Consider the following 288,358-nt stretch of genomic DNA (forward strand, 5'->3'; position numbering starts at 1 on the left):
AGGTAGAACCTTTTCCACAGAGGGTTCTACATGGAACACAAAAGAGTTCTACCTGAACCAAAAAGGTTTCTCCTATGTGGACAGCCACAGAACCCTTTTGGAAACCCCTTTCTAAGAGTGGAGACTATTTTAAGTATTCCAATTTTTAAGTCGAGAGAGTTTATTTTTTTTAAATGCTATAACTTACAACACTTGATTTCAACTTCATGGGATGTGGTATAAATAGTTTCATTGTTGTGAGTAATATCTCCAAGACATATGTACCTTTTGAAGAGTTCCAAATTAGTCAAGTTGAGAGACCCATTGTTTCCAGAGTCTATTAGTGATATTAGTGATTGAATATTAGTGAATATTAGTGATTGAATATTAGTGAATATTAGTGATTTCTTCCTTTGAATGGATATCCATTTATTAAATGTATGGTTTCATACTCAATTGAATAAACATGAACTCAGTTGTCATATGTAAATTCATATGACATGTGGATTTACAATATAACTCTTTACAGATATAAATCATGTCCAGATCGTCATTGTTACACTTTGGCCGCTCAAAATGGAACACAGGAGTGGTTGTGCTGTGATCAGACAACCGCTCATCTAAATGTTGTCTTACTGCAGTCGGTAGATGTACAGTACATTCAGAACTTTCACATGTACTGCAGTGTAGAATCATGCTAAATTCACACATACAAATGCTGCAGTTTTGCACACAAGAGGTTTTAGCCTCAGATTATTGTAGTCTTTCACGGAAAACTATTTCAGAGAACCAAACAAAGACAGTGGTGAATAAATACTTTAAATCACTAAATCAGCTCTGTCCATTCTTTGAACATGAGCGGGCCAAGTCTGTCACAAGTCTCACTAGTCCTCTAAGTAACGCTCACCCACAGGCAGACAGTTTAGATGGACTTGACAATCTCAGAGCTACTCTACTCACACTCCGTTTTAAAGGAAAGGACACATTAGTTAACCCAGAGAAAGTTACTGCATTTCGAATGATCTCAAATAAGTTTGATTCATCAACATTAGGTTATATGCAATCCTGCACCCTTTAAGTGTTTTCTTAAGCCTTGATGGTGACTGCATCAGGAAACATTTTCCAAAACAATTCCATATACGTTAAAGGTGAATTTAGGCCCCACAGCCCATCCCCATTAAAATAAATATCAACCCTCCCATCCCATCACTCCATATTGCCAACTCTATGAGCCCAGTCCACAGCAGCAGGATCTTCAGTCCAAAGAGACCGGCCATATCCAGGAGCGATGATCACTCTACCCATACACCATATGTCCTAAAGGGGATACCATATGTCCTAAAGGGGACACCATATGTCCTAAAGGGGACACCATATGTCCTAAAGGGGACACCATATGTCCTAAAGGGGACACCATATGTCCTAAAGGGGACACCATATGTCCTAAAGGGGACACCATATGTCCTAAAGGGGACACCGAAGGAAACAATGTCTTATTATGAACAAAAAGGAGAAGTACTTAAAAAAAAAGCTATTTTTCTTTTTGTTTGTTTTCTTCTCCGGTCTTATCCGTGGACATAGCTTCTTGAATGTGTTCCCCTTAACCCTCAGCGTGACACAACAAGTGATTTCACAGCTAGCCGAGGCTCTGTACCTTACCGTACTTTACAGGAAGTCCCATTTCTTCTATGCCACACATCCCCTTCCCTCCACTTATGCTCGTTCCTAGATACACATCAAATAGACACAAAATACGTGTTATATGTTTGTTAGTGCAGGCCAGCTTGAACTGTGTTTGAGTAATATTCAGAGGAGGAGAGGCCAGAGTAGTCTGGTCTCACAGTCAGACATTGCTGATCTGTCAATAAAATCTTTAACAAATACAAGAGGCTTTCTGAATTCACAAACAAGGATGACTTCCATATAACAGAGTTATGTGATGACTATTGTAGTCGGTCCTGTGTGGCTCAGTTGGTAGAGTATAGTGCCTGCAATGCCATTGTTTGTTGGTTTGTTTCCCGCTGGGGCCACACATTAGAAAATGTATGGCTGTAAGTCGCTTTGGATAAAGGCATCTGTTAATTGGCATATATATTCATTTTAGCCTGTTTCTTTTAACACCCCCCAAAAAATATTACGGATACATAATGTTTTCACATTTCAACTCTGTGGACCTGTTGCGCTTCTTTTGACAGGTTAGTTAGGTGATAGACGTGAACATGCTCTACTCCTTTATAGTGACAAGACAGCCATCTGTGCTGAACGTGTTGGTAGTTATACACTGGGGACTTTGGGGTCTGTGACACATTATGAAACCTGTTGTGGTTTCAGCATTTCCCCTCTGCTTCTGACTCCTCCCATTAGTTTAAAGTCTATATTTGAAAAGAAGAAAAGTGATACAACTCACATACCAGGCCTTACGTCCTACATAGGTCTCCCGACACATACATTGCACATTCAATAAATATATCTATCAATTTCTTTTTCCATCACACACATCATTTATTTGGTATCTCTCTCTGGCATGACCATTTTTATTTATTTATCTTGAAGTAAAGTTAATATCTTCCTTTTTCTTCTTCTCTGAAATAATAAATAATATGCCATTTAGCAGACGCTTTTATCCAAAGCGACTTACAGTCATGTGTGCATACATTCTACGTATGTACTCATCTAAGTGTTATATCTGTCCTTAGTCTTCTGTGGTGTATGGTGTCTGTTAAGTCACATCCCTCAGCCTTGTTCATACACACCAGGAAAGGGATGAAAGAGGAGAAAAGGAGGAGAAAACCTTTGCGGGAATGAGATAGTTCCCTCTGGACTATCAGAGTACAGTAATTATACAGTAAGTGTCAAGCTGAAGTGAAGTGGTGTGACAAACAAATAGACATGCATGGTAAGATATGTAACAATGACTCAAACATATTCATCTGTAACGTCTTTGAGTGCGAAGTCTTTGTGTTGTGTTATATTTGTATAGAGGGGCTTTTATTTGGTATCTGCTCAAGAGCAAACAATCACACCCACCCGAAACCCAGGAGATGCCACATTTCAACTAATTAAAATACAAAAATGTAGCGAGACTCTTACCGTGTACATGGATGAACGCTTCTCCCTGTCTATCGTGGATGCCGTGGTTTCCCTTTGTTTGACGATATAATCTGGATACAGGTGTTTTATACCACAGCCTACTATGTTCTCTTTTTTGACTCCATACACATTTGCAATCAAACTCTGCTTTCACACCAGCATTCCACTGATTTCAAAACTCTGTCAACTTCTTCCTTGACGACAACACTGTTGATTGCCATTTCTTCCCCATACTGTCATCAGAAGATACTACAATGTTTGGTTTAATGAATTTTTAAAAACCTAAATCAGGGATTTCCTCATCATCTGATTCATTTTCAGAGTCAAAGTCAGCATGGCCCGATCGACCTCCAGAAAGTCCATCACAACCTTTCCCCCCGCTGATCTTTGCCGGTAGCAGCTGTTAAATTCAGGGCAGCAATGTTGAGAGCAGTAGCAACACTTTAGCAGTTCTCCATGATATCTTTCAAAATAGCAGCGGTAACCAGGATTATCTACATACTGGGCAGCTTATGTTTTAGACAGAAGCAAGCTACATGGCAGACCAATCCAAACTCATCTCTCAGCATGTCTAGCCCATCCATTATCTCACCCAATCATGGGAAGGTTCCTGACTTTTTCCATGGCTAAACCAACTAGGCTTGTAGTTTAACAACTGTATTTATATTTACAGATTGCATACATGTTTGTTATTAAGGCACATGAAAGTGTCTCTGAACTCCACGGACAATTCCTTCGACCTCATGGCTTGGTTTTTGCTCTGACATACACTGTCAACTGTGGGGCTTTTCCAAATCATGTCCAATCAATTGAATTGACCACATGTGGACTCCAATCAAGTTGTAGAAGCTTCTCAAGGATGTTCAATGGAAACCGGATGCACCGAAGCTAAATGTTGAGTCTCATAGCAAAGGGTCTGAATACTTATGTAAATGTGATATTTATGTTTAAAAATGTTTTATACATTTGCAAACATTTCTAAAAACCTGTTTTTGATTTGCCATTGTGGGGTGTTGTGTGTGGCTTGATGAGGGGGATTTTCTTTATTTGATCCATTTTAGAATAAGGCTTTAATGTAACAAAATGTGGAAATAGGAGGGGGGGGGGGGTCTGAATACTTTCCGAATGCACTGCATACTCCATCTATGAGCTGAGGGAGTAGCTAGCAAGCAGAGAGAAGTTCCAGAGGAAAAAAAGCTTGAGAAAATGTGGCACCTAAAACTCTAAATTCCCACACTTCCCTTATCTCTTAACATCTGCTCTATCTTGTTCTGTCTTCATTTGTCCATACTGGGGGTACACCGTGATGGAAAAAGTATCCAAGTCCCCAAGACAATTACTCAAGTAAAACTGAAAGTCACAAAGTAAAATACTACTTGAGGAAAAGTCTAAAAGTACTTGGTTTTAAATGTACTTCAGTATCAAAAATAAAAGTATATATATAAAAAGAAATGTCTTATATTAAGCAAACCAGACAACACAATTTGTATTTTTTATTTACGGATATAGCCAGGGGCACAGTTCCACACACAGACACAATTCACAAACAAACTGTTTGTGCTTAGTGAGTGTCACCAGATCAGAGGCAGTAGGGATGACCAGGGATGTTCTCTTGATAAGTGCGTGAATTAGACAATTTTCCTGTCCTGCTAAGCCTTCAAAATGTAACAAGTACTTTTGGTTGTCAGGGAAAATGTAAGAAGTAAAAAGTACATGATTTTCTTTAGGAATGTAGTGGAGTAAATTTAAAAATATTGAATTTTTTTACGAGTAATATAAATTCCAATACCCCAGAAAACGACTTAAGTAGTACTTAAAAGTATTTTTACTTAAAGTACTTTACACCACTGGGGGTACATCTCAATAGTCCATGTAGCTTCCTTCCACAACTCCTAATCTCCATTCATGTGCACTCTTGAAATCTCAGGATAGATGAGCGTAAAATGAATATTAATCTGTCTAATTCTTTCACATCAGTGCAGATGAAGGAAATGAGAGGAGGAAGACATTTTGAACTATTGAGACACAGTCTTATTCCTCTGGAAAGCTGTGACGACAAGGAGGTGAGAGAAAAATGGAATGCTGGTGAATGCGCCTCTAAGCACGCAAGGCTCTGGCTGCTATTTGCATCCTCCCGCATGCACCCAGTATATACATATAAGATGAGTAATGCCAGATATGTAAACATTATTAAAGTGACTAGTGTTCCATTCCTTAAAATGGCCAGTGACTCCTAGTCTATGCCTATAGACAGCAGCCTCTTATGTGCTAGTGATGGCTGTTTAACAGGGTGATGGCCCTGAGATAGAAGCTGTTTTTCAGTCTCTCTGTCCCAGCTTTGATGCACCTGTACTGACCTCGCCTTCTGGATGGTAAGTGGGGTGAACAGGCAGTGGCTCGGAACAGTATTTGATCCATAGGCTATGGTTCAGGCATTAACTCTCAATGGTTAAGGTATTGAGACCACACTAGGCACACTTGATATTGTGAGCACAACAGAAAATCAAGGATGAGGGGCATCATGAGGCACACATGAGATAATATAACAAGCAGCTAATTATCAAACCTTGAGCAATATGACAAAAATACTAAACCCTCTCCTGACTGAAATGTAAAAAGCATGACCCTCCATTTTCCTCCGGGTAACTATTGTGTACATTTCGACCTCTCCCTTACTGAATATCCTTTCGGCCTACTTATCATTAATGATAAACTTGGTGGTTTGATCCCTGAATGCTGATTGGCTGACAGCTGTGGTATATCAGACCGTATACCACGGGTATGACAAAACTTTTATTTTTACTGCTTTAATTACGTTGGTAACCAATTTATAATAGCAATAAGGCACCTCGGGGGTTTGTGGTATATGGCCAATATTCCACGGCTATCCAGGCACTCCGCGATGTGTCGTGCATAATAACTATAAGGGCACAGGGCGAGACCCAAATGTAGACACGGGAGGCAGATGGTTCGAGTCTCTGATATTTATTGTAATTCAAGGTGCAGGCAAGAGAATGGTCGTGGACAGGCAAAATATCATAAACAAGGTCAGAGTCCAGGAGGTACAGAGTGGCAGGCAGGCTTGAAGTCAGGCCAGGCAGTATGGTCAGGCAGGCGGGTTCAGAGTCAAGGCAGGCCCTTGCCAAGATTTGTTTTTTAAAGAAAGACAAAAGTTAAGACTGTAGATTCTCTCACTGGCTTCTTCAGTGTTTAAGCCACATGTGTCACCAGTCACTGATGCCATGGAGTTTGGGTGTGCCTTTTGCGCCACCAAGGAGTTGGTTTCTCGGGGTGGGAATCGGCTAGCGTTCTCCAAACCCAGGTCAAAACCGGGAGGACGAGCAAGAGATAGATAAGAAAAAGCAGGAGCATGGAAAAACACACTGGTTGACTTGACAAGACAAGACGAACTGGCAACAGACAAACAGGGAACACAGGAATAAATACCCAGGGACTAACGGGGAAAACGGGTGACACCTGGAGGTTTCTTTTTTTTCTTTGATTTATTTCACCAGGTTGGCCAGTTGAGAACAAGTTCTCATTTGCAACTGCGGCCTGGCCAAGATAAAAGCAAAGCAGTCCAACAAAAACAACAACACAGAGTAAACAATGGAATAAACAAATGTACAGTCAATAACACAATATAAAAAAAGTCTATGTACAGTGTGTGCAAATGTAGTAGGATTAGGGAGGTAAGCCAAATAAATAGGCCATAGAGGAGGTGGGTGGAGACAATCACAGAGACAGGTGAAACAGATCAGAGCGTGACAAGAACAGCCCTTAGCCGTGGTATATTGGCCATAAACCGCACCTCCTCATGTCTTATTGCAGCATAGATCTCCAACAATAGTCCAAATAAAGCAACACCTCACGGCACAACGCCTCTCCCCCATGTGACCTTCTTGTTGTATGTACTGACATTTACAGTGTGAGTAACTGATATGTGCACATACATTTAAAAACATTAGAAAGTAGTGTGTGTGTGAATCGTAAAGTCTTTTGTCTGTAATGTATTTTTCGTTATATGTCGGACGCCAGTAAGACCAGCTGTCGCCATTGGCGTCGGCCAATGGGGATCCTAATAAATCAAATCAAAATCCTTACAAGGCTGGTTACATTAGGAAAATGCCATATCAGCAAATAAAGGCCTACCTGTAATGTAGCCCAAAGCAGCAGGCCTGCAGCCTATATCCTTATAACTGGCGGGGAAAGCGGAGGAGGGAGGGAGGCTACGCCTATAATGTCACATTTTGATGACAAAGGGACATTCTAGCGGCTATGACACCCTGTGCAACAAGCCCGATTTGCCCGCTGACAGTGTTAGCTTTAATTTAAACTTGGTTCCTGATTGTGTTTTTAACGGCAGGTATTATTTTGTATCATTCAAAAACAATGTAGAAATATTAGATATTGTCTAAAAATATATGCTTTTGAGTTCATTCTGTTTCAGATTATGCACAGGCCATAATAACTCCAGCCTGTTACACACCGCTAGAGGATCTCTCACTTGAGGATGGTAAAAGTGTTTAGAGTTTTTTAACTTTCCTAATATGCAACTGAATTGCCTTCTCTTGTCAGATTATGGACCTTGATATTAGAGTTGCTATCAACGGAGTTCAACCTGTCCAGATTATCCAAAGGCCTGGTACTCGCTGGTGGATGATCTATCCCTTGGTGAAGGTAAAGTGTTTAGGACATTTCAGACTTTTCGAATATGCAACTCAGTGCTTTCTCAACTGAGGCCACAAATAGAATAGGATAAGTGTGTGTAAATGTCCTTACAAATGTAAAAAAACAACAACAAAAAACAGGCTACTCTGTCTTCCTATCCTGCTCCTATCCTGTCCCCATGCTGGTTATATTCAGAGAGCAGAAGAGAACCAGGCCAGGGAAGTGACAACACCCACAAGACTATTCAGTCATCCCACACTAAACTGGGGAGGTTTTATCTTCTGAATTTACAGTAATGGGTAAAGGTGGCCTAGAGCCCCCATGCTAACATTACATACCTCTGTTTCATGTGATGCTGTTGCCCCCAGGACTTTTGTGAGGGAGAGGTGTTTGAGTCCATTGCTGAGGAGATAAAGGACCAGTGCGACTCCTCGATTGCCGGGAACATCGAGGGCAAGTCCGATGCCCCTATTGCCGAGGAGATCCAGTCCGACTCCTCCGTTTCCGAGGAGATCCAGTCCGACTCCTCCGTTTCCGAGGAGATCCAGTGCCGACTCCTCCGTTTCCGAGGAGATCCAGTCCGACTCCTCCGTTTCCGAGGAGATCCAGTGCCGACTCCTCCGTTGCCGAGGAGATCCAGTCCGACTCCTCCGTTTCCGAGGAGATCCAGTCCGACTCCTCCGTCTCCGGTATCTAATCTTGATGTACAGTAGTGGGTAAAGTTGCTGCTCATATAGTGGACCATACTAAATCTGGATACCTCTGTTTCATGTAATGTTGCTGCCCCAGGATTCCTATAGAGAAGACTTCGGTCTTACTCCTTGATCTCAGAGAAGATTCAGAGTCAGGCTGCATCTGTTGCCTCGTCTTCCCACAGCCAGGTAGGTGGAACAGGCTGAGGTAGGTGACGAGTCTTTTATTTTGATTGTACATTTGTTCTGTACATGGAGAAGGACAGAGTCCAATAGCGACCCGAGTTCCCTCCTGGCAGCTCAATAAAGCCACTCTAACCGGATGGCCAAGGAGACCAAAGTGATGGTCAGGAAGCTTTTGCACATGAATGCTTCCTCCACACAGACATCAACGTGTCTCACCCTGAGCTATCAAACCAAGGCCTTTATGGAGACACTCAAAGTGCAGCACCAGAGTATAGTGCCGAAGCACACTGGAGAGGGAGCACAGAAAGCTCTGGTCTTATTACCGCTCGCTCATAGACAAACACCAGAAATTGTTATCGGACCACCACACCTTGAAGTCAAAGCTTTAGGAGCTCCATTGTGTCCTGCAGCTGGAGCCCAAGGAGCACTGCCCTGTGGCCACCGCAGCCACTGAAGACTCCGTAGTGACTGCGATATAGTGGTTGATGCCAATGGTGATGCGCACCCTGATGAGGAACCTCAAGGAGTAGAGGAGGGCATTAGAGAGAAGTCAGCAGATTGACACCTCCAGATCTGATAATCCCTCCTATACTCCCAGCATACATATACGTAGTCTAGATGCATGTCTACAGCTTCTAAATGTCAGAATTGTCTTTTTTCTTTTAATGAATAAAGTATATTCTTCATTAAAAGAAAAGAGTATAAATGCACTGCCCTTTTGTATGTGTTTGATCTTTTTATTTTATTTTAGAGATAAAAAGGACAATGAAAAAAAAGGACAATGTTGCATTAACATGAATATAATTTATTTTTAAGTTCACAGTGCATACAGTTGTACCGTTCCATCGATAGCACATTAGATTGACCTATACGTTATTTAAGACAACAGTTTTTCTCGGCATTGAGAACATGCGATTAAGTGTGCACGCACTAGACTTCAGTAGGTTGCATACGGCATATTCAAATAACTACAGTACCGTGTCGAGGGACCAGTGGGAAAGGAGAACGAATGAACATGAACACTGTGTCAAAAGTCTCAGTGTTGTCACTGCGGTGAAAGAAAGGTTAAAGAGACAGGTGATATGCCTTCTGTTAGTTCCTGACAACCAGTGGGGTTTTGATCTTTCAAATCACATGAGTATTAGGAAAAAGAGAAATGCAATCGCAGCATTTAGAAAAGAGAATTAGAAGAGGTTCGCTTTCGTCCTATTTTCATTCTGCGTCAGACAGTAAGCTTTGAGACGGTAAAACAGACATTCAGTCATAAAAATAAAAAGCTTTTCAGTACACAGATAGTCAGCTAGGAATCTTTGAGGCTGAGTATTGCAAGTGTTAGTAAGACATCCCAATCCATCGCAGTTAATACAGTAGTCATGTAGTAGATGAAATAACTAATAATAAAGTATATCAAGTTGGCTAAACAAATTGTGGATACTGGACAACACTACCTGACACTACCTTTTTTTGTGTTAAATCTTGAGCTGATTAACTTTAAAACACATTTAACAACCAAATAAGATCAGCAGAACATGGCCAATACACACAGATATTTTGAACCAGGGGAATGGAATAATAGGATATTCTACTGTACATGCACAACACAAATTGAAAAAAAAAGAAAGTTAAATTCATAGGTATGCCGTTTCGGTCATCTATCTCAGGAATCAGAAATGCTGTGACATGATACGTGAGTGGCTGGATGGCAAATGGTTTGAGATAACACATTTTATAATTATACAAAATATTTCCCCCACCCCCAAAAAGTTATATAACAACATTCAAATCTTGTTTGTTCTACGAATCATTTACAATATATTATTATACCAGTTATATATTCTCCTTGTAAAATATACTTAAAACACAAAAAATACAATCTTTCATCTATAATAAATCTTAAAATATAACTACCTACAACAAAGCAAAACAAGATCCTTCTCCATAGTGAGTTCAGTATGAAAGACCATTGAAATATCAGCACAGATGGGAAAAAAAAGAACACATAGAGTAAAGCCTCATTACAACATTTTAAAACAGAAATAGAAAGAATTAAACAGAAATGAAGCATTTTCTAGTGGATCTCATAGGTGAAAGAACTGACCAACATGCATTTAAAGCTGGAATCCTTAATGGTGAAAACAACCATGTCCGTTTGCAATATTTCAACAACAAATAACTTACTGTAAACAGCAAATAACTTACTGTAAACAGCAAACACAGTTTTTTTCCTCCTCGGACATCATTGCACATAGACGAGCACAATATGTACCGCAATTTGTTTTACAGTGCTGCGCGACGCTCCTCAGTTCAGAAACCAGTGGCGCTGTTCCCCCCCCAATTCGGATTCCATCTTTAAGGACGTGGCTTATTCTCAGGGCCTCCCTACTGACTGGACCAGTGGTCCTTGGTCTCTTTTGCATATACAGACGATATCAATTGAAATGTTAAGGGGACGACACTTTAAAGCCACTCGATTTCTCCCTAATGACTTGTGTTGAGCATACTAAGTGGTACTCAGAAAAGGCCGGAGGATCTATGGATTCACAAATATGATTATCAATTACCTGATCTTTATAGTGGTAACCTCAAATTCTATTCTGAACTTGGAAACTTTAAATAAGTTTTGTTTGCATAGTACATAGACACTGCTCCAACTTCAAAGCTGCACCAAATAAATAGCAAAATTGAAACATAGAATAGGCGAACATAAATTGTACACGGGGGCCCTTTCAAATCCAAATGAATAGCTGAAGTGAGGTCTTCCCAGAACCACGGAGAACTCGCTTTACGATCTCATCGTCACCACAGCCCCGACGCTCAGGACAGGGGGGCAAGAGTTACCGTTCAACCGCCACACTCAACGGCATGCCACACAAATCGCTAGCGTAAACAGGCTCATCATCAACATAACCACAAACAAGCACTGGAAAATACTTCCTTTTGTCTGTATGTACCATAGTGGTACGATAGTGAGTGGCCACCATCTCTGGACATTACCCAGAAGGGCTTGCATTCTCTCCATGGGAGATTCTTATGAAAATCTCTTCGGCCGTCCGTCCATATTGCCGTATTGCTTTATTACTATTCTACAATCATCTCAAGCCTTCCAGTCAAACACAGTGCGGTGGCATCAGAGTACGGGACAGCGCATTTCGTTCGGTGTGTGCACATAGCAGAGATTTCAAGTGGTGAAGTCACACTCCTCCTAAAGCACTCATGGGTGTTTTACCAATGACATACCCCCATACCAGTGGGCTGTCAGTGTAAGCTCTAGTGATATTATTTCCATCAGGAGTGTGACACTAATGACTTGGGGGGGGGGCAGAATCAACAACGACTGCATCATCAAGACTGTTGCTTTGTGACGGTGTTTCAAGTTCCCAGTTAGCCTAGATGGAAACAGAAAAGTCTGAGCCTTTTGGGTAAAACACTGGGGTAAATCCAGAAAGGAGGAGAGTGTGTGAGGATAGGAGGATAGACAGAGATTGTGGGAGATGGTGAGGATGGAAGGGTGAATGGAGGAGAGCGAGCACGAGTGGGAAGGAGTGGCGAGATGGAGACAGGAAGCGAGAGATGGAGAGAGATGTGGAGAGAGAGAGAGACCGACCAAAAGACGGTGCGATAAGGTGCCATGGATGGGCTTGTCTATTCATTCATATCCGCTGTTTTTACACAAGTCCTTTTCGCCTTTCTTTCCTAACAGACAGGAGTATCCTGAGAAACAAACACTTGAGAGAAATACATCTCTAAATAGATAAGCCTCTGAAATCAAACTAAATAGAGCTTCTCTCTGAGTGCAACATATATTAAACTATCTTAATATATCTAAGCACAGTGAGAAAGCAGGCTGCGTTCCACATAGTAGATCTAAGCAGGTCAACTGCTTCCAAAGTAACAGTTACAGTATTCATTTTAAGACTGAGCAGTACCAAATGCAAAGCACACCTCCGTTTTAGGCAGGGATGAGCAACTTTGATAGGGGCGGGGGCCACAAACAAAACTCATCATGAGGGGCTGGATTTGATTTGGACACCCCACCAATTTTAAGTTTTAAAATTAATTAACAGCAAATCTGCAGATTTTGCCATAGGGCGTGGAGAAAATGTTGCCGTTTTAAAGCAAGTTTGCTGAAATTCTACACATTTTGCAGGGGTAGAGAGAAGATTTAGCAATTTTGTAACAAATTTCATGCAATTCTATTCATTCTAATATATAATATAATAATATATGCCATTTAGCAGACGCTTTTATCCAAAGCGACTTACAGTCATGTGTGCATACATTCTACGTATGGGTGGTCCCGGGAATCGAACCCACTACCCTGGCGTTACAAGCGCCATGCTCTACCAACTGAGCTATGGGGCAGAGAGAATAATTAGACATTTTACAGCTAATTTCCTGTAATTACACACATTGTGCCATAGAGGGTGGAGGCAAATGTTAACAGTTTTTAATATATAATTCGACCATGCTTACTACAAGTTTAGGTAGCTGGCCACTAGACTAACTGACCAATTTTTTTTAAATGTAGCCGACATGGGCTAATTGAGTGACTACTGATGCACATTTACATTTAGAAATTGCACCTTGTGTACTCTATTATTCTAACTCTTAACAGCAAGCTGAAACCCCGACTGAGTTCCTAAAAAAAAGGTTGTATATTTTTGGTGAAATTGGTCCTCAGACCTACAAAAGGCGTCCCATCCCTGGTTTAAGGCATTGTGTTAGGAGACTGTACAGTGGAAGAGTGACCAAGGTCAAGGGGGTTTACTTTGTGTTTTTACAATACTTTCAGATCGAAGGAAAAATTTATTTATTCTCTGTTTAAACACACGGATCTTTTCGTAAACATTTTTCACTCAGTGGTTAAGGGTAGGATTTGGGGAGGGCAGTCTGATTCTTAAGGGCAACTTCTACCTCAAGTACCCCTTTCCCTGTCCGTCTCAGGACTTGTCGGTGGCTTTGCTGTGGCTGTTGGCGTGGGTATTATTATGTGTGTTGTTGGTGTGGCACTGGACCTGGGACATCTGTATGCTGGTCTGGAAGGCTGAGCTGAGATGACACATAGACTCTATTTCCTCTAGCAGGCCTTTCTCCTGGACCTCTGCCCCAAAGACCCTGCCCTGTTCCTTCCCCAACCCCAGCCCTAGGCCCTGGTCCTCTCCCTGCCCCCCCTCCTCTGGCCTCCCTCTCTCCCAGGGGACCGGCACAGAGGGCTGCCCGGCCTTCACACCCTGCCTCTCTTTGTCCTGACTGCCCTGCCTCCGGAGGGCCTGGTCCTGCCTCGCCGTCTCCTTGGACAGCACATTCCCCCGCAGGATGCTGGATGTGGTCTGGGGTTTGGTCTCAGACTCAGGCTGTGGGTCTGTGGAGGCTCTAACAAGGGTCAGCGTTGAGGTGTGTGGAGGGGTGTGTGTTGCCGGTGGAGGATTGTGTGTGGATGCACGGGTTGGTGCAGGAGAGCGGATGGAAGAGGGGTTTTGGTCTCCCAGGTGTGGTGATGGAGGTGTTGGGAGCGAAGGCTCCTCTGGACGGGGCTTAGAGAGACAGATTGGGGGCTTGGCATGAAGGGGCTGGGTCTTGGTCTGAAGGGCCTGGATCTTGGGCAGGAGATTGGGGACCTTGTTGTCCTTGGCTGGGACTGCAGCTGTGGCCGGTGGAGAGGCTGTCAAGGGGTTTTGCTTTGGCTTCTTGAGGCTGCTCTTGCTAGGCTGTCTACGAGGGGAGGGGGGCAGGTGCTTCCCGTGGAGGGCACTGTCATCCTGCCAGCTTCCTCCCTGTTCCCCTCCCCCACATACTCCCCCCACCCTGCTGCCACTGGTACACATCTGGGGCAGATTACTCTCACTGTGGGGGTTGGACTTGTTCTAGAATACAGACACAGAGTGGTTTACACATTTTGATGTTTTCTTTAACCGGTGCCTCAGTCAATATTGTCCATATGCAAAGACATTGTCCATGACGTTCAGACTCTATTTACTGTATGTATCTGGGGTTATATGAGTGTGGTTTAGATGTTACAGATGTTTCTCTTACCGGAGACTTATAGTCGATGTCGTCCATAGATCTGAAGAAGTCCAGGCTCTTGGCAGCGCTGAGTTTTCCATGCTCTGTGCTGGTGGTGCTCAGAGAGTCAAGGATCTCCTCTAATAGGTTCATCTGGCCTGTGTGGGAGGAGTCTGTGTCTAGCTCCAACGAATAGGAGTCGTCGCTGTCCTCAGTGTAGGACGGCATCTCCCCACTGTCCTCAGACGAGATCCTCAAGGCGAGCAAATTAAATTAGCAAAATAAATTAGCAAAAATAAATTTAGCAAATCAACAAATACATGAAATACAGAATATAAAATAATAAAAAATAATTCAGTAAATAAATGTATTAATAAGCCAGCAAATAAACTCAGCAAATCAATGATCATTTCACGAATAATGATCTGTCCAAGAGGCTATAATCACAATGCAATAAATCTACCGTGGGGTCCTTACTGTAGGACTAAACCACTGGAGGGCAGCATTGATGTGAGTATGAAGAGGATGAGGGGGAACCTGTCTATACCATAGTAACTAGTGAAGGACAGGACAGGGAGATGATTTTTTCCAAGTGACAGAACAAACAACTTTCATGAAAGAGGAGACTACCATGGAACCAACTTGAATACTTTTATTGTATTGCGATAGTAAAATTGATAGCAGTCTCAATGAGACTCACCTGAAAGGATAGATAAATAAATGTCACAGATCATACATATATTCAAACAATACTGGGAGATTATTGGTATTATCATATTCATATAACAGACTCTTACTTGCTGGCAGTGTCCAGTTCATCGTCATCGATGGCAAAGTCAGGACATCCCATGGAAGACTTTGCATAATAATGCTAACACACAAACAGAGACAATGAGATCGACAGGTTACTCAAGGCAAATGACCATCACATCTGACCATGACAACAACAACAACGACAAAAATAACTCTTTATGATGGCGGTGTGCTGTGTTTGTGTTGGCAACGGGGTGTCATTCACACCCCAGTCCAGTCCAGTCCAGTGCCTGGTAGCTCAAGTCCAGTGTGTATAATAAGCCACCTGTGTAGCACGTTTAACGGTCTGGGGACTTAAAGGAGAAAGAACCTTAAAGGCACACGCCTCGCCCTCCTCCCTCTCTCCTCCCCTATAAGAGCTCAGCCCAAGGCCTGCTATTAAAAAGACCTTTATCCACCACAGACGTGTAGTCTTTTACTCACTCTACCTCTCTCTCTGCCCATCTAATTCACATCTTTGTATATCTTGTGCACCCTGTATAATGTTCTCTCTCTCCCTCCCTTGTCCTCTCTAACCATCTCAGTCTCTCTCTTTACCTTCCCACCCCTTTATCTTTCCTGTACCAACGCAGCCTCTAAAGCAGCCTATAAAACCAGGTTTGCCACATTATAAAAGCCTGTCACTTTCACATCCCCTAGAGGGCAACCATGACTCGTCACAAAAACACAGAGAGAGAGAGAGAGAGAGAGAGAGAGAGAGAGAGAGAGAGAGAGAGAGAGAGAGAGAGAAGAGAAGAGGAGAGAAAGAGAGAGAGAGAGAAAGAGAGAGAGAGAGGACAGGTCGGATGTAAATGATTGAGGGAGAGAAAGAGCAAAAGGGGGACCCATAACCCCTGGAGGCAGAGGAGAGGGGGGAAACATTAGGACTTTGCACCAACCCGGTCTTGATTAGCTGACACAGTGCCAGCAAGACGGGCGGAATGTAACGTGCCGCTGGCCGCTGCTCATTTAGGGTACACACACACCTTACACAAACGCGCGCATGCATACAGAAAGGGTTAACCGCCGCCTTCTCCATAAAAGCTAAGGGAGGAGAAATGTGTAGAGCGGCCACTTAGTCCTCTTTGCCATTGGGCTAAACAGGAACACATGTAGTGCGGCGCTGATTGCCCGGCTCAGGCTGCTCTCTGTCTCTGGTAGCTAGGAGCTATAATAATAAAGACCATTATAGAGCGGCTCAGGCCTCCCATCTCCTAAAAAAAACAAACTTTAATGGATTCCTGTGTCAGGGCCGTAAATCAGCACTGTGATACCATGTACACACAAGCGCACGGGTGTTCATACACACACACACACACACACATATCAAATCATTCACGCAGAGGATGGCTTGACAGTTAGGGAGATTGGGGATGCACCTGCAAGAGGGTGGGTGCTGGGGTACGCACACACACACACACACACACACACACACACACACACACACACACACACACACACACACACACACACACACACACACACACACACACACACACACACACACACACACACACACACACACACACACACACACACACACACACACACACACACACACACACACACACACACACACACACACAGGTCATGGTCCTTGCTGCTATTTAGCCTGTTCATTTGTGCACTTAGGCATGTTTAGGGAAGTGGGGCCTCTCGGTGTGTCTAGGTGTTTATTAAAACAAGGTGAACCCTCAAACACAACAAACCATACCCAGGCCATAGAGCTCAGCCCACATCATAACCACACCCGGCTCGGCCTGCCCTTTCCTATGGTCATAATTATATCCATGCTAGACAACCTACACCTACACACTGTTGGAAGGGCAAAACATACAGGAAACAAAAAGACATGCATGCACACTTTCCATTTATGAAACACACATACTGAATGAACATGGAAGTCATCCAGAGTTGTGATTATTACAGTGGCAGTAGCATGTTATTAGATGAAACCGTAAAGACAAGACAACCGTGCTAGAGGAAGTCTGGGTGAAACAACTTCCGCCTTCACTTCTCACGACAGACTAATATAAAACTGAGAGGTGAAAATGGAAAAGTGATTCTCTCCTGTCTCTCCCTCTCTTTCTCGTTTCCCCCCCCCCCCCCTCTCATTCCCTCAGCCTCCATCTCTGCCTCTCATTCTCTCTGTCTTCACCTCTCTCACATGACAGATGACTGTTGTTTTTCTCTCGCAGTGAGTCTGCTGCAGTGAAAGAGAAGGGGAGAAAGAAGGAGAGGACGAGGGAGAGTGCCACACCAGGAAAAGAGGCAGCAAATGAAGTATAATAATGAACATGGAAAAAGGCCATTTTCACGGAATCTGGCTAAAACCATCAGTTTGGAGGACAGAAGGTGGGGAAAAAAGGCTCTAATTTGTTTAAAAGCACACTAAAATCACTAAGCACACGGTTAATGTGGTTCAATAGGTACTCTGCACAGTAACCGCTGCTGGCATAACAATAGACGGTCTTACTGTCTGTGAACATTTTTTAGAATACTTTTTTTTGGATCACTAATGTGATATACACAATGGCGAGTCATTTTGTTACAGTGGCTGCATGTTTAGTCATTGTCAATACCGCTGCAGTTGCACATTTTGTGGCAACAAATCATTATTTGCAGTAAACATTTTTTTTTATTTTTTTTACAGAAGAATAATTTATTGAGGCACTTCTGGTGAAATAAAAAGCTGTATATTCCAGCCAGTCGTGCTGTAAGTGAGGAGAGTTTCAATATGGCCAAGTCATCCTCTAACCTATTGTATAGTGTCAAGCTTTCGCTTTCCAAACGGAATGAGCCAAGATATGAAATCTATTTCAAGGAGAGCTCATGGCAATGGCTCTATTAATCCTTCATATGCCATACAATAACTCTATATTTCACTTCCCCTTCTTACGAGGGGAAAATAATAATCACTGTCCATTTCAGTAGAAATACTTGAAGAAAAACCTTTTTTCTCTCTCTTTCAGTCTCTCGTCTGCATGACCGGTTATGTTAAGCGAGCATGCCAACGACAGAGCGCTAGAGACTTTAAGTACCAGCTTTACATTCTACATTTCATATGGTGTTTCTGAGTGGCCACTGATCTCACCGCTTGGCAGGGTACGCGAGATATGCCAAACAAACCACACGGAGAGAGAGAGAGGGAGGGGGAAAATGAAATGAGAGAGAGAAAGAGGAGGGATAGAGAGAGAGGGCGGTAGAGAGGGGGGGTGGGGGAGTGAAAGAGGGAGCCAGAACCATGGCCAAGTCTGTCTTTCTGTTAGACATAAAACTACAGACAGTGTTTGAGGCAGGATACACTGCCTGCCTGTCTGTCCAACTGGCTGCCTCTGAAAGCACACGCTTTTAACAAACGGGCTAAATTAAAAGTATTCTGACCATTTTGCAAAAATAAATAAATAAATAAGCAATCCTATAAAATCAACCAGCGTGTCTGTTGATGTATGCAGTAATTTAAAGCTACCATGAGGTGGCAGCTTAGCTTCAGACAAGAATCTCAGGCCAGACTACAAATAACCACCTAAACACACACCCACCCACACACAACCTGACAGGCTCCAATCTCCACATCATCACCATGCAGATGTGTGCAGTTTTTCCCCATTAGAACAGAAGCACAAAAACAAACCATCCACACTAGCCCCCCCTTCCCCCTCCCAAACACTCTCTCGCTCTCCCTCTCCCCACCCCCCCATGCTAGCATTTATTCAGTCTATGGTGGAGTAGTGTCAGAGTCACACTGCTGAGCCCTGCCACAAGCCTGCTGTCACTATGCATACCACCGTCTCGCTCTCACACAGCTAACGTACTGTTGCATCCGCTAAAACACACACACAAACACACACAAGGTGAGCAATCACTCCCAAATATAGAGAAGCAAGACAATAGGTTTGTGTTTGTTAGTATTTCACACTAAGAGAACATTCCGGGTGTGCAAATCAAGGAATACCTCCCAACATACTTTTAACGGACATGCTCTTTTAGTGACACTTTGAATGAACTGGCCCAAAAAAATAAACCGTTTAAAAGTTTATTTCATAATTGCACTGATCTAATATAAAATATCTAATATTAGAATAAACTCCAAAGATGAACCAGATCATTAATTCATTTAATTTCAAGGACAGAAACCGAGATTGCTGTTAATGCTACATGGTGATAGAAGGTATGTCCATATCACTCAGAGAGCTGAGTGTGTGTCTGTGAGTGAGGTGTGTGTGTGAGGTTTGTGTTTGTGTGTGAGGTGTGTGTGCAGGGCAAAGTGTGTATGAATTATACACTAGATAAGTGGTTTGTAATATCTCTTTAATATACAGAGATGGAGAGGAGCAGAGAGGTAGCCCTGGCCTACATTGGGCCTGGTACAGTAGAGATAAAATCAAGTCAAATGATATTTGTCACATGCGCCGAATACAACAGGTGTAGGCCTTACCGTGAAAATCTTACTTACAAGCCCTTAACAAATAATGAAGTTTTAAGAAAAGAGAGTTAAGAAAATATTTACTAAATAAACGAATGTAAAAAAAAAAGTGACCATAATGAGGCTATATACAGGGGGTGCCGGTACTGAGTCAATGTGCAGGGGTACAAGTTAGTCGAGGTAATTTGTACATGTAGGAAGGGGTAAAGTGACTATACATAGATAATAAACAGCGAGTAGCAGCAGTGTAAAAGTAGCAGAGAAACAGTCTATGACTTCGTTGACTGGAGTGTTTGCCAATTTTTTGGGCCTTCCTCTGACACCGCCTACTATATAGGTCCTGGATGCCAGGAAGCTTGGCCCCAGTGATGTACTGGGCTGTACGCACTACCCTCTGTAGGGCCTTATGGTCGGATGCCGAGCAGTTGCCATACCAGGCGGTGATGCAAAGGGTCAGGATGCTCTCGATGCTATAGCTGTAGAATTTTTTGAGGATCTGGGGAACCATGTCAAATCTTTTCAGTTTCCTGAGGGGGAAAAGGCATTGTCGTGCCCTCTTCACAACTTTCTTGGTGTGTTCAAAACTATGACAGTTTGTTGGTGAAACTCTCGACCTGCTCCACTACAGCACCGTCGATGTGAATGGGGGCGTGTTCGGGCACTTCTTATCCTGTAGTCCACGATCATCCCTTTTGTCTTGCTCGCGTTGAGGGAGAGGTTGTTGTCCTCGAATACTTCGAGACAACCTTAATATTAGACAGCGCGCAGCAGCTGTAATTGACAAATAGAGACACACTACCAGCCCTCGTCTTACCGGACGTAGCTGTTCTGTCCTGCCAGGGCAAGGAAAACCCAGCCAACTGTATATTATCCGTGTTGTCGTTCAGCCACGACTCCGTAAAACACAAGATATTACAGTTTTTAATGTCCCATTGGAAGGATAGTCTCGAACAGAGCTCCTCCAGTTTATTCTCCAGTGATTGCACGTTGGCTAATAGAACAGATGGTAGAGGTGGGTTACACACTCGCTGACGAATTCTCACAAGGCACCCTGATCTCTGCTCCCTGAATTTCCTTCTTTTCTTCACGTGAATGACGGGGGATTTGGGCCTTGTCTGGGAGCAACATTATATAACTCACGTCCAACTCATTAAAGAAAGTGAGTCATAAGAGATGGTAGCAACAAGATATGTACAAAATAAGTTACAAACAATGCAAAAAAAAAACACAAAATAGCACAGTTGGTTAGGAGCCCGTAAAGCCGCAGCTTTCCCCTCCGGCGCCATTCTTAAATCAGTTGCTCATTCTTAAATAGCAGTGCTCAGGGACACTTGATGTAAAGCGCGCATAAATGCTTTGGGGATTTAAAATTGCAAGCTTTTTGGCAGAAGTGCATTAATGTTTCAGCAGTGCTACCAGGTACATCTTTATCTTTATTACCAGGAACAGATAGAGTTTGGGGTTGAGGCAAAGGTACTGTATATTGTTAGAATGGGGTATATGGGTTGATTACAGGGCTCGGGCATGGGGCTGGGTCATATGCAGGTCGCAGGAACGGAGAGGTAGTCTTGGCCAATGGGGCTCCATTGAGGGGTACAGGGTATGAGGATTTGGGTGCAGGACTTGGTCTGGGTACAAGTCTGATTGAGAAATGTATCTTAAACTGGAAGCGATGCCTAACACACACACGCGCGCACACACACACACACAAGTGCTCTGGGACATGCCATCCAGTGTGTCTCTGCACCAGGAGTCCCTGGGGTCCCGTTACTGTGGCCATGAACAGAGCTCAGTGGCGTGGTGTGTTGCAGAGACCTCGGTAAAAAATCTCTAATTGGTAGTGGTTGAGCCGTCACATTTTCTTTTGTGTGTTCATCAGCCTCATCAAGCACACAGGATATAACACAGTTCATTACAGGACAGAAACCCGTGGCCGTGGCGACCGTCTTGGCCTCACAATCTCAGTGTTTCCCCTTGGTTTGTGTCTGTAGTTGTGATCCCAAAATTCTAAAAATCTAACTGCAATAGAGCATGCATGGGAAACATGATAATGTGCAGACCAGCTAGTCTTGCAGGACCACCACACACACACACACACACACACACACACACACACACACACACACACACACACACACACACACACACACACACACACACACACACACACACACACACACACACACACACACACACACACACACACACACACACACACACACACACACACACACACACACACACGACAACAAGTTACAGAATTTTTACAACTGAATTCAGGTGTTATTGCTGTAAAAGGACAGTATGATGCTGAACGCTGGTTACTTGAGACTATGCCTCACTTTGGATTTGAACTCACAACCTCTTGGTTGCTAATGACCTGAATTTCCTGCTGCGCCACCAGGTCTGTGGACATGAGAGAGATTGGCCACAGATTTAATGCAAGAAAACATTCCTGCACTTTGCTAAAAGTTGCCCAAGTCGATAATTGTCAGATTATCTGACAACACCAATGTAAAAAATAGCAGTGCTAAGGGACACTGGATGTAAAGTGTGCAAAAATTGCTTTGGGGATTTAAACTTGCAAGCTTTCTGGCTGAACTGCATTAATGTCTCAGCAGTGCCACCAGATACATCTTTACTACCAAAAACATATATCCTCACTCTCAAAATTAGGGTATGGTTAGGATACAGTGCTGTTCCCTGAGGTACAAAGAGGTCAAAGGTAAACATAAGGTACCTTCAGAGGTACACATAGGAACTCACATGGTACTGGTTGGTTCCTTTTAGGGTACATAATCTAGTATAATGGTAAAAAAAATTCATCACAGAGATTTGAAATGTAGGTGGGGGCAATGTACCAGTGGGACTCATTAGCATATTTGGGGGGGGGTGAACTAATATATGTGTATTTGTGCCAAACCTCAGTGGAAGTGTTGTACTAGTTTAAGTGGTTGATGGGCATGTTGCCAAATATCGAGCAAATGTTCCTTTATTATTTTCCCCTAACCCTACCACCCCTCCCATAATTCGAGTAAACTAACAAACAACACTTAGGCTTCTACTTCCAGATTATACATACTGTATACATTTTACGGACACAGTGTATTTTACTATAGTTTATCCTTGGTTTGTTTTTAGTCCCAGCCTTCAGCTCCACTCAACCCCTCCCATCTCTCTCTGAACACCATCCAGTCCCAGCCTTCAGCTCCACTCAACCCCTCCCATCTATCTCTGAACACCATCCAGTCCCAGCCTTCAGCTCCACTCAACCCCTCCCATCTATCTCTGAACACCATCCAGTCCCAGCCTTCAGCTCCACTCAACCCCTCCCATCTATCTCTGAACAACATCCAGTCCCAGCCTTCAGCTCCACTCAACCCCTCCCATCTATCTCTGAACACCATCCAGTCCCAGCCTTCAGCTCCACTCAACCCCTCCCATCTATCTCTGAACACCATCCAGTCCCAGCCTTCAGCTCCACTCAACCCCTCCCATCTATCTCTGAACACCATCCAGTCCCAGCCTTCAGCTCCACTCAACCCCTCCCATCTATCTCTGAACACCATCCAGTCCCAGCCTTCAGCTCCACTCAACCCCTCCCATCTATCTCTGAACACCATCCAGTCCCAGCCTTCAGCTCCACTCAACCCCTCCCATCTATCTCTGAACACCATCCAGTCCCAGCCTTCAGCTCCACTCAACCCCTCCCATCTATCTCTGAACACCATCCAGTCCCAGCCTTCAGCTCCACTCAACCCCTCCCATCTATCTCTGAACACCATCCAGTCCCATCCTTCAGCTCCACTCAACCCCTCCCATCTCTCTCTGAACACCATCCAGTTTTGATTTCTATTGGCCATATATTTTTCAACTGTGCTGTGAAAAACACTTTACTTTTACACCCAGTGTCATAACACGATCATAACCATGTCATAATGTGTCATAACAGCTGACATAACTAGTCATAACATGGTCATAATATTGTCTTGACCCATATATTTACACCTGTTGTAACATAGCTTTATTGCGTTATTTTATGGCTGGTTACATAAGAGTGTCAAAACATTTCATCAAAGTAGTTTTTTTGTAGCCGAGAAGTTTCCTTTAATTTGAACGTTTGTTTCTTGGGCTCCTGAGTGGTGCAGCGGTCTAAGGCACTGCATCTCAGTGCGAGAGGCGTCACTACAGACCCTGGTTCGATTCCAGGCTGTATCACATACGGCCGCGATGGGGAGTTCCATAGGGTGGTGGACAGTTGGCTTCGGCCGTCATTTATGACATTGTAATGAAGCATAACTATCCTGTGTCAATTTACGTGGACTATGAAAATACACTTTGAATCTGTCAAGAAGCATTATGACCATCATAATCACATAAGCCACATAGGCCTATCACATACATGGCCTCAGTCAAAAAGAGGGTGTCTTGTCCTGCTCCATAAATCTGCTCCTGTATTCAACCCAGTCATCAGCAATTGGTGTAAGTAAATGTCTGCCATCAATGGGTGCACAATTACAATGATCATTTAATATGGCCAATTTCCAAAAACATTATATAACAAACATACCGTTGACACATAGGCTATTGTGTAACGGAATATTTTGCCTTGTGTGGTAGGTTTTGTGGGATTTTACACTCTTATGTAGGTGTCATAAACAGCCATAAAAGAACGCATATGTCATGACAGTGTTATGACCATATTATAACAGGTTATGACAAGTTATGTCAGCTCTTATGACATAACATGTTATGACACTGGGTGTCAATTAAAGTGTTATCTAAAATAATACTCGATTTATTAGTGTTGCACCATTATTTTTTACATAATATAACCGTATACAATTTCAGTATCACATCTTAGAGTGATGAACTGATCCATCCACCCCTGTGGCCTCCGCAATGGTTTAGTCCACTGAGACAGGCGCGAATCAGCCCGGTGTCTTGTGCACCATGAATGGAAAACAATATATTTGTGACTGCTCGATTAAGGACATTTCGGGTTGAACAACAGCCTATCGACCAAACAATCGCCTAAATGGGGTCAGCTCTAAAATGCGTACTGTAACGGCGTTCTTCGTTTGTTGAAAGAAAGTCGGACCGAAATGCAGCGTGGTGGTTACTCATGTCTTTAATAAAGAAACGACGATACATGAAATAACTTATAGATACAAAAACAACAAACGGACCGTGAAACCTAATTACAGCCTATCTGGTGAAACTACACAGAGACAGGAACAATCACCCACGAAATACACAGTGAAACCCAGGCTACCTAAATACGGTTCCCCATCAGAGACAACAAGAATCACCTGACTCTGATTGAGAACCGCCTCAGGCAGCCAAGCCTAAACTAGACACACCCCTAATCAACACCAATCCCAATGCCTACAAAAACCCCAATAAGACAACACAATAAACCCATGTCTCACCCTGGCCTAAACAAATAATTAAGGAAAACACAAAATACTATGACCAAGGCATGACACGTACACACATTTCAGTTGTGTATATTACTTAGGTTTTTATTTGATGACCTTGTTATTTTTCATTCCTTAAAGTCATCCTCTCATCTCTGCTCGGGCAGATCCGCCCTGCCACAACACTTTATCGCTGTGCTCCCCATACTGTACTGTCTTTAGTCATACTATTTAGACTGACGAAATCATTTGACTAGGTCTTTTACTCGTACTTTCACAAACTGTCTATCCCTCTCTATCTATCTGTCTTGTAATATATAATAATATAATATAATAATATAATAATAATATAATAATAATAATAATGTGTCCTGTACATTCCTCTCATGCCATCTATGCAGTCTGTGTGTATCTAACCAACTGTAGCAGGCATAAGTGTATCCATCTCTGTCCGAGCCGGAAAGAACAGGACTAATGGATTATGGTCATTTTATGTAATTACAGCATTTCTGCGCTGAACTCAGTTGAATATTTGCTTAATAAATGCCACACATGTCTCAAGTTTTGAAGGAGAGTGCAATTGGCATGCTGACTGCAGGAATGTCCACCAGAGCTGTTGCCAGAGAATTTAGTGTTAATTTCTCTACCATAAGCCGCCTCCAACGTTGTTTTAGAGAATATGGCAGTACATCCAACCTCACAACCGCAGACCACGTATATGGCGTCATGTGGGCTAGGGGTTTGCTGATGTCAACGTTGTGAACAGAGTGCCCCATGGTGGCGGTGGGCTTATGGTATGGGCAGGCATAAGCTACAGAAAACGAACACAATTGCATTTTATCGATGGCAATTTGAATGCACACAGATACCGTGGCGAGATCCTGAGGCTAATTGTCATGCCATTCATCCGCCTCCATCACCTCATGTTTCAGCATGATTAATGCACGGCCCCATGTCACAAGGATCTGTACACAATTCCTGGAAGCGGAAAATGTCCCAGTTCTTCCATGGCCTGCATACTCACCAGAAATGTCACTCATTGAGCATATTTGGGTTGCTCTGGATTGACATGTGCGACAGTGTTTTCCAGTTCTCGCCAATATTCAGAAACTTTGCACAGCCATTGAAGAGGAGTGGGACAACATTCCACGGGCCACAATCAACAGCCAGATCAACTCTATGCGAAGGAGATGAGGCAAATGGTGGTCACACCAGATACTGACTGGTTCTCACCCATGCCCCTACCTTTTTTTAAGGTACAGTATCTATAGCCAACAAATGCATATCTGTATTCCCAGCCATGTGAAATCCATAATTAAGGGCCTAATATTTTTTATTTAAATTGACTGATTTCCTAATTTGAACTGTGACTCAGTAAAATATTTTAAATTGTTGCATGTTGTGTTTATATTTTTATTCAGTATGTAAAAACACTGTATTCTTACTGCAACTCGGTAGGTAACCTACTGTCAAATTACAGTCATTTTGAACATAAGCACATTTAAAGTATCCTATAAGTATAACTGCAGAACATGTCATTGGTTCTACCTGGAACCAGAGGGTTCTTCATGAAATGGCCCTAAATGGAACTCCAAAAAGTTGTATCTTGCAGGGACGAATCAAAAGGGTTATACGTGGCTCCCAAAAGGGTTCCCCCATAGTAACAAATGACAGGGTTCTACGTGGAACCCAAAAGAGTTCCCCCCTACAGCAGCATTTCCCAAACTCGGTCCAGGAGACCCCAAGGGGTGCACGTTTTGGCTTTTGCCCTAGACATACACAGCTGATTCAAATAATTAAACCCTGATGATGAGTTCATTATTTGAATCAGCTGGTTAGTGCTAGGTCAAAAAACAAAACGTGCACCCCTTGTGGTCCCCAGGACCGAGTTTGGGAAGCGTTGCCCTGCCGGGACAAATGACAGAATGTAGATCCAGTGGCATAGCAGGAAATTCAGATCGCTGGCAAATGTGAGTTGAGATAAAACGCCAATTGAGGTTGACTCCTAAGTAATCCGAATTTTGCTGGTCTGCAAAACCACACCCACCATTATCATATTTCCCAGCATGCTCTATCGCATTGAGATGTTTTTAATTGTTTGTTTCAATACCTGTGTTTGTGCACATTTATTTGATATTTTGCTGCACAGAGACAAATAACATACATTTTTATAAACCAATCCAATCTGTTAGTCTGATTTATTGCACCTGTTGGTTGTTCAAGTTTAGGTACACAACATTGCCAAGAGTATGTGGACACCTGCTGTGGACAGCCAGATGGCGAAGCGCCTTCCAGAGAAGGCGTTACCACTGCTTGAGTCCAATGGCGGTGAGCTTTACACTACTCCAGCCGACGCTTGGCATTGCGCAAGGTGATCCTTAAGCTTTTGTGCGGCTGCTCGTCCATGGAAGCCCATTTCGTGAAGCTTCCGACGAACAGTTCTTGTGCTGACGTTGCTTCTGGAGGCAGTTTGGAACTCAGTCGTGGAGTGTTGCAACAGAGGACGGGAGATTTTTAGGCACTTCGGCACTTGGCGGTCTCATTCTGTGAGCTTGTGTGGCTTACCACTTTGTGGATGAGCCGTTGTTGCTCCTAGACTTTTCCACTTCACATTGACCGGGGCAGCTCTAGTAGGGCAGACATTTTACAAACTAACTTGTTGGAACGGTGGCGTCCTATGACGGTGCCAAGTTGAAAGTCACTGAGCTCTTTCTTCAGTAAGGCCATTCTACTGCCAATGTTAGGCTATGGAGATAGCATGGCTGTGTGCTCAATTTTATACACCTGCCAGCAATGGGTGTGACTGAAATAGCAGAATCCACAAATTTGAAGGGGTGTCCACATACTTCCGTATATAGTGTAGTTTAGGTAGTCTCATATATTAATCTGTCTATCCCTTCCAGTCATTCTGAATGCAGATTGGGGGAATCCACTCTGGCTGGATTCCAATTGGAATTAAATATCACTTTGCAAGCCAGAATAACGTGACTTGATGTTGGTTTTGCTTTAGGTTATGCTAAAACACAGTGAAGACTAGCCACCAGTAAAAACACAGCCGAAGGCAGTTTACCAGCAAAAACACAACGAAGGCTATCACCAGAGAAAACACAACGAAGGCTATCACCAGAGAAAACACAACGAAGGCTATCACCAGAGAAAACACAACGAAGGCTATCACCAGAGAAAACACAACGAAGGCTATCACCAGAAAAAACACAACGAAGGCTATCACCAGAGAAAACACAACGAAGGCTATCACCAGAGAAAACACAACGAAGGCTATCACCAGAGAAAACACAACGAAGGCTATCACCAGAGAAAACACAACGAAGGCTATCACCAGAGAAAACACAACGAAGGCTATCACCAGAGAAAACACAACGAAGGCTATCACCAGAGAAAACACAACGAAGGCTATCACCAGAGAAAACACAACGAAGGCTATCACCAGAGAGCTGACAACCTCGCAAACACCATGCAAACTAAATCTAACAGGAGTATTGTTTGTGTGAGTGCATCAGAGAGCGAGAGAGAGAGAGAGAGAGAGAGAGAGCGAGAGAGCGAGAGAGAGAGAGAGTGAGGGGGGAGAACAAGAGAGAGAAACAAAGAGGAGGGAACAAGAGAGAGAAACAGAGAGGTATGGGGGGGGTGCATGGAGAGTGCATGTGCCAGCTTGCACATACTAGGAAGACATGCCGTGTTTTTAATGATGCCACAAGCAGATTCTCCTTAAGAAGTGGTGAAAAGCAGAGGAGCTGTGTTGTTGTGTTGACTGTCCATACAGACAGAGCAAACTAACAAACTTACATAAACATTGTAGAGTGTACAGTGCATTTTACTATTGCTGATGTGACACACTAGAAAATCTGCATCTGGCACATTGACAAACTACTACAAAGTAACGAATAGGACGAAGGATGGAGAAACTAGACCAAAGGAAGAGGTAGATGAGGAAGAGAGATTAGATGTGGAGATAGATGAGAAGAGAGATGGGAAGAGAGGGATGGGAACGGAGATGTAGGAATAGTTTGTGCGTGTGTGTCACTCACATGTCTCCTCTTCTGCAGTCTCCGTGGTGACAGACTCTTGGTGCTGGTGGGAGACCCTGAGCAGAACGGCCCATCATCCTCCTCTTCCTGAGAGGGAGCGATAGAGGGAGGAGATGGAGAGATGGTGTGAGAAAACGAGAGGGTGGGGAGAGCGAGAGAAAGAGAGAGGAGTGCGTGTGTCAAGTGAGTGTGCCATAATGTGTGTATAACATAATAAAACAGACAGTTATGCATGTATTTGGAGTGTGGCCAGGTCAAATCAGATTAAATCATTCTGAACTCATGTGTATGCACACATAGCGACGTGTGTGTGTGTATGTGCCGAGTACAGCCTAGTGAGAGCCAGTTAGTCAGTGTCCCTGTCCTCAGCCTCTCTCTGACGGTGAGTCCACACTGAAATTGCCTTATCAAAAGGACCAGACTTATGGAAACATACATCTGGTGGCATTTCCTTTGAAGGAATCAGTGGCTCATTTATAAAATATGCAAACAATAAAGGGTTAGGGCTGTAGCTGGATGATGACAAATGTACACTCCTGACCAAAGCACAATGCACATGTTTCACAAGTCATTACAACCCTGCTCATCTCTGAGTGAGCCGAGTCACATGCTCCATATAAAACAGAGTGTGTGTGTGTGTGTGAGCCCTGGAGAGGTGTGAATTCACATAGGTCACCCTTTGCTTGAGCCTGCGAATGCCCCTCTTGGCATGACTCTTGGCCTGAAGGAGAGAAACACAGGCATTAGAAATAACCACAGGCTCCATTAATATTCGACAGTGGTCTGGTGTAACATCAAGGCCTGCTTTGATCCTGCTGGCCAAAAGGACAAAGACTAAACTTGGAAAGGGCATCACACACATGCATATACATACACAGTCCTAGTAGAACAATGACATTTACCAGCTAACTACAACCTTTCGGATATTCAGAGTGAGAACCTGTATGACTAAATACACATTTTAAGGTTAGGTTTTCATGTTGTGTGTGTCCAATATGAAAGTATTTGAGGTGTGCTTGACTTAGCTCGGAGTTTGCACTTGTGGGACTATTCCACTGGTTCCAAACTAAATCAAGAGAAGCTCTAATATTTGAACATATTGGACGTATTTGACCCGGTCTGATTGGGAACGTTATTAATCCATATCTGTAGGCCGTTTTCACAGCTGGACTTGCCTTAGTCATTGCAGTGTTGATCAGCACGCCGCCTCTCTGCAACACACAACACTGTAATTTAGCAGTGCGCACACACACACACACGCACACACATGCACGGTTGGCAGCACACACACGCACGGTTGGCAGCACACACAGGATTTCCATCGAACCCACAACCCAACCAGTGGCAGTTGGTGCCATTTAAGATTAGGGAGGAAGACTTTTATTTATTCATGACCATGGCTTTCATATTCCATTCACCCAACTCAATGTAAGGTTGTTTAAGCTACTACATGTTACTAAAAATGGCCCTATGCCATCATGAGGTTGCTACAACCTAGTCTATAAATGAAAGTTTATAACGTAGGTGCACAGGTCGAGAGATATATTGGAGTAATCAGACAGTGACACATTCAGCACCACCTTGCACACTCTTGCCTGAATCTAGCCTGCATCTAGCTGATCTGGTGTGTAATCATTAGTCCAAACGAGAGTTTCTATTGGACAAATTCAGGTAGGTCCCTCCCAGTTTCGTTCAGTTTGCTTCCGTGTAAGAAACGTTTTGCACCAGAATCAGCGGAATGAATATACCCCTGATCACCCGCACACTCTCCTCCTCTCACCTTTTCCCTTACTTATGGACTTTACATTACATTTTACATTTAAGTCATTTAGCAGACGCTCTTATCCAGAGCGACTTACAAATTGGTGCATTCACCTTATGACATCCAGTGGAACAGTCACTTTACAATAGTGCATCTAAATCTTAAGGGGGGGGTGAGAGGGATTACTTATCCTATCCTAGGTATTCCTTAAAGAGGTGGGGTTTCAGGTGTCTCCGGAAGGTGGTGATTGACTCCGCTGTCCTGGCGTCGTGAGGGAGTTTGTTCCACCATTGGGGGGCCAGGGCAGCGAACAGTTTTGACTGGGCTGAGCGGGAGCTGTACTTCCTCAGTGGTAGGGAGGCGAGCAGGCCAGAGGTGGATGAACGCAGTGCCCTTGTTTGGGTGTAGGGCCTGATCAGAGCCTGGAGGTACTGAGGTGCCGTTCCCCTCACAGCTCGATAGGCAAGCACCATGGTCTTGTAGCGGATGCGAGCTTCAACTGGAAGCCAGTGGAGAGAACGGAGGAGCGGGGTGACGTGAGAGAACTTGGGAAGGTTGAACACCAGACGGGCTGCGGCGTTCTGGATGAGTTGAAGGGGTTTAATGGCACAGGCAGGGAGCCCAGCCAACAGCGAGTTGCAGTAATCCAGAGGGGAGATGACAAGTGCCTGGATTAGGACCTGCGCTGCTTCCTGTGTGAGGCAGGGTCGTACTCTGCGGATGTTGTAGAGCATGAACCTACAGGAACGGGCCACCGCCTTGATGTTGGTTGAGAACGACAGGGTGTTGTCCAGGATCACGCCAAGGTTCTTGGCGCTCTGGGAGGAGGACACAATGGAGTTGTCAACCGTGATGGCGAGATCATGGAACGGGCAGTCCTTCCCCGGGAGGAAGAGCAGCTCCGTCTTGCCGAGGTTCAGCTTGAGGTGGTGATCCGTCATCCACACTGATATGTCTGCCAGACATGCAGAGATGCGATTCGCCACCTGGTCATCAGAAGGGGGAAAGGAGAAGATTAATTGTGTGTCGTCTGCATAGCAATGATAAGAGAGACCATGTGAGGTTATGACAGAGCCAAGTGACTTGGTGTATAGCGAGAATAGGAGAGGGCCAAGAACAGAGCCCTGGGGGACACCAGTGGTGAGAGCGCGTGGTGAGGAGACAGATTCTCGCCACGCCACCTGGTAGGAGCGACCTGTCAGGTAGGACGCAATCCAAGCGTGGGCCGCGCCGGAGATGCCCAACTCGGAGAGGGTGGAGAGGAGGATCTGATGGTTCACAGTATCGAAGGCAGCCGATAGATCTAGAAGGATGAGAGCAGAGGAGAGAGAGTTAGCTTTAGCAGTGCGGAGCGCCTCCGTGATACAGAGGGGAGCAGTCTCAGTTGAATGACTAGTCTTGAAACCTGACTGATTTGGATCAAGAAGGTCATTCAGAGAGAGATAGCGGGAGAGCTGGCCAAGGACGGCACGTTCAAGAGTTTTGGAGAGAAAAGAAAGAAGGGATACTGGTCTGTAATTGTTGACATCGGAGGGATCGAGTGTAGGTTTTTTCAGAAGGGGTGCAACTCTCGCTCTCTTGAAGACGGAAGGGACGTAGCCAGCGGTCAGGGATGAGTTGATGAGCGAGGTGAGGTAAGGGAGAAGGTCTCCGGAAATGGTCTGGAGAAGAGAGGAGGGGATAGGGTCAAGCGGGCAGGTTGTTGGGCGGCCGGCCGTCACAAGACGCGAGATTTCATCTGGAGACGAGGATCGGATGTCGTCGACCTTCTTTTCAAAATGGTTGACGAAGTCATCTGCAGAGAGGGAGGAGGGGGGGGGGGGAGGATTCAGGAGGGAGGAGAAGGGGGCAAAGAACTTCCTAGGGTTAGTGGCAGATGCTTGGAATTTAGCGTGGTAGAAAGTGGCTTTAGCAGCAGAGACAGAGGAGGAAAATGTAGAGAGGAGGGAGTGAAAGGATGCCAGGTCCGCAGGGAGGCGAGTTTTCCTCCATTTCCGCTCGGCTGCCCGGAGCCCTGTTCTGTGAGCTCGCAATGAGTCATCGAGCCACGGAGCGGGAGGGGAGGACCGAGCCGGCCTGGAGGATAGGGGACATAGAGAGTCAAGGGATGCAGAGAGGGAGGAGAGGAGGGTTGAGGAGGCAGAATCAGGAGATAGGTGGGAGAAGGTTTGAGCGGAGGGAAGAGATGATAGGATGGAAGAGGAGAGAGTAGCGGGGGAGAGAGAGCGAAGGTTGGGACGGCGCGATACCATCCGAGTAGGGGCAGTGTGGGAGGTGTTGGATGAGAGCGAGAGGGAAAAGGATACAAGGTAGTGGTCGGAGACTTGGAGGGGAGTTGCAATGAGGTTAGTGGAAGAACAGCATCTAGTAAAGATGAGGTCGAGCGTATTGCCTGCCTTGTGAGTAGGGGGAAGGTGAGAGGGTGAGGTCAAAAGAGGAGAGGAGTGGAAAGAAGGAGGCAGAGAGGAAAGAGTCAAAGGTAGACGTGGGGAGGTTAAAGTCGCCCAGAACTGTGAGAGGTGAGCCGTCCTCAGGAAAGGAGCTTATCAAGGCATCAAGCTCATTGATGAACTCTCCGAGGGAACCTGGAGGGCGATAAATGATAAGGATGTTAAGCTTGAAAGGGCTAGTAACTGTGACAGCATGGAATTCAAAGGAGGCGATAGACAGATGGGTAAGGGGAGAAAGAGAGAATGACCACTTGGGAGAGATGAGGATCCCGGTGCCACCACCCCGCTGACCAGAAGCTCTCGGGGTGTGCGAGAACACGTGGGCGGACGAAGAGAGAGCAGTAGGAGTAGCAGTGTTGTCTGTGGTGATCCATGTTTCCGTCAGTGCCAAGAAGTCGAGGGACTGGAGGGAGGCATAGGCTGAGATGAACTCTGCCTTGTTGACCGCAGATTGGCAGTTCCAGAGGCTACCGGAGACCTGGAACTCCACGTGGGTCGTGCGCGCTGGGACCACCAGAGTAGGGTGGCCGCGGCCACGCGGTGTGGAGCGTTTGTATGGTCTGTGCAGAGAGGAGAGAACAGGGATAAACAGACACATAGTTGACAGGCTACAGAAGAGGCTACGCTAATGCAAAGGAGATTGGAATGACAAGTGGACTACACGTCTCGAATGTTCAGAAAGTTAAGCTACGTAGCAAGAATCTTATTGACTAAAATGATTAAAATGATACAGTACTGCTGAAGTAGGCCAGCTGGCAGTGGGTGCGTTGTTGACACTACACTAATCAAGTCGTTCCGTTGAGTGTAATAGTTTCTGCAGTGTTGCTATTCGGGGGCTAGCTGGCTAGCTAGCAGTGTTGTTTACGTTACGTTGCGTTAAAAGAACGACAATAGCTGGCTAGCTAACCTAGAAAATCGCTCTAGACTACACAATTATCTTTGATACAAAGACGGCTATGTAGCTGGCTATGTAGCTAGCTACGATCAAACAAATCAAACCGAGGTTTAGTGCACAACACAACAGCTGTCTGTGAATAGGCCCAAAAACTTCCAGCCAAACCCTTCGTACCATAACTGCGAACCGCTACACAGCCTACATCAATGTCACCATATTAAAGTTATAGTCAAGAAACGAGAACTAACACATTAGTAAACTCATAGCCCTAAAACGGGAATCCTGGAGAAGTTCCATGGCAGAAATCAGCTAAAGAGTGGTCAGAACCCGGTGTAAATCAGTGTCGCCTTGCAACACGTCAATCCAATCAAATGCCTTGCTTGAGCGGAGCTCCAAAAGATGCTCACCAGATTAGTGCCGTAGGATTAACGGTAGGTGAGGACTAAAGATCTGAACAAAACAAGCACTAGTGACAAAACATATTTTTGAATGTTTGCAGCACGCTGGTTTTCACAGCATTTCTCAGTTAATTTGAGATGAGTTGAGATGAGATGAGTTAAAACTGCAGCAAGAGGGGGGAAAATGTAAAGGTTTCTGAAGAGATATTTGGCTGTAAAGGCTAGGATTAGGGACAAGAAGTAGCTAGCCACAATGAGGCTTGTTTTGAGAAAGTTCGCCTAACCTTGTAAGCTACCTCGCTATAACTAACTAGCTAGCTACTAGGTAGTTAATTTTCTCTCACGATTATGAAGCCAACAAAATGTTAATAAAAAGAACATATTATTGACCTAAAAGGTTAGTTGTGTTAGCCCAGTCGCTAGCTTATCCAGTATCAGTGATACATAGAGCAACCATGTACTGTCTCTCTATGGGAACAACTGCAATCAAAATCTGGTATATGGTTTCCTTCATACATTGTCTATTGGTATCAATTTAAATTGAGAACATATAGCTCAACATGTAAACAATGTGTGAGTTTAGCTATTCCCTGCTTCAGATGACAAATGGCATAAGGCATGTAATGCCATCATACTGTAGTCCTATAGCTGTATCGGCGAAGCATGCTATATGATAAGCTGCAAAATAGATTCACATAGCTGATATACTGAGAGTGACAATCAAATAAAAACCAACTGGAGCTCTTACAACTAGACAAAGAGGAAATGTTTATTTAGGAATACAACACAGAATCACAGACACATTATAGGCAAAACCCCTTCCCCACTTTACTTCAGGATTATGATATGGGTTTAACCAACATTGACACTAGTTCATGTTGAAAAATAGTTTAACAATTAATACAAGGAATCAACTTCAAGGAATCAACACTATCACTTAAAAATGTACAAAAAAGCTAACTTGTCATGTATGTAAAGATTAGACATCTTAGACTAAACAACAGAAAATTGCTCCAATTGTAAAAGGTCTATACACTGACCGGCCCGTTCATGAAAATGGATCGCTCCTACAGATAGTAAGTCATGTGACCGTGGCTTGCAGGCAGACGTGCATTCAGTTACTGTTTGACTGAACGTTAGAATGGGCAAAACGAGTGACCCAAGCGACTTTGAATGTGGTATGATTGTCGGTGCCAACCGCGCCGAATCCAGTATTTCAAAAACGGCCACCCTCCTGGGCTTTTCATGCACGACAGTCTCTACTGAGAATGGTGCGACAAACAAAAAAACATCCAGTCAGAGGCAGTCCAATGGGTGAAAACAGCAAGTTTATCATAGGGGTTAAAGGGGAATGTCAAGAAGTCAAATTTGTAATAAAGGAATTGTAATATTTGGCAAGAGAAAATGTCATTAATTTGCCCTTATTAAAGTCGACAGTTAATTTTCCATCAATGGATGTCGATTAACTTTGAATGCTATGATTTAAGCCAAAAGGCAAAAGGGTTATGGTCAACTCAGCGAAAAAAGAAATGTCCCTTTTTCAGGACCCTGTCTTAAACACTGTTTCCCATGTTTGTTCAATGAACCATAAACAATTAATGAGCATGCACCTGTGCAATGGTCGTTAAGACACTAACAGCTTACAGACGGTAGGCAATTAAGGTCACAGTTATTAAAACAGGACACTAAAGAGGACTTTCTACTGACTCTGAAAAACACCAAAAGAAAGATGCCCATGGTCCCTACTCATCGGCGTAACGTGCCTTAGGCATGCTGCAAGAAGGCATGAGGACTGCAGATGTGGCCAGGGCAATACATCGCAATGTCCGTACTATGAGACGCCTAAGACAGCGCTACAGGGAGACAGGATGTACAGCTGATCGTCCTCGCAGTGGCAGACCACTTGAAACAACACCTGCACAGGATCAGTACATCCGAACATCACACCTGCGGGACAGGTACAGGATGGCAACAACAACTGCCGGAGTTACACCAGGAACGCACAATCTCTCCATCAGTGCTCAGACTGTCCGCAATAGGATGAGAGTGGCTGGACTGAGGGCTTGTAGGCCTGTTTGTAAGGCAGGTCCTCACCAGACATCACCAGCAATTACGTTGCCTATGGTCACAAACCCACCGTTGCTGGACCAGACAGGATTGGCAAAAAGTGCTCTTCACGGACGAGTCGCGGTTTTGTCTCACCAGGGGTGATGGTCGGATTCGCGTTTATCGTCGAAGGAATGAGCGTTACACCGAGGCCTGTACTCTGGAGCGGGATCGATTTGGAGGTGGAGGGACTGTCATGGTCTGCATCACCGGACTGAGCTTGTTGTCATTGCAGGCAATCTCAACGCTGTGCGTTACAGGGACGACATCTGCCTCCCTCATGTGGAACCCTTCCTGCAGGCTCATCCTGACATGACAATGCCACCAGCCATACTGCTCGTTCTGTTCGTGATTTCCTGCAAGTCAGGAATCTCAGTGTACTGCATCTCAATCCCATTGAGCACGTCTGGGACCTGTTGGATTGGAAATGTCTGGGAACTTGCAGGTGCCTTGGTGGAAGAGTGGGGTAACATCTCACAGCAAGAACTGGCGAATCTGATGCAGTCCATGAGGAGGAGATGCACTGCAGTACTTAATGCAGCTGGTGGCCACACTAGATACTGACTGCTACTTTTGATTTTGACCCCCCCTGAGGGACACATTATTCCATTTCTGTTACTCACATGTCTGTGGAACCTGTTCAGTTTATGTCTCAGTTGTTGAATCTTGTTATGTTCATACAAATGTTCACACATGTTAAGTTTGCTGAAAATAAACAGTTGACAGTGGGAGGACGTTTCTTTTTTTGCTGAGTTATTATGGCCAATTTACCATGGCTAAGGGCTGTTCTTAAGCACGACACAACGCGGAGTGTCTGGAGACAGATGTTATCTGTGGTATATTGGCTGTATACCACAATCCCCCAGGGTGACATGTTGCTATTATAAACTGGTTACCACTGTAAATAGAACAGTAAAAAGTAATGTTTTGTCCCGTGGGATATGGTCTGATATGCCAAGGCTTACAGCCAATTAGCATTCAGGGCTCGAACCAGGTTTATAAATGTAAATAAATCCTATTTGCGCATAACTATAGATAAATCCGACAGGAGAGTTTGAGTGATGAAATTTGGACAGAGGATCTCGAAATCTCTGAGCAAGAAACACTTGGATGAACATAAAAAAAATGAATGTTAGGCTACTTTCTGGCAATTGTGCTGTTATTATGTGCCAGATGTTAAGACTAAAAACCTTTATAAATGGCCCATTCGCGAGATTGACTTGTCATTTCAATAGGCATAGGATACAAACTAAAATCTGGTTTTATGATTGTAATAAAATGTTGCCATAGTCTGCTTAGCTCAAGGCTGGTCGTCTATGGCCCCTGAAAGGCCTACATCTCATTTCAGATAGTCTACAGTAGCCTAGACAAGATGTAAACTGAACTATTTAGCAGCTTGCTTAGTTCAAATTAACAGACTAATTTATTCAACATGAATAGCGAGGTGATTTTACATTTAAGAAGTGTTTTTGTTTCCAATAGCCTGCTGGAATAGGCTACTGAGGATGGGATCATAATTTAAAATCACTGAATTAAATATTAATAATATGTGTATGAACAACAGGAGGTTGTGGCACCTTCATTGGGCAGAACGGGCTCAAGGGTAATGACTGGAGCGGTATGAGTGGAATGGTATCAAGTACGTCAAACACATGGTTTCCAGGTATTTGATGCCATTCCTTGGGCTCCATTCCGGGCATTATTGTGAGCTTATCTCCCCTCAGCAGCCTCCTGTGATATGAACTGAATACGCTTGTCAACAACAGCCAGTGTTTATTTTATTAGAATTTGTTTTACCTGTAATCTGACAACTGTTACCGTCAATCTAATGTAGTACAAGATGGTGCCGATTAGAGAGGAACGCCTTACTTCTAGTTCTTAGGAAACTGCAGTATTTGTATTTTTTTTTGTAATGTATTATTTCTTACATTGTTAGCCCTGAAAATATTAAGTGTTATTACATACAGCCGGGAAGAACTATTGAATATCAGAGCGACGGCAACTTACCAGCACTACAATCAGGAATACTACTTTCCCGAAGCGGATCCTTTGTCCGAACCCCCCAGGGCATTTGAACTAATCCCAGAGGCCGACCCAAAACAAAGTCGCCGCAGAAGAGGAAGACGGAGTGGCCTTCTGGTCAGACTTCAGAGGCGCGCACACCACACACTGCTTCTGAGTATATTACTCGCTAATGTCCAATCTCTAGATAACAAGGTAGCTCTCTCAGGATATGCTGTCGGAGTTGGCACAGCCACCGGGATTCTTTGTGCGTCGCGCCGACAGAAATAAACATCTCTCCGGGAAGAAGAAGGGCGGAGTTGTATGTTTCATGATTAACGATTCATGGTGTAATTGTAACAACATACAGGAAATCAAGTCCTTTTGTTCACCTGGCCTAGAATTCCTCACAATCAAATGCTGACTGTATTATCTCCCAAGAGAATTATTCGTTGGTTATTGTCACAGCCGTGTATATCCTCAAGCCGATACCACGACGGCCCTCAAGGAAAAAAATCTGTCCACGACTCTATTTTGCTCCTCCCGTCCTATAGGCAGAAACTCAAAACAGGATGTACTCATGATAAGGACTATTCGACGCTGGTCTGACCAATCAGAATCCACGTTTCAAGATTGTTTTGATCACACGGACTGGGACATGTTCCGGGTAGCCTCAAAGAATAATATTGATTTTTACACTGATTTGGTGAGTTTATAAGGAAATGTACAGGAGGAGTATGTTGTACCCACTCTGACTATTAAAACCTACAATACAAAATTCTCCAGACCTCCAAGGGACGTGTGACAACGATGTGATTTTATAGGTACAGCAACATAGGACTAGTAAATCCACAATCCAATCCTATCACGCTGTACAGTAAGCAGTTTAGAAGTTACACCGACAGGCCCTGGTTGCAATATATTAATAAAACTGAAAGCTAACTTGAATTAATTGGAAGAGTTGCAGTGTTGGATAGCCATATTCAGCCAGCTAACATAAATAGAAATTCCTCTCTGAGTCAGGTTGTTGAGTAGGCTAAATTAGCTGCATTAGCTACAGTGGGGCAAAAAAGTATTTAGTCAGCCACCAATTGTGCAAGTTCTCCCAATTAAAAAGATGAGAGAGGCCTGTAATTTTCATCATAGGTACACTTCAACTATGACAGACAAAATGAGAAAAAAAATCCAGAAAATCACATTGTAGGATCTTTAATGAATTTATTTGCAAATTATGGTGGAAAATAAGTATTTGGTCACCTACAAACAAGCAAGATTGCTGGCTCTCACAGACCTGTAACTTCTTCTTTAAGAGGCTCCTCTGTCCTCCACTCATTACCTACATTAATGGCATATAAAAGACACCTGTCCACAACCTCAAACAGTCACACTCCAAACTCCACTATGGCCAAGACCAAAGAGCTGTCAAAGGACACCAGAAACAAAATTGTAGACGACCTGCACCAGGCTGGAAAGACTGAATCTGCAATAGGTAAGCAGCTTGGTTTGAAGTAATCAACTGTGGGAGCAATTATTAGGAAACGGAAGACATACAAGACCACTGATAATCTCCCTCGATCTGGGGCTCCATGCAAGATCTCACCCAGTGGGGTCAAAATGATCACAAGAACAGTGAGCAAAAATCCCAGAACCACACGGGGGGACCTAGTGAATGACCTGCAGAGAGCTGGGACCAGAGTAACAAAGCCTACCATCAGTAACACACTACGCCGCCAGGGACTCAAATCTTGCAGTGCCAGACGTGTCCCCCTGCTTAAGCCAGTACATGTCCAGGCCCGTCTGAAGTTTGCTAGAGAGCATTTGGATTATCCAGAAGAAGATTGGGAGAATGTCAAATGGTCAGATGAAACCAATATATAACTTTTTGGTAAAAACTCAACTCGTCATGTTTGGAGGACAAAGAATGCTGAGTTGCATCCAAAGAACACCATACCTACTGTGAAGCATGGGGGTGGAAACATCATGCTTTGGGGATGTTTTTCTGCAAAGGGATCAGGACGACTAATCCGTGTAAAGGAAAAAATGAACGGGGCCATGTATCGTGAGATTTCGAGTGAAAACCTCCTTCCATCAGCAAGGGCATTGAAGATGAAACGTGCCTGGGTCTTTCAGCATGACAATGACCCAAACACACTGCCAGGGCAACGAAGGAGTGGCTTCATAAGAAGCATTTCAAGGTCCTGGAGTGGCCTAGCCATTCTCCAGATCTCAACCCCATAGAAAATCTTTGGAGGGAGTTGAAAGTCTGTGTTGCCCAGCAACAGCCCCAAAACATCACTGCTCTAGAGGAGATCTGCATGGAGGAATGGGCCAAAATAGCAGCAATAGTGTGTGAAAACCTTGTGAAGACTTACAGAAAATGTTTGACCTCTGTCATTGCCAACAAATGGTATATAACAAAGTATTGAGATAAACTTTTGTTATTGACCAAATACTTATTTTCCACCATAATTTGCAAATAAATTCATAAAAAATAAATGTTTGTTTTGCACTGAGAAAATTTCAGGTCTGCTGAGGGCAAACTTGAATGTTGTGAAATTTCCAGCTTGCATTTAGTGTGAACACTGAGGTTGTAACCACTTTAAGTTACAGTTTTAGCAGTGGCCAAGTATGCAATGGTGGCTATTTTTAATTATAATGTAAGCCTACCAGTGGCCTACCATCAAAAACAATGGAAGAAATGAATCCCATAAAATTTTCACATGTAAATAGATGTTCTAACATCCAGCCTACAGTAGCAGCCAATGTTGGGGTTCAATGTGGGCCTACATTTCATGAGACTTTTGTAAAAAAAAACATGCCGCGCTTGTCATTAGCCTGTTTATCCTTCAGACAAGGAGGTGACTGAAAATGTTGTTGTGTTATTTGATGCAAGGAACCACTTTACAAAATAAAATGAATTATTATTCCAGTACCACTATTACAGAGAATGAGACAAATGACAGTACCCTCTGCCAATTGGCTACTTAGCTTATTCAAGCCTTCTCAAAATACAACACTTTTGTTAAGACAAAAAAAAAGCTATTTTCCATGACCTGCTTTTCAAAGATGTCAAGAAATGTACATGTTTTGTGCTCTTGTAGGAAGCAATCACCCCCCTAATACTACCTACTAAGTATCTATAACTGGGCTAATAACTCACTAACTAGAAAAGGATATGAACAAAATGTCCACATGGCTACACGCATATTTAGCTTTATCTTAAAACAAGTGCATCAACTCACGACTGCTCATGCTGTAAACACAGTCCAGTTCAAAGTCAATGGCACAGATCCATATATAGTCTATTTCCATATATAGTCTATTTCCAAAGTGGCTAATATTGCGTTGAATCGATCGCAATTGCAGAGTAAAGGGAAACGTTGATAGTGTTAACTAATAGGGAAAACTCGATTAAGTTGAGTGAAGTTCAAACTCGTGCTTCTCTCTCTTGGCTGATATTTCATCTGCGGTACTGTGTAAGTCTGTGGAAGAGGGTGAGAACCATGAGCCTCCTAGGTTTTGTATTGAAGTCAATGTACCCAGAGACGGATGGAAGCTAGCGGTCCTCCGACGACACCATTGTGTTACCCGAGAGGATGCTGTAGACCTTCATTGCAAAACAGTGTTATTGCAAAACAGTTTTTGCAATAAAACCTTCATTGCAAAACAGTTTTAATCAGTTATTTGGTGATGTGATTATATTTAGTTCAGTTTTATCTAAAAAGTACAGCTTTATTGTTTCAATATATATATATATATATATATATATATATATATATATATATATATATATATATATATATATATATATATAATAAAAAATGAAATTCACGAAGTAGGATGGTGCTCCCATTCATCCTCTGAGGAGCCTCCACTGAAACCAACAGACACCTGGAATTACTATACAAAAATAAGCCGATGGACGGACAGCGTGTTTTCTGTATGTATCATATCTCTAACACATAAAACTCATTATTGGCATCTATAGTTTGCTTTGAGAGACACACTGAGATAGTGTAATAGTGAATATATGAGCACCACATTAGCAGGCAAGATACAGTAGCTAAATTGCATCACATATTGAATGACATCTCTGCTGAACTCAGTTATTTTATCCTGTTTTCTATCTCTTTCTCTCTCTCTGTCTCGCCATGCATCCATCTCTGTCTCTCTGTTTCTCTGTCACTTCCTCTCTACCTTCACCGCACTAGTCTTTAATGCAAAGACTAAGAGAGCACAAGGCAACTGCGTCAAACTAAACGACTAAACTCTTTTAATGCCAGCCAGTTTAGAGTTTGGAGCCGACAGAGAAAAGAGAGGAGATGAGCGTAGAAGAGTAGAGAGGGGCCAAGGTGAAAGTCTGCTCTTATAGATCTGTGTCAGTCATAGGATGTGAACTTTAACAAGGCTTTGAAAATAACTCTAGAGGACTAATTCAGAGCTGCTGTACGGTTGACAGGAGAGAGAGTGATAGAGAGAGAGAGGGGAGAGAGAAGAGAGGGGGAGAGAGAAGGGTATGTGATCTATGTTCTTTGGTTGGTTTGATGGAGGAACACTTTTCTTGTGTTTCCTGACAGATCAACATGTCAGTCAGGGAGACGTCTCGTCAAATCACTACAGTCTCGCGCGCTCTTTCCCTCTCTTTCTTTCCATCTCTCTCTCTCTCACTTTCCCTCTCTCTTTCTCCCTGTCTCAATTGTCCTACTGTATGTATGCACAGATTCACAAGCCCAACCGCACACACATGTACACACACACACTTACATTCAGCACGCTCACTCCATAGACTCAAGAACTTACAGCTGTTATTCACTCTAACATGAGAAGATATAGAATACACTCAATTAATTTTATTTGCACAATATCTTTGCATACCTTGACGGTGTGCACCCACTGTTGATAAGATCTGGAATTACCTGCAAAACAGAAAAGGCACACACAATGAGAGACGTGAATGTGACTGATCAGACACAGTGATGACGTGAATTTAATTGATGATATACATTTTGTGGGACCGTATCAAACGTATAGGACTCTCTTGGGAAAGAGGTCGTCTGACCTCAATCGAACTACTTGGTTCAATAAAGGTTCAATATGAAATTAAAAAGTAATCCAAAATTATGTTTGAGTAAAATGCTTATTTTGTAAGATGAATCTTATAGGATGTTAGTGCCACTTACTTCCACAGAAGCCTCCCTCACTGATCTCCTCTTCAAACAGGTCAGTGAAGCCTCGGCCTGCATTCAGCTTGGCCAGTCGGCCGTCAATAAACTGCAACCATAAATTACAACACAGAATTACAGATGGTAGGGAGGGAGGCAGGCATGGCAGGAGGGAAAGGGAGAGAGGGGGGCAAGGAGGGAAATAGGGGGGAAAGGAGAGACAGAGGGAGAACAAACGACAGGGAAAAAGACACCCAACTGGGCAAGTGTGTTTAATCCTACCTGTTCCAAAAATGTCTCTAGATTAAATGAGTTTAGGGGTCGGGTGGGTAATGTGGAGCAGGTTTGGGGGATTAGGGCAGCAGACAGCCATGCTGCCTGTTTAGGGTTAGGCCTGGCTGGGAGACTGCATGGTGAGGCCAGGACTGCATCCCCAATGGCACCCTATTCCCTACATAGTGCTCTACTTTTGGGCCCAGTCAAAAGTAGTGCACTATGTAGGGAATAGGGTGCCATTGGGGATGCAGTCCTGGTGTCTGATGCACTAGAAACTTTAATTTCCTCCCTTTGTCACATGGAGCTTATAAAACGCTTCCCATAAATATGTTCATTATAAGCCCAGACGTTACGTGCGCGTGCACACGCAGGCGCACACACACACACACGCACACGCACACGCACACAGTACAAGTCAAAAGTTGACACACCTACTCATTCAAGGGTTTTTCTTTATTTTACTATTTTCTACATTGTAGAATAATAGTATATACATCAAAACTATGAAGTAACACATATGGAATCATGTAGTAACCAAAAAAAAGTGTTAAACAAATCAAATTATGTTTTATATTTGAGATTCTTCAAAGTAGCCACATTTTGCCTTGATGACTGCATTGCACACTCTTGGCATTCTCTCAACCAGCTTCACCTGGAATGATTTTCCAACAGTCTTCAAGGAGTTCCCACATATGTGACTAACCACCTGGATTCGTTCTTATGTAGAAACATTTGAATTTCTGTTTTTCTTTTCTTTCTTATTTTTTATTTTACATCGGATACAAGTAGCGACTCAGAGCTACAAAATGGTATATCATACACTGCATTTGAGAAAACAATGGGAAAATAATTAGACAGACGCGTGCTATATGGCAGACCAATCCAAACTCCCCTCGGCATGTCCAGCCCACTCATTATTTCAGCCAATCATGGCTAGCAGGAAGGGTGCTCTATTTTTCTGTGGCTAAACCAACTAGGCTCGTAATTTCACAATTGTATTAGTATTTACAGATGGCATACAAGTTTGATATTAAGTTCACATGTTGGAGAAGGCATTTCTGCACAAAAACGCATGTTGATAAAAAATAAAAATGTACGTTCAAACGGCTGTCCTGTTAAGTCATGACTTGCGACATACGCCTAGTTTCCTGAATAGGGTCACATATGCTGAGCACTTGTTGGTTGCTTTTCCTTCACTCTGCAGTCCAACTCATCCCAAACCATCTCAATTCGGGTTGAGGTCGGGAGATTGTGGAGGCCAGGTCATCTGATGCAGCACTCCATCACTCTCCTCCTTGGTCAAATAGCCCTTACACAGTCTGGAATGTGTTTGGTCATTGTCCTGTTGAAAAATAAATGATGGGATGACGTATCGCTGCAGAATGCTGTGGTTCCTCTCTAGGTTTCTTCCTAGGTTTTGGCCTTTCTAGGGAGTTTTTCCTAGCCACCGTGCTTTTACACCTGCATTGTTTGCTGTTTGGGGTTTTAGGCTGGGTTTCTGTACAGCACTTTGAGATATCAGCTGATGTACGAAGGGCTATATAAATAAATTTGATTTGATTTTGATTTGATTTAGCCATGCTGGTTAAGTGTGCCTTGAATTCTAAATAAATCACGGACAGTGTCACCAGCAAAGCACCCCCACACCATCACACCTCCTCCACCATGCTTCACGGTGGGAACCACACACGCGGAGATCATCCATTCACCTACTCTGTGTCTCACAAAGACACGACAGATGGAACCAAAAATCTGAAATTTGGACTCATCAGACCAAAGGACAGATTTCCACCGGTCTAATGTCCAATGCTCATGTGTCTTGGCCCAAGCAAGTCTAATCTTCTTATTGGTGTCCTTTAGTAGTGGTTTCTTTGAAGCAATTCGACCATGAAGGCTTGATTCACGTAGTCTCCTCTGAACAGTTGATGTTGAGATGTGTCTATTACTTGAACTCTGTGAAGCATTTATTGGGCTGCAATTTATGAGGCTGGTAACGCAAATGAACTTATCCTCGGTGGCAGAGTTAAGGCTGGGTCTTTCTTTCCTGTGGCGGTCCTCATGAGAGCCAGTTTCATCATAGCGTCTTAAAGTAATGATGTACTGTTGTTTCTCTTTGCTTATTTGAGCTGTTCTTGCCATAACATGGACTTGGTCTTTAATCAAATATGGCTATCTTCTGTATACCACCCCTACCTTGTCACAACACAACTGATTGACACAAATGCATTAAGAAGAAAAGAAATTCCACAAATTAACATTTAACAAGGTACACCTGTTAATTGAATTGAATTCCAGGTGACTACCTCATGAAGCTGGTTGAGAGAATACCAAGAGTATGCAAAGCTCTCATCAAGGCAAAGGCAGGCTACGTTGAATAATCTCAAATATAAAATTATTTTGATTTGTTTAACACTTTTTTGGTTATTACATGATTCCATGTGTTATTTCATAGTTTCATAGTCCTAAATCAGTACTCCTACTCTGAGATGCTTGATACATACGGCCTCTGGTCAAATAAGGGTCAAGTAGATTAAGTTGATTTATTTTAGAGCTATGTCCACCCAGCTAGCTGTATTTCAAAGACTGTATCTAGAAACCGTCGATAGCCTTCCATCTATATCTAGGCATGGGTTCGGGCATATCGCTAAGCGGCGCGCTATGCTAACTATCTACCTACGTAGAATGTATGCACACATGACTGTAAGTCGCTTTGGATAAAAAGCGTCTGCTAAATGGCATATATATTATATTACCTAGCACCAGGCTTTCCTCTCCTGTAGGCCTGACTGAGGGGAACCTCATCATCATAATTTTGCTAATGCGGGATGACACTGCAGGTTTCAACCATCAAAAGAGATTTGTTTAAAAGGAGTAACTGGACAGAAGACAGTATTCATGGCCATGAATATCAATCATGTTAACTGTGTTGAAATTATTGATATTTTCAAATATATATATTTTTAAATAGTTAAAAAATATTAAAAGAACCTTTAGAAAAACAGACAGACCAAAAACGGTTTTGTCTGATGAATCAAACGGCTGAATTGTCCATAAAATCGCCTCCCTCAATGTAATTGTTGGGTTGGGATTTTATAAATAAATAAACGACAAAACATTCATTATTATCTATACGATTATCATAGAGTGTCAGTCATTCTATAGCCGTGAGGTGAATAATGTTGGGAGTCATCTGGCGTCCACTTGTACTGCTGCATGTACACAGTAAAAACGAGGCGGACAGGCCATCTGTGGGCCAGACATTGGAATCCTCACTGCAGTGTTCTAGATGACTGTGGGAGGGGTTCCAGATCTCTGGAAGATGTTCCAGAACATGGGGGTTAACTGCCTGCAGGACCCTACAAAGCAAGTCTGACATCCACACTCAACATCCCATAAACATCACATTCATACACAGTTTATATGTTGAGAAGAGGAAACCTAAAGCTCTCTAGCTTTTCCACTTTGATTCTCCGCAAAATGGAGTCCTACTTTGAGAATGATCTGATTGACTTGTGATTGGTATTATGTGGAGAGACAGAGGGGTACTATGTACATTATGAGGCTGCTCTCTCTGTCTATAGGAAGGGGAAGCTTCACTGAGCCAGTCTCCACTGAACCACTGCATCTACCAAGCAGTGTCCTGAACCCATCCACTATAGAAGGAGTGTGTGTGTGTGTGTGTGTGTGTGTGTGTGTGTGTGTGTGTGTGTGTGTGTGTGTGTGTGTGTGTGTGTGTGTGTGTGTGTGTGTGTTTTCAGTCAATGTGTGTGTAGGGGCCAGAAGGGTTGATAAAAAAGCAGGTTATGATTGACAGCTTTTCCCTCGCATTCTCTTGGTAGCTCTCCTCCTTTTGTTCTGTACTGAATAGACCGTGATGGAGATGGGGCTGGTGATGGGTCGGGAAGGACTGGTTTGTTTGTCAGCAGATGTGTGTGTGTGTGTGTGTCTCAGTGAGAGGATGTGGGTCATGGCCAGATCAGAGTTGGCGGACCACTGGCCTCTCTCACTTTAACAGAGAGCAGAAGAGATAAACGCTCTCCTTCGCCACGCTAGAGAGGAGGAGAGAGATAACCACCGCATCCTAACACTCCTTCTCCCTACGCTACCACACAGACAGGAGCAAAGAGGGGGAAGTGAGGGGGAGATAGACAGAGAGAGAGCGCAAAAAATAGCTGATTAAGAAGCTCTCTGCTCCCTCTTAGGGTTAAATAAACAACTTATCAAGGCTGGAGAGGAACAGTCTAACTGTGGTGGTGTAAAGGAATGCTTTTAAGACTGTGCAGGCTTTGAAAGTTACTCTATTAATAGTTTACGTTTCCTAATTAAGGGAAGGAAGTTATCCTAGGTGCATTTTTGTCTGTGGGTGTTGGTTTGATTGGTTTAAAGGAGAGAGGATTGAAAGAGCTTTCAGCTTAATCAAAGGCTTAAATATAGTGGTTTGTCCTTTAAAAGTTGCAGAGGACTGCGGCGCAGCTTGAATGTTGCCGCAGAATTCAATGGCATGTTATTTAAGTGTGAACCACTGGTACAGTTAATGCTAGTTAGTGCCCTAATTCTAGTCTAACCGATACCCAAATATGGATTCAGTGAAATTAAAAATCTCATTGATTTCTAAAGACCAGTCCCCATGCTTGTCTCAGAGCAGCGCAAAACGGTGCTAAAATAGTTGTAGGCTATTGCTTCAAATCCTATTGCTTCTAACTTCACTATGCTTTTTAAATAAACAAGACCTACATCACTTTTAACAGCACATTACTCAACAATAGTGAGACTCATGTCACCTACGGTAGGCCTACAGTATATCGAAAAATATGACGTGACTCTCTGCCAATAATTACATTTCGAGGATTGGAGGATATTTCTGTAATTCAGTGATATTTATTCACATAGTAATTCGTGATGGATCCATAACTAAACAAACATCGGCATTTTGAAAGAGTATTTTTATCATTATTTTATTAACGAAAGCATAAAGATGCCATTATTAGTTACATTGTTTGAGTTTGAACGTGCAGACTGGCACTAAGAACAGCGGGAACGTTTCCCTAGTCAGCGCCATTATTAGTGCAATGCCCCCTTAAAGTGTTGTTCTGTGTTACCCAGTGTGGCGGGGTGGGGGTCCACCACCCGTCCCCCTTCTTTCCCTTCCCCATGGGCTAGGTCAGTCTTCTGTGCGCGGCTGTGTGGCCCATCCCGTGCCTCCTGCCCCCGTGCCTTAAACCTCACAGTTGGAGAACTGCAAGGCAATCCCATTGTGTGCCACTCGGAAGCCATGACCAATATATATATTCCTGCTAATAACAGGGTTAATAATATATCTGTGAGAATATCCAAAGGGCTTTTATATAATTCTAAATTCATAATAATAATAATTGCTTTGTTTAAAAAATAACATTTTGGAGATGATTGAGTTTTCAAATAACGTACAATGAGCGAGAAAAAGGCCATTCTTAAACATGGGGTGAGACATTGTTAATCATTTGTAAATAAAGCCAGTTTGTTATTTAGAATGATTTATTTATGTTTTTAGAGGGATAGAAACCAAAAACCTACAGTCATCTCATGGGTCTCCCAGTCGAGGCTAGCACGGGTATTGAACAAGCATCTGTACTGCACTGCAATGCAGTGTCTTAAACCATGGTGCCACTTAGGCACTGGACAACGTGACTGGTCGGAGTGGGCTACAGTAAAATAATCCAAACAAAAGAAAACAATAAAAGTAAGTACAATTATCACTTTCTATTTAGGTTTATTTCGCCCATTCATTGTCATTTAGAGACACAATAGCACCTTGGGACCCAAAAGCATAATCCGTGCTCTAACTCCGCCTTGCGCTGGTCTGGAGCAATGAAGTGGTGATGAAGATACCTTCCCAAGTTCTCTCACGTCACCCCGCTCCTCCGCTCTCTCCACTGGCTTCCAGTTGAAGCTCGCATCCGCTACAAGACCATGGTGCTTGCCTACGGAGCTGTGAGGGGAACGGCACCTCAGTACCTCCAGGCTCTGATCAGGCCCTACACCCAAATAAGGGCACTGCGTTCATCCACCTCTGGCCTGCTCGCCTCCCTACCACTGAGGAAGTACAGTTCCCGCTCAGCTCAGTCAAAACTGTTCGCTGCTCTGGCTCCCCAATGGTGGAACAAACTCCCTCACGACGCCAGGACAGCGGAGTCAATCACCACCTTCCGGAGACACCTGAAACCCCACCTCTTTAAGGAATACCTAGGATAGGATAAAGTAATCCTTCTCACCCCCTCCCCCCTTAAAATATTTAGATGCACTATTGTAAAGTGGTTGTTCCACTGGATGTCATAAGGTGAATGCACCAATTTGTAAGTCGCTCTGGATAAGAGCGTCTGCTAAATGACTTAAATGTAAATGTAAATGAAGGGTACCGTACTAAACCACAACCCGCAGCATAATCACAAAACTTATCGTGAGCAACCACTGTAGCTCCTATTGTTTTTCAGTTATTAGGTAGGAATTTTCTCATGGTTCCGGAATGGTGGGCCTCACACATGCATGAATGCACCCAGGCACACACATCGCAGTGTTACCTGTTTGAAGAGCTGCAGGTTGACCGCCATCTCCAAGAAGTTTCTCATGGTGCTGGAGCGGTGAGCCACAAAGCTCTCCTCGCAGAACGTGACTGGTTCCCCCTGACCAGAAACAGGAAGAGGAGGAGACAGGAAGATCAGAACCACATATTTAGAACCAGATAACGTTTACAGATATTTACACTTTGTATTCTGTGGTGGAATACTTTTAAAATGCAGGGATGTAAAGTACTTAAGTAAAAATACTTAAAAGTATTAATGTAGTTTTTAGGGGTATCTGTGCTTTACTTTTTATATTTTTTACAACTTTTACTTCACTACATTCCTAAAGACAAGTATGTACATTTTACTCCATAAACTTTCCCTGACCCCCAAAAGCCCAGCAGGACATGAAAATGGTCTAATTCACACACTAATCAAGAGAACATCCCTGGTCATCCCTACAGCCTCTGATCCTCCTGACTCACAAATTAAGCATGTGTTTAGTAAATGATGTCTGAGTGTTGGAGTGTGCCCCTGGCAATCAGTGGTTAAAAACAAAACAAGAAAATGGTGCTGTTTGTTTTGCTTAATTTAAGGAATTTGAAATGATTTATACTTTTGATACTTAAGTATAATTTAGAAACTACATTGACTTCTGATACTTAAGTATATTTAAAACCAAATACTTTTAGACTAACTCAAGTAGAATTTTACTGGGCGATTTTCACTTTTACTTTAGCCATTTTCTATTAAGGTATCTTTACGTTTACTCAAGTATGACAATTGGGTACTTTTTCCATCACTGTTAAAATGTCACATTACTGATCTGGATAAAGGACCAGAGAAATTAAGAAGTTGACAATACATTTCTACTGTATACTACTTACACATTTTCTGCCACCCAAAACTTAGTAACTTTAGTAACTAGGTAATTCAGTATCTCCTGTTACACTCTCTTGCATCATAATTAGCTGAGAGCTACAGACATTAGATGACAACATGACTACCCAGCCAATCAAAAGGAGCCTGCAGTGATTCTACATGCATGTTTCCGTATAATTGGCCTAATTTGCAAATTTATATTTTTCTACAGTTACTTTTTAAGTATTGTGGAGAACCAGGCTAGTGTTTGAGGCTATGAACACACTGGGACATGTTCACTACAGTGTAGGTCTGGCCTAATTTTAGTGCTGGTTGGTTAATGCTATATATTACATCAAGATTAGTTTATAGTTCTGCAATTAGCAACTTTACTTCAGACATGGAATAGTTATTCTGAGAGAATAGGAACAGAAGAATGTCTTTCTTTGCAGATGGACTAATAAAGAACAAATCTATTCTAGCAAGGCAACAGTGAACATGATGTCCCCCGCCAATGAGTTATTGTGTGTGTGACCAAAGATGATCCATTTGATTATCCATTATATTGACCAGATTCTTAAGTGGCCGCTCTAACACTGAAAATAAATGTCTTCAGAAATGTATGGCAGTTAGCCTGATTACCAGTTTAGGGCTTGACAGTCATGTACATTTGACAGCGGCACACCGGCCAGTACCATGTGAGAACTACTGGCCCGAATGACTATATTACTGGCCCCACCCAAGATCCCAGTAGAGCAAGTTATGCATGCATCATTTCAGTTGAGATTTCATGTTTAATTAGCAGTCTGGGCAGGTACCTTATATTACCTGATATCTACACTGATTGTTTGGAAAACCAAAATGAAGCTGCTACCCCCCCCCCCCCACGAATGATGACATACTGTATAGCCTATATTAAACCGTTTCAAATGTAATATTCCCCTCCAGAAATGAGCCAATAACAAATTGATGAAAAGCAATATATTTAGGGGCTGTACATGGTACATATTATCAGGCAGGTGTGCTATTTTAGCAATAAGCATCATCAACTGTCTCTTTGCAGCATCTGTGGCTACATGGCTGAAGCATGGGGTTGCTCCTCCGCATCGTTTACCCCAATGGGCTAATCATTAGCTGGATTACGAAGGGCACAGTTAAGTTTAATGAGGCCACATTAGTCACAAAAACTGCCTCCAAAAAAAGTACATGAATTCATACAGCCAAATAATAATTCATAACAGATCAATAAGTTATTTCCAATACATACTTTTCATATCAATACAACATGTTCCTCGTAATAGTAGAAACAAGTGTCATTAATCACCCACTATTCCTCCCTGACAAGAGTTCCGGTGCATCGTTTCACACTGTACGATTGGAAACGTCGCGCTCATTGAAACTACGCTGCAGCAACGAGGCGCTTTCAGAAGGGGGGGGGGGGGGCAGAGAAGGAAAAGGAAAAAATAAACGATTTAATGTTAACAGAAACATTTCCTAAGTGAATGCATCCCTTTAGTAAAAAAGACAGGTGCTGCTGATAACCCTGCCATTGTCGTCGAGGCAGAGGACCTGTATGTGTAGCCCAGTGGCGGTCGGTGCCGTTTAAGATTACGGAGGAATTTTAATTTGATTTCTATGAGCATGGCCTTATTTCTATTACAGCATATTGGATGCCTGTCTGTCAGTCATGTTCCATTCACCCAGCTCAACATAACATAGATAGGTTTAAGCTACTACATGATACTAAAAATGGCCCAATTACCCATCACGAGGTTGCTACAATCTAGCCTACAAATGAAAGTTGATAACGTAGGTGGCGTGCACAGCTCGAGAGACAAAAGGTAGTAATCAAGGTGACAGACAGTGACACATTCAATACAGCCTTGCACACCCTTGCCTGCATCTAGCTGATCTAGGGTGTCATCATTAGTCCACACAGTTGCAAAACGTTACGTTTTGATACTAAAACGAGAGTTTGTGGAGCAGGCACAGTGCACGCTACAATAAGTGGTCGGCGGCGCTGTAAGACAGGCTTAATCCATGAGACACATTTGACAGAAGACCATGAAAGTCACAAAAAGTCTAGTACCGAAACATTTTTTTTTCAGGTTCTAGTATTGAAAAGTACTCAAGTTTTGGTATTACCGTGCAATTACCGTGCAGACACACTGGCTCTTCTGTGAAAGCATATGGGCTCCAAATACACATGCTTCAGTCAAACGGGGTGTTCAGAATGTGTGTGAGTGCCTGTGTATGTGTATTTGTCTGTGTGTGTGTATGAAAGTATGCAAGCATGGATGCCAATGTGTGTGTGTGTGTGTGTGTGTGTGTGTGTGTGTGTGTGTGTGTGTGTGTGTGTGTGTGTGTGTGTGTGTGTGTGTGTGTGTGTGTGTGTGTGTGTGTGTGTGTGTGTGTGTGTGTGTGTGTGTGTGTGTGTGTGTGTGTGTGTGTGGAATCATAGACTTTTATCTAGATCCTATGGGGACTAGGGAGATGGTATGATGTGTGGACGTCACGGCACCTCACACAAGCTCTTTGCTCGCTCTGCTTTAAATGTTTGTGTCTGAAGGGAGTCAGGCAGTGTGTTCATGCCACTGTCTGTATACACAGACCGACAACACAGAGGCATCAATTATGGATCCCCTCTCTGGGACTCTACACAGCCCAATTACCCTTAAAGCCTATGAACAAAAGCCCTGCTATTTGACAAACAGTACATGGCGTGTTTTGCTCTCAACTGGAGTAACTTAGAATTGAGAGGCAGAGCGAGAGAGAAATGTTCTGGGATTTAGACTAGAGAGGGAAAGCAAAATAGTGAGAAGTGGCTAAAATATATCCTCAAAGAGAATGTCCTGACTCCTCCTGTAAAGGTACTGATATGTCAGTGTTTCAGACCACCTTCAGTCAACTCAAAACACAACTTCAACCTTCACTCACTGTTCAAAAACAAATTTTCCTTTCACAAACTGAAAACAAACTTCTGAGGGTAGGGGTTTAGGGGTTTAATGATTAGGTCGAAGCGAGTTACTACAGGTTTGTACCTGAGGGTTGCAGTTAGGAGAAGCTTCTTACAGGTTTGTATCGGAGGGTAATGGTTAGGCTCTTACAGGTTTGTATCGGAGGGTAAGGGTTTAGGGTTAGGCTCTTACAGGTTTGTATCGGAGGGTAAGGGTTTAGGGGTAGGTTCTTACAGGTTTGTATCAGAGGGTAATGGTTAGGCTCTTACAGGTTTGTATCGGAGGGTAAGGGTTTAGGGTTAGGCTCTTACAGGTTTGTATCGGAGGGTAAGGGTTTAGGGTTAGGCTCTTACAGGTTTGTATCAGAGGGTAAAGGTTTAGGGTTAGGCTCTTACAGGTTTGTATTGGAGGGTAAGGGTTTAGGGTTAGGCTCTTACAGGTTTGTATCGGAGGGTAAGGGTTTAGGGTTAGGTTATTACAGGTTTGTATCAGAGGGTAAAGGTTTAGGGTTAGGCTCTTACAGGTTTGTATCGGAGGGTAAGGGTTTAGGGTTAGGCTCTTACAGGTTTGTATCGGAGGGTAATGGATAGGCTCTTACAGGTTTGTATCGGAGGGTAATGGTTAGGCTCTTACAGGTTTGTATCGGAGGGTAAGGGTTTAGGGTTAGGCTCTTACAGGTTTGTATCGGAGGGTAAGGGTTTAGGGTTAGGCTCTTACAGGTTTGTATCGGAGGGTAAGGGTTTAGGGTTAGGTTCTTACAGGTTTGTATCGGAGGGTAATGGTTAGGCTCTTACAGGTTTGTATCGGAGGGTAAGGGTTTAGGGTTAGGCTCTTACAGGTTTGTATCGGAGGGTAATGGTTAGGCTCTTACAGGTTTGTATCGGAGGGTAGTGGTTAGGCTCTTACAGGTTTGTATCGGAGGGTAAGGGTTTAGGGTTAGGTTCTTACAGGTTTGTATCAGAGGGTAAGGGTTTAGGGGTAGGTTCTTACAGGTTTGTATCGGAGGGTAATGGTTAGGCTCTTACAGGTTTGTATCGGAGGGTAATGGTTAGGCTCTTACAGGTTTGTATCGGAGGGTAATGGTTAGGCTCTTACAGGTTTGTATCGGAGGGTAATGGTTAGGCTCTTACAGGTTTGTATCAGAGGGTAAGGGTTTAGGGTTAGGCTCTTACAGGTTTGTATCAGAGGGTAAGGGTTTAGGGTTAGGCTCTTACAGGTTTGTATCGGAGGGTAAGGGTTTAGGGGTAGGCTCTTACAGGTTTGTATCAGAGGGTAATGGTTAGGCTCTTACAGGTTTGTATCAGAGGGTAATGGTTAGGCTCTTACAGGTTTGTATCAGAGGGTAAGGGTTTAGGGGTAGGCTCTTACAGGTTTGTATCGGAGGGTAATGGTTAGGCTCTTACAGGTTTGTATCGGAGGGTAAGGGTTTAGGGTTAGGCTCTTACAGGTTTGTATCGGAGGGTAATGGTTAGGCTCTTACAGGTTTGTATCGGAGGGTAATGGTTAGGCTCTTACAGGTTTGTATCGGAGGGTAAGGGTTTAGGGTTAGGCTCTTACAGGTTTGTATCGGAGGGTAATGGTTAGGCTCTTACAGGTTTGTATCGGAGGGTAAGGGTTAGGCTCTTACAGGTTTGTATCGGAGGGTAATGGTTAGGCTCTTACAGGTTTGTATCGGAGGGTAAGGGTTTAGGGGTAGGCTCTTACAGGTTTGTATCAGAGGGTAAGGGTTTAGGGTTAGGCTCTTACTGGTTTGTATCGGAGGGTAATGGTTAGGCTCTTACAGGTTTGTATCGGAGGGTAAGGGTTAGGCTCTTACAGGTTTGTATCGGAGGGTAATGGTTAGGCTCTTACAGGTTTGTATCGGAGGGTAATGGTTAGGCTCTTACAGGTTTGTATCGGAGGGTAAGGGTTTAGGGGTAGGCTCTTACAGGTTTGTATCAGAGGGTAAGGGTTTAGGGTTAGGCTCTTACAGGTTTGTATCGGAGGGTAAGGGTTAGGCTCTTACAGGTTTGTATCGGAGGGTAATGGTTAGGCTCTTACAGGTTTGTATCGGAGGGTAAGGGTTTAGGGGTAGGCTCTTACAGGTTTGTATCAGAGGGTAAGGGTTTAGGGTTAGGCTCTTACAGGTTTGTATCAGAGGGTAAGGGTTAGGCTCTTACAGGTTTGTATCGGAGGGTAAGGGTTAGGCTCTTACAGGTTTGTATCGGAGGGTAATGGTTAGGCTCTTACAGGTTTGTATCGGAGGGTAATGGTTAGGCTCTTACAGGTTTGTATCGGAGGGTAGTGGTTAGGCTCTTACAGGTTTGTATCGGAGGGTAAGGGTTTAGGGTTAGGTTCTTACAGGTTTGTATCGGAGGGTAAGGGTTTAGGGGTAGGTTCTTACAGGTTTGTATCGGAGGGTAATGGTTAGGCTCTTACAGGTTTGTATCGGAGGGTAATGGTTAGGCTCTTACAGGTTTGTATCGGAGGGTAATGGTTAGGCTCTTACAGGTTTGTATCGTAGGGCATCTCGGTAGGATCCAAACAGAGCAGCCTGAGCCCGGAGGAAGGCCCTTGCTACTCCGCTTCCTGTTGATGTCGACTGCTTCTTTAGCTTACTCTTCAGAGAGTGGACCTGAGAGAGAGAGAGAAAAACACAGAGGGAACCAGAGACAGAGAGAGCAAGCAAGAGAGAGAGAGAGGGTGTAGGGAGGGGACGGAGGGAGGGTGAAGAGAGACAGATCGAGAAAAGAGAACGAGGATGGAGAGAGATAGAGAAAGAGGGGAGTGAGAGAGGATGGAGAGGGAGAGAGAGGGAATGAATGAGAGAAAGAGAGTGGAAAGAGAGGGGAAAGTTAAATTAACACCTGTGAAATTGGTAGCTGGAATGGGAGAGCCATTCTGGGTGTGAAGTGTCACATTTACAGGTCATTCCCGAAAAAGAAATACAAAAAATCGTATCTGTTGTGCTGCAGAGAGCACCTGCAGAGAGCACCTGCTGCTCTGTTAATTGAGCAGAGGATGGGGGAGATGGAGAGGAAGGGAGTAAAGAAGGACTGTGAAAGAAAATCCAGTTGTCTCGTTCTCTCTCCCACTCTACTTCGTTTATTTTCCTCTTAATGCCACTCCTTGTACTGTCCTGTAAATCCCTCCCTCCCTCCCACAGGAGAGCAGCAGTGTGCAGATGCTTATTTATGGGTGACCCATGCGGTCCATCGGAACGTCTAAGGAAGGTGTCAAGAGCCTCTTCACCTGCTCTGAAGTCTGTCTGTCTGTCTGAAAGAGGATTGTATCTCCCCGTCAGTCTTGTATATAATCACAAAATATACACTGTCCCTTGGTTGTATACAATATACACAGTGTATAAAACATTAGGAACACCTGCTCTTTTCATGACAGACTGAACAGGTGAATCCAGGTGAAAGCTATGATCCCTTGCTGATATCACTTGTTTAATCCACTTCAGTGTAGATGATCGGGAGGAGACAGGATAAAGAATGTTTTTTAAGCCTTGAGACATGGATTGTGTATGTGTGCCATTTAGAGGGTGAATGAGAAAGACAAAATGCTTCAGTGCCTTTGAACAGGGTATAGTAGTAGGTGCCAGGCGCACTGGTTTGAGTGTCAAGAACTGAAACGCTGCTGGGTTTTTCACCCTCAACAGTTTCCTGTGTAGTCAACTTGACAACTCTGGGAAGCATTGGAGTCAACATGGGCCAGCATCCCTGTGGAACGCTTTCGACACCTAGAGTCCACGCTCCGACAAATTGAGACTGTTCGGAGCGCAAAAGGGGGTGCAACTCAATATTAGGAAGACGTTCCTAATGTTCTGTACACTCGGTGTACAATGCCCACGTTGTTGTTAAACTTTTTGTGAAATGTTTAACAGTCTAAGAACTGTACCTATTGATTACCATGTGAATGCATAGGCCTACATCACGCAATGTAAAGCAAGAAAATGTTTCCACAATTCCGTTTGAACACCCTCAAGAGACCAGACCAAAACAATCAAGGAGCACCTACAGTAAAAGTACTGTTTGTCATATTAGGAGAAATGCTGACTGCTGTTTGAGTTCGCCGTTAGAAACTAGATGGAGTAGAAGCAGTGTGTTAACAAAGTCTCACTAAACCCCTGGGGTTTAGTCTGACGCTCTCTCTCCACCGTGTCCCCGTTCCCGCGCTGTCTGCTCCCATCCACCACGAAAACTCCCTCCCCCTCCACAGCATCAAACAGCAGTTTATCACTGCTAAATTAACAACCGTCATCTCCACACTCACTCATTTTTGCTAAATACTTTTATGTTTATGTAAAGTTGTTTCTGAAATTAATATTTCATGTTTGTGTGCGTTTGCAGATTTTTTTTCTTTCTCTCGCACTGCAAAATCATTAAAGGTCTTCTTTTTTTTTATAGCTTGAGAATCAAAGACAACAGAATGTCAGTCAGTCTACTGCTGATACCCTGAAGACTGCCAGACAGGCGGGGAGAAGTAAATTCTGCTGCTCGCGGAGTTCTGAAGATCAGCGTTTAGAGGAGAACGATTACAAATACTTTTTAATGAAAGGGAGGGACACAAAGAGACGTTCTGTTTTCGGGAATATAATTCGAATGAGATTGTTTTAGTGACAAGTTAGAATTTCGAAAACGTGTCTTTGATGTGTTTTGAGAAGGGAAATTCCGTTCGTCCAGTGACGAGTTTGATCATTTTTTTTTTTTAGAAAGCAATTGTGTTCAAAAACCGAATCATCTCCGAAAGGCGACAATCACAAACATGCACTAATAAAAACAAAACCCACACATCCCATAAAACAATCCAACAAATGTACAGAAAAATATCTAAAATAATAAACCTGTGATTAATAATAGGTGTGTGTTTGACAGACGAGGCTAGTTGGTGCAGTAGCATCTCATCAGGCATGCTGCAGCAGTAATGGTCTCTGTCAGACTAATTAGCTTTTATAGTGTGAGCGTGGCTAACAAGACGTGAGCAGGCGTCACAGAGAGATCCTGCTCTACAGGTGATAACCCTATTTGGCAATGACATTTTTACTGTAAAGCCACACTGACGGCCAGCAGATCAAAGAGGCTGACTCCCCCAATGGGTCCAATTAACTATAGCATTGCAGAGAGAGAGAGAGAGAGAGAGAGAGAGAGAGAGAGAGAGAGAGAGAGAGAGAGAGAGAGAGAGAGAGAAAGAAAGAGGGAGAGAAGGCGAGCGGGAGATGGAGAAGGGGGGGGGGCTAAGGAAAGGAAGGCGCAAAGAAAAAAAAAAAAAGTGTTGAGTTATGATAGTCATAATCTATGCAGAGAGGCCTTTCCCGTATAGGTCTTTTCCCCAAAGCTGTGATCTTTTCAATTTACATCAAGGGAGGATGGCTGTGGATGAAAGGCGTGCGTCTGAGGAGCGGCAGGCCGGCAGCCACACACGGTAGACACGGGGGCTCATTAAGCCACGGCCCAGCCTCCCCATAACAAGGACCGAAGTGGCTGGTGTAAAGAGCAGGGGGTCACAGGTCAGACCGGGAACAGATCTCCATTTAACTCAGCAGCTGGAGATGATAATTAGCAGGTGCAGTGGTGATATCGGTTTCTCTGTAAAGGATAAGACTAGCGACTGTCATTGGATCATCACATCTCTGCTGTGGGCTGGGGTGGTTCACACATACACACAACACACGTGGGCACACACACATACGTCATGTAACACCATTCTGAAGTTTTATCTGATTGAACTGTAGGTCCTCTCCCAGTGTGTGTACATGTATTGACAAATATACACCGACACAATTACGTAACAAATATATGTCTTAAAGGAGAGAAAAAAATAGCAGAGCACTCAAAATTGAATCACTTCAGAATATCCTAGAAATAACTTTAAAATAATATTACATGTGTTCAAGGACAGCAGAAACAATTCTAACAAACATGAAGTGTCCAAAGTAGTAAATGTGCCATATCTTTCAGCTCTGGTGCATTACATAGAGAAACAGAAAAGAGAAAAGTTTCAATCATAACGAGACGCGGAGGATCTAGTACAGCCGTCAAGGATAACGAGGCTTGGCTGGTACTGCAGCGTCCTCTAAACACATGGGAACCAACATCAACTAACGTTGTCTCACAGCACACAGTCACACCACGTTACCGTACAGGCACCAACTGTCTGACGACTTTTACTCTGGCAAAAGGCACAGCACAGTTAATTGTTACTGAGCATTTGACTACTATTTATCTACAACTAGACAGTAGTGGAACCATACATGGTTCGTCTCCCTAGCTAAAACCCAGCAGCATTTTGTAGAGAAAGGAAAAGCAAAGGTAAGTGTTTGCCTAAATATAATGGAGCATTTATCAGTGATTGGAGCAGTGGAAAAATGTGCTTAAACCCAGCAGCGATTTGACATAGAAAATAATCTATATCCTAATTATATAGAATGTGTTTAAAATGAAAAAATGTATTAAAAAATACTTGTAATAATGACAATGACAATTAAGCCTCTACCAGAGCATATAAAACTCCCAAATTTCAACCCTGACACTGCTGCTGTGGTAGAAAGTTTGGGTTTTCTCTTCGAACCCCCCAACAAATGTTTTGTTAAGATTCTGTCCAGGGAAAGAAGGCCGTGGGGATGCAATTAAAGAACTACAAAGAAGAACAAAAAATAGTTATGAAAATCTCCCGCTTTCTTTTGATCTGCTGCTGCCTGAATGTTACACATACCCTCATGCACAAAGACGTGTGTGCGCACGCACGCACGCACGCACGCACGCACACACACACACACACACACACACTTAAAAAATAATAATAAAAAAGAATATCTGACACATAAAACTCAATATAAAACTATTCTTACCCTTAGAGTCCTTCATTCTTTAACTACAATTTCTAGTATATAAACCAATTCCTCATAACAATGTTATTCAAGACAAACAGACTCAATTGCTTGTATATTTATATCCAAAATCATTTTCATTAACGGTCTTCTCTAGTTGCAAAGCAAAACTATGACTTCCAAGTCCACCAGGCTCAACCTCTAATATAAGATGAGAGGACAGAGAAGGCAGGTGAAGTAGATTTTAATATCTTGCGCCGTCTTTCCTGCTGGTGAGATGTGTAGCTAGATGTCCCACAGGAAAAACAAACAAAGACACTGTTACCTACAGCCCATATGAGCAGGACTATAGATCCATCATCATTTTATTACCCGCAGTGAAATAAGCACATCAAACAGATGATGATGATGATGTGTGTGTGTCTGTGTGTTCATTTGAACTAATAGGGATATCTAATGGCAGATGCTACTCCCTGAAGTGGGGTTACTGTCAGGCTGACCCGGTATAGCAGGCTCTGGGATGAGCTGGGAGTTTTGCATACATAATTAAACATATCTAAATGTCATCTTTACTTCAAACACTAACTGGTCTCTGGTGCTCCCTGGGTTGACTTCAAATAGAGAATGGACCAGAGCATCAACACACACACAGAGAGACACAGAGAAAGAGACACAGAGACAGAGAAAGACACAAAGAGATATAGAGAGAGAGAGACTCAGAGAGATAGATAGATAGATAGATAGATATAGAGACTCAGAGAGAGAGAGAGACTCAGAGAGAGAGAGAGAGAGACTCAGAGAGAGAGAGACTCAGAGAGATAGAGAGATAGATAGAGAGAGAGAGAGAGGAGACAGAGAGAGCAGAGTAAAAATTCCCCAAACTCCAAAACGCTGTTTGATGGACAAGATTGGGAATTGTAGTTTGAAGCAGAAACAGAGTGTACATTGAGTTAAGTCAGGGCAATTTAACAAGACACAGTTGTCAGTCACGCACGCACCCCCTCCACCCCCTAAAAAAAACCATGATATGAATCGTCATCAGATCATAATCAAAACAGTTAACTGCCGTTAACCTTCTTTTAACTCATTATGCTTCATTAATAAGAAGTGAGCAATCCTAGAGGAAGCAGCACGGTTCAGTGCTGATCTTAATGTACAAGCCAATCTCTGAGGTAGGTAGCTTATGGTTTGGGAAATCCTGGAGCTGCCTCACAGTGGAAATGAGTTGAGGTGAAACACACACACCTGGCCCTACTCTGTATGCAGTGTACAGCTGTGGCTGTCGCGTATTGTGGACGAAGCAGAAACGTGTAAGTAGAGAAATCTTTCTCCTAATTTAAATGTCAGCTTGGCGTTTTGAGTGATTATCGTTCACCATCGACAGGACTCAGAGTGACTTTTAGTGAGACAGGAGTGTAACTTCCTCTGCGTGTGTGCGTGTGTGTAGCTGCGTTGGCTGCTGATGATGTTGTTTTCTGTGAACTGAAGCTGAACTCCCAATTAAAGCTGTTGTGTTTGATTACCTGTGCCAGGTTATCTCTGGAGACACACACACACACACACACACACACACACACACACACACACACACACACACACACACACACACACACACACACACACACACACACACACACACACACACACACACACACACACACACACACACACACACACACACACACACACACACACACACACCTCTCTCCCTCTGCCATATTTGTTAACTTCCCACCACAGTCTTAAAATACAACAAGTAGGTGTGCACTGGGTACATTTCCCTCATTGATTGGAAACACAGACGATCAAATACAGGAAGGGTAGAAATGTAAGGAACTGTGTCAAAAGAAAAGCCAGTGGCGACAGAGAACAGAGGGAATTACACGTTGCCATTTGAAAGAGGTTCTCGTACATCTTACTTTGAATGTGTAAAACACACAAAAGGAAGAATACATTATTTTTTTTTTAAACAAATACTCCAGTCATAGGTTTTGATATTAAGTCTACGGGATCAAATAAAAAATGGGATTCAGTCACACATTGTTTGTTTTCAGAATTAATGGTCTGCCTAATTTGCTATTCTTGGATATTTTTAATGACTAGCGTGGCAAATAACCACACTACACCCCAGCCCAATTATAACTGTATCACTGTGTGGGAGAAGTCTGCAAAACAATTCGAAAGACACAAAGAATGAAAGAAACAAAGAATAAAAGCACCTTGATCTTTAGAACAACAGCAGTGGTTCACATTGCACATTCCTTGTTCTATACACTTGTCAACACGTTGATTTTAATAAAACACACATCGACCTCAGAGACCTATATTAGTAGCATCTGTAGAAAAGCGGCTGAAACTTTAAAAGTGTTTAAGAACCTATAAACCTTTTCAGACCCATGCCACAAATTAGCAAACTTTTTTTTTTTTTTTTAAACTCAAAACAATGCCACTAATGAATACATATTAAGAGCAAATTGTTCTCTTCAACACAATATAAGGGACTTTTTAACATTATATTCCACCATTACAATATTGTAATTTAACATTCTAAAATTATTTCTTTAAATCTATAAATGTGCTTAATATCCCAAACAGATTAAGGACAGGAAATAGATTTGTATTATAAATCAGCTGCATTATATTTCCATTTCATTGCAATACTCAGTCTGATGTCATATTTGTATTTATTTTATTAAATGTAATTTCATTAAAACAAAAATAATCCCAACAGGAAAGAAGACAACAGTTTATTTTAGAAAATGCCTTCACCAATGCCAAAATTCAACCTTTACCGAGAAATGATTCACGTGTAATAACCACCGTCAAAAGTGAACATTCTCAGTGCGTAGTGGCACGACAAATTCAGTGCGTAGTAGCACGACATTCTCAGTACGTAGTAGCACGACAAATTCAGAACGTAGTAGCACGACAAATTCAGAACGTAGTAGCACGACAAATTCAGTGCGTAGTAGCACGACAAATTCAGAACACAATCAACACAGGAACCTAAACTCGGTCTCATCTGATGTTTCCAATAAAAACACATGTCAAAAATCATTCTCAGAAGGTTACACACATCCCTTTCTCACCCTTTAACCAATTATTCTCTCTATTTGTAAATCTTTAGCTGTTTCGCCGAGCGGAAGCGCTATTGGCGTGGTAGCATTTCTAATAGTCAATAAATCTCAAATATTATGTGTGGAATTGGGGGAAATGGCCATTAAAGGGCAGGCAGCGGGCCAGGTAATGCAGGACGTCTGCGACCCCTGACCCCTCCAAGAGTAGGGCCAGTGGTCAGCCGACGCCACGTGTGACTAATAAAATGTTATTTGACTTGATGCACAAAGTTGTTCCGCAGCAACTTTATACTTGAAACACTCAAACCCAAAAAATGTGCCCCTTAATCTATTTTAATATACTTGGCTTTATGTAAGGAATGAGGCATTGGATTTTCTAAATGTGGAAAACTCTCACTATCTGAATCGCAGGTTAGATAATGCTGAGGTGGAAGGAGATGCAGGTTATCAGCTGCTAATCTTTATCTACTAATGCAGTTTGCTCCTGATAAATTCATATTAACAGTACCAATTTAATTACTGTACATTCTTCCTCTTAAATGCTAACTGCTGTTGATCGGTTTAGCGTATGCTGTCATGGCAGTCCCAAGCCGTTCTATTCATCAGGAAGCCACAGAACAGTCAGCGAGAACAGGTACATGAAGTGTCTAATCATTTTAGCTGTATAAAGTTATGACAGTTCTATAAAGACTTCACTTTGTTTGCAATAACAGTTCTATGACCTTAATCTCAAGCAGCCAGTTAACAGTTTCTTATTCTGAGATTAAGACAGACTCTTTTAATTAAGCCTTCAGTTCCCCGGCCGTTGGTTCTGACGAACTGAGCAATGCCTCTCAACCATCCTACTGTATGTAAACACAATTATTAGATGCCATGTGGCACGTCCTTCCAGTCTAACGAGCAAACTAACAAGGGACTTGGAATTCCCCGCAATTAGTACCTGCTCTTTTCCTGATTCATCTACATCACCCCTAGCGATGAGGGGGCAGGAGAGAGAGAGAATGTTTTTTTGATTTTTTCTTTCCTGTAATAAATATATGATGGTACTGTACTGTAGTAGGTGACACATCTTGTTTCAGGCGGTGTAATTCGCCGTGATATGAAGAGTGTGTTCTGTGATTAGTCGGAGGGAAATGGCGAGCGCGAGGATCAAAGCCGCCACTTAATTTAGCAGACGACAAAGACAAAGGCTTTTCTCTGTTGCCTGTCAGATTCAAAAGAGCCGTCTCCCTTTTATGACAGACTCAGTTTGCGCTTTAATTTAGGATTGGAGTCCCTGGGCACAGAGAGGCGGGCTGCTGCACAGTCAGAGAGAGAGAGGTAGCCGTACTGCAGGTATAGGTATACTATTAGGGCTGTGTGTGTGTCTGTATGAGTACACACACACACACACACACACACACACACACACACACACACACACACACACACACACACACACACACACACACACACACACACACACACACACACACACACACACACACACACACACACACACACACACACACACACACACACACACACACACACACAGCTTCACAAGAAGTATTAAATCCCCCCTAGAGAGGAAAGAAACAAACAGCCTCCTGCGTGATTCAAACGGAGGGATGACAGGCATGCATGTGTGTGTGTGACCCTGGTTTCCTGTTGCACTGACCGGTGTCAGTGCTACATTAATTAAAGAGATGGAGCTGGCAGGTGGCTGTAGAGACACCACTGGTAATTGGCCCCCTTCTTCTCTCTCTCTCTTTCCCTGCTGCCACAAACCCAGTCTTTCCTCCTCTCCCTCCGTCCCTTCTCAAACAGTCTTTCTCGCTCTGTCGTTCCCGGAGACGTGCCACTGGGCAGGCAGAAAAAGCCATCTTTGAGGAATAATGATTAGAATAGAGGGAGATGAAGGGGAGAGATGTTTCCACAGATCTGATGGCTGATGAATACTGCTTGCCTTTCATTGTGTGTATTTGTATGTGCATGTGTGTGTTGCAGGATTTCCCACAAGCGCTGCTAAGGACCAGGCGGGTGGGGGGGACAGGGTTGGTTAGACAAGTGAGGAAGAGTGTGTGTGTACATCCTGAAGAAGACATGGATTTATAATGCATTCGGAAAGTATTCAGACCCCTTCCCTTTTTCCACATTTTGTTATGTTACAGCCTTATTCTAAAATGGATTCAATTGTAGTTTTTTTTCTCATCAATCTACACACAACACCCCATAATGACTAAGGAAAAACAGGTTAAGAAATGGTGGCTAATGTATTAAAAATAAAAACTTAAATATCAGTACTTTGTTGAAGGACCTTTGGCAGTGATTACAGCCTCGAGTCTTTTTGGGTATGACACAGGTAGCCTAGTGGTTAGAGCGTTGGGCCAGTACTCAAAAGGTTGCTGGATCAAATCCCTGAGCTGACAAGGTAAAAATCTGTTAACTCACTGTTCCCCGGTAGGCCGTCATTGTAAAGAAGAATTTGGACAATTCCTTCGACCTCATGGCTTGGTTTTTACTCTGGCATACACTGTCAACTGTGGGACCTTATAAAGACAGGTGTGTGCATTTCCAAATCATGTCCAATCAATTTAATTTACCACAGGTGGACGCCAATGAAGTTGCAGAAAGGATGATCAATGGAAACAGGATGCACCTGAGCTCAATTTCAAGTCTCATAGCAAAGGGTCTGAATACTTATGTAAATAAGGTATTTCTGTTTCGCTTTGACATTCTGGGGTATTGTGTGTACATTGATGAGAATTTGTTTTATTTCATCCATTTTAGCATAAGGCTGTAACATCAACAAAATGTGGGAAAAGTGAAGGGGTGTGAACACTTTCCCAATGCACTGTACTACTTGTGTTGACGAATGAGAGAAAGAAAGTGGGAAAAGAGAAGGAACGTGTGAATGGAGGAGTGTGTGAATACTGTAGGTATAAGTGCAAGATAGTGAGTGTGTGTGTGAGAGAGACACAAGAGAGCCAGAGAGTAGGTGTGAAAGAGGCTCTGCATATAGTACCAGTCAAAAGTTTGGACACACCTACACATTCTAGGGTTTTTCTTTATTGTTAATATTTTATACATTGTAGAATAATAGTGGAGCATCAAAACTATGAAATAACACATATGGAATCATGTAGTAGCCAAAAAAGTGTTAAACAAATCAAAATATATTTTAGATTCTTCAAAGTAGCCACCTTTTGCCTTGATGATAGCTTTTGCCTTGCACACTCTTGGCATTCTCTCAACCAACTTCTCCTTGAATGCAGGATTGAAGGAACTCCCACATGCTGAGCACTTGTTGGCTGCTTTTCCTTCACTCTGCGGTCCAACTCATCCCAAACCATCTCAATTGGTTTGAGGCCGGGTGATTGTAGAGGCCAGGTCATTTGATGCAGCACTCCATCACAATGTAGAAAATAGTAAAAATAAAGAAAAACCCTTGAATGAGTAGGTGTGTCCAAACTTTTGACTGGTACTGTATGTGCATGTGTAATAAGAATGATGGCGGGAGGGAGACTGTGTGTGTTTGAGTGTGTGTGTGTGTGTGTGTGTGTGGGCTCACCACGTCGCTGGGCAGGTTCTGCAGGTCATCCTGGGGGCTCTCCAGTGTGTTGGTGTCCACATTCAGAATCACTACATCCTCCAATGACCTGCTGCGCACTCTCTGAGAGGACAAAACACAGGTCGTCAGCTAAACACGCACACACACCAATCATCATAAAGAAACAATTATCCCTCACACACACCAATCATCATAAAGAAACAATTATCCCTCACACACACACCAGTCATCATAAAGAAACAATTATCCCTCACACACACCAATCATCATAAAGAAACAATTATCCCTCACACACACCAATCATCATAAAGAAACAATTATCCCTCACACACACACCAATCATCATAAAGAAACAATTATCCCTCACACACAGCAATCATCATAAAGAAACAATTATCCCTCACACACACCAGCAAAAGTTTGTGGTTGGAAAAATAATTCTCCCTCCCCCAAAAAAGCTGAAGAAATTGAAACACAGAGCGTATTTATTAATCTCGGAGTGTTTTTAATGGAACAATTACGTTTTTTATTGTTCCAGAACTTGATACAGTGCCGCAAATATTTCACAGGTCATTATAATAAGTCACACAGACCTTTTTTATAACCTCCAACCCACATTCTCGTCTTACAGCCAGAGTGTTTTAGATTTAAATACACTGACAAGTAACATTTAAAACTACAGTCAAAAACAAATTTGCTCCACACACACACACACACACACACACACACACACACACACACACACACACACACACACACACACACACACACACACACACACACACACACACACACACACACACACACACACACACACACACACACACACACACACACACACACACACACACACACACACACACACCAAAATGGAAAAAAGGGCACACAGCAAAACATTCAAAGTCTGCAAACATTCTCTAGCAGCGTAAATCCTGATGCCTCAACAGTAGTCTGCTGTGCTGGGCTGGAGTCTTCCTGATCACTACAAACCACACAGATCTGTATGTGGTGCTCAGTAGGCAGGTGGGGCTGGAGATCTTGAGTTTGTCACTTTTGTATGTGATAGTCTGGGATACGGAGACTCTCATATACACACACTGACACAGATATGCACACACAGACACACACAAGCAAATACACAGGCACATACAGTACACACACACTTGTGTGACAGTGGTGGCTGCGGAGGCTTGCATGCTGATCTGGCAGTGCACGAGAGAGGGTCTGTCACTGGTACAGTGTGTGATGAATACCGCTACTGCCAGGAACGTCACACACACACACGCGCGGTGACGGGTCTACCCCCGACCAACACACCAGCTCTCAATAACGAAGCACAAAAGCTCTTTGTTTGTGAAAACTGTCTTTTTCTCTGTCATTTATTTGTTTCTTAAATTGGTAAGCATGCAAACAACAGATAAAAACCTAGAGGCGGAAAAGGAAAAGCATTGTCAATATCCTTTTGATTTGGTTTCCAGTGTTGGGTACGTCAATGTTAATATTGCATCGTTATGAAGTTCACCGTTTAATTCATTCTCACAGCTGCAATCACAGCTGTTTGATCACCCTTATATCCTGTACACATCCACTACACAGTGACAAAAACATTAAAAAACTAGATACGACATTTTTGAAAAATGAAATAACCAAATCACAATACATTTAATAAAATAAAGAGGGAGAGTTTCAGAATCAGATTCTAATTTAGATATAATATGATGTGTCTGCGATTGTTTGACTTACCTCCAGCAGACTGAGATGAACTCCCACAAGGTATGGCATGGGGGCACTAGGGAAGAGAGAATTTGAAAGAAGGATCTGAGTCAGGACTAAATTATTAATGATAAAATAACGACTGGGTGAAATAATTAATGCATTTTATACACACACACACACACACAAATATTGTAGAATAATAGTAAACATATTTTAGATTCCTTGATGATAGCGTTGCACACTCTAGGCATTCTCTCAACCAGCTTCATGAAGAATGCTTTTCCAACATTCTTGAAGAAGTTCCTACATATAATGAGCACTTGTTGGTTGTTTTTCCTTCACTCTGCAGTCCAACTCATCCCAAAACATCTCAATTGGGTTGAGGTCCTGTGATTGTGGAGGCCAGGTCATCTGATGCAGCACTCCATCACTCTCTTTCTTGGTCGAATAGCCCTTACACAGTCTGGAGGTGTACTGGGTCATTGTCCTGTTGAAAAACAAATTAGACTCACACTAAGCGCAAACCAGATGGGATGGCGTATCGCTGCAGAATGCTGTGGTAGCCATGCTGGTTAAGTGTGCCTTGAATTCTAAATAAATCACTGCCAGTGTCACCAGCAAAGCACCCCCACACCATCACACCTCCTCCATGCTACACGGTGGGAACCACACATGCAGAGATCATCCGTTCACCTTCTATGCATCACACAAAGACACTTTTGGACTCATCAGACCAAAGGACAGATTTCCACCGGTATAATGTCCATTGCTTGTGTTCCCTGGCCCAGACAAGTCTCTTCTTCTTATTGGTGTCCTTTAGTTGTGGTTTCTTTGCAGATATTCAACCATGAAGGCCTGATTCATGCAGTCTCCTCTGAACAGTCGATGTTGAGATGTGTTGGTTACTTGAACTCTGTGAAGCATTCATTTGGGCTGCAATTTCTGAGGCTGGTAACGCTAATGCACTTATCCTCTGCAGCAGAGGTAACTTTGGGTCCTCCTTCCCTGTGGCAGTCCTCATGAGAGCCAGTTTCATCATAGAGCTTGATGGTTTTTGCGACTGCACTTGAATGAACTTTCAATGTTCTTGAAATGTTCCGCATTGACTGACCTTCATGTCTTAAACTAATGATGAACTGTCGTTTCTCTCTGCTTATTGAGCTGTTCTTGACATAAAATACATAAAATAATATACAGAAAGTACCCAAGCTCTGAAGCAAGCCTCCAGAAAATTGTAACGGAAATGGTGTTACACCAAACTAGTCTTCCGACTAGCTTGGAAGAGAGTACCGTGCAGTAACAAAGATCACTCACTATTTTTCCTAAAAAGCAGCATTCCCCAAGAGAGGATGGCTTTAACTTCAGCAGTGATAAATTCATGAACTTTTTTGACAAAAACATCATGATCATTAGAAAGCTCCTCTTTAAACCTGCATATTCCTCCAAAGCTCAGTTGTCCTGAGTCTGCACAACACTGCCAGGACCTAGTATCAAGGGAGACACTCACGTTTTTTTAATACCATATCCCTTGACACATTGCTGAAAATAATCATGGCCTCTAAACCTTCAAGCTACATGCTGGACCCTATTACAACTAAACTACTGAAAGAGCCGCTTCCTGTGCTTGGCCTTCCTATGTTGAACATAATAAACGTCTCTCTATCCACCAGATGTGTAACAAACTCACTAAAAGTGGCAGTAATAAAGCCTCTCTTGAAAAAGCCAAACCTTGACCCAGAAAATATAAAAAACTAAAATCGGCCAATATCGAATCTCCCATTCCTCTCAATTTTGGGGGGAAAAAGCTGTTGCACAGCAACTCACTGCCTTCCTGAAGACAAGCAATGTATAGAGTCTGGTTTTATAGACCCCATCATAGCACTGAGACTGCACTTGTGGAGGTGGTAAATGACCTTTTAATGGCGTCAGACCGAGGCTCTGCATCTGTCCTCGTGCTCTGAGACCTTAGTGCTGCTTTTGATACCATTGATCACCACATTCTTTTGGAGAGATTGGAAACCCAAATTGGTCTACACGGACAAGTTCTGGCCTGGTTTAGATCTGATCTGTCAGAAAAATGTCAGTTTGTCACTGTATTTCAGTGTTCCTCAAGGCTCTGTTTTAGGACAATTACTGTTTTCACTATATATTTTATTTATTGTTGATGTCATTCGGAAACATAATGTTAACTTTCACTGCTATGCGGACGACACACAGCTGTACTTTTCGATGAAACATGGTGAAGCCCCAAAATTACCCTCCCTGGAAGCCTGTGTTTCAGACATAAGGAAGCGGATGGCGGCAAATGTTCTACTTTTAAACTCGGACAAAACAGAGACGCTAGTTCTAGTTCCCAAGAAACAAAGAGATATTCTGTTGAATCTGACAATTAATCTTAATGGTTGTACAGTCGTCTCAAATAAAACTATGAAGGACCTCGGCGGTTACTCTGGACCCTGATCTCTCTTTTGACAAACATATCAAGACCATTTCAAGGACAGCTTTTTTTCCATCTACGTAATATTGCAAAAATCAGAAACTTTCTCTCCAAAAATTATGCAGAAAAATGTATCCATGCTTTTGTCACTTCTAGATTAGACTACTGCAATGTTCTACTTTCCGGCTACCCGGATAAAGCACTAAATGAACTTAGTGCTAAACACGGCTGCTAGAATCTTGACTAGAACCAAAAAATGAGATCATATTACTCCAGTGCTAGCCTCCCTACACTGGCATCCTGTTAAAGCAAGGGCTGATGTCAAGGTTTTACTGCTAACCTACAAAGCATTACATGGGCTTGCTCCTACCTATCTTTCCGATTTGGTCCTGCCGTACATACCTACACGTACGCTACGATCACAATACGCAAACCTCCTTACTGTCCCTAGAATTTCTAAGCAAACAGCTGGAGGCAGAGCTTTCTCCTATAGAACTCCATTTTTATGGAATGGTCTGCCTACCCATGTGAGAGACGCAGACTTGGTCTCGACCTTTAAGTCTTTATTGAAGACTCATCTCTTTAGTATGTCCTATGATTGAGTATAGTCTGAAGGTGAACAGAAAGGCACTTGTGCAACGAACCGCCCTTGCTGTCTCTGCATGGCCGGTTCCCCTCTCTCCACTGGGACGTGATCTTACTGTCCGGGTTGGCGACCCCCTTGGGTTTGTGAAGAGGGGGAGATCTTTGTGTGCTATACTCAGCCTTGTCTCAGGATGGTAAGTTGGTTGTTGAAGATATCCCTCTAGTGGTGTGGGGGCTGTGCTTTGGCATAAGGGGTGAGGTTATATCCTGCCTGTTTGGCCCTGTCCGGGGGTATCGTTGGATGGGGCCACAGTGTCTCCCAACCCCTCCTGTCTCAGCCTCCAGTATTTATGCTGCAATAGTTTGTGTCGGGGGGCTAGAGTCAGTCTGTTATATCTGGAGTATTTCTCCTGTCTTATCCGGTGTCCTGTGTGAATTTAAGTACGCTCTCTAAATCTCTTTCTTTCTCGCTCTCTCGGAAGACCTGAGCCCTAGGACCATGCCTCAGGACTACCTGGCCTAATGACTCCTTCCTGTCCCCAGTCCACCTGGTTGAGCTGCTGCTCCAATTTCAACTGTTCTGCCTGCGGCTATGGAACCCTGACCTGTTCATCAGACGTGCTACTTGTCCCAGACCTGGTGTTTTCAACTCTCTAGAGACAGCAGGAGCGGTAGAGATACTCTGAATGATCAGCTATGAAAAGCCAACATTTACTCCTGAGGTATTGACCTGTCATTTATGAACATTTGAACATATTGGCCATGTTCTGTTATAATCTCCACTCGGCAGAGCCATAAGAGGACTGGCCACCCCTCATAGCCTGGTTCCTCTACAGGTTTCTTCCTAGGTCCCGGCCTTTCTAGGGAGTTTTTTCTAGCCACCGCGCTTCTACACCTGCATTGCTTGCTGTTTGGGGTTTTAGGCTGGGTTTCTGTACAGCACTTTGTGACATCAGCTGATGTAAGAAGGGCTTCATAAATACATTTGATTGATTGATTGATTGACTTGGTCTTTTACCAAACGTATACCACCCCTACCTTGTCACAACACAACTGATTGGCTCAAACGCATTAAGAAGGAAAGAAAGTCCACAAATGATCTTTTAACAAGGCACACCTGTTAATTGAAATGCATTCCAGGTGACTACATAATTTAGCTGGTTAAGAGAATGCCAAGAGTGTGCAAGGCTGTCATCAATGCAAAGGGTGGCTACTTTGAAGAATCTCAAATGTAAAATATATTTGATTGATTTGTTAAATTTCTTTCTGGTTGCTACATGATTCCATGTGTTATTTCATAGTTTTGATGTATTCACTATTATTCTACAATGTAGAAAATAGTAAAATAAAGAAAAACCCTTGAATGAGTAGGTGTTCTAAAATTTTGACCGTCAGTACATTCACACAGAATGCATTCAGAAAGTATTTCCCAAAACCCTTTCCCTTATTCCACATTTTGTTACGTTACAGCCTTATTCTAAAATGGATTAAATAAATAAAAATCCTCATCAATCTACACACAATACCCCATAATGACAAAGTCAAAACAATTTTTACATAAGTATCGAAATTGAGCTCAGGTGCATCCTGTTTACATTGATCATCCTTGAGATGTTTCTACAACTTGACTGGAGTCCACCTGTGGTAAATTCAAGTGTACATGATTTGGAAAGGCACACACCTGTCTATATAAGGTCCTACAGTTGACATGCATGTCAGAGCAAAAACCAAGCCATGAGGTCGAAGGAATTGTCGGTAGAGCTCTGAGACAGGATTGTGTCGTGGCACCGATCTGGGGAAGAGTATGAAAACATTTCTGCAGCATCAAAGGTTCCCAAAACACAGTGGCCTCCATCATTCTTCAATGTAAAAAGTTTGGAATCACTAAGACTATTCCCAGAGCTGGCCGCCTGGCCAAACTGAGCAGTCGGGATAGAAGGGCTTGTTCAGGGACGTGACCAAGAATGCGATGGTCACTCTGACAGAGCTCAAGAGTTCCTCTGTGGAGATGGGAGAACCTTCCAGAAGGACAACCATCTTTGCTGCACTCCACCAATCAGGCCTTTATGGTAGAGTGACAGCCCGCTTGGAGTTCGTCAAAAGGCACCTAAAGGATTGGTCTGATGAAATCAAGATTGAACTCTTTGACCTGAATGCCAACAGTCACATCTGGAGGAAACCTGGCACCATCCCTATGATGAAGCATGTTGGTGACAGCATCATGCTGTGGGGATGTTTTTCAGTGGCAGGGACTGGGAGACTAGTCAGGATCGAGGGAAAAATGAACGGAGCAAAGTACAGAGAGATCCTTGATTAAAAACCTGCTCCAGAGAGCTCAGGACCTCAGACTGGGGCGAATGTTCACCTTCTAACAGGACAACGACCTTAAGCACACCGCCAAGACAATGCAGGAGTGGCTTTGGGACAAGTCTCTGAATGTCCTTGAGTGGCCCAGCCAGAGCCCGGACTTGAACCCGATCGAACATCTCTGTTGAGATCTGAAAATAGCTGTGCAGCGACAGTCCCCATCCAACCTGACAGTGCTTGAGAGGATCTGCAGAAAAGTATGGGAGAGACTCCCCAAATACTGGTGTGCCAAGCTTGTAGCATCATACCCAAGACGACTCGAGGCTGTAATCGCTGCCAACGGTGCTTCAACAAAGTACTGAGTAAAGAGTCTGAATAGTTACGTAAATCTGATATTTAAAATGTAAATTTTTGACACATTTGCAAACATTTCTAAAAAACAGTTTTTCTTCATCATTATGGGGTATTATGAGTCGATTGATGAGGGGGGGAAAACAATTTAATCCATTTTAGAATAAGGCTGTGACAAAACAAAATGTGGAAAAAGTCAAGGGGTCTGAATACTTTCCAAATGCTATGTACATACAGTATGAGGAGAAAGCTGAAGTCGTAACCTTTTCACTGATGTAATCAGATCTCATGTTTGATTCCCAGTTCGTCCACTAGATCGCAGTAGAAGATCACATGATGTGACTTGGCCACTTGAAGCCAGATGCGCCTGGTTTGATCTGGTTTGGGTAGTAGCTCACTGTGTAAAAATGGCTTTGCGGATTTTCAAGCCTGACATCTTAAAAGGACCCTAGCGATTTTAAATAACACACAGACAGGCAACGTCAAACTCCTTTTCCCATTTATTTTCCCCATTGGAAACCAGTGAGATATATCAACGGGGCATAGAGAGGATGCATTCAAGGCCATGTCAAATTTCATGTAGACGGAGAAAGAAATGCATTGCATTACAATGACCACCAATGTGTACCATTTCCACGCAAACACTTTTAGTGACTTTACCTAAATTGCCTACACTATGAATATGAATAATGTATGGCCTGTGGAATTGGCATAGTAGGCAATTTAACCAATCACAGCCCTCCTTTAACTTGTATAAATAAGTTGAATATCCTGCAAATCACCAGCAGAGGGCTACCATTTTGAATCCATTTTCACATTCACTCTGTTGCTAATGCTTACAAATTGGATCATAACTTTAAAACTACCAGAGATCCCACTCTGGAACGTTGATAAGCCCGTAGAGTGTATTATGTTCAACAATATATTGAAACATTTGCCAAATCAAAAATGGGATATTTCAAATAATCATGTTTATATTTTTCAATATTCATATATTAATGTAAAAGGTTAGTGATATAAAAATACTACTCATATGACTCATATTACAGAGCAAGCGGTAAAAGTTCAAATGACAACTGTTTGCTTTGTAGCACCAACAGATGAAACACCACGGAGTCTTAAAGGAGGCCTTGGTAAGGACAAAATGTCATAAATATGCAAACTTTGAAATGTTTTTCTTCAATTATGCTTTTATATACAAATATCAAGTATACTATTCTATGGATTACATTTTGTGGTATTTCACAAAGATCAGAATCAAAAATGAAACAAATAAAAAATAATATATATATTTTTCTGTATTACAGTGATGTTACTGTAGCTTTAGCAAAACCATCTTAAACTTCAAATACAGTCAGTTGCAAATAACACTATTAACATATCATTTTCCAGCTAAGACTATTAGCAACTAAAGACTATAATGAGACATACAGTATTTACTGTTAATCATTAATCAAGCCTCAGCGCTGTCCAGTAACCCAATCAGCTAGCGCCAGAGAGGACCAGGGAGGACATGCCTGCACCGTCTAACATCATTAACGCCTCACACACTTCCCAGAAACCAACGCCGCCTGCTCTCAACCAAGCAAACCTGATTACTCTAACTGGGGAACGTCACCGGGCCAGGGCTTGGCAGAGCTGGGAGTGTTGTGTGTAGGTCCTATTCTGTTCTGTGGCCGCTGCCTCAATCAGGTTAGCTGGTTAATAAGATCTGCTCTTTCTCTCTACAACAGCTGGCCTGCTGGTAGGTCTGTCACAATACTGTAACCTCTCTCCCTTTCATGTAAACACACAATGCTCAAGTCATGGTATAACACATGCTTAACTCTGTTTGAGAGGTTGTAATGTGATTTGGTAGATATTTGATTATCTGACGGAGGGAACACCCATTCGTTTTTGTGTTAACCCATTCATGATTGGTGTTCAGTGTGCTGGGAATCACATTTAGCTGGCAGTGAACACCAAGTTTTACACAATGCAAAAACATTACAGTAAATGTGTATGAATATAATATTAATGTATATAAATATGTTATTTCACTGCCTGTGCCATATCTAGGCACTGACTCAAGAATCCATAGGTTAAGTGCTGCATATATCCACAAACTGAGGTAAATTGAGGTCAGTCAACATCCAGTCAGACTTGTTAGATTAGTGTTGGATGAGTTGTAATGAAACCCACTGAGGGTGAAGACATGGAAAGCTTAGTGCTGACCGGCCCAGGGAATCAAATATGTAGGAAGACCATTCAAACTGTTCATTATGGAGCAAAACCTCACTGGAAAATAGTGTGAGAGGAATAAAGAAGAGATCGTGTGTGTGTGTGTGTGGCCAGTAGCGGAGTCTTACCAGCAGTAGTCCAGTAGATGTGGAGGCAGTACAGGGATGTAAATGTGCTGCCAGTTCATGGGGAACAACATGGCAGCAGAGCCGTGGACACACGCAGTTAACTGTGAGAGGGACAAACACAACATATTATAACAGAGCCAATCGTGACTTTTCTCAAATCTGACTCCAGGCGAGAACTACTGCCCTTTTTCATTTTAACGGGTAGATTCAGCAAGATGGCAATTGGCTCCGTTGTGTATGGTGATGTCATCATGCTGAATGTACCTTTTAAGGAGCTTCAATCTTCAGTGAAACACCAAAATGTTCAACCCCCCCAAAAAAACAGACGGTATGATCTGTTGTGTTACTGTTGCCAATGTATAGCTCAGCTTTCATCCCAACAATACAAGACTCAGACATGACACTGACAGCTTTGATAGTGGTGTCATACACACACACACACACACACACACACACACACACACACACACACACACACACACACACACACACACACACACACACACACACACACACACACACACACACACACACACACACACACACACACACACACACACACACACACATAGAAGAAGAGAGACTGAAAGATGGATAACAATCAGGTTAGAGTAGTGTGTGTGTGTGTGTGTGTGTGTGTGTGTGTGTGTGTGTGTGTGTGTGTGTGTGTGTGTGTGTGTGTGTGTGTGTGTGTGTGTGTGTGTGTGTGTGTGTGTGTGTGTGTGTGTGTGTGTGTGGTATGAGACCTTGTGATGGATACACAACAAGAAATAAAGGATGAAAAGAATGACAACAAAGACCTGACACTCAAAACATTAACCCCTGTTTGTTATCATTGTAGAAAAATAGACACAGAAAAGTCACTGTTTATTTTCAAATGACAGTTGTGTTTTCCTCTTTTAGGATATAATGCATAAAGACAAATAGATGAGCATAGACTGTGACCCTGGAGTTGTACAGGCTCTTGACTACCTAGTAATTGTAATGACCTGCGCACGCAAGTGCACACACTTGTACACACGCACGCACGCACGCACGCACACGCACGCACGCACACACAGGGGCAGCCTAGCTAGCTCATCCTGCAGATTAAAATAACATGATTAAATATAGAAAGAGAACAGTGGTCTGAGGGCTCTGTGGGGACTTCATTAGGGCAAATTGCCAAAGAATGAAACATGAGTTAGCCAAGAGAGACCGCCAACGCTAGCGCTACGGGCTGGGCCAATACCGCGGGGACCTGGGAGCAGGCGCTATGCTTGGAAGTGTGAACCACAGACACACACACAAACTACACACAATGTCACAAGTGACCGGCGAGCTAGCAAACGCGGCCAAGCTTGGCGACTGAACTGAACCGACACAAAGAGCACCAAGCCCCCCCCCCTTCCCCTTAAAGAAAGAGCCTGAACGCCTGTGTAGCTCTTAACATATGAGGTGTGTGTGTGTGTGTGTGTGTGGTGGGGAGGTTCAACCGTTTTCATTTTTCATTTCGAGAGAGGAGCAATAAATTTACTCTCCTGCAGTCCCACCATCATTAAGGCTTAATCAACTTTTAATTGGTGTCTTGCTCCGCATATCTGCATACGCATACTGGCTTGCCGCCTCCTTCAAATAAAATAGAACAATGCTCCCGTCCTGTCAAATTGAATTCCCCAGCAAACATTTTTTTCCAAGGAGGAAATAAATCAATTGTGTGAATATTAATGTGAGAGTGTATCAGTTGGAGACAGGAGAGTATCAAAGCCGTCTTGCCTTTCTCTCCTCTCCTAGTAAATGGTGACAGTATAAACCTATTAAATAATGATGAAGAAAGGTCAATGGATCAGCGGTGCACACCTCCTTTGTATCCACGGACACACACAAACAGCCACACACAGACGAGAAAACACGCACACACACACACGCAAACACACACGCAAACTCCTTCCTCAGGGAGACAGAGAGAGTGGAGGCTCAGCCGTTGGTACCAGGAGGTAATGGGACAGAAAGAAATAGCTAACCAACTCCAATTATCTCAGCCACAGCCTGTCCTCAAGGTGAGGCTCACTTAGCCCTCAATTGGTCTGCTTTACTCTCAGGTTAAAAGAGAAGACAGCATATCTCTCTTCTAAGGATGGGGGGGGGGGGGGTTCTACTGAAACTAAGATAAGCATAAGAAATACATTTTTCTTGATGTGATTGGTTCCTTCTCCTACCAACCGGAGAGGAGGAAGATGAGGTTGTAGGAGTCCAGAGGCATAGTTCATACTTCCTCTCACATTTAACCCAAACCAACCCCATGTCTATCTATAGCCAGCTAACACACAGGTGTTAGAGACGATTAAATCAAAAATAGACATTTGTAAGCGCTTTCTTTCTTTTTTTTTCTCAGGGGCTCCACCAGAGAGCAGGTCGCGGACGGCTAGGAGCCCTTATAAAATATTTGCCAAGCTAATAAATAATAGATGTGTGGAGCCAAATGGCTTACACGCTCCACAAAAGACCTGGTGCTTAATATTCCATTCAGTGGAGAATCACAGATACAGCACAGATACAGTCCCCAAGAACAAATACTGGATTAGGGCTGCTTTAGGTGCTAGCCTTGGCCCTCTGGGACCTGGGGTCCTCCCAGTAATGAGCCTCTGCCTCGGTCTGTGTGTGAGTGTGAGTCTCAGATGGGTCAGAGATTATACAGCAACAGCCTGCTTCTGAAGGCACCAGATCCCCATCCAGCCCTGACAGCTCTCCTAAGTCCTCACATAAACTGACCACATTAAACACACAATACTATAAACTGAGAGAAACGGAACATATTAACACAACATTACCCCTTTAACAGGAGACAATCCGTGGACACTGGGTACCAATGATCATTCTATTCCTAAATAACTTGGTCAATTGAACAATATTTTTGCCCCCCCACCCCCCACACACAATATCCACGGTTATTAATTCAATTGAATTGAAACAATAACAAAAAAAATCCTTGCGAGACCTGCTTCAAGACAGTTATGATTGTATAGTGCACTCGGTAAGGAACTAATAACGTACTAAGAACTGATTTGTGAAAGCAAGCCGCCCAGAAGAATGCAGTTCATCAGTGATGTGAACAGGGAGCGTGGGTGGCAACAGACAGGTAACTATCGAAGACAACGTCGTTAGCCATCAAAGAGCACGTCGCGACACTTCCGTAGGAATCGGTTGTCTTAAGTCGGATGAGCGTGTTGCTCTGCCTTTAAAGCATCTGCTTTAACAAGCAAACAACCAGGCACCTACTCTACATGTGATGTTCACCAAGACAGGACCCTGAATAACTGTGCTACAACTCGCTCACCCACACCATTCTTTAACTGGTTTAGCACTGGCCTGGGGGAGGAATCGGCAACATCAACAAACCTCAAACCTCAATTCTCAACTCTTCTTTTCTGCCTTTTTCGCCAATCTTCTCTTTCCTCTTCTCCCCTCCCCCTCTCGCCAACCTCATACACCTCACCACGTCCTCTACCCTATCCCCCCCTTCTTCTCTCCTCCGCTCCTCGTCCAAAGGAAGACACCCAATTACCTCTGCTCTCTCTGTGTGTTGACAAACGCCCGGTATCAGTGCAGAGCCACACAGGTGTGCCACTAACAAGTAGATGGCACTGAGACACAGAGAAAGAGGGCATCGCAGTAACACCAGGCCACCCTCACACACAGTCACGCACACAAAAACAAAATCGGCAACAAAATAAGAAATGGGGAACAAAAACACAGAATACAGATGATGCGCTAACCACCAGCCACCATAAGAAATGTGGCTGTAGGGACAAGAGGGGAAAGAAAGACAAAAAGCAGACAGAGAACAAGAGGTGGAAAGAAAGGTGACAGGGTGAGAAAGCAGAAAGAGACACCGAAAGAGAGCGACTAGGAGCAAGAGAGGAAGAAAGCAACGGGAGACGGAAAGAGAAAGCAGGGAGGTTGATAGACTAGAAGAAGCGGAGAGTGAAAAGTGAGAAGTAAGTTTCAGGGCCAAGGCGCTGTGCGGTGGCGAGGCAGGCAGGCAGCTAGCACTCAGGGCCGTGGTGGATGGATGGTCCTAGTTAGCATAATACTGACAGCATGATGAGAAGGCTGCTGTCAGGGGCCTGCCGACTGCCTACCGAGGGGGCCAGGGCCCGGCGAGGCCAGGGGAGGGGAAGATGAAAGACACGGGCCTCCCAGCTGACTAGTTAGAAGAGGCCTGATGCAGCACAATTATACGACGGCATGACAAGCCTGCATGCTCGGCTGACTGCCTCGGCCATCGCACCGCACCACCACACGCCTTTCAAAACAGTGGTACCACTCACCTCCGGTCACAAAACAGCAATAAGTCAACTGATGCATTGTTGTACCATCATGATTTATTCCTTTGCTGTTGGGCGCTTGCAGGCATGCCGCCATGTTCTGCTACACTGGCACAGCGGGATCACTAGGGGCCCGAACACACAGGCAGGCCCTCTGCCTGGAGCCCACATAATGTATGCCGTGTCTAGTCTCTCTCCCATGCACTCTCTACCTCTTCTTCTCTGCATTTCTATCTTTCTCTTTCCTTTTCTCTCTTTCACCATCTCTCAGAGGGACAGTGGTAGCAGGGGTCAGATGGAGGCCTAATCGCTCTCTTCTTTCTGCAAACTACTCTTTAAGAGTAATGCCAGGGATGGACTGAGAGAAACACACACTCTACTAATAAAAAGGACAGCATTTATGTATTGATTGATGGACGGAGGAAGGGAGAGATGAACAAATAAAGGCTTATGGGTGGTCTAAAGATGGGCGTCGACATTTAAGTTAAATAAACCTCAGACAGTTTGTCTTGTCGCGACGCAAAATTGTAAATCACACAGAATATCACTTCCAGCCGTCTGCTAAGAAAGCAGCCGTCACCCGTGGCTCTGATAATTTACACCTTGTAACCCCCGGAGTCCGTGGGCACGGCTGGGGCTCTTAGGGGCTGACATGCTGAGGGGTGGGAAGAGGTGAGTGGAGGAGAGGGAGAGATGAGGAGAAAGGGGAAGAGAGGTGAAATTCTCTGAGGGTTGGGTAATTTTCTACACCTTCCCCGGACCCCTCCACTCCATCCTCAGGGAGACCTTGGGTTCCTCTCTCCACCCCGCTCCCCAGTTCAGCATTCCGGCCTGCAGGAAGATACCGGAGCAGAATGGTAGAGATAGGAGCGTGGATGACATCACTCGTGCTCTCCCTCTCATAAACATTTGGCTCTGCTGCCAGCCACAATGATAAGCACAGAGAGAAAGACCTCTACGGGTACTATGGCAGTGATTTAAATGCCTAATAACTGAAAATAAACTAATGTAAGAGAGTTAGAGCGTCTAATAACTGATAATTTATGGCTTGGCAGCCATTAAAAGCTAGAACTTTAAGACAAACAGTCAAATATAATCCTGGTTTAGTGCTGGCTTTACTACTTGCCAGAGACTGGAGATAGAGAGGAGCCGGATGACTGGAGGACCACTGAACTCTGTCCGTGTGTGTGTGTGTGTGTGTGTGTGTGTGTGTGTGTGTGTGTGTGTGTGTGTGTGTGTGTGTGTGTGTGTGTGTGTGTGTGTGTGTGTGTGTGTGTGTGTGTGTGTGTGTGTGTGTGTGTGTGTGTGTGTGTGTGTGTGTGTGTGTGTGTGTGTGTGTGTGTGTGTGTGTGTGTGTGTGTGTGTGTGTGTGTGTGTCTGTGCATACGTGCATTCAAACTGTGAACGTTTAGATATACATTTTGATGAAGTGCTTGTTATATTACTGAGGAATGCCATGTTGAATCAGAAACACAAACCCTGGTTAGTATAATGTCCCTCTGAAAGCTTGAATCTGTACCACACTGTAGTGTACAACGAAGAGGTACTCACAGTGCTAAGCTTGCTTGAGGTAATGATGATGCGTCTTTCGTGCAGCATGCTGGCGTACAGATGCAGCATATTGTTGACGTCCACCGCCACAAAATACTCTGTCAGGTTCCTCTGGATTGGGAAAACAGAGGAGACAGGACAGTTAGTGACTTTATCACGACACACTTCTCCGAGCACTAGGGACGGCTCTTTCCTGTAAATCGAGGATGTAACCATTATCACAAATTCAGGTCATAGGTTTACGGTATTTCACAGAAAACTCAAATGGACAGCAGGCTCCAACTAAAAACGGTTCAATGGTCAATTTCATTCAAAATGCACAATATATCTTGCGCTCTATTTCGACGGGGTAAGATCTAGGTCTTGCACACACTGGTAAACCAGAAGGGTAGACTTACACTCTCGGGGATTGTGGGCAAGCCGTTGATATCTGGGGCTATGAAGTAGGAGTGCTGAGGAAACACAGAGTATATGGAGAGAAGACAGGGTCAGCAACGCAGCGCAGCACGCCACTCACAGAGTGATCTACAACTCCTCTGTCTGTGGGAATTGTTAAGCTTCCGTCTGTACTGACATGGCTAGGAGGGCAGCACTGACACACACACGCACGCACACACATGGCAGCCTGGATCCCTATACCCTATAGATGTAAGATTGAGCTCTCTGGTGGGAAACAAGGTCTTTATTTCAGCATTAAAGAAAGCACAAACACACACAGGTTGTTGAGAGGATCAGAGAGCTGCCTGTCTCACTTTGGGGGAGCAGAGCAGGTTGACTGTTTGGATCAAAGAGGCCTGGACAGCCCATTAACCACTCTTTACACTTTCAATTTCTCTCTCCCTGTCATGCTCTTCTTTTGATACTTTTTTACCCACACCATATGATGACAGACACACATACAAGTGCATGTCCACACTCATAAAATGAATTAACCCCAGCATTTTGCCTCCTTAGAAGAGAGCAGAGACAAGAGAACCCATCACCAAGCACTGGTCTAAAACTACAACACCCACAATCCACCTCACCTGGGAAAAGTGATTAAAGCAATAGGCAAAACTACAGTCAGCCACAAACAACCTCTGATGACAATTCACCTAGATGAATGATGTAACATAACAATTAATTGCTGATGGCGATATTGTGCTATATATATATATATATAGTCTGCGTCACTGTCACATTATTTGCTGCCTGGTCAATCAATGTTCCAATGAATAATGTCAAATAATATTGATGCCGCCACCTCCAGGAATGGTGTCAGTGAGTAGCCTGATGTCTGAATGGTGGGCTATTGTCGCCTTATAAACCCACGGCACGATCATTGTATTCTCAGTTCAGTTCCATCAGTCCCAGGCCCTCGCTGTATGTTTGCTTATCTGTTGTTTTTTTGTGTTTTTTTCAATCGATGTTTATATAAAAACATGAAATATGGGTTAACGGGAAAGGCATCAAGGAGACTTTCTGAGCACAATTGCCTTTGCTTTAAACACGCACCATGAAATAGACTTTAAATATTCAGAAAGAGAATACAGTAGCATGGAACAACATTAATCATTCACTAAGTTTGATTGTTTTCCAGAGGAGAAGAAACAGACACCAAGGCCCAGGATAGTTTGCTTTTGTGAGATTTAAAAAGATAGCCAGGCTTTTTTGGCCAAATTGGAAAGGCTCAGCTCCCATGCGGTTAGTGCAGCAGCAGCGGTTTAAAATTTCCCATGTCTTTCCGCTCTCTCTCCCCTCCCTCCTTTTTCTCCCCGCTCTCTTGTTCACTCATTCTTCTCCTCCACTCACCGGCTGCCGGCTTGGTGCATCTCTCAGTACTTGCCCAGTGGCTATATGCAACAGCGCGGTCTTCACAGTGAGAGCGATAAGAGAGCAAAACAGAGTTCACACTTGAAAGGGGACAATGATCCGTATTTTTTAATTTTTTTCAAGGCTGTCATGATAAAAAAAAAGAATAATAACTTTTTGTGGAAGATTCTGCTTCATCAATTAAAAATCTAACTTGTATTTTCTACAGAAAGCAGTTGGACCCTAACCTCTCCTCTCGGTGTGTTCTCAATGAACCTTGGTAATGAAAAATAAAAGCATATTAAAAGCGTGCCAGACTAAAAATGACAGAATAAATGGTATTTCCCCCCCCTCATAATTCAGCACAATTCCACTTGTTAACCTTTCTTGGCAATGTATTGATTACTTAATAAAGGCAACTGGAATGAATGAAACTGTATAATTGGATAACCCCATGAGACATTAGATATTACATTGAGAGAGAGGCTAGCTGATTTAATTAGTCTAAATAAAGAATAGCAGATCCTTATGGACAAAGACTAAAACCCAGTACAGTAAAGTATGCATAATAACATAAACACATAATTATATTTTAAACAATAGTTGCTTTTTTGGTAATTGAAAAACTATATTTTTGTTTTGTATACTACCCTCAAAGTACATTTCGGTTTCAAAACTGTAAGTCCTACAAACACATGCTTAGTACTGGTAGAAAGGTAAGGAATGTGGGATTATGATAAAGGTGCCAAAAAAACTTAAATGTATGTTCTTATTTTTTACATTGTCCCCATGTTGGGGAGTAAGATATTTGAAAGTCTAGGTTTGAAATAAAATACAAGTACCAGTCAAACTTTTGGACACACCTACTCATTCAATTATTATTATTTTCTACATTGTAGAATAATAGTGAAGACATCAAAACTATGAATTATAAAACTATATTTTATAATTGAGATTCTTCAAAGTAGCCACCCTTTACCTTGACAGCTGAGCACTTGTTGGCTGCTTTTCCTTCACTCTGCAGTCTTCAACTGAATTGAGATGGTTTGGAATGAGTTGGACCGTAGAGTGAATGAAAAGCAGCCAACAAGTGCTCATCATTGTGGGAACTCCTTCAAGACTATTGGATAAGCATTCCTCATGAAGCTGGTTGAGAGAATGCCAAGAGTGTGCAAAGCTGTCATCAAGTCAAAGGGTGGCTACTTTGAAGAATCTCAAATATAACATATATTTAGATTTGTTTAACACTTCTTTGGTTACTACTATATGTGTTATTTCAGTTTTGATATAGAACATATTAAAAATAAAGAAACTTTGAATGAGTGTCCAAACTTTTGACTGGTACTGTTTGTCACCTATTACTGTTCCAAAATTATTTTAAAATAAATAAATAGATACTTCAACTTAATGTTGGCGCTCTAAACATGCGCAAACAGCCATTTCAAAAGTGCAGGGCTTGTGCAAACGTGCCATGCTGTCATTTTTTTCCTATTACAGGAATGATATATACTGATCAAAAATATAAATGCAACATGTAAAGTGTTGGTCCAATGTTTAATGAGCTGAAATAAATGTAAAAAAATAAAAACATTTTTTGTATGTTCATTTCTCTACCATAAGCTGCCTCCAACAAATTTGACAGTACGTCCAACCGGCGTCACGCCTGCAGACCACGCCAGCCTAGGACCTCCACATCCGTCTTCTTCACCTGTGGGATCGTCTGATGGTGGGTGGGTGGGTGGGTGGATACTGAGGAGTATTTCTGTCTGTAATAAAGTCCTTTTGTGGGGAGAAACTCATTCTGATTGGCTGGGCCTGGCAATCCAGTGGCTGGGCCTGGCTGCCAAGTGGGTGGGCATATGTCGTCCCAGGCCCACCCATGGCTGCACCCCGCCAAGTCGTGTGAAATCCATAGATAAGGTCTCATTTATTTATTTCAATAGACTCATTTCCTGATATGAACAGTAACTCAGTAAAATCGTTTACATTTCTGCATGTTGCGTTTATATTTTTGTTCAGTATACATTTGAGGAGAAAGCAAAGTCTCTACCGAGCCAATTATGTACATTTTTCCCCTGTCTGGTTCCGAGTTCGTCCACTAGACAGCAGTAGGATATCACATGACGTCTCTTGGCCACTTGAAACCAGTTGCGATGGGTTTGGGTAGTGAGTCACTGTGCCAAAATGGCAATCAGGGAAATCAGGGAAATAAATCAATTAAGACGCCTGCACAGGTGAGGAAACCTCACCATATTGTGCATGATTTATGGCCAGCAGTAATATTTTAGTTTGATTTCCAAAAAGACAAGGACTGTAGCGTTCAAATGATATGTCACTTTCAATTGTCTGACAAAAATATGTTGTGGGGGGAGTGCCCCCAAACTCGCTGGACCCGGTACCAACCACTCAGAGTTTAACAGCTTAATGTCACTTGTATTTCTAAACAAAGTGTAAGCCCAGTCTCCTCACCTACAGTTGAAGTCGGAAGTTCACATACACTTAGGTTGGAATCATTAAAACTCATTTTTCAACCAATACACACATTTCTTGTAAACAAACTAGTTTTGGCAAGTTGGTTAGATCATCTACTTTGTGCATGACACAAGTCATTTTTTCCAAAAAATGTTTACAGACATATTATTTCACTTATAATTCACTGTATCACAATTCCAGTGGGTCAGAAGTTTACATACACTAAGTTGACTGTGCCTTTAAACAGCTTGGAAAATTACAGACAATTATGTCATGGCTTCAGAAGCTTCTGATAGGCTAATTGACATCATTTGTGTCAATTGGAGATGTACCTGTGGATGTATTTCAAGGCCTACCTTCAAACTCAGTGCCTCTTTGCTTGACATCATGGGAAAATCAAGATAAATCAGCCAAAACCTCAGAAAAATAATTGTAGACCTCCACAAGTCTGGTTCATCCTTGGGAGCAATTTCCAAACACCTGAAGGTACCATGTTCATCTGTACAAACAATAGAACGCAAGTATAAACACCATGGGACCACGCAGCCATCAAGCCGCTGAGGAAGGAGACGCATTCGGTCTACTTTGGTGCGAAAAGTGCAAATCAATCCCAGAACAACAGCAAAGGACCTTGTGAAGATGCTGGAGGAAACAGGTAGAAAAGTATCTGTATCCACAGTAAAACGAGCCCTATATCGACATAACCTGAAAGCCACTGCTCCAAAACCACCATAAAAAAAGTCAGACTACAGTCTGCAACTGCACATGGGGACAAAGATCGTACTTTTTTGGAGAAATGTCCTCTGGTCTGATGAAACAAAAATAGAACTGTTTGGCCATAATGACCATCGTTATGTTTGGAGGAAAAAGAGGGACGCTTGCAAGCCGAAGAACACCATCCCAACCATGAAGCACGGGGGTGGTAGCATCATGTTGTGGGGGTGCTTTGCTGTAGGAGGGACTGGTGCACTTCACAAAATAGATGGCTTCATGAGGAAGGACAATAATGTGGATATATTAAAATAACATCTCAAGACATCAGTCAGGAAGTTAAAGCTTGGTCGCAAATGGGTTTTCCAAATGGACAGTGACCCCAAGCATTCTTCCAAAGTTGTGGCAAAATAGCTTAAGGACAAAAAAGTCAAGGTACTGGAATGGCCATCACAAAGCCCTGACCTCAATCCCACAGAACATTTGTGGGCAGAACTGAAAAGGCTTGTGCGAGCAAGGAGGCCTACAAACCTGACTCAGTTACACCAGCTCTGTCAGGAGGAATGGGTCAAAATTCACCCAACTTATTGTGGGAAGCTTGTGGAAGGCTACCCGAAACATTTGACCCAAGTTAAACAATTTAAAAGGCAATGTGACCCACTGGGAATGTGATGAAAGAAATAAAACCTGAAATAAAAAAATGTCTCTAACATTATTCTGACATTTCACATTCTTAAAATGAAGTGGTGATCCTAATTTACCTAAAACAGGGATGTTTTATCAGGATTAAATGTCAGGAATTGTGAAAAACTGAGTTTAAATATATTTGGCTAAGGTGTATGTAAACTTCTGACTTCAACTGTATTTATTACTCCATTCTTCCTTATCCAGGCTCACTCTCATCTCGCCACTCTCTTTTCACTAACCCATCTGTCTCAACTATATCTCCCATATTTCCTCACTATTCTCTCCTCCCTCCGTTTTCCCCCTCCCTCTTCTTTGCAGTGTACAGCTCAAGTGGTCCCACTGTACTTACCACACTCAGGTTGACTGGGGTGAAGGGCTTTGGCACCGGCAGGCTGTACAGTGAGTTCAGCATGTCATTCAGCTCATTCTCCTTAGAACACACCATAAATCACACTCAATAAGAATAATACAAATTATACAAATGTAAAACCATGTGTCACACACACGCGCACACACACACACACACCCACCCACCCAGTACCAATCAAAAGTTTGGACACACCTACTCATTCAAGGCTTTTTCTTTATGTTTACTATTTTCTACATTGTAGAATAATAGTGAGAACACCAAAACGATGAAATAACGCAACAAATCCAAATCTATTTTATATTTGAGATTCTTTAAAGGAGCCACCCTTTGCCTTGACAGCTTTGCACATTATTGGCATTCTCTCAACCAGCTTCATGAGGTAGTCACCTGGAATACATTGTTAATTTGCAGAATTTCTTTCCATCTTAATGCATTTGAGCCAATCAGTTGTGTTGTGACAAGGTAGGGGTGGTTTACAGAAGATAGCCCTATTTGGTTAAAAAAACAAGTCCATATTATGGTAAGAACAGCTCAAATAAGAAAAGAGAAACGGCAGTCCATTATATTAAGACATGAAGGTCAGTCAACGCGTAAAATTTCAATAACTACTAAAGTTTCTTTAAGTGCAGTCTCAAAAACCATAAAGCGCTACGAAAGGAAGACCCAGAGTTACCGCTGCTGCAGAGGATAAGTTCATTGGAGTTACCAGCCTCAGAAATTGCAGCCCAAATTAATGTTTCACAGAGTTCAAGTAACAGACACATCTCAAACAAATCAAAGTTTGTCACATGCGCAGAATACAACACCTTACAGTGAAATGCTTACTTACAGGCTCTAACCAATACTGCAAAAAAGGTATTAGGTGAACAATAGGTAAGCAAAGAAATAAAACAACAGTAAAAAGACAGGCTATATACAGTAGAGAGGCTATATACAGACACCGGTTAGTCAGGCTGATTGAGGTAGTATGTACATGTAGATATGGTTAAAGTGACTATGTATATATGAAAAACTGAGTTAACATCAACTGTTCGGAGGAGACTGCGTAAATCAGGCCTTCATGGTCGAATTCAAAGAAACCACTACTAAAGGACACCAATAAGAAGAAGTGACTTGCTTGGGCCAAGAAACACGAGCAATGGATATTAGACTGGTGGAAATCTGTCCTTTGGTCTGATGAGTCCAAATTTCAGATTTTTGATTCCAACCATCATGTTATTGTGAGACGCAGAGTAGGTGAATGGATGATCTCTGTATGTGTGGTTCCCACCGTGCCTTGCTGTTGACACTGTCGTGATTTATTGAAAATCAAGGCACACTTAACCAGCATGGCTATCACAGCATTCTGCAGCGATACGCCATCCCATCTGGTTTGCGCTTAGTGGGACTATCATTTTTTTTTCAACATGACAATGACTCAAAACAAACCTCCAGTGTAAGGGCTTTTGACCAAGAAGGAGAGTGATGGAGTGCTGCGTCAGATGACCTGGCCTCCACAATCACCCGACCTCAACCCAACTGAGATAGTTTGGGATGAGTTGGACCACAGAGTGAAGGAAAAACAGCCAACAAGTGCTCAGCATATGTGGGAACTCCTTCAAGACGGTTGGAAAAGCATTCATCATGAAGCTGATTGAGAGAATGCCAAGAGTGTGCAGAACTGTCATCAAGGCAATGGGTGGCTACTTTGAAGAATCTAAAATCTAAAAGATTTTTTGAACACTTTCTTGGTTACTACATGAGTTATATGTGTTATTTCATAGTTGTGATGTCTTCACTATTATTCTACAATGTAGAAAATAATACAAATAAAGAAAAACACTGGAATGAGTAGGTGTGTCCAAACTTTTGACTGGTACTGTATATAACTTAACAACAAAACCAAAAACACACAGACACACAAAAATTGTAATCTGATATTGTATGTCAACTCATGAGCGATTTGAAAAGGCGCTGACGGTGTGGCTGGCAAGTAGCTGGGAGCAGGGCACTGGAAGCTGAGTGTGTTCCTCCAAGGGGCTCGAAACAGCCGCCTGACACACAGCGTTTAACGAGCGGCGAGGAGGAGGTTAAGAAAGAGAGGCAGAGTGATGTGTCCGGCCACAGCAGAGGACTGTTACACAGTGCTGATTTAGGACCTACTGTACAAGGGCTGGGGTTCTGATGTGTAGTTACCCAGAAGTCTGTGCCACTAAACAGGCACCGTCATCACACATCTTTTCCTGGATGAACTCTCTGAATTACTTGTCTAGTTACTGTTATAATGATAAAGAGCACAGTATAATTGGAATAGAGGTTGCTAAGACATAATTACATAGTCACTAAGACCGGTTACTAAGACAAAAGAAAAAAGGTTCTTATTTCTGAAAAATATCTTGGCTTCAGAGAATTTCTGTCTCTTCTGAATGCCAGTTTTTGACGGTGGAGCTTTAACATTAGTGTGTATGCCTGCGTGTGACTATGTGTGTGAAACTGTGTGTGTGTGTGGGAGAGAGTGAGAGTGAGAGAGAGTGTGTGTGATAGACAATGAGAGAGTGTGAGATTAAACAGCCTCCTGTCACGAGAGGCTGAATGCTCACACGCATGGTCAGTAACCGGGCTGAGCCTGAGGAAACACTTAATTTACCCCTGGCCCTAAACCCTCATCGCTACGGTCTCCCCTCGTCTGTCAACATCCCTCCATCGCCTTGCAACAGCAGGGTAAATATAAACCAAATCATGCACACCAACACTGCAGTCACCCAACATTCACACACACACACACACATATCTCATCTATCTCTTACCGAATCCCTCTTTCACTCTCTATCGCTCTCTGCTTCAGAGCAGAGATAAAGATGAACATAGAAATGTTCACACAAACAAAGGACTTATTATTTTACAGAAAATAGCATTTACACTTGTCCTCTACTTTTGTTTAGACTGAACATGACATCTGTCAAAGAAATCCATCCATAAATTAATGTACAGTACTATACTTCAGGTCAAATCAAATACAGTACTGTCTGTGACATATAAAGAAATTGACATTTTAGAAGGAATATAGAAGCGATTATTGTGTGTGTGTATATATATATATATATATATATATATATATATATATATATATATATACACACACATACACACACATATACACACACACACACACATACATACATACAATAAATATATATGCATAAAAAATACATTCAAGATTCTAAAAGCAGGAGAGCAGGCTAATGACCGCCTGTGCTCTGATTGGTTGAAGTGATGCGTGACATGTACTGTTTCCTGTACCCCCTGAACCTGCGCCTGTGTGATTGTGTGTGCGAGAGTATGGGCGTGTGTGTGTGTGTGTGTGTTGGGGAGGCTCTGTCCCCTTCACCCCTCTCTCAGCATAGTAGCTTTGAGGAAGCAAAGCTACATGACAGCACACTGATGGCACTCCTTAGTCCCAGCTCCCAACCGCTCCCTTCCTCTCTCCGTCTCCCTCTCCCCCTGTTCGCTCTCCCTCCTTTCTCGCGCTCTGGTATAAACACTGCCTCATCAATTCCACTTTACGCTAGCTGCACATTTTCCCCCATTTCTTTTATACATTCCCTGTACTTCTTTCCCTCTGTTACTGAAATAGTTTGGCAAAGTGTGTGTGTGTGTGTGTGTGTGTGTGTGTGTGTGTGTGTGTGTGTGTGTGTGTGTGTGTGTGTGTGTGTGTGTGTGTGTGTGTGTGTGTGTGTGTGTGTGTGTGTGTGTGTGTGTGTGTGTGTGTGTGTGTGTGTGTGTGTGTGTATTCCTAAACTGTTTGTTGTTTTCCAGTAAATCATCAGGAGTTGACTTCTAGCTCTAAATCAGCGTTTGGTCTGTGAAATGTCAACATCGCTGCCTCAAAAAACTCAGAGCCAAGCCAAGCCAGACTCCCTCTCCCCCAGCTCAGCCCCATTTACAAACAAACAGAACACGGCTAACAACTTACAACAACATGGCTCTCACAACCAGCTACTGTACATACAACCTTAAACTGCTACTGTGTGCAAAACAAGATCATGCCCAACAGAAGCTGATGAAAAGTAGCGTACTAGTCTATTGTTGGTTGGTGACTTCTGCTACATGCCACATCTTGTACCTCAATATCAGGTTTGCTAACCCTGAGTCTTATGAAATGTCCTAAAGGAGGTACTGTACAGAGACATGAAGGCCGTATCACCTGGTTTTTGGTTAGGTAATCTGCTAGTGTGTTCAGGAACTTGTAGTAGATCTCAAACCAGGGGAGATAACTGCAAGAGAGAAAGAACACAAAATGCACGTTTACAATCAATCCATAATTCAAATGAATATTCAACTATTTTTTCTATATTTCACAATAAAAACACAAATATTTAAATTCAATTGTTGTTGGGTTTTCTTACAGACAAAGTGGGCTATGGACACAGCCATGTATAGCCCGCCTACTATGGTTAGAAATAGATATATAGGTCTACAATATACTGTAAATACGCTCTAATACTATGTCATTACGACATTCTTCGTATTTTGGGATATTTGCAGGGGAGGTAGAGAGGCAGGCTTTAGTCTAAAGGCGGTGGGTTGGGGAGGAAAAGACGGGAGGTAGAGACTGGCTTTAGTTTCTTCAACCCAACACGACTGGGCCAACGAACGCTGTGGTAGAGGAGGACGAGGAGGGATGCCATGGTTTACAAGCATACTGATCCCAGATGCACAGTCCAGGCTCAGCCCAAGCCAACACACAGATGCACAGTCCAGGCTCAGCCCAAGCCAACACACAGATGCACAGTCCAGGCTCAGCCCAAGCCAACACACAGATGCACAGTCCAGGCTCAGCCCAAGCCAACAGACACAGATGCAGACAGTCCAGGCTCAGCCCAAGCCAACACACAGATGCACAGTCCAGGCTCAGCCCAAGCCAACACACAGATGCACAGTCCAGGCTCAGCCCAAGCCAACACACAGATGCACAGTCCAGGCTCAGCCCAAGCCAACACACAGATGCACAGTCCAGGCTCAGCCCAAGCCAACACACAGATGCACAGTCCAGGCTCAGCCCAAGCCAACACACAGATGCACAGTCCAGGCTCAGCCCAAGCCAACACACAGATGCACAGTCCAGGCTCAGCCCAAGCCAACACACAGATGCAGGCTCAGCCCAAGCCAACACACAGATGCACAGTCCAGGCTCAGCCCAAGCCAACACACAGATGCACAGTCCAGGCTCAGCCCAAACCAACACACAGATGCACAGTCCAGGCTCAGCCCAAGCCAACACACAGATGCACAGAAAGAAAAGCACTACCCACTGCCCCTTTTCACTTTTTTCCCCTCTTATCTCTCTCCCCACCCCTTATTTACATTTTAAAATAGACATTCCTTCTGTTTTTTCCTTATCAAATTCATGTTAAATAAATAAATAAAATGAACAAACTAAAAAAAAAATTATACTGTAGTGTTTGTGTTATAGCTAATCGCAAAATACACCCACCAGAAGCCAAATGCATCTGCAACATGGCTTTCTTTATACGGTTGACATATTCTTGGCGGAGTTAGTTGACTTCCTTTTGAGGTGGAATATGGCCAACATTTTGTTTTGGCTTGAAGGTTGCTCAGAAGAGAGAGCTCAGTGCATGTTTAATGTTATGCAATCAAATAATACAAAATGTGGTGAGGTATCGAAGTGAGGCATTTGCATAATGACGTTGGATTATGTCTCGTTTATCATTCATCACTTTCAAAAAAAAAGATGCTTTATTAACTTTCATTAACTGAATGAAAGTGAAATATAAGAACAAAGAAATGAATGAATATTGTCAAAATGAAACTTACGCTGCATTAACAAAAGTCACTTGTTAATTTGAAATGACTACCTGGCTGAAATGGCTACCTGGCTGAAATGGCTACCTGGCTGAAATGGCTACCTGGCTGAAATGACTAACAAAAATTCACCGCACTAAAAAAATCACAATGAAACTTGAATGAAAATGTGTATGTGTGTGAGAGACTTTTATTAGCCAGGGAAGTCCTGTAGAGGGAGACAGGGGGATACTGGGTAGTTCTCAGGGCATGGGTCACTGGCTGCTCTGCAGACTGGAATTAACGCACAACAAGAAAAAAACAATAAAGTCAACCTAATGCAAATGTTCATATCACTAAATCTGCAAGGGGGCCAATGACACGGCGGTTCCCAGGCAAGTGCAGCCAAGCACACCAATCAGAGGGCCTGAGTGACCATTAACCTGAAACAATCAGCTCCTTAACATGTCAATATTTTGACGTCCGCATGAAGAGCTCACCGTAATCAGGTCACACTCTGCAAACCCAAAATGTAACATGCATGTGTGAACTATAAAAGTCACATGCTGGCTGGACATTAAAAATATAAAGATGCCATGCTTTCAAACAAATAGGCAGTGGATGTTTCTATGGGCTCGAGGCAGGGATGAGCAAAACATGACAATGACTAAATACCCTAAAGATCAATGTATCAAAATAAACTAGAAAATACTTTAAATGTTTTAAATTCAAATACATGTATTTTGTATTTTAAAATACAGAAATACATTAGCAAGTAGCTGGCCCAAAGAGCAACAACATTCTCAGTAAAGGTTACAGAAACCTTTTACTTACTATGACTGTGATTATGTTGTTCTTTATCTACCTTAGTTGAATTCACCGACTGTAAGTCACTCTGGACAAGAGTGTCTGCTAAATGACCAAAAATGAACTGTAAATTCACACTGGTTATTGTTATTGGCCTTGTTTCAAAGTCATGTCTAGATGGGATACAGCTTAACCTAATTCTCCTAACCTGCTACGCTAATTATCTTAACCTGCTGCGCAAGTTCTCCGAAACCTGTTTACGAAAAGTCTATTTTGACAAAAGCTGTATCCCTTCTAGACAAAACCTTGTTTCGGGGCGGAGATCATTAGAATAATACTCAGCATGCTCCATTTTTGTAAACACGTTTATATTTAGTTCATTTAGCAGTGCCATCAGACATCTGATAAGTGGGGAAACAAAATGGTGAACCACTATAAAAATAAAATGTTATAGAAAAGTATTTTGGTAGTTCAGCTCAGTGTAATCCAAATGACAAAATACTTAGAAGTAATTCAGATGCATATAACAGAAACACTGCCCATCTCATTGTAGATGAGTTGAAGTTTATTTTCAACATTAAAAGAGGGGGAAAAATCAATACAACCAAATGAACTTTTTCAAAAAATTCTGAACAGGTCATTGAAACAAAGACCAGTCATTATCAGTCTCATCAGGTCCTTTGTTTACAAATCCAGGCTCCTGGACACTAATCCTTCACATACATCTCTCCTCTCTCTCTGTCCAGTCAGGCCTCACACACTGATTGGTGCATGTTTTTGTAAAAAACGGATGATTATTGCTGAGCTATTTTCTGTGGTACAGTACCGGTATGTGTTTCTTTTTTTCTTAAATGAAGCGATTTAAGAAATCATTGCTCCTCTCCTTAGTTAGCAGCTTAGGTCTGTTTGTGCTTCCTAAATCCCCAGATAGAGAGACGTCCATCAATGTGTGTGGAGGCCCGGCTATCTCTCCAGCTGTTTAAAAACACACACATCACTCAAAGTACTGGATACTCAGAGTAAACCAGTTAAGTCTATGGCCAACTCACAAACCCTCCAACTGTATCTCCTACCACAACACAACCCCCCAGACTATATCTCCTACCACAACACAACCCCTCAGACTGTATCTCCTACCACAACACAACCCCTCAGACTGTATCTCCTACCACAACACAAACCCTCCAACTGTATCTCCTACCAGAACACAAACCCTTCAACTGTATCTCCTACCACAACAAAACACCCCAGACTGTATCTCCTACCACAACACAACCCCTCAGACTGTATCTCCTACCACAACACAACCCCCCAGACTGTATCTCCTACCACAACACAACCCCCCAGACTGTATCTCCTACCACAACACAACCCCTCAGACTGTATCTCCTACCACAACACAACCCCTCAGACTGTATCTCCTACCACAACACAACCCCTCAGACTGTATCTCCTACCACAACACAACCCCTCAGACTGTATCTCCTACCACAACACAACCCCTAAGACTGTATCTCCTACCACAACACAACCCTTCAGACTGTATCTCCTACAGCAGGGTTTCCAAAACTCTGTTTTTAATCCCACAGCTGATTCAAATAACCAACTTAATTACATTTTGATGAGCTTGGTGGTAGTTGAACAAAATTCATATCTTTGTAGTGTTTTCAATAGTTAATAACATTTTTGGCCATGTACTGGTCTAGCTAACTACAGGAACTGACTAAAATAAAATATGGGTAAAGAACGCCTGAATTTACTTTCTTTTTCGGCATCAGATTATCATTTCAAACATTCTGTCAACATCTGACTCCACTGTTCTGGCAATTTAAGATTTAGATATGATACTTTTCACAAAGTATACTGAATAAAAATATAAAACGCAACATGCAACAATTTCAAATATATACAAATATATAAGGAAATGAGTCAATTGAAATAAATCAATTAGGCCCTAATCTATAGATTTCACATGACTGGGAATAGAGATGCATCTGTTGGTCACAGAAACCTTTAAAAAAGGTAGGGGCGTGGATAAGTCCGTATCTGGTGTGACCACCATTTGCACCATGCAGTGTGACACATCTCCTTTACATAGAGTTGATCAGGCTGTTGATTGTGGCCTATGGAATGTTGTCCAACTCCTCTTCAATGGTTGTGCGAAGTTGCTGGATATTGGCGGGAACTGCAACATGCTGTCGTCCACGTCGATCCAGAGCATTACAAACATGCTCAATGGGTTTGTGACATTTCTGGTGAGTATGCAGGCCATGGAAGAACTTGGACATGTTCAGCTTCCAGGAATTGTGTACAGATCCTTGGAACATGGGGCCGTGCATTAATCATGCTGAAACATGAGGTGATGGAGGCGGATGAATGGCACGACAATGGGCCTTAAGATCTCTGTATCTCTGTGCATTCAAATTGCTATTAATAAAATGGAATTGTGTTTGTTGTCCGTAACATATGCCTGCCCATACCATAACCCCACCGCCACCATGGGGCACTCTGTTGACATCAGCAAAACGCTCGCCCACCATACACATGGTCTTCACACGACACCATGCACATGGTCTGTGGTTGTGAGGCCGGTTGGACATACTGCCAAATTCTCTAAAACAACAACATTGGAGGGGGCTTATGGCAGATAAATAAACTTTTAATTCTCTGACAACAGCTCTGGTGGACATTCCTGCAGTCAGCATGCCAATTGTGCACTCCCTCAAAACATGAGACATCTGTGGCATTGTGTTGTGTGACAAAACTGCACATTTTAGGGTGGCCTTTTATTGTCCCCAGCACAAGGTGCATCTGTGTAATGATCATGCTGTTTAATCAGCGTCTTGATATGCCACACCTGTCATGTGGATGGATTATCTTTGCAAATGAGAAATGCTCACTAACTTGGATTTAAACAAATTTGTACCCCAAAACATGTTTATAATATTTTTGTTGGTATGGAAAATTTCAGGGATCTTTTATTTCAGCTCATGAAACATGGAACCAACACTTTACAAGTTAAGTTTATATTTTTGTTGAGTGTAGTTTGGATGACGTTAACTAAAGTTACTTTGAAAAAGTAGTTAAGTAAACTATATGTTTAAGGGTAGCTTTATTGTAGTTTAACTTCTTCCAGTGTGGAGTAATTGGTAACTTGGTAAACTATATTTTCATAGTAGCTTCCACAACACGGATCCCCAACATAAAACAACCCGACTGTATCCTCTACACACAAAACAACCCCGCACACTATATCCCCTAACACAACCCCGTCGACTGTATTTCCTGACGACTAATCCTGAATTTCATTTAGTTGCTTGATCAAATACCTCCATGCATCAATCTGAACCTGCTAATCCTATAAATTTGTGTGCGCTGACATCAAAATAAAGTGATTCATGTGTAGGCTGGCACTGGACCAACCCATAGTTTTCTGGGAGCAATCAGAATGGTATAAATGTGTTCGCATTCAATAAGTTGTTGGGGAGGAAGCAAATCCAGACTCATCGTGGAGAAGAAATGTTAGTGGGCGAGACGCTTGGCCGAAGCGATGTGGATGGGTAGCCAGGCAACAGACTGTATCCCCTACCACAACACAACCCCTCAGAGACTCTTCCATCTACACATAGATGGGCAGAACAGAAGATATAGGCTAGATGTGGTCAAATCCTTTTCGTTATGTCTTAATTCTTAAGACTTATATTCTTTAAAAGCTCAAATAAATTAACTGGTGTTTTTGTAATGACGCAAATTATGTAATTACCCATAAAAACAAATAGAAGAGAGAGAAGAGAGTTTTTTTCCTGGTGTAGGGATATTACCAGAATAAACAAACTGAAATATCTCAATGCAAATAAATATCTACATATCTTTGGGCAGGTTAGGTTTTCATGTGATAAATAAACTACACCTGTTGGATGTTAAGCGCGGCACTGTTATTCATATTCCCTGGACGGGTCTTAAATCTCCCTTCACACCCACGGCCCTTAGTGAAAGTCAACTTGCACCTTGTAGCTAGCTCACTGGAAGATTTGATTACACCTTTACTTTCCCGGGTCAGAGGTTAAGTACAGGGAAGGAAATGTCCTCCGGCGTCTCGCTAAGTGACCACAAACTGGAGCGCCGACATCCCTAAAAGGGAACCCTGGTCTCACCCGCCAAATAAAATCAAGGAAAACACCTTTTTTCATCTGAGACCCCTCTGACATGTCCAAGGGTGATTTGTCCCTAAATATGAGAGAATGGCCAAAAGAGAAAAGAGGAGAGGAGGAGGAAGAAGAGGATGGAGGGGAAGGAAGGAAGAAAGAGTAAAATCGAAACATCCTGCCTCTTTGAAGAGGTGTTGGCCTGAAGGTAGCGTGGCCCTCTCAGCCTGGGCTTTAGCCGCAGCACAACAAAGACCTGGCCACATAGAACTGTCCTAATCATTAAGCCACTTCCTTGTGTTAGCATAGGTGACAATTCTATACTCGGAGCACCTCAACAATCACAGGGACGCAAACTGTTTTACTTACCTTAGTTTTATATCCGGGGAACAGACACATTAAATAAAAGGTAGCTAGCTAGAAGCCTCCTTTATCGAAAGTGCCTTCAGAAAGTATTCATACCCCTTGAAATTTTCCACATTTTGTTGCGTTACAATGTGGGATTAAAATAGATTGAATTGTAAAAAATAATAATAATAATCTCAACAATCTACACAAAATACCCCCATAATGAAATAGCAAAAACAGGTTTGTAGAAAGTTTTGAAAATGTATTACAAACAAAAAAGTTAAATATCACATTTACATAACTATTCAGACCCTTTACTCAGTACTTTGATGAAGCACCTTTGGCAGTGATTACAGCCTTGAATCTTCTTGGGTATTATGTGCATGCTTGGCACACCTGTATTTGGAGAGTGTCTCCCATTCTTCTCTGCAGATCCTCTCAAGGTCTCAGGTTGGATGGGGAGCATTGCTGCACAGCTATTTTCAGGTCTCTCCAGAGATGTTCGATCGGGTTCAAGTTCGGGCTCTGGCTGGGCCACTCAAGGACATTCAGAGACTTGTTCCGAAGCCACTCCGAGTTGTCTTTGGCTGTGTGCTTAGGGTTGTTGGCCTGTTGGAAGGTGAACCTTCGCCCCAGTCTGAGGTCCTGAGCGCTCCGGAGTAGACTTTCATCAAGGTTCTCTCTGTACTTTGCTCCGTTCATGTTTCCCTCGATCCTGACCAGTCTCCCAGTCCCTGTAACTGAAAAACATCCCCACAGCATGATGCTGCCACCACCATGCTTCACCAAAGGCATGGTGCCAGGTTTCATCAGACCAGAGAATCTTGTTTCTCATGGTCTGAGAGTCTTTAGATGTCTTTTGGCAATCTCCAATTGGGATGTCATGTGCCTTTTACTGAGGAGTGGCTTCCATCTGGCCACCCTACCATAAAGGCCTGATTGGTGGAGTGCTGCAGAGATGGTTGTCCTTCTGGAAGGTTCTCCCATCTCAACAAAGTAACTCTGCGGCTCTGTCAGAGTGACCATCACATTCTTGGTCACCTCCCCAACCAAGGCCCTTCTCCCCCGATTTCAGTTTGGCCGCGTGATCAGCTCTAGGAAGAGTATTGGTGGTTCAAACTTGTTCCATTTAAGAATGATGGAGGCCACTGTGTTCGTGGGGACCTTCAATGCTGCAGACATTTTTTGGTACCCTTCCCCAGATCTGTGCCTCGACACAATCCTGTCTCGAAGCTCTACGGACAATTCCTTCGACCTCAGGGCTTGGTTTTTACTGTGACATGCACTTCCAATTGTGGGACCTTCTATAGACAGGTGTGTGCCTTTCCAAATCATGTCCAATCAATTTAATTTACCACAGGTGGACGCCAATGAAGTTGCAGAAAGGATGATCAATGGAAACAGGATGCACCTGAGCTTAATTTCGAGTCTCGTAGCAAAGGATCTGAATACTTATGTAAATAAGGTTTTTCTTTTTTAAATGTTTAATACATTAGCAAAACTTTCTAAACCCCTGTTTTGTTTGTCATTATGGGGTATTGTGTGTAGATTGTTGAGGAAATGTAACGTTATAAATAAGGCTGTATATATACAGTTGAAGTCGGAAGTTTACATACACCTTAGCCAAATACATTTAATCTCAGTTTTTCACAATATCTGACATTTAATCCAAGTAAAAATTCCCTGTTTTAGGTCAGTTAGGATCACCACTTTATTTTAAGAATTTGAAATGTCAGAATAATAATAGAAAGAATGATTTATTTCAGCTTTTATTTCTTTCATCACATTCCCAGTGGGTCAGAAGTTTACATACACTCAATTAGTATTTGGTAGCATTGCCTTTAAATTGTTGAACTTGGGTCAAACGTTCCAGGTAGCCTTCCACAAGCTTCCTACAATAGGTTGGGTGAATTTTGGCCCATTCCTCCTGATAGAGCTGGTGTAACTGAGTCAGGTTTGTTGGCCTCCTTGCTTGCACACGCTCTTTCAGTTCTTCCCACAAATCTTCTATAGGATTGAGGTCAGGGCTTTGTGATGGCCACTCCAATACCTTGACTTTGTTGTCCTTAAGCTATTCTGCCACAACTTTAGAATGCATTTCCCATTTCGAAGACCCATTTGTGACCAAGCTTTAACTTCCTGACTGATGTCTTGAGATGTTGCTTCAATACATCCACATAAGTGTCCTCCCTCATAACGCCATCTATTTTGTGATGTGCACCAGTGCCTCCTGCAGCAAAGCACCCCCACAACATGATGCTGCCACCCCTGTGCTTCACGGTTCGAATGGTGTTCTTTGGCTTGCAAGCCTCCCCCTTTATCCTCCAAACATAACAATGGTCATTATGGCCAAACAGTTCTATTTTTGTTTCATCAGACCAGAGGACATTTCTCCAAAAAGTATGATCTTTGTCCCGATGTGGAGTTGCAAACCGTAGTCTGGCTTTCTTATGGCAGTTTTGGAGCAGTGGCTTCTTCCTTGCTGAGCGGCCTTTCAGGTTATGTCGCCATAGGACTTGTTTTACCGTGGATATAGATACTTTTGTACCTGTTTCCTCCAGCATCTTCACAAGGTCCTTTGCTGTTGTTCTGTGATTGATTTGCACTTTTCGCACCAAAGTACGTTCATCTCTAGGAGACAAAACGTGTCTCCTTCCTGAGCGGCATGACGGCTGTGTGGTCCCATGGTGTTTATACTTACGTACTATTCTTTGTACAGATGAACATGGTACCTTCAGGCGTTTGGAAATTGTTCCCAAGGATGAAACAGACCCGTGGAGGTCTACAATTATTTTTCTCAGGTCTTGGCTGATTTCTTTTGATTTTGATGTGATGATGTCAAGCAAAGAGGCACTGTGTTTCAAGGTAGACTGAAATGATGTCAATTAACCAATCAGAATAAAGCTATGACATCATTTTCTGGAATTTTACAAGCTGTTTAAAGGCACAGTCAACTCAGTATATTTAAACTTCTGAACCACTGGAATTGTGATACAGTGAATTATAAGTGAAATAATCTGACTGTAAAGAATTGTTGGAAAAATTACTTGTGTCATGCACAAAGTAGATGTCCTAATCGACTTGCCAAAACTATAGTTTGTTAACAAGGAATTTGTGGAGTGGTTGAAAAACAAGTTTGTTTTTTAAATTGTATTTCTCACCCCTTTTTCTTCCCAATTTCATGGTATCGAATTGGTAGTAGTTACAGTCTTGTCTCGTCGCTGCAACTCCTGTACGGACTTGGGAGAGGCAAAGGTCGAGAGCCATGCGTCCTCCGAAACACAACCCAACCAAGCCGCCCTGCTTCTTGACACAATGTCCATCCAACCCAAAAGCCATCCGCACCAATGTGTCGGAGGAAACACTGTACACCTGGCGACCGTATCAGGGTGCACTGCTCCCGACCCGCCACAAAAGTCGCTAGTGAGCAATGAGACAAGGATAGAGAACCCTCCCTAACCCAGACGATGCTGGGCCAACTGTGCGCCGCCCCATGGGTACCCCGGTTTTAATGACTCCAACCTAAGTGTATGTAAACTTCCGACTTCAACTGTGTTTGTGTGTGTGTTTTTATATATATATATATATATGTATAAAAATAAAACACTAATATACTAATATATCTTGATTAGATAAGTATTCAACGCACTAAGTCAATACATGTTAGAATAATCTTTGGCAGTGATGTATTTCTGGGTAAGTCTCTAATAGCTTTGCACACCTGGATTGTACAATATTGGCACTTTGTGTTTTAATCTTCAAGCTTTGTTAAGTTGTTTGTTGATCATTGTTGTAAAGCCATGTCCAAGTCTTGCCATAGGCCACTCAGGAACATTCAATGTCGTCTTGGTAAGAAACTGAGGCGCATATTTGGACTTGTGTTTTAGGTTATTGTCCTGCTGAAAGGTGAATTTGCCTCCCAGTGTCTGTTGGAAAGAAGACTAACCCAGATTTTCCTATAGGATGTTGCCTGTACTTAGCTCTATTCCGTTTAAAAAAAAAAATGTTTAAACCCCCCTAGTCCTTGCCGTTGACTAGTATAACATGATGTAGCCACCACCATGATATGAAGAGTGGTACTCAGTGATGTGTTTGTTGTGTTGGATTTTACGAAACCTAACACTTTGTAATCGCGACAAAGTTTGCCACATTTTTTTTGCAGTTTTACTTTAACGCCTTAATGTAAACAGGATGCATGTTTTGGAATATTTTAATTCTGTGCAGGTTTCTGTCTTTTCACTCTATCAATAAGGTTAGTATTGGGGAGTAACTACAATCTTGTTGATCCATCCTCAGTTTAATTGTTGTGATAGGAGAAAAATTTGTAACTGTTTTTGAAGTCACCATTGTCCTCATGGTGAAATCCCCGAAATCTTCCTCTCCAGCAACTCAGTTAGGAAGGACACCTGTATCTTTGTAGCGACTGGGTGTATTGATACACTATCCAAAGTGTAATTAATAACTTTACCATCCTCAAAGGGCTATTCAATGTCTGCTTTTTAGTTTTTTTCTTAACCATCTACCAATAGGTGCCCTTTCTTTGTGAGGCATTGGAAAACCTTCGAGTCTTTGTGGTTGAATCTGTGTTTGAAATTCACTGTTCGACTGACCGACCTTACAGATAATTATGTGTGGAGTAAAGAGATGAGTTAGCCAATAAAAAATCATGTTAAACACTATTATTGCAACTCAAAGTGAGTCTTTGCAACTTATTATGTGACTTTTTAAGTAAATGTTTACTTTGAATACTTGAAGCATTTCAGCTTTTCATTTTTAATTCAGTTGTAAAAATGTAGAGAAATATAATTTCACTTTGACATTATGAGGTATTGTGTGTAGGTCAACGACAAAACAAATCTCAATTCATACATGCAGGCTGTCACATTTGACTTTTTATTTTTTGAAGTCAAGGGGTGTGAATACTTTGTGAAGGCAATGTTGCTGTCTCATTTGATCACTACATGCTGTAGATTTAAAAGGATTATTCAATATGATCACAACTTGGATTGCTTATCTAAGAATTCCCAAATTCCTTCCAATTCTGCATTTCTCAAATAAAGCAAACTGGGCAAAAAAATATTCATTCCACTTTGTATTACTAATATGTAAATATATATATATATATATATATATATATATATATATATATAAAAATAAGAAAACGGAAAAACAAAGGTTAAAAATAAATAAACTTGGAACCAAGTCTGCCCTCTCTGTCATTGAAAACATTCTATTTGTACATATTTCACATTTCTAAACCATGAGATATCTAAAATATGCATGTCTTTGTAATCATGATTTAAACTATTTTCCCTAACCTTTCTTCGCCACACAGTGGGGTCTATTTACGAGGCAAATAAAGGAGGCAGCAAAAACAAACTGAAGTCTTTAAAACACACTCACAGAATCATTTCTTTCTTTCTATACATTTCTTATTATGAATGAAGCTAGCCATGCAAACTGTTCAGAATGCATAATGAATTTTCTACATCATATGTCAAATGAATTAGCATGTGGGACTCAGAGAGGGGGACAGGGGAATCTCTGCTAATTGGCAGCGAGGCTTCATGCATAATTATGGGCAAAGCGGCTTCCTTTGCCGTGCTTCTGTGCCTGTAGCCGAATAACGAGGAGAAAGACAAAAAAGAAAAGGGAAAACAAAGGGCATGGTGGTGGCTGGCCGGGATGGGCGGGTGTGTGTGGAGGGCGGAGGTGGGGGGCAGCTCATCTCGACAGCAGCTCATCAAGAACAAGATAAACCCTGCGGCTGCCAGTCAATATCCACACAACGCACACTACCTCACGACACTTAGGCAATTACTGCATTTAGTTTAGCATATGAGAAATTCGTTTTTTTTTCTCTCTATAATGTTTTTTTCATTATTGTTTTTGGACTGTGCAAATTCCCATTAATTCTGTGGTTTGTTCAACTATATTGTTTAATTAATGAAATGTTTGTTATTTAAATTGTTAATATAAAATATAAAAGTTTCTAAGGGCCTATTAAATCATTTTTACTAAAATGTCTTTCTGTGCATTAATAATAAAAGATGACATCACATTTGAGATAAATCCAGGATGTGCTAAACGATATCTCGAGAGGGAGTTGAAATTACAATTTACTATTAAAATAATTCTTCATAGTTGTCATAGTAAATGATAGACTGTTCCTAATTGACTCCGGGTTAAGGAAATGAACTAAATTAATAACATTATAGGGACCAAACTAATATGGAATTCAGGAGTTTAGAATATTTCTGTAACTGGGCATGAAGAAATTGAAGAGGATAACACTGATTCACACTGCTTCCAAAAAAGAACCCCTCTCTCTACAATCAATTAAGAAATGTAATCTGCATGTGACTGACGTGAGGATATTACAAACAGTTGGTATTTATGAATAAGTAACATGTCAATAATAGAGATGTCTTTCCTCATGAAAAAGGCAATTGTGACAAAATCCTTTTCAGAAAAAAAACTAAACATGAATGACTAACTGATTGATGCAATCGGTCAATAGATAAAACAGAGGTATTCAACTCTTACCCTATGAGGTCTGGTGCCTGCGGATTTTCTGTTCTACCTGATAATTAATTGCACACACCTGGTGTCCCAGGTCTAAAATCAGTCACAGATTAGAGGGGAACAACGGAGAAAAAAAACGCAGTGGAACTGGCTTCCTGTTCCAGAGTTGAGTTTGAGGGTGCTAAAGAATAAGCTTCCTTACTTAAATGTGCACGAGATCAAAGTCTACTAAATATGTGTGAGCGTGTCGTACCTGAGCAGACAGATGCAGACACGGCAGCCGGAAGTGAGTCTGCAGAAGCCAAACCTCTGCTTGCTCTCGATGTCCGTCAGCACAAAGGTAAAGTTCTGGCCCACCTGACTCTGGGAAACCCTGGGAAAAGCACACACACGTACGGTAGAGAGAGAACACACCATTAACACTCGACCAATTACCTCCAGAAATACAGTATGACCACACAGTCACATATGGAACAGAAATAACAAATCATTACTTCACAAGCACACATGGGAACATTTCGGTCCAGGGAATCATGACAATCAGACCAGTGAAAGTAATGTAATGGTGTCAGTTAAATTGAAAATTAGAAACTCCTTATTACCACATTATCACAGCAGAGGAAAGCAATGACAAAAACGTATTATAACATTATAAAGATACAGTATTTTTTTTTTATTGGGAAAAGTAACTACTCCCCCAACACTAAGTCGAAGTCCCTCGACCTCACCTCTAAACTTCTTCGATATGATTCTGGCTACAGTCCCCGGCTGTTGAGTGTGTGTGAGTTGGGCATGTGCGTTTCTTACGAAATTCCATCACTAGATGGCAGCAGTAAAGCTCGCGTGGAGAACAGCACAGCTCAGGATATCCCAACCCCCACCCCCCTACCTCCTAACTATACAATGGCACTTTTCCAATGTCATTTTCCAGGCTACAAAATAAGAGCAGAATCCTCTACAGAGGGCTGCTTTTCAAATCAGACTGGTACCAAATCTAGAGATATAGTTATTCAATCAAAGACAAACACATGATACAAGCGAGACATACACATATATGCAGACAGACACAAACGCACACACACACACACACACACACACACACACACACACACACACACACACACACACACACACACACACACACACACACACACACACACACACACACACACACACACACACACACACACACACACACACACACACACACACACACACACACACACACACACACACACACACACACACACACACACACACACACACACACACACACACACACACACACACACACACACACACACACACACACACGGGTACACACACACACACACACACACACACACACACACACACACACACACACACACACACACACACACACACACACACACACACACACACACACACACACACACACACACACACACACACACACACACACACACACACACACACACACACACACACACACACACACACACACACACACACACACACACACACACACACACACACACACACACACACACACACACACACACACACACACACACACACACACACACACACACACACACGGGCACACACACACAGACGCACACGCACACACACACACACACACACACACACACACACACACACACACACACACACACACACACACACACACACACACACACACACACACACACACACACACACACACACACACACACACACACACACAATAGCACACCCACACCGTGGTGGGAGTGAGATCAAATGGCTTGGCATGGGTTGGGCAGGGAGCAGGGAGCAGACTGGCTTGGTGTTTAGGAGACTAAGAGAGGCTTTTGGCTTCAACTACACCACCAGCTGTTAACAACAGACTCCACACGCCATCGCTCCACAGCATACACACACAGCTCTCCTGTTACTAAAACATATTAGTGTGTGTATGTGTGTGTGTGTCCCTGTGTTGGTAGGGTAGAGTACAGGACTATTAACAGGGGAGCAGGGGGAAGGAATCCTGTTCATTACCTCTCCACATCGAAGGGGAAGCAGAACTTGGGTATCGTCTGGAGAAACTCCTGAAAACCAGAATAACACAGCCACCGATGAGACAACACTGACATAACATAAACAACAAACCAATGACAAAATCAACAGTCACACTTCAGTAACAAGCCAGTATAGATGTTTTATATAATGCTACTGATACATGTTTAAAAACTATGGAATACTCAATGCATTAATAGAAAGAACACTACTTATATAATGTTTATTATTAATAAATTCATGTATTTTTGTGTTCATACACAACCCTGTACGTTTAGCCTAATCAAATATATTTAATCAATAACATTACTTGTTGAACAAAGACTAATTCAAAGTCTGATAGTGAGCTCATTAAAAGCATCTCATTAAATAATTCAATTAGGCTAAATAACCTAAATATACAACAGAAACAACTTAATCCCCAGAGCTGATAAGTGTTTCAGTTGAGAAAATCAGGGAAAATGTTTTCCTTTCTATAGGTCCAGACCCATAGCTTAAATAATTAGCTACGATTACTTACAGTACATCGATTATCAGGGGTGATGGCGGTGAAAGAGGGAGGGAGGCCGGGAGGGAGGGATGGAAGGAGTTAGGGAGGGAGGCAGGGATAGAGGGATGGAGGAGAGAAGAGAGAAAGACCTATAGGTGGTGGCAGATTGCTGTGACAATAGGCTAAGCAGCTCTGGGGGTACGGAACGGGCAGGGGGGGGTAGAGCCTTAAGGGCTTTATCTCCCAACACCTCCCCTGCGCGGGGGGGGGGGGGGGGGGGAGTAATTGGGGGACAGGAGCAGAGCAGAGCACCATATGGGTTAGCTGAGCCAGCCACCACTTCTGTCTGTCTGACTGAGGTTGGTCCTGGGTCTGTGTGTCTGTCTGGCACAGCAGCCTAGCCATGGGGAACAACCACTGATCCCACCCGATCACTAGACAAAGCTGCCTGCCACCATAACCACAGGCAACAAGGAACAGAGATGTGTGTGTGTGTGTGTGTGTGTGTGTGTGTGTGTGTGTGTGTGTGTGTGTGTGTGTGTGTGTGTGTGTGTGTGTGTGTGTGTGTGTGTGTGTGTGTGTGTGTGTGTGTGTGTGTGTGTGTGTGTGTGTGTGTGTGTGTGTGTGTGAAGGCTGTGTGGCTATAAAACTGTCACACACGTCTGAGCCGCCACCGCCGTATGGACTCACTACTATTATTAACCGCCATGTAGGAACACCAATATGTTTCGGAGAGCCTAGCTTAGTGTTGTACATATGGCACACAGAAAACACACATACTCCATCTCTCTTCAAATAAAAACGTATGGGTTGCCGGATTCCATAATGGCCATAGCCCAGCCCACATGTGTTGACAGGAAAAAGTGACAGTCCCTGAGCCATGGAGACCGACAAGATCACAGATACAACAAAAGTGTGTGTGATGTAGGCATATATACAGAAAAACAGATGGCCATCTCTCTCAATGTACACAACATTCCAACACCATCTCCCTTCCTTCTCCAACAAGCATCTCTTCCTCGTCCCCCCCCTTCCCCCTCCATTCCTCCAGGTGATGTGCGGGACCTCCAGTATACCAGGGGGATCCAAGACTGGGGGGGAGGGATGTTGCCACTGTTGTTGTTGTTATTCTGTTGTACACTACTTCCTCTCCCCTCCTCCCCCTTGCGAACCGTTTTCCCAAGACAAAAGAATATAAAGCAGCTAATACATTTGTAGCTCTGAAGGCATGTGTGTGTGTGTGTGTGTGTGTGTGTGTGTGTGTGTGTGTGTGTGTGTGTGTGTGTGTGTGTGTGTGTGTGTGTGTGTGTGTGTGTGTGTGTGTGTGTGTGTGTGTGTGTGTGTGTGTGTGTGTGTGTGTGTGTGTGTGTGTGTGTGTGTGTGTGTGCGTGCGTGCGTGCGTGCAGAGGCTGCATTATTTATCGGAGGTAGAGACAGGGGTATCACTCAGTGAGACAGCACACTCAGCTCCCCTAGCGGAGGTCTGGCATCACAGCTAACAACAGCACAGTTCAGGGCCTGCCTCTGTTTCTGCCTATGCATAGCCTTTACAACCCTTCCCAACATAGCTACAGCAGGCAGGTCTTCCCTTCCACACTGGCCTGTCTCTGCCTCGGCCTGTTCTTCCCCATGGTGCTAACATGGCGCCCACTTTGTTCTGTTGTCTATGGACCACCAATGGACGGATCACCAATGGGTCACCAACAGCTCTCTGAGGGCAGATCATTCACACCAGGCTGGGGCTGATAGCCCATAAACCCAGCTCAGTGTTGGGAGTGTACTGTGGAGTGGACCACTGTTTATAACATTTATCATTTTAGTAATTTAGCAGACGCTAGTGCATTCATCTTAAGATAGTTAGGTGAGTCAACAACACATCACAATTGTGTCAAGTGCAGGGCTGTATAGGAGCGGATCGCGAGCTTTGAGTTCCTCTGTGTCCACGTCACTAAGGAACTATCATGGTCCAAACACACCAACACAGTCATAAAAATGGCATGACAACGTCCCTTCCCCTTAGGAATCGCGGAATATGTTCTGGGATTCATCCGATAGCTTTGAGGAATATACCACATCATCCCCACAACGTACGTACATATCACAACAAGAAGCCATGGGTGACGGGCAACATCCACACGAAGCTAAAGACTAGAGCTGTCGCTTTCAAGGAGCGAGACATGGGATGAACAATCAAACAGGCAAAGCGTAAATACAGGACTGAGATTGAATCCTACTAGACTGATGCTCATTGGATGTGCCAGGGCTTGCAAACTACTACGGATTACAAAGGGAAGCTCAGCCACGAGCTTCCCAGTGACACGAGTCTACCAGACAAGCTAAATGACTTCTATGCGCGCTTTGAGGTAAGCACTGCTGAAGCATGAGAGCACCAGATGTTCCGGACGACTGTGTTATCATGCTTCTCCGTAGCCAATGAAAGTAAGACCTTTAAACAACATTCACAAGGCCAGATTAACAGGACGTGTACTCAGAGCATGAGCTGACCAACTGGCAAGTGTCTTCACTGACATTTTTAACCTGTCCCTGACCAAGTCTGTAATACCTACATGTTTCAAGCAGACCATCATATAGTCCCTGTGCCCAAGAGCGCCAAGTTAACCTGCTTAAATGACAACTGACTCATAGCACTCACATCTGTAGCCATTAAGTGCTTGACTACAGCGCAGCGTTCAACACCATACTGCCCTCAAAGCTCATCACTATGCTCAGGACCCTAGGGCTAAACACCTTCACAAGGTGAAGCACCAGGGTCTGGAAGATGATGCAAGCTTTGACTGGTAGCCAGTGGAGTGTGCGGAGAAGCGGGGGTGACATGGGAAAACTTAGAAAGTTTGAACACCAAGTGGGCTGCGGGATTCTGAATAAATTACAGAGGTTTGATGCCACAAGCTGGGAGCCCAGCCAATAGAGAGTTGCAGTAGACTAGACGGGAGATGACAAGTGTCTGGATAAGGACCTGGAGCCACTTCCTGTGTGAGAAATAATCGTACTCTACGGATGTTGTAGAGCATGAACCTGCAGGAGCGAGTTATGTTCGCAGAGAATGACAGAGTGCTGTCCAGGGTCACGCCAAGGTTCTTTGCACTCTGGGAAGAGGACACTGTGGAGTTGTCAACCATGATGCAAAGGTCTTGCCTTTGGCAGGCCTTCCCCGGAAGGAAGAGCAGCTCCATTTTGTCAAGGTTGAGCTTGAGACAGTGGGCCAACATCCAAGCTGGGATGTCTGCCAGGCACACAGAGATGCATGTCGCCACCTGGGTGTCAGAAGGGGAGAAGGAGAAAAAGTAGTTGAGTGTCACCCGCACAGCAATGATAGGAGAGAACATGTGAGGATATGACAAGAGCCGAGTGACTTGGTGTACGGAGAGAAGAGGTGAGGGCCTAGAACTGAGCCCTGGGAGACACCAGTAGTGAGAGTACGTGGTACAGACACAGATCATCTCCACGTAGGATGCAATCCAAGAGTGTGCAGAGCCTCAGACGCCCTGAGAGGACGGAGAGGAGGATCTGATGGTTCATGGCATCGAAGGCAGCGGATAGATTAAAGAGGATATGAAAAGAGGAGCGAGAGGGTCAGCTGCGGCAGTGCGGAGAGCCTCTGTGACACCGAGGAGAGCAGTCTCGGTTGAGTGAGCCGCCCTGAACCCTGACTGGTTATAGTCAAGAAGATCGTTCTGAGAGCGATGGCGAGACAGTTTGACCAGAGCACGCTCAAGTGTTTTGGAAATAAAAGAAAGAAGAGATACAGGTATGTCGTTTTTGATGAGTTGATGAAGGGAGGGATGGGAGAAGGTCTCCGGAGAGGAGGGGATTGGGTTGAGCAGGAAGGTTTGTCAAGCGGCTGGACCTCAGTAGTCGCAGGATTTCATCTGAAGAGAGCGGGGAGAAAGAAGTCAAGGCGTAGGGTAGTTCTGTGTGAGTGGGACCAGTGTACTCAATAGGCTGAGTGAATAAGGAGCGGATGTCGTCAACCTTCTTTTGACGACAAAGTGGTTGACAAAGTTGTCAACAGAGAGGGAGGGAGGAGTGGAAGATTAACCTCTTGCTCCAGGCGTCCCATCTAGAGCTCTGGAAATGCAAATGCGCTACGCTAAATGCTAATAGTATTAGTTAAAACTCAAACGTTCATTAAAATACACATGCAGGGTATTGAATTAAAGCGACACTCGTTGTGAAGTGAGTCAGATTTTTAAAATGCTTTTCGGCGAAAGCATGAGAAGCTATTATCTGATAGCATGTAACACCCCAAAAGACCCGCAGGGGACGTAAACAAAATAATTAGCATAGTCGTCGCTACACAAACCGCACAAATAAAATATAAAACATTCATTACCTTTGACCATCTTCTTTGTTGGCACTCCTAGATGTCCCATAATCACTATTGGGTCTTTTTTCGATTAAATCGGTCCATTTTTCGCCTAGATATCGATCTATGAAGACTGTGTGATAAACGAAAAAAATAGCGTTTCATAACGTAACGTCATTTTTTTAAATTCAAAAAGTCGACGATAAACTTTCACAAAACACTTCGAAATACTTTTGTAATGCAACTTTAGGTATTATTAAACGTTAATAAGCGATCAAATTGATCACGAGGCGAAGTATACTCTTTAGCTGTCCGTCTGGAAAAAATGTCCGTGTAACTCTCAACCAAAATATCCGGTCGGAGACCGGAGGGAATCGGTTCCCTTGATTCGGTTTGACCAAGAATCAAAGCCGAATCAAATGACAAGACTCTAGACATTGTGTGGAAGCTGTAGGCACTGCAACCTCGGCCTCATGTAATTCGGTTCACTTTGAACAATTCCTGGAAGTAGCGCAAGGATATTTATTTCCATTTTCAGTGATCAGATTTTCTTGCACTTTTCGATGAAACGCACGTTCTGTTATAGTCACAGCCGTGATTTAACCAGTTTTATAAACGTCTGAGTGTTTTCTATCCACACATACTAATCATATGCATATACTATATTCCTGGCCTGAGTAGCAGGGCGCTGAAATGTTGAGCGATTTTTAACAGAATGTTCGAAAAAGTAGAGGGTCGACTGAAGAGGTTAAGGAAGGAGGAGAAGGTGGAAAAGAGTGTCCTAGGGTTATAGGTAGAAGCTTGAAATTCAGAGTGACAGAAAGTGGCTTTAGCAGCAGATACAGAGGATGGACTGAAAGGACGATAACTAAACTCCCGGAGGACCTGCCGTAGACAATCTGTAAGCCCGGAATGAGTCACTCAGCCACGAAGAAGGAGGGGAGGGCCGAGCCGGCCGGCCGGAAAGGGGAAGGTTCGAGGCATAGGATGTGGAAAGCGAGGAGAGTAGGGTCAAAGAGGCAGAATCAGTAGATAGGAGGGAGAAGGATGTATCCGAAGGAAGAGAGGATAGGATAGAAGAGGAGAGAGTAGCAGGAGAGAGGGCGAAGATTCCAACGGAGCATAACCATCTGGGTAGGGGCTGAGTGGGTGGGGTTGGAGGTGAGAAGGAGAGAAAGAAGAGAGTAGCAGGAGAGAGGGTGAAGATTGCAGCGGCGCATAACCATCTGGGTAGGGGCTGAGTGGGTGGGGTTGGAGGTGAGAAGGAGAGAAAGAAGAGAGTAGCAGGAGAGAGGGTGAAGATTGCAGCGGCGCATAACCATCTGGGTAGGGGCTGAGTGGGTGGGGTTGGAGGTGAGAAGGAGAGAAAGAAGAGAGTAGCAGGAGAGAGGGTGAAGATTGCAGCGGCGCATAACCATCTGGGTAGGGGCTGAGTGGGTGGGGTTGGAGGTGAGAAGGAGAGAAAGAAGAGAGTAGCAGGAGAGAGGGTGAAGATTGCAGCGGCGCATAACCATCTGGGTAGGGGCTGAGTGGGTGGGGTTGGAGGTGAGAAGGAGTGAAAGAAGAGAGTAGCAGGAGAGAGGGTGAAGATTCCAACGGAGCATAACCATCTGGGTAGGGGCTGAGTGGGTGGGGTTGGAGGTGAGAAGGAGAGAAAGAAGAGAGTAGCAGGAGAGAGGGTGAAGATTGCAGCGGCGCATAACCATCTGGGTAGGGGCTGAGTGGGTGGGGTTGGAGGTGAGAAGGAGAGAAAGGGAAACAAAGTAGTGATCAGAGACATGGAAGGGGGTTGCAGTGAGATTAGAACAGCCTCCGGTGAAGATGAGGTCAAGCGTATTGCCTGCCTTGTGAGTGGGAGGTGACTGGGAAAGGGTGAGGTCAACATAAGAAAGCGGTGGAAAGAAATGAACTGAAGTCAGGCGTCAGGAAGTTAAAGTCGTGATCCATCGTCTTGAAATGAGCTTATCAAGGTGTCGAGCTCATTGAATAACTCTCAAACGACACCTGGTGTGCAATAAATGATCATGTTAAGCTGGAGTGGACAGGTGACAGTGACTGCGTGGAATTCCATTGAGGAGATAAGACAGCTGAGTGGGGAGGGTATCCACTTCAGAGAAATTGTGCCACCCCCCTTGACAACCACATGCTCTCGGGGACTATGACAGAACACATAGTCAGATGACGAGAGAGCAGCTGGAGCAGCTGGAGTAGCAGTGTTCCTCTCAGTCAGGGCCTCTCAGTCAGGGCCAAAAAGTGTAGGGAATGAAAAGCAATACAGGCTGAGATTCACTCAGCCTTATTGACTGCAGACGAGCAATTCCGCATGGGTTGTGCGCGTCAGGTACACTAAATTAGATGGGTTGCAGCCATAGGATGGGGTGTGTCTGTAAAACCTAGAAAGAGAGAGGAACAAACTGGGATGGGAAACACACACATACTTGCCAAAGCTACAAAAGAGCAAAATGAGATCATCGGAAAATAACTAGGTAAGATTCTCAAGTGAGAGAGAGGTGTGGAGCCTTCCCCTCTTAACTTCCTCAAATAACTTGGCAGAACGTCTTTGTTTCGGCGACAACACCGCTTGACAATACTGCCGCTGAAAAAACAGGGGAGACTAAAGTATTAACACTAATTTCCTAGCAGAGGTGAAAGACTACTCCCCACACTGACTGCTTGGCAGAAGTAAAGAAAACACCCCCTACAATAAAACACAACCACAAATTGGCAAGACTGATACACAAATAGGCCTGAAACTAAACTAAGTCCGCAACGACAGTGAAAAATACTGAGCAATCATACTGTTCATAACAGCAATGATTAAGTCGACTACTAGGTAAAAGACAGAACGTAAATTCAAATTCCCCTAGCAAGACGATACCAATATACTTGCTGCTCTTGTAGGAGCTGATGTCCTTCCAAACCATAGATGATGCACTAAGATTATAACAGAACAGAGAAAAGGTCTACAAGCCAGTCCAGATAGTATAGCAGCTAGTGGGAAGAACTTATGGTACTAACTAGCTACAACCAACTGGTTAAATGCTACCAGGGTCTTGGTGTTTCATTTTGGGTGTTAACTTAACAATCCAATAGTCACTTCTTCGTGCCATGGGAAATAGAGGAAATAAAGGAATGACAAGTGAAGGAGAGAATGAGCAAGAAAATGAGAGAGAGCGAGAGAGCGAGAGAGAGAGAATGGAGAAAAAGAGAATTGGATACAGAGGAATGGAATCGAGAGACAGAATGTACAAAAAGAGAAACAGAAACAGAAAGCGAGAGTTGTCATCGAGGGAGGGATGGAGAGAAGAGATGAGGAGGGAGGCAGATGCGGCTCAGTTCACCTCCGCTCTCTCTCTCTCTCCCCAGGCTGCTCCACTCTGGGGGTTTAATCTTTAAGCTGTGGCTCTGCTTTATATTCCCCCAGCCAGCTAGCTAGCCAGTCAGCCAGCCATTCTACAAACAAATCAGCCAGCCAAACAGCCAGCTAGCCAGCAAGCCATTCAACCAACCAGCCAACAAGCCAACCAACCAACCAGCAAGTCATTCAACCAACCAGCCAACCTATCAGACAACCATACAGCCAGCTAGCCAACCGGTAGCGCTGAGCGATTAACCAATTTTAAATTAAGAATTGTGGCTATTAAACAACCAATTAACTTACGGCGGATCAGTTACTTGAATTCCATTGAGTTGGGTTTATTTTGAGGTTAACTTGCCACTTCTCTAGGGAAATCAAATAATTCACAAGATAAATGTTATTAAGAACTACACTACACTACACTACACTACATGATTTGTCAAACATCTCATTCCAAAATCAAGGGCATTAGTTCAGGCTTTTCCACTAGATGTTGGAACATTGCTGCAGGGACTTGCTTCCATTCAGCCACAACAGCATTACTGAGGTCGGGCACTGATGTTGGGCGATTAGGCCTGGCTCCCATTCGAACATCCCAAAGGTGTTCGATGGGGTTGAGTTCAAGGCTCTGTGCAGGCCAGTCAAGTTCTTCCACAAACCATTTCTGTATGGATCTCACTTTGTGCACAGGGGCATTGTCATGCTAAAACAGGAAAGGTCCTTCCCAAAAATGTTGCCACAACGTTGGAAGCACAGAATTATCTCCAAGGTAATTGTATGCTGTAGCGTTAAGATCTCTCTTAACTTGAACTAAGGGGCCTAGCCCAAACTGTGAAAAACAGCCCCAGACCATTATTCCTCCTCCACCAAACTTTACAGTTGGCACTATGCATTGGGGCAGGTAGGCTGTCCTGGCATCCGCCAAACTCAGATTTGTCCATCGGACTGCCAGATGGTGAAGCGTGATTCATCACTCCAGAAGAACGTGTTTCCACTGCTCCAGAGCCCAATGGCGGCGAGCTTTACACCACTACAGCCGACACTTGGCATTGCACATAGTGATCTTAGGCTTGTGTGCGGCTGCTTGGCCATAAAAACCCACTTCATGAAGCTCCCGACGAACAGTTCTTATGCTGAGGTTGCTTCCAGGGGTAGTTTGGAACTCTGTAGTGAGTGTTGCAACTGAGGACAGACAATTTTTAGGCGGTACGTGCTTCAGAACACCAGTGGAGGTTGCTGAGGGGAGGACGGCTCATAATAATGTCCAGAACAGAGCATATAGTATGGCATCAAACACCTGGAAACCATGTGTTTGGTGTATACTGTTTCACTGATTCCGCTCCAGTCATTACCACTAGCACCAACCTCCTGTGGTTGAAAGTCACGGAGCGCTTCAGTAAGGCCATTCTACTGCCAATGTTTGTCTATGGAGATTGTGCTCGATTTTATACACCTGTCAGCAACGGGCTGTGGCTGAAATAGCCAAGTCCACTTATTTGAAGGGGTGTCCAGATACACAAAATAAACAAAAGTATGTGGGATGCTGGGCTGATTAGAAGTTGTAGATTTCATCACCTTCTCCTCCTTCCTCAACCTACTTCAATGCAGAAATGTGGTAATTAACTACAATGACCATAATCCATTGTGCCGGTTCTTCCTGGCCCCAGACAGAGGCGGACACACACAGACCATATGACAATGCACAAGATACACAACAACGAGAGGGATAGAGACAGTTTGTGAGGTAGCTCTACCCAATTAGCAGTCTTGAAAAGATGCCTTATTTAATTTAAGAAACTAGTGTGGCGGCAGGTAGCCAAGTGTTTAGAGCGTTGGGTCAGTAACCGAAAGGTTGCTGGGTCGAATCCCCGAGCTAACCAGGTAATAATCTGTCATTCTGTCCCTGAGCAAGCCAGTTAACCCACTGTTCCCCGGGCATCGAAGACATGGATGTTGATTAGGGCAGCCCCCCGCACCTCTCTGATTCAGAGGGGTTGGGTTAAATGCGGAAGATACATTTCAGTTGAATGCATTGACAAGGTTGTACATTTTACCCTTTCCCTAGTAAAATAATTTTGTCAGCCAGCTAGCCACTAGCCAATAGGATGACTCAATCAATGAGAGATAATATGAGACGGTTGTCTAACTGGCTGGCTGCTACTGCCTGAACAGATATTTACTGGGGTCCTTCTGTAGCTCAGTTGGTAGAGCATGGCGTTTGTAACGCCAGGGTAGTGGGTTCGATCCCCGGGACCACTCATACGTAGAATGTATGCACACATGACTGTAAGTCGCTTTGGATAAAAGCGTCTGCTAAATGGCATATAATAATAATATATGCCATTTAGCAGACGCTTTTATCCAAAGCGACTTACAGTCATGTGTGCATACATTCTACGTATGGGTGGTCCCGGGGATCGAACCCACTACCCTGGTCCCGGGGATCGAACCCACTACCCTGGCGTTACAAGCGCCATGCTCTACCAACTGAGCTACAGAAGGACCACGATTATTATTATTATTATACTTTATTATTATGGTCCATTATTCCTTAGTCATCAAATAAAAACTAAGTAATATGCACAACTGAAGTATTCTATTAAAGAAAAGTAAGCAATGAGAATAAATGGTGGTTAATAAGCGATAAGAAGTAACGGGCATAATGGGGCTCTTATTCATTCTTTTATTCTGTAATATCACAGCATTCAACACAGTGTCAGTGTCAGGAAAAAGGCAGGTGATGGCTGAGGGATCTAAAATGGTTGTCATTATTTCATAATGCATTTGTTTTTGTTTTTAATGCGAAATGAAATCAAAAACCATTCATTTTTTATTTAATTTTTTATAATTGCTTAGCACTACAAACCAATCAGCCAGCCAGTCAGTGGGCCAACTAAGGTTCTCGGCCTAGTCAACAACAAAAAACTGCCCCATCTGATTTCAATGGAAAGTGACTGGCTGGCTCTGGTCCAGTCCACCCTGATCTGTCAGTGATCCGGTTCTGAGCACAGACAATCGACTCGCCTGGTTTGCAATGGCTGGTGGCACCAGTCCAATGACAGCGTCTGCATGGTTCCTCAGAGATCAATGCAGGAACCCACATGTCCCCTCAGCCCATCTCATTCCTCACCAACATCCAACCCTCCACCCCCTGCCCCCTCACGTCCCACTCTCGCTCCCGTCACCCTGACGTACCTCCTCTGCACTCTCATCTTTCTCTCTAAATCCCCCTCTCATCTCATCTCCCCGTCCCTCGCTCAACATCAACTTCCCAAACCCCTCTCGTCCCCTCACACCCCGTCCTCCCAGTCCCCCTCTCGCCCCCTTTCCCCAATTAGGGTCGTCTCCCAGCCGATCTCTGGCCATCCGTCCTGCATGCACTGCTTTACCCAGGCCTCTAGCTAACATGACAAAGAGATCTTTAGTATTCACTCTTTCAGATACAGAGTGGCAGGGTCAGCAAGGGTGCAACTTTAAGCTACAATATTCAAAAGATAAATACATGATGCTACAGGAGAGCACAGTGGATTATGATCAGATTTGAACTATTTTAGTTAGCTTTCAAGGGAATCCAGAAAAATAAAATCTAAAAAGAAACCCAATAGGATTAGGACTCGTATAGCATAGTTTATTATCCTCAAAGGACATTTTTATTGTTATGACTGATATGGTGCTCAGCAGTGTTCTTCGCTTGGTGAAGATGACCAATATAGTCTAGAGTTTACTGTGAGCTTTCACCAACAAGCCAACCATCCTCCTGTTCTTCACTTGGCCAGCAACTGCACCAGATACATTAATTAAAAACAGAATATACCATGGTATTCTAAATGACATTGAAGACAGAACTCTTAAAATGACACAATGTTCTAATGATAGAATTAGAAGTGTAAAACATGCGGAATAGAACAGAGAATGAGGAGAACAATGGGCAGAGAGAGAGAGAGAGAGAGGGAGAGAGAGAGAGAGAGAGAGAGAGAGAGAGAGAGAGAGAGAGAGAGAGAGAGAGAGAGAGAGAGAGAGAACTGCAGCAGATCAGATCCTGTGGATTGTGTGGCCTGCGAAACAGCAAGGCAGAGCCTGCAGAGATTCCTTTCATTACACTTTAATAGCATGCTGCTGGCTTGCCATCCTGACCTGCGCTCTGTGCCGGTAATAAGAGCGGCCTTCAGAGCCGGACCGAGGCACAGAGCTGGTTTGGGGGGGGGGGGGGCTTTACAATTGACACGAGGGCGTTGCATTTTCACATTCTCGCACCGTACCGCACAGGCTGAGGGATGGAAGGATTTCACAGATTTTTTCCTTTTTTTCTTCCAGCGGTTTCTCACAGCGACCCCTGGGGTGGAGAGAGGCTGGCTCTCTGTCTAGCGAGGCGAAGGTTATTTTGGTTAACAACGCCGCTGGGTTACTGAGGGACTTCTTAAGAAAGTGGAGAAGGTGATATATTGATCCCTTAGCCTCTGGAACCACTGACAGGTGTGTGTGTGTGTGTGTGTGTGTGTGTGTGTGTGTGTGTGTGTGTGTGTGTGTGTGTGTGTGTGTGTGTGTGTGTGTGTGTGTGTGTGTGTGTGTGTGTGTGTGTGTGTGTGTGTGTGTGTGTGTGTGTGTGTGTGTGTGTGTGTGTGTGTGTGTGTGTGTGTGTGTGTGTGTGTGTGTCTGCATATCGTCGTGCATGCGTGCGGTGCACATGGCCACTGCAATGAAAGGAAGGAAGAGGAGTGTGATAGAAATAGTAGTCACTTCTTGGCTGACCTCTGGACCTCGAACACATCCTCAATCTGTAGCCTTCCTCTACCTTTCGCTGGGGCCAGAGAGCCAAGGACAAAATGATGGCCAGAACATCAGTCTCCTGCTAACAGAGATCAGTCTTGCCTTCAACAACCTTTAGGCTATACAGTGACAGAGTGAACCTTTAGGTGGATTAAAACAGGGGGAAGAATATGCCCACAGCTATTGTTATTTTAAAACTAAACAAATGTTGAAAGAGACAATTATGCTACTTGGTATTATTTTGGTACTATTGTACCATCTCCATAATGTTAAAAAGTTTAGGAAGAGATGTATGATCCAAATGTATCACCAGACGAATAAAGATGACACTCAAGCAACAAGCAGAAAGAGGAGAGAGAGCGGACATTCAGTTACATCCTTACTTTTAGTTTACATCTTTTCTTTTTTGTTTGGGTGAGTGTCATTCCTCTCTGTCTATCATGTACCCTCTTCATATCACAGATGGCTCCGAGAGAGAGAGCGAGAGAGAGAACAAGAGCATTATGATGCAGAGATTCTCCAGAGAATACATTACCATGTGATAGAGGAACAGTCTCTCTCCTTCCGAGACGCTCTGCTAGTGGGCCAGGAGAGGCTCTCGCTACATATGCCCCAAACACACACATTAATTAAGTAGCAGGAGGTGTGCGTGTGCGTGTGTGTGTGTGTGTGTGTGTGTGTGTGTGTGTGTGTGTGTGTGTGTGTGTGTGTGTGTGTGTGTGTGTGTGTGTGTGTGTGTGTGTGTGTGTGTGTGTGTGTGTGTGCGTGTGCGTGTGTGTGTGCGCGCGTGCGTGTGCGTGTGTGTGTGTGTGTTTCAGCCAGGGAGGCAGCCTAAGCGGGTTTCCCTCTTTAAGCTGTCAGCTCCCATCGGGCCCTGCTCTACTGTGAACCCTGGTGTGGAGCTGCTACTAACACATGGTCTATCAGAGGACACGCACACCCACGCGACTGTAATACATACATTGAAGCGATGCAGAGAAGTGCCATCGTGACAGTAGCGCCTAAACATTTGGCAGAAAATTGACAGATGTACAATGGATGAGGTGTACTGGAGACTTCCAGGTCACCTGAGCAACCCTGCTCTTTCTGCTCTCTCCATCTCTCCCTCCATCATTCTAGGCACCATCCCCCCTTCTCCTGCCAAGCCTCTCATATTTTTGATGTGAGTAGTAAAGAAACATGCATCGTTATACAGAAATCTCTCTTTATCTGGCATCACATCTTCCATAGAAGGACATCAGAAACCCTCTGTTTCTCTGTTGTGAGCTGGAAAGCAATTCAATACCAACCCTGTATGTAGGCTAATAGAAGCTGGTGGTTATAAAGCAGAACTGCAGCATAGGAGTATTGCAGTGCTTTCCAATAGAGCCCGGGCTATACAGCCGATTAAACCCATTTTCGGCTGGCTACTTCTTCCAATTTTCAATTCACAAGTCAGAAAGTCTGCAGAGCCCTCTTCCGCTAGAATTAACGACATGCATCTTCTAGCGATCTCTCGATAGGACGGGCGTCTGTCAGTCACAATCAGCGATGACAGGGAAACAGCCTGCTGTCTGTCCCGTCTCCAGGATGTGTGCACTGTGGTTGCAGTCTCATTTCTTTACACGGAGGACATTCCATATATTGCGAGTGAATCTGCACGTCCCATACGTAGAAATCAAAATGTTTCAGATTAACATAGTGAACTGAACCAGGTGTTATTAAATGTACTAACTATAAGCTTCTGCTGCTCTATACTACAATTGTGCAGGTTCTAGTGTCCACCTTCATCCTTTGCCTATATTAACAGTATTGCAAACATTTTTGATTCCTAATGTTAACAAAAGCTGTCTGTGTCATGAGATTTTTATGATGCTTTATTATAAAATAACAACACAATTGGTGACTTATTTTCTTAATATAGGGTATTGTAGTCAGTTTTAATGAAGAAATTACCAATGATCCATGTTTCAGATTAAAGAATGTATTACCAATTCTTATAAACAAGGCTAACCCTCTTCTGCCCTATGCATAATTCCTAAATATATGCCTAAATAACACACCCAAAATAAAAATAAAAGCTCCTGAACTATGTGGACTGCAAGCATAAATGTGGTACCTACAGAGAACAAGCATCTGTGAAACTACAACTGTAGTTTCAAGACCTTATGTGGCCATTCCTGCATAAGTTCAACAGGACATGAACCATAGCAGAAAATCCTCTGAAACAGTATTTTGCCCATCCCCGGGCAGGCTTGGGTAGAACAGGTTAAGGCATTTGCCTTGTGTTTGTTCCCTATAAACAAAACTCAGAGGTTACACAGCACCAAGAACCTAGCGTCGAGCCTTCTTATGAGCAAACTAATTTATGTCTTTAAAAGTAAAAATGTCTAGCTAACTGGTTTTCAATTGAAAGGACTGTTCAACCAGTCTTGGCACATTGTAGATCTCAGATAGTTATTTCTAAGTTTCAGCTTACTGAGGGCACGTTTCACCTCCAGCAACTGTTACAGGCATTGTACAGACGATTCGCAGCGCAATGCACACCTCTCAAAAAAATGCTCTGTAGCTGCATCTTGTGGATGGCATTTAGGACCTCTGCGGGAGAAAGGCCTGAAAAAGTGGCACCATATATCGCCTTTAGATGTCGCACTTCATTTTCAAATCCATCTGTGAGATCTTTGGAGTACTTCTTTCTCAATTTGTGGCAAGATCCGCGAATTTGGTTTTCAGTCATTTTCCTAACTGGAAGTATTGGTGAAAACTCCTCGCATGTAGCTCCAATTGTGTGAAACCGCGTGTCCAAATGAGTGACTATTACTATCCAGAGCCACATAAAAACACTGTGTCGCGAAATCCAATAGGCTGACTTCTGTTCATTTGCTATGTCATCTTCAGTCTCATCAGGGAAACGTTTTTTTTTTCTTTCTGGCGGCTCCTCTGTTCACTGTGAAACGGAGCAGTTCCACCCATTTCATTTGCCACCGTGGAGGCTTCTGCCAGAAGAGCGGCACCATTGATTACGCAGAGCCTGTATTTCTTCCTGTTGTGTCTTAATGTAAGCTGCTTCAGTATCCAGAGAAACACTTCCTGACTGAAGAATTAGGCTTCTATCCTCAGTACACTACAACACTTTTACCCAGAAAGTGAGCAGAAAGATTGCCTTGAAAGACATGAAGTAGCTTTTCAGACCTTTTGCCTCAGATTTGGCTGCGTTTGTCAGGCTGCAGGTAGCAAGAAGCATGTCTAGGGCCTTGATGATAGACAGTAAATGAGTTGCCACTGGTCAGACCACAGCAATACGCTCACACCATCGCGTGTCTGAAAGGCGGTTAAGACAGCAGCCAGTCTTTTCCTTGAGAATGGCCCATCACTCTGGGCTGACACTGAACAGATCGTAAAGGTGATTCCCACAGCCAAAAAAGGTGGATACTTCTGGGCACAACTGAGCTGCATGTACACCCACAAGATTAAGTGGCCAGTGGATTCTTTTCCCTGACATATTTGCACCATTATCAAAGTCTTGACCACAACAATCTGCTATGTCAATACCATGCCCTTCCAATGCACTCACAATAATTTCAGAAATGTTAAGTTTTTAAAATTCAAGAATAGGTTCAATTATTTCCCATTCACCTGTTCCCTGAACTTTATATTTGTGTACATGTCTCACCCAATAATACATTTAGCTCAGTATGGGAAATGTCTGGAGTTGCATCCAAAATAACCGAGTAATAGATTGCATCTTCTCTTTCATAAAGTACTGTTTTCAAAACCCTTTGACCGCATATTCCTATGAACTTGTTTTGTCTCTCAGGGCTGAGGTAAAGAGTCAGTCATGCTCCTTTCTGTTTGTCCCTGACTGTAAGTGCTCGCGTAATAGCGGGTCAACAGTTCCAGTAAGCCTAGGAAATGTCCGTTATGAACATCATCAAGATTGAGTGATTTACCCTGGAATGGCAGATCCCTAGATGCTAAATACAGTATCACATCCAAAATCCTTTCTAAAAGTGCTCTGTTTCTATACATTTCTGACTGGATTTGTTTCTGCAGTTGACTGTCTATACCTGTAGCCTTTGTTATGGTATGCTGCAGATTTGTCCATTTCCAGTAACAGTTCTTGTGAGACACACCGTCCTCATGCTCTGGTAGTTTGTCAGACATTCTCCGCCATTTCACTGATTATATCTTATAGCCATCCTTACTATTCAGAGAACTGGGTGATGGTTTACTTTGCTCACGAGTAAAAATTATACATGGAATGTAATATAATGCCTTTACACTCTTGCTATATATAAGCCAGTCTCTCTGCACATTTTCTCTCCCGTTTGTTGACTTACTGTACTGTAAATAGTTTGGGAATGGCTTGCCTTCGGAGTCTGGAAAGGCATGATTTTATACAGTTCTGTCCCATCACCACACCTGTTGGCTAGTCTGCAAACAACAGAATATCTTTCACGGTCTTGTACTTTCTCTGGCCACAGTGCTGGATCATCTAAAACCTCATCTTCCTCACTTCAAATCTGTCCATACTCTTCCTTTCCCTTATTACTTGCTTGTTCAATCTCTTCTGTCACTCCTTCACTGGCACTACTGCTACTCTTTAACTCCTCTTCCTCCTCCCTGCTCTCCTCTGCATCAGAGTCTGTCTGACAGCTTTCTGCTGAGATCCTGCCTACCTGGGGCTCTCTAGGCACTAGGAAGTGAGTAAACAAAGGGAATTTTAGGTGTAAATGTTCACTCCTACAAAAGGTTACCATACTAAAAGTCTACTATTGAAAGAAAAAAAAAACTTTTTAATAGTATACATATCGAATAGAATATGTATTTAAGTGTATCTAAGTCATCATGTGCCTAACTTTACAATTAAAATATGTCTAGTTATGCTGCTGCTGCAAAACAACTGCCTCACCTCCAAGGTCTGCTCTTTCCACTTGTAGTAAACACACGTTGGGATCTTTGTCTACAGCAGTATTAGTAGTAGCATGCAGTAGGTTACATGTTAGGTTTTAATTTTAGTCTAGCTAGCTCACAAATATCACACAAATATTGGGGAAAACAGTTATAATAATAGCTAATTAGCTAGCCATAGCTGGTAGTGGTAGTGCATCATCATCATGTTAATAATTACTGCTCTGACCGAGCCGAGTGAGTCCACGGTAGGCAGCTCCCTGAAGATAGCAAGCTAGCTATATTGGATAGCTAGGCTACTCAAATGAGATGGTTGGGTAGAGATGCCTGATCTGATTATGGTTATACGTCTTAATTTAATCACACATTTTTTTTTGGTCTAACATTTTTTAAATGATAAAAAAATAATTCTCTAAACATTTCCCCCCCCCCCCTCCTTAACGACGCCCTTGGTCCCATATAATGTGGTAGGTCGAAATCCACTTAGCCTATTGTTTTGTGGCGCCATTTATTTTGCTTACAGGGTCCGACATTAACGATGCCCTGCTGGACTGGGGCCAGCGAAATCGTGTTGGGATACTGGAACACGTCAGTCACTGACCCGACATGCGTTTTGCATCTGAGCAATATGATTGGCCGTTCATTCAAGCACCACTTCTCAAGCAGTACAGAAGTTGCTGCTTTCACACAGCACACGTGAGCTGTGTCCAAAGCAAAAAGAAGCGGACATCGATAAACTTTATTTTACGGAAAGTGGTTTACAAAAGCAAACCTTCAATAGTGAACATACTAGCAATATGCTGGCTACTGTTGATACTAAGCCTGCAAAAAGAAAGCAACAAAAATACACCTAGCATTTGTCTTGGCTAGACTACTGTAGCCATTTCGATATCTCTATTGGAAAATTTGTCTTAAAGGGGCAGTGTCGTATCTTCAAATCTAGAGTAATAAATTGCATTGCTAAATAATAATACACAGCTTTTTAATACATATCATAACCAAATGTAACCTATTAATAGCTGAATATACAGATGAAGCGTGCCAACCCATGGGCCCCGCATGACCCCAATACATTTAAGTGGAACTGACAAGTGTTTTAACTACTTTGCATATACAGTACCAGTCAAGAGTATGGACACCTACTCATTCAAGGTTTTTCTTTATTTTTACTATTTTCTACATTGTAGAATAATAGTGAAGGCATCAAAACTATGAAATAACACATATGGATTCATGTAGTAAGAAAAAAAGTTAATTTGAGATTCTTCTAAATAGCCACCCTTTGCCTTGATGACAGCTTTAAACACTCTTGGCACTCTCTCAACCAGCTTCATAAGGTAGTCAACTGGAATGTAATTTGTGGAATTTCTTTCCTTAAATGCGTTTCACCCAATCCGTTGTGTTGTGACATGGTACGGGTGGTATACGGGTGGCCCTATTTGGTAAAAGACCAAGTCCATATTATGACAAGAATAGCTCAAATAAGCAAAGAGAAATGATAGACCAACATTACTTTAAGATATGAAGATCAGTCAATACAGAACATTTCAAGAACTTTGAAAGTTTCTTCAAGTGAAGTTGCAAAAACCATGAAGCGCTGTGATGAAACTGGCTCTCATGAGGACCGCCACGGGAAAGGAAGACCCAGAGTTACCTCTGCTGCAGAGGTCAACATCATTAGAGTTAACTGCATCTCAGATTGCAGCCCAAATAAATGTTCAGGTAACAGACACATCTCAATATCAATTGTTCAGAGGAGACTGCGTGAATCAGGCCTTCGTGGTCGAATTGCTGCAAAGAAACCACTACTAAAAGGACAACAATAAGAAGAAGAGACTTGCTTGGGCCAGTGGAAATCTGTCCTTTGGTCTGATGAGTACACATTGATGAGTACACATTTTTAGATTTTTGGTTCCAACCGCAGTGTCTTTGTGAGACACAGAGTAGGTGAACAGATGATCTCCGTGTAACTGTCTTGCTTCCGTCCCTCTCCTCGCCCCAACCTGTGCTCGAACCAGGCACACATCGACAACAGTCACCCTCGAAGAACCTTTACCTATCGCTCTACAAAAGCCGTGGCCCTTGGCCCCCTACTTCAAGGTCTCAGAGTGAGTGACCGATTGAAATGCTATTAGCTTTCATCAAGGCAACGGGTGGCTACTTTGAAGAAACTAAAATATATTTTGATTTGTTTAAAACATTTTTGGTTACTACATGATTCCATGTGTGTTATTTCATTAAAAACATGTCCAAACTTTTGACTGGTATGAAACAAACACAAAATCATATCAGTCAATAATATAAAACTCCCAATTTTTGCTACAAAACCAACTTTATAAGAGCTTTGAAAATATAGTTTTTATTTGATTCATCATTCCATGACGTACACAACGGCATTGTTGGCAGAATTGATGGATGCAGTTCAATGATTAATATAATGATTAATATAATTCACCAATACATTTCTTGGTCCAAAAAAATATTGCTATCAGGTTGTAAATCACAGCTGGCCTGGTACATCGTTTGCTGCCTCCATTCAGGGTGCACTGTTTCAGTTTCAATGACTCAGCTATAGATGCACGTGTCATTTGGTTAGCTAGCAAGAAATGTGAATCACTTTGCTAGCTAGCTAGCTATGCTGAACAACTGTTCTCCAGTTAGCATTTCTCATGTTCGCAAATTCACCCAGGCTAGCTATTTACTCCGTTTTCAGAGCACTCGTCCAAGTGTGCCAGAACGCAGAATAACTGATGAATTTGCATAGGCGCAACACCCGCTGAATGTGGCCGGTGTCAGTAAACGTGGGCAAAAAAAGTTATAGTTCGTCACTAACGCTCAATATAACAGGTAAACGGCCTTCCCAGCTCTGCCAGGGCGAGTAAAACGTTCAGTGAGGTGTTCTCACCTTTAGGTCTGGAAGTAGCTAGCTAGCTAGCTAACTATAGCCAGTAAGCTTGGGTGCATTGTTGGGACACTGCATTCACTGGCAGGCAAGCTGCAGAAGGAACGAGCAGGCTATTCCTCATCGTTTATCAGTGCAATTTTGACGGCCAACTAGCTGAACAAGTTTGAGAGGGTTTATCGATTGTTCCTTCGTTAGATTTTAGCTCATATTGCACTGGCTAGCATTAGTCGTTGATCTTGTCGATGTGCATATAGGGAAACATAACCTACCTATTTATGGTTGTTTGATCAATAGGACTGTAAAGTTTCCAAATATATGAGGACTCCAGTGGCATTTAGCTACATATTTGCTGAAATCCATTCAAGTGTATTGTGTGACTACTGCTGAATGCATTCTAATGATCTGAAGTCGCGCTGTTGCAACTGCCTGTAAACACACAGTCAAGTTCAAAGTGAATAATGGCAGGCCCTTGTGGCAAATGGCTTGTTTGCATATAGGCCCTACTGTACCTCTGATTGGCTATGGCGCACCAGTCTGCATAAACTACGGTCCTAGGTTAATTTACTGCAATGTCTATTAATTGTCCAAATGCACAGCCACTTTCCAGATTCCAAGAACACAGGATGAGATGTTACTATCCTTTGTGCAAGCACTTCCAAGAGTTAATGAACAGTGAGCGTGGTGAAATTTGGGGAGCGCATCGTCAGTAGTGTACCTTTGGTTCCTAGGGTGTTTCGGCCTTTCACACTATACACCCTCCTCAAAGGCGGCCAGCGACAGGGTGATCAATCCTACGCTTGCGTCCCATTCCCAATTAGTCATAGGAGTTGCCTTGTTGTTGATAGCAAACATCCCATGGGACTATGCATGGCAGGGGCGTCCTCCTCCCTGAGTCAATCATTGTTGACCGCATACCTCCTGGCCCTCTCACTTCGGGGCCCAGCTGGGGTCTTTCCTCTTCATCCAGAGCCACTGACTGCTGCCTTCTGCCGCCTCTGATACAGCTTTGATTGCCGAACGCTGGCTCTGGCCCTTAATTCCCAGGTCTCTAAGCAGTCTGGTTGTAGATGTTGCCACAAAACCTCTGCAGCCCACCTCCACTGGTCGGACTTCTGTGTTTCAGCCATGATGCCGTGCTTCGGCAGCTAGATCAGCATAGCGCAGATGTTTTCGCTCATAAGCCTCATCTACTGAGTTTTCCCAGGGTACTGTGAGCTCAATGATGAAGACCTTATTGAGTGAACGGGACCAGAGCACCATGTCAGGTCTTAGGGTGGTGGTTGCGATCTCCGGAGGAAACACAAGTTGCCGGCCAATGTCAGCTAGCATTTTCCAGTCGCGGGCCAAGCGCAGCTGGTCTCGCTCTAATGGTGTAGAGCCGCTCTTCGGTGGTTTAGCCCCTTCGCGGACAAAGTTTGTCCGTAAGGAGTGTGATGCTGCTGTGGGTGGTAGGGAGTTGGTGGCAGCTCGCTTGTCCTCCAGGGCGGACGCAAGGTTTTTAAGGACTTGGTTGTGACGCCAAGTGTAGCGTCCTTGGGCGAGGCTTGTTTTACAGCCTGTGAGAATGTGCCTGAGGTTGGCTGGCATGGAACAGAGGGCACAGTCCGGATCTTCGCCATACCATTGGTGAAGATTAACTGGTGTTGGAAGGACGTCATATGTTGCTCTGATGGAAAAGCTCAACCGCCTCGCTTCCATGGCCCACAGATCCTTCCAGCTGATCTTCCTCTTCTCCACACTGTCCCATCGAGTCCACTGTCCCTGTTTGGCAAGAGAGACTGCCTTGGCCCACCTTGCAGCCTCCTCCTGATGGCGTACTTCCTGCACTACCATCTTCCGCCGCTCTGGTGCAGTGGCCTTACTCCAAGCAGCACGGCTAGTTAGCCCAAGGCCTCCTCTCCCTTGCTGAACATGACCCACAATGTCAGCATGTCTGAGGGCTGCTGTTGCCTCCTGGACTGCTTTTCCTGGCCTCCATTTGCGCCCAGTTGCCAAGGTCGGCGCGTTGTTGCTCACCACTGGGTCTCGAGATTCATTCAGTGTCATTTGGAGCCTGGTTTTTGCACACTTGAATTCCTCTGTTAGACTGGTGAGGGGCAGCTTGAGGACACCATCTCCATAGAGGCCTATGGTGGTAAGGCATCGTGGAACTCCAAGCCACTTCTTTAAGTAGCCTGTGACTCCTCTTTCCATCTTCTCCACTGTTGAGATTGGAACCTCATACAGTGCTAAGGGCCACAACACCCGGGGTAGGAGACCAAACTGCAGACACCAGGCCTTTAACTTTCCAGGTAGCTGGGTGTTGTCGATGGACTGTAGGCTACTACTGATGTCTTTGCGCAGCTGTTGCACCTGGTCTTTGTCCTTCAGGCTTGCATCATACCACCTTCCAAGGCTTTTTACCGGCTGCTCAGACACTGTTGGGATTTGGTCATCTCCGATGAAGAATTTCAGGTCAGAGAGTACTCCCTTCACAATCGAGATGCTGCGTGACTTGGATGGTTTAATCTTCATACGGGCCCAGCTGATGTTCTCCTCAAGTTTTCTGAGCAGTCTCCTGGTGCATGGGACAGTGGTGGTCAATGTTGTAATGTCGTCCATGTAGGCTCTGAGTGGAGGGAGGCGGAAACCAGAGTCGACTCGCTGTCCACCAGCAACCCATTTTGAGGATCTGATGATAACCTCCATTGCCATTGTGAATACCAACGGAGAAATGGTACATCCCGCCATTATACCTACATTCAGGCACTGCCATGAGGTGGTGAACTCTGAGGTGGTGAAGCAGAACTGCAGATCCTGGAAGTACGACTTCACCAGGTTTGTGATGGTGTCCGGTATGTGGAAAAATCTGAAGGCAGACCACAGGAGTTCATGGGGCACAGAGCCAAATGCATTGGCGAGGTCGAGGAAGACTACATGGAGGTCCCTTTTCTCCACCTTGGCCATTTGGATCTGATGCCAGATCATGCTGGAATGTTCCAAGCAGCCAGAGAACCCTGATATTCCTGCCTTCTGTACAGATGCATCGACGTACGTATTCCTTTGTAGGTACTCAGCCATCCTCTGGGCAATGACCCTAAAGAAGATTTTTCCTCGACATTCAGTAAGGAGATTGGGCGGAATTGGCTGATGTTCACTGCATCCTTCTCCTTAGGGATCAGGACCCCGCCTGCCCTACGCCACACTTTGGGTATTATCTTCTTCTGCCAAGCTGTTCTCATAAGCCTCCAGAGGAACCTCAGGACGTCTGGTGTGTTCTTATACACTTTGTACGGGACTCCATTTGGCCCCGGGCCTGATGCTGTTCTTGCCCGTCGAACTGTGTCTTCCACCTCTTTCCATGTCGGAGGGCTGGTCTCAATATGATGTTCCGGGGTTCAATGGGTGGGATATCTGATGGGATGGCCAGATGTTCATGTCGCTTTGAGTCAACGTTTGTTATTCTCAGGTGCTCCTCTAGGTCTTTCTTTGTTGTTTTTAGAGCTCCACTTTTTTCTTTTGTGAAGAGACTTTTAAGGAACTTGAAGGGATCTTTATAGAATCGAGTTCTAGTTTGTTCTTTTTTCCTTCTGCGTTTCCGTAGGTTCTCTGCTCTACGGAGGGATGCCAACCGGGTTTTGATGTCAGCTTGAAGTGCCTCTATGCCCTCCTTTTCCACTTCCGAGGCCTTCTTCCACTGTTTCTTAAGCTGCCGCCTTTCTTGAACGAGGCGCTTGATTTCTTGTTGCCTTCTGGAAACTGGTGGGGTTGGAACCTTTCTCCCGCCTTTTGCCTCTTCCACTCCAAATCTTTCTGTCCCGTACTCATAGATTTGTTACTTATTTGTTACTTATTTGTTACTTAATTCCAACCTTATATTGCTGTAGAATTTTCAGAAATGCCAAATGAAAATGTGAAAATTCCCATTCTCAGTGCTCTCGTCAGAAAATGTAATAAATACATTTAATTCAAAATATTCTTCCGGGTGTATATGAACAGATTGTAATAAGATTTCATGTTGTTAAAATGCTGTCAGTTGCACTTTAAGAACTACACCATGTCTGGGCGAGAAGAAATTATGTTCAGACCCATAGATTGTTAGCCAGTAAGCTTGGAGATGCACGTGTCATCGAAAAAAGTTAACGTTGGAATCTTGCGTGTTTCATATGCAGCCAAGGAGGGGCAAATTCATGTGCTTTAATGAACAGCAAGCTTGACTAGTTTACAAAAGGTGTCAAACTGACTGAGTAATGTCGATCTCATATCCTTGCCATTCAAAAATCATACAACATAATTATATACTCATGGTATCGCATCGGGACAAGTAAACAAAAAAATTGAGTTTGTATTTACGTTATGAAGTCCATCAAGACTTGTCAGATAGTAACGTTTTAAAGTGACGGTGGGTTTGTGCCCATAGACAACATGGTTGCCGGTGATGTCTGGTGAGGACCTGCCTTACAACCTGGCCAACAAGCCCTCAGTCCAGCCTTTCTCAGTCTATTGCGGACAGTCTGAGCACTGATGGATTGTGCCTTCTTGGGCAGTTGTTGCTGCCATCCTGTACCCGTCCCCCAGGTGTGATGTTCGAATGTACCAATCCTGTGCAGGTGTTGTTACACCAGTCAAGATGCTCTCAATGGTATAGCTATAGATCTTTGAGGATTTGAGGGCCCATGCCAAACTCTCTAAACCTCCTGAGGGGAAGGAGGCACTGTTGCGCCTTCTTCACGACTGTACCCGTGTTTGGACCATTTTAAGTCTTTAGTGATTTGGACGCCAAGGAATTTGAAGCTCTCGACCCGCTCCAATACAGCCCCGTCATGGGTGAACAGGAAGTACAGGAGGGGACTAAGGTGGGTGGGTGGGTGAGGGCAGGGTGGAGAGAAATTGAGATTGCATAATCTATGGATCTGTTGGGGGCGGTATGCAAATTGGAGTGGGTCTAGCACGTCTGAGATGGTGGAGTTAATGTATGCCATAACCAGCCTCTCAAAGCACTTAATGATTAGGGTTCATAGGGACAGGAATGATGGTGGTCATCTTAAAACATGTGGGGATTACAGACTGGGACAAAGAGAGGTGAAAATTACTGTGAGTGTGGATGCCAGCCAGATGTTCTTCGCGTGCTCTAAGAATGTGCCCTGGAATACCACTGGGACCCGACCGCAATAAAAGACCTTTCTCACATTGGCCTCGGAAACTGAGATCACGCAATCTTCTAGTTCGGTGACGGCCCTCACACCCGGCACAATGTTGTTGTTGTCAAAACATAAATCAAATGCATTGAGTTTGTCTGGTAGAGAGGCATCGTTGGGCTGAAAACGGTTGGGTCTTTGTAATCCGTAATGGACTGTAGCCCCTGCCACATGCAGCAGGCGTGGGAGCCGGTGTAATATGATTCCACCTTATTCCTATATTGTCCTTTTGCTCAATTGATGACTCTGCGGAGGTCATAGTGGGACTTGTACTTATTCCGGTCCTCGGCCGTAGCCTCAGGGTTGTGTACGATAGCTCTATGTGCATTAACCCTGTCCTTTAGCACCAATCTCCGTGTTAATCCAGGGGTATTTTATTGGGAAATTCTAAATTCTAATGAAGCCAGTCACAGAGGTGCTTAGCTCGTCAATGTTATTCAGCGGAGTCTCGAAACGTATTCCAACCAGTGCTAAAGCAGTCCTGTAGCATAATCTCTGATTCTGGTGACAATTTCTCAACCGAGCGAGTCAAAGGTACTCCCTGTTTGAGTTTCTGCATGAAAACAGGAACAGGAGTACAGAGTCGTAATCTGATTTAGTGAATGGCGAACGAGGGAGGGCCTTGTGTGCTTGCGGGTAGAATAACAGTCGTCTCGGGCTTTATCGCCCCTAGTGGAGTTGGAGACGTGTTGATGTAAGTTGGGCATTAGTCCCCTTGGTAGCGAATCCGTGATCGGAGGACAGCCATCTTATTATCAAGTGACTGTGCATTGACCAGTAGAATGGAGGGAAGGGTAGCTGGGTGTTTCCTTTGTCTTAATCTCACCAGGATACCCTGTTCTTGCCTATGTACCGCCAGCATTTTCTATTGGGTAGCCCAAAAATTGGGTCGGAATTACAGACAGAGCCCAGTGCAGATGAGTGAAAGTTGAAGCCAGAATTTGGATAAGTAACTGCCGATCTGATGTTCAAAGATTGTTTTGATTTGTTGATTGTAAGAAATAATAGTGGATACATTTCGTGAAAATAAAGTACAAATAAACAACAAAATAATCACAAAAAAGCAACATTGGGTCAGAGCTTGCAAAACAGTGGCCATCTGTCCATTATAGTCTGAATTCATTCATTTTTAGTCACTTAAACTGTAAACACGATACCACAACAGGGAGGTAAACTAAACGTTTTCAATCATTTCACTGCGTGTTTCAGATGGAATAGAGGCATTAGAATTTACCAGAGGCCACCAAAATAGAGCTTGTTCTGCAAAAATGTCTTAACTCAGGGGGGAAAGCCTGGGGGAGCTTGGCTGGCTACTTTTTCTATTTGGCTGACTACTCTATGTGCTTGTAGAAAACACAGGTAGTGTAGCAATGATATAGCCATAGTGAAACAGGCTATAGACTATAAGGTGGAAGAAACTATGAGACACCATGTGACCAAAAGGTCTACCTTGTTCCACAATCTCTGTTCTGTTTGCGGAACATCATAGTTCTTTACCAGAACACCTCCCTGTTTTTAGAACAGAATCTGGTAGAGGACTAGGTTGCCAACATATACCTGCAGTGCCCTATCCCTTTCCACGACTGCCAAAAACACACCCTCCACTCCCCTTTCCTTTCCTCGCCGCAGTTCTCTCCTCTCCTGCGCTTTACTTTCTTCTCTTCACTCTCTCCCCTCATCTCCCACTCCGCCCCTGCTCTCTCCTCCCCTCTACCTCTCCTAAGAAGCAGCCCAGGGGTCAGTGTAATCAGGACCCATGAGCAACGAAGGCCATCAGTTAGATGTCCAGAGGAGTGCCTGTATAAAGGCCAGCTCAGCGGGGCGAGTCTTTCCATTAGGTAGTGCCCCACAACACCCCAGAGAGCGGGCATTGAGGGGCTAGAGACAGATAAACACACACACACACATTATAGGGCCTTGTCTGACACTGCTGTCAGGGTGCAGTGAAGGAGAAAGACGAGACCCCTCGACACACACAGACGCAGAAGTGAAGACATAAACACACACACACACCGCCTCTTTCCTCATCTCTCACTGCTCATCACCCCGTTACAGCCCTACAAAAACGGCCGTCATAACAGCAGCAACCGTAGCGCTGGCAAGGCCCCTATTCTCACCCCATCACTCCATATGCCTTCCCCTCTCCCCTGCCTCCCACGCCTACGCCCAACTGTCAGTCTACCCCCTGCCCCTGCGTTTCTCTTCCTCCTTCCCCATGTTACCCCATCACTCTCCCCTCTGATGCTCACCCTCCCCGGCCCAGGGATGGGTCCACCAATCATATGGTGTCAGTGTGGATGCTCTGATGCGCCATGGTGTCAGAGATAGACTAATATCTGCTCTGAGAGAGGAGACCCCTGGGACAACAACACTGGCTCTTTCCATTTCTCTACTGACTGAGACCACACTGTCTGTTGGTCTGCCTATTGGTCTCTCGCTCTGCTTCCATCTCTCTGCCTCTCTGAGTCTCTCTGCCTCTCTGAGTCTCTCTGCCTCTCTGAGTCTCTCTGCCTCTCTGAGTCTCTCTGCCTCTCTGAGTCTCTCTGCCTTTGTCTCTCTCTGCTTCTAAACACACACCAAAGAGGTGTTAGGGTAAAAACACACCATTGGATTGTTGAATATGTAGCCGTGGTACAGGTTTACTCTATAGTAGCAGTATCCAGTACTGTAAACGTTGTACTGCATTTATCTGGGACTAATGTAATAACACATGCAGAAAACTGCTGTTTTAGGTGTCATTTGTAATTTCCTGCCACAGCTGCCACTGAGAAGAAATGGGAGAAAAGACAGAGAGGGAGAGACACACAGAGAGGCTATCAGCATGACTCAATGCCCTGATAAGTTTGGAGAATATCATCCCTGTGTGTGTGCAAAAGAGAGAGAGAAACAGAGACAGAGAAACAGAGACAGAGACCAGTGTGTGTGTGTGTGTGTGTGTGTGTGTGTGTGTGTGTGTGTGTGTGTGTGTGTGTGTGTGTGTGTGTGTGTGTGTGTGTGTGTGTGTGTGTGTGTGTGGACCAGAAGTCCCCACAAGAATAGTAAATGAACAAAATGATGATCAATTGGGGTCAAATGCTATTTGTAGGGGGTTTTGGGATTAAGGTTAGTTTTAGGGTTAAGGTTAGGAGCTAGGGATAGGGTTTTTGGGTCAGGTAAAATATTATTTTTAAAGGGACTGAATTGTGTCCCCCCACAAGGTTAGTTATACAAGACTGTGTGTGTATGTGTGTCTCCTATTTTTTAAGAACTTTGGGATGAGATCTGAGAGGAAACTTTCCATCTGTCTATTTTATTTAAAAAAAAAAAAAAATCCTTCTTACGATTCAAATATATGCTTCAGCCATCTCTCTCTTTCCCCTTCTCTATTCCTCTCCACATGGCAGCTGTAGATGACCAGGACATCAAGAGTCTCAGGGGTTGAGGGAGCAGGAGGGAAAGAAAAAAAAGAGCGAACGAAACATGGAGAGAGTGAGAGATGGAGAGAGCGTTTCTCACTTCATATTTATCCGCCCTGGCGTGCCAGCCTGCAGCCTGCTCTCCTTTGAGCCTCTATTCAACCACAGAACAGAAAAAAATCCATTCATATTTCCATAATCCACACTCCTGTCTGTCTGTCTGCCTGCCTGCCTGCCTCCTCCCCTCCCTCCCCAGGGGTAGACTAACCCCTCCACCTCGATCCTACAACTGTCATTACGCCGGGCAACAATACCAGGCCAAACAAAAGGAGGCCTGCGGAGACTGTTAGCATCTGCAGCCATATGCTGCTACTCTCCTGGAGAAAAGAGGAATGACTGACTGATTGACTGACTGCAGCTCCTCTCCTCACGGCCGCAGCGTGGAGCCACAAAGAGGAAAAGGAGCCCAATTCCTGGTAATGAGCTGTGTGAATAGTATACAGGCCTTTCTGGCTGCCGACGGGAGGAAAGGCCATGCCGTCTGCACACAGTCACACCACGCAATAGCTACACTAGCCATCTTATCCACACGCACAAGCTGGTCAACAACAGAGAGAAACAGAGATAGCGAGTGGGGGGAAACACTTTTGTTACTTAAATCAAATGCCCGTGATTTGCACTATTTGCCTGTAGCTGCACCAAAACTTCAATATTTTCCTTCAGAGCTTGTTCTCGAGCTTCTTTTTAAATAGGGAGCCAATTTGTTTTCAGCGCTTTTATTTCTCTGACTGAAACTCGTTTTCTCATGGCTCCCTCTTGTCTTTCTGCAGCAATAGGTTTGGAACCTCGAATCGCTGTAAAAATCACAGTATATAACTGCAATGCATATCGCATCGGCACCGAAGTATCGTGATAATATCGCATTGTGACACACACACACACACACACACACACACACACACACACACACACACACACACACACACACACACACACACACACACACACACACACACACACACACACACACACACACACACACACACACACACACACACAGAGCCGCAGACAGACAGAGCCGGGAGCGTCTCTACAACCCGTTGATTCTTCAAAGCCGTTTCTTCCCTGCTGTGGTACGTACACACACACACACACACACACAGTTAGCCTACGCATATTCATCTCTCCCTCTACTCTTCCATTCTAGTTTCTCTCTCTTTCTGTGATCAGCTGCAGTCTGCCCACTGCTCTGCTCCAAGACCTGTGTGTGTTCCAACACCTTTCAACACACTGGCCTGGTCACACCACAATATGGTCCATACCTCCGCCGCATCCCTCTAGACCCCCGCTCATGCCGTGCTTTTAGGACCACAATATGGCAGTGGTAGACCCACAGCTCACACACACACGCAGCTTGTAGAGTCAAAGATCACTACCAAAATGACAACCAGTATTGCCATTTTTTTGTCATTTACTTAGACAGCCGTGCATAATTTGTTATCTTCGACAAATGCACATTTTAGCACGGTCTTCTAATGTATGATCCTTATTATTAGCTGGGACTGTGGTGCTAAACTGTCATTCTGGGAAAATCTAAGTCAGAGACAAAGAACAAGACACCATTTGGATTTAATGCTCTTTCATTCAATGGTAATGAAAAGGCAGGTAGCGACGACTAACAGGGAAACTAATAGCAGTACGACACTTCGAATCACTGGTACGTCATGGTCAACCGTGCTAAATAGCATCGAGCAAAAATAACCCTCAGTACGACACCTGTTTGTAATGCAACAGATCCGTATCCGTTTCCTTTTCCAACCTGCATAAATTAATCGCCAGCTTCACCCTCTCATGTTGGATGTTGTCAAATGACAGGATTTGAAATAAGTGTCGGTTTAGGCACTGGGAGGAAGGCTTTAAGGTCTCTTTAGACCCTAGTGGTGTTTTTGGGGTTGATTAGACACGAGACCGAGAGAGTGAATGGGACAGAGAGACAGAAAAGAAGAAAGAACAGAAAGCAGAAAGACGGTAAAAAGAAGACAGAAAGGAAGACAGAGAGAGCGAGGAAACAGAGGTGCGCATTCCTGTCATGGTTGCGCGATAATTACTGATTCGTCCGTTATTGAAGACCTGCTCACTGCCTTCATTATCAGCAACAGCCGGTGGTGGTGGTGGGGGGTGGAGGTACAGGGTGGGGGGGGTAGCACTAGATGGCAGGTTGAGTACGGAAAGGAGGGAGGCAGGGAGCGAGAGAGAGAGGTTGAGGGAGAAGGGGTATCACCATGAGAGAAAGCGAGTGAGAGGAGAGCGGGATAGAGAAGGAGGAGTGTGTGTGTGTGTGTGTGTGTGTGTGTGTGTGTGTGTGTGTGTGTGTGTGTGTGTGTGTGTGTGTGTGTGTGTGTGTGTGTGTGTGTGTGTGTGTGTGTGTGTGTGTGTGTGTGTGTGTGTGTGTGTGTGTGTGTGTCTCCAACCTGGTCTGTGTAGTCCTGGGGGAAGCTCCACAGCACGGCAGGATCTGGAGGTAATTGACAGACAGCATTAATCAGCGGTGAGAAACACAGCCTTCGCAGCGCTGCCTCAGAACATATACATATTAATGAGGGGGTGGAGGCAAGGGTGGCTGCCGCCAGTCGGCACAGACACACACCAACAATACACACATACAGTAGCACCAGCTAGCTAACACCGTGGAGAGATGGAGGATGTGTGTCTCCAATATGCTAATGCCTCTCCTTCATGTAGATATGATGTGATATTATACACCACATCATCCCTGTTTGGACGCGTGGAAATCAGACCTGCACATATAATTCACAATGAAAATAAATATATATATTACCCACACACACATATACACACGTACATATATACATACACACATACACACGTATATACATATAAATATATATATATACACAGTGGAGCAAAAAAGGATTTAGTCAGCCACCAATTGTGCAAGTTTTCCCACTTAAAAAGATGAGAGAGGCCTGTAATTTTCAACATAGGTACACTTCAACTATGACAGACAAAATGATAAAAAAAATCCAGAAAATCACATTGTAGGATTTTTTAATGAATTTATTTGCAAATTATGGTGGAAAATAAGTATTTGGTCACCTACAAACAAGCAAGATTTCTGGCTCTCACAGACCTGTAACTTCTTTAAGAGTCTCCTCTGTCCCCCACTCGTTACCTGTATTAATGGCACCTGTTTGAACTTATTATCAGTATAAAAGACACCTGTCCACAACCTCAAACAGTCACACTCCAAACTCCACTATGGCCAAGACCAAAGAGCTGTCAAAGGACACCAGAAACAAAATTGTAGACCTGCACCAGGCTGGGAAGACTGAATCTGCAATAGGTAAGCAGCTTGGTTTGAAGAAAATCAACTGTGGGAGCAATTATTAGGAAATGGAAGACATACAAGACCACTGATAATCTCCCTCGATCTGGGGCTCCACGCAAGATCTCACCCCGTGGGGTCAAAATGATCACAAGAACGGTGAGCAAAAATCCCAGAACCACACGGGGGACCTAGTGAATGACCTGCAGAGAGCTGGGACCAAAGTAACAAAGCCTACCATCAGTAACACACTACGCCGCCAGGGACTCAAATCCTGCAGTGCCAGACGTGTCCAGGCCCTTCTGAAGTTTGCTAGAGAGCATTTGGATGATCCAGAAGAAGATTGGGAGAATGTCATATGGTCAGATGAAACCAAAATATAACTTTTTGGTAAAAACTCAACTCGTCGTGTTTGGAGGACAAAGAATGCTGAGTTGCATCCAAAGTACACCATACCTACTGTGAAGCATGGGGGTGGAAACATCACGCTTTGGGGCTGTTTTTCTGCAAAGGGACCAGGACGACTGATCCGTGTAAAGGAAAGAATGAATGGGGCCATGTATCGTGAGATTTTGAGTGATAACCTCCTATCAGCAAGGGCATTGAAGATGAAACGTGGCTGGGTCATTCAGCATGACAATGATCCCAAACACACCGCCCGGGCAACGAAGGAGTGGCTTCGTAAGAAGCATTTCAAGGTCCTGGAGTGGCCTAGTCAGTCTCCAGATCTCAACCCCATAGAAAATCTTTGGGGGAGTTGAAATTCCGTGTTTCCCAGCAACAGCCCCAAAACATCACTGCTCTAGAGATCTGCATGGAGGAATGGGACAAAATACAAGCAACAGTGTGTGAAAACCTTGTGAAGACTTACAGAAAACGTTTGACCTCTGTCATTGCCAACAAAGGGTATATAACAAAGTATTGAGATAAACTTTTATTGACCAAATACTTATTTTCCACCATAATTTGCAAATACATTCATTAAAGATCCTATAATGTGATTTTCTGGATTTTTTTATCTCATTTTGTCTGTCATGGTTGAAGTGTACCTATGATGAAAATTACAGGCCTCTCTCATCTTTTTAAGTGGGAGAACTTGCACAATTGGTGGCTGACTAAACTTTTTTGCCCCACTGTATGTACCTGCAGACAGGTCTAGACTACATCATGGCAGAGATCATGACAAAGGAATCATTCCAAAAGTTTAAAACCCACCCCACAATGCTCGTTTAGCCATCTCAAGCTCTTCGAAAGCATTTGAAAACGCAAACAAATACTTTTTATATCACCAGGGCTAGTTCAATGTTGTTGAACATTGCAGATAGAAATAGCACGAATAGAGACGACTAAATTCCTTATTCTTCATGTCATAGAGGCATGCTTGTTCTACAAAGCCAATTTCTATCTGAACGATCCAAAACATTGCGTCCTGCTGAACGTCCTGCAGGTCTAGCACAAAGTCTACATGAGGAAGAGCTCACAGCCGTAGTGTCACTATCAGAGGGGCTTCTGGTAAACATAGTTCACCACAATGTTAGGGCTACAGAACACAGACCACAGCAACTGTTTTTTAGTCCAGAAATTGCCTTAAATCGGCAATCAGCAGTTAAAACAATATCAATTCAATATCCCCACCAATGTTTAGGTGAAAAGCTGAGGGATAGGGCTGGAGAAATGTAACCACTCTGAAATTCATAGACAGAGCTATGGATACAATGACTGGCCAACCATGATATCAAAATTAGAGTTTTAACCATGTTTTGAGGCTATATAGTGTTTGTTTACCAACATTGGCATGCAATAAGTGTATATTTTGGGTTCTGATTGGGTACAACAATGGATCTAAGCTCATGAGGCTTTTATTAGTTATATTATTCAAGAATCAATGGGAACATTTAATTAATTCAGAAGTCCAAAAATGGATAGAGGAACTGTAGATTGCAACTTTAATATGGGTCTGGGAAACTGGTTCAAATGGCTAAGAAAACTCTGTTTTTGGATTTAGAACTTCAACAGCAGTCATGTTGGCATCAATATTTTAATTTTGGAACACTAAACAATAATCTTCCTCTCGCAAGGACACATACACACATAATAAACAGACCCCCATATTTCCCACTGAAAAGGACAACAGGAGCGTGTAGACAGAATCAAAGATGCCTTCCATAATCCTGTTGCGTGATTTCACGGGCCTCCTCTGAAAAGGCCCTGACAAAGACACTTTCTGCTCCCCTAGGGAACTCCATCCCAAAATATACACCCACCATCCCTCCCCCCTCCATCACAAATACATAAAACACTCCATCACAAATACATACCACCCCCCCAACCCCCTCCTGAGCCGCCAGAGTTAGGGCAATTTTATGCTGATTTTATGGGTGAGAGGATGGGAACCACTGCCAGACAGAGAGAAAGAGAGGGAGATTGAGAGTGAGGAGTAAAGAGGAGAAGGAATGAAGGGAGAAAAGGGGAGGGCCTCTTTCCACTCTCTCTCCATCTGACCATAACTCTCCCTAACTCCCTTCCCTCACACTATTCCCTCTCTCCCTCACTTCTCTCTACCTTTCCCTAACCCCCTCTCACCTTCATCCAGTCTCTCAATATTCTCTGTACAGCTCAGCCTCTCATCCCCCGACTCTCCCCCTTTCCCCCATCCCTCCTGCTGCTGTATTGTAGTAGTAAGCCAGGCCAGGCGTGTGTTAGAGCCCGCGGGGCTGGAGGGGTTAAGGTGAAGGTTTGGAGGGTAAAGCAGACCCCCGCTGCCCCCTTCCCACCCACAAGCCCCTGCTGCTGAGGTAGAAAGACAAATGTTAATCACAACAGACCTAGCGCTCACACACACACACACACACACACACACACACACACACACACACACACACACACACACACACACACACACACACACACACACACACAACACACACACACACACACACACACACACACACACACACACACACACACACACACACACACACACACACAAATAAATATGGGCACAGAAACGTATGCTGGAATACAGACACACATACTTCACTAGTTCCTCTTTGTCATTGTCCTACAACTAAACCAGAAGTCTAACAGTAATCAAAACAAGCCTATCAATATCCTGAACTAGGCCAGACCCCATAAAGATGTGTTAACAGAAGCTGCTGTCCACATCACAACTCCACCTACAACACATCTCCATTCACACCAAAATAAAACAACCCCACTTCCTCCCAAAACAAATATCCACTCCATTAGTGAGAACATGTTGGCTCTGACAGTGAGTGACAAGGGGAAAACAACCTATAGCGTATTTCATCTCCAGTGTGTGACAGACACACATAGTCCCTATCTCTTTCTCCTGTAGGTGACAATTGAAATCACCTAGCTATCAGCTATCATCACTGGGTACTATTCCTCTATTTACACCCCGAGTGAAGGCAGGCACGGGAGTGCCAGCAAGCTCAGGAGTGGCCATTGATCCCTCAACATACGTGTTTGTGTTTTCCAGCATATAGGCCTACATGTGTAAAAAATGCGGGGCTCTGTGTGTGTGTGTGTGTGTGTGTGTGTGTGTGTGTGTGTGTGTGTGTGTGTGTGTGTGTGTGTGTGTGTGTGTGTGTGTGTGTGTGTGTGTGTGTGTGTGTGTGTGTGTGTGTGTGTGTGTGTGTGTGTGTGTGTCCATTAATCCCTGTGGGATTCAAGCGTGGCTAACCTGGGACATGCGCTGTGCGGCAAGGCAACACACAGTCAGCCCCCAGCAGCTGAGACAACCAGCAGCCAGGGTCAGTGGCAAATCAATGTTTGGACGTCCCACCGATGCCCGTCTTTAAAAGTCGATACGCATCGCTTTGATAGGGGCTGAAAAGGGGGCCAGAGGGGGTTAATAGGTGAGTGGTGGAAGGGAGATAGGGGTGTGCGCGTGTGCGTATGATTAATAGGTAAAGGGTGGAAAGGATTAGGCTTCTCTCTCAGCTGACACCACTTCAAAGAAAGGATAGAAGCAACAAGCGGAGGGAAACAGAGATGTTAACTATTAAGTGAAAAATGAAGGAGTGTCAAATAGAAAAGGGTTATAGGAGTGGGTGGAGCCAACAGCTGCTTTTACCAGATTGTTGAATAGTGGTTTGGGAACTGGATTCTCAATCCTCTTAACCCGTGGTGATATAAAATATTAGAGATAGCGACATTACTGTGCAAGGTAGAGATTGCAAAACAATTATTATGTTGATGCCCTACGGTTGGTGCCCATCGGTTGAATGTTTCAACCTCTTAAGAAGTGGTGTTTTTCCCTCTAGTTCCCAGTTTCAAAAAGCATTGAAAACTACACTAACCTTTGAGTTTCTGCAGCCAGAAATGGGCCATCTTCAGCACGGAATTCTGACAAGGTAAAACATTTCAACAAATAAAGCAGCATCATGCTCTGGGAAACACAACACAACAATGCACCCATTTTAGTCAGAGCTTTTTGTATTTTCTATATTTAACCTTTATTTAACTAGGCAAGTCAGTTAAAAATACATTCTTATTTACAATGACGGTCTACCAGGGAACAGTGGGTTAACTGTCTTGTTCTGGGGCAAAAAGACAGATTTTTACCTTGTCAGTTTGGGGATTTGATCCAGCAACCTTCCGGTTACTGGCCCAACGCTCTAACCACTCGGCTCCCTGCCGCCCCAGGAAAGTATAAGGAAATGTACATCTTTGTTTTAAATTAAACATGTAAATTGGTGCCTGTTGGTGCAGGTTATACAACTACCCACCCTGATGAAAAAACAACATTAGAAAGTCTAATGGTTAAATTACAAACCAAAGCTCTATATATAACAAGATAATAGTTATCTAGTTCGACAGAGCTTAGACGGCTCCTGTTATGACTTATATTTGTCCCTTATAATTATTATTATTTATCTGTTCTATATAGAGCTAGCCAACGTGGTGTTTTGGCCTCATGGTTTCTGATGTTTTCAAAGTTAGCCAGCTGTGTGTAGTGTAAACATAATTAACTTAAAAGTCTGATCCACCGGTCGGTCGTGACTTGTATCTACACTATGATTGGACGATACATGCCCCCCCCCCCAACTCTGGTATGTACACAGTCTTGTACCCTTGAGTTGTTCTTACATACTGTATATCACAGTTTATTTTAAGCGAATTCTAATCTTTTGAATTAATGGTTAACCCGGACATTTTCGTACCTATTCAACATTTGTAACCACAATAACCAGCATGTTTTTTTGAAATGTGTATGCTAAAAATGAGTGGCATGTCAGTTACGGAACCATAAATGCGGGAAGAGGGCCAGAGCCCATTGGAGCCCTTAACATCTATAGAACTAACCTGATATAAACAACCAGTTAACTGTTGTAAACTGCAACTCAGTGGGGAGCTGGGCACTAATTTTCCATCATCACCAGTACAGACTGTGACGTTTTAGCTTTTCATTAAGACACTGTGTGAGTGTCAGCCACGTCTCTATGTGACAAGCAGCTACATGGTTTAAAAATAGAGTGGTGACAAACTACAAGAAGAAACGCATTATACAGGCACACACCAGGGTTTCCGTTAGCCGGCTTTGGGCAAAAAATAATAATTAAAAGCCAATAAATAAAACTGTTGCCGGCCAAAATGACAGGGGGAAAAAAAATCACATTACAAAATAATGCTTTTTATTCATTAATGGAAATACCAGTTGATGGAAATACATTTGACCATCATGCTCATCGGTCTATAGGTTCATTTGCATCATTTTGTTGAATTAAATAGACCTGTGCATTTTCGTTATCTTATTTATCCAACAACTATCCCACGGGCACAGCATGCAAAGCCTATTTTCAGCGGGATTTCTCCCGTAGCTCCTCAACTGGTTGCTGCTGGAGTAAAATGTTAATCTATAAGCCCAAGCGCAACAATTCTAAAAGCAATCCTGTGTTAAATTTTTTTTTAAGGGCAATCAATAGGCTATCAGTGCGTTACCCACAACTTTACAATGTCAGCTGGAGGCAGTATGCATTTTGAAAACATACTTAAATTGTTTGAAACCTGAGTGTTTTATTTCCTATTATTTATATCCTTCCTGTTTGGCCCTGTTCGGGGGTATCATCGAATGGGGCCACAGTGTCTCCTAACCCCTCCTGTCTCAGCCTCCAGTATTTATGCTGCAGTAGTTTGTGTCGGGAGGCTCGGGTCAGTTTGTTATATCTGGAGTACTTCTCCTGTCTTATCCGGTGTCCTGTGTGAATTTAAGTATGCTCTCTCTAATTCTCTCTTTCTCTCTCTCGGAGGACCTGAGCCCTAGGACCATGCCTCAGGACTACTTGGCATGATGACCCCTTGCTGTCCCCCAGTCCACCTGGCATTGCTGCTGCTCCAGTTTCAACTGTTCTGCCTTCGGCTATGGAATCCTGACCTGTTCACCGGACGTACTACCTGTCCCAGACCTGCTGTTTTCAATTCGCTAGAGACAGCAGGAGCGGTAGAGATCCTCTTAATGATCGGCTATGAAAAGCCAACTGACGTTTACTCCTGAGGTGCTGACTTGCTGCACCCTCGACAACTACTGTGATTATTATTATTTGACCATGGTGGTCATTTATGAACATTTGAACATCTTGGCCATGTTCTGTTATAATCTCCACCTGGCACAGCCAGAAGAGGACTGGCCACCCCTCATAGCCTGGTTCCTCTCTAGGTTTCTTCCTAGGTTTTGGCATTTCTAGGGAGTTTTTCCTAGCTACCGTGCTTCTACACCTGCATTGCTTGCTGTTTGGGGTTTTAGGCTGGGTTTCTGTACAGCACTTTGATATATCAGCTGATGTAAGAAGGGCTATATAAATAATTAGATTTGATATTATTTAGCATGTCTTACCTTGTTTCAAAGTAGCCTATAAGCAAAAACTGACCATGGAAATGTGGAGGCAATTATTATATAAAGACTTCAAGTTTGGGGAAGCTTGCAAATATCCTATAATTTAAACAACAACAAAAAAAGTTTTTTAATAAAAATATTTTTTTTTTAAGAACTCCATCATAGTAGTGCATAGAAGAGCTAATGAAACATGGTGCTACGTGTATGAAAAGACAGTCGACAGAGAGTACAAATATTTTAAAACAGTAATTCACACACAAAAAAAATATATATATATATTAATTTGAAGAGAATTGGAATTTCAGTTATGATTTTAATCTGCACATTGTTGTGGAACAGTTTCATTTCAATAATAAAGTTTCTCAAAATCATTGTCACATCATTACAGATAATGTATTACTGGCTCATTTGACACGTGTATTTTGCTAATTAGATTTCTGCAGGGGCGCGGTCATCGACCTTAGGGGGTTAAACAGCATGATCATTACACAGGCGCATCTTGTGCTAGGGGATAATAAAAGGCCACTAAAATGCAATTTTGTCACACAACACAATGCCACAGATGTCTCAAGTTGAGGAAGAGTGCAATTGGCATGCTGACTGCAGGAATGTTGACCAGAGCTGTTGCCAGAGAATTGAAATGTTAATTTCGCTACCATAAGCCCCCTCTCCAACGTCGTTTTAGAAAATTTGGTAGTCCATCCAACCGGCCTCACAACCACAGACCACGTGTAACCACGCCAGCCCAGGACCTCCACATCCGGCTTCTTCACCTGCAGGTTAATCTGAGACCAGCCACCAGGACAGCTGATAAAACTGCAGCTTTGCACAACTGAAGAATTTCTACACAAACTGTCAGGAACCGTCTTAGTGAAGCTCATCTGCATGCCTGTCATCTTCACCAGGGTCTTGACCTGACTGCAATTTCGGCGTCGCAACTGACTTCAGTTGGCAAGTGCTCACCTTCGATGGCCACTGGCACGCTGGAGAAATGTGCTCTTCACAGATGAATCCCGGTTTCAACTGTACCGGGCAGATAGCAGACGTGTGGCGTCATGTGGGCGAGTGGTTTGCTGATGTCAATGTTATGAACAGAGTGCCCCATGGTGGGTTTATGGTATGGGCGGGCAGGCATAAGCTATGGAAACGAACACATTGCATTTTATCAATGGCAGCAGAGATACCGTGACGAGATCCTAAGGTCCATTATCGTGCCATCCATCTGCCATCATGTTTCAGCATGATTAATGCACGTCCCCATGTTGGAAGGATCTGTACACAATTCCTGGAAGCTGAAAATGTCCCAGTTCTTACATGGTCTGCATACACCAGACATGTAACCCACTGAGCATGTTTGAGATACTCTGGATTGATGTGTACGACAGCGTGTTCCAGTTCCCAGCAATATCCAGCAGCTTTGCACAGCCATTGAAGAGGAGTGGAACAACATTCCACAGGACACAATCAACAGCCTGATCTACTCTATGCGAAGGAGATGTGTCACACTGCATGAGGCAAATGGTGGTCACACCAGATACTGACTGGTTTTCTGATCCACGCCCCTACTTTATTTTGTATTCCCAGTCATGTGAAATGCAAAGATTAGAGCTTAATGAATGTATTTAAATTGACTGATTTCCTATATGAACTTTAACTCAGTAAAATCTTTGAAATAGTTGCATGTTGCATTTATATTTTTGTTCAGTGTAAAATTATTCACATTTAAAAGTTAAAAGTCAACTAATGTGAGATTACCATCCTCTGTTATATAGACATATTGATACACAGTGACGATCCATTGGCGACTAAAGAAATGAGCGAATGGAACTCATAGACTATAGGCCATTCCTCTTTCACACCGAGCATTGGTGATTATCGAGGGGAGATTGTTAAAAAAAAAAATCAAATAGCTTACGGTCAAGAACTATAGTTTTATTACAAACTCTTTCTTCGCCACACACCCCTCCCCTTCTTCTCAATTAAAGTTCTTCTTAGTTAAAGTTCTACTCCAGACACATTGTCGTCACCCGTATTTTATATGCTTTACAATAACAGCCGCAACTCAATAATCAGCTAGGCCTATTGCCACGTACGCTGACCAAATTGTGGGACTCCCAACGAGGCATAGGCCGAAGAGCTTGTGATTTAAAACAATCCACAGCTATATTTTTAAAGAAGGTAATGATCCTCGATCCCTAGTGGCTAAGTCATGCTTTCTGGTGAAGTATTTTTAATTATTTTATTTATTATAGAATTATAGAATTTTGGCCAATTAATTCCCATTTACTTCACTATTGGACCCACCTACGACATTTCTCTCCTGTTCTATTGATTTTCATAATCAACTTTCTTTCGTTGTCCAGAAGCCCAAAGGCTCAATGCTAATCATATTAGCAACCCACCCTAGTTGTCACAGATCTTCCGGGAACATTCATTACGCACACCTGTCCCCTGTTCCCACTGATTAGTACTTGTATAAGTGTGCCCTTTGGTTTCCATTGGGCTGTCGATTATTGTTACAATATCCGTTAGTGCGTATGCATTTACATTTACATTACATTTAAGTCATTTAGCAGACGCTCTTATCCAGAGCGACTTACATGCTGTGCGTTTTGGGCTTTTTTGCCCTTGTGGATTGCGCAGGTGATTACGGGTCTCGTCCCGTGTGTTAATAATTGTGCGCGTGTGTATTTATTCAAGGTACTCCTCGTCTTTTGTTTGGGTTTCAATCCTGTGTTTTGTCTACGTGCCCTTACACGACACGCCGTAATTTCGGTTTAATCTTCAAAACTATTACGCATTCCTGCATCTGTCTCCCGATCCTTCATGCCAATGTGCCAGTCCCCCTCTTTCTAAGTTTCTAAAAGAGATTTTCATCTCTGCCACACATGGAACAGCTATCACCTGCACATGTTTGAAAATTACATTTTATTGGCCACTTCATTACATGAGCTGCATGTTCTGTTAAGATTAATTACCATAACCTAAATGTGATTTCTGTCATTCTGAGCAGTGTGGGTGGACACCCTTCCGGGTCACGTTGTCTGGCACCACATTTTCCTAACAGAAACTCTGGCACACACAGAAACACTGAAGATTGAGAGGTATCAAATGCACATTCAACCAATGAGTTATAGCGGTGTACTAAGGATTCATAAACAGTATTAAATATGCACAGTATTAATCTAGTATATAAACTACATATATGCCTAAACCTAATCTTAGTCTTACCAATAACTCATCTCTAAATGAACGACACACATTTGCCCACAGAGCAGGCATAATGTCTGGTGTTGATTTTTGCATAATCCCAGAAACGACTGGATAGCAGTTTGATTGAATGTTATATTGAATAGGAATCCTGCTTGTTAGAGGACAGCTTCTATATGGAGAGTAGCAGTTCTGCAGTGAGAAGAAAAGGTTGAAAACCCCTCAGCATCTCTCTCCTCTACAACAAGATGAAGGGCCCTGTAGTGCCTGCCTCTTCTTGTTCCTCCTTTCTCCCTTCCCCTCCTCTCCCCTCTCTTTCTTGGCCAGGGGTTAAACTGCTGCACTCTAACCTCGCCTTGGCAATCCCTCCTTTCTCTCTCCCACTCTTCCTACCTCTCTCTCTCTCTCTCTCTCTCTCTCTCTCTCTCTCTCTCTCTCTCTCTCTCTCTCTCTCTCTCTCTCTCTCTCTCTCTCTCTCTCTCTCTCTCTCTCTCTCTCTCTCTCTCTCTCTCTCTCTCTCTCTCTCTCTCTCTCTCTCTCTCTCTCTCTCTCTCTCTCTCTCTCTCTCTCTCTCTCTCTCTCTCTCTCTCTCTTTCTTATCTTTAAGAGATTTATTTCACCGTATGTAGTGGTTCGGATTAAGGCCCCGGCCTGTATGGCCTGGGGATAAAGACATTGTTTTAGCAGCCGCCAGTTTCTGACTGAGGAGGCAGCGACTGGCCGGGAGGAAGCTGCCGCTACTTAACATCCACAATGGCCGCCATTGTAGGGCCGGGGCTGCAGGGGCTGCAGGGGCTGCAGGGGCCTGCTTCAGAGGCCGTCTAGACTTTGAGCCAGCTAGTCAAGGAGCTGCAGGTGAAAATCCCATCAGCCACTGGAGTGAAAGTTAACTAAGGTAACCTGCTGTGAACCTGATGACGATGTCAAGCCAACATATGGCCCCAAATGTCTATTGTCGGAACGAAAGGGCTTTCTTCCCACTCAAGAAACTGGAGAGGGGGTGAGAGAGGGGCATGGTGGAAAGGGGTTAGGAGCCTAAAGGAAGGAGGAATAACTATGGTCATGGCTTTACTTCTGGATCACTAGCCTTATTTTGTCTAGGAGGAGCCCTACCACCAGAACACAATTAAAGGAGTAGGCAGATTAACTGCCATCTTTCAACTCGCACTGAATGACGTTTAAAACAAGATTTTCTCCCCTCTATCCTCTCTCTGAAATCACACAGCCAATGGCATTACATTTCATGCTGATTTAGTAGGCAATGGGCCCAAGAAAGGAAATGTCTCACTGACGATATGGTCCTTAAATTTACTTGTGTTGATCAGTCTGTGTTAACAGCCTGGGTCAGTAAAAGTAGATATTAGGGTTTAGGCCTATGTACTGTGTGTCCTAAAAAATAAAAAAAACTCAGCTGCACCATACTGGTGGAAAGCACTGCTGTTTACATTCCTACTGTAGGTACAGTGGTTGCTCCACTAAACGTTATGCGATTATGCTGCGGTTCAGTACGGTACCCTGCGTCACCACTTCATTGCTCCAGACCAGCGCAAGGGGGAGTTAGAGCACGGATTATGCTTTTGGGTCCGACTGTGTCTCTGACTGACAATGAAATCTAAATAGAAAGTGATAATTGTGCACGACTTCATTGTTACAACTAACTGTTGTTACACTAAGGTTTTTATTATTTTATTAGGATAATTTTGCTCTTACTGTGGTACTGCAGGCCACTCCCAACCGGTCACGTTGTACAGTGCCTGAGTGGCGCAAAGGTCAGTGCAAGCTGTGTTGCTACAGATCCTGGTTCAATACCTGTGCTGGCCTTGACTGGGAGACCCATGAAATGACTGTAGGTTTTTGGTTTCTCTCCGTCGAAACACAGAAATAAATAATTCTAAATAACAAACTGGCTTTATTAACAAATTATTATCAATGTCTCACCCAATGTTCAAGAATGGCCTTTTTCCTCGCTCATTTTACGTTATTTGAAAAATATTTCTCCAAAATAGTTTTTTTTTTAAACAAAGCGATTATTATTAATTTAGGATTATATAAAAGCATGTTGGATATTCTCACAGATATACTATTAACCCCTTTATGAGCAGGACCATATATAAATTGGTCATATTGGTCATGGCAAGGACAGCCAACTCCTTCCTCCCCGTGGGGGAATTGAACCCAGGTCCCCCGCGTGCCCGCACGACACGGGGATTCTTTAAGTAAATAGCCCAGTACTGTAACCTACTGCCGACCATCACACTGTACAGTGCCATATTTCCCGGTCCATCCTAACAGAAACCCAAGGGTTTTTTCATTTTTCTTGTAATAGAAACACCATAATATTAAATCCAATTAATTAAGCAAGTACCAGTCAAAGGTTTGGACACACCTACTCATTCCAGGATTTTTCTTTATTTTCTACATTGTAGAATAATAGTGAAGACATCACAACCATGAAATAACACAAGGAATCAGTTACGAACAAATTCTTATTTACAGGGACAGCCTACTCCTTCCTCCCTGTCAGGGAATTGAATCCCGGTCTCACACATGACACAGGGATTCTTTAGCTAAATAGCCCAGTACTGTAGCCTACTGCCGACCGTCACATTGTACAGCGCCATATTTCCATTCCATCCTAATGGAAACCCAGAGGGTTTTTTGTTTTTCTTGGAATAGAAACACCATAATATTAATCCAATAAATTAAGCAAAATGTCTTATTATCAGTCCCAAATAATATGTTATTACAAAAAAAAAGGTTTTAAATTCTCTAGTACAACCACTATTGAAGGCTACCAAGAGCTTCTCAAAGATGCCCTCTGGTGGTCAAACTAGCACTAATGGTTAATGGTACCAGTGGTTCACACAAATAACGTGCCATAGAATTCTGTGGCAGTACACTGCAACTTTTAAAGGACGAACCAATGTACTTTATGGTTGCTGCAGGGATTCTATCTATACAGGCTACATGCTGTATATGTGAGTAGGGTCTGGGGATTCTCCAATTACACTGAATCTAAAGCCGACAAGCACAGCATAACGGGGAGAAGGAGAAAGAGCTTCATGAAGATCTGACCCTGGTAATAACACAGTTATTTCATCTGCACAGCTATCTGAGAGCTACCAGGATAAGCCTTAAGGAGGAGAGGGAGATGTCTCCAGGATTGTTGGGAAGCAACCCAATTTCACAGCTTCACGACTGAGCAGAGCAGCATATGGACACTAGCGAAGCGAGCTCTGTGACAGGCTCCGCTCTGCGTATCTATCAACACTGATGTTCCCAGTTAGCCTCCATACGGGTCCAACATTATGTCAAACACGGGCTACGCCTCAGTGAGCGAGGAGCTAGCTAGGCGCTGCCTTCCTCCACACTACGTGTTTGTGTATGGGGGATAATAAAAAGAATGCTTACTGTCGTTGATATCTCAAGTCATATGGAGTGCACTGACTTCCTCTCTCTCCTACAGTACATTGTGATATGAATTCCACGTTCCAAGCATCAAGCGTGCCAGGACAACATTAGTTCTAGAATAAACAAACTCCCAATTCCAGATTGTAGACCTAACTAGGCGCCTGTAGAACATAATAATTCTAAACTGGCTAGGTTAAGTGTCAGTGCTGAGCATTCCACCTTCTTGTGGGTAAAAAGACATTTCTCCCCATATGGTGCAACCATCTGCCTCATTCACACATTTAAAAACTCAGTACCTGTGAAAAACTCAAATTACCCCTTTAAAGATATAACGATTCCCTAGAAAACCTGCTTTGAGGTTGCCCCTAACAACTGATCTAGGGTAAAATGCAGGTAAATCTCCTTAAAATGGTACGGTTAGGGCTGGCGAGTTTGAGAGGTTAGGGGCAGGGGTTTTCAAACTCTTTTTGCCCAGAGACCCCAGCCCGGGCAAAGCGGAGACACAGGGACCCTCATCATATAAAGCAAGTCATGTCTCATCTTGTCTGATCAGGTGAATGACAATGGAAAGTAATGTAAACATTATCAACATTTTTCAATGAACAGATTTGGTAGACAGTTTTGATATTTTGATATCCCGACAGCTCATTGGAATAGGAAGTGTAAACCTGACAAGTGTAAACTTGTTTTTATCCCCTTTTTATGGTATCCAAATTGGTAGATACAGTCTTGTCTCATCGCTGTAACTCCTGTACGGACTCGGGATAGGCGAAGGTCGAGAGCTGTGCATCCTCCGAAAGCCAACCCAGTCTAAAACCGCACTGCTTCTTAACACAATGCCCTCTTGACCCGCAAGCTAGCCGCACCAATGTGTCGGAGGAAACACAGTACACCTGGCGACCGTGTCAGCGTCACAGTGTCAAGCAATGAGGTCGAAGGAATTGTCCGTAGAGCTTCGAGACAGGATTGTGTCGAGGAACAGATCTGGGGTAGAGTACCAAAACATTTCTGCAGCATTGAAGGTCCCCAAGAACACAGTGGCCTCCATCAATCTTAAATTGAAGAAGTTCAGAACCACCAATACTCTTTCTAGAGCTGGACTCCCAGCCAAACTGAGCAATCGGTGGAGAAGGGCCTTGGTCAGGGAGGTGACCAAGAACCCGATGGTCACTCTGACAGAGCTCCAGTTCCTCTGTGGAGATGGGAGAACCTTCCAGAAGGACAACGATCTCGGCAGCACTCCACCAATCAGGCCTTTATGGTAGAGTGGCCAGATGGAAGCAAGATGATCTGGTCTAATGAATCCAAGATTGAACTCTTTGGCCTGAATGCCAAGCTTCACGTCTTGAGGAAACCTGGCACCTCCGTACGGTGAAACATGGTGGTGGCAGCATCATCGTGTGGGGATGTTTTTCAGGAGCAGGGACTGGGAGACTGGTCAGGATGAAGGGAAAGATTAACAGAACAATTTACAGAGAGATCCTTAATGAAAACCTGCTCAGGACCTCAGACTGGGGCGAGGTTCACCTTCCAACAGGGCAACGACCCTAAGAACACAGCCAAGACAACGCAGGATTGGCTTCAGGACAAGTCTCTGAATGTCCTTGAGTGGCCCAACCGAGCCCGAAATTGAACCCAAACTAATATCTCTGGAGAGACCTGAAAATAGCTGTGTAGCGACACTCCCCATCCAACCTGACAGAGCTTTAAGGGATTTGCTAAGAATGGGAGAAACTCCCCATCTACATGTATACAAGCTTGTAGCGCAATACCCAAGACTCGAGGCTGTAATCACTGCCAAAGGTGCTTCAACAAAGTACTGAGTAAAGGGTCTGAATACTTATGTAAATATCTAAAAACCTGTTTTCGATTTGTCATTATGAAGCATTGCATGTAGATTTAATGAAGGGGGAAAACGATTTAATCAATTTTAGTATAAGGATGTAAAGTAACAATGTTGAGAAAGTCGAGGGGTCTGAATACTTTCCAAATGCACTGTATACATAAAAGTTGCGGACCACGTGCAGTACCTCGGCCGCGGATCCCAGTTTCAAAAAGGATGGATCTCCCTCCATGACATGTAGAGTAGTATACTGTACATATGGCGCCCAGAGGCTGCTAGCTGCCGATGATGACAGAGTAAAGCTTTGCCTTTGGCGTCTACATGCTGGTGCCGTCATATTGTAGCAAGGATCTGAGGATCGCATGAGGAGCCTGTCAGACAGCTATCAATCTCTAGTGGAACGACACCACCACTGCTGCTTGAAGGGTTCAATGCAGGCAACATGATACTGTTGGAAAGATGGGCAATCCTAAAGTGTTTCTGTTTCTCATGCCGTTATTAAAGTAGCTAGGTGGACACTATTTGGTTCTGTTGATTTTTCAGTTCAATTTTTTTTTTTAATCACAGCTCTAGATCTTTGTGTGGGGTACTTTCTGGACCACCTCAGAAAAAGACCCATGGAAAACACTCAACCTGAATGTATTTTTATCTTGAAGACACAGCATTGGGGGTGTTTTAAAGTTGCCCTTGTATCTGCTTTCACTGACACTAGTCAGTCTACACTCAGCACACATTTACATATTTGTCATTTAGCAGTGCATTCATCTTAAGGTAGCTTGGTGAGACAACTACATCAATGCAGTTTGTAGTTATCCTGCCTTAGCATCAATGATTCACGTAAACAAACTAAGAGTATGCAATGACTTGGTCTACCACCACACAAGGCCATTAGGTAGAGAGGCAAGGTTGAATGTGTATTCACTAGCATATTTCACAACGCCATTGCTCTAATCTGTTAGCCCCGTCATGTTGCTGTCATCATAGCAGAGTCCTCTCTACTAGCCAGTAACGGAGAAACTACAACTACAGAACGGCTTTCTTTCCTCACCTTGAAAACTAGACAGGAACTAGCCTAGATGAATGTCCTGAGGTATTATGACAATGAAGCTCTAAGGAATGAGAATGGTGGGGTGGATCTGAGCATGCACTAGTGTACTTAAACAGTGACAACACTGAATATGCAAATTCCCCCTGACACTCAGAGAAACAGAACGCCCATGGAACAATCATGTGAGAGAATGATGTGTGACAACAAATGAGCCAAATGTTGAGCAATGACAAATGGCACAACTCATCCCTCACAATGACAGCCATTGGCTGTGACCTACATTCCGTTGTGAAAAATGGGCTGCTTCCCAAATAAGGGGCCAATACTCCCCATCTAAACGCCAGCATATTCTCAGTAAGCGTATGTACCCAGGTCGTGTAAATGGGGGTGTTGCTGGCTGAGGAACAGTTACAGCCCCCAGAGGAGATACGGAGTGGTTAAGGAGATGCACGACAGACACACACTCCAGACTGTAGGTTACACGTTTATTTTGGCACGGCATGGCACTTGATTTTTCTAACCTTAATAAATGACCCACAGTATCAGACACCAATAATAGAAATAGAACAAGAGGGTGAAGATTATTTTGTAGTGTCCTTCTGCAGGGTGATCAGTTAGGCTATTCCAAGTTCCTCTGGGTAAAGATGCTAAAGTTTCAGTATGAGAAGTAGTGGAGCAATAGGTCTTGGCCAAACTCCTGACTCAACACAAAATCCTGTAAGTCAACTCAAATATATGTGTAACAGGTAGAGTTGCAAAGGGTCGGAAACTTTCCGGTAAATTTCCGGAATTTTAAATGGGAAGTTAAGCCATGGAATTTGGGAAATGTTCGTGGCCAAGGAATAATTAACTACATCTCCACCCCTCACCCACTATTCCACAAGAGCACAGACACAAGGGACAACAGACAAACCGGCCTCTACATTGCAGATGAGCTGAAGGCAGTCATCAATGACCTTGGACCACAGATAGTTTTTGCACTGGTGACAGACAATGCTGCAAACTTGAATGCTGCTTGGTCTAAAGTGGAGGAGTCCAACCCTCACATCACACCCATTGGAGACTCCAGTCACCCAAGTTATAGACTGTTTTCTCTGCTACCGCATGGCAAGCTGTACTGGAGCGCCAAGTCTAGGACCAAAAGACTCCTTAACAGCTTCTAGTCCAAAGCATTATACTGCTGAACAAGTCACAAAAATCACCACCGGACAATTCACATTGACACACACCACCCCCGTACATTGCTGCTACTCGTTGTTTGTTTGTTACCTATGCATAGTCACTGACTCGGTACCGGTGCCCCCTGTATATAGCCTCGTTATTGTTATTGTGTTACTTTTTTGTATTACTTTTTATTTTCGCCTACTTGGTAAATACTTGAAGTGCACTTTTGGTTAAGGGCTTGTAAAGTAAGCATTTCACGGTAAAGTCTACACTGTTGGTTAAGGGCTTGTAAAGTAAGCATTTCACGGTAAAGTCTACACTGTTGGTTAAGGGCTTGTAAAGTAAGCATTTCACGGTAAAGTCTACACTGTTGGTTAAGGGCTTGTAAAGTAAGCATTTCACGGTAAAGTCTACACTGTTGGTTAAGGGCTTGTAAAGTAAGCATTTCACGGTAAAGTCTACACTTGTTGTATTCAGCATTTCACGGTAAAGTCTACACTTGTTGTATTCAGCATTTCACGGTAAAGTCTACACTTGTTGTATTTGATGCATGTGGCAAATAAAGTTTGATTGATTTGGCTGTGCTGCTCATGAATCTGCTCCTCAAGGACATCATGGCACTGAAAACAACAGATACACTCTAGAAGAGAGCCAATGAAATGGTTAGGGTTCTGAAGGGTCATCAAGTTATAGCAGCAATCTACCTCACTAAGCAAAGTGAGAAGAATAAGAGCACCACATTGAAGATGCCCAGCAACACCCATTGGGGTGGTGTTGTCATCATGTTTGACAGCCTCCTGGAGTGGAAGGAGTCTCTCCAAAAAATGGCTATATCACAGTTTGCCAATATGGACATCCTCATCAAGAAGAGCCTCCTGGAGAGAGTGGTAAGCAACCTGAAACCTATTGCAGTAGCCATTGCATGGATTGAGGGAGACAATGCCATCCTGTCTGATGTTCAGACTCTGCTTGCAGATGTAAGAAAAGAAATCCGTACTGCCCTGCCCACTTCACTGTTGCTCCAAGCAGAGGAAACTAAAGTTCTGAAATACATTAAAAAGCGTGAAGAATTCTGCCTGAAGCCCATACGCCGCAGAGTACATGTTGGACCCCAAGTTTGCTGGCAAGAGCATCCTGCCTGGTGCAGAGAATCAACAAGGCCTATGGTGTCATCACTACCGTGTCTCGCCACCTTGGCCTGGATGAGGGCAAGGTACTTGGCAGTCTGGCGAAGTACACTTCCAAGCAAGAGCTTTGGGATGGAGATGCCATATGGCAGTCGTGCCAACATATCTCATCAGCCACCTGGTGGAAGGGACTTTGTAGATCTGAGGCTCTTTCACATGTTGCCTCAATCATCCTCCAAATCCCACCAACATCAGCCGCCTCAGAGCACAACTGGTCCTTTTTTGAGAACACAGCAAAGCACGCAACAGGCTGACTTATACAAGGGTTGAAAAATTGGTGGCCATCCGGGCAAATTTGAGGCTTTTTGAGCCTGACAACAAGCCAAGGTTGGAAAGTGACAGAGAAGATGATGCCTCAGAGTCTGATGTTCAAGGAGGTGGGCATTGAGGAGGTCCAGGGAGAAGACATGGAAGCCTGAGAGGAAGACAACCAAAGCATTAGTCTAGAAACAATCACTTTATAGATCCATGTTGAAGATGTTTTTGGAAGATGCGATGGATCATTGGGGATCATTAAATACTCCCGTTCATTTGTTGTTCAGTGAAATCATCCCATGTGAAGAGAACTCATTTAATTAAAAGTTCAATTCATAACTAAATAGAAATAAAAAACTATTGGAGGGATTTAACCATTTGCAATTATGTCTACGTATGATAAGGTAAAGGTGCTCAAAGTTGACCCATTTTGCATACTCCGCCATCCCATGAGACATCCGTGTCTTCATCACTGGAAAAGATAAACGGTTGAGTATGATATAATTTAAAAGCTTACAAACAGTGTTGTCAAACTATTTTATTTCTTGAAATATATATTTTTTTTAACAAATATAATTTTTAGACCATTACCGGCAATTAGCTAAATACACGTAAACTCTGAGTTGTAGCTTAGACCCTATTTCACATTATCTGAGGATTTTGTGTTGTACCTGCCATTGGTTGAGACAACATACTCTGGAATAAAAATGCAAAAAAAGAAGGAGAAAAAGAGTTTACACGTTGTTTGATAATTGACCAGACTGAACCAGGTAAAACATATGGTTTTCTCTTTGTTATTATTGGGTATTGTGTTAATGGTTGAGGGAAAAAATTATTTAATCCATTTTGAATTGATGCTGTAATGCAACACAATGTGGAAAAATTCAATGGGTATGAATATTTTACAAAGGCACTGTAAATGATATCAATCTCAATCGTTTATCTTCTCCAGTGACGAAGATATGGATGTCTCATGGAATGGTGTGGTATGCAAAATGGGTCAATTTTGAGCACCTTAATGTTTCGAATGTTTTGGCAAACATTCACTTACTGAACACTTCTACAATGGGCAAATATGTATGGACATTTTTGTTCAAATCAAAAGGGGTGCTGTCAAAAAGTGATTGAATTCAAATGGATTTGCCCTAATATGAAGTAACGACAATATTCTCCATCACTACATTTACACAGTTGCTACTTAAAAGCCTGGGCAGATTATCAGAACTACAATAAAGCATTAAGAGATAACTGTTCATTGGTAAACTAGGCTCATATTAAATTCATAAGAGCCAGTCAATCATTATTCTTTAGACAGGATTATTCTTTAGACAGGATCATTCTTTAGACAGGATCATTTTTGGTGACTTTAATATTCACATGGAAAAGTCCACAGACCCACTCCAAAAGGCTTTCGGAGCCATCATCGACTCAGTGGGTTTTGTCCAACATGTCTCTGGACCTACTCACTGTCACAGTCATACTCTGGACCTAGTTTTTGTGTCATGGAATAAATGTTGTGGATCTTAATGTTTTTTATCATAATCCTGGACTATCAACAAATAATCTGCTCAGACCCCAACCAAGGAGCATCAAAAGTCGTGCTATAAATTCACAGACAACACAAAGATTCCCTGATGCTGTCATGTTTTGTCATTTATTATCATGTCTTGTCCCTGTGCTTCCCATTCTATTCGTTTCCCTCTGCTGGTCTTATTAGGTTCTTTCCCTCTTTCTATCCCTCTCTCTCCCCCTCCCTCTCTCACTCTCTCGCTCTCTCTTCTCTCTATCGTTCCGTTCCTGCTCCCAGCTGTTCCTATTCCCCTAATCATCATTTAGTCTTCCCACACCTGTTCCCGATCCTTTTCCCTGATTAGAGTCCCTATTTCTCTCCTTGTTTCCCGTACCTGCCCTGTCGGATCCTCATTTATATTCACCGTGCTGTGTCTATGTTTTGCCCTGTCGTGTCGTGTTTCCCTCAGATGCTGCGTGGTGAGCAGGTGTCTGAGTCTGCTAGGTTCAAGTGCCTTCCCGAGGCAACCTGCAGTTCTCGATCAAGTCTCCAGTCTGTTCTCGTCTTTACGTGTAGTATTATGCTTTTTGTTTTGTAAAGTTTATTCTGGATTAAATACTCTGTTTTCGCCAAGTCGCTTTTGGGTCCTCATTCACCTGCATGACAGAAGGATCCGACCAAGGAATGGACCCAGCGACTACAGACGCTCGTAACACTGCCGTCGAGATCCAAGGAGCCATGCTCGGCAGACACGAGCAGGAATTGTCTGCTGCTCGCCATGCCGTGGAGAGCCTGGCCGCTCAGGTTTCCGACCTCTCTGGACAGTTCCAGAGTCTTCGTCTCGTGCACCCTGTTACTTCCTGGCCTGCCGAGCCTCCAGAACCTAGGGTTAATAACCCACCTTGCTACTCCGGGCAGCCCACTGAGTGCCGCTCCTTTCTCACCCAGTGTGAGATTGTGTTCTCTCTCCAACCCAACACATACTCTAGAGAGAGAGCTCGGGTTGCTTACGTCATTTCACTCCTTACTGGCCGGGCCCGAGAGTGGGGCACAGCTATCTGGGAGGCAAGGGCTGATTGTTCTAACAATTACCAGAACTTTAAAGAGGAGATGATTCGGGTTTTTGACCGTTCAGTTTTTGGTGGGGAGGCTTCTAGGGTCCTGGCTTCCCTATGCCAAGGTGATCGATCCATAACGGATTACTCTATAGAGTTTCGTACTCTTGCTGCCTCTAGTGACTGGAACGAGCCGGCGCTGCTCGCTCGTTTTCTGGAGGGACTCCACACAGTGGTCAAAGATGAGATTCTCTCTCGGGAGGTTCCTTCCAGTGTGGACTCTTTGATTGCTCTCGCCATCCGCATAGAACGACGGGTAGATCTTCGTCACCAGGCTCGTGGAAGAGAGCTCGCATCAACGGTGTTTCCCTGCTCCGCATCGCAACCATCTCCCTCCTCTGGCTCTGAGACTGAGCCCATGCAGCTGGGAGGGATTCGCATCTCGACTAAGGAGAGGGAACGGAGGATCACCAACCGCCTGTGCCTCTATTGCGGATTTGATGGACATTTTGTTAATTCATGTCCAGTAAGAGGCCAGAGCCCATCAGTAAGCGGAGGGCTACTGGTGAGCGCTACTACTCAGGTCTCTTCATCTAGATCTTGTACTACTATGTCGGTCCATCTACGCTGGACCGGTTCGGGTGCTACATGCAGTGCCTTGATTGACTCTGGGGCTGAGGGTTGTTTCATGGACGAAGCATGGGTTCGGAAACATAACATTCCTTTCAGACAGTTAGACAAGCCTACGCCCATGTTTGCCTTAGATGGTAGTCATCTTCCCAGTATCAGATTTGAGACACTACCTTTAACTCTCACAGTATCTGGTAACCACAGTGAGACTATTTCTTTTTTGATTTTTCGTTCACCTTTCACACCTGTTGTTTTGGGTCATCCCTGGCTAGTATGTCATAATCCTTCTATTAATTGGTCTTGTAATTCTATCCTATCCTGGAACGTATCTTGTCATGTGAAGTGCTTAATGTCTGCCATCCCTCCCATTTCTTCTGTTCCCACTTCTCAGGAGGAACCTGGCGATTTGACAGGAGTGCCGGAGGAATATCATGATCTGCGCACGGTCTTCAGTCGGTCCCGAGCCAACTCCCTTCCTCCTCACCGGTCGTATGATTGTAGTATTGATCTCCTTCCGGGGACCACTCCTCCTCGGGGTAGACTATACTCTCTGTCGGCTCCCGAACGTAAGGCTCTCGAGGATTATTTATCTGTGTCTCTTGACGCCGGTACCATAGTGCCTTCTTCCTCTCCGGCCGGGGCGGGGTTCTTTTTGTTAAGAAGAAGGACGGTACTCTGCGCCCCTGCGTGGATTATCGAGGGCTGAATGACATAACGGTTAAGAATCGTTATCCGCTTCCCCTTATGTCATCAGCCTTCGAGATTCTGCAGGGAGCCAGGTGCTTTACTAAGTTGGACCTTCGTAACGCTTACCATCTCGTGCGCATCAGAGAGGGGGACGAGTGGAAAACGGCGTTTAACACTCCGTTAGGGCATTTTGAGTACCGGGTTCTGCCGTTTGGTCTCGCCAATGCGCCAGCTGTTTTTCAGGCATTAGTTAATGATGTTCTGAGAGACATGCTGAACATCTTTGTTTTTGTCTATCTTGACGATATCCTGATTTTTTCACCGTCACTCGAGATTCATGTTCAGCACGTTCGACGTGTTCTACAGCGCCTTTTAGAGAATTGTCTCTACGTAAAGGCTGAGAAGTGCTCTTTTCATGTCTCCTCCGTTACTTTTCTCGGTTCCGTTATTTCCGCTGAAGGCATTCAGATGGATTCCGCTAAGGTCCAAGCTGTCAGTGATTGGCCCGTTCCAAGGTCACGTGTCGAGTTGCAGCGCTTTTTAGGTTTCGCTAATTTCTATCGGCGTTTCATTCGTAATTTCGGTCAAGTTGCTGCCCCTCTCACAGCTCTTACTTCTGTCAAGACGTGTTTTAAGTGGTCCGGTTCCGCCCAGGGAGCTTTTGATCTTCTAAAAGAACGTTTTACGTCCGCTCCTATCCTCGTTACTCCTGACGTCACTAGACAATTCATTGTCGAGGTTGACGCTTCAGAGGTAGGCGTGGGAGCCATTCTATCCCAGCGCTTCCAGTCTGACGATAAGGTTCATCCTTGCGCTTATTTTTCTCATCGCCTGTCGCCATCTGAGCGCAACTATGATGTGGGTAACCGTGAACTGCTCGCCATCCGCTTAGCCCTAGGCGAATGGCGACAGTGGTTGGAGGGGGCGACCGTTCCTTTTGTCGTTTGGACAGACCATAAGAACCTTGAGTACATCCGTTCTGCCAAACGACTTAATGCCCGTCAAGCTCGTTGGGCGTTGTTTTTCGCTCGTTTCGAGTTTGTGATTTCTTACCGTCCGGGTAGCAAGAACACCAAGCCTGATGCCTTATCCCGTCTGTTTAGTTCTTCTGTGGCTTCTACTGATCCCGAGGGGATTCTTCCTTATGGGCGTGTTGTCGGGTTGACAGTCTGGGGAATTGAAAGACAGGTTAAGCAAGCACTCACGCACACTGCGTCGCGCGCGCTTGTCCTAGTAACCTCCTTTTCGTTCCTGTTTCCACTCGTCTGGCTGTTCTTCAGTGGGCTCACTCTGCCAAGTTAGCTGGTCATCCCGGTGTTCGAGGCACTCTTGCGTCTATTCGCCAGCGCTTTTGGTGGCCGACTCAGGAGCGTGACACGCGCCGTTTCGTGGCTGCTTGTTCGGACTGCGCGCAGACTAAGTCGGGTAACTCTCCTCCTGCCGGTCGTCTCAGACCGCTCCCCATTCCTTCTCGACCATGGTCTCACATCGCCCTAGACTTCATTACCGGTCTGCCTTTGTCTGCGGGGAAGACTGTGATTCTTACGGTTGTCGATAGGTTCTCTAAGGCGGCACATTTCATTCCCCTCGCTAAACTTCCTTCCGCTAAGGAGACGGCACAAATCATTATCGAGAATGTGTTCAGAATTCATGGCCTCCCGTTAGACGCCGTTTCAGACAGAGGCCCGCAATTCACGTCACAGTTTTGGAGGGAGTTCTGTCGTTTGATTGGTGCGTCCGTCAGTCTCTCTTCCGGGTTTCATCCCCAGTCTAACGGTCAAGCAGAGAGGGCCAATCAGACGATTGGTCGCATACTACGCAGCCTTTCTTTCAGAAACCCTGCGTCTTGGGCAGAACAGCTCCCTGGGCAGAATACGCTCACAACTCGCTTCCTTCGTCTGCTACCGGGTTATCTCCGTTTCAGAGTAGTCTGGGTTACCAGCCTCCTCTATTCTCTTCCCAGCTTGCCGAGTCCAGCGTTCCCTCCGCTCAAGCGTTTGTCCAACGTTGTGAGCGCACCTGGAGGAGGGTGAGGTCTGCACTTTGCCGCTACAGGGCACAGACTGTGAGAGCCGCCAATAAACGCAGGATTAAGAGTCCTAGGTATTGTTGCGGCCAGAGAGTGTGGCTTTCCACTCGCAACCTTCCTCTTACGACAGCTTCTCGTAAGTTGACTCCGCGGTTCATTGGTCCGTTCCGTGTCTCCCAGGTCGTCAATCCTGTCGCTGTGCGACTGCTTCTTCCGCGACATCTTCGTCGCGTCCATCCTGTCTTCCATGTCTCCTGTGTTAAGCCTTTTCTTCGCACCCCGTTCGTCTTCCCTCCCCCCTCCCGTCCTTGTCGAGAGCGCACCTATTTACAAGGTACATAAGATCATGGACATGCGTTCTCGGGGACGGGGTCACCAATACTTAGTGGATTGGGAGGGTTACGGTCCTGAGGAGAGGAGTTGGGTTCCGTCTCGGGACGTGCTGGACCGTTCACTCATTGATGATTTCCTCCGTTGCCGCCAGGATTCCTCCTCGAGTGCGCCAGGAGGCGCTCGGTGAGTGGGGGGTACTGTCATGTTTTGTCATTTATCATCATGTCTTGTCCCTGTGCTTCCCATTCTATTCGTTTCCCTCTGCTGGTCTTATTAGGTTCTTTCCCTCTTTCTATCCCTCTCTCTCCCCTCCCTCTCTCACTCTCTCGCTCTCTCTTCTCTCTATCGTTCCGTTCCTGCTCCCAGCTGTTCCTATTCCCTAATCATCATTTAGTCTTCCCACACCTGTTCCCGATCCTTTTCCCTGATTAGAGTCCCTATTTCTCTCCTTGTTTCCCGTACCTGCCCTGTCGGATCCTCATTTATATTCACCGTGCTGTGTCTATGTTTTGCCCTGTCGTGTCGTGTTTCCCTCAGATGCTGCGTGGTGAGCAGGTGTCTGAGTCTGCTAGGTTCAAGTGCCTTCCCGAGGCAACCTGCAGTTCTCGATCAAGTCTCCAGTCTGTTCTCGTCTTTACGTGTAGTATTATGCTTTTTGTTTTGTAAAGTTTATTCTGGATTAAATACTCTGTTTTCGCCAAGTCGCTTTTGGGTCCTCATTCACCTGCATGACAGATGCCCTTCCAAATCAAATCAAATTTTATTTGTCACATACACATGGTTAGCAGATGTTAATGCGAGTGTAGCGAAATGCTCCAGACTCCCTCTGCCTGCCCAAGGACGTCAGAGGACAAAAATCAGTTAACTTCTTGGATATAGGGGACGCTATTTTAATTTTGGGATGAAAAACGTTCCCGTTTTAAATAAGATATTTTGTCACGAAAAGATGCTCGACTATGTATATAATTGACAGCTTTGGAAAGGAAACACTCTGACGTTTCCAAAACGGCAAAGATATTGTCTGTGAGTGCCACAGAACTGATGTTACAGAAAAAACCCAGATAAAAATCCAATCAGGAAGTGCCGCATTTTTTTAAAACCGCCTCATGGCAATGACTCCTTATATGGCTGTGAAGGAGCTAGGAGTCATCTTAAGTTTTCCACGTTTTCCCCAAGGTGTCTGCAGCATTGTGACGTATTTGTAGACATATCATTGGAAGATTGACCATAAGAGACTACATCTACGAGGTGGTCGCTTGGTGTCCTCCGTCGCAATTATTGCGTAATCTCCAGCTGCAGTATTTTTCTGTTTGCTTCTGATGAGAAGCCAACTGCCAGTACTGATAGATTATCGAATAGATATGTGAAAAACACCTTGAGGATTGATTCTAAACAACGTTTGCCATGTTTCTGTCGATATTATGGAGCTAATTTGGAAAAAAGTTTGGCGTTGTAAGTGACTGCATTTTCCGGTGTTTTTCTTAGCCAAACGTGATGAACAAAATGGAGCTATTTCGTCTACACAAATAATATTTTTGGAAAAAATGAACATTTGGTATTTAACTAAGAGTCTCGTCATTGAAAACATCCGAAGTTCTTCAAAGGTAAATTATTTTATTTGAATGCTTTTCTTGTTTTTGTGAAAATGTTGCCTGCTGAATGCTAGGCTTAATGCTATGCTAGGCTATCAATACTCTTACACAAATGCTTGTGTAGCTTTGGTTGAAAAGCATATTTTGAAAATCTGAGATGACAGTGTTGTTAACAAAAGGCTAAGCTTGTGTTTGAATATATTTATTTAATTTCATTTGCAATTTTCATGAATAGGAAACGTTGCATTATGGTAATGATCTTGAGGCTATGTGTACGCTCCCGGATACGGGATTTCTCAACGCTAGAGGTTAACCACCTAACTGAGGAACTCAATTTAACCTTGCGCAATACCCTAGATGCAGTTGCACCCCTAAAAAATTTAAACATTTCTCATAAGAAACTAGCTCCCTGGTATACAGAAAATACCCGAGCTCTGAAGCAAGCTTCCAGAAAATTGGAAAGGAAATGGCGCCACATCAAACTGGAAGTCTTCCGACTAGCTTGGAAAGACAGTACCGTGCAGTATCTAAGAGCCCTTACTGCTGCTCGATCATAATATTTTTCCAACTTAATTGAGGAAAATAAGAACAATCCAAAATGTATTTTTGATACTGTCGCAAAGCTAACTAAAAAGCAGCATTCCCCAAGTGAGGATGGCTTTCACTTCAGCAGTAATAAATTCATGAACTTCTTTGAGGAAAAGATCATGATTATTAGAAAGCAAATTACGCACTCCTCTTTAAATCTGCGTATTTCTTCAAACCTCAGTTGTCCTGAGTCTGCACAACTTTGCCAGGACCTAGGATCAAGAGAGACACTCAAGTGTTTTAGTACTATATCTCTTGACACAATGATGAAAATAATCATGGCCTCTAAACCTTCAAGCTGCATACTGGACCATATTCCAACTAAAGTACTGAAAGAGCTGCTTCCTGTGCTTGGCCCTCCTATGTTGAACATAATAAACAGCTCTCTATCTACCGGATGTGTACCAAACTCACTAAAAGTGGCAGTAATAAAGCCTCCTGATTCCTGCTTACAAGCAAAAATTAAAGCAGGAAGCTCCAGTGACTAGATCAATAAAAAAGTGGTCAGATGAAGCAGATGCTAAGCTAGAGGACTGTTTTGCTAGCACAGACTGGAATATTTCCCAGGATTCCTCCAATGGAATTGATGAGTACACCACATCTGTCATTGGCTTAATCAATAAGTGCATCGATGACGTCGTCCCCAAAGTGACCGTACGTACATACCCCAACCAGAAGCCATGGATTACAGGCAGCATCGGCACTGAGCTAAAGGCTAGAGCTGCCGCTTTCAAGGGGCGGGACTCTAACCCGGAAGCTTATAAGAAATCCCACTATGCCCTCCGACAAACCATCAAACAGGCAAAGCGTCAATACAGGACTAAGATCGAGTCGTACTACACCAGCTCTGATGCTCGTCGGATGTGGCAGGGCCTGCAAACCATTACAGACTACAAGAGCTGCCCAGTGACACGAGCCTACCGGACGAGCTAAACTACTTATATGCTTGCTTCGAGTAAATAACACTGAAACACGCATGAGAGTACCAGTTGTACCGGAAGACTGTGTGACCACGCTCTCCACAGCCGATGTGAGTAAGTAGTACAACATTCACAAGGCCAGACGTATTACCAGGACGTATGCTGCGAGCATGCGCTGACCAACTAGCAAGTGTCTTCACTGACATTTTCAACCTCCCCCTGTCTGAGTCTGTAATGCCACATGTTTTAAGCAGACCACCATAGTGCCTGTGCCCAATAACACCAAGGTAACATCCTAAATGACTACAGACCTGTAGCACTCATGTCTGTAGTCATGAAGTGCTTTGAAAGGCTGGTCATGGCTCACATCAACACCATCATCCCAGAAACACTTGACCCACTCCAGATCCACAGATGATGCAGTCTCTATTTCACTCCACACTGCCCTTTCAAACCTGGACAAAGGGAACACCCATGCGAGAAAGCTATTCATTGACTACAGCTCAATGTTCAACACCATAGTGCCCTCAAAGCTCATCAATAAGCTAAGGACCCTAGGACTAAACAACTCCCTCTGCAACATGATCCTGGACTTCCTGACGGGCCGCCCCCAGGTGGTAAGGGTAAGTAACAACACATCTGCCACGCTGATCCTCAACACAGGGGCCCCTCAGGGGTGCGTGCTCATCCTTCTCCTGTACTCCCTGTTCACTCATGACTGCACAGGCAGGCACGACTCCAACACCATCATTAAATTTGCCAATGACACAACAGTGGAAGGCCGGATCATTAACACCAATGAGACAGTCTATAGGGACGAGGTCAGAGACCTGGCCATGTAGAGCCAGGATAACAACCTCTCCCTCAAAGTGATCAAGAAAAAAAGGAGATAATTGTGGACTACAAAAATTAAGACGACCGAGCACTCCCCCATTCTCATCGACGGGCTGTAGTGGAGCAGGTTGAGAGCTTCCTTGGTGTCCACATCACCAACCAACGAACATGGACCAAGCACACCATGACAGTTGTGAAGCGGGCATGACAAAACCTATTCCCCCTCAGGAGACTGAAAATATTTGGCATCGGTCCTCAGATCCTTAAAAGGTTCTACAGCTGCACCATCAAGAGCAGCCTGACTGTTTGCATCACTGCCTGGAATGGCAGCTGCTCGGCCGCAAGGCACTACAGAAGGTAGTGCGAACCGCCCAGTACATCACTGGGGCCAAGCTTCCTGCCATCCAGGACCTATATACCAGGCGGTGTCAGAGGAAGGCCAAATTGTACACGGCCTACTGACACATTTAATTTTTTATTTCAAAGGTATATTTAACTTATTTATTAGGTCGGTTTGCCCTTAATGCACATGTAGGGTAATCAAGGGATGCTACGCAAGAGAGAATTCCTGCTGCTCGTTTCATTCATAATGGTGAGTTAAGAATTCATATTTTTTCCTTTTTTTTCTTTGAAGTCTATTGTACCATCATTTTTATTTGTGTGTATGTTTGGAATTTCCGCGATGGTGAGGGGGGGTTATGTTGGCATTATCCAAAGATTATTGTGGTCTGCTTTTGTAGAGGATTATTTTATTCATGCTGCTAATCGCTCAAGCTCTCTTTTCGTCTTTCTTTTTCATTTGACTTCTCCTCTTATGAAGATTAATGTCTAGTTCAACAACAAGTCAGGATGGTATTTTGGGGCTTCCAGTCAGACTGGTGACATGGAACATTCGCGGCTGTGGGGGGCATATTAAGAGAGCATTTTCACATCTGAAGAGCCTGAAAACTGATATCGCATTTTTTCATTAAAAATCCTACAATGTGATTTTCTGGATTTTCTTTCTAATTTTTTCTGTCATAGTTGAAGTGTACCTATGATGAAAATTACAGGCCTCTCTCATCTTTTTAAGTGGGAGAACTTGCACAATTGGTGGCTGACTAAATACTTTTTTGCTCCACTGTACATCTCTTTTGAAGTCATGCTCACAATTCATTATTTGGCAGCACAATGACCAAATGATATACTGTATGTGAGGCTCTTGATCATATATTTGATCCTGACACTGGTGAGGAGGAGATAGTCATTGTTAAACTTGGACACAAACTAGTCTGTGATAAAAATCACAATATGTTTTATCTGAGTATTTGTTATAGTCAAAATAATCCATACATTATGCTTTTTTTTACTCAAAAACGAGTTGTATGAGCTCAGGTCAATGAGGCCTACAGGCCATAAATAGCAAGTTCAAAACGTGTAATGTTCACAAGAATTTAAGTTGATAATAAATATATTATTATGGATTTATAATCAGCTATAATGGGACGGTCATTTTGGACCAGGAACACAGGATTAATTAACATGAAACGAACACAACAGGAGGGTTAAGATAAAGAGCTGGCAGAATGTGGTGGATATCGGCCCATTTCACGTTTGAACGCTGTCGTTAAACTATTAGCTAAGGTTCTATAATGCCGGCTGGAACCCTGCCTTCAGGATGTCATATCTGATGATCAAAATGGTTTCATCAAAAGGGCGACAACTGATTTCCAATGTACGCCGGCTTTTGAACAATATATCTCTCCTATCTCTCCAGACCCAGAAATTGTTATTATATTATTAAATTGTCAATATCTCATGGATACGTCTGCTCCATTCTGCTCCTACAGCTAGCGTACACACCAACTCTCAACATTCAAAATACTTCCTCGTCTCCAGAGGGACGCGTCAAGGGTGCCCTATGTCCCCGCTCCTTTTTGCTCTTGCGATAGAAATGCTCTCCTTGGCCTTAAAATTATCATCATCATTCACTGGAATCCACCGAGCTGGTAAATAGCCCAAAGTGTCACCGTATGAAGATGATCTACTATTATATATATCACTAACCCTGTGAACTTTGTCTATAACATAATGTATATTTTAAACACGTTTGGATCATTCTCAGGTTACCAATTGAACATTCAGAAAAGTGAATGTTTCCTGATCAACCCAGATTCTAAGCAAATTCCCCATGGAGCCCTGCCTTTCCATCTGTCACCCTCCGACTTTTCCTATTTAGGTGTGAATATAACACACTCTTTTGTCTCCCCTCCAGAAAACTAACTTTGCAAGCCTAGTCACATGAGTTAAAGCAGATTTACAATGCTGGGATAATCTGCCTCTCTCATTAGCTGGCAGAATCCAATCTGTTAAACAAATATTTTACCTAGGTTTCTATGCATTTTTCAATGTCTTCTGATCTTTCTGCCAAAATAATTTTTTACCAAGTTGGATATGCTCATCATCATTTTATCTGGGCAGGCAAATCACCTAGGATACATAGAGCAATACCTCAAATAGGGAGACATGATGGAGGTTTGGCACTTCCAAATTTTCTGCTTTACTATTGGGCAGCCAATATTCAAAAGATTATGGACTCAGTGTAATGCGCCAGGGACCAGCTGGTACTTAGTAGAGGCGCACTCCTGCCAATCAACCTCCCTTTCTGCACTTGCCTGTGCCCCACTGTCCTTGTGTCCTTCAAAGTATACCGGAAACCCCATTGTGCCCTCTACTTTGAAGATCTGGAGACAATTTCATCAACATTTTAGACTTTCTGCCCCTTCTCCTCTAACCCCTATTTGTAACAAACGCCTATTTTTACAATCCAAACTTGACCAGGCTTTTGTTTTGTGGTGTAAGATAGGTTTGGTTTGCATTTACATTTACATTTACATTTACATTTGCTCTTGCGAGCTCACAGAACAGGGCTCCGGGCAGCCGAGCGGAAATGGAGGAAAACTCGCCTCCCTGCGGACCTGGCATCCTTTCACTCCCTCCTCTCTACATTTTCCTCCTCTGTCTCTGCTGCTAAAGCCACTTTCTACCACGCTAAATTCCAAGCTTCTGCCTCTAACCCTAGGAAGCTCTTTGCCACCTTCTCCTCCCTCCTGAATCCTCCGCCCCCTCCCCCCCCCTCCTCCCTCTCTGCAGATGACTTCGTCAACCATTTTGAAAAGAAGGTCGACGACATCCGATCCTCGTTTGCTAAGTCAAACGACACCGCTGGTTCTGCTCACACTGCCCTACCCTATGCTCTGACCTCTTTCTCCCCTCTCTCTCCAGATGAAATCTCGCGTCTTGTGACGGCCGGCCGCCCAACAACCTGCCCGCTTGACCCTATCCCCTCCTCTCTTCTCCAGACCATTTCCGGAGACCTTCTCCCTTACCTCACCTCGCTCATCAACTCATCCCTGACCGTTGGCTACGTCCCTTCCGTCTTCAAGAGAGCGAGAGTTGCACCCCTTCTGAAAAAACCTACACTCGATCCCTCCGATGTCAACAATTACAGACCAGTATCCCTTCTTTCTTTTCTCTCCAAAACTCTTGAACGTGCCGTCCTTGGACAGCTCTCCCGCTATCTCTCTCTGAATGACCTTCTTGATCCAAATCAGTCAGGTTTCAAGACTAGTCATTCAACTGAGACTGCTCTCCTCTGTATCACGGAGGCGCTCCGCACTGCTAAAGCTAACTCTCTCTCCTCTGCTCTCATCCTTCTAGATCTATCGGCTGCCTTCGATACTGTGAACCATCAGATCCTCCTCTCCACCCTCTCCGAGTTGGGCATCTCCGGCGCGGCCCACGCTTGGATTGCGTCCTACCTGACAGGTCGCTCCTACCAGGTGGCGTGGCGAGAATCTGTCTCCTCACCACGCGCTCTCACCACTGGTGTCCCCCAGGGCTCTGTTCTTGGCCCTCTCCTATTCTCGCTATACACCAAGTCACTTGGCTCTGTCATAACCTCACATGGTCTCTCTTATCATTGCTATGCAGACGACACACAATTAATCTTCTCCTTTCCCCCTTCTGATGACCAGGTGGCGAATCGCATCTCTGCATGTCTGGCAGACATATCAGTGTGGATGACGGATCACCACCTCAAGCTGAACCTCGGCAAGACGGAGCTGCTCTTCCTCCCGGGGAAGGACTGCCCGTTCCATGATCTCGCCATCACGGTTGACAACTCCACTGTGTCCTCCTCCCAGAGCGCCAAGAACCTTGGTGTGATCCTGGACAACACCCTGTCGTTCTCAACTAACATCAAGGCGGTGGCCCGTTCCTGTAGGTTCATGCTCTACAACATCCGCAGAGTACGACCCTGCCTCACACAGGAAGCGGCGCAGGTCCTAATCCAGGCACTTGTCATCTCCCGTCTGGATTACTGCAACTCGCTGTTGGCTGGGCTCCCTGCCTGTGCCATTAAACCCCTTCAACTCATCCAGAACGCCGCAGCCCGTCTGGTGTTCAACCTTCCCAAGTTCTCTCACGTCACCCCGCTCCTCCGTTCTCTCCACTGGCTTCCAGTTGAAGCTCGCATCCGCTACAAGACCATGGTGCTTGCCTACGGAGCTGTGAGGGGAACGGCACCTCAGTACCTCCAGGCTCTGATCAGGCCCTACACCCAAACAAGGGCACTGCGTTCATCCACCTCTGGCCTGCTCGCCTCCCTACCACTGAGGAAGTACAGCTCCCGCTCAGCCCAGTCAAAACTGTTCGCTGCCCTGGCCCCCCAATGGTGGAACAAACTCCCTCACGACGCCAGGACAGCGGAGTCAATCACCACCTTCCGGAGACACCTGAAACCCCACCTCTTTAAGGAATACCTAGGATAGGTTAAGTAATCCCTCTCACCCCACCCCCCCTAAGTTTTAGATGCACTATTGTTAAGTGACTGTCCCACTGGATGTCATAAGGTGAATGCACCAATTTGTAAGTCGCTCTGGATAAGAGCGTCTGCTAAATGACTTAAATGGTTTGTTTCAAATATGTATTTTTAGATGGGAAGTTTGTCAGTTTTAATGATCTCATCGCTAAATCTAATCTGGCTCATTCTAATCTTTTCTGCTATTTTCAAGCCTGTAACTTTGTTCGCTCTCCTTTTCCCACCTTTTCTCAACTGGCTCCTAAAACATTGCTAGAGGAGATTTTGTCCCTCTCGTGGAGTCGGCATAGTCTGATTATATGACATTTTGCTTTCCTCTGAACCCTCTCCAACAAACAAAATCAAGACAGACTGGGGTAGTGAACTTGAACTTACAGATGACTGAGGCCCTTTTCAACTCCACATCCTCGTGTGCTCGGTTAAGTTTAATTCAGTTCAAGGTCTTGCACAGAATTCCCTACACCAAAGAAAAAACAGTAAATTCCTCCCAGACACGAATGACACGTGATAGATGTTCATTCCCTCCGGCAGACCACACTCATGTTTTATTCATGTTCTAAGCTGTCGGAGTATTGGTCATCCTTTTTTAATACTCTCTTTAAAATTATAGATATTGACCTGCAGCCTTGTCCTCTAATAGCTACACTACCGTTCAAAATGTGAGGTCACTATTACACCCGCCCAAGCCCCATCCTGCGACCTAAGATGTATGTATCAGATGCTCAACATGCTCTGCTCACACCTACTGTGATGGTCTAGGCCTAAAACAACACTTGACACTATGGAACACAAACCTTTTACTATCTCATCCTGGAAAATACAAGGTCTGAGGTCATCTGCCTTTGGCTTAAAGAGCAGGAACCCAGACTTCAAAGAAATTGGAAATACAGACATTGTCATCCTACAAGAAACATGGTATAAAGGAGACAGACCCACAGGTTGCCCTCCAGGTTACAGAGAGCTGGTAGTTCCATCCACCAAACTACCAGGTGTGAAACAGGGAAGAGACTCGGGGGTATGCTAATTTGGTATGGAGCAGACCTAACCCACTCTATTACATTAGTCAAAACAGGAACATTTTACATCAGGCTAGAAATTAATTAAGGAAATAACCTCATGATCTCATTCATGTGTGCTACCTATATCAACCCAATAGAATCACCATACTTTAGCGATGGCAGCTTCTCCATCCTAGCGGGGGAGATCAACTATTTCCAGGCCCAATGACATGTACTAGTCTGTGGCAACCTAAATGCCAGAACTGGACAAGAACCTGACACCCTCAGCACACAGGGGGACAAACAGCTACCTAGAAGTGACAGCATTCCCTCCCCCATATGCCCCCCTAGACAGAACTACAACAACATAATCATCAAAAATGGATCACAATTCCTGCAGCTCTGTTGAACGCTGTGTATGTACAGTCGTGGACAAAAGTTTTGAGAATGACACAAATATTAATTTCCACAAAGTTTGCTGCTTCAGTGTCTTAATATATTTTTGTCAGATGTTACTATGGAATACTGAAGTGTAATTACAAGCATTTCATAAGTGTAAAAGGCTTTTATTGACAATTACATGAAGTTGATGCAAAGAGTCAATATTTGCAGTGTTGACCCTTCTTTTTCAATACCTCTGCAATCCACCCTGGTATGCTGTCAATTAACCTCTGGGCCACATCCTGACTGATGGCAGCCCATTCTTGCATAGTCAATGCTTAAGAGTTCGTCAGAATTTGTGGGATTTTGTTTGTCCACCCGCCTCTTGAGGATTGACCACAAGTTCTCAATGGGATTAAGGTCTGGGGAGGTTCCTGGCTATGGACCCAAAATATCGATGTTTTTTTCCCCGAGCCACTTAGTCATCACTTTTGCCTTATGGCAAGGTGCTCCATCATGCTGGAAAAGGCATTGTTCATCACCAAACTGTTCCTGGATGGTTGGGAGAAGTTGCTCTCTGAGGATGTGTTGGTACCATTCTCTATTCATGGCTGTGTTCTAAGGCAAAATTGTGAGTGAGCCCACTCCCTTGACTGAGAAGCAACCCCACACATGAATGGTCTCAGGATGCTTTACTGTTGGCATGACACAGGACTGATGGTAGCGCTCACCTTGTCTTCTCTGGACAAGCTCATTTCCGGACGCCCCAAACAATCGGAAAGGGGATACATCAGAGAAAATGACTTTAACCCAGTCCTCAGCAGTCCAATCCCTGTACCTTTTGCAGAATATCAGTTTGTGCCTGACGTTTTTCCTGGAGAGAAGTGACTTCTTTGCTGACCTTCTTGACACCAGTCCATCCTCCAAAAGTATTTGACTCACTGTGCGTGCAGATACACTCACACCTGCCTGCTGCCATTCCTGAGCAAGCTCTGTACTGGTAATGCCCTGATCCCGCAGCTGAATCAACTTTAGGAGACGGTCCTGGCGCCTGCTGGACTTTCTTGGGCTCCCTAAAGCCTTCTTCACAACTATTTAACTGCTTTCCTTGAAGTTCTAATGATCCGATAAATGGTTGATTTAGGTGCAATCTAACTGGCAGCAATATCCTTGCCTGTGAAGCCCTTTTTGTGCAAAGCAATGATGGCGGGACGTGTTTCCTTGCAGGTAACTATGGTTGACAGAGGAAGAACAATGATTACGAGCACCACCCTCCTTTTGAAGCTTCCAGTCTGTTATTCGAACTCAATCCACATGACAGAGTGATCTCCAGCCTTGTCCTCGTCAACACTCGCACCTGTGTTAACGAGAGAATCACTGACATGTCAGCGGGTCCTTTTGTGGCAGGACTGAAATACAGTGGAAATGTGTTTTGGGGATTCAGTTCATTTGCATGGCAAAAAGGGACTTTGCAATTAATTACAATTCATCTGATCACTCTTCATAAAAATCTTGAGTATATGCAAATTGCCATCATACAAACTGAGGCAGCAGACTTTGTGAAAATTAATATTTGTGTAATTCTCAAAACTTTTGGCCACGACTGTACATAGTCAATGTTAGGCTTTGAGGTGACTCCTTTGGTAGGTACACCTACAGCTCATCTCTTGGCAGTAGTACTGTAGACTACTTTATCATTGACCTCAACCCAGTCTCTTAGAGCATTCACAGTCAGTCCACTGACACCCCTATCAAATCACAGAAAAATCGCACTCTACTTGAACAGAGCTATGCTCAATCATGAGGCATCAAAGCCAAAGGAACTGAATAATATTAAGAAATTCTACAAATAGAAGGAAAATAGTATGGAAATCTATCAAAAAAACTTTTAGGCAACAACAAATTCAATCCCTTCTATAGACAATTTCCTGGACAAAATGTTCCACTGTAATAGTGAAGGTGTAAACTTAGCAGTAGAAAACGTAAACAGTATATTTGACCTCTCAGATTCCCTATTAAATATAAACATTTCAAGCAGATAACCTAAGAAAATTAACAACAACAACAAATGGCTTGATGAAGAAAGCAAAAACCTAAGAAAGAAATTGAGAAGCCTATCCAACCAAAAACACAGAGACCCAGAAAACCTGAGCATACGCCTTCACTATGGTGAATAAATACAGTAATACACTACGGAAAAAGAAGGAACTGCACGTCAGAAATCAGCTCAATGTAAGTGAAGAATCCATAGAATCGGATCCCTACCTGGCTGGAATAAGGGTGAGCCTGATTTCTTTCAATAATTGAACTTAAAGTGCACAGAGTTAATAGTACCAATTAGACATTAATTGAACATTTGTTAATGTCAGAGTGGGCAGTTAGGACAAAAAATGTTGAGGGGGCAAGAAAAAAATGTCACGTAGCTAATGAAATATTTTCTTGAAAGACATGTTCTCCTTATCCTAGGTTGTGTGGTAGGTTGGAAAAGAGAGTCTAGTCTCTTATTTACCTAAGTCAGAAGTGTGCAGTTAGGCAAAAAGGGTGTTCATCGTCTTTAAAGTATTTCTGAGGGATGTGGAGTAGATTTCAAAAATATAAATAGGTATCTTATTATGAACCGTAGGAATGTAGGCGGAAGTTGATGAGAAATCCTGTTTGAACAGGTCGTGTACCGGTGTGTTTGTATGACGTCGAGGTATTTCGGCCATTTTGTTAGGGTGTGGTCCGGCCATTGGATCTCGGTGGGATCGGTCCTTGCAGGTTTACCAAATATGGAAACTTGAGGGAATTCCTGATTATGGAAAAATTGGTTATAGTAAGATGTTAATGGAAAAGTTTTGACTCGGCTCTAACAAAGAACATCAAAAATATACATGATCAAATACAAATCTTAGAATCAACTATTAAAGACTACCAGAACCCACTGGATTCTCAAATTACATTGAATGAACTACAGGACAAAATACAAACCCTCCTACCCAAAACGGCCTGTGGGGTTGATGGTATCCTAAATGAAATGATAAAATATACAGACCACAAATTCCAATTGACTACTTAAATGCTTTAATATCATCTCTGGCATATTCTCCAACCCCAATCCAGAAAAGTGGAGACAAATGTGACCCCAATAACTACCGTGGGATATGCATCAACAGCAAACTTGAGACAATCCTCTAAATTATCATTAACAGTGGACTCGTACATTTCCTCAGCGAAAACAAATGTACCGAGCAAATGTCAAATGGGCTTTTTACCAAGTTACCGTACGCCAGACCGCGTATTCACCCTGCACACCTTAATTGACATACGACATTATGGAATCCATATACGCAAACATATATGTGTGTGGTTAAAATTGGCAAAAAACACACATTTCTTTCTACAGAGCCAGGGGGTGAGAAAGGGATGCAGATTAAGCCACACCCTCTTCAACATATATATCAATGAATTGGTGAGGGCACTAGAACAGTCTGCAGCACCCAGCCTTACCCTACTAGAATCTGAAGTCAAATGTATTCTGTTTGCTGATGATCTGGTGCTTCTGTCCCCAACCAAGGAGGTCCTACAGCAGCACCTAGATCTTCTGCACAGATTCTGTCAGATCTGGGCCCTGACAGTAAATCTCAGTAAGACAAAAATAATGGTGTTCCAAAAAAGATCCAGTTGCCAGGACCTACGAATACAAATTCTATCTGGACACCATTGCCCTAGAACACACAAAAAACTATACATACCTCGGCCTAAACATCATCGTCACAAGTAACTTCCACAACGCTGTGAACGATCTGAGAGACAAGGTAAGAAGGGCCTTCTATTCCATCAAAAGGAACATCATATTCAACATACCGATTAGGATCTGGCTAAAAAAATACTTGAATAAGTTATAGAACCCATTGCCCTTCATGGTTATGAGGTCTAGGGTCCGCTCACCAGCCAAGAATTCACAAAATGGGACAAACACCAAATTGAGACTCCGTGTACAACGTAAAACACCAAATAACGCCAAATATTGAACCTTTATTTAACTAGGAAAGTCAGTTCCAATAGAGGTTAACCTCTCTAGGTTACGGTAGCGTCCCACCTCATCAATAGCCAGTGAAAATGCAGGGCGCCAAATTCAAAACAACAGAAATCCCACAATTAAAATTCCTCAAACATACATGTATTTTACACCATTTTAAAGATACACTTGTTGTAAATCCAGCTCGACCTCATCTTTACTAGATGCTGTTCTTCCACTAACCTCATTGCAACTCCCCTCCAAGTCTCCGACCACTGCCTTGTATCCTTTTCCCTCTCGCTCTCATCCAACACCTCCCACACTGCCCCTACTCGGATGGTATCGCGCCGTCCCAACCTTCGCTCTCTCTCCCCCGCTACTCTCTCCTCTTCCATCCTATCATCTCTTCCCTCCGCTCAAACCTTCTCCCACCTATCTCCTGATTCTGCCTCCTCAACCCTCCTCTCCTCCCTCTCTGCATCCCTTGACTCTCTATGTCCCCTATCCTCCAGGCTCGGTCCTCCCCTCCCGCTCCGTGGCTCGATGACTCATTGCGAGCTCACAGAACAGGGCTCCGGGCAGCCGAGCGGAAATGGAGGAAAACTCGCCTCCCTGCGGACCTGGCATCCTTTCACTCCCTCCTCTCTACATTTTCCTCCTCTGTCTCTGCTGCTAAAGCCACTTTCTACCACGCTAAATTCCAAGCATCTGCCTCTAACCCTAGGAAGCTCTTTGCCACCTTCTCCTCCCTCCTGAATCCTCCGCCCCCTCCCCCTCCTCCCTCTCTGCAGATGACTTCGTCAACCATTTTGAAAAGAAGGTCGACGACATCCGATCCTCGTTTGCTAAGTCAAACGACACCGCTGGTTCTGCTCACACTGCCCTACCCTGTGCTCTGACCTCTTTCTCCCTCTCTCTCCAGATGAAATCTCGCGTCTTGTGACGGCTGGCCGCCCAACAACCTGCCCGCTTGACCCTATCCCCTCCTCTCTTCTCCAGACCATTTCCGGAGACCTTCTCCCTTACCTCACCTCGCTCATCAACTCATCCCTGACCGCTGGCTACGTCCCTTCCGTCTTCAAGAGAGCGAGAGTTGCACCCCTTCTGAAAAAACCTACACTCGATCCCTCCGATGTCAACAATTACAGACCAGTATCCCTTCTTTCTTTTCTCTCCAAAACTCTTGAACGTGCCGTCCTTGGCCAGCTCTCCCGCTATCTCTCTCTGAATGACCTTCTTGATCCAAATCAGTCAGGTTTCAAGACTAGTCATTCAACTGAGACTGCTCTCCTCTGTATCACGGAGGCGCTCCGCACTGCTAAAGCTAACTCTCTCTCCTCTGCTCTCATCCTTCTAGATCTATCGGCTGCCTTCGATACTGTGAACCATCAGATCCTCCTCTCCACCCTCTCCGAGTTGGGCATCTCCGGCGCGGCCCACGCTTGGATTGCGTCCTACCTGACAGGTCGCTCCTACCAGGTGGCGTGGCGAGAATCTGTCTCCTCACCACGCGCTCTCACCACTGGTGTCCCCCAGGGCTCTGTTCTTGGCCCTCTCCTATTCTCGCTATACACCAAGTCACTTGGCTCTGTCATAACCTCACATGGTCTCTCTTATCATTGCTATGCAGACGACACACAATTAATCTTCTCCTTTCCCCCTTCTGATGAGTGACTGTCCCACTGGATGTCATAAGGTGAATGCACCAATTTGTAAGTCGCTCTGGATAAGAGCGTCTGCTAAATGACTTAAATGTAAATGATGACCAGGTGGCGAATCGCATCTCTGCATGTCTGGCAGACATATCAGTGTGGATGACGGATCACCACCTCAAGCTGAACCTCGGCAAGACGGAGCTGCTCTTCCTCCCGGGGAAGGACTGCCCGTTCCATGATCTCGCCATCACGGTTGACAACTCCATTGTGTCCTCCTCCCAGAGCGCCAAGAACCTTGGCGTGATCCTGGACAACACCCTGTCGTTCTCAACCAACATCAAGGCGGTGGCCCGTTCCTGTAGGTTCATGCTCTACAACATCCGCAGAGTACGACCCTGCCTCACACAGGAAGCGGCGCAGGTCCTAATCCAGGCACTTGTCATCTCCCGTCTGGATTACTGCAACTCGCTGTTGGCTGGGCTCCCTGCCTGTGCCATTAAACCCCTTCAACTCATCCAGAACGCCGCAGCCCGTCTGGTGTTCAACCTTCCCAAGTTCTCTCACGTCACCCCGCTCCTCCGTTCTCTCCACTGGCTTCCAGTTGAAGCTCGCATCCGCTACAAGACCATGGTGCTTGCCTACGGAGCTGTGAGGGGAACGGCACCTCAGTACCTCCAGGCTCTGATCAGGCCCTACACCCAAACAAGGGCACTGCGTTCATCCACCTCTGGCCTGCTCGCCTCCCTACCACTGAGGAAGTACAGCTCCCGCTCAGCCCAGTCAAAACTGTTCACTGCCCTGGCCCCCCAATGGTGGAACAAACTCCCTCACGACGCCAGGACAGCGGAGTCAATCACCACCTTCCGGAGACACCTGAAACCCCATCTCTTTAAGGAATACCTAGGATAGGATAAGTAATCCCTCTCACCCCACCCCCCCTAAGTTTTAGATGCACTATTGTTAAGTGACTGTCCCACTGGATGTCATAAGGTGAATGCACCAATTTGTAAGTCGCTCTGGATAAGAGCATCTGCTAAATGACTTAAATGTAATGTAAATGTAATTTCAAAAAGGCTTTACGGCGAAAGCAAACAAAACGATTATGTTAGGTCAGCACCTCGTCACAGAAAAACACAGCCGTTTTTCCAGCCAAAGAGAGGAGTCACAAAAAGCAGAAATAGAGATAAAATGAATCACTAACCTCTGATGATCTTCATCAGATGACACTCATAGGACTTCATGTTACACAATACATGTATGTTTTGTTCGGTAAAGTTCATATTTATATCCAAAAATCTGAGTTTACATTGGCGCATTACGTTCAGTAGTTCCAAAACATCTGGTGATTTTGCAGAGAGCCACATCAATTTACAGAAATACTCATAATAAACATTGCTAAAAGATACAACTGTTATGCATGGAATTTTAGATCCACTTCTCCTTAATGCAACCGCTGTGTCAGATTTCAAAAAAGCTTTACGGAAAAAGCACACCATGCAATAATCTGAGTACAGCACTCAGAGACCAAAACAACCCAAACAGATATCCACCATGTTGTGCAGTCAACAAAAGTCAGAAATAGCATTATAAATATTCACTTACCTTTGATGATCTTCATCAGAATGCACTCCCAGGAATCCCAGTTCGACAATAAATGTTTGTTTTGTTTGATAATGTCCATAATTTACGTCCAAATACCTCCTTTTTGTTCGCGCGTTCAGTACACAATCCAAACTCATGACGAGCGATCACTAGGATCAGATGAAAAGTCAAACATTTCCATTACAGTCCGTATAAACATGTCAAACGATATATAGAATCAATCTTTATGATGTTTTTAACATAAATCAAGACTGAGCTTGTAGCTCTCTGGCAGACCTCTGACTCATCCCCCTCTCATTCGCCCCCACTTCACTGTAGAAGCATCAAATAAGGTTCTACAGACTGTTGACATCTAGTGGAAGCCTTAGGCTTAAGAGCAATATGACCCCATAGACACTGTGTTTTCGATAGGCCAAGAGTTGAAAAACCACAAACCTCAGATTCACTTCCGGGTTGGATTTTTTCTCAGGTTTTTGCCTGCCATGTGAGTTCTATTATACTCACAGACATCATTCAAACAGTTTTAGAAACTTCAGAGTGTTTTCTATCCAATTATTCTAATAATATGCATATTCCTGTTTTTATGGCTGAGTAGCAGTAGCAGGAGCAGTTTCATTTGGGCACGCTTTTCATCCAAAATTCCCAATGCTGCCCCCTACCCTAGAGAAGTTAAGAACACATTCTTATTTACAATGACGGCCTACTGGGGAACAGTAGGTTAACTGCCTTGTTCAGGGGCAGAAGCACAGATTATTACCTTGTCAGCTCGGAGATTCGATCCAGCAACCTTCCGGTTACTGGCCCAACGCTCTAACCACGAGGCTACCTGCCGCCCCAATTAGGCCGATACCCGCTAATTATCAAAATCCAGAAAAGAGACTTTAAATTCTACAACCACCTAAAAGGAAGCGATTCCCAAACCTTCCATAACAAAGTTATCACCTACAGAGAGATGAACCTGGAGAAGAGCCCCCAAAGCAAGCTGGTCCTGGGGTTCTGTTCACAAACAGACCCCACAGAGCCCCAGGACTGCAACACAATTAGATCCAAATCATGATAAAACAAAAAGATTGGAAAGAATTAACAAAAAAAATGAGCAAACAAAAATGCTACTTGGCCCTAAACACAGATTACACAGTGGCAGAATACCTGACCACTGTGAATGACCCAAAATTAAGGAAAGCTTTGACTATGTACAGACTCAATGAGCATAGCCTTGCTATTGAGAAAGGCCGCCGAAGGTAAACCTGGCTCTCAAGTGAAGACAGACTATTTACACACTGCCCACAAAATGAGTTGGAAACTGAGCTGCACTTCCTAACCTCCTGTATGACCATATTAGACACATAATTCCCTCAGATTACACTAATCCACAAAGAATTCAAAAACAAATCCAATTTTGATAAACTCCCATATCTACTGGGTGAAATACCACAGTGTGCAATCACAGCCACAAGAAAAGTGCAACCACTGAAGAACAAACACCATTGTAAATACAACCTATATTTATGTTGATTTATTTTCACTTTGGACTTTAACTATTTGCAATTTGAAATGTCTTCATTCTTTTGGTACTTGTGTGAGTGTAATGTTACTGTTAATTTATTATTACTTATTTAACTTCTGTTTATTATCGATTTCACTTGCTTTGGCAATGTAAACATGTTTCCCATGCCAATAAAGCCCTTAAATTGAAAATGAATTGAGAGCGAGAGACTATAGCGGAGAACCAGAGTTGTAGTTTCTCTTCAGTTGTCAGATAGACAGCTCCAACATTGGCAAGACAGACAGCTACAGGGTTGCCAAGCAGCCAGAGGCCAATCTTTCGCTGCCCAGTAACGTCCACCCTGCTGTCTCGCTCTCTACAGTCCAACAGAGCAGGGCCCAGAGACCAGCAGGACTCTAGAGCAAGACTACTGAGTCTCAATGTCTGAGTGACAGATGAGAGAGAGCTACAAATTAGCCAAACAAACAAAAGAGCAAGGCAGAATGAGATGCAGATAACTTCATAACTGAGTGTCAAACTCTGAGCAGTTATGATGAGACTTCCTAATTTCAATTTAAGAAAATAAAAAAACAAGCCACATATTTTTCCATCTACATGGAAGCCAATTTAACTAACAGAAGTGTTGGTGTCTGTGTGTGGAGTATGGCCTCTCTTATGACCAATCAACACCCTCCTCATCACCGTGGCATCTGCAGCTCCTCCAATGGCCTTCCGCCTGGGTGTGAGGCCACCGCGACCGCACAACGAGGCTAACAACCAATCAAAACGCAGAACCAGGGCGCGGGAGGTCAACGTGCAAAAGTGACATTTTTGCAGAATGTCAGCATTCAACCTTTTCTAAAAGTTCTACTATGCGGGTGTTTGCAGTGTGAAGACGCAGGAAGTGAGGGGGGAGGGATGAAAAGAGAAAATACATATGGAGAGAATGTGTGGAGAGAATAATGCTTGAGGATGTGATACAGTAGCAGGGAGGCAGAGAACAACGCAGCCGGCTAACTAGCTGGCAGGAGGTGACATTCTGAGACCTTGGGTTGCAGTGAGAGAGTGTTCTCTGGAACAAGAACAATAGTTCTGATTCATAATTGGTGCATGCTTGGAGCGAGTGAAGTTAGGAGGGCATCTGAATCAAAGGCCATTCTGTTATTATGGCTGTCTGGTTCCTCAACTCAAGTCTATGGAGACGCAACTCTTATCAGGATAGAGAGAATGCATCAATATCAATACAGCCATCAAACAAATCATCTCAAGTAACTCAATTCAATGTGAACTCCTACAGTATTACCAGTAAAAGAGCCATCTGAGGCCCTTGAGACAGGCCATGAATTTGTCCACAATTCATTGGAACAAGACACATTACTCGATGGAACACGACCACTGTTCCAGTTCCATCGCCACACACAGAAACCAACGGTCCATAAATCAAATACTGATAAACAAAAATCAAAGACTGATAAAGCCACTGACTGGTGTTGTGTTTTTTTTTTTTACAACAGCAAATCGTTCAGCTAATTGCAGCATGAGTGCAGTTGTAGAATGGATATGGTGATCTATTAACTTTATAGCTTTGTTACCGGGAGCAATCTGGCTGGAGCGGGCGGCTAGGACAGGTAGCATCTGTTCCCACCTACTGCCTTTGTTTGGCACCGCACCGCTAGCATCATCTGCTAGCTTTGGCAGGGCCCTGGAAACACATCAATATGGCTCTATGTAGCGGAGTGCCGACAGGGGCCCGCACTAGCAAGCATGCCAGTCACTCTCAGGGAGCCGACATGATCTAGCTCAGCTCACTGCCTGCCTGCCTAGGCATCCACTACTCGGAGCCAATAGAACTGAGCAAGGCAGAGAGGGCTGCTCTCTATAGGCCTGCTGGGGAAAGCAAAGGACTCACAGTCATAGAGAGTTTGACTAGGTTGGCCAACGTTACAGTTAGACCCTGTTGCTTCCTCTGAGCATTCAATTCTTCTGCCCATAATGAGCATATGAATTGTAGGCTAATTCTAATTCTGTTGCAGAGTGAAGTTGCTCACCTTTTAATTTACCTGAATATTGAACCCTGATGATAACTCTACAGAATCACAAACCACATTTCTGCCTCCACAGTTGCAATCATTCTTAAGATTGGGGTACTGAATGTTAGTAAATATAGCCTAGTCTAATGACTCTAGGCTAGCCCATGAACAAATCAACAAGATGTCACCTGACTCCTGGTCAGACATTGTTCAGTGTCATGCTCATTGTTCAATACAATCTCTATGAGACAAATCATATCCAGAGGATTTCGTATTCATTTTTTATGCATTGTACAAATGAAACCACTCAACACTGTGGCAAGGCTCCCCTAAATGATATAACATTACATAACCCCCAAATGTGCATTGAAGAAAGTACTGCATCCAAGTACCAAAGTTAGAAGCTGACTTAAATTCAAGGCTTTTAGTCAGAGTCCAGCCCAAAGTAATGTGCAACAATATCTCCTATGGGTGAGTGGTCATCCAGCCCAGTGACCAATGCAGTCAGTCAGAATAACCCTGTACTGCAGAGTGCTGATCTCAGGCCTCTTATGAAACCCTGTGTGATGTGCTCTACTACTGGGAGGTGGATGAGCTGGCCTCATTCAGTGATGTAAAGTTAGATTGCATTTAGACCTAAACTTTTATTATTACTAGTGTGTGCATGGGACTTTGAGTGGTATATGTACGCACATGTATGCTATATAGAATACCCATACAGAGCAGTTCTTAAACATGGTTAATGTTAAGAGCAACATGCACTGTGTGTTTAATGATAGTTAATTATAGTTTAGTCAGCAATTCCCACACACAAGTGACACATACTGTACGCAAAAACGCACAAGACCATATGCACATATTCTCTCTTCTGGCCAAAATCTCAGCTCAATCAATGTGAAACGTACATCAGACCAAACCCACTCTGTGTCCTGAAGTTGTCCATCTCCCACTGGCCTAATGCCACTACTATAAATGGAAGGTGTTAACGGCTGTGTTGACACATACAACAGAGGACAGACAGAGCGGTAGGAGGGTGTGAAACATATAGGCTGTTTAAAGTTTTATAAGTCGTATGTACAGGATAAACATTGTCCAACTAAATACTTACCTGCTGGTTCCTTCTCAACAATGCAATAACAGTAAGGAATAATAAAAGAAAATAATATGAACATGGCTCAGTAGAATAAACATTTTAGCATAATTATAATACAGGAACACTCAATTGATAGTCCAATATTTGCACATGTTTTGGGGAAGAGGGATTGGAGGACAAGTGTTTAAATTGTGCAGTATTTACATTTACATTTACATTTAAGTCATTTAGCAGACGCTCTTATCCAGAGCGACTTACAAATTGGTGCATTCACCTTATGACATCCAGTGGAACAGTCACTTTACAATAGTGCATCTAAATCTTAAAGGGGGGGGGGGGGGTGAGAAGGATTACTTTATCCTATCCTAGGTATTCCTTAAAGAGGTGGGGGATGATCAATGGAAGGATGATCAAGGATGATCAATGGAAACAGGAAGCACCTGAGCTCAATTTCGAGTCTGACAGAATACTTATGTAAATAACTCCCTTTTTTTGTCTCCCCCTGTCTGGTACAGGTACCCCCACCACACTCCGCCCTCTCTCTAAGCTTTCACTTGCCTCCAGAACACATGCACTGTTGGGGAGAGTGACTCTAAACTTAAAATGATTACCCCCAAGTTGTTATATGTTTTATTGTGCTTTATGCTATTTGCCTCATGACTCCTGCGTGCTTTGTTGACTGTGAACTTGCTTGTTTACCCAACCGTGGGACAGACAGTGTTCCCACATTCGGTAATCTGACTCTCTATTGGTTACACGGACTCTTGGACTCCCATCTAATTCTAACCACCTCTGCCAGCTTTGTATTCATGTTACCTGATGCAATTGCTGTACAAATAGACTGTGTTTCCATCTAATACACATTCAAATGTCATAAATCAACAACACAAAGCTCTCCATGTCCTCTGCCGTGTCCTGATTGTATTACTGCTGATGATGTCTGGAAATGTGCATGTACACCCTGGCCCATCTATTGTTGCTATCCCCAATTCTGACTTGTACTCTGCTTCACTGATTTTTGCTTTTGTAAAAGCATGGGTTTTCTGCACACTAGAAGCATACTACCTAAAATAGATCACAGCTCCACAGCTCCAATCCAGATGTGTTGGTCATTACTGAGACGTGGTTAAGGAAGAGTCTTTTGAACACTGATGTTAACCTTTCTGGTTATAACCTTTTTCAGAAAGACAGATCTTCCAAAGGTGATGGAGTTGTAATCTTTACCAAGGAACACCTTCAGTGCTCAGTTGTCTCCACCAAAAATGTACCCAAACAATTTGATTTGCTGGTTTTAAGCATTAAACTTTGAAATAGCTTTTTGTTGACTGTTGCCTGGTGTTATCGTCCACCATCAGCACCAGCAGGTACACTACCTGCCCTAAGCTTTCTCCTGGCACCTTATACTTGTCCTGCTAGGTGACCTAAATTGGTACATGCTTAATCCACCTGACCAAGTCCTAAAGCAACTCCCTAAATATGGTGTAAACCTCGCCGCCACTGGACTCTGGAGCAGGGGAAACTTGTTCTCTTGAGTGATGAATCACGCTTCACCATCTGGCAGTCCAGCGGACTAATCTGGGTTTGGCAGATGCCAGGAGAACGCAACCTGCCGGAATGCATAGCGCCAACTGTAAAGTTAGGTGGAGGAGGAATAATGTTCTGGGGCTGTTTTTCATGGTCCGGCCTAGGCCCCTTAGTTCCAGTGAAGGGAAATCTAAACGCTACAGCCTACATTGACATTCTAGGCAATTCTGTGCTTCCAACTTTGTGGCAACATTTTAGGGAAGGCCCTTTCCTGTTTCAGCATGACAATGCCTCCGTGCACAAAGCGAGGTGGTCCATACAGAAATGGTTTGTCGAGATCGGTGTGGAAGAACTTGACTGGCCTGCACAGAGCCCTCACCTCAACCCCATTGAACATCTTTGGGATGAATTGGAATGCCGACTGCGAGGCAGGCCTAATCACCCAACATCAGTGCCCGAACTCAGTAATGCTCGTGGCTGAATGGAAGCAAGTCCCCGTAGCAATGTTCCAACATCGAGTGTAAAGCCTTCCCAGAAGAGTGGCGGCTGTTATAGCAGTAATGGGGGGGACCAACTCCATATTAATGCCCATGATTTTGGAATGAGATATTCGACGAGCAGGTGTCCACTTTTGGCCATGTACTGGATCTGACTTCAAATGATTACTACATAACAACTGTTCTCCTCTCCTCTCTCAGCTACCAGGGAACAGGGAACTGCTCATTGTAACAGCCATGTAGGCTGATAATAGGCAGCGGCACTAGGCAGCACACAGCAGACTAAGGGGTCTACTCTGCTGACCAAGGTTACCATACTGTCCCATCAGCAAAAGGAGAAAAAAATACATACAGACCTAGGCCTACCTATAGCCTTCCTACGGTCATTCTAACAGGGTTATTCTACAGGCATGTGGCGAAGACGCACTACTAAGCCCCATTTGTGAACATAACATAACATAACTGGTATAATAGCAGCTGTTAACAGACTGTGGGATGCGACGACTAACTTGGTTATTTTATTATTTTTAAAATAATGTTTTATTTGGACAAATCACAAGTTTGCAGGTTTTAGCATCTTTCGAATTGGCGGGGTCATTTGACCCATAGAATTGCAAAGAGAGGGGTGGCCCTCCTCGTTCAGCTTCTGTTTCCTAGTATCTTTTCTGACATGTCTACTCTAGAAAGTAATAAAGCATCTGAGCAATTACACAAGATTTTAGTACTGGGTATCTGGAATTCCCACCATTTCAGACCGCTTTATTTAATAATAATAATATATGCCATTTAGCAGACGCTTTTATCCAAAGCGACTTACAGTCATGTGTGCATACCTTCTACATTATGAATATTTGTTCATCTTTCCCCAAATTAAACTTAATTTCTGTTAAATCTACACTCCATATAATAATCGCTAGCGTTACAACATTTAATTCCCGTTACTTGCAACATTGGAAAAATGTCTGTTAAATTTAGGTACGAAACATCGTTGTTTTTTTGTTTTCTTACTTTTTACACCATTTTTCCCCTAATTTCATAGTACCCAATTGGTAGTTACAGTCTTGTCTCATCGCCGCAACTCCGGTACGGACTCGGGAGAGGCGAAGGTCGAGAGCCGAAGGTCGAGAGCCACGCGTCCTCCGAAACACAACCCAACCAAGCTGCCCTGCTTCTTGACACAATGCCCACTTAACCCAATGTGTTGGAGGACACACCATACACCTGGCGACCGTGTCAGCGTACATTGTGCCTTAGACCACTGCACCACTCGGGAGGCCCACGACACATTATATACATTATACATACTTTATTGCATTTAATTGACCATTTCCTCTCCTCTGAGATGTTTAAAGTGCACATGAACATTTGAAATACGACGTTGGGGAGATTTATTTCAAATAAATGTGCTTGTTTGCTGGAGCTCCTCATCGGTGTCAAACGGATGATAAGCCTACCTTTTAAAATTACATGTGCACGCTAATTGTGAATTAAAGTTCCTTTATGGATGGGTTATGATTATCTGCTTTAGACTATTATTATACAATGTAATTACAAATTGAATACCAGTTTGGTTATTTAAATGTCGTTTTGACAGTGGTATATCCCAGGGAAGGGCTACAAGAATATACCCATTTCAGCTTTCTTTGACAGTTCGATCTTGGCAATTGTGAGCCGAGGCTGACAAGGCCCCAAACTAAATCTTTATTGAATAGACAGGTTTGCCTGCTCCAATGCATTTTCTTTTCATTGAACAGTTATAAAGCCTTTTGAAAAGTATATAAATAGGTATTATTTTGAAAATATGGCCAAAAGCTCTCTGGAACACTATCAACTGTTGTACAAACACAACCTCTGCACCTGCATGTCCTGCAACATTTCCGCACTTAATTTTAAAAATTGGAGGCCCCTTGCACTTCAGTGTATGAAAAATCTGGGAAACTAGGCATGGTATTCATTGCTAACTTTGAAAAGGCTTTAGATAAAGTATGACTGGAATTTATACATAAATGCTTAGAATATTTACATTTTGGAGAATCTCATATAGAATGGGTTAAGGTTATGTATAGTAACTAACCCTAGGTGTAAAATAGTAAATAATGGCTACTTCTCAGAAAGTATCATACTGTCAAGAGGAGTAAAACAAGGTTGTCCACTATCAGCATATCTATTTATTATGGCCATCAAAATGATAGCTCTTAAAATCAGATTGAACAATTATATCAAGGGTCTAGAAATTTTATTTGGAATGGCAAGCCAGACAAATTGAAATGGGCCTTTTTTTACATCACCACTAAAACATTCTGTGATATCGTTAACTAGTTGGAAGTGAAACTTCTTCCATTATGAAAAATAGTAACATGAAGAGGCTGAAATATGAGAACAACTTCTGCATTTAGGCTATTAGCTATGAGAACATGGCCATTTATGATAAAATTAGAGTAATAGAGGAAGTTTCAAACAGCTAGGCCAAAGCCTGTCCATTATGACTCAGAAAGAACACTATCTGATACCACACACACACACACAAAGACAACAAGACAAACATGTCATGAGGAACCAAGTCTAAAGCACACAGTAGAGCTCAGCATCACCATAGCAACCTAATACCTCAATACAGGCCTATAGTAAGTACACATTTCATGCTCCCACACAATCCATCAATCTGAATGTAATAATATCTTAAAAACAAGACAATCTATTTCATTTATAAGCAGCAGCGTAAAAGAAACATAACATTCCACACATCCCCATAGACTAGAACCCAGGCCAATTTTAAATGAAAGGGGAAATCAATAAAAATTGGAAGTTTGGTCGATTCCCTGTTTTGATATCCGAAACCCATTTTTCTAAAACAACAACCTGTCAAAATCACAAGATTCCACTTGCAACAAATATATCTCTCTGGATCTCCTGTGAGCCTAACAACCTCTCCTAATGCCTGGCCATTCATCCACATCATAACCCACTTCCTGTACCCTACCACTCTCCTGTCCAATGAGGAGGTAGTATTCGGCTGTAGCAGCACACTTATCCAATGAGGTATAAGCTTTTGGTTGTTCCATGGGAGCTGAGGGGAGTGTAATGTAGATGTGAGCTCCTGAGAGTCTGGCTCCGGATACGAGTCTGACCCTGGATCATTGAGAGAGAAGCCAGTTATTTCAGTACAGGCCCAAGGTTTATGAGTTTGGTTTTAAATCTAATATCTTCGTTAGGTCCAAGGATACGTTTCCCTTTATTCTGGTCAGCTCAGCAGCTGCACCACTGAACCATCCACAGAACACCTCTTTAACGTCAGGACTGAGAGGGAAAACGAGAGAGCTGGTATAATATGTACAACAACTGTTTTTACCTGATATTCGACTTAAGGGTGGACATTGGATATCAATGTGAAATATAGGTTGTTTTGTTTCCCATGGGCTACTCAGAGAAGTTAGAACCGTTCTTTATTGGTCAGAATCATTCCCTGGTTATTCTAAGCACTTTGCGTTTTCTGACTGGTGGAATGTTTGACAATCACAAATATAAAGAACAGCTGATGCTGGCTGCTCATGGCCAGGACTGGACCCAAAACAGTCTCTGTTGGGAGTCGCTGCTGGAACCTGGGTTGTTGTGGTTAAAAAAATGTTGGAATGATCTATTTGGTGAGTCACAAGAAAATGAAAAGGGGTAGATCTGGATCATAATGCAAAAACTTTCATAAAACAACTACTCCCTGTGAGAGAAGGTGAAATAAGACTCCAAACACTAGAATCTATGCTCACAACTAAGTGTGAGTTTCTTAGTCAACATTCCAACCTTTAACCTATCCTTAGATCTTCAACAGATGTCAGTCTGTTAACTGTTGTAAGCCTGTTATATTGGTGAAACAGTCTGGTAGTCTTGGGCCATGCCTAATAACACCACAGACTTACCTACTCACCACCTTCACTGTAGCCTAGGGCTTACTGTACCAACGTGGACTCTTGACTTATGCCATGTCTGGTGAGAATGCAACTCTCACTAATGTCTGTTATCTGCAATCTAAGAGTTTCCTATTATTTAACCTAAATGTGCATGCTATTCACAGCTTTTATAAAGGCAAACGTTTCTGTTTCTAAAGTGTCTTCGTAGTATTGTCTGGCAGTGTACGTATGATACTAACTAGGCAGAGGGGGGAAAAAAATGATATTCAGATCTGTCCATTTCTCCCTCTCCATCCAGGGCAAATCAATACGTTTTTGTGTTGTAACACAAACATGCTCACGTTATCTTACCAACCTTCATTTTCAGATGTTGGGCATGCAATCTGTAGTACCAAATCAAACGTCCTTTCCGGAATCTCGCTGTAAAAAAACGAGATTATGTCTTTAGCTAGGGGCAAAATAAACGTATGTGTACAAACATAATTTATGGTATGCAACAATTGCTAACTAGCTACATCAACAATATATGCAACATAGCTAACTATAAATCGTAGCAATAAATCGTTATGAAGCAGTTCATATAAAGGAATCATCTGTCGAGTTCGCTCTGTGAGCTGGCCAGACATCAAAGCAATTGGATTCTCGCGTGATTAATTTGATGGCCGAGAAATAACATGATGATAGCTAGCGGTAGCTGACATTCGTGGTGAAATGCCTTGTACCTAAAAGTCTGTATTGATACCAGATGATATTGTTTACTTTAGGACCGTTAAATACTAGAATATCGGTGAGCTTTGTCCTAGACTAACAGGCTACTTAATTTAGCAACGTGATGAAGATGTATGGCGAGCCGTTAGCAGGCTTGCTAATTGGTCAGCTAGCGCGAGACAGCATTAGAGTGACCCAAATGCTAGCGCATGCCAGACAGCCAGCTAAATCATTCCATTATTAACTATATAAATATCCCAAATTACGCCATACGTTGTTATACAATGTACACACGTTTAATAACGATCCGTAAAACAGTGTTATGTATAATCTATATAAGTAACTAAACTCGCCTCTTACTTTATTCTGCTGTCCATGGTTTACAACATCGCGACAGATCGCGCCACCAGCTTTACTGTTCGAGACCAAGCTTGCGTTCTGAAGCAGCGTGAGATCCGTAACTTGTTCAACCTTTCTATCTGTTCCCTGCCGATAGTACAGGCACGCTTCAAAGATGTATGGTATCTAGTAGCGATGTGTCTTCCTTGTTCCTGATCTGTGCAGCTGACCGTTTCAGTGCCACAGTATTGCTCATCGCTAGATGGGATGCAGTTTATGTCAAATATACGTCAAAAGTTGATTTATTTTAGCCTAGCCCTTTCCTAACCTTGACCTAATTATCCTAACCTGTCACATTGATTATCGTAACCTGGTGTGTGAATTATCCTAACCTACAAAAAGTACATTCTTGTCAATTCTGACATGAACTGTGTCTAGTCTAGGCAAAATCCACGGTATTGCCACAACAAATAACACCAGGAAGTGGCTGTCAAAAATGTAGTGACGTCACCTCGTTTGATAAACCCTTTGTAGTGTCTCCCCCAAATCCTCAGAACAGGAGTGGTTTCATCATGTCTCCTTCCTTGATTAAATCTGATCTCCCTATTATGTTGTTTCATAGTAAATGTTTAGTAATTGAGTTGTATGTTTTGTTGTTATTACACAAGTGGAATAGGGGCTGCTTCTTCACAAGTAAGAGCAGTGATGTATATTATGTGTAATGCTATGGCATGGAGTTAGCATCCTAGGTTGTTCTTGTCTGTTATTCACCTTCACTCGACTGCCTGGATCTGGTGTCATTAACAACAAACATGATCAGAGCCTTTTTATTGTTATAAAATGCTTCTCTTGATGCAGAGGATTTTCCTGTGTGTATTATTTGGGCATTTATGCATTCATTCCACATTTACTGCGGCAAATAGGCTATAATTCACACACAACTCTTAGTAGCCCAGCCTAAGATGCTTACTCATTATATGAAGTATTGGGAGGGAGCCCCTGTGTAAGCTCATATTTGTCCCTTGGTAAATTGAAACCAGTGTGTGTGTGTGTGTGTGTGTGTGTGTGTGTGTGTGTGTGTGTGTGTGTGTGTGTGTGTGTGTGTGTGTGTGTGTGTGTGTGTGTGTGTGTGTGTGTGTGTGTGTGTGTGTGTGTGTGTGTGTGTGTGTGTGTGTGTGTGTCTCCTAGCCCTCTTGAGAGTAGACCTGGCTGGGAGCCAGTTTCCTGCAGGCAGACTGAAGGTAATTAAGTGGCAGCAGACTGGGACATGCTGTTGCAGGTTTCTCCTATGATATGATAATGGAAGGATCCTGCTGGTGCTGTCTCAACCTTCACAAAAGCATTACCTATATGCACAATACGCACAGGGCTGGAGTCAGGAGGGAATAGCCTACTGTGGATTAAATACACCACTTTATGTGGTTCAACATTTATTTTATTTCTGTGTGTGTGTGTAATAGGGATGGTTTGCTAAATCATGCTTGTGTGATGAGTAACATTGCCTGAGAGCTGAAGACTTTAGGCTTTAGCTCATCAGGCAGGCATATATGTTTGTGGCGTGCAGATGACCCAGTCAGTCACATACACAGGGTTGGTTCAGAGTATATTTTATTTCAATGTACAGTTTATAAGGCAAGCATACACAGTGCAGTAGCAGTCCACTGAACATTATATGAGGCAAAAAATAAAAACGTATTAGGATGAACCCTATTAAAACAGGACAGTTGTAAGGGTATATAATGATAGTGATGTCCATTGGAAATGTAAAACACTCTTGCATACCAAAGATAGATGATCAAAATAAAATAACACCACAAGTCTGGAGTTCCGGTTCCAGTGGCATGCATTGAAACACGTGGTCTTTTCATGGCTTTCTTTTGCAAATTACTATGAATTAGCAGACTTATTTTGTAAAACTTGTCAACACTAAACATCATATTAAGGTGTGGGACACTCATTGTGTGACAAGAATTTGTCTATCTACAATTCAACTGTGGAAACATGGCATCTCTCAACAGAAAGAGCTGGCCGCTACTACTGTAGACAGAGAATGTTTGTGAGGAGATTACCTCTGCCTTTAATTTAAGGGTATATGCTGATCCTCTTCCCTGCATTGGTCAGACTCAGGATTCCCGCTTGACTTCAAAGCTTTGGATCTGTACAATCATACACCGAGATCCGTTCCGGAGAGGACCCGTGCAATACACAATGTTAATCAGTGGCATGGGACCCAGCTTCTCCTGCTTCAACAGTTCATAGAAAAGATTGCCCATGAAGGCATTTGGGTTACCCACTTCCACACCAGTTTCAAGTCCTGTGACCTGCACATTGAATTTACGGGATTGATTTGAGTGATTCTGTCTTCTCTTTTAGTAGTTTGATTTTACTTTCGAGCCTACCTTGCCGTTTCCAGGTTATAAAATTGCACCACTGTTGCATTGGCTGTCCTCTCCAAACGTTCCACTTCGGTTGAATAGGTCTCCACTTCAGCACTGAGCACTGCCAATGATTCATTTACAGGTTTTAATTGTAAGACTGAGTGCCGAACTGCTAAAACAAAGGGAGACCTACAATGAGGTGAGCTCCCAGCTGCGCAAGCTAAACCAGAGATGCATCTTCATCCACCCAGCAAAAGTCCTCTTGACCTTCCAAAACACAACACACACATTTTCCACTGTCAAGGAAGCTCAATAAGTCTTTGAGAAGCACATCAAACCCAACACACAAGGGGACAAGGCGACAGATGGAACCCCATGACTGGTGCATTATCCAGGTGTGCTATCCATTCACATTCATCAAATCAAATGTATTTATATAGCCCTTCGTACATCAGCTGATATCTCAAAGTGCTGTACAGAAACCCAGCCTAAAACCCCAAACAGCAAGCAATGCAGGTATAGAAGCCCGGTGGCTAGGAAAAACTCCCTAGAAAGGCCAACACCTAGGAAGAAACCTAGAGAGGAACCAGGCTATGTGGGGTGGCCAGTCGTCTTCTGGCTGTGCCGGGTGGAGATTATAACAGAATATGGCCAAGATGTTCAAATGTTCAAAATGACCAGCATGGTCGAATAATAATAAGGCAGAACAGTTGAAACTGGAGCAGCAGCACGGTCAGGTGGACTGGGGACAGCAAGGAGTACATTTTAGCTTTCTTATATGGCACATATTGCACTTTTACTTTCTTCTCCAACACTTTTGTTTTTGCATTATTTAAATCAAATTGAACATGTTTCATTATTTATTTGAGGCTAAAATGGATTTTATTGATGTATTATATTAAGTTAAAATAAGTCTTCATTCAGTATTGTTGTAATTGTCATTATTACAAATAAATAAATAAAAAGTCTGATTAATCGGTATCGGCTGTTTTTGGTCCTCCAATAATCGGTATCTGTCACGGTCGTCCTCCTCTTCATGGTGAATATTTAATTAAAGAAAGTACTGAACACTGAATACAAAAACAATAAACCAATAACGACCGTGAAGCTATAAACGAGACCTGCGCTGACACAAGCAACTAGCATAGACAATCTCCCACAAACAAACAGTGCAACCCAGGCTACCTAAGTATGATTCTCAATCAGAGACAACTAATGCCTCTGATTGAGAACCATACTAGGCCGAAAAATACAAATCCCCAAATCATAGAAAAACAAACAGACTGCCCACCCCAACTCACGCCCTGGCCATACTAAATACATACAAAACAAAGGAAATAAAGGTCAGAACGTGACAGTACCCCCCCCCCCCCCCCAAAGGTGCGGACTCCGGCCGCAAAACCTTAACCTATAGGGGAGGGTCTGGGTGGGGCGTCTGTCCGCGGTGGCGGCCCTGGCACAGGACCTGGACCCCACTTCACCATAGTCTTAGTCCGCCTCCGTGGCTTCCTGACCACGGAGACTCTTCTAAATGACCCCACTGGACAGAGGGGCAGCTCGTGACAGAGGGGCACCTCTGGGCTGAGGGGCTCTGGCGCCTCTGGGCTGAGGGGCTCCGGCAGCGCCGGACAGGCGGGAGCCTCCGGCAGCGCCGGACAGGCGGGAGGCTCCTGCAGCGCCAGACAGGCGGGAGACTCCGGCAGCGCCGGACAGACAGGAACACCTGTAGGGAGTAGACAGAGAGACAGCCTGGTGCGTGGGGCTGCCACAGGACCCACCAGGCTGGGGAGACCTCCAGGAGGCTTGGTGTTAGGAGGAGGCACATGAAGGACCGGGCTGTGGGGGAGCACTGGAGCGCAGCCTTGGCACTACTCCCCCAGGCTGGATCACTATTCTAGCCCGGACCCTCCAGAGTGCAGGCACAGGTTGAACCGGGCTGTGGGTAAGCACGGGAGATCTAGTGCCTACTACGCGCACCTCTCCCTTAGGCTCCACTCCCACATTTGCCCGGCACGAGCGGAGCGCAGGCATAGGACGCACTGCACCCTCCCAGCGCCCCGGAGACACAGCACGCAGAGCCAGCGCAGGATACCCAGGCCCGAAACGGCGTACCGGTGACCAGACACGCTAAGCAGGCACCATACGCCGCGGACAGATGCCCACCCAGACCCTCCCCAATAGGTTCAGGTTTTGCGGCCGGAGTCCGCACCTTGGGAGGGGGAGGGGGGGGGGACTGTCACACCCTGACCATAGTTTGCTTTGTATGTTCTATGTTTTGTTTGATAAGGGTGTGATCTGAGTGAGCATCTATGTTGGATGTATGGTTTGTCTATTTCTGTGTTTGGGCCTGATATGGTTCTCAATCAGAGGCAGGTGTTAGTCATTGTCTTTTATTGGAAGCCATATTTAGGTAGCCTGTTTTGTGTTGGGTTTTGTGGGTGAGTGTTCCTGTCTTTGTGTTTGTTACACCAGATAGGGCTGTTTTCGGTTTTTCACGTTTCTTGTTTTTATATATTGTTCTATTTTCATCTTGATTAAAGATGTATCAAAATAACCACGTTGCGTTTTGGTCTGCCTCTCCTTCAACAGAAGAAAGCCGTGACAGTATTGATAATGGCATTGAAAAATCATAATCGGTCGACCTCTAGTATATACACGAGGGGGCTTTGGATTCCGAAGTAGTTTACCAAACAAAAGGGTCCAAGGCACTCTTTGACTGAAGCTAGCAACAACATTTTATCTTCCTGATTTGCCTTTTTAGTCTAGCTAGTCTGGTGTTCTATACTTTACGACATTACTTTGTAGCCATCTTATTCAACTGTTATTATTCACCTACATTAAAGAATACTCAGATATGCAAATTTTAGCCAGAGAAGCAAACATGTCTCTAGCAGTTGCTAGATATTGTACAGCAAGAGCTTGAACTGCTCTTACTACTCAATTAGCAATTAAACACTGGAATGGTAGATGTGCAGAAGATGAATGTACAAGTAGAGATACTGGGGTGCAAAGGTGCAAGATAATAAATAAATACAGTATACTGATGAGCTAGTTGGATGGGCTGTTTACAGGTGCAGAGTGAGCTGCTCTGACAGCTGGTGCTTAAAGCTAGTGAGGGAGATATGGGTTTCCAGCTTCAGTGATTTTTGCAGTTCGTTCCAGTCATTGGCAGAAGAGAACTGGAAGGAAAGGCAGCCAAAGGAGGAATAGGCTTTGGGGGTGACAAGTGAAATATAATGTACCTGCTGGAGCGCGTGCTACAAGTGGGTGCTGCTATGATGACCAGTGAGCTGAGATAAGGCGGGCTATACCTAGCAAAGACTTATAGATGACCTGGAGCCAGTGGGTTTGGCAACGAGTATGAAGTGATGGCCAGCCAACAAGAGCGTACAGGTCGCAGTGGTGGGTGATGTATGGGGCTTTGGTGACAAATGGATGGCACTGTGACAGACTGCATCCAATTGGTTGAGTAGAGTGTTGGAGGCTATTTTATAGATGACATCGCCGAAGTTGAGGATAGGTAGGATGGTCAGTTTTATGAGGGTATGTTTGGCAGCGTGAGTGAAGGATGAATTGTTGTGAAAAACGAAGCTGATTCTATATTTAATTTTGGATTGGAGATGCTTAATGTGAGTTTGTAAGGAGATTTACAGTCTAGCCAGACACCTAGGTATTTGTAGTTGTCCACATATTCTATGTCAGAACCGTCCAGAGTAGTGATGCTGGACGGGCGGGCAGGTGCGGGCAGTGATGGGTTGAAGAGCATGCATTTAGTTTTACTTGCATTTAAGAGCAGTTGGAGGCCATGGTAGGAGAGTTGTATGGCATTGAAGCTCGTCTGGAGGTTAGTTAAAACAGTGTCCAAAGAAGGGCCAGAATTATACAGAATGGTGTTGTCTGCGTAGAGGTGTATTAGAGAATCACCTGCAGCAAGAGCAACATCATTAAATGTACGTCGCCTGAGAATTGAACCCTGTGGCACCCTATAGAGACTGCAAGAGGTCCGGACAACAGGCCCTCCAATTTGACACACTGATCTCTATCAGAGAAGTAGTTGGTGAACCAGGTGAGGCAGTCATTTGAGAAACCAAGGCTGTTGAGTCTGCCAATAAGAATGTGGTGATTGACAAAGTCAAAATCCTTGGCCAGGTCGATGAATACGGCTGCACAGTAATGGCTCTTATCAATGGAGGTTATGATATCTTTTAGGACCTTGAGCGTGGCTGAGGTGTACCCATGACCAGCTCTGAAACCAGATTGCATAGCGGAGAAGCTACGGTGGGATTCGAAATGGTCGGTAATCTGTTTGTTGACTTGGCTTTCGAAAACCTTAGAGAGGCAGGCTAGGATAGATATAGGTCTGTAGCAATTTGGGTCTAGAGGGTCTCCCTCTTTGAAGAGGGGGATGACCGCGGCAGCTTACTGTTGATAAAAGGATATGTAGAGGGGTGAGCCGGTCATGGATCGATTCAGACAAGGTGGTAAAATTGTACTACAAGCGACAGTTTATTCAGAGTAAAGATATCTGGTACAGCGTAATTACGGCTCTCCCGTTCGCTCGCACAGAACAGCAGGAAAAGAGAGCGAGTTAACCGCTACACACACAATTTATACAGAACAGAAAGTAGGTTGATTCTAGAAGATCGGGTCTTCGGATTGGTTCAGCCTGGAGGTAGTCTTCTTGCATTGGCTCAGCTGGGCCGTCCGTCACTCTAGAATCCCGCCGTCACACAATGTTCAGCTAAAGGGGTAAATTTGGTGTGTGCGCTGGCCTAGCAGTTATTGTGTGTGTATGTGTGTGTGTGAGCTATCCTGTAGGGGGCCCCACATCCTTTACTGTGAAAATACGTTGCTATGTGTTGTCTCAGTTATAACAAAGCAATAGCAGTAAGCTGGTCACCTGCATAAGAAATAGCACTTCCTAACATTACCAATCTTTAGGGAATCTCAGACGATACAAATGAGAGGTTGAACAGGCTACGAATAGGGGTTGCAACAATTTCGGCAGATAATTTTAAAAAGAGAGGGTCCAGATTGTCTAGCCCGGCTGATTTGTTGGGGTCCCGGTTTTGCAGTTCTAAGAACATCAGCTATCTGGATTTGGGTGAAGGAGAAATGGGGGAGGCTTGGGCGAGTTGCTGTGGGGAGGGCAGGGCTGTTGACCGGGGTAGGAGTAGCCTTGTGGAAAGCATGGCCAGCCGTAGGAAAATGCTTATTAAAATTCTCAATTATAGTGAATTTATCAGTGGTGACAGTGTTTCCTAGCCTCAGTGCAGTGGGTAGCTGGGAGGAGCTGCTCTTATTCTCCATGGACGTTTACAGTGTCCTAGAACATTTTTGAGTTTGCTTGAAAAAGCTAGCCTTAGCTTTCCTAACTGCCTGTGTATATTTGTTCCTAATGTCCCTGAAAAGTTGCATATCACGGGGGCTATTCGGTGCTAATGCAGAACGTTACAGGCTGTTTTTGTGCTGATCAAGGGCAGTCAGGTCTGGAGAGAACCAAGGGCTATATCTGTTACTGTTTTTTTTATGAAAGGGGCATGCTTATTTAAGATGGTGAGGAAGGCACTTTTAAAGAATGACCAGGCATCCTCTACTGACGGGATGAGGTCAATATCCTTCCAGGTTAGGAAGGCCTGCTCGATTAGGAAGGCCTGCTCGCATAAGTGTTTTAGGGAACATTTGACAGTGATGAGGGATAGTCGTTTGACCGCAGACCCGTTACGGATGCAGGCAATGAGGCAGTGATCACTGAGATCTTGGTTGAAAACAGCAGAGGTATATCTGGAGGGTAAGTTGGCCAGGATGATATCTATGAGGGTGCCAGTGTTTACGGAATTGGGGTTGTACCTGGTGGGTTCTTTGAGAATTTGTGAGAGATTGAGGGCATCAAGCTTAGTTTGAGGATGGCCAGTTTAGGTCACCTAGCAGCACAAGCTCTGAAGATAGATGGGAGGAAATCAGTTCACATATGGTGTCCAGGGCACAGCTGGGGGCAGAGGGTGGTATCTAGCAAGTGGCAAAGGTGAGAGACTTGTTTCTGGAAAGGTGGATTTTTAAAAGTAGAAGCTCAAATTGTTTCGGTACAGACCTGGATAGTAAGACAGAACTCTGCAGGCTATCTCTGCAGTAGATTGCAACACGCCCCCTTTGGCAGTTCTATGTTGTTGGAAAATGTTATATTTAGGGATGGAAATTTCAGGGGTTTTGGTAGTCTTCCTGAGCCAGGATTCAGACAGGGCAAGGACATCCGGGTTGGCAGAGTGTGCTAGGGCAGGGAATAAAACAAACTTAGAGAGGAGGTTTCTAATGTTAACATGCATGAAACCAAGGCTTTTGCTGTTACAGAAGTCAACAAATGATAGCGACTGGGGCATTGGAGTGGAGCTAGGCACTGCAGGGCCTGGATTAACCTCCACATCACCAGAGGAATGGTGGAGGAGTAGGATAAGGGTACGGCTAAAGGCTCAAATAACAGGTTGTCTAGTACGTTCAGAACAGAGTGTAAGGGGAGCAGATTTCTGGGCACGGTAGAATAGTTTCAAGGTATAATGTATAGAGAAAGGTATGGTAGGATGTGGATACAGTGAGGCTAAACCTGTACATAGAGTAACGATGAAAGAGATTTTGTCCCTAGAAATATAATTTAAACCAGGTGATGTCACTGCATGTGTGGTAGGTGGAACTAAAGTGTTAAATAAGGTGTATTGACCAGGGCTAGAGGCTCTACAGTGAAATAAGGCAATAAATAGTTACCAAAACAGCAATGGACAAGGCATATTGACGTTAGCGAGAGGCATGCATAGCCGAGTGATCATAGGAGTCCAGTGAGTGGCTTCAGGCAGCTTGCAGACCGGGGATAGGTTCAGAGCTTGCGGTAGGATTCCGGAGATAAGGAGAAAAATAAGGCCGATTTGCTCGGGTTTGAGTCGAGCTGTGCAGACTGGCGAGAGCTGTCCATGCTAGAGGTGGCTGATGACCAATAGCAGTGGCTAGCTGACTATTAGCTAGTTAGCTGGCTAGCTTCTGTTGGGGTTCCGGTTCAGACGACAGATCAGCAAGGCTCCGTATGATGGGTATAGTGGCCAAAGAATTTGTCTGATGGGCCTCTTATGCTAACAGTCCGATGTACTTTAGGCAGCTAGTGGGCCGTGGCTAACTAGTAGCCAGTTAGCTGGTAGCCAGTTAGCTAGCTAGCTTTTGATGAGTTGATGAGTTCTTAAGTATAAAAATAGCAGATCCGTACCACATTGGGTGAGGCGGTTGCAGGAGAGTATATTCAGTCCGTGATATTAAAATATTAAATATATGTACAAAAAAACAACAACAAAAAAAACAAGGAAAAACGATGTTTACAAGGGACAGGAAGGGACAGGACAAAAACACACGCCCGACTGCTATGCCATCTTGGAAACACTCCAAGTGTTCAGAAAAACTAGAAGTAGCAGGCAAGGTGATCCCATCTCACCTCTGCTATTTTTATTGTCTTTTGAGCCCCTGGCCCAGGCAATTAAACAATCAAAAAAATTACACCACAGTATCTCTCAGTTCTACAGATAATTTAATCTCATTATACGCCAACAATATCTAACTTTATCTACACAATGTATCGCAATCCCTCCCAAAAGTTCTGAAGATTCAGTTATAAAATTCAGTTATATCTCAAGTTATAAAATAAACCTAACCAAATTTACTATATTGCTTCTCAATTCTCTGATGGAGGACAAAAATACTTAATTCCATCCTTAGATAAAACCATTGCCAGGAACTTTAACAGAATGTTCAAATCAATTCGACCTCAATTGGAGGTGAACCTGTGGATGTATTTCAAGGCCAACCTTCAAACTCAGTGCCTCATTGCTCATGATGGGAAAATCTAAAGAAATCAGCCAAGACCTCAGGAAAGAATTATAGACCTCCACAAGTCTGGTTCATCCTTGGTTACTATTTTCAAACGCCCGAAGGTATCCCGTTCATCTGTCCAAACAATAGTACCCATACATACTATGGGACCACACAGCCGTTATACCGCTCATGAAGGAGACGCATTCTGTCTCCTAGAGATGAACGTGCTTTGGTGTGAAAAGTGCAAATCAAGCCCAGAACAACAGCAAAGGACCTTGTGAAGATACCGGAGGAAACAAGTACAAAATTATCTATATCCACAGTAAAACGAGTCCTACAATCGACATAACCTGGAAGGCTGCTCAGCAAGGAAGAAGCCACTGCTCCAAAACCACCATAAAAAACAGACTACAGTTTACAAATGCACATGGGGACAAATATCATCCTTTTTGAAATGTCCTCTGGTCTGATGAAACAAAAATAGAACTGTTTGGCCATAATGCCCATCGTTAAGTTCGGAGGAAAAAGGGAGAGGCTTGCAAGCTGAAGAACGCCATCCCAAAAGTGAAGTATCATGTTGTGGGGCTGCTTTTCTACAGGAGGGACTGGTGCACTTCACAAAATAGATGGCATCATGAGGAAAGACAATTATGTGGATATATTGAAGCACATCTCAAGACATCAGTCAGGAAGTGAAAGCTTGGTCGCAAATTGGTCTTCCACGCATATTTCCAAAGTTGTGGCAAAATGGCTTAAGGACAATGAAGTCAAGGTATTGGAGAGGCCATCACAAAGCCCTGACCTCAATCGAAATCGATTTGTGGGCAGAACTGACTAAATGTGTGCGAGCAAGGAAGCCTACAAACCTGACTCAGTTACACCAGTTCTGTCAGGAGGAATGGGCCAAAATGCACCCAACGTATTGTGGGAAGCTTGTGGAAGGCTACCTGAAATGTTTGAAGTCAAACAATTTAAAGACAATTCTACCAAATACTAATTGTGTCATGCAGGTGAAAGAGGACCCAAAAGCGACTTGGCGAAAACAGAGTCTTTAATCCAGTAAAGTAAATACAATCAAAAAACACAACTTTCACTCGAAATGACGAGGACAAACTGGAGACTCGATCTTGAACAGCAGGTGAACAGCAGGTTGCCTCGGGAAGGCACTTGAACCAGACAGACTCAGACACCTGCTCACCACGCAGCATCTGAGGAAAACACGACACGACAGGGCGATACACAAACACAGCACGGTGAATTCTAGACAAGGAACCGACAGGACAGGAACGGAACACAAAGGAAGAAATAGGGACTCTAATCAGGGGAAAGGATCGGGAACAGGTGTGGGAAGACTAAATGATTGATTAGGGGAATAGGAACAGCTGGGAGCAGGAACGGAACGATAGAGAGAAGAGAGAGCGAGAGAGTGAGAGAGGGAGGGGAGAGAGAGGGATAGAAAGAGGGAAAGAACCTAATAAGACCAGCAGAGGGAAACGAATAGAATGGGAAGCACAGGGACAAGACAAGATAATAAATGACAAAACATGACAGTACCCCCCACTCACCGAGCGCCTCCTGGCGCACTCGAGGAGGAATCCTGGCGGCAACGGAGGAAATCATCAATGAGTGAACGGTCCAGCACGTCCCGAGACGGAACCCAACTCCTCTCCTCAGGACCGTAACCCTCCCAATCCACTAAGTATTGGTGACCCCGTCCCCGAGAACGCATGTCCATGATCTTATGTACCTTGTAAATAGGTGCGCTCTCGACAAGGACGGGAGGGGGGAGGGAAGACGAACGGGGGTGCGAAGAAAGGGCTTGACACAGGAGACATGGAAGACAGGATGGACGCGACGAAGATGTCGCGGAAGAAGCAGTCGCACAGCGACAGGATTGACGACCTGGGAGACACGGAACGGACCAATGAACCGCGGAGTCAACTTACGAGAAGCTGTCGTAAGAGGAAGGTTGCGAGTGGAAAGCCACACTCTCTGGCCGCAACAATACCTTGGACTCTTAATCCTGCGTTTATTGGCGGCTCTCACAGTCTGTGCCCTGTAACGGCAAAGTGCAGACCTCACCCTCCTCCAGGTGCGCTCACAACGTTGGACAAACGCTTGAGCGGAGGGAACGCTGGACTCGGCAAGCTGGGATGAGAACAGAGGAGGCTGGTAACCCAGACTACTCTGAAACGGAGATAACCCGGTAGCAGACGAAGGAAGCGAATTGTGAGCGTATTCTGCCCAGGGGAGCTGTTCTGCCCAAGACGCAGGGTTTCTGAAAGAAAGGCTGCGTAGTATGCGACCAATCGTCTGATTGGCCCTCTCTGCTTGACCGTTAGACTGGGGATGAAACCCGGAAGAGAGACTGACGGACGCACCAATCAAACGACAGAACTCCCTCCAAAACTGTGACGTGAATTGCGGGCCTCTGTCTGAAACGGCGTCTAACGGGAGGCCATGAATTCTGAATACATTCTCGATAATGATTTGTGCCGTCTCCTTAGCGGAAGGAAGTTTAGCGAGGGGAATGAAATGTGCCGCCTTAGAGAACCTATCGACAACCGTAAGAATCACAGTCTTCCCCGCAGACAAAGGCAGACCGGTAATGAAGTCTAGGGCGATGTGAGACCATGGTCGAGAAGGAATGGGGAGCGGTCTGAGACGACCGGCAGGAGGAGAGTTACCCGACTTAGTCTGCGCGCAGTCCGAACAAGCAGCCACGAAACGGCGCGTGTCACGCTCCTGAGTCGGCCACCAAAAGCGCTGGCGAATAGACGCAAGAGTGCCTCGAACACCGGGATGACCAGCTAACTTGGCAGAGTGAGCCCACTGAAGAACAGCCAGACGAGTGGAAACAGGAACGAAAAGGAGGTTACTAGGACAAGCGCGCGGCGACGCAGTGTGCGTGAGTGCTTGCTTAACCTGTCTTTCAATTCCCCAGACTGTTAACCCGACAACACGCCCATAAGGAAGAATCCCCTCGGGATCAGTAGAAGCCACAGAAGAACTAAACAGACGGGATAAGGCATCAGGCTTGGTGTTCTTGCTACCCGGACGGTAAGAAATCACAAACTCGAAACGAGCGAAAAACAACGCCCAACGAGCTTGACGGGCATTAAGTCGTTTGGCAGAACGGATGTACTCAAGGTTCTTATGGTCTGTCCAAACGACAAAAGGAACGGTCGCCCCCTCCAACCACTGTCGCCATTCGCCTAGGGCTAAGCGGATGGCGAGCAGTTCACGGTTACCCACATCATAGTTGCGCTCAGATGGCGACAGGCGATGAGAAAAATAAGCGCAAGGATGAACCTTATCGTCAGACTGGAAGCACTGGGATAGAATGGCTCCCACGCCTACCTCTGAAGCGTCAACCTCGACAATGAATTGTCTAGTGACGTCAGGAGTAACGAGGATAGGAGCGGACGTAAAACGTTCTTTTAGAAGATCAAAAGCTCCCTGGGCGGAACCGGACCACTTAAAACACGTCTTGACAGAAGTAAGAGCTGTGAGAGGGGCAGCAACTTGACCGAAATTACGAATGAAACGCCGATAGAAATTAGCGAAACCTAAAAAGCGCTGCAACTCGACACGTGACCTTGGAACGGGCCAATCACTGACAGCTTGGACCTTAGCGGAATCCATCTGAATGCCTTCAGCGGAAATAACGGAACCGAGAAAAGTAACGGAGGAGACATGAAAAGAGCACTTCTCAGACTTTACGTAGAGACAATTCTCTAAAAGGCGCTGTAGAACACGTCGAACGTGCTGAACATGAATCTCGAGTGACGGAGAAAAAATCAGGATATCGTCAAGATAGACAAAAACAAAGATGTTCAGCATGTCTCTCAGAACATCATTAACTAATGCCTGAAAAACAGCTGGCGCATTGGCGAGACCAAACGGCAGAACCCGGTACTCAAAATGCCCTAACGGAGTGTTAAACGCCGTTTTCCACTCGTCCCCCTCTCTGATGCGCACGAGATGGTAAGCGTTACGAAGGTCCAACTTAGTAAAGCACCTGGCTCCCTGCAGAATCTCGAAGGCTGATGACATAAGGGGAAGCGGATAACGATTCTTAACCGTTATGTCATTCAGCCCTCGATAATCCACGCAGGGGCGCAGAGTACCGTCCTTCTTCTTAACAAAAAGAACCCCGCCCCGGCCGGAGAGGAAGAAGGCACTATGGTACCGGCGTCAAGAGACACAGACAAATAATCCTCGAGAGCCTTACGTTCGGGAGCCGACAGAGAGTATAGTCTACCCCGAGGAGGAGTGGTCCCCGGAAGGAGATCAATACTACAATCATACGACCGGTGAGGAGGAAGGGAGTTGGCTCGGGACCGACTGAAGACCGTGCGCAGATCATGATATTCCTCCGGCACTCCTGTCAAATCGCCAGGTTCCTCCTGAGAAGTAGGGACAGAAGAAACGGGAGGGATGGCAGACATTAAACACTTCACATGACAAGAAACGTTCCAGGATAGGATAGAATTACTAGACCAATTAATAGAAGGATTATGACATACTAGCCAGGGATGACCCAAAACAACAGGTGTAAACGGTGAACGAAAAATCAAAAAGAAATAGTCTCACTGTGGTTACCAGATACTGTGAGGGTTAAAGGTAGTGTCTCAAATCTGATACTGGGAAGATGACTACCATCTAAGGCGAACATGGGCGTAGGCTTCTCTAACTCTCTGAAAGGAATGTCATGTTTCCGAACCCATGCTTCGTCCATGAAACAACCCTCAGCCCCAGAGTCTATCAAGGCACTACATGTAGCACCCGAACCGGTCCAGCGTAGATGGACCGACAAAGTAGTACAGGATTTTGATGGAGAGACTTGAGTAGTTGCGCTCACCTGTAGCCCTCCGCTTACAGATGAGCTCTGGCTTTTACTGGACATGAATTAACAAAATGTCCAGCAACTCCGCAATAGAGGCACAGGCGGTTGGTGATCCTCCGTTCCCTCTCCTTAGTCGAGATGCGAATCCCTCCCAGCTGCATGGGCTCAGACTCTGAGCCAGAGGAGGGAGATGGTTGCGATGCGGAGCAGGGAAACACCGTTGATGCGAGCTCTCTTCCACGAGCCCGGTGACGAAGATCTACCCGTCGTTCTATGCGGATGGCGAGAGCAATCAAAGAGTCCACATCTGAAGGAACCTCCCGGGAGAGAATCTCATCCTTAACCACTGCGTGGAGTCCCTCCAGAAAACGAGCGAGCAGCGCCGGCTCGTTCCACTCACTAGAGGCAGCAAGAGTGCGAAACTCAATAGAATAATCCGTTATGGACCGTTCACCTTGGCATAAGGAAGCCAGGGCCCTAGAAGCCTCCCTACCAAAAACTGAACGGTCAAAAACCCGAATCATCTCCTCTTTAAAGTTCTGGAACTTGTTAGAGCAATCAGCCCTTGCCTCCCAGATAGCTGTGCCCCATTCTCGAGCCCGGCCAGTAAGGAGTGAAATGACGTAAGCAACCCGAGCTCTCTCTCTAGAGTATGTGTTGGGTTGGAGAGAGAACACAATCTCACACTGCGTGAGAAAGGAGCGGCACTCAGTGGGCTGCCCGGAGTAGCAAGGTGGGTTATTAACCCTAGGTTCTGGAGGCTCGGCAGGCCAGGAAGTAACAGGTGGCACGAGACGTAGACTCTGGAACTGTCCAGAGAGGTCGGAAACCTGAGCGGCCAGGTTCTCCACGGCATGGCGAGCAGCAGACAATTCCTGCTCGTGTCTGCCGAGCATGGCTCCTTGGATCTCGACGGCAGTGTAACGAGCGTCTGAAGTCGCTGGGTCCATTCCTTGGTCGGTTCCTTCTGTCATGCAGGTGAAAGAGGACCCAAAAGCGACTTGGCGAAAACAGAGTCTTTAATCCAGTAAAGTAAATACAAACAAAAAACACAACTTTCACTCGAAATGACGAGGACAAACTGGAGACTCGATCTTGAACAGCAGGTGAACAGCAGGTTGCCTCGGGAAGGCACTTGAACCAGACAGACTCAGACACCTGCTCACCACGCAGCATCTGAGGAAAACACGACACGACAGGGCGATACACAAACACAGCACGGTGAATTCTAGACAAGGAACCGACAGGACAGGAACGGAACACAAAGGAAGAAATAGGGACTCTAATCAGGGGAAAGGATCGGGAACAGGTGTGGGAAGACTAAATGATTGATTAGGGGAATAGGAACAGCTGGGAGCAGGAACGGAACGATAGAGAGAAGAGAGAGCGAGAGAGTGAGAGAGGGAGGGGGAGAGAGAGGGATAGAAAGAGGGAAAGAACCTAATAAGACCAGCAGAGGGAAACGAATAGAATGGGAAGCACAGGGACAAGACAAGATAATAAATGACAAAACATGACAAATTGAGTGTATGTAAACTTCTGACCCACTGGGAATGTGATGAAAGAAATAAAAGCTGAAATAAATAATTCTCTCTACTACTATTCTGACATTTCACATTCTTAAAATAAAGTGGTGATCCTAACGGAACTAAGACAGGGAATTTTTACTAGGATTAAATGTCAGGAATTCAGAAAACTGAGTTTAAACGTATTTGACAAAGGTGTATGTAAACTTCCAACTTCAACTGTATATGGCAAGCTATCCCAGCCCAGAATGATTTTTACTAACAAAGTGGGAAAGACGTAGGAGGACTCTCTGTACCAAACTTTCAATTGTATTTAGAGGCCCTAGCATTTTGTTTCATCCTAAATTGGTTTAGACATGGTTTAGATTCCTCCACCCTGGTCTTCACTGATTTATCTCTTAAACAAACAATGTAAAGTATGCTTTGGTTCTATAATTGTAAAAACAATTTCTATTTGAAATGAAAATTAAAACAATGTAAGTGGGAATCAAAATGACATGCCCATACTCCAATATTTCACAATAACGCCTTGCAATTTGGAGGGTTGTCTTTTGCATCCCCCCAATGGTCCAAATGTGGAATCTGTACCCTTGCCTTTATCATGGACAGTAACGCTTTGAGAACATTCCAAGATTTTAAAGACACATACACATTATCAGGCAAATATTTTGTATTCTATATTTACAACTTAAGTCAGCTATGCTGAAATAAATCATCTGGGCTCCTGAAAGGACTGATCTCTATAATATATAAACAACTTTTGTAAAGCTCATATAATGAGCTAGCCGTTAAAAACATACGGTCCACAGATCTGACTGAATCTGAACAACCTTTTGACTGGAACAGAATTTGGAAAAATATGACCTTTGCCTCCTGTAATCCGAACCATCAACTTAAACCTTTTTGTTCACAGACTGTATTTAACGCCAAGGAAACATTTTTTGATGAGTTTAACTCCCGACTGTTCACTATGTCCCCTAAATTAGGTAGGTGAATTCCTCCATATGATGTGGGTGTGCCCTGCATGTAAATGTTTTTGGGGCATAGTTACAAAATTCATTTTGAAGTGCATGAATGTAAATACTCAATGCTTTGCACCTATTATGTAATTTAACAATGATAGCTCCTTGAATATCTCAATCGCTCAGGTGACTGACGAGCAACCCTATAGCAGAGGTAATGTGTAAAGTGGGTACTCATGTTAAGAGGTGTATGTGAACCTGGGACTCCTGCCTGTCAAAATACTTCCTTGTCCACTCAGCCATTCTACAAGACCGTTAAGACGATTCCGGCTTGATATAAGTAGACTTAACATGAACTCAATAAAACATGTATTTAAGTTCATGTTAAATCAAATTATGTTGAAACTAAATAGGGCCCAGGGAGAATATTGTTTGTGAAATTCAACCTTCACTTTTTCTGTGCTTTGTTTAGGCAGTTTATAAAAAGCAAAGGGGTGAAAGTAGGATTTTTTTTTAAACCTTTATTTAACCTTTATTTAACCTTTATTTAACCAGGCAAGTCAGTTAAGAACATATTCTTATTTTCAATGACAGCCTGGGAACAGTGGGTTAACTGCCTATTCAGGGACAGATTTGTACCTTGTCAGCTCGTCGGTTTGAACTCACAACCTTCCGGTTACTAGTCCAACACTCTAACCACTAGGCTACGCTGCCGCCACAACTGCTGAGGAAGTAAGATGGAACATTTCTTTGGAATTTTACCCACTCAACCACACAGCCACGTACTGTAGAAGGAACCTGCCCCACCCCCCATGAGAAATATAGGTAAAGAGAGTGCGTTCGTGGCAGGTGTGTCTTCTAACAAACTCTATGGTCAAGTATAAAAACAGGCAAGTTTGCAGGCTCCTCCCCTGTGTTCTGGTCCTTCACGAACTCGGACAGGTGGGAATACACCAAAAGCTCAGATGAAACTCCGAGACATTCGAAGAAAGTGTGTGCCAATGAAAACGTGAGTAATAAAATGTTATCACATTGGAGAAGTAAACAGAAAATGACCTTACTTAATAGCTAGGTTTCCATCCAATTGTTGACAGATTTCCAATGCAAATATTCTATAATCAGTATCTCACCAGTGGTGTTTCCACCATACTGAATTGTTGCAGATCAGTGTGTGATGACGTAGTGCACACAGTTTTTTTTTTGCTTAAGTTTTCATGTACCAAATAAAAGTCTGTTGAATGTGTTTCCATTGCATTTTCAACTCTAACGATAGTTTTGTCACAAAAACGGATGCGTTAAATGGGTAACGTGCCTACTCTAACACGTGCGCTCAAGCCAACAGCTCGCAGATAGTATGGGAAGGCGAGCCTACATGTGATTATTATGGATATTACTGTCAAACGGCAGTCAAGCATCGATCATCATGTCACCAGAATAAGACCCTCGATATTAATTTGAAAGGATCATTAAGATCACTGCACTTTCACCACCCTGGGATGTTCATAATTTATTTCATCTGTTTCCCTAGTTGTAGTGGGAGGACTACACGCCATGTCATCACGTGACTCCAAGATTACTTTGACATAATTAAGATTACTTTGATATAATGGTTGTTTCCACCGCCATTTGTCGCATAATTCATTTACCGACACAAAAAGATCCTACCATGTTGAACAGAGAAATGATATGTAAGCATTTAGAAAATTCTACAGAAACTTACTGTTTCTATCACAGCTGTCATTTTTTAAACATTTTATTTATGACTTTACTCGCATAACTGTGAATGGAAACGTAATAAGGGCATTTGTTTTGTGTACCAGGTTATGATACATCTTTAGCATATTGATATGTTTAATTGTATATTTGTATTGCAATGTATTATTGTTATAGTAAGCGTTTAATAACCTAATTATGCGTTCACGTATTATCATTATTGCATGTTTGCTATTTCTCGGTCTCCCAACAGAAAAATATACATTCTACTTTACCCACCAGCTGGTCCATCCTAACCAAAGCCGATCAAGACAAGAATCACAGACTAATGCAAACTGTCTACGCTGTCATCTAACTCAACTGTACTTTAATTCCATCCATCTGAACAACTTTCCATGACATGCATCATCTTATTTATATAGACTCAGTGGATGACTGGCGGATCTTATTCAGCCCTGACTTGAAGTTTTGTATAAGTGCTACTGCCAGCATTAGCAGTCATTGCTGTATTTCCCCCCCCCCCATGAATTTGAAATATAATGACATATTTCTGTTGATTTTTCTGTTGATTTTGTATTATATTAATATGAAAAATACCTTTAGATATTTGAACTGTCTTTATCCATATAAAAATGTGGAAGACCTGTTAATTATTTTGTCAATTGATAATTTGCAAAGGGAATAGAGCATTTGAAGCTTTAAAATCATGTCTTAAAAAAATATTTTGAACATATGAATTATTATCCTCTACAAACCAAATTTTTGTTTTCACAAATCTCTTTCCTCATGTCCTTTATTTGAGCATAATACTGTACATTCAACCTTTTGGAATTACTGATGAGTTCATAAACACACCATATAAGAGCAAGGAATATACAATAAAAATGAGAGATTCCTATTTATAGTATGGAAACTCAAGAAGAAGGGATCTAATTCTGCACTAGATGGGATTCGAAACACCACAATAATGTTTGAGCTTTTGAGAGCGGGAACGACACCAAAAGAGAAGGGATCTAATTCTGCACAACTCGAAGACTCGAAACGCCATAATAGTGTTTCCAACCTTTTCCAGGTTAATGTACCCAGTCTCTGCCATGTGGTATACAACAAACCATGTCATGTTTCAGAACGCCTCAGAATGAATATTTCAGTACACCTTAAATCTGTCCCAATACCCTCTCAACCATGTGTTAAAATACTCCAGAAATGTTGAGGTTTCATCCCCTTTAAGGTGGTGGCAGTTAAGTTGTCGCTAGTTGTAGTGTTACAAAGCACTTAATTTTAACAGTGCACCCCATATATCACTAGCCACTTTAAACAATGCTACCTTATATAATGTTACTTACCCTACATTATTCATCTCATATACATATGTATATACTGTACTCTACAACATCGACTGCATCCTTATGTAACACATGTATCACTAGCCACTTTAACTATGCCACTTTGTTTACTTTGTCTACATACTCATCTCATATGTATATACTGTACTCGATACCATCTACTGTATGCTGCTCTGTACCATCACTCATTCATATATCCTTATGTACATGTTCCTTATCCCCTTACACTGTGTATAAGACAGTAGTTTTGGAATTGTTAGTTAGATTACTTGTTGGTTATCACTGCATTGTCGGAACTAGAAGCACAAGCATTTCGCTACACTCGCATTAACATCTGCTAACCATGTGTATGTGACAAATAAAATTTGATTTGATTTGATTTGATTTGTCAAAGTGGAATGATGGTTTTAGAATTGTTTTAGAATTAATAAAAAAATTAAAGCTGAAATGTCTTGAGTAAATAAATATTCAACCACTTTTATGGCAAGCCTAAATAAGTTATGGAGTAAAAATGTGCTTAACAAGTCACATATGTTGCATGGACTTTTGACATGATTACCTCAACTCTGTACCCTACATTGATAATTAAATGTATAACCAAAAGTATGTGGACACCTGCTCGTCGAACATCTCATTCCAAAATCATGGACATTAATATGAAGTTGGTCCCCCCTTTGCTGCTATAACAACCCACACTCTTCTGGGAGGCCTTTCCTGTCATGCAGGTGAAAGAGGACCCAAAAGCGACTTGGCGAAAACAGAGTCTTTAATCCAGTAAAGTAAATACAATCAAAAAACACAACTTTCACTCGAAATGACGAGGACAAACTGGAGACTCGATCTTGAACAGCAGGTGAACAGCAGGTTGCCTCGGGAAGGCACTTGAACCAAACAGACTCAGACACCTGCTCACCACGCAGCATCTGAGGAAAACACGACACGACAGGGCGATACACAAACACAGCACGGTGAATTCTAGACAAGGAACCGACAGGGCAGAAACTAATAACAAGGAGAGAAATAGGGACTCTAATCAGGGAAAAGGATCGGGAACAGGTGTGGGAAGACTAAATGATGATTAGGGGAATAGGAACAGCTGGGAGCAGGAACGGAACGATAGAGAGAAGAGAGAGCGAGAGAGTGAGAGAGGGAGGGGGAGAGAGAGGGCTAGAAAGAGGGAAAGAACCTAATAAGACCAGCAGAGGGAAACGAATAGAATGGGAAGCACAGGGACAAGACATGATAATAAATGACAAAACATGACAGTACCCCCCCACTCACCGAGCGCCTCCTGGCGCACTCGAGGAGGAATCCTGGCGGCAACGGAGGAAATCATCAATGAGTGAACGGTCCAGCACGTCCCGAGACGGAACCCAACTCCTCTCCTCAGGACCGTAACCCTCCCAATCCACTAAGTATTGGTGACCCCGTCCCGAGAACGCATGTCCATGATCTTATGTACCTTGTAAATAGGTGCGCTCTCGACAAGGACGGGAGGGGGGAGGGAAGACGAACGGGGGTGCGAAGAAAGGGCTTAACACAGGAGACATGGAAGACAGGATGGACGCGACGAAGATGTCGCGGAAGAAGCAGTCGCACAGCGACAGGATTGACGACCTGGGAGACACGGAACGGACCAATGAACCGCGGAGTCAACTTACGAGAAGCTGTCGTAAGAGGAAGGTTGTGAGTGGAAAGCCACACTCTCTGGCCGCAACAATACCTTGGACTCTTAATCCTGCGTTTATTGGCGGCTCTCACAGTCTGTGCCCTGTAACGGCAAAGTGCAGACCTCACCCTCCTCCAGGTGCGCTCACAACGTTGGACAAACGCTTGAGCGGAGGGAACGCTGGACTCGGCAAGCTGGGATGAGAACAGAGGAGGCTGGTAACCCAGACTACTCTGAAACGGAGATAACCCGGTAGCAGACGAAGGAAGCGAATTGTGAGCGTATTCTGCCCAGGGGAGCTGTTCTGCCCAAGACGCAGGGTTTCTGAAAGAAAGGCTGCGTAGTATGCGACCAATCGTCTGATTGGCCCTCTCTGCTTGACCGTTAGACTGGGGATGAAACCCGGAAGAGAGACTGACGGACGCACCAATCAAACGACAGAACTCCCTCCAAAACTGTGACGTGAATTGCGGGCCTCTGTCTGAAACGGCGTCTAACGGGAGGCCATGAATTCTGAATACATTCTCGATAATGATTTGTGCCGTCTCCTTAGCGGAAGGAAGTTTAGCGAGGGGAATGAAATGTGCCGCCTTAGAGAACCTATCGACAACCGTAAGAATCACAGTCTTCCCCGCAGACAAAGGCAGACCGGTAATGAAGTCTAGGGCGATGTGAGACCATGGTCGAGAAGGAATGGGGAGCGGTCTGAGACGACCGGCAGGAGGAGAGTTACCCGACTTAGTCTGCGCGCAGTCCGAACAAGCAGCCACGAAACGGCGCGTGTCACGCTCCTGAGTCGGCCACCAAAAGCGCTGGCGAATAGACGCAAGAGTGCCTCGAACACCGGGATGACCAGCTAACTTGGCAGAGTGAGCCCACTGAAGAACAGCCAGACGAGTGGAAACAGGAACGAAAAGGAGGTTACTAGGACAAGCGCGCGGCGACGCAGTGTGCGTGAGTGCTTGCTTAACCTGTCTTTCAATTCCCCAGACTGTTAACCCGACAACACGCCCATAAGGAAGAATCCCCTCGGGATCAGTAGAAGCCACAGAAGAACTAAACAGACGGGATAAGGCATCAGGCTTGATGTTCTTGCTACCCGGACGGTAAGAAATCACAAACTCGAAACGAGCGAAAAACAACGCCCAACGAGCTTGACGGGCATTAAGTCGTTTGGCAGAACGGATGTAGTCAAGGTTCTTATGGTCTGTCCAAACGACAAAGGAACGGTCGCCCCCTCCAACCACTGTCGCCATTCGCCTAGGGCTAAGCGGATGGCGAGCAGTTCACGGTTACCCACATCATAGTTGCGCTCAGATGGCGACAGGCGATGAGAAAAATAAGCGCAAGGATGAACCTTATCGTCAGACTGGAAGCGCTGGGATAGAATGGCTCCCACGCCTACCTCTGAAGCGTCAACCTCGACAATGAATTGTCTAGTGACGTCAGGAGTAACGAGGATAGGAGCGGACGTAAACGTTCTTTTAGAAGATCAAAAGCTCCCTGGGCGGAACCGGACCACTTAAAACACGTCTTGACAGAAGTAAGAGCTGTGAGAGGGGCAGCAACTTGACCGAAATTACGAATGAAACGCCGATAGAAATTAGCGAAACCTAAAAGCGCTGCAACTCGACACGTGACCTTGGAACGGGCCAATCACTGACAGCTTGGACCTTAGCGGAATCCATCTGAATGCCTTCAGCGGAAATAACGGAACCGAGAAAAGTAACGGAGGAGACATGAAAAGAGCACTTCTCAGCCTTTACGTAGAGACAATTCTCTAAAAGGCGCTGTAGAACACGTCGAACGTGCTGAACATGAATCTCGAGTGACGGAGAAAAAATCAGGATATCGTCAAGATAGACAAAAACAAAGATGTTCAGCATGTCTCTCAGAACATCATTAACTAATGCCTGAAAAACAGCTGGCGCATTGGCGAGACCAAACGGCAGAACCCGGTACTCAAAATGCCCTAACGGAGTGTTAAACGCCGTTTTCCACTCGTCCCCCTCTCTGATGCGCACGAGATGGTAAGCGTTACGAAGGTCCAACTTAGTAAAGCACCTGGCTCCCTGCAGAATCTCGAAGGCTGATGACATAAGGGGAAGCGGATAACGATTCTTAACCGTTATGTCATTCAGCCCTCGATAATCCACGCAGGGGCGCAGAGTACCGTCCTTCTTCTTAACAAAAAGAACCCCGCCCCGGCCGGAGAGGAAGAAGGCACTATGGTACCGGCGTCAAGAGACACAGACAAATAATCCTCGAGAGCCTTACGTTCGGGAGCCGACAGAGAGTATAGTCTACCCCGAGGAGGAGTGGTCCCCGGAAGGAGATCAATACTACAATCATACGACCGGTGAGGAGGAAGGGAGTTGGCTCGGGACCGACTGAAGACCGTGCGCAGATCATGATATTCCTCCGGCACTCCTGTCAAATCGCCAGGTTCCTCCTGAAAAGTAGGGACAGAAGAAACGGGAGGGATGGCAGACATTAAACACTTCACATGACAAGAAACGTTCCAGGATAGGATAGAATTACTAGACCAATTAATAGAAGGATTATGACATACTAGCCAGGGATGACCCAAAACAACAGGTGTAAACGGTGAACGAAAAATCAAAAAAGAAATAGTCTCACTGTGGTTACCAGATACTGTGAGGGTTAAAGGTAGTGTCTCAAATCTGATACTGGGAAGATGACTACCATCTAAGGCGAACATGGGCGTAGGCTTCTCTAACTCTCTGAAAGGAATGTCATGTTTCCGAACCCATGCTTCGTCCATGAAACAACCCTCAGCCCCAGAGTCTATCAAGGCACTACATGTAGCACCCGAACCGGTCCAGCGTAGATGGACCGACAAAGTAGTACAGGATTTTGATGGAGAGACTTGAGTAGTTGCGCTCACCTGTAGCCCTCCGCTTACAGATGAGCTCTGGCTTTTACTGGACATGAATTAACAAAATGTCCAGCAACTCCGCAATAGAGGCACAGGCGGTTGGTGATCCTCCGTTCCCTCTCCTTAGTCGAGATGCGAATCCCTCCCAGCTGCATGGGCTCAGTCTCTGAGCCAGAGGAGGGAGATGGTTGCGATGCGGAGCAGGGAAACACCGTTGATGCGAGCTCTCTTCCACGAGCCCGGTGACGAAGATCTACCCGTCGTTCTATGCGGATGGCGAGAGCAATCAAAGAGTCCACATCTGAAGGAACCTCCCGGGAGAGAATCTCATCCTTAACCACTGCGTGGAGTCCCTCCAGAAAACGAGCGAGCAGCGCCGGCTCGTTCCACTCACTAGAGGCAGCAAGAGTGCGAAACTCAATAGAATAATCCGTTATGGACCGTTCACCTTGGCATAGGGAAGCCAGGGCCCTAGAAGCCTCCCTACCAAAAACTGAACGGTCAAAAACCCGAATCATCTCCTCTTTAAAGTTCTGGTACTTGTTAGAGCAATCAGCCCTTGCCTCCCAGATAGCTGTGCCCCATTCTCGAGCCCGGCCAGTAAGGAGTGAAATGACGTAAGCAACCCGAGCTCTCTCTCTAGAGTATGTGTTGGGTTGGAGAGAGAACACAATCTCACACTGCGTGAGAAAGGAGCGGCACTCAGTGGGCTGCCCGGAGTAGCAAGGTGGGTTATTAACCCTAGGTTCTGGAGGCTCGGCAGGCCAGGAAGTAACAGGTGGCACGAGACGAAGACTCTGGAACTGTCCAGAGAGGTCGGAAACCTGAGCGGCCAGGTTCTCCACGGCATGGCGAGCAGCAGACAATTCCTGCTCGTGTCTGCCGAGCATGGCTCCTTGGATCTCGACGGCAGTGTAACGAGCGTCTGAAGTCGCTGGGTCCATTCCTTGGTCGGTTCCTTCTGTCATGCAGGTGAAAGAGGACCCAAAAGCGACTTGGCGAAAACAGAGTCTTTAATCCAGTAAAGTAAATACAATCAAAAAACACAACTTTCACTCGAAATGACGAGGACAAACTGGAGACTCGATCTTGAACAGCAGGTGAACAGCAGGTTGCCTCGGGAAGGCACTTGAACCAAACAGACTCAGACACCTGCTCACCACGCAGCATCTGAGGAAAACACGACACGACAGGGCGATACACAAACACAGCACGGTGAATTCTAGACAAGGAACCGACAGGGCAGAAACGAATAACAAGGAGAGAAATAGGGACTCTAATCAGGGAAAAGGATCGGGAACAGGTGTGGGAAGACTAAATGATGATTAGGGGAATAGGAACAGCTGGGAGCAGGAACGGAACGATAGAGAGAAGAGAGAGCGAGAGAGTGAGAGAGGGAGGGGGAGAGAGAGGGCTAGAAAGAGGGAAAGAACCTAATAAGACCAGCAGAGGGAAACGAATAGAATGGGAAGCACAGGGACAAGACATGATAATAAATGACAAAACATGACATTTCCACTCAATGCTGGAACATTGCTGTGGGGACTTGCTTCCATTCAGCCACAAGAGCAATTTGTGAGGTTGGGCACTGATGTTGGGCGATTAGCCCTGTCTCGCAGTCTGTTCCAATTCATCCCAAAGGTGTTTGACAGGGTTGAGGTCAGGGCTCTGTGCTGGCCAGTCAAGTTCTTCCACACAGATCTCGACAAAACATTTCTGTTTGGACTACACTTGGTGCACGGGAGCATTGTCATGCTGAAACAGGATATGGGCTTCCCCAAACAGTTGCCACAAAGTTGGAAAAGCAGAATCATCTAAAATGTTATTGAATGCTGTATTAAGATTTCCCTTCACTGGAACTAAGAGGCCTAGCCCGGACCATTATTCTGACTTTTACAGCCGGCACTATGCATTTGGGCAGGTAGCCTTCTCCTGGCATTTACCAGATGGTGAAAACATCAGATAACGTGTTTCCACTGCTCCAGAGTCCGATGTCGGCAAGCCTTAGACCACTCCAGCTGACACTAGGCATTGTACATGCCCCGGTCAACTTCGTTGACCTCGGCAGCTCTAGCAGGGCATAAATTTGACAAACTGACTTGTTGGAAAGACAGTGCCACGTTGAAAGTCACAGAGCTTTTCAGTAAGGCCAATGTTTGTCTAAGGAGATTGCATGGCTGTGTGATCAATTTTATACACCTCTCAGCAACAGGTGTGGCTGCAATGGTCAAATCCACTAATTTGAAGGGTTTTCCACATGCTTTTTTTAACTAGGCAAGTCAGTTGATAACAAATTTTTATTTTCAATGACGGCCAAGTAACAGTGGGTTAATTGCCTTGTTCAGGGGCAGAACGACAGATTTTTACCTTGTCAGCTCGGGGGATTGATCTTGCAACCTTTCGGTTACTAGTCCAATGCTCGAACCACTAGGCTACCTGCCGCCCCATAGTGTACTTTTGTATGTATAGTATATTTAATTTAAACATTAAACATATGTTGAGGATTAGCCTATACAACTGTTACTTCTATGTTAGATTACTGCAATGCTCTACTTTCCGGCTACCCAGATAAAGCACTAAATAAACTTCAGTTAGTGCTAAATACGGCTGCTAGAATCCTGACAAGAACCAAAAAATTTGATCATATTACTCCAGTGCCAGCCTCTCTACACTGGATTCCTGTTAATGCAAGGGCTGATTTCAAGATTTTACTGCTAACCTACAAAGCATTACATGGGCTTGCTCCTACCCATCTTTCCGATTTGGTCCTGCCGTACATAACTACACATACGCTACGGTCACAAGACGCAGGCCTCCTAATTGTCCCTAGAATTTCTAAGCAAACAGCTGGAGGTAGGGCTTTCTCCTATATAGCTCCATTTTTATGGAATGGTCTGCCTACCCATGTGAAAGACGCAGATTCGGTCTCAACCTTTAAGTCTTTACTGAAGACTCATCTCTTCAGTAGGTCATATGATTGAGTGTAGTCTGGCCCAGGAGTGTGAAGGTGAACGGAAAAGCTCTGGGGCAAAGAACCACCCTTGCTGTCTCTGCCTGGCCGATTCCCCTCTCTCCACTGGGATTCTCTAACCCAAACCCTATTACAGGGGCTGAGTCATGGCTTACTGGTGCTCTTCCATTCCGTCCCTAGGAGGGGTGCGTCACTTGAGTGGGTTTAGTCGCTGACGTGATCTTCCTGTCTGGGTTGGCGCCCCCCCCTTGGGTTGTGCAGTGGCGGAGATCTTTGTGGGCTATACTCGGCCTTGTCTCAGGATGGTAAGTTGGTGGTTGAAGATATCCCTCTAGTGGTGTGGGGGCTGTGCTTTGTAAAAATGGGCGGGTTATATCCTGCCTGTTTGACACTGTCCGGGGGTATCATCGGATGGGGCCACAGTGTCGCCTGACCCCTCCTGTCTCAGCCGCCAGTATTTATGCTGCAGTAGTATGACACTAGTCCCCCGACACAGTCTGTTATATCTGGAGTATTTCTGCGGTCTTATCCGTTGTCCTGTGTGAATTTAAGTATTCTCTCCCTAATTCTCTCTTTCGCATGATGACTCCTTACTGTCCCCAGTCCACCTGGCCATGCAGCTGTTCCAGTTTCAACTGTTGTGCCTGCGGCTATGGAACCCTGACCTGTTCACCGGATGTGCTACCTGTCCCAGACCTGCTGTTTTCAACTCTCTTGAGACAGCAGGAGCGGTAGAGATACTCTCAATGATCGGCTATGAAAAGCCAACTGACATTTACTCCTGAGGTGCTGACTTGTTGCACCCTCGACAACCACTGTGTTGATTATTATTCGACCATGCTGGTCATTTATGAACATTTGAACATCTTGGTCATGTTCTGTTATAATCTCCACCCGGCACAGCCAGAAGAGGACTGGCCACCCCTCAGCCTGGTTCCTCTCTAGATTTCTTCCTAGGTTTTGGCATTTCTAGGGAGTTTTTCCTAGCTACCGTGCTTCTACACCTGCATTGCTTGCTGTTTGCGGTTTTAGGCTGGGTTTCTGTACAGTACTTTGATATATCAGCTGATGTAAGAAGGGCTATATAAATAAATTTGATTTGGTAAATGTGGTATAAAATTCCGATTTCCAGTGTTGAAAGCAAACCATTTCACTGAAGTTCTCACGTCCTCTGGTTTTCCGACCACAAACAATCTTTATTTTAATACACATGGATACACATTTTGTGTTATTAGTCTGGGGCAGAATTAACCCACCACTGTCACTCAAAATCAGTTGTCACATTACGTTAGCTGGATATGCACAGTAGACACATAGTAAACAAACATGGCTCAGAGCAGAACATAACCTTGAAAGGACCAATTATTGCCCACTCATCAACCTCATATTTTACATGTGTAATACAATGCAGGCATACTACAGTAAAGTATTGCTGTGTGTTTTCTGTAGTCTACATTGCTGTTTTCTTTTGGCCAGTGATCTTTAAAATCCTTGATTTTGTGAGAAATACAGCAGGGCATATTTGAGCAATCTTTGTGGAGAATTACAGTAATATTCCTGGTTGAAATGCATTGGTTACTACAATAGCTATTTATCACGTAGAGTTTGACTTAATTATTTCTATAAATCTCATTGCAATGAAATTCAATACATGTAGGGGCGCTGTGAAGAGGATATGACTGCTGTGACTGTCACCTGCTAACAGGCGACAAGGACAGAGGAAAAAACACTCCCCTAACCCGGACGACACTGGGCCATTTATGAGCCGCCCCATGGGTCTCCCGGTCACGGTCGGCTGTAACACAGCCTGGGATCGAACCCGGGGCTGCAGTGGCGCCTTTGCACTCATTGTTGAATTTGTGATTTTCAACTTGTTTTTTAATGTTTATGTCCTATGGCCGATGAACACTGATATGTTTTATCTATAATTTTTCTTCATATGACAATGATTGAAAAGGATTTGCCAGTAGATTGCCGAATTGAAGCATGGTGATGACTGCTTGCTAGCTAAGCTTTTGAATGTGTGATGTTGACATGATCAGTCAAATCACGTTAGATATATCTGTGGCCAATGACCTTCTTGGATGGGCACTTCTAATGTAACTCTATGGCAGCACCCAAGGGGCTTGAATTTTCGAGCTCTACCCGTAGATTTTGCGTTGACGTAGTGTCCCAATGAGTGACAGAACACTGAGCATATCACGGTGCAACTAGAGAATATTACCAACCCCTACGCTCCTTATTTTCCACTGGCTGCCCCACCACCACAGAAAGTACTGAGCTAGGCTGAAACACCTGCATTTTGGAACTGACTTACTCAAGAAAGCAAAAAAGAGACCATGTTTGTATGCGGCTTTATTTACTCATTTATATACACTACCATTCAAAAGTTTGGGGTCACTTAGGAATGTCCTTGTTTTTGGAAAAAATGCAAATCTTTTGTCCATTAACCTCTTGCTCCTACCTAACACGCAGGCGTCCCATCTAGACATCTGGAAATGCAAATGTGCTACGCTAAATGCTAATAGTACTAGTTAAAACTCAAACGTTCATTAAAATACACATGCAGTGTATTGAATTAAAGCTACACTCGTTGTGAATCCAGGCAACAAGTCAGATTTTTAAAATGCTTTTTGGCGAAAGCATGAGAAGCTATTATCTGATAGCTTGTAACACCCCAAAAGAACCGCAGGGGACGTAAACAAAATAATTAGCATAGTCGTCGCTACACAAACCGCACAAATAAAATATAAAACATTCATTACCTTTGACCATCTTCTTTGTTGGCACTCCTAGATGTCCCATAATCACTATTGGGTCTTTTTTTCGATTAAACCGGTCCATATATAGCCTAGATATCGATCTATGAAGACTGTGTGATAAACGAAAAAAAATAGCGTCTTGTAACGTCATTTTTTTAAATTAAAAAAGTCGACGATAAACTTTCACAAAACACTTCGAAATACTTTTGTAATGCAACTTTAGGTATTAGTAAACGTTAATAAGCGACCAAATTGGTCACGAGGCGATGTATATTCTTTAGCTGTCCGTCTGGAAATAATGTCCGGGTAAATCTCAACCAAAATATCCAGTCGGAGACTTGAACAAATGGCTTGTCTCTTCTTCGTTTGACCAAGAAACAAAGCCTAGGCAAATGACAAGACTGTTGACATTGTGTGGAAGCTGTACGTATTGCAACCTCAGCCCCATTTATTGTGGTTCGCCTTTATCAATGGGTTAAGTGGCGGATGGATATATATTTCCATTTTTAGTGATCAGATTTTCCTGCGCTTTTCAATGAAACACACGTTCTGTTATAGTCACAGCTGTGATTTAACCAGTTTTATAAACGTCTGAGTGTTTTCTATCCACACTTACTAATCATATGCATATACTATATTCCTGGCTTGAGCAGCAGGGCGCTGAAATGTTGCGCGATTTTTAACAGAATGTTCGAAAAAGTAGGGGGTAGGAGTAAAAGGTTAAAATAACATCAAATTGATCAGAAATACAGTGTAGACATTAATGTTGTAAATTACTATTTTAGCTGGAAACAGCAGATTTTTTTATGGAATATCTACAAAAGGCATACAGAGGCCCATTATTTAGACTAGTTGAGCATCTGGAGCATCAGCAATTGTTGTTTTGATTACATGCTCAAAATGGCCAGAAACATTAGTCCTTTTCTTCTGAAACTCGTCAGTCTATTCTGAGAAATGAAGGCTATTCCATGCGAGAAATTGGCAAGAAACTGAAGATCTGGTACGACGCTGTGTACTACTCCCTTCACAGAACAGTGCAAACTGTCACTAACCAGAATAGAAAGGTGAGTGGGAGGCCCTGGTGAACAACTGAGCAACAGGATAAGTACATTAGAGTGTTTAGTTTGAGAAACAGACACCTCACAAGTCCTTAACCGACAGCTTCATTAAATACACCAGTCTCAACATCAACAGTGAGGAGGTGACTCCAGGATGCTGGTCTTCTAGGCAGAGTTCCTAACAATGCAGTCAAATGTCAAACAATTAAAATGTAAAGAAAGAAAAAAGATTGACAATTTAACAACCCAAATAACACTGTATCGGTATCAAAATGCAATCTATTCATACTGTATGTACACCGGGGGAATTTACACAAGATAAACTAAGAATGATATGTACAGCAGTAGATGCAGTACATTTGGAAACTATTCAGACCCCTTGACTTTCTCCACATTTTGTTACATTACAGCCTTATTCTAAAATGTATTAAATTGTTTTTTCCCCTCATCAATCTACACACAATGCCCCATAATGACAAAGCAAAAACAGGTTTTAATTTTTTTTGTGCAAATTTTTGAACAATTAAAAAAATGGAAATATCACATCTACATAAGTATTCAGACCCTTTACTCACTACTTTGTTGAAGCACCTTTGGCAGTGATTACAGCCTCGAGTCTTCTTGGGTATGAAGCTTGGCACACCTGTATTTGGAGAGTTTCTCCCATTCTTTTTTGCAGATCCTCTCAAGCTCTCAGGTTGGATGGGGTGTCGCTGCACAGCTATTTTTCAGGTCTCTCCAGAGATGTTCGATCAGTTTCAAGTCTGGGCTCTGGCTGGGCCACTCAAGGAAATTCAGAGACTTGTCCCGAAGCCACTCCTGCGATGTCTTGGCTGTGTGCTTGTTGTTGTCCAGTTGGAAGGCGAACCTTCGCCCCAGTCTGAGGTCCTGAGCGCTCTTGAGCAGGTTTGCATGAAAGATCTCTCTGTACTTTGCTCCATTCATCTTTACCTCAAAACTGACAAGTCTTCCAGTCCCTTCCGCTGAAAACATCCCCACAGCCTGATACTGCCACCACCATAGGGATGGTGCCAGGTGTCCTCCAGATGTGACTCTTAGCATTCAGGCCAAGGAGTTCAATCTTGGTTTCATCAGGCCAGATAATGTTGTTTCTCATGGTCTGAGAGTCTTTTAGGTGCCTTTTGGCAATCTCCAAGTGGGCTGTCATGTGCCTTTTACTGAGGTACCCTTCCCCAGATCTGTGCCTCGACACAATCCTGTCTCGGAGCACTACGGACAATTCCATTGACCTCATTGATTGGTTTTGTTATGCAGGTGAATGAGGACCCAAAAGCGACTTGGCGAAAACAGAGTTTTTAATCCAGTAAAGTTACTATACAAACAAAAGGCATAATACTACTCGTAATGACGAGAACAGACTGGAGACTTGATCAAGAACTGCAGGTTGCCTCGGGAAGGCACTTGAACGTAGCAGACTCAGACACCTGCTCACCACGCAGCATCTGAGGGAAACACGACACGACAGGGCAATACATAGACATAGCACGGTGATCAATAGACAAGGATCCGACAGGGCAGGAACGGAAAACAAGGAGAGAAATAGGGACTCTAATCAGGGAAAAGGATCGGGAACAGGTGTGGGAAGACTAAATGATTGATTAGGGGAATAGGAACAGCTGGGAGCAGGAACGGAACGATAGAGAGAAGAGAGAGCGAGAGAGTGAGAGAGGGAGGGGGAGAGAGAGGGATAGAAAGAGGGAAAGAACCTAATAAGACCAGCAGAGGGAAACGAATAGAAGGGGAAGCACAGGGACAAGACATGATAATCAATGACAAAACATGACAGTACCCCCCCACTCACCGAGCGCCTCCTGGCGCACTCGAGGAGGAACCCTGGCGGCAACGGAGGAAATCATCAATAAGCGAACGGTCCAGCACGTCCCGAGACGGAACCCAACTCCTCTCCTCAGGACCGTAACCCTCCCAATCCACTAAGTATTGGTGACCCCGTCCCCGAGAACGCATGTCCATGATCTTACGTACCTTGTAAATAGGTGCGCTCTCGACAAGGACGGGAGGGGGGGAGGGAAGACGAACGGGGGTGCGAAGAAAGGGCTTGACACAGGAGACATGCAAGACAGGATGGACGCGACGAAGATGTCGCGGAAGAAGCAGTCGCACAGCGACAGGATTGACGACCTGGGAGACACGGAACGGACCAATGAACCGCAGAGTCAACTTACGAGAAGCTGTCGTAAGAGGAAGGTTGCGAGTGGAAAGCCACACTCTCTGGCCGCAACAATACCTTGGACTCTTAATCCTGCGTTTATTGGCGGCTCTCACAGTCTGTGCCCTGTAACGGCAAAGTGCAGACCTCACCCTCCTCCAGGTGCGCTCACAACGTTGGACAAACGCTTGAGCGGAGGGAACGCTGGACTCGGCAAGCTGGGATGAGAACAGAAGAGGCTGGTAACCCAGACTACTCTGAAACGGAGATAACCCGGTAGCAGACGAAGGAAGCGAGTTGTGAGCGTATTCTGCCCAGGGGAGCTGTTCTGCCCAAGACGCAGGGTTTCTGAAAGAAAGGCTGCGTAGTATGCGACCAATCGTCTGATTGGCCCTCTCTGCTTGACCGTTAGACTGGGGATGAAACCCGGAAGAGAGACTGACGGACGCACCAATCAAACGACAGAACTCCCTCCAAAACTGTGACGTGAATTGCGGGCCTCTGTCTGAAACGGCGTCTAACGGGAGGCCATGAATTCTGAACACATTCTCGATAATGATTTGTGCCGTCTCCTTAGCGGAAGGAAGTTTAGCGAGGGGAATGAAATGTGCCGCCTTAGAGAACCTATCGACAACCGTAAGAATCACAGTCTTCCCCGCAGACAAAGGCAGACCGGTAATGAAGTCTAGGGCGATGTGAGACCATGGTCGAGAAGGAATGGGGAGCGGTCTGAGACGACCGGCAGGAGGAGAGTTACCCGACTTAGTCTGCGCGCAGTCCGAACAAGCAGCCACGAAACGGCGCGTGTCACGCTCCTGAGTCGGCCACCAAAAGCGCTGGCGAATAGACGCAAGAGTGCCTCGAACACCGGGATGACCAGCTAACTTGGCAGAGTGAGCCCACTGAAGAACAGCCAGACGAGTGGAAACAGGAACGAAAAGGAGGTTACTAGGACAAGCGCGGCGACGCAGTGTGCGTGAGTGCTTGCTTAACCTGTCTTTCAATTCCCCAGACTGTCAACCCGACAACACGCCCATAAGGAAGAATCCCCTCGGGATCAGTAGAAGCCACAGAAGAACTAAACAGACGGGATAAGGCATCAGGCTTGGTGTTTTTGCTACCCGGACGGTAAGAAATCACAAACTCGAAACGAGCGAAAAACAACGCCCAACGAGCTTGACGGGCATTAAGTCGTTTGGCAGAACGGATGTACTCAAGGTTCTTATGGTCTGTCCAAACGACAAAAGGAACGGTCGCCCCCTCCAACCACTGTCGCCATTCGCCTAGGGCTAAGCGGATGGCGAGCAGTTCACGGTTACCCACATCATAGTTGCGCTCAGATGGCGACAGGCGATGAGAAAAATAAGCGCAAGGATGAACCTTATCGTCAGACTGGAAGCGCTGGGATAGAATGGCTCCCACGCCTACCTCTGAAGCGTCAACCTCGACAATGAATTGTCTAGTGACGTCAGGAGTAACGAGGATAGGAGCGGACGTAAAACGTTCTTTTAGAAGATCAAAAGCTCCCTGGGCGGAACCGGACCACTTAAAACACGTCTTGACAGAAGTAAGAGCTGTGAGAGGGGCAGCAACTTGACCGAAATTACGAATGAAACGCCGATAGAAATTAGCGAAACCTAAAAAGCGCTGCAACTCGACACGTGACCTTGGAACGGGCCAATCACTGACAGCTTGGACCTTAGCGGAATCCATCTGAATGCCTTCAGCGGAAATAACGGAACCGAGAAAAGTAACGGAGGAGACATGAAAAGAGCACTTCTCAGCCTTTACGTAGAGACAATTCTCTAAAAGGCGCTGTAGAACACGTCGAACGTGCTGAACATGAATCTCGAGTGACGGTGAAAAAATCAGGATATCGTCAAGATAGACAAAAACAAAGATGTTCAGCATGTCTCTCAGAACATCATTAACTAATGCCTGAAAAACAGCTGGCGCATTGGCGAGACCAAACGGCAGAACCCGGCACTCAAAATGCCCTAACGGAGTGTTAAACGCCGTTTTCCACTCGTCCCCCTCTCTGATGCGCACGAGATGGTAAGCGTTACGAAGGTCCAACTTAGTAAAGCACCTGGCTCCCTGCAGAATCTCGAAGGCTGATGACATAAGGGGAAGCGGATAACGATTCTTAACCGTTATGTCATTCAGCCCTCGATAATCCACGCAGGGGCGCAGAGTACCGTCCTTCTTCTTAACAAAAAAGAACCCCGCCCCGGCCGGAGAGGAAGAAGGCACTATGGTACCGGCGTCAAGAGACACAGATAAATAATCCTCGAGAGCCTTACGTTCGGGAGCCGACAGAGAGTATAGTCTACCCCGAGGAGGAGTGGTCCCCGGAAGGAGATCAATACTACAATCATACGACCGGTGAGGAGGAAGGGAGTTGGCTCGGGACCGACTGAAGACCGTGCGCAGATCATGATATTCCTCCGGCACTCCTGTCAAATCGCCAGGTTCCTCCTGAGAAGTGGGGACAGAAGAAATGGGAGGGATGGCAGACATTAAACACTTCACATGACAAGAAACGTTCCAGGATAGGATAGAATTACTAGACCAATTAATAGAAGGATTATGACATACTAGCCAGGGATGACCCAAAACAACAGGTGTAAAAGGTGAACGAAAAATCAAAAAAGAAATAGTCTCACTGTGGTTACCAGATACTGTGAGAGTTAAAGGTAGTGTCTCAAATCTGATACTGGGAAGATGACTACCATCTAAGGCAAACATGGGCGTAGGCTTGTCTAACTGTCTGAAAGGAATGTCATGTTTCCGAGCCCATGCTTCGTCCATGAAACAACCCTCAGCCCCAGAGTCAATCAAGGCACTGCATGTAGCACCGAACCGGTCCAGCGTAGATGGACCGACATAGTAGTACAGGATCTAGATGAAGAGACCTGAGTAGTAGCGCTCACCAGTAGCCCTCCGCTTACTGATGAGCTCTGGCCTTTTACTGGACATGAATTGACAAAATGTCCATCAAATCCGCAATAGAGGCACAGGCGGTTGGTGATCCTCCGTTCCCTCTCCTTGGTCGAGATGCGAATACCTCCCAGCTGCATGGGCTCAGTCTCTGAGCCAGAGGGGGAGATGGTTGCGATGCGGAGCAGGGAAACACCGTTGACGCGAGCTCTCTTCCACGAGCTTGGTGACGAAGATCTACCCGTCGTTCTATGCGGATGGCGAGAGCAATCAAAGAGTCCACACTGGAAGGAACCTCCCGAGAGAGAATCTCATCTTTGACCACTGCGTGGAGTCCCTCCAGAAAACGAGCGAGCAGCGCCGGCTCGTTCCAGTCACTAGAGGCAGCAAGAGTGCGAAACTCTATAGAGTAATCCGTTATGGATCGATCACCTTGGCATAGGGAAGCCAGGGCCCTAGAAGCCTCCCCACCAAAAACTGAACGGTCAAAAACCCGAATCATCTCCTCTTTAAAGTTCTGGTAATTGTTAGAACAATCAGCCCTTGCCTCCCAGATAGCTGTGCCCCACTCTCGAGCCCGGCCAGTAAGGAGTGAAATGACGTAAGCAACCCGAGCTCTCTCGCTAGAGTATGTGTTGGGTTGGAGAGAGAACACAATATCACACTGGGTGAGAAAGGAGCGGCACTCCGTGGGCTGCCCGGAGTAGCAAGGTGGGTTATTAACCCTAGGTTCCGGAGGCTCGGCAGGCCAGGAAGTAACAGGTGGCACGAGACGAAGACTCTGGAACTGTCCAGAGAGGTCGGAAACCTGAGCGGCCAGGTTCTCCACGGCATGGCGAGCAGCAGACAATTCCTGCTCGTGTCTGCCGAGCATGGCTCCTTGGATCTCGACGGCAGTGTTACGAGCATCTGTAGTCGCTGGGTCCATTCCTTGGTCGGATCCTTCTGTTATGCAGGTGAATGAGGACCCAAAAGCGACTTGGCGAAAACAGAGTTTTTAATCCAGTAAAGTTACTATACAAACAAAAGGCATAATACTACTCGTAATGACGAGAACAGACTGGAGACTTGATCAAGAACTGCAGGTTGCCTCGGGAAGGCACTTGAACGTAGCAGACTCAGACACCTGCTCACCACGCAGCATCTGAGGGAAACACGACACGACAGGGCAATACATAGACATAGCACGGTGATCAATAGACAAGGATCCGACAGGGCAGGAACGGAAAATAAGGAGAGAAATAGGGACTCTAATCAGGGAAAAGGATCGGGAACAGGTGTGGGAAGACTAAATGATTGATTAGGGGAATAGGAACAGCTGGGAGCAGGAACGGAACGATAGAGAGAAGAGAGAGCGAGAGAGTGAGAGAGGGAGGGGGAGAGAGAGGGATAGAAAGAGGGAAAGAACCTAATAAGACCAGCAGAGGGAAACGAATAGAAGGGGAAGCACAGGGACAAGACATGATAATCAATGACAAAACATGACAGGTTTTTGTTCGCCTTTCCAATTCATGTCCAATCCAATGAATGTACTACAGGTGGACTCCAATCAAGTTGTAGAAACATCTCAAGGATGGATAATCAATGGAAACAGGATGCACCTGAGCTCAATTTCGAGTCTCATAGCAAAGGGTCTGAATACTTATGTAAATAAGGTATCTCAAATATATATATATTATTTGTAAAAATGTTTAAAAATAATAATTTTAGAAAACATTTTTTTTCCGCTTTGTCATTATGGGGTATTGTGTGTTGATTGATGAGGAAATTGTTTTATTTAATCCATTTTAGACTACGGCTGTAACGTAACAAAATGTGGAAAAAGGGAAGGTGTCTGAATACTGTGCGAATGCACTCTATATTAGAGTGCGCTGTGTCAAGAATCCACTATATAAATACATATGAAGTGTGTATAAACAGTATAACTAAAATACAATGTACAGTAGTAGAAATATTAGAATACGCTATGTCGGGATACAGAATTTAAATACACAGTGTGAAATGGGAAGTGACTAGTGGTTCAATGTGGTTACAGTAGGCAAATGTATGTCAATGGTTTTAGGAACAGCAGTAACATCAGGCAGGATTTAGCAGTGGCATGCCTGGGGCCTGGGCCTTCAGTGAGGTCCTACACAGTCCCACCCAAATGAATCCACCTCTTATTACCATCATTATGATGCCATGGCATCTATACATTTAGACAGAAACACAGTATAACCAGGCGTTGCGTCACCTTGAAATTTACATTATTATTCAGAGAATTGCAGAGGAAGAGTACAATACCTTTTCATTGTGCAGCTCCGTTGCTCTGCGCGCTTGTTCGTTGAGCTGTAGATCCACTCGGGTGTCCCCAAAAGTTTTCAAAAGCACCATTGCTTGTAAGTGCCCAGCCGTACTTTGGTGTCTCGTTGCTGCCTTGGTTAGACAACTCAGGTTTAAAAAGCCAGTGTGGCTCTAAACACCAAATCGATCACTTGCAAATAATAGGCATTCCCAGCAGTACAGTTTGCAGTGCTTCTCGGAGCCTGTGAGCCATTGATAGCGCTCGTAGTTGGAACTTTGAAAGTGGCGAACGAACCCCTTTCCCGCCTGTGACAGGCTTTGTAGCGTCGGCGTCGGGCGACCTCTCCTGACAATGTCTAACTTTTCTTGAAAAGTTCATCTTGAGAATGGTGTTATAATTATATTCTCGACCAAATCGATATCTTCTCCTCCTTCCGCCATTGTGGGTTGAAAAAACAGCTTAGTAGTACGCAAATTAATTTGTTTATCAAATTCAATTTCTGAGGTTCTGCATAGACCTGCCTCTCAATATTGCTAATCCAATCAAAAGACGCCTGCTAGCTGTGTAACACTGGAGCCAGCCAGCAGGCGTACAATAGCCAACTCTAAAGCTGATTGGTTTAAACTAAATTTTAATTTCCATTCCTTTAAACTACAAGCGCCCGCACTGTTGATTCTGAAGGCCTGAGGGCAGATTTTAGACCCCTGGCAACACATGATGGCTGAATATGATAGGATAAAAGATCTAACATAAAGACCAGCCCTCCAAATCTCAACCTGGGGCTGGAAGCATTGCAACCAAGAGGAAAGCTATGAAATGAAGAGTATAACTCTTACTCTGGGGAATAATTTAATACATATTTGCGGGAAAATATATTTAAACATTTTTTTTTATTCTGATGATGTTTAGGCCAGCAGAGAAGGCCTTGCTGGCCCTGACGGCCCACCACTGGGATTTAGGCTACCAACTGCCTAGCCAGTTGTAGCGCAATCTTGGGTGCAATGATCACGTTCCCGCACTGACTGACTGTGTAGAGGCTCATTGATTTCATGTTACGTTAGCCTACATGCTACACTAGCAAAGTTATACATTTACATTTACATTTAAGTCATTTAGCAGACGCTCTTATCCAGAGCGACTTACAAATTGGTGCATTCACCTTATGACATCCAGTGGAACAGTCACTTTACAATAGTGCATCTAAATCTTAAAGGGGGGGGGTGAGAGGGATTACTTATCCTATCCTAGGTATTCCTTAAAGAGGTGGGGTTTCAGGTGTCTCCGGAAGGTGGTGATTGACTCCGCTGTCCTGGCGTCGTGAGGGAGTTTGTTCCACCATTGGGGGGCCAGAGCAGCGAAAAGTTTTGACTGGGCTGAGCGGGAGCTGTACTTCCTCAGTGGTAGGGAGGCGAGCAGGCCAGAGGTGGATGAACGCAGTGCCCTTGTTTGGGTGTAGGGCCTGATCAGAGCCTGGAGGTACTGAGGTGCCGTTCCCCTCACAGCTCCGTAGGCAAGCACCATGGTCTTGTAGCGGATGCGAGCTTCAACTGGAAGCCAGTGGAGAGAACAGAGGAGCGGGGTGACGTGAGAGAACTTGGGAAGGTTGAACACCAGACGGGCTGCGGCGTTCTGGATGAGTTGAAGGGGTTTAATGGCACAGGCAGGGAGCCCAGCCAACAGCGAGTTGCAGTAATCCAGACGGGAGATGACAAGTGCCTGGATTAGGACCTGCGCCGCTTCCTGTGTGAGGCAGGGTCGTACTCTGCGGATGTTGTAGAGCATGAACCTACAGGAACGGGCCACCGCCTTGATGTTGGTTGAGAACGACAGGGTGTTGTCCAGGATCACGCCAAGGTTCTTAGCGCTCTGGGAGGAGGACACAATGGAGTTGTCAACCGTGATGGCGAGATCATGGAACGGGCAGTCCTTCCCCGGGAGGAAGAGCAGCTCCGTCTTGCCGAGGTTCAGCTTGAGGTGGTGATCCGTCATCCACACTGATATGTCTGCCAGACATGCAGAGATTGCGATTCGCCACCTGGTCATCAGAAGGGGGAAAGGAGAAGATTAATTGTGTGTCGTCTGCATAGCAATGATAAGAGAGACCATGTGAGGTTATGACAGAGCCAAGAGACTTGGTGTATAGCGAGAATAGGAGAGGGCCTAGAACAGAGCCCTGGGGGACACCAGTGGTGAGAGCGCGTGGTGAGGAGACAGATTCTCGCCACGCCACCTGGTAGGAGCGACCTGTCAGGTAGGATGCAATCCAAGCGTGGGCCGCGCCGGAGATGCCCAACTCGGAGAGGGTGGAGAGGAGGATCTGATGGTTCACAGTATCGAAGGCAGCCGATAGATCTAGAAGGATGAGAGCAGAGGAGAGAGAGTTAGCTTTAGCAGTGCGAAGCGCCTCCGTGATACAGAGGAGAGCAGTCTCAGTTGAATGACTAGTCTTGAAACCTGACTGATTTGGATCAAGAAGGTCATTCAGAGAGAGATAGCGGGAGAGCTGGCCAAGGACGGCACGTTCAAGAGTTTTGGAGAGAAAAGAAAGAAGGGATACTGGTCTGTAATTGTTGACATCGGAGGGATCGAGTTATATATAGCTGTCGGATATATTAGCCACAGTGCAGCTTCAAATGTTGAACAAATTTGGAAGTTGTTGAGCCTCCGTCTGTAATTTTCTTCCCGCATGTTTTGCAAGTTGCAATCTGTTTGTTGATACAGTGTAGTCTTTATATCCGAAACTAATCATTTTGGGCATCATCTTTCCAAGGGCTCCGTCTGAATTCACCCAACGACGTTCCTCTGCACTGCCACGCGCAACTTTTTCTCAGCTGGCACAATTTGATTGGCTGCTGTCCGATTCAAACTGTAATCCGGTAAATGAAGAGTTGATGCACTAAACACTTTAATAGCATCATTTTCATATTTGGGCTTTGGGAGGGTATCAAGTCAGTTCGAGTCAAAAGGCTCAAGTCCAAGTTAAGTTACGAGTCATTGGTGTGAAAGTCAAAGTCGAGTACTCGAGTCTGACTCGAGTCCAAGTCATGTGACTCGAGTCCACACCTCTGCAAAGTAGTGTTGACCAAAGCCATAAACTATCTTTGGTGTGCGTGAGATGTCAATTTCCATTATTGATACTAAGCATTTTCCTATGTCATGTTAGCTGTGTTACTGCGGTGGATGTGAGGCGCTTGCTGCTAGCGTTAATGTTTCCATGACTATACAACTCCACAGATAAAAATATTAAAGTTGTTGGGAAACTGTGAACACAGATACAGCATGTGGAGAAGAAATTACTGCTATCAATTCTGCTCCAAGATTCCTAACATTTTCCCCCGTGACCGTCCGTGAGTCCATGCAATTCTGAGCAGGCACTCCGTTAGAGAGCCCTGTCAGTCGAGCACGTTCATAGAGTATGGTGCACGAGACAACGTGCATTCAAGTGCAGGCATGCAATTACTCCCACTGCCATCGGCATTAACATTGTGCCAAAAGTCAAAACGTGTAAATTACCACTTTAAATATTACATTGTTGTAATAATGTTAACACTGACTGGGGTGACAAGATGGGCAATAGCTGGACATGCAAGTGTGTTCACTGTTCTACCTTCCAAGGGGTCTCACTTAACCAAACACTAATAACATTCATATAGACCTAGTTTTCTTAACATTGGCTCATAATGTGTGTGTGTGTGTGACAAGCCACTAATGTTTCCCACCAAACCTTTGACAGGACTCTTTCTCCATTAACCCACTTCCACCCGGTCTGCAGCAGCAGCAGCAGCAGCAGTAGGTGTCACCCTTCAATGCCTGCTGGGCTTCTCTGTAGTAAATATTTTCCATGGCTCCTGAGTCTGGACTGAGTGAAGCAAGTTGGGCGAGAGAGACTTGAGGAGTGTGGCAGTGGCAGACAGTGGTTGGGAAAAGAACAATGCAGAGAGAGCAGTGCCAGTACCTGCTCCTCTCTGGGGCCCTGCGATGTCATGTGAAATGACAGGCCGTGTCATCAGAGAGCCCCAAGCCTTTCTCCGATTGTGGCCTGGCTGACTGTGGGCTGGCTGCATGGCTGCCTGTCAAAGCTGAAACTAGTGAACACTGCTTTTTGAAGCAAACTGAGAAGTGACGTTTTGGAACTTCAGAACAGAATGAAGTGGTTTGGTTCATGTTTTTCTCATGTACAGTAAGGTGTTGGCTGATGTCTCATATACCTCATACACGATGTCTCATAAACACACAGGCGGTGGGGTAGAGTATGCCACAGTTTATTGTACAATTTACACAAACCCCCATTTAAACCCCTTGTCAAGCTCTCCATTTCGCCATTTAAATGTGCTTAGTGTGTGTGCGCTGTACTATCTCAGGCAAGAATTCTCATCAGCTCAGCTGTGTGTATAAGCTTTTGATTCTGTTCTTGGCAAGGTGTACCCTCTGTGTGCAGTGGTACCTGTAGTGAAAAATCAACATCACAAGATCCAGGCAGTTCTTTACATCTGTTTCCATGCTTAGGGTCGTGTCTTCTCTCCTCTCTGACCTAACGCAATCTGTTTGTCTGTGTGTGTGTGTTCCAGGCTAAGAGGCGGATGTACATGCACCCAGCCAATGGGTACAAGATGTAAACAGAGTTTGCCCACCGCCAGAGAGGAAATTGCCGCGGCAGTGCCTGTAGACACGCAAGTTCTGTTTTCTTGGTCTGACACAAACACACAGCCCTGCTGTTACAATAAAACTAACTCACACCCTGTCCCCCACCCCTCAACCCAAACCTCTGTTTCCTCTTTAACTAATTTCATTCTTCTCACAGTGTCCATATGGCCAAGTCAATATAAAAAGACCCAGCCAACAAAAAACAGTAACTCAATGTTTTATGTACAGTTTACATACACTTAGGTTGGGCTCATTAAAACTCATTTTTCAACCACTCCACAAATTTCTTGTTAACAAACTATAGTTTTGGCAAGTCTGTTAGGACATCTACTTTGTGCATGACACAAGTAATTTTTCCAACAATTGTTTACATACAGATTATTTCACTTATAATTCACTGTATCACAATTCCGGTGGGTCAGAAGTTTAGATACACTAAGTTGACAGTGCCTTTAACAGCTTGGAAAATTCCAGACAATGTCATGGCTTTAGAAGCTTCTGATAGGCTAATTGACATCATGTGAGTCAATTGGAGGTATACCTGTAGATGTATTTCAAGGTTTACCTTCAAACTTAGTGCCACTTTGCTTGACATCATGGGGAAATCAACCAAGACAGAAAAATAATTGTAGACCTCCAAGTCTGGTTCATCATTGGGAGCAATTTCGAAATGCCTGAAGGTACCACGTTCATCTGTACAAACAATAGTACGCAAGTATAAACACCATGGGACCACGCAGCCGTCATACCGCTCAGGAAGGCGACGCGTTCTGTCTCCTAGAGATGAACAGACTGGTGTGAAAAGTGCAAATCAATCCCAGAACAACAGCAAAGGACCTGGTGAAGATGCTGGGGGAAACAGGTATAAAGTATCTATATTCACAGTAAAAACGAGTCCTATATTGACATAACCTGAAAGGCCGCTCAGCAAGGAAGGACCCACTCCAAAACAGCCATAAAAAAAAGCCAGACTACAGTTTGCAAATGCTCATGGGGACAAAGATCGTACTTTTTGGAGAAATGTCCTCTGGTCTGATGAAACAAAAATAGAACTGCTTGGCCATAATGACCATCGTTATGTTTTGAGGAAAAATGGGGAGGCTTGCAAACCGAAGATTAGCATCATGTTGTGGGGGTGCTTTGCTGCAGCAGGGACTGGTGCACTTCACAAAATAGATGGCATCATGAGAAAAGACAATTATGTGGATATATTGAAGCAACATCTCAAGACATCAGTCAAGAAGTTAAAGCTTGGTTGCAAATGGGTCTTCCAAATGGACAATGACCCCAAGCATACTTCCAAAGTTGTGGCAAAATGGCTTAAGGACAACAAAGTCAAGGTATTGGAGTGGCCATCACAAAGCCCTGACCTCAATCCTATTGAAAATTTTTGGGCAGAACTGAAAAAGCGTGTGCGAGCAAGGAAGCCTACAAACCTGACACAGCTACACCAGCTGTCAGGAGGAATGGGCCAAAATTCACCCAACCTTGTGGAAGGCAACCTGAAATGTTTGATCCAAGATAAATCATTTAAAGGCAATGCTACCAAATACTGATTGAGTGTATGTAAACTTCTGACCCACTGGGAAAGTGATGAAAGAAATTAAAGCTGAAATAAATCATTCTCTCCACCATTATTCTGACATTTCACATTCTTAAAATAAAGTGGTGATCCTAACTGACCTAAGACAGGGAATTTTTACTCATATTTAAATGTTAGGAATTGTGAAAAATTGAGTTTAAATGTATTTGGCTAAGGTGTAAGTAAGCTTCTGACTTCAACTGTATGATGCACCCAGGGCCTGCTTGGAGGCCCCAAACCAAAAATTAAGAAACTCAGTCATCGTCTCAACTTACAGTTGGGCGTTAGAATAGTAGAATACACATTGTGAAATTTAGAAATGTGGTTGTGCATCAGCAGTTTTCCTCTTATGTCACTAACTGACAGTCATTCAATTATCCGATGTCAGCATTTACATTTTTTTGATTTGTAAGTTATATAGCCAGCTATCTAAACTTGTAGTAATCATGGCTGAACTACCGGCAGGGCATGAAGGGTATGGACCAGGGGCTCAAACCTCCAGGGAGCCCCCATTGTCACTATCACTCAGATCATATTAACATGGCAAAATGTGCTTATTTTCAGGAAATTATAGTTAAAAACTGAAAAATGTCTCTCCGCCCTATGGCAAAATGTGTAGAATTGCAGGAAATTTGCTGTAAAACGGAAGAAAAAACAACGTAGCCGCCCCATGGCAAAATGAATAGAATTGCATGAAATTAGTTCCAAAAATTGCTACATTTTCTCTCCGCCCAATGGCAAAATGTGTAGAATTGTAGGAAATGTACTTGAACTCTTAATTTTTTTTTTCTACCGTCAAGAGTGGGGCCACCAAAATGTTTTGCCCGCGAGTTATGGTTTTCTTCCGTCGAAGGAGAGTCGGACCAAAATGCAGCGTGGTTAGTTCGATACATCTTTAATGAAGAAAAAAACATGAACAATACAAAAACAACAAACGGAAATGTGAAAACATATACGTCCTATCTTTCTTTTAAAATAAAAAAGTATTTATTATCTTCAAACCCATTCATTCTTTACAACTCATAATTTTCATACATACTCAAATAATGGTATTTTAATTAAACTAATTTAACTAAACATAATCCCCAAACAAAACCTCAGCTGAGCATCTTCCCTCCCAGTCACCCTACAAAATACCTTTCCCTATCTCCCCGTCCCTAATCTATCCCCTTACAAATCTAAATGACACCCAGCCCTAAACCCCCTTCCAAATCAAATCAAATGTATTTATATAGCCCTTCGTACATCAGCTGATATCTCAAAGTGCTGTACAGAAACCCAGCCTAAAACCCCAAACAGCAAGCAATGCAGGTGTAGAAGCACGGTGGCTAGGAAAAACTCCCTAGAAAGGCCAAAACCTAGGAAGAAACCTAGAGAGGAACCAGGCTATGTGGGGTGGCCAGTCCTCTTCTGGCTGTGCCGGGTGGAGATTATAACAGAACATGGCCAAGATGTTCAAATGTTCATAAATGACCAGCATGGTCGAATAATAAGGCAGAACAGTTGAAACTGGAGCAGCAGCACAGTCAGGTGGACCGGGGACAGCAAGGAGTCATCATGTCAGGTAGTCCTGGGGCACGGCCCTAGGGCTCAGGTCCTCCGAGAGAGAGAAAGAAAGAGAGAATTAGAGAGAGCATATGTGGGGTGGCCCGTCCTCTTCTGGCTGTGCCGGGTGGAGATTATAACAGAACATGGCCAAGATGTTCAAATGTTCATAAATGACCAGCATGGTCGAATAATAGTAAGGCAGAACAGTTGAAACTGGAGCAGCAGCATGGCCAGGTGGACTGGGGACAGCAAGGAGTCATCATGTCAGGTAGTCCTGGGGCATGGTCCTAGGGCTCAGGTCCTCCGAGAGAGAGAAAGAAAGAAGGAGAGAATTAGAGAACACACACTTAGATTCACACAGGACACCGAATAGGACAGGAGAAGTACTCCAGATATAACAAACTGACCCTAGCCCCCCGACACAAACTACTGCAGCATAAATACTGGAGGCTGAGACAGGAGGGGACTTCCACCTCTCCCGAGCAGCATGCTGCCCCCACTTCCTCTCCTCCCTCTTCATCCTCCCCCTCAAATCTCGTTCCACCCTCCTCACTATCCCTTCCACCCCCCAATCTCTCCCTGTCTTCACCATGTTCTGCCTGGCTTCCCACAGCCCCCGTTTGAAGAGACTCATGAGAAGCCAGAGCAGAAACCTGTCCCTATCCGTCCCTCTCGCTCTCCCTACACCTCTCTCTAACCTGGCCCACGTCAATACAAAATCCCCCCTTACCAAACCTAACAACACCCGTGCCCTAGCCCATACTACTCCGGCAAAGGCACAGTCCCAAAAGACATGACGCACAGTCTCCTCCCTGCCACAAGAGGATCTTGGACAGGTGGGGGATTGCACCAAACTATACCGGTACATGATGGAACGTACCGGCAAGCACTTATGGAGGCTCAACCAATTCAGGTCCTTGAGCCTGTTGTCCAGACCCTGCGCCTCCACTCCCTCCCAGACCACCTCCGAGATGCCCACTACAGGCGCCGGACTCCCTGCCTTTCTGACCTCCTCGTACAGGTGCCTGTGATCTAAACCTACTCGGGCAACTTTAACCTCAGGGTGCCCACGCAGCCACTTGGCCACATGACCAAAGTGCCACGGCAGCTGTTCCGCCCGAGGACCCGTGTTAGACCACACCATTACGCTTCTCGCCTGATACGAGAAGAACACCCGCAGGAGGTAACCGGACGGGTGTATCACTGGATGAGCAAGCTTCGTTAACAAGAAAGAAACAAAAACTGTGTCCAGCTATCTTGAACCCAAGCGATAGAGTCCCTGATTAACTGTAGGTTCCATCTAATAGAGCGGCCCTCTACCCCGCACGTCTGATCCTCATGGACGACGTAGGGAAGGGCTGTGCGCAACCGGTCTGCTAAAACCTTTGCTAGTAGCTTGTAATCTACACACAGCATGGTCAACGGCCGCCAGTTGCCAAGGTCTGTTACTTCCCCCCTTCTTATATAAAAGTGACAGCACACCAACAGCCATTGATCCCCCCGGGACCCCCGTCTCAAGGATGGCCTTCAAGACTTCGAGGACCACTGGTCCAAGTATACCCCAAAACTTGAGATAAAACTCAGCCGGCAGCCCATCCATCCCAGGCACCTTCCCTTTTCCCATCCTCCTAAGAGCTCTCTCAACCTCTTCTAGTGAGATCTGGGCCTCCATCACTTCTCTAATGTCCTCCGGAAACTGCCTGGACAAGTGTTCTAAAAACACATTTCCCTGCTCTACATCTATTTCCCTTTCCTTAAATAAACCTTGGAAATGATCAGTTGTCACCCTGACCATATCCTCTGGTTCTCTAACTATACTACCATTTTCTTCCCTAACACCATGCATTACCTTCCTACTCTGTCTGGCCCTAACCAACTTGAAGAACATAGCAGAACAATTCTCATTATGTTCTAGAAAGACACTATGCGCACGCTCCAGGAAAGCTTGAGCCTTCCGCTCCTGCAACTCCCTGAGCTGCGCCTTTAGGGTTGCGGATCTCTCCCAGTCAAACGACCCGCCGAGGTTGCCTGCCTCGTATTTGAGTTCAATTAACCTTTGGATACGATCCACCTCCCTCCTCTCCTCCATTTTTTCCTCTTGCAATACCCTATTATAAAAGCCCTAATCCTCACCTTAACTAATTCCCACAACTCTAACACCCCCCTCGCACATGGACCGGAGGCCTTCAAGCCTCCAAAAGAAACCATAAAACCTGTCAACAAAAGCCTGCTCCTCCAGCACATCCCGATCTAGCTTCCAGTACCCCCTACCAAAGAGGCAGACTGGCGACCCCACCTGCAGGAGCACCCCGTCGTGATCCGAAAAGAAAACAGGCAACAGCCGCCCAGACAACTTACCCAAAGACCTGGGTACAAAAATATAGTCGAGCCTCCGCTCAACCCCCCTGGAGTTGCGCCATGTAGGACCGTCCATTTTCGGAGTAGTGTGCAGACCACCATCTACCAGACCATGGCAAGCCATTAGCCCGGCAATGGCGCCTGCACTGCTATCCCCCCTATTCCTAAATCTGTATTAAAATCCCCCCTATCACTAATTTCCTATTTGTGACACACAGGGGCGTCAGACAGTCCACCATCTCCCTCCTGTCTGCCACCACCTGTGGCCCATACACCACCACTAATCTAAATTTACAATCCCTTATCGTGACATCCACCCCTATAACCCTCCCCTGCATTACCACAAAAGAATCCTCCACTTTTACCTCCCTGTGCCCACACAAAATCCCTACCCCCGATGAGTGCAACCCCCAATACCCCAAACCAACTCCCCCTTGTCCCACTCCCTCTTAAACCTACTAACATCCCCTCCATCCCTCAGGTGAACCTCCTGTAAAAAACAAAATCAAATCCCACACCCTCCAAATAACTAAAAACCGCCCTCCTCTTAACAAAATCCCTTAAACCCCTTACATTTAAACTAACAAAAGTAAAATTAGACCCCATGAAAAAATTTAAACATGTAATACACTCAAATTCTCACCCGATTCTCCCCTGCTCCATATCTACCGGTGAGAACCCCATCCGTACTCCCGACATCCCAGGATGCAGGAATAGTGTCTGGCTCCGGGGTGCCCTGCACCCTGGGTCTACCCCCACAATCCTCCCCCTCCCCAGTGCTGCAGCTGGTTTGGAAAAAAAAATCGGGGAGGCTGAGTCCCCAAACAAAAAACTCCCCACCTCCTCCTGTACCCAGTCCTGAGTCTTGTTAGGTGTGTCCCCACCCAACAGAAGTTGAGGGCCTGGGGAAACCAGCAGCAACCCAGAGGTTTCTCCCACCCCCATCACTCTCTTGGCCATCCCCTCCCTCTCACTGTCGGCCAATCGCACCCTCCTCTTCATTCTCTTCTTTGGTGATGGTGGCAGTGGAGAGATACCACCCTCCCCCCCGCCAGCTCCTCCACCATACACCTCATCTCTTCCACCAGGGCACTTTCCCCCCAGTCCACTTGCTCTTCCACCGTCTCCTTCTCCACCACTCCTCCCTCGCTTTCTTCTCTCTCATGCTCCTCCACTCGGTTGCCTTCTTCCACCGCTTTTCCTGGTTCTCCTACTCCCGTGGCTTCTGTTTCCTTCTCTCTTCCATCCACCGCTTCTTGCTCCTCCTCCTTCCTTGTGGCCTTCCCCTCTGGACCTGTACTCTGGTCATGAGGCGTGCTTCCTTCCCCTCCTCTTCTTCCCCCATCCCCCGCTCCTGCTCCCCCCCCAGCCGCAGACGCATATGACCTCTGACAGGCCTGGCACCCCCACCACAGGTGTGCTGACGAGCCACACCCATGGCACATCTTAGGCTTGTCACAATCCCTCGCCTCGTGTTCATCAGATCCACAAAATCTGCATTTTCTTGTGCTGCATGAGGCGAATATGTGTCCGTAGGCCATACAACGCCTGCAAAATGGGGGATGACGTGCATAAAACAACGTCCCCCTGTCAGCCCCTAGGGAGAACATAGCAGGAGGATGGAGGTAGCCACCATGTCCCTTTGGTCCTCTCTGAGGAGGGCCTGGAAGCCTCTCCTCCCATTCCAAAACCCAAGGGAGTCTTTGAGGTGCCTTGCTGAGGAGACGTTATCCATGTATCTCCCCAGAAAAGCCCTCACCTCTTCGTCCTTAACGTAAGGGTTGTAAATGTTGACAGTTACAACCCTAAAGTTATTCTTCACCAGGCTTGTTATTTCATAGTGGCTCATCGGCCTCTCACCTCCCACTGCTCTTGCCCTTCTCAGGATATAATAATAATATAATAATAATATATGCCATTTAGCAGACGCTTTTATCCAAAGCGACTTACAGTCATGTGTGCATACATTCTACGTATGGGTGGTCCCGGGGATCGAACCCACTACCCTGGCGTTACAAGCACCATGCTCTACCAACTGAGCTACAGAAGGACCTCTGTATATAGTGCCACGTCGTATGCTCCCTCCAACGAGTTGCCTTGGAAACAAAACACGTCCTTCACCGTCAGCTTTAGAATCCCCATCAATATTATCCTTCCAAAAGTTTCCCATCCTAAAGGCTCCAACTCCTTTTCCTTCCAAGCAAACCGAATCATGTTGGCCAGCCCAATCCCAGGGACCGACCGTGTTGATGTATTTTGCACCATCTCCGCAAGGAGAATGGCGCTCGTTCTCTTCTCTTCCAAAACAAGTAAAAAAGAAAAACCAAAGTGACTGAGCCTATCTGGTGAAACTACACAGAGCGAGGAACAATCACCCACGAAATACTCAAAGAATATGGCTGCCTAAATATGGTTCCCAATCAGAGACAACGATAATCACCTGACTCTGATTGAGAACCGCCTCAGGCAGCCATAGACTATGCTAGACACCCCACAAAACCCCAAGACAAAAAGGCACCACAAAAACCCATGTCACAAATCAAATCAAATCAAATTTATTTATATAGCCCTTCGTACGTCAGCTGATATCTCAAAGTGCTGTACAGAAACCCAGCCTAAAACCCCAAACAGCAAACAATGCAGGTGTAAAAGCACGGTGGCTAGGAAAAACTCCCTAGAAAGGCCAAAACCTAGGAAGAAACCTAGAGAGGAACCGGGCTATGTGGGGTGGCCAGTCCTCTTCTGGCTGTGCCGGGTAGAGATTATAACAGAACATGACCAAGATGTTCAAATGTTCATAAATGACCAGCATGGTCAAATAATAATAAGGCAGAACAGTTGAAACTGGAGCAGCAGCACAGTCAGGTGGACTGGGGACAGCAAGGAGCCATCATGTCAGGTAGTCCTGGGGCACGGTCCTAGGGCTCAGGTCCTCCGAGAGAGAGAAAGAAAGAGAGAATTAGAGAGAGCATATGTGGGGTGGCCAGTCCTCTTCCGGCTGTGCCGGGTGGAGATTATAACAGAACGTGGCCAAGATGTTCAAATGTTCATAAATGACCAGCATGGTTGAATAATAGTAAGGCAGAACAGTTGAAACTGGAGCAGGAGCATGGCCAGGTGGACTGGGGACAGCAAGGAGTCCTCATGTCAGGTAGTCCTGGGACATGGTCCTAGGGCCCAGGCCAGTTGAAACTGGAGCAGCAGCATGGCCAGGTGGACTGGGGACAGCAAGGAGTCATCATGTCAGGTAGTCCTGGGGCATGGTTCTAGGGCTCAGGTCCTCCGAGAGAGAGAAAGAAAGAGAGAAGGAGAGAATTAGAGAACGCACACTTAGATTTACACAGGACACCGAATAGGACAGGAGAAGTACTCCAGATAAACAAACTGACCCTAGCCCCCCGACACATAAACTACTGCAGCATAAATACTGGAGGCTGAGACAGGAGGGGTCAGGAGACACTGTGGCCCCATCCGAGGACACCCCCGGACAGGGCCAAACAGGGTCACACCCTGGCCTGACCAAATAAACGAAGACAAACATACTATACTTCGACCAGGGCGTGACAGCGAGGTGGGGGGCCCAACCAAATGTTGCCTAGGCCCACCAAAAGGCCAGGGCCGGCCCTGGATGCACCAAGCACACTGGTTTAGTGTGGAAGGCACGAAATAGTCTGTACAGTGTTATTTTGGACTGCTTTGAGGGTGTCTTCTTTCTCAGCACCATGCTAAATGATGAAATTCAGAGTGGTGTGTGTGCAATCCTATGAATCACTAGTATTCTGAGTGGGATTTTTAGTCTCACAACAGTGGGGGGCTGGAGAAGGGGTTGCTCACTGCAGCCTACATTTGTTATAGTTTTAACATTTGACCATGTTTTTTTTGTTTTTTTGGAATGTACTGCAAAAAAGTACATTTTTTCCCCCCTTGACAATGACTTGAAATGTATTTTATTTCAATGAATGTCTGAGGTAATAATGATAATATTGTTACTGTATCCAATGTATTTTGTTACTGTATAGATTTTCTGAGGGAGTATGTGAGATAAGCATCCAGCACACTCAAAAGTGCATTATAGGATCTCTGCCCTCAGGGTAAAACTATTGGAGACACAGCCAGAGGAAACTCATATCTCTTCATTTTCCCTAGGTATTTATCTTCCAAATGTACACACGTGAATTTGAGAACCATTTAAAACACAAAACACTCCACTGAACTGTCTGCCTCCTACTGAAAGGATCTGCAGTTAAAAATAGTGTGCAGGTCAAGGTTCATCTCTCAGCCTGGCTAGCTGGTTGTACATAAGTTGATGGAGCCAGCCTGTTAACAAACAAGCGGTGGACATCAACAGGCTCGCTCCCTGCTGTATTTACCAAGGAGCCTTCTGGCATTGCAAGGCTTCTCCATGTCTCCCTGCGGCTGCTCCCCCGATACACAGCCCTAATGAACCCTGGGCCTCTCATCAGCCCTGCAACACTGGGAGGCAGACCACCCCGACACACGCACACACACAGGCACAGAGGCACATGCACACACACAGGCACAAACGCACATACCCACAGACATGGACACACACAAATACACAGACATGGACAGATACACAAAATTGCAATGAAGGTCTCCTCTAAAACCAGACTTTAGGCATTGCAGAAGACACCGCACAGGGTAGCCCTAAAGCCAGAGTGAGCTGAGGACAACCTTACATTGAAGTACCCGTGCGCGTGTGTTTAAATAAACCAGAGATGTTTAAACCTGTGTGACTTGTGTGTATGTGGGTGGTAGGAGGTAGCGCTATACCCCTGGGCACTGGCTCCGAACCTGCCACACACACTTGCCCATCTCCGCTTGATGGGGCAAACAGCGTCGGGATGAGTGAGTGTGTCTGCCGTGGAATCCTGTTGAAGCCGCCTACTGGCGCGGCCACAATTTTCCCGGACAGGTGGGTCCCAAAGGCAAAGTGCTTAGTGATCAGGAGCAAACCCCGGCGAGCGGCTACAAGGAGATTCATGATCCCAACAGTGCTGAGCGGGACAGGTTCGCCGCGACGCGTCGTCAGCCCGGATGAGAGGCAAATTTATTGGGCAACGGTTATGAAGCGAGGCAGCGGAGCGTAGTGGCAGCGGAGCGTAGTGGCAACAACAGTTCTACACGGAATGGCGAAGGAAGGTGTCACAGTCATCAAGTACCTGGGCCCGCCTGCCTGCCACGGGTCTGGGAGTTTTGCCTAGGGACTAGTCTGTCACATTACACTAGATGCATTGCCATTCAGGGCCTGCGCGCTCCCGCAGCCTGACTATGAAATAGGCCAACTTTCATGTCTGCCTCATCTCTCTCAGTCGCCTCACTCCACTGATGGCACAGTTGGAGAGTTTTTTTTCTTCTTCTGTGCTGCAGCAGTTGGTGACTGAAATGCAAACGCAGCAGCAGAGCACTCAGTCAGTCCCTCCGCAGCGCAAGCTAGACAGATATCTGGGAAACTCACAGTAGCAAGAAACAGGAAACTGGAAATGTCCCCCACTCTCTCCTGGCTTGTCGCGTTGTCAGGACCTGGTGCTGAATTTGCTCATGACATATAGGGCTATATTTGTGAATTCTGGATTCTTTAGAATATCTCAGGGAATGTTTGAGTTTAAGTATTTAACCTATAATGAATATATTACATTGTCCTGTGCAATAACTATTATTAAACATATAGAAATTAGTGTGATTACATATTGTGTTGATAGAAATTATTGTTATATTTAAGTAGTATCAACAGTTGTGTCAAGCATGATCCATATTGACTAAGGACCTGCATTTAGTTCCATGAAATACTGTATATCAATGATTTAAATCAAACTGTACAATGTGTCAGAACATTTTCTTTGTTCCAGGGACTCTTGGAAGATTAGTCAAAATTAGGACTAAAAGAGATCCTAATAAAATAAAATACATCTCAGACAAAGGAAAATGCAATGCAGTCCCATTTCACTGCGTCTGTTATTGTCTTGGCAGAACCGTAGCCCATCGATTCCAGGCTGTGTCTTGAGTGGCGGTTTGCCTGGGCAGTGGCTAGTAGTGCATTTATTTCAGGCTATTTGGACTGAGCCACTCTGACTGACCTTCAAGCTGAAGCATATGTTGTTCAGGAGCAGCTAGATCCTGCTGCGGTCCTGCCGTATGCCTGAAACAGGATTGCAGGCAGGGAGATGTCCAGTTTGAAGCCCTGACTGGCCAGAGAGGCTTCTATCCTCTCCAGCTGACAGGCCAAGCTCTCTCCATCTCTTTCTCAAACACACAAAAACACACAGCCCCGCGGCAAAAGGCCCAGCCACAGTCACTCTCAGCCCCCATCACTGCTGTCCAGCCAGGGTTTGACACGGGTTGGCGGGCAAAACGGGAGTGTCAGCCGCTGTGTGAAAGGAACATCAGTCTCAGCATCTGTCCGAGCAGTGTGTGTGTGTTTGTTTGTGTGTGACAAAGAGAAATCACAGTGGGAGGGTGGTTTCTTTGCAGTGTGTGTGTGTGTGTGTGTGTGTGTGTGTGTGTGTGTGTGTGTGTGTGTGTGTGTGTGTGTGTGTGTGTGTGTGTGTGTGTGTGTGTGTGTGTGTGTGTGTGTGTGTGTGTGTGTGTGTGTGTGTGTGTGTGTGTGTGTGTGTGTGTGTGTGTGTGTGTGTGTGTGTGTGTGTGTGTGTGTGTGTGTGTGTGTGTGTGTGTGTGTGTCGATCCCAGCAGCAGCTGAGCAGCCCCTACAAACATCAATGTCTGGTCGTGCAACAGAGACAATGTCATCTGGCCCCGGGGCTGGAGCTTCACCACTGATCAGATGGACAAGCAGCTCCCTGTGGTAGAATTACAGCCTGACAAAAACACCATACACCTCTGAGTAACAGTCTGCAAACCAGATTCCCTTGGACAACAGGCCTGCGAATAACACCGAGCAGCAATAGGCTTTTCAGCAACATCTCAACTGGTGGTCAAGCCGGCTGCGCCTGGCCAGAACCCTGCCACCGCCAGACGAGACCGGGTACAAGGGGGGGAGGAATTTTTATTTTTATTTAACCTTTATTTAACAAGACAAGTCAGTTAAAAACAAATTCTCATTTACAATGACGGCCTACACTGGCCAAACCCGGACGGCGCTGGGCCAATTGTGCGCCGCCCTATGGGACTCCCAAACACGGCCGGTTGTGATACAGCCTGGATTCGAACCAGGGTGTCTGTAGCGACGCCTCTAGCACTGAGGTGCAGTGCCTTAGACCGCTGCGGCACTCAGGAGGGAAGAAAGGGAGAGAGTGGGAGAGGGAGGAGCTGTGGCCTTGAGATACTGCAGAGTTTGGGACTGCACTTTTTGTGTGCATCTCAGTCTGTGGTGGGGGTGGGTACTAGATTTGATGTAGAGATAAAGAGGAGGCAGCAGTTGGTGTTCATAGGCTCAGGCTGGCTAGTTAAGAGCTAGTTCTCCTATTCTCCATCTGGCAAGGAACTGTACAGGGGGCTGTGATATGGGCTCCGGCAGAGCATGGAGAGGGGGAAGGGAGAGGGGGTGGAAGAAGGAGAAAGCTGTTGGAGACAGAAAGAAATGGAAAGGAGAAAGAAGGAAAGGGAGAGAGATACAAATAGAGGGGGAGAGAACCTTCCAAATGATTCTACAGTAAGCTAATTGCCAGACCCAATAAAACCAAAGCAGAAACACAAAGTCACACATTTCCACTTTTTTGTTTTCTGCAGGCCTAAAACGTAATGAGGTATGCCCATCATGCCCACTCTGTGTTTGTAAATAATTCCACGGTGGCTTACCCAAGTGGCCACCCCCAGCCTCACGTGATGCCCGTCTAACAGTACACTCTTAGTCAAAAGGGTTCCAAAGAGGTTCTGCGGCTGTCCCCATAGGAGAACCATTTTTGGTTCCAGGTGGAACTATTTTAAGTTCCATGTAGAACCCTCTGTGGAAAGGGTTTTAAATTGAACCCAAATGGGTTCTACCTGAAACCAAAACAGTTCTACCTGAAAACAAAAGGAGTTCTTTAAAGGGTTATCCTATATCCTATTTAAAGGGTTATCCTATATCCTATTTAAAGGGTTATCCTATATTCTATTTAAAGGGTTATCCTATATCCTATTTAAAGGGTTATCCTATATCCTATTTAAAGGGTTATCATATATCCTATTTAAAGGGTTATCCTATATCCTATTTAAAGGGTTATCCTATATCCTATTTAAAGGGTTATCCTATATCCTATTTAAAGGGTTATCCTATATCCTATTTAAAGGGTTATCCTATATCCTATTTAAAGGGTTATCCTTTAAAAGGTTATCATACAGCCGAAGAACCCTTTTTGGTTCTAGATATAACCTTTTTTTTGTCTAGGAGTGTACAGTCTCCCTTCACCACTCCTCCCTCTCTCCTGCCCTCCACCCCTCCCTCTCTCCTGCCCTCCACCCTCCCTCTCTCCTGCCCTCCACACCTCCCTCTCTCCTGCCCTCCTCACCTCCCTCTCTCCTGCCCTCCACACCTCCCTCTCTCCTGCCCTCCACACCTCCCTCTCTCCTGCCCTCCACCCCTCCCTCTCTCCTGCCCTCCACCCTCCCTCTCTCCTGCCCTCCACACCTCCCTCTCTCCTGCCCTCCTCACCTCCCTCTCTCCTGCCCTCCACACCTCCCTCTCTCCTGCCCTCCACCCCTCCCTCTCTCCTGCCCTCCACACCTCCCTCTCTCCTGCCCTCCACACCTCCCTCTCTCCTGCCCTCCACACCTCCCTCTCTCCTGCCCTCCACACCTCCCTCTTTGCCTCTCCTTCCTGCTTCCCCTGTCACTGTTTACCTTTCTTTACAGTATCCTCTTCTGATGCTTTCCTCTCCCACGCTGCTTTGGGAGTTTCTCCGTGAGATGTCACATGAGGTGACCAATAAATTATTCTTCCAGATGAACTCTAGATGTATGGTAATATTATATGGCCCACAGCTGCAGACATCCACGCTGTGTGTGTGACATGTTTTCATGTTGTAGCATGTTGATGTTGTTGCATTACAGATGAGCTCCATTTTAATGTCAAACAAGTGAAAGAGTTGCGCAATCTGACAATACACTATGATCATCTTTTTTCAAGTCATTCTATAATTGGCAGCTATTGGTATCAGTGCTCACTACTTTCAATAGGAATATTATGCATCCCTTTATTCAACAAATACATCTAACTCTGTTGTATCACAAGTTATAAATGCCAACATTTTGGAGACCATGACTTGTTATTTATCATGCTCAAGTAGGCTTAAATCCCACCCTTCTTTTAAATCATATGATGACATACATTATGCTGTGCACTGCAAATACTGTGGCAGCTCCGTGCATCAGTAAGCCTAAAGATTCAATATTATCCCAATGTAAGATATCCTCATGTATTAAAAAATGGACATTATGTCTAAACTTTACTGCAAATATTTAACTGAAAAAATGGTTAAATTGATATTGTGAGGGGGGGGCACAAACTCGTGTAACCCAATATTGCAAGCTCCGACCGATATTGCAAAAATGTGGAATAAACTGTAAGTGGTCAGTAGTCTTCCCTACATACACAAACAAACAGCTTTAGGATATCTGAATGCATCGTGGAATTGTATCCCTGTGTTTACAGGTTTATAATATGCGGAAATATCAACTATGAATTTTGAATGTACAGTAAGCTTTCAATTTTTGGTCGCTGATTAATAGACCACTTTTCAAAGTCAAATTTGCTCTCATTCAATGCTGTATGGTATTTTTACAGGTATTTTGACGTTGTTGCTATGGTAATCGGTTCTAAGGGAAAAAGAAGTGGGCTCAGACATCCAAATTTATATTTTTGGGATCCAGGGTTCCTTAAAGGTTTTGTATCTTTTGCCCTTACCCCTGCAATTGAGTCAGGGGGCCACCACAGATGTATCTTCAGAGTCACCCTGGATTTAGCTTCAAATCCAATATGGCTGCCATAGTACCATTTAATGGAGGTCAAATCACCTGTTAAATATGAATTTTGTAGATGGGAGGATTTTTCAGAATTGTGTACAACACTCATGCCCATAAAGACTGTTTTGGTGTAAATAAATGTTATTCTGAATCAATATGGCCAACATAATTAAACTCAGACACCTTCGACTGCATATAAATTGCCCTGGTTTATTTTGTATTATGTTATTCTGTCTTTAAAAGGGTTTCATACGGCTCTTGGTATAACTAGAACCACGTATGAATGGCATTGCCATGCCTCTGTTGTGTTTGAATAGCTGAAGTCAACTAGCTTTTCAATGTGTGTTCGTGTTTTTCACAACACAAGCACATAGTAGTGTAAACAAGTTACAGGAAAGCAACCTGTAATACAACAGTCAGCCAATCTAGTAGCATACAGTGCATTCGGAAAGTAGTCAGACCCCTTGACCTTTCCAACATTTTGTTTTACGTTACAGCCTCATTCTAAAATGGATAAAAAAATAAATAAATACCCCATGATGATGAAGGGGCGAAGATTCACCTTCCAACAGGACAACGACCCTAAGCACACAGCCAAGACAATGCAGGAGTGGCTTCGGGACAAGTCTCTGAATGTTATACAATTGCTTTGTCATTATGGGGCATTGTGTATAGATTGATGAGGGAAAAAATACAAATGTCATAGATTTTAGAATAAGGCTGTAAGGTAACAAAATGTGGAAAAAGTCAAGAGGTCTGAATACTTCCCGAATGCACTGTATTCGCACAGCTCTTTCATTTCCCTTCTTTTTCCAACTAAAACAAAGTGTGTCAAATTTAATCAAACTATTTGAGGTGATCCAGGATATGAGTGTGTCCTAACATGGTGAGGAGACAAAGTAGCCAGTGTAGTTCTGTGCCCTGACCAGGTGGTGTAGTATCCAGTCTATTTCTGGGGTCTGACCAGGTTGTGTAGTATCCAGTGTATTTCTGGGGCCTGACCAGGTTGCACAGCTAACTGGTCATTCTGCCAAGCTGCAGTGACAAGGGCACATCAAATAAAAAAATCCAATCAAATGTCTTTGTCACATGCTTCGTAAACAACAGGTGTAGACTAACAGTGAAATGCTTACTTACAGGTCCCTCCCAACAATGCCCTCCATTTCCTGTAGTCCACAATCAGCTCCTTTGTCTAGCTGATGTTGAGGAAGAGGTTGTTGTCCTGGCAACACACTGCCAGGTCACTGACCACCTCCCTATAGAAATAATATGAAAATATGTAACGGGATTAGTCTTCCTCTAATGAGGAGTAAGTGAGGTCGGACCAATTTGCAGCGTGGTATGTGTCCATTTTAATAATACAAACTGAACACTATACAAATACAAAATAACAAAGTGAAACACAGAAACGAAAACCGAAACAGTTCCGTGTGGAACACAAAGACCGAAAACAAACACCCACAAAACCCCGGTGAAAAAAGGCTACCTAAGTATGGTTCTCAATCAGAGACAACTAACGACACCTGCCTCTGATTGAGAACCATACTAGGCCAAACGCAAAAACCAACATAGAAAAACAAACATAAACAGCCCACCCGAACTCACGCCCTGACCATACTAAAACAAAGACAAAACAAAGGCACTAAGGTCAAAATGTGACAAAATAAGAACACAATGAATAAATACACGAGTAACGATAACTTGGCTATATATATGGGGTACCAGTACCAAGTCGGTGTGCAGTGGTACGAGGTAAATACTGTACGTATATTGAACAAAAATATAAACGCAACATGCAACAATTTCAACGACTTCACTGAGTAACAGTTCATATAAGGACATTAGTCAGTTGAAATAAATTAATTAGACCCTAATCTATGGATTTCACATGACTGGGCAGGGGCGCAGCCATGGGTGGACCTGGGAGGGCATAGGCCCACCCACTGGGGAGCCAGGCCCATCTAATCAGAATTAGGTTTTCCCCACAAAAGGGCTTTATTACAGACAGAAATTGTCATCAGTTTCATCAGCTTTCCGGGTGACTGGTCTCAGAAGATCCCGCAGGCAAAGAAGCCAGATGAGGAAGTAATGGGCTGGAGTACATACTGTAAAATTCTCTAAAACGATGGTGGCGTCTTATGGTAGAAAAATGTACATTCAATTCTCTGGCAACAGCTCTGGTGGACATTCCTGCAGTCAGCATGCCAATTGAAGGCTCCCTCACAACTTGAGACATCTGTGGCATTGTGTTCTGTGACAAAACTGCACATTTTAGAGCGATCTTTTATTGCCCCCAGGACAAAGTGCACCTGTGTAATGATCTTGCTGTTTAATCAGCTTCTTGATATGCCATACCTGTCAGGTGGATGGATTTTCTTGGCAAAGGAGAAATTCTCACTAACAGGGATGTAAACAAATTTGCACACACAATTTGAGAGAAATACGCTTTTTGTACATATGGAATATTTCTGGGATCTTATTAATTTAATAATTGCTTGATTCAGTTAATCACGTAATTAGAAACTTGTAATCATTCGATGAGCAACAGTCGTCACATTAACTAATACAACGTCACGACAGTAAGTAGGGATAAAGTGATTAAGCAATAGGATAAATAATAAACATTAGCAGCTGTGTATGTAATGAGTCAGAATAATTTGTGCAAAAAGGACCCGGGTAGCTATTAGTTAATAACTATTTAACTAACTACTATATTTGACAGTTTTATGGCTTGGGGATAAAAGCTGTTCAGGGTCCTGTTGGTTCCAGACTTGGTGCATCAGTTCTGCTGGTCGTGGGTTGCAGATAGAACAGTCTGACTTGAGTGGCTGGAGTCTTTGACAATTTTTCGGGCCTTCCTCTGACACCGCCTGGTAAAGAGGTCCTGGGTGGCAGGGAGCTCGGCCCCAGTGATGTACTGGGCTGTAAACACTACCATAGCGTCTTGTGGTCGAATGCTAAGCATTTGTCATACCGGGCGATGATGCAGCCGCTCAAGATGCTCTCAATGGTGCAGCTGGAGGATTTGCGGGGCCATGCCGAATCTTTCCAGCCTCCTGAGGGGGAAGAGGCATTGTCGTGCCTTCTTCGTGACTGTCTTGGTGTGTGTGGGCCTTGACACTTTCTTAGTGATGTGGACACAGAGGAACTTTAAGCTCTCTACCCCTCCAATACAACCTTGTCGATGTGGATGGGGGCGTGCTCGGCCCTCCATTTCCTGTAGTCCACGATTAGCTCCTATGTCTTGCTGATGTTGATGAAGAGGTTGTTGTCCTGGAAACACACTGCCAGGTCACTGACCACCTCCCTATAGGCTGTTTCATTGTCATCGGTGATCAGGCCAACCACTGTTGTGTCGTCAGCAAACTTAATGAGGGTGTTGGAGTCGTGCATGGCCCCACAGTCATGGATGAAGAGAGTACCCTTGACAGGCCCCTGTGTTGAGGGTCAGTGTGGCGAATGTGTTGTTGTCTACTCTCACCACCTGGGGGCGGCCCGTCAGGAAGTGCAAGATCCAGTTGCAGAGGGAGGTGTTCAGTCCCAGGGTCCTGAGCTTTGTGATGAGCTTGGAGGGCACTATTGTGTTGAACGCTGAGCTATAGTCAATGAACAGCATTCTCACATTGGTGTTCCTCTTGTCCAGGTGGGAGAGGGCAATGTGGAGTGCAATAGAGACTGTCATCTGTGGATCTGTTGGAGCAGTAAGTGAATTGGAGTGGGTCCAGGGTGTCTGGGATGATGGTGTTGATGTAAGCCATGACCAGTCTTTCAAAGCATTTCATGCTTACAGATGTGAGTGCCACGGGACGATAGTCATTTAGACAGGTGTCCTTGGCGTTCTTGGGCACAGGGACAATGGTGATCTGCTTGAAACATGAAAGTATTAAAGACTGGGTCAGGGTATAGGCAGTATCATTCCTGTATTGACTGGCAGGGTATTCAGGACTCGGTGGTGATCAATTTCCATTTCTACAACAGTTGGGTGCAGGCACTCACAGCAGATGTGGCTTGCCTGCTAACAAAACCCATTGACTAACTGGAATGTCATCTCAGCCTGAATGATGCTGGGGATACTCCCGTAGTGGAATGATTGGTTGTCTGGTTGTGAAGGAGAGTCTGTGAAAGGACTGTTGCGAACGGATCTGCTGTTAGATCTTTCCAACACCTAATTAACTTGTGATTTCAGTTTTTATGTTGAATGTGTCAAAAAAATAATAATGCAGGTCACGTCCTACATATTCCTTTGGAGGTTGGACAGGATGTTTTGTCGGGGCGATATTTACTGTGGGTAGTTGGCTGTGATTCCGGTCTGGAGCAGGCCCAGCAGGAGATGAGGAGAGTGATAGAACCTGTGAGTTTGACCTCAGGTTACCTAGGTCATAGACTACAACTATGACTCATTGGTTATGAGGGACCAGGGGGTAGGAAATGCTTCAGGGAACAGAACCAAACACCGAGAATAAAAGTGATCCATACAGTTCCGGAACAGAATCGTTATTTAAAAAATGCTAGGAATCCGGTGAAAAACATTATTTTACGTTCCAGGCATTTTTTTCTAGTCCCACAAAAAACTAAACAAAGAGCCTATACAAAACCCTCACTCTGTCATTCAGAAACTTATTCCAGCATCTGCCTGCAAACTGAAACGACAGGGAGAGAGCTTTTTTATTCGCTTTAGTTTTTATTAGTTTTTAATTCTGGTGCCGCTCTCCACACACAAGCTTGTTAGCTTGCTAGCTCAAGCTTGTTAGCTAGCTAGTTCAAAGGACATTGAAACTTCCTTCATAGAAGCTGGTCCCCTAGGCATAGTTCTGTGGACCCAATTCAAATAATGCATGTCATAACAAGATGCCTAGCGCTTCAAGCCTGCTCCTCAAAATGATCTTGCTTTTTTTTCACAAACCAGTTCCGAACTCTATTTTGCTGGTTGGAAGAGTGGAACAGAACTGAAAAAATAGTAGTTCAGAACAAAATAATTGGAAAATAATTTTGGTTCCTACCCCTGTGAGGGACTTAGCAAAGCACCACAGACATATACATTTGATGATGACCCCTGGGCTTTGATGGAATGTAAAGGGGTTGCAGAGGTGGTGGAACTGATCAAGCATGGTGCACAAAGACCACTATCTCAGAGTCAATCCCCAACCACCATACACAATGACATACAGCGTCTTTAAGTTTGCCATCCTAAGGGGCTTCTTTTGTTTTGCCACAGATGGCATTATGTCCTTATATGGATGTTGGGATTACTGAACATTTTCTCAGACCAATGCATGAGTCATCAAAGCATGAGCTCAAGTTCAGCTCAGGTGTCACATGGGCCAGCCAGCCATGGGTGGTAGCAAAATATATCAGGGCAATGCACGCCAACACTTTCGAGATGGCATTTTGTTGAATAGCCTCCTGACATCTAGTTCCATGGTCTCTTTATTAACTGCTAGAGGGGGGACTGATGGTGGAGTGGGCCTATCGACAGTTCTGGGAGATTCAGGATGGAATTGATATTGATCACCTGCCTTATGTGCTTGTCATGTGTGGTTGCATCCACCTGATTAGAGTCCTGCACGGGCGGGGCTCCTGAGTGGCGCAGCGGTCTAAGGCACTGCATTGCAGTGCTAGAGGCGTCACTACACATCCGGGTTCAATCCGGGGTTTTATCACAACTGGCCATGATCTGGAGTCCCATAGGACGGCGCACATTTGGCCCAGTGTCGTCCAGTTTTGGGGAGGGTTTGGCCAAGGGGGGGTTTACTTGGCTCATCGCGCTCTAGAGACTCCTTGTGGCAGGCCGGGCGCCTGCAGGCTGAGCTCGATCATCAGTTGAACAATGCCGAGTCATTGGTGCGGCTAGCTTCCTGGTTAAGCGGGCGTGTGTTAAGAATCGCTGTTTGGTGTTTCGGGGGAGGCATAACTCGACTTTTGCCTCCTGAGCCTGTTGGGGAGAAGTTTGAAATTGTGGGTAAAGTAAACAAAAAAATATATATTTTTAAAAAACTGCGTGGGTATGAATTTTTAGCCCAAGCCCTACCCATGCCCGCGAAGTTCAGACCCTACCCTACCCAGGCCGATCGCTTCAGAAATAACTTCCTCTGTTAGTATCCATCTGTCTGTACCCAGCGCTGCATGTGCTCTGTGCATGGTGTGCTTGTTAGTATCTATAGCAACGCCTCTGCTTGCTGTTCTGTTCAATGATGAGACAAAGAGCAATTAGTTGTAAAACTAGCTACTTTTTGTCACTCTAAACTTCAGCAAAACTCAAGGAAAATTACTCTATACCAGTACCCCCTGTATATAGCCTCGCTATTGTTATTTAACTGCTGCTCTTTAAATATTTGGTACTTTTATTTTTAAATATTTTTTTTCAATGTTTTATTTTTCTTAAAACTGCATTGTTAGTTAATTGCTTGTAAGTAAGCATTTCACTGTAAGACTGTTGTATTCGGCGCATGTGACAAATATTTATATTTGACGAGGTTGAAGCATTTCTGACACTATGATATGCACTGCGCAGCAGAGCACAAGCAAATGGCTCAGCTTCACATTGTTAATGATCAATTCAGTGATCCCCGAGTCCTACCTGTACCCTAGTTATTGATGAAATAACAGGCCCTGCCCAATGTATAATGTTGGGACTTGGGTCGGATAGTAGAGCTCTACACCACAATGTCACCAAGTTAACATATATGACAACTCCAGGGCAGACAGCCTGGATGGTGGACATTATTTAATTTTTAAAAGAAATGTGCCATCTTAACCCAAACAGCATAAAAGTGGACTGGAACATCCCAATGCCCATCACAAATGCAGTGAGGCAGCGGAAGTTCATGTTTGATTCAGGCAACTGTACTTATCTAGCAATGAATCAAAGCTTACTTCTAAGTAATATGGAGGTGACTTAATTTCTAATCCTGGAGGCACAAGTTATACCACAGTTGGTATACCTCAAGTTGTATAGCTATGGAGAGGGTGTCCAGGGTTCTCTTTCCTTAAGTTGGAGCCTCCGAGTTGCTTCATTGATCTTCAAAGAGGCTCATGACTTGGAATGCTTGGTGTTGCCATGCCAAGCAGTCTCTGCTGCCTTTTCTACATCGAGACAATGATGTTTGAGTGTAATTATAGCAGTTTTTTGGGATTCCCAACATAGTTGAATTACACAAAAATAGTACTGAGTACTGGTCATAAGTACAATAAATGTATGAAATTCCATTTCATAAATGGGAGACATTAGAGATGTGAAAAAACATGGTTGTGTTTTGTTCTAACTAGAGTAGGGGTATCTAAAAATGAAAGCCCTTTTTGAGGATTAGCCACTAGCCTATAAGTGGAATTGAAACAGCCATGGAGCAGTTTGTATCTGGGGAGTACAACATAGGGCCTATCTAATGACACACCTTAATTGGGATTCTCCAAGTAATGGAATGATCTACCCAGACTGAACAATTTATGTAGCTAAATTTCCATCCAACTGGTGAAAGATTTTCACACAAATATTCTAAAATCCGCATAAAGAAAATATGTGCATTTTCCCACCAGTGGTATGTTTCCACCAAATGGACTTGTCACGGATACAAATCAGTATGTGCTGACAGAGTGCACATAACATTTTCTTTTTCGCTTAAGTTTCCATGTACTGAATAAATATCTAAAGTTCAATGTGTTTCCATGGCATTTTCAATTTCACTGATACACTGTATATACAAAGGTATGTGGACAACCCTTCAAATTAGTGGATTCGGCTATTTCAGCCACACCCTTTGCTGACAATTGTATGCAATTGAGCATACTGAGCACACCGCCATGCAATCTCCATAGACAAACATTGGAAGTAGAATGGTCGTACTGAAGAGCTCAGTGACTAGTATAAACAAATTTAATTAACCTTTTTATAGAGGTTTATCAGATTATCAGATTATCATATGAATAGACACACACATAATCAACAAATTAACATTATTATAAATGTTTATCCAACTCTCCAAATATCATTAATCAAATCTAACCTTAACTCCAACTGTTTTTAAACCTACATCAGAATCATAACTCTTCCTTCCGGATTTTCGTCACGACCTTCATTAAAAAGCAGTTTAATCATGGAAATAAATTACAATCTAATTCCCCTTCATCTCAACACTAGCCTCATCAAACATAAATTCCCCACAAATGACAGATCCAGATTCGTCCACTTCCTCTGTAGACATGCCTTCAGTCCTCCACGGGTCGGAACCTGGAATCGGCCCATAACGCCCCCATCTGTAGTGTCATTGATCTCTCTATAGTCCTGGAAACAATAACTTTCATACATACACGCAATCAACCACGTACGTACAAGACTAACACAGTCACACAGGTTAAGGTGGCCCATAACGCCACATTTTTCCATATATACTGTCAACCCAATTTAGTTCAGAGAAATATCCACCCCAGAGTTTCTGCCAACCCGTGAGCCAGGATGGTCAAAACAGCTGAGGCTTCGGGCACTGATTCGTCCGGAGCTGTGCTACCTGGGATGTAAGACACGGTCCTGATTACCACGCCCACTTCCTCCTTTTATCTAATGCAATTCTATTCTGTCAGGTCTTCCAGCTGATTGCTTCAGTCTGTTCTACAAACCCTTTAATAACCCTTCTGGTAACTATAATTAATCCAGTCTACATTTTTATTGAGAGTAGACCACTCTAATCCTGCTAGTATCTGATTTCTTGCCTTGAACTCATCCGGCACACCTCGTGGAACCCTAAGGTTATCAATATATACTCTGTCGTTAAAAGACCCAGATGGAGCATCTCTTCTCTCTCGTTTGGCTAACTTCATGTCTTGGTGTTGTATGAGTGTAAAAGGCATTCCTAAATGTACTAAAGCACATAGTCCATTCCAATCAGTCGGCAATACCGCACAAACTCATTCCCCCACACAACCACCAGATGTCGACACTGGCCCATTTTATTTTATTTGGCATTCCTGCTTTCATGAACAGCTTTACCATACATGCCATTCCCTTAGGGGAATTAATTCCGTTCAGTGGAAAAGGGATAGTTGTTAACTGGGGTTTAGCGTTATTGAATCCATTCCAACCATAAGTTGGACTCCCCAAACCCAGTCTCCACTTCTATAACTTCTTTGAGGTCTTTGGTCTGAACTATTCGTACCTTTATACAATACTTCCTCTGTTCAGGAACATAGTCCAAAACGCCAATCCTTACTATACTCCACCTGGTCCCAAATTGAGTGTATGGGTTTACGTAGCCATCCCTTTCAGTGTGAACTATGACCTGTCCACGATCAATATGGTGATTTACACAAATACTTCCCATAGAGTCCCATGGTTCTAGACTGCCAAGGGGTGAATGACTCCAATTGATCTACACAAAATTCTACTGAGAGATCCTTGCCCAATTCCACCCTCACTTCCTTACTATTTTGTTTCAGTGACCTTCTGAGAATCTTAGGTAACATCCCATTTCCCTCATCTAGCACATGAGTCAAATTATCCTCTTTGGCACTTTCCGGGGGATCATGGTGAATCAGGAATATGGCCCCCACAATAAAACAGCTCAGGACGGTCAGTGCACACGTGAAGCCCCACCCTCTCCCCGAGAACATATCAACAGCCAGAGCCAGACACATCTTCACTTCTATGAACAAAAACAGGGGTGACAGGACAGGGAGGGTTACTTCATTCGAGAGATGGCCCCCCGGAATTCTGTTAATTCCAGTTCTTCTCCCGAACACTGTTCATTGTTCGATAGTGAAAAATGTGCCCTACCCCTCCGCCGTGCGATATGAATCTGGGTAGCTCTTTCAGCTAGCTGTCACCAGGAGGCCTTGGTATGGGACTGGATTGAGTGACTTCACCTGTAGTTCTCCTGTAGTGTATAAAATCTTGGACATACAGATTTGGTTAATAAAACAGTTTCTTATTCGTTCTGTTTATTAGCTAAACATTTTTATTTTTTTTAAATCCTATTCTAGAACACCATTTACATCCCCCCCTTTTGTTACCTGGCTCTGCCCAGGTAACAACCTTGCCTTATTTTAAACAATGACTTAGGTAAGATTTAGTATACCGTCCTTATGTCTGACATCATCCTTCAGTAACTGTTTATCTACACACTATGTTATCTTTGCTCGTCCTGTCTCCCCTCCTGAAACTTCTCTGCTCTCCAACCTTCAAGGTCTCTGCAGTGCGGGGGAGGGCTCGTCCTGTCTTTTCCCCTATCTGTCTGTACTGTTATCTTTCTCATGTTTTCCAAATTTGAACTACCTATTCTCACTGTTTGGCTCTATTCAAACCCATGGACCCTCTTTTAGAAAAAAACATGTCTATGAGCGGCTTTTCTCCAAATTCCCCACAAATTCCCGGTCAGGGAACCATTTCCTCAATCAATCTATATTAATCCAATAATCCTAAATCATCACAGATGTCCTACATTCCTGCTAAATGCAACACCATTCAAAAACTCATAATAATCAATCAAGGTCTAATAAATGCCAACCATATTAAAAATCCTTCCTACACTAACAAGCCCTCTCCTTGGGGACTCTCAGTCCTCTATCTGACAATAACATGGATTTAATGTGTTGCAAACTGTGGAATAAAACTTTGGTCCTGTAAAACAGAGTAAAGCAGAACAAAGCATTATTATAACCCATCTGGTCCTCTCAGCTATTCTTATCCAGCACCAGGTGGACACCATGCCACCCTTCACGACAGGGAGAACAAACATACATGGGTCATCCTCAGTCAGTCTTATCTTCCCCTGAAAGCATGCTTCACCTCAGCCTCTCCAACTGGAGCATCAAGCAAAGGCATCATGCCTGAAGCCTTCACCACATCTGTAACAGACTTCTTAAAACACCCATCATGTCTGTCCTCGTCCTTTGTAGTCCGAGGGTGTACGTGCCTGCATCAGAGAGCTTAATAGTTTTGAGGGTTAGTAGGATTTCATCACCTTTACAAAGTTCAACAGTGCTCCCAGGTTTCCCCCATATCATGGAAAGCCTATCCACCTTTGTGGGATCCCCTATGCTATAAGGATATCCTCTTCTCCAGTCCCAAAACTGTCCCAAGTTGGTTATCATACGGACACCCTCCCCCATTACACAGGTAATGTCCCCCGTCTTTTGACACTCCTGTAACCGAGTGTTAAAACCAAACAAAAATATCTCAATTTCTTCCCTGCCCTGTTGGCTCAAAATATGTTATCTTCCCCTATTTATTCTCAATGATAAATATGACTTTCTCTCTGTTACAATACCAAATCCCTATTATATTATTTATATTATTTATATATATATATATATATATGCCATTTAGCGGACGCTTTTATCCAAAGCGACTTACAGTCATGTGTGCATACATTCTACGTATGGGTGGTCCCGGGAATCGAACCCGGGAATCGAACCCACTACCCTGCCGTTACAAGCGCCATGCTCTACCAACTGAGCTACAGAAGGACCACCACCCCTAATAGCCCATTCAAAAAACTTCACAGCTAATGTTATAAGACAGAATCCTGAACCACTTTCTCATTTGCGGTTCAAACAGTAATTCTAAACCCTCAACCAAAACTGCTTCATTTCTAATGAATTTACCTTAAAACTAGTAACTCAATATGACCCCATTCATTATACAAATGACTTTCCCCCGGTGCTGATCGGACCTTGGGAGCCAGTCATGATAAAGTCAAAAGGTCATACCATATTAGGCATAAAGAACCCTTTATCCTTACAATAGAAATAGTCCCCTGTATAATTCAAACCCATAAAAAACATCTCATAAGGTTCCATATGTGAGCCTGCCTCTTTAAAATACCCTTGCACTAAACAAAGAGTTCTAACAGTTGTTCCATGTGTATAATTTGCAGACCTTTTTCAATTTGGTCGTTTAAAGCTTATCTCTCCCCAAAGTTATAATCCCAAGAGGCCTCTAAAGTGAGCCACCACACCCCTAACTATCATTCAGTAATGCTACCTCGAATCAGAAACTCAATAAGTGAACTATAACTAAACCTAATGATAATTCCCCTTTGACTCAAATCATTAATCATAAGTTTTAAACATCGTCTACGGATATGTTTACTTAAATGACCATGCTACCTTTAGATACAATTAACCCGATAACATTATTATCCAATGCATTACTTTTTCTCTCTGCCGCAAATGTCATACATTTCACAGTGTAAGGAATCCGTAATTTAATCCCCGATATTTAATAAATATGCATTCGCATTCTCTCATGGCTCCTTTAATTTACTTATCTTGGGTAACTCTCATCCGTTCCGGAACAAAGAGTTCTATCTAAAACCGCCAGAACACACTGTTCCAGTTTTATCAACCCCTAAAATTGGCCATAAACAAATAACCAAAACATTTTTATATCACTTCTGGAAAGATACTCGAAACCTAGAGCCATACGATTTGCTCCGTTATCCCCAGTCCCTGGTGACAAAAAGTGTCTCGCTAGTGACGTCATCAGCAAGCGTTCAACCTTGACTCATATCGCAACGATTTTCAACTCATTGTAAATAATGGTTGGCTGTCTGCAACAACAGTATTTCGGGTTCGATAAACCAAACCTAATTTATCACCTCTGTTGAACCCTGAATTAGAGTCTACAACATCAATCAACATCTCTCAATTCGCTAATTAAAAAAAAAACATTTCGATGGGCATAATGGGCATGAATTATAGTTGTCTCTTTGTTGTCATTTAGAATCCATTTTTCTCTAAGTACCTGTCTCGTCTTTGACTTAGTATTTTTAATTACAACTCTATTCCCAATACATTATTCACTTGTCTAATTACAAACTCAGACCAGCATTCGTGAGTGTACGCCTTTAAAATGCCTTGTCTCTGGGAACAGGGAAATCCCCTTAACCCAAACGTTTACTACAAAAACAAAACCTAATAATTATGATAATTCCCTCACATCGTTTGTTTTAAATCCCTTGAGGTATCATATAACTTATTTTTCTATCTTCGAATTGTCGTTCCACAATATTTTTCCCACTTTCATACACTCAAACCACTGTGATTACCGTGCACTGTCCCTTTAAGGTAAGACTTTTCATTTGTTACCCACAATGAGAACGGAAATCAGATCATTTTTAGAATACGTTACTTTTCGTTCAATTTCACTGGCGTTACCTTAATCAAAAATCAATAATTAGAAAAACAATCACAACTTCTTACGATTAAACTATTCTAATTTATAGTCCAAAGCGTTGCACTATATAGCCCCATTGAGTGTCTAGCAATTCCGTTGCTGGCTATAGACACAAATCTGCCTGCCTTTGTAAAATATATATTCCCTATTCAGATTGAGTTCAGTTTTGAATTCTAATCATCAGAGTAAACCCAACCGAACTTCTCAATTTAATTTACCCTAACATTTAACGTACCATGCTATAACGTCTAGATAGCCCGAAATTGTATCGTATCTCTCCGTTATTCCCTACATTTAAATTACAACCTGTTGACGATTTTTTCGTGGAGTGTTACACTCCCGGGCGAAATGTCCAATTTTGTTACAATTAAAACATCTTGTATTTTTCTTTTGACCCACCTTATTCATTTTTCTCGACTTTATTTCCTTCTCTAACTTCATTATACCTCTCTTAGTTTCCGCGGGATCCACATACTTGGGTGGTAATTTCACTGGTTGCTCCAGCACCAGTATTCTTATAATCACAAATTCGTCAACTGGATTATCTCTGCATTGTTGGTATAATCTAGGAAGATATAGTTTGTTATCCTCGCCCCCACCCAATTGGTTAACTTCTCTATCTGCGGGAGCAGTGGGTAGTGTCTCTCGAACCTTGTTAGATTTAATCTCTTTTTCGGCGCGTCCCATTCTCTTTTTTGCTTCCGAAAGCCAAACTCCGGCTGTGTATAACCCCTGTTTATTCTGCTTTATCACATTATTACCACATTCCTTATGTATCTGTTTTATAAGGGATTCCAGCTTTTCTACATTTAGACGGCCATCAAAATCGTATTTCTTTTTCCATCTTAGACAGAAATCGATGTTTCTCTTGTCTTTCTGTGCCATGTATCGCTCGTCTCCCGTTAGTTCTGGGGCTTCTTTCGAGGCATTTCTCCCCATTCTTAATCCTTATCATTACTAGTAGCAATGTTTTTAAACACTTATCTATGCCTTTCTATATACTTTTAAATTCTATGTGCGTGCAGTTCTATAAATTTGTAATTTACCGTTACTTAGTTACTTCTAGTTACTATCCTGTCTGCCTATGTGTGTGTTCCTTTAAAAATAATCAGTATGTATTTTCCATCCTGTGAACCGCGTCCATAGAAGACTTTTGATCGGACAATAACATTTCACCCAAAGGATATTATTTTTGGGACTTTCAACGTAAAATGTCTCAAATCTCACTACTCTAGACTAAGTTGACCTCTCCTGTGAACCACGTCTATAGAAGACTTTTGATCGAACAATAACATTTCACCCAAAGGATATTCCTTTTGGGACTTTCAATCGTTAATGTCTCGAATCTCACTAATCTAGACTAATCACTTATCATTTGATATTAATTTCTTTCAGGATTGTACAGGTTCATTTATTCTGTTCGCCTAGAATTACCCTGCCTTCTCACCAAGCCTAATTTATCCTCACCTGTTTTAACATATCTATCCGCTACTTTCCGCAGTCAGCTTCCCATATACAGATAGACTATTAGGTAAAGACTTTATTTAGGTATGTTTATTGAATTATTGGCCATCCTATTTGTACGGAACAAGCGTCCTAATTCTCCAATGCGTACTATATCACTCCTTAATAATCCTTGGCTTGCAAAACCAGGCCGTATTAAGCTCTAGTTTATTTGGTGGTAGTGCACCTTACCTCAGGGTCAATTTCGGACCCTGCTTCCTTTTTATCGATATCCTGGTTAATACCCCCGGTAGAAACCCATTTTATTTGTTCGGAATATTCAAGCACCTATTATTGATCAAATTCAACTCCTTTATAACATTTTAATCAATAAATATCCTAAATAATCCCTCCCAAATTCGAGAATAAAGGCTACTTTACCTGCTGCCGACTGGGATAAGCATTGTTCGTTGTATCTAGTCACCCTTCCTGTCCTCCGTGATAATACGCAGGCCTGTTTCAATTTTAACCTCAATTCAGAGGTCAGGTCTTTAGTAAAACAAGTCAAAAACTCGTCCGTGCACGATTTTTCAGCGTATTACCTTCAGATAACAGGTAGAGTTGTTTAGATCCGGCTCGAAGGACCAAATTGATAGAGCAATTCTAAATTCCTTTAATGTTTTAATTGCCAAAACCAATTAGCACTCATTTCTAATTCATTAATGAGTTGTAAGTTCATTAACCTCTTAGTCCGCCCCATCCCGGATCCGGGATCGTGACTACAACCTCAAGCTCATTACCATAACGCAAAATTAGCGATTTCTGAAAATTGCAAATTAAATGAAATAAATATGCCTATCCTCAAGCTTATCCTTTTCTTAACAATCCTGTCGTCTCAGATTTTCAAAATATGCTTTAGAACCAGAGAAAATCAATAATTTGTGTAAGAGTGGTGATAGCTAGCTTAGCATTTAGCGTTAGCATTTAGCACGCAACATTCACAAAAACCAGCAAAGGGATCAAATAAAATAATTTACCTTTGAAGAACTTCAGATGTTTCAATGAGGAGACTCTCAGTTACATAGCAGATGTCCAGTTTTTCCTGAAAGATGCTTGTGTAGGACACAACGTTCCGTTTTGTTACTATCCATTTGGCTACCGAAACTAACCGAAAATTCAGTCACCTAAACGTCAAACTTTTTTCCGAATTAACTCCATAATATCGACTGAAACATGGAAAACGTTGTTTGAATCAATCCTCAAGGTGTTTTGTCATATATCTCTTCATTGAAATCCCTTCCCTGGAAGCGTGCATTCTTCTCTGATTCGGATGGAAAAATACTGGTACCTGACTTTTGCGCACCAATTTCCACGCAGACACCGTGCGGGACACTTGGTAATTGTAGGCTCTTATGGTCAATCTTCCAATGATATGCCTACAAATACGTCACAATGCTGCAGACACCTGGGGGAAACGATAGGAAGTGTCCGTTCATTCCTGTCGCATTCACAGCCATATAAGGAGATCATGGAAAACGTGCCTCCAGAAATCCTGTTGATTTCCTGGTCACTCAAACATCTTGGTTTTGCCTGTAGATTCTGTTCTATGGCACTCACAGTGAAAATCTTTACAGTTCTGGAAACGTCAGAGTGTCTTCTTTCCAAAACTATCAATTCCAAGCATAGTCGAGCATCTTTTCGTGACAAAATATTGCGCTTAAAACGGGCATGTCTTTTTATCCAAAAATGAAATACTGCCCCTAGAGTCTTAACAGGTTAATTATGCATGAAGTAGATCGAGACCAGTCTTAAAAGCCAGGTTAAAGAGCGTTTAATTCCAGAGAGTACTAACCACATACACAGATTTCCACAGGTTATAAACTCAAAATGACATCATCAGTTTCCCACGATAGCCCCGTTGTTTTTTTGTTTAGGTCCAGAGATGCTTTCTACTCCCCTCATAAACCAGACATTACAACCTGTCTAAAAGATATACTTTTCTCTCACCAATGGAACAAAACCCAAACATTCTTATCTTGTCTGAAAAGCTTTTTCTCCCCCTTGACCTTCCCAAGAGGCACAGACAATCAAATTAGTTCTGCTTACATTTTCAGTAACAGCTTAACCAATAACTTTTACTTTTCATATCATAACATAATAGTATTAGAATATCAATAATGTATACATAATTATTCATCTTAACTACGATTTCCTCTAACAAGTAGCGACTACCGAACGGCTCCCTGACTCACCTATTGCTGCTCATTGGACCCTATGATCACTCGGCTACACATGCCTCTCTCTAATGTCAATATGCCTTGTCGACTGCTGTTTCCGTTAGTTATTATTGTTTTATTCAACTGTAGAGCCCCCAGTCCCGCTCAAAATGCCTTAGATAGCTCTTTTGTCCCACCCCACACACGTGCGGAGACCTCACCTGGCTTAACTGCTGTCTCCAGAGATGCAAGCTCTTGCATCATCACTCAATGCCTAGGTTTACAACCACTGTACTCACATCCTACCTTACCCTTGTCTGTACATTATGCCCTGAATCTATTCTACCATGCCCAGAAATCTGCTCCTTTTTTTCTCTGTTCCCACGCACTAGACGACCAGTTCTTGTAGCCTTTAGCCGTACCCTTATCCTACTCCTCCTCTGTTCCTCTGGTGATGTAGAGGTTAACCCAAGCCCTGTAGCCCCCAACATTACACCTATTCCCCAGGCGCTCTCATTTGTTGACTTCTGTAACTGTAAAAGCCTTGGTTTCATGCATGTTAACATCAGAAGCCTCCTCCCTAAGTTTGTTTTATTCAATGCTTTTGCACTCCGCCAACCCTGATGTCCTAGCTGTGTCTGAATCCTAGCTTAGGAAGGCCACCAAGAATTCTGAAATTTCCATCCCCAACTACAACATTTTCCGTCAAGATAGAACTGCCAAAGGGGACAGAGTTGCAATCTATTGCAGAGGTAGCCTGCAGAGTTCTGTCATACTATCCAGGTCTGTGCCCAAACAGTTTGAACTTCTACTTTTAAAATTCCACCTTTCCAGAAATAAGTCTCTCACTGTTGTCGCTTGTTTATAGACCCCCTTCAGCCCCCAGCTGTACCCTGGACACCATATGTGAATTGATAGCCCCCCCCCCCATCTATCTTCAGAGTCCGTACTGTCAGGGGACCTAAACTGGGTTATGTTTAGCACCCCTGTCGTCCTACAATCTAAGATAGATGTCCTCAATCTCACACAAATTATCAAGAGACCTATCAGGTATAACCATAAATCCGTAAACATGGGCACCCTCATAAATACACCTCTGCTGTCTTCAACCAGGATTTCAGCGATCACTGCCTCATTTCCTGTGTCCGTAAAGGGTCCGCGGTCAAACGACAACACTTCATCACTGTCAAACGCTCCTTAAAACACTTCAGCGAGCAGCACTTTCTAACCGACCTAGCCTGGGTATCCTGAAAGGATATTGACCTCATCCCGTCAGTAGAGGGTGCCTGGTTGTTCTTTAAAAGTGCTTTCCTCACCATCTTAAATAAGCATGCCCCATTCAAAAAATGTAGAACTAAGAACAGATATAGCCCTTGGTTCACTTCAGACTTGACTGCCCTTGACCAGCACAAAAACATCCTGTGGCGTACAGCATTAGCATCGAAAAGCCCCCGACATATGCAACTTTTCAGGGAAGTTAGGAACCAATACACACAGTCAGTTAAAAAAAGGTATGGCTAGCTTTTTCAAACAGAAATTTGCATCCTGTAGCACTAATTCCAAAATGTTTGGGACACTAAAGTCCATGGAGAATAAGAGCACCTTATTCCAGCTGCCCACTGCACTGAGGCTAGGAAACACTGTCATCATTGATAAATTTACGATAATCGAGAATTTTAATAAGCATTTTTCTAGGGCTGGCCATACTTTCCACCTGGCTACCCCTACCCCGGCCAACAGCTCTGCACCCCCCGCAGCTACTTGGCACTTGCAGTCACTACTAGCTACTTGCAGTCTCTATGGGGGTGCCATATGGTTCAATTCTCGGGCCCACGATTTTCTCTGTATATATCAACGATGTCGCTCTTGCTGCTGGTGATTCTTTGATCCACCTCTTCGCAGACAACCCCATTCTGTATACATCTGGCCCTTCTTTGAACACTTTGTTAACAAACCTCCAGACGAGCTTCAATGTCATACAACACTTCTTCCGTGGCCTCCAACTGCTCTTAAATGCTAGTAACACTAAATGCATACTCTTCAACCGATTGCTGCCCGCACCCTCCCTCTCAACTAGCATCACTACTCTGGACGGTTCTGACTTAGAATATGTGGACAACTACAAATACCTTGGTGTCTGGTTAGACTGCAAACTTTCCTTCCAGACTCACATTAAGCATCTCCAATCCAAAGTTAAATCTAGAATCGGCCTCGAATTTCGCAAAAAAGCCTCCTTCGCGCATGCTTCCAAACATTCCCTCGTAGAATATACTATCCTACTGATCCTTGACTTCAGCAATGTCATTTACAAAATAGCCTCCAGCACTCTACTCAGCAAATTGGATGTAGTCTATAACAGTGCATCCGTTTTGTCACCAAAGCCCCATATAAACTGAGCAAAGCAAAAATGTCCTCTCACTGTCAACTGCATTTATTGTCAGCAAACTTAAGATGTGTAAATATTTGCATGAACATAACATTCAACAACTGAGACTTAAACTGAACAAGTTCCACAGACATGTGACTAACAGAAATTGAATGTGTCCCTGAACAAAGGGGGGGTCAAAATCAAAAGTAATAGTCCGTATCTGGTGTGGCAACCAGCTGCATTAACTACTGCAGTGCATCTCCTCCTCATGGACTGCACCAGATTTGCCAGTTCTTGCTGTGAGTTGTGACCCCACCCTTCCACCAAGGCACCTGCAAGTTCCTGGACATTTCTGGGGGGGAATGGCCCTAGCCCTCACCCTCTGATCCAGATCAGGGCTCTTCGCTGGCCATGGCAGAACACTGACATTCCTGTCTTGCAGGAAATCACACACAGAACGAGCAGTATGGCTGCTGGCATTGTCATGCTGGAGGGTCGTGTCAGTATGAGCCTGCAGGAAGGGTACCACATGAGGGAGGAGGATGTCTTCCCTGTAACGCACAGTGTTAAGATTGCCTGCAATGACAACAAATGCGAATCCGACCATCACCCCTGGTGAGACAAAACCGTGACTCGTCAGTGAAGAGCACTTTTTACCAGTCCTGTCTTGTCCAGCTACGATGGGTTTGTGCCCAAAGGTGATGTAATTGCCAGTGATGTCTGGTGAGGACCTGCCTTACAACAGGCCTACAGGCCCTTAGTCCAGCATCTTTCAGCCTATTGCGGACAGTCTGAGCACTGATGGAGGAATTGTGCGTTCCTGGTGTAACTCGGGCAGTTGTTGTTGCCATCCTGTACCTGTCTCGCAGGTGTGATGTTCGGATGTACTGATCCTGTGCATGTGTTGTTACACGTGGTCTGCCACTGCGAGGATGATCAGCTGTCCGTCCTGTCTCCCTGTAGCGCTGTCTTAGGCGTCTCACCGTACGGACATTGCAATTTATTGCCCTGGCCACATCTGCAGTCCTCATGCCTCCTTACAGCATGCCTAAGGCACGTTCACGCAGATGAGCAGGGCCCTGGGCATCTTTCTTTTGGTGTTTTTCAGAGTCAGTAGAAAGGCCTCTTTAGTGTCCTAAGTTTTCACAAATGTGATCTTAATTGCCTACTGTCTGTAAGCTGTTAGTGTCTTAACGGCCGTTCCACAGGTGCATGTTCATTAACTGTTTACGGTTCATTGAGCAAACATGGGAAACAGTGAAGATAGATGAAGATCTGTGACGTTATTTGGATTTTTACGAATTATCTTTGAAAGACATGGTCCTGAAAAAGAGACATTTTTTGTTGTTGTTGCTGAGTTTACTACCCAGCACTGCGACCTGTATGCTCTTGTTGGCTGGCCTTCGCTACATATTCATCGCCAAACCCACTGGCTCCAGGGCATCTATAAATCTTTGCTAGGCAAAGCCCGCCTTATCTCAGCTCACTGGTCAACATAGCAACACTCATCCATAGCACGCACTCCAGCAGGTATATTTCACTGGTCATCCCCAAAGCCAACACCTGCTTTGGCCGCCTTTCCTTCCAGTTCTCTGCTGCCAATGACTGGAACAAATTGCAAAAATCACTGAAGCTGGAAACTTGGAAACACCCTCACCAACTTTAAGCAACACTGTCAGAGCACTGTACCTGTACACAGCCCATCTGTAAATAGCACACCCAACTACCTCATCCCCATATTGTTTATATATATTTTTTGCTCTTTTGCACACAAGTATCTCTACTTGCACATTATCATCTACACATCTATCACCCCAGTGTTAATGCTAAATTATAATTATTTCGCCACTATGGCCAATTTATTTACCTCCCTAACCTTACTACATTTGCACACACTGTACATAGATGTTTCTATTGTGTTATTGACTGTAAGTTTGTAAGTTTGTTTATCCCATGTGCAACTCTGTGTTGTTGTTTTTGTCACACTGCTTTGCTTTTTCTTGGCCAGGTAGCAGTTGTAAATGTGAATTTGTTCTCAACATTTGCAAAAAAATGTTTTTTGCAAATGTGCCTACTCTGGTCTTGACACGTGCGCTCTAACCAACAGCTAGCAGATACAGTGCGGGGTGGCTAGTAAGAAACAGTGCGGGATGGCTAGTAAGACTATTATGGATAATACTGAGAGAAAAAAATTCGGAAAGGAGCATCAAGTTTATCACCGTGCACCTTCACCACCCTGTGAAGTTCATCATAACTTCACGTGTAGCCTAAAAACTGCATGGTTTCCCAAATTGTAATGGGAGGATAGAAGACCATACCATCATATCATCCCGTGTCTCCAAATTTACTTCTATATGATGGTTATTCTATTCATATTTGCGGATAAAGGCGTTTCCACCACCATGTCTCGCATAATTAATTTCACCAACACAAAAAGATCCCACCATCATGTCAAATTAACAAATTATCTGTTGGCTAATCCCGAAAATCCCTGTTTCCATCAAAACTGTCATGCTTTTTTATATATGGTACGACTTTACTCACATAAAAAAATGTGCATGGAAGGTTACTGGCTATGTTTCCATCCAATTGGCAACTGATTTCGATGTGAATATTCTAAAATCCACATGAAAACAATATGCACATTTTCCCACCAGAGATGTGTTTTCATTAAATTGATTTATTGCACATTTAAGACTGTGCGTGATGAAGTAGGGCACATAAAAATAACTTTTTCTGTTAAATTCCAATATACTGAATAAAAATAAAAGTTTTTCAACTCTACCAATGGTTTTGTCACAAACAAATGTGTGTGCGCTCTAGCCAACAAATCTCACTTGCAGGTACAGACTACTACATAATGAGATTATTATGGAAAAAATAGAGAGATTTGTTTTATTTGTCAAACGGCAGACAAATATCGATTTTGAATACATTTTACCACAAAAAAGATCCCACCTTGTCTAGCATATTTGTTTTGTCAACATTTGGAAAGTTTATATCAGGCCTGTCATGAAAATCTTTATCCGATGTAGTCCTACTTTCCTCGCATAAAAACGACGGAAACCTTTCCAATAAATATCAAAGGTCTTCTGCAGATTGACAAAAAAAAGAAAAAGTATTGCTCTTTTGTCCATAATAATAGCATCATGTAGGCTATACCCGCACTGTATCTGCGAGCGGTTGGCTTTTGAGTCCACGTGCCAATACCAGAGTGCGTACACTTGCAATATAGCGCAACATTTTTGCGAGAAAAACATCAGTAGAGTTGAAAATGCGATGGAAAACCATTTAACTTGTATTTTTTATTCAGTACATGAGAATATAACTGCAAAATGTATTTTTATGTTCAGTACATGAGAATATAACTGCAAAATGTATTTTTATGTGCACTGAATCATCACCTACAGCCTTTATCCTCTCTGGTGGGAAAATGCGCATAATGTTATATGAAGATTAAAAAAAATATTCAAGAAAATCTGTCAATTGGATGGAAACCTAACTAGTGTAGTAGACTTATATTGACCATCTTCCATTTTTCATTGTAAGGCCTACCGGTAGGCCTATTGACTGGAGGAGAGACAGGGATTGACTCAAAGTGGAATGGAACCATTCAAAAACAGAGGATATTTTTTCCATGTGATTAGAAAACACTACATGTGAATGCCCTAAGCCTAGACCATTTCAGAGGAGAAATTGAATGTAATGATTTTTTTCTGTCTTTAAAATCACAATATTTGGTTTCAACAGTTTTCAATATTTCCCCTGATTTGGGAAATATACCTATATAACATATTAGGTTTATGACATGTGACACAACATAGATTAATGTTAAGTTTCATAATAATCTCAATTGAATAACATTATTTCTATGCACTGTAAGGTAATTAGGAGTGCACCTTGCTGTTTTCATCTTCGACAGGTATTGTTAAGACAGTTTGACTGCAGAGCTCAAGGATTTATTAACATGGATCCCTGCTATCAGGGTGTAACAAACACTTGACCTGATTTTATTCATATGGGCAATGACATACTGATATTTTGGACTAACCCGGGATGTGTGTGTGTGTGCGTGTGTGTGTTCGTGCTCGTGCGTGCGTCTCAACGTTGGCTCGTGAGCTCTCATTAACCATTTGTTTGAGATGGTTTGGTGGAGGGAGAGGAATATATATATAAATATCTTCTCGCCAAGCGGTAGGTTTGTTTTAATTGACACTCACTAGGACTACGAGAAACAAGGAACAACCCCCATCTACCGGCAGAATCTCTGCTATCCTCTCCTCCTCCTCCTCTCCTTTCCTCTCTTCTACAGGCCCGCAACCTTCTCAACACAAGGTTGGTTTCTATACCAGGACAGCGCATTATCAGCCTGAAGGTAACCTCAACTTTCACCTGAATTACACATTTTCACACAATTATTCGATGTGCTATACATTATATGCACATGGTTGCTATTTTCCGAGGTGCGTGTACTAAAGTTGTGCGTATGTGTAAGCTATAAGACGTTGCATTAATAATGACGGATATAGTGAGCCATATAACTGAGCTTTGAGGAAGCCTATGTTGACGGATTGGCGATATTCATTTCATTCACAAGGAAACAAAAGTCAGCATTGAGCCGCCCGTGGAATAGTTCAAATATAGCTGTCTTATCTGCCATTGTTCCGAATACAGTATGTTCGTGGTAAACGTTTTGTTTGAAAGAAATCAAGGTTGAAATTGAGAAGAAGCTGCACAGTACAGTGAACTGCATGATTCTCAGCAAAGGCGCAGCAAAATAGTGAAAAGGCACGAGAGGAAAAACGGACCAAAAAGGAATTCATAGTAGCCTAAATGTGTTGCCAAATCTCAAATGTCATGATAAATAGTCTTCTGGAGCCACCAAATAATAGTAAAATAAAGAGGAATTCTGACAGGAATGTAAATACTTTTGTTGGCTGATATATTTAATTTGATGTATATTATTCTTCACGAGACGAAACCCCGGCATGGTTAAGACAATGCAGAGATGAATTCAACGAAACATATAAAAGCCAACTCGTTTAAAGACCAATACATTATTTTCGTAAATGGATAATTATATGTGTCGGAGTCATCATGATTGGCAATTAGGCTCTAAATTACATCATCAATGGGCATTTCTTTTAAACATCATTTAGGAGACAATTACGCATTTATATAGTCTAAAGAAGAACCTGCTATAGGCCTATAGACTTGTGAAATAGGCCTAGCTATAAACTAAGAGGGGATAACGTTAAATATCGATCTAAGTTTAAAAAACGAAATGGGTTGTTTTCCATTTCAGAGATGAACACTGGGAGAGCTCGTGGATGCACTGACGCATTTTAATCCCTTTTCACTTGGATGAAATGTCATTGCTGGAGGCCAGGGAGACACATGCATCTAGGGGCTATGTAACATTTCCTATTCCTTCTGAAGAGGCACAATGAAATAATAATAATAATAACATGGCTAATTTTATTTTCTCAAATAAACAAGTAACAACAGCTATAGCCTACATTTTGTATAACCGTTTTAAAATTAGGTGGGCCACTTCTGCGTGTTCTATGCTCTCTTGGGACCGCATAATAAACACTTCAAGTAAATGTCACACTGAACTGCACGTTTCCCGTTTTTAGGTTTTCTTTGTCCAAGTGAAATTAATCCTGAGTGCCTTTTTTTTACTTCAGTGGAATGAAACTGACAGAGCGCGAATTAACTCCGCTGCTGCTATATAGCACATCCACCTCCTTTAAAAGTTTAAACATTTACGCGCCGTGTTATCTAGGGGGGCCCAATTAAACACACGACTTCTGATCCCCGCGACAAAATGGAAACGTAACAGGTCTTAAAATGATTGGCGTTGGCGTGAGGAAGCGCACCTGCAACTTCATGGAGCTTTGGGAAGTCTAATGGTCCGGATTGTAAGGAGAGTTATCTTTTGTCCTCTGACACAAAACCTTAAAATCTCCCAGACGTGTTTTATTGTCTGCCAGGCCTCGGCCGTGAACTTAGGCACAAAACGACACACACATTCGTTATAGATAATAGAAATGACTTCTTCAACCACATACTATATAAACAATACAATATTTTATGGAATTCAATATCTTGGATTAAGGTGCACAATTTAAATTTACAAAGAAACTAACCGATTTAGCAAATATAATGGGTGTGTGTTGTCACACGTTGGAGAGAGAAGCCTGTCTGTCAGTGTAAAGTGATAGTTTGAGTACAGAAAGTTTAATTGGAGAGACGAGGGACATGCTAATGAGTCAGTGGCGGATAATTAGTTTACGTTGATTTTAGGTTACTGTTTAATTAAGAGAGCATTGATCTGGCTTTAAAAGCAGTAATTAGGGCCTATGTTACTTACACAGAATGCAGCCTACCACTGTCACTTCAACACATGCAGCTATATAACTCGACAATTCATATAAGCTAATGTCTTCTTAATTGGGATAGGCCTAACGTCTTTTGTTGGTTATCAGAAAAAGAGAAAAGGGCCTGGCATTTGTCCGTTTTAGAATGGGCCTATGTATTTGCCATGCACTCTTTGAAGCATATTTATCGTATATAGGTCTAAAATTATTTCGCAGGCCTACTTGTGTTTTGTAGGCTAAACTGGATATATGTTGGCTATGACACACACACATACACACAACATGTATTCTATAGTATTAATTAATCAGAATCCGGGTAAATTTAACCTTTTACCAATACAACTAATATTTTCTAAATCAAATCCAAAATGTTCAACTTATTTTAAAAATTGTATAAACATGTTATAGCCTTACTTAGTTATTAGGCATACACAGCACGCTCACATGTAAATGAGTATCACATTTAAAAATGCACGGCGGCAAAAAATACATGACAAGGAAAGGTATCACCCTCACACGACTGTTTCACTTAAGACGTGCTTTTCCCACTAGACGTTTCACATAAAGTTATCGAATCAAATTCAGCAAGTGAGGCTACTGAAACTCCATATTACAGTTTATACAGATTAAAATTCGTTCAAATTACAATTCAATATCCAAGGTTTATCCTTCTAATTCAATCACACCAAGAGATTATGCAAATTTCACTAAACCGTATCGTGTCACTGCGATTTAGACTCCACTAATGTCTTCCGATAACTAAAACCTATAGAAAAGAAAAGTAATGAAAATGTCAATAACCAAAGTGTCTCTCTCCACGCTCTCGCAGCCAACATGCACCGCGGGTTAGAGGGGAGAGTGACAGCTCTTTGTTGGTGAATAGAAATCAGTGGCATAGAGAGAAGGGGCGACTCCTCCTCCCAAATTATCCAAACTGGGCAGGCTTTTGCTCTCTTCACAAATAGGACACGGCTCTCCAACTCAGGCAGTCCCAATCTGACCTTCAAGCACACGGAACCCTATAACGCGAGATCGGCGCGGGACTGTCGAGAGAAAAACACCTAATCTAAACTTCTGCAATTTTAACCGTCCATCACCACCATCATCATCTGTGCATAAACTGGCCACCGCCGGGGCAGCTGGACTATACTTCTTTTTTTTTTACAAAACATTCAGGGGAGAGGAAATAATTTCTTCCTGCCTTGATTTCTCCCCGTCCCTCATCTATCCACCACTTGCAGGGGAGGTGAGCTGAGCTGAGTGTGTCTCTTGTTTGTTTGTTTGTTTGTTTGTGTGTGTGTGTGTTTGTGTGTGTGCCTGTCTAACAGTCTAACAGCAGAGCCAGTCGGATGCTCTGAGCCAACGGGACGCAGAGCTGTATATGGAAGTTGTGGGCTGCAAGGCAGAAGCGAGCAGTTGCACATTGCGTCGTTCAGGAGCGGGAGCCATGCTGTTCCACGGGATCTCCGGTGACCACATCCAAGGCATCATGGAGGAGATGGAGAGGAGATCCAAAACCGACTCGCGCCTTACCAAGGGCGTGCAGCTCAACGGAAGGGAATCGGTAAGTAAAATGAACTAAATTAAATGTTTTCTTTTCTTGTTCTGACATCCATGAAGATTACCACTTACATCCAAATGGGCATAACTGTTTAAATGCAAGGAAATGCTTTATGAAGCTGTAGTTGGGCTAAGATTGCTGCAAGAAATAATCACTCGAAAGAAAATGTTGGGTTTAATATTGCGTTTACAGGTTCCTATATGGACAAAAAAAACATTTTTTAAAGAACATGTATGTGTGTGGAAATGTTCATATGTAATACAAATACATTCAGTTATCAACTAAACTGAGTGAAAGTACATAAAGTAAAAGTGACAATTATTACTCACATTTTGCCAAATTGTTACACAATTTATATTTTGAGCAAATAACAAATTGCTGTTATTGTTTATTTATATAATATATAGGCCTAATTAAACAGTTATTACATAGATAATAGTTTGGAAATTATTAGCATCTCTACATAATAATTTATTGTTATTATTATTATTGTTATTATTAATAGTTGTTCTTTTGGCAGTAATGCTAAATTATAGACGTGTGAAAGTAGGAGGACATAGCGCACCAGGCTGTCGATACAGCTTATTTTAAATGTGCAATGAAGCGCAATGAATTATTCTTTGTCATTGTAATACATTTATGTATACAGGCTCCATTTGTTAGATAAATTGAATGCAGTTACTCCCTAAACACAACCGGCCCTGCATGTTGACACATTTTCAGCTCCGCAGGAATTTCTTGGGATTGGCTTTAAAACCGAACTGTCATATATAGGCTACTTAATCAAGTCTAACGATCGTTGTACTATTGATTTATTTTTAAGAAAATGTTGCATTGCTCATATTAGGCTAATATGTCATTTTTCAGATATGTTACAGTTTTATCACACACAAGCCAAACCCCACATGGGAAGTATAGTCCCCACCACATGCGCAGGATGTGAGCCATGCATTTCCACATGTATTAATATTCCCCTCCTCTTCCAGACCATGCCTTCGATGGGACCGGAGAAGCCCGCGTTGTGTGCTGGCTGTGGAGGCAAAATCTCGGATAGATATTACCTACTCGCTGTGGATAAACAGTGGCACCTGCGGTGCCTCAAATGCTGTGAATGTAAACAACATTTGGAGTCAGAACTCACGTGTTTTGCCAAGGATGGCAGCATCTACTGCAAGGAGGATTACTACAGGTAAGAAAGCATACGGTTATGATTGGTTGTTTTTCTATAGGCCTAGTGAAATTATTGATTTTAATATTCGACGATTGAACACACGCTCTCTCTCCCTCACTCACTCTCTTGTGTGTTTGGCATTAGGCCTGTCATACAAACTATTGTTAATGTCTGAAACGATAGATCTATAAACACAAACACGGGCCACAGAACATTTGAAATAGGCTATAGGTTAAATGTACGCACAGAAGGCGTATTGTTTCGATCAGCTATAGCTTTGGCATATTCAACAAGTCATACAAGGAAGGCCCCATATAACGAATCTACTACATGGAAATATAAATAGACAAGCAGCCTAAATATCAGAGGCAATCTGTCGTCTCTTGGCCATGCTGCAAATGCGATATGTTATTATAGGCCTGCGGATGGAGGTTATGACATTACATGCAAACTGCTGAATAAAAACACAGTAAGAACATTGAGTTGTATTTTATGTAGCCACTCGCGGTGTGTGTTGTGTTCCATTCCACAATCCTGTTTTGAGTGTTTTAGACGTGTTATGTCTGGGCGTGTTTTTAAAGAATTGCGTCCTTGTTTCAGAAGGTTCTCAGTGCAGAGGTGTGCGCGCTGCCACCTCGGGATATCGGCATCGGAGATGGTAATGCGTGCACGGGACTCGGTGTACCATCTGAGCTGCTTCACGTGCACCACGTGCAACAAGACCCTGACCACCGGCGACCACTTCGGCATGAAGGACAGCCTGGTGTACTGCCGGGTCCACTTCGAGACCATAGCCCAGGGAGAGTACCCACACCCCGGCCTCAACTACTCCGAGCTGGCGGCTAAAGGCGGAGGTCTGGCGCTGCCTTACTTCAATGGCACTGGGACAGCTCAGAAGGGAAGACCTCGCAAGAGGAAGAGCCCCGCCATGGGCATAGACATCGCCAGCTACAACTCAGGTGAGGAGACGGAGAGGAGTTGCTGGTCGGGAAGTTGTACGCACAGAAGGCTATTGCGCTGTTTGAAAATAACGTTACGGTGGGGATGTTTTGATTGAGGCCTAAAACCTGTTAGGCTACATGCTAACTAACCAACCCATGACGAGCGCTGGTGAACTGAGTAGAAAAGATCATGTCGAATATAGAGATTTCATTAATTATTTGGCTTGATCCATGTTTAAGGGCATAGGCCTCATCTCTGTAGTCCTACACCAAAAACAATTTTAACCAAAAATGGGGGGGGCACGAAAGAGAACTAGCCATTCCACACCTTGGAAGATGCCTACTTTGAATGTGTGCTCTGTTCATGAAGTAGCGTATTTGCATTTCTCCTCTTTAGGCTAAATTGCATGCTGTCAAAATGATCAAAAATGTACACCCAGTTAACCATTAGTTTGACTTTTATAGCCTAATTATGGCTCTCATTAGGTAATCGAATTTGTAAAATGGGTACACACATGAACTTGAACCAGTGACATAAGCACGTGCAGGGGTTAAAAGTAATTTGGGCTCAACTATTTAAAATGTCGCCTTTCTTGGGGTAAATTGCCTCCTCGTTATACATTACAGGTAATTTTACAATTAAAAACTGGCATTGAAAACGTGAATGTTATAATCTAACCAACCCCGCGGCGTTTCTTTTGTAGTCGCTTTTTACAATTAGTGTCCGGTTGAGAAAGTTTGTCACTGTGTGCCAAATTTGTTCTGTTCTCCATGCATGGAGAGGAATAAGGGTAATCTGCGTGTTAAATAATTGTTCTGCGTTAATTGAAGGTGATGTAGGAATCCCTGGCTTCCAACCACTGAATCATACTCGGAAGGTCAGCACAGTTCTCAGAAACAGAGTGAGTGAGATGGAGCGGGATACAATAAAACTAAACAAACAAGCAACAACATTACATCCTCTCCAGTATCTAACGTTATTTAAAAAATAATTTGAATTGTTTTCATGCGATAATTTTGTTATGTCCTCTAATATGGTCTATCCCAAGCCTAATATGTTATGTTTATTGGACTACAGTATTTTGCTTTAATAACGACAAGGGTGGTGGTAATGGTTCTTTTCTCAAGACTATTTAATTTCAGAAACATGCCCATATTCCACCTTAATTTGTTTTCTGTTTTGTATTTATGTTCAGCTGTAGATGTTGTGCTCTTTCCATATTTAAAACACTTTTGGTTGCACTGCAAAGACATATGATTGAATTTAGCTCTGAATTAAATCCTGCTTTTGTCCATAGCACTTAAAAAACATTCCATTAGGTATAATCAGAAATTGCCTGTCTTTCATAGTCAGTTTCGAGCAAAAATGTTGATATAGTCTATATCCGGTTTAATGTTTAGGTTCCATCGACTCTATATGCCTATAGCCTACGTCTTTAGATAATTATTCCATGCGGTCAGTCCCATGTCGACCTTGCAGTTGGAATACCGACTCAGCATGTTTTGTTAGCGACCCCTGGTGGGTAGTTGTAGAAATAAAGGCACTCAGCAAGCAATCATAGCTGAGGAAAATGGGATACCCAAGATTTAAAGATGTAGCTGTTATTTTATTGCAGTGCTTTTAAGATGCTTGTCTAACATGAATTAAGATGCATATTTGACATCTGAAAATAAGTGTTTTAAGTTACACATTTCTGATGAAATATGAGTAGTAGTCTTGGACTATGGCCAAGATTCATTTGAAAAATACATATATTCTGTAGCCCAGAGATATTTAATCCTAGGTTTTTCTGTGTTCATGTTTAGTTCTGTATCAACTAAACGTGTAGTTTAGGTCTGTAAAACCAGCACTAAAGTCTGTCATTTGAACTGTGTTTTGCATTTGCAGGGGGCGGAAATATCAAGATTAGGTGTCTTGAATATATTAACAGCCTACTATAGCCTTTGCTCTCTTTTATTAGTCAGAGATTTAGAGATGACCACTTTAGTTAATAGGCCTATAGTAGAATGAGTAAAGTCTGTTATAGGATATGCATGTCTGCTGGATGTGTTGAAAATAATTGTCTCTTGATCATGGCATGACAATCAATTATTTTAAATATCTTTCAATAGACAGGACAGAATATTAGTATGGTGCATATTGGAAGTAGAGATTACATTTGAATGACAATACATTATTGCTTTCTTTAAGCACAGAGGAGTAGAAATGCTAGCTTGACCAAATTGAGGACTGATCAACTCCTACTGTAGATATGGATCTGCTTTACATACTTTCTAAGGGGCTTGTGTCCGTTACATTTTGAATAACTTATGTTTGATTCAATTAAAGATTTAATTCAATCTTAACTGAAAATGATGGCCATTTTACGCCTTTAATTCCTCTTCAATGGAATCATCATAACCTTATCCAAACCCTGATCGGATGTGCTGTGTTTCTATAACTAACAACCTTGATTTTCGGAGTGCTGTCTATGTTGACAACTCAGGATTATATGTACGAGGACCAACAGCACCCCACTTTTTGTTTGAAGAATTATACTGCAATGCACACTTTACCACAGTATATCTGTTCTAACTTTGCACCCCCCCCTTTCTCCTCCTCTTGGTCAGGTTGTAATGAGAACGATGGAGACCACCTGGACCGTGACCAGGCCTACCCTCCCTCCCAGAAGACCAAGCGCATGCGCACCTCCTTCAAGCACCACCAGCTCCGCACCATGAAGTCCTACTTTGCTATCAACCACAACCCCGACGCCAAGGACCTCAAACAGCTTGCCCAGAAGACAGGCCTCACCAAAAGAGTTCTACAGGTAAGCAGTAGCCATCGCCCTCATTTCTGACCTCTGACCTAGTATGACATCATCACTCTATATCCCCCAGTCCATTGTCTGTTCTCACATTTGACCATCAGTTCCATTCAAGTCCATTGAAATCATGTTTTTTTTATACAATTATTTTCATTGGTTTTCTACCGATGTTGTATGGAATGTTGTTAGGCACCAGCTTCCTTGATGTACTGTATGAAGGAGATGTATGGTATTTGTAGTGTTTAGGGTTTCTAGACATTTAATTCATCCACGTATCACTCCCAATCTCCCTGGGTCAGTGGTGGGAAGAGTAATTTAAGAGAGAGTGCACAAGTCTGTAAGGATCTTTTACAAAATAAAAATACTCTTTCAGCTGGTCATTTCTCATTTGGTTTCTACTCCCTGAGCCCAAAATAATGGCGTCAAAAACAGTTTGTAGGTATTGTTCTTTACTCTTTCTACTCTACGGGGAGAGTCAGGTAGTGGACAACACTGTGATGTCATAACCATTGCATTTTATTAGAAAGGAAGGAGACAAA

General features: G+C 43.9%; 2 protein-coding genes across 9 annotated transcripts in view; one reads left to right on the forward strand and one right to left on the reverse strand.

Annotated features, from left to right (window-relative positions):
• Nucleotides 1-12,974: 12,974 nt before the first annotated feature.
• On the reverse strand, nucleotides 12,975-196,786 carry LOC124037995 (DENN domain-containing protein 1B-like). Of its 6 annotated transcripts, XM_046353330.1 has the most exons (24): nucleotides 196,343-196,786; nucleotides 195,630-195,694; nucleotides 146,416-146,461; nucleotides 141,216-141,259; nucleotides 109,418-109,467; nucleotides 107,649-107,768; nucleotides 93,973-94,042; nucleotides 89,769-89,849; nucleotides 85,550-85,609; nucleotides 84,157-84,210; nucleotides 83,759-83,869; nucleotides 77,901-78,001; nucleotides 69,900-69,945; nucleotides 68,157-68,258; nucleotides 57,204-57,329; nucleotides 50,916-51,017; nucleotides 44,101-44,191; nucleotides 43,796-43,836; nucleotides 30,484-30,519; nucleotides 29,976-30,029; nucleotides 29,309-29,395; nucleotides 15,419-15,492; nucleotides 14,652-14,874; nucleotides 12,975-14,482 (listed from the first exon to the last, which is right to left on the reverse strand). In XM_046353330.1, the coding sequence occupies exons 2-24, from the start codon at nucleotides 195,633-195,635 to the stop codon at nucleotides 13,559-13,561; spliced, it is 2,649 nt and encodes an 882-aa protein (XP_046209286.1). In that variant the 5' UTR covers nucleotides 195,636-195,694; nucleotides 196,343-196,786; the 3' UTR covers nucleotides 12,975-13,558. The 6 variants fall into 6 exon arrangements, with proteins under 6 accessions (XP_046209286.1, XP_046209285.1, XP_046209284.1 ...); XM_046353329.1 differs by lacking the exon at nucleotides 146,416-146,461 and having other exon boundaries at nucleotides 29,985-30,029; XM_046353328.1 differs by lacking the exon at nucleotides 146,416-146,461.
• An 82,415-nt stretch (nucleotides 196,787-279,201) lies between these two features.
• Nucleotides 279,202-288,358, forward strand: part of LOC124037997 (LIM/homeobox protein Lhx9) — a 12,640-nt gene continuing 3,483 nt past the window's right edge. The window contains exons 1-5 of one of the 3 annotated variants that reach the window (XM_046353334.1): nucleotides 279,202-279,331; nucleotides 282,581-282,903; nucleotides 283,887-284,089; nucleotides 284,672-285,030; nucleotides 287,623-287,822. In XM_046353334.1, coding sequence (XP_046209290.1) covers nucleotides 282,721-282,903; nucleotides 283,887-284,089; nucleotides 284,672-285,030; nucleotides 287,623-287,822 — 945 coding nt within the window. In that variant the 5' untranslated portion in view covers nucleotides 279,202-279,331; nucleotides 282,581-282,720. Of the gene's footprint in view, nucleotides 279,332-282,274; nucleotides 282,904-283,886; nucleotides 284,090-284,671; nucleotides 285,031-287,622; nucleotides 287,823-288,358 lie in introns of those variants that run through there. The other 2 variants (XM_046353335.1, XM_046353337.1) reach the window with 2 other exon arrangements.

Source organism: Oncorhynchus gorbuscha, linkage group LG06 (genome assembly GCF_021184085.1).
Source record: "Oncorhynchus gorbuscha isolate QuinsamMale2020 ecotype Even-year linkage group LG06, OgorEven_v1.0, whole genome shotgun sequence".
Taxonomy (NCBI): Eukaryota; Metazoa; Chordata; class Actinopteri; order Salmoniformes; family Salmonidae; genus Oncorhynchus; species Oncorhynchus gorbuscha.

Excerpts from the sequence above, each read along its gene's own strand:
- LOC124037995 (XM_046353328.1), bottom strand. Across the intron at positions 30,520-43,795 it reads AGTGGGTGCACACCGTCAAG|AGAGGCGGCGTGCTGATCAA; the intron begins GTATGCAAAGAT and ends TGTGTGTTGCAG. Across the intron at positions 14,483-14,651 it reads ACATCGACTATAAGTCTCCG|AACAAGTCCAACCCCCACAG; the intron begins GTAAGAGAAACA and ends TCTGTATTCTAG.